At 41.0% G+C, this 263990-nt stretch overlaps 6 protein-coding genes and 1 long non-coding RNA gene across 10 annotated transcripts; 3 read left to right on the top strand and 4 right to left on the bottom strand.

Annotated features, from left to right (window-relative positions):
• The first annotated feature begins 4801 nt into the window (after nucleotides 1-4801).
• On the top strand, nucleotides 4802-15569 carry LOC122670496 (zinc transporter 6, chloroplastic-like). The gene is made up of 3 exons (XM_043867398.1): nucleotides 4802-4846; nucleotides 8132-8901; nucleotides 15235-15569. The coding sequence occupies exons 2-3, from the start codon at nucleotides 8143-8145 to the stop codon at nucleotides 15547-15549; spliced, it is 1074 nt and encodes a 357-aa protein (XP_043723333.1). The 5' UTR covers nucleotides 4802-4846; nucleotides 8132-8142; the 3' UTR covers nucleotides 15550-15569.
• Nucleotides 15570-15742: 173 nt separating this feature from the next.
• Nucleotides 15743-16349, bottom strand: LOC122672630 (UPF0098 protein CPn_0877/CP_0992/CPj0877/CpB0906). Its single transcript, XM_043870088.1, has 2 exons — nucleotides 15915-16349; nucleotides 15743-15832 (listed from the first exon to the last, which is right to left on the bottom strand). The coding sequence occupies exons 1-2, from the start codon at nucleotides 16338-16340 to the stop codon at nucleotides 15758-15760; spliced, it is 501 nt and encodes a 166-aa protein (XP_043726023.1). The 5' UTR covers nucleotides 16341-16349; the 3' UTR covers nucleotides 15743-15757.
• Nucleotides 16350-31138: 14789 nt separating this feature from the next.
• On the top strand, nucleotides 31139-31770 carry LOC122672420 (transcription factor bHLH140). The gene has a single exon (XM_043869899.1). The coding sequence runs from the start codon at nucleotides 31139-31141 to the stop codon at nucleotides 31709-31711; it is 573 nt and encodes a 190-aa protein (XP_043725834.1). The 3' UTR covers nucleotides 31712-31770.
• Nucleotides 31771-64992: 33222 nt separating this feature from the next.
• Nucleotides 64993-65903, bottom strand: LOC122672419 (RING-H2 finger protein ATL5-like). Its single transcript, XM_043869898.1, has one exon. The coding sequence runs from the start codon at nucleotides 65887-65889 to the stop codon at nucleotides 64993-64995; it is 897 nt and encodes a 298-aa protein (XP_043725833.1). The 5' UTR covers nucleotides 65890-65903.
• A 2264-nt stretch (nucleotides 65904-68167) lies between these two features.
• Nucleotides 68168-214724, bottom strand: LOC122671707 (6-phosphofructo-2-kinase/fructose-2,6-bisphosphatase-like). Of its 3 annotated transcripts, none has more exons than XM_043869087.1 (23): nucleotides 214442-214724; nucleotides 214283-214346; nucleotides 213887-214182; nucleotides 180921-181139; nucleotides 157988-158197; nucleotides 157777-157872; nucleotides 157392-157490; nucleotides 157253-157282; nucleotides 156636-156692; nucleotides 119564-119617; nucleotides 119410-119487; nucleotides 118181-118272; nucleotides 117985-118042; nucleotides 117309-117383; nucleotides 107842-107889; nucleotides 92495-92592; nucleotides 69850-69925; nucleotides 69632-69694; nucleotides 69366-69457; nucleotides 69080-69148; nucleotides 68931-68994; nucleotides 68767-68832; nucleotides 68168-68301 (listed from the first exon to the last, which is right to left on the bottom strand). In XM_043869087.1, exons 1-23 carry the CDS (start codon nucleotides 214628-214630, stop codon nucleotides 68224-68226), a joined length of 2271 nt encoding a protein of 756 aa, XP_043725022.1. In that variant the 5' UTR covers nucleotides 214631-214724; the 3' UTR covers nucleotides 68168-68223. The 3 variants fall into 3 exon arrangements, with proteins under 3 accessions (XP_043725022.1, XP_043725023.1, XP_043725024.1); XM_043869088.1 differs by having other exon boundaries at nucleotides 156636-156689; XM_043869089.1 differs by having other exon boundaries at nucleotides 180921-181141; nucleotides 213901-214182.
• A 27629-nt stretch (nucleotides 214725-242353) lies between these two features.
• On the top strand, nucleotides 242354-263754 carry LOC122671691 (transcription factor bHLH140). 2 transcript variants are annotated; one of them, XM_043869066.1, is made up of 6 exons: nucleotides 242354-242499; nucleotides 242614-242732; nucleotides 243230-244173; nucleotides 256709-257399; nucleotides 260163-260333; nucleotides 263381-263754. In XM_043869066.1, the coding sequence occupies exons 1-6, from the start codon at nucleotides 242469-242471 to the stop codon at nucleotides 263714-263716; spliced, it is 2292 nt and encodes a 763-aa protein (XP_043725001.1). In that variant the 5' UTR covers nucleotides 242354-242468; the 3' UTR covers nucleotides 263717-263754. The 2 variants fall into 2 exon arrangements, with proteins under 2 accessions (XP_043725001.1, XP_043725000.1); XM_043869065.1 differs by having other exon boundaries at nucleotides 242611-242732.
• Nucleotides 244183-249887, bottom strand: LOC122671692. The gene is made up of 3 exons (XR_006334376.1): nucleotides 249823-249887; nucleotides 248499-248500; nucleotides 244183-244346 (listed from the first exon to the last, which is right to left on the bottom strand). It is a non-coding gene; the product is annotated as an uncharacterized LOC122671692 (long non-coding RNA).
• Nucleotides 263755-263990: the final 236 nt, after the last annotated feature.

Here is a 263990-nt window from a genome sequence, read left to right as displayed (position 1 = left end):
CATTTTGCCCATAGGACAGCCCAAATTTCACACCCCCTTGGGGATTCCAAGATGCTCACTGTCTATATCCATAAACATAAATAGAGCACTTGTATGTGCCGAATTGACTGATCTCCTACGGCACGTTGCCCGTAGCGGCGAGAGCGGCGCAGACCATGTCGCACGCTTAATGACCGCCTTACCCCCACTCGGGCAAGGCGCTGGGCAGGGGGTAAGGAGGTCATTGCGCGCGCAACATGGTCTGCTCCGCTCTGGCCGCTTTGGGCAGGCACGCCGTAGAAGATCTCGATCAAACTGACATCCCACATATATCTTCCTCGTGCTCACCGTCCAAGGAGATCTTGTATGTACTGAACCCGTCGCAAACGTCCTCCACGGTGTGTGAGATAGTGTCGTCTTCAAGGCTTCGGCATGTGAGTTTCACTGGTGCAACGGCCATGGGTTTGCTTACTCTGGTCTCGAACATGGCACGACAGGTGTCACAATACACTTTTCCCTCAACAACTAAGTCATGGCAATAGGCCAACCCAAGGAGGCCAAAGAAGAAAAAGGCAGCGACGAGGAGAGCCTGAGAAGAAGACTTTGTCATCGCTGATTTTATTTTTATTTTTGGGTTCTTTGGCTGTGGTGTCTTCTTGGTTTCTGAATTATCAAATTCGAAGAGTGCTGCCCTGAAGGATGAGGAGAATGGGTGCTTATATAATGATTCAAGAGAGGATGTTAATGGCTATTCTTGGGAAGAAACCGTTATTGTTATACTCTTTACTCATTATTCTAAGATTTTTTTGGGGAGATTGACCCAATCTCTTTCCAATTTTGCAATTTCCCCCCTTTCTGAGTCCATACAAGATATCTATGTCTTGATATCTGCTTCAGTGAAAGGTTCACTCTAGTCTTTGCTAATCATGTAACTTTTTCTATTTTAAATTATTCTGCAAACTATTTTCAAAACATACCACCGCACTAGGAATTTCATTCCAATCGCAATCAGATATCTCTCTCAAGATATTCAACTTATTTTGGAAGTAGATTTTTTATTGGGCATCTCTTCCAATCATAGACAAGCATCATGAATCCAGTGTACCGATATATAGCCATACATCAACCATGATACACAAAATTAACACACAATATTTGACTACAACTCAAATCTAGAAACAAAAACGTATCATTATAGAGAATCTTGTTTCTCAAAAATCTGATAGTAATCCATACAAGATAAGAAAAGTGCACTTGTTCAAGATATACACAATATAAGTACTCACATTTGCATTTTAGAATTACATTACTAAAATACACAATGTGACAATTATGAACAGAATTCCCAGTACTATCACTAGTTGCAAACAATTTAAGGTCTAACCTTAGGACAATCAATTGCCCAAATTAAATCATTGTAGATTAATATTTATCTAAACTATTTGAATTGGGTTTGATGGATACATAGTCCATCTAGTATGCCATAAAAATAACCATTGTAACACTTTAATGCTTCATATACATTTATACTATCATATATAAACAATAGAATTGCATGTAAATCAGGCTTAGGCTCATGCAACTCGGCTTGACCTCTAGCTGATTTTTCTCAACCCTATTTTGGCCCATGGGTTGGAAATACAAGCCTAAGCTTGGGAAAAATTGGGTCCGCTAGAGTTTTCGGGACCAAGTTGCTCTCTTGATTTTAATTGCCTTTGTGTTTAAGGGTTTGTGGTTTGCTATAACGAAAACCACACTTAGCGCTTATTAATTTGAATCAATATACTTGATAGTTCGTTTTTCTCCCTTGAGGTTCCCTGTCCGGTCAGGTTCGTAGGTTTCTCTCATAGGGAGGGTAGAAATGCCGACTTCACTCTACCCGGACAGTGTGTTCGGGCAGGGGGTGAGGTCGTCATTTTCGAACCTCTATGAGAGGAACCTACGAACCTGACTAGGCAGGGAACCTGAGAGGAGTTAGATTCCCCAAATTTCTTGTGAAATGCTTTTTTTTTTTCAAGTCCCTCAGTAGAAAGCAAACTTTGGCATCCCTTCTCCCTTGGTTCTTAAAAATGCCCAAATCACTCTAGATGGCATAGGTACACTAATGTTTCTATTCCATTATGTAATTAGAATAATTTGATACATAATTAGGGATTAAACTAAGAAACAGGGGAATGGTGTCACAGACATCAATAGCCATTCTTTGTTTGGATTGAGGTTGGTGATATGGATTATGGATAATAAAGTGAAATACAAGGATTGAATGGAAAAATATAACAATAATTATTTAGTTTGCAGTTGGTCATCTCAATATATAATTAAGAAGTAGATAAAGAATTAAAAAAAAAATTAATTCCTACATGAATATGGATAGGAATACTATATGTTGATGGAGAGATGCATTTCATGACTTTATGATACGTTTTCACTGGAGTTACATGCCACCAAAGTACCAAAATTATCTTGGAACATAGTTAGGTCCATTGTTGGAAAAAGCAGATTTTTTTATTTGACTCATCCTCAACCTTGTGACTCAGATGAGTCAAACTTGATCAGAGTGAGTCACGTTTTTCCCTCTTTTGGTTCTATACTTCTCTTCTAATTCCCTAAAAATGTAGTGTGGTGCAGTTCAGGGTTGAGAGCTCAACACGTGGAAGATGTTAAATCCAACAGTGCTGAGCTCGATTGACCTAGTTTATTTTTCTGCCCTTTCTTTGTTGATGGTTTGGAGCTTCGCTGCAACACCACTGGAGATGGTGCTGCATCAATGGTTGCTTTGTAGAAGACATGGTTTCGAGGCCTCCATGGAGAGGAGGAGATACCATGAGAGAGACCAACAGAGAAAGGGGTTAAAAATGAGAGACTTGGGTGATTGTTTTTTTTTAACTCGGTATTTTTACCGAGTCACTTGTGACTGAAATAAATTTAGACCGAATCTAGTCATTTTTTCTACAATGAACAAATTTACATGATTTTTTTTACCAGATTTTGCCATTTTTTAACTCGATTCAAATGACTTATCCAAGTCAAAGCCTAGTTTTCCAACAATGGTTAGGTCATCTAAATACACATTTTTTCTTAAGGTTAAGACTTAATACACTCTCTTTTACTTTTTTGTGGTCTAGCTCAACATGTAGTTTAGTTAATGATTAATATAACATAGCAGTACATTGTTAGGCCATCTCAATATGCAGTTAGGGAGTGGATTTAGAACTGAAAGATTTATTTAGTCAAGTAGGGGAAAATAATGTTATTAGGCTGTGTAGCATATGCTAGCACCTCCTTGTGTCTATCTCTCTCCTCCCTCCCATGAAATGACATATCTGCATCCCCTTATTGTGGGAGGAGAGAAACACTGGAAGGTGCTAGCATACGCACGTAATCGGACAGAGAACTTAACCCGGTCAAGTATATTTGCAAGGTATCCTAGTTAAGCATGTAAATCAGTCTAGTTCTGGGTAATCAGTCCAGGTCCTATTTGTTTTTGGTCCTAAGGGGTCCGAACCAGAATCAACCTATTTATCTCATCGATTCCAAACCTAAGATCTAGGACCGTTTATTAATGGGTGGGACGACTCGAATTTTAATTTTCACTTCATCTATTCTGCCTCTGTCTTCTACTATTAAGTCTCCTCAGTTCTCTTCTGTAGTTATCCAATTCTGCTCATTTGGAGGGCTTAAGTGGTTCACTAATTGTCGATTAGTTAAGAAGTATTTTGAAGATATTTAGAGTATTTAATTATAGGGAGAAAGAATGCTACTTGGGTGCATGCGGTGTGCTATCCCTACGCCTAGACACAAGGGCGCCCAAAATAACCGCCACACCTCTAGGATTTTCCACCTCTCCATGGGTGCGCCGACCATTTTCACGTGCCCCTATGTCTGGGTGTAGGGGCACCTTAGCATAGCATACTCACCCAAGTAGCGTTCTTTTTCCCTTAATTATATCAAGGTTTTGTAATTATGTGATGGACATAATTGGTCTGTGGTGTGAAAAAAGAATTGAAATGTACTAGATTTGACATTGTCGAATTGCATCTTCCTGAGGTCATAACTTCCTTCTCAACTTTATTTGTTGGAAAAGAGAACGTCACTCGGTCACACCAGACACACCGCTCCTACGCCTTGATACAAGGGTACACAAAATAACTACCACACCCCCTAGAACCCCGAAAATGACCACGGATACAAAGGTGGCGTGTCTGGCACGACCAGGTGGCATTCTTTCTCCGTTATTTGTTTTACTAGGTTATTCCACTTAAATTTGAATTTGAACCGCATAAGAATTGAGTGAAACCGAATAAAATCGTTATTTGGTTTCAATTTGTACATTTTATATACTGAACCAAATAAAAAATCAAAACCGAACTGATTGACACCCTTAGAGTGCGTTTGGTAACGTTCAGAACAGCGTTCTGAACAATTCTTTTGTTCAAAAAGAACAAAAAAATATGAAAAAGTGTTTGGCTTTACGGTTCATTTTTTCGTTCTTTTAGAACGAACCGGAGGTTTTCATCACCTAAAGAACAAAGAACGACAATTACATCGCGATAACGTGAAATCCCGTGTTTTCGAGAAAAGAATTCAACAGCCTCCTTGGGGAAGAGAAGGGAATAGAAGGAACAGAGGAAGAGAAGTACCTGCAACTACGGCCAAGGTAACCATGATCTCATCTCTCTCTCGCTCTCTATCCCTCGCTCTCTCTCTCGCTTCCTCTCTCTGTCTCTCTCTCTCCCTCTCTCAATCTCTCTGTCTGGCTCTCTTTGTCTCGCTTTCTCCCTCTCACTCTCTCTGTCTCGCTCTCTCTCTCTCTCTCTCTCTCTCTCTCTCTCTCTCTCTCTCTCTCTCTCTCTCTCTCTCTCTCTGTGTCTAGGTCGTCCCTGTTGTGCGAAAATCAGCGGTTGATGGGGGGTTTTTGTGTGTCATTGTGTCTCAGGAATTGGATCACCAACCCTATACTTGGAAGGATTCAGCCGAAAAGGTATAGGATTTTAGGAATTTTTTTGGTGTGATTTTGGAATTTTGTATGATCTGTAATTTTAGGGATTTTTTTGGTATGATTTGAGATTATGGAATATGAATTTTGAAGCCGTGCGCTTGTCTGTCATGTGAATTTAGGAGGAGATCGCACCGAAGTGTCGTTGATTATTATGAGAATCAAACATTATCTCCTATTGCACGATTCAGATGATTCTTAACCAACCACTTTACTGTCCACACGTCTTTCTTCTTACACGTATTCCCATCTTCCTTCCTTCCTTCTTTTCTCTCTTCTCAGTCTTTCTCTGCTTCTTTATTTCTTCACATCTTCGGAGTTATTTTTTTTTGTTCCCTCTTTCCATTCTTTTGGGTTTTCTCAGCCTTATATGAATCTTTTGAGACTCAACCAGTTCATAGCTCAAAGAGTTGTCAAAACCCACTTCTCTGTCTGTTCTGCTTTACTCGAAGTCTCTTTTTTCCCCTTTCTGCAGAGTTTCTGGGAACCTCAATGTGATGTGTGTGAGAAGGCACCGACAACTTTGACATTGAAGTTCATGAAGCAAACAAGCTTGCAAGCGAACATCGAGGCTTCTTCTTCATGCCTCTCCAACAAGCTCCTAAATGTGATAACGCCAAGTAAATATTGCTTTACCTCCATATTTTTATTTTCTCTAATTTTCCTCACCATTTTTTTTGTTTCCATGTATTGTTTGATTTGGTTAATTTGATATTTTTTTCTCCCTTCTTTTGGTTAACTTGCTTTGGGTATTGAAGTGAATATTCTGAAGATGGTGTTAGGCAACTAGGAACTACTTTCTAATCGTTTGAAGTGTTTTTTATACCACTTTTATTCACTAAATGATAGAGATCAGAATGCTTCAAGGTACTCTGTATCGAGCTGTAAGGCAGAAAATGACAACTTTAGTAGTTCATTAGCTTAGGATCTATAGAGTTTCTGATAGATGGAGATGTTGGTTGTATTTACATTATTCTGTGAGTAGTTTATGATGTAATTGGTATTAAAAAAAAAAAAAGGAAGGGGGAAAAAGAGAGAGAGAGAGAGGGAAGAATGAATCAGGATTAGATATCAGAACTATATATGATAAAAGGAATAACAAATAATGAGCCAATGAAGCACAGTTTGCTATGTTATTTAAGCTTCCATAATCTAGAGCAGAAGATAAAAGACAAAAGAGGGGGGAGTCTTGTTAGAACTGAAAATTGTGGGTCATCCATGAGTCCATTTATGGGCCCAAAAAGGGCTGGACATTCAATGGAGCCTGTTAAAGATACATACATGGGAGGGTAGTCTTAGCTAAGTAATTTGGGATTTAATTGTTATATTGTTTCTCTTTCCTATTATAGTTATATTTCAGTTTCCTATTGTAATTAGGTTCTAGGCTTAGCTAGGTAAGAGGTGTTAGAGTCCTATTTCCTTTGTAACTCTTATTTGGCTTTCTAAATATAAAAACATGAAGGCTGGTATGATATACACACCATCTATCATCCAACTCTCTTCCCATCTTCTCTTCTCAGTGATTGTACAACTCAGATAGATAAACAAGATTGAAATTCAAGCAAGAACTATTGGAAACAAACGATCGTATGGACAGTTTTCTTGTGTCTATATGCAGGAGCTAAAGCAGGCCAACGGATTTGAACCTGAATGTAGGAAATAATATTCTGACCTATAGAATCAATGAGAGGAACAGTGCACTAAAGGGGGTTGCAGAAATCAATTCTAGTTGCAGGAAACAATAAAAGGAAATTTGTAGGTGGGATGGGCTTCGTTTGGTTACTGGGTATGACAGGGGAGAATGGTTCAAACTTGAACTTTTGATTTCTAATCTGGGTACCCTAGGGGGGACTATCATATGATTGCCCTTTAAATTATAAGTTGATATATTCAACTTTCATATCCATACCTTTTATTCCTTTACTTTTTCCACTCACATAGGAGAAAGGGGATTGGGGAAGACAAAGAAATTACTGAGAAGGGAAGCAATGAATGGCAGGTAAGAGCAGGGCCCATCTATGTTATCGCTTAGGACCAATTTCAAAAGGTTCTGGCATTGGCACCACAATTTTTCTGTTTGTACTAATTGCCTTTTCTTTGAAAAACAAAAAATTTCTTTACTTCTCATGTCCAAAATAGCCAAGTGCTTCAGTTAGTTAAGATCATTCAGTCTATGGAATCTCCTAGCTTTCTAGAATCCAAAAGAATGGAGAATATAATTTGGTTTAATCTGTTGTGTTAATTCATTGACAACTTGATGGGCCTTTAGCTCAAATTGGTAGAGCACTTGGAACATGAGCATGTTCCAAGAGGATGATGGTTCGAGTCCACCAAGGCTCTCTTTATTCAACTGTTCATAGCATAGTTAGTTATGCCACTAATCCACTCAAGAACCTAATTTTAATGGCATCTTTGAAATTTGGCATCTTTTTATACTTACTTTGGTTATGTTAATGAGATATTTTAATTTTATGCTAAGGTTGGTAAGAGAAAAGGATTTTACAAGTCTTTTTTTGGTATAATTGACAAAGAAATGACATTATTATAATTAATATCAAATAGAAAAGAACAGATTTTACCAAACACCATTTTCGTTCTGAACAGCGTTATTGAGAACGTTACCAAACGATCATTTTCGGTCTCAGAACGCCGTTCTAGACTAAGAACGCAAAAGAACGTTTTTAATCAAGAACGGACATTCTTTGTTCAGACCGTTACCAAACGCAGCCTTAGACTGCACGACCAACACCCACATCCGGTCCAATGACCGGGCCGGACTGGATCCTAAACTGTTTATTGAAAGTCCAAGAAGATAATTGAATAACAGTTATAGTGGTCCACGAAAACCATGAAACTCCACTGGATGACAACGACAGACTGTCCTCACTCGTGATTGGTGATTACCCCAGAAAGAAGAAAACAAACAAAAAGTCTCACTCCTTGTGGGAAACCCTGGACTGTGGGCCCACAGCATATAAAGACATGTATCCAACATATTCTACATCGACGGCCAAAAAGATGACATAAAGACTTGATTTGGGAAGTCCTCGACTGCAACTACGACAACACTCGAAGTCTCGAACACTCATACATAATATACACATAAATCTCCGGTCTCACCCTCGCCCGAATCGAATCGTCTCTTCCTTTCCGAAGAAACACTTTCCATGGCTTCGTGTCTAACCGACGCTACACGGGAGCTATTGTGCCGAGACAGCCGTGCAGCGACTCATCTCAAGCTTATCTCAATCCTCGTAATCTTCGTGACTAGCATCATCGGCATCTCTTCGCCGGTTCTTCTCGCTCGTCTCTTCCAAGGAAAACCTGTCTACGATAAGGCACTTCTAGTGATCAAATGCTTCGCCGCCGGTGTAATCCTCTCCACCTCGCTCGTCCACGTCTTACCCGACGCTTTCGATGCCCTCTCCGATTGCAAAGTAGCAACTCATCACCCATGGAAGGACTTCCCCTTCGCAGGTCTCGTCACTTTGATCGGAGCCCTATTAGCGCTGCTCGTCGATGTTTCGGCGACTTCTCACGTCCATGGCAACAAACAGAGTAATTACACGCCGATTGGTACACAGGAAGTAGAGCTATCGATTGATTCTTCTTCTTTGGGGAAGAATTTGAAATCGAAATCGAAATCGAAATCGAGGGTGGAGCCCCAAATTGAGATTGGGGTAGTGGTACAGGCAAGTTGTCATATTGATGGTGAGAATTCGAATCGACAGACGCCGGAGGAAATTGCAAAACTGAAGCAGAGATTGGTGTCGCAGGTTTTGGAGATTGGGATTATATTTCACTCTGTGATTATTGGAGTTACTATGGGGATGTCTCAGAATCAATGCACCATTAGACCTCTTGTTGCTGCACTGGCGTTCCACCAGATCTTCGAAGGGATGGGCCTCGGCGGTTGCATTGCACAGGTATCTATCTCCCTTCTTTGTTCTTCGTTTCAGTTACTTTGATTTAGTGCTTCGATAGTGTAGTCTTCTTTCACTGTTCTTTCAGTTTACTGAGTGTCTGGGTATCCGAGTTTAGGCTAATCCACTAATCCTTACCCTTAAACCCTAAGCAGGTTGCTCACACTGGATGGCCCTGTGTTAATAATTAACGATAGAGGAATAGGGTGTGCGGTAAACCAACGGGGGCTTACGGTACACCGGTTGTGTATCCAAAATTTTTTGTTTTTTTTATACGAGGTGTGCCCAACCTTTTTCAATATATCCTATCACTCAGTCAATCAAGTTGCCCTGGACTAAACTTTGCTGCTACAATAGTAGCAGGAATGTTCCTGCTTCAAAGCTGGCAGCCAAGGAAATGGGATCTTAAGGGGTATTTTAAAAAATGCTAAAATCTAGGAGGATATTCATGAATCCAAAAGGGAAGTGAATTATTCCATTTCCTTGGCTGCTAGCCTTGTAGCAGGAACATTCCTGCTATGGGTGTAGCAGCAAAATTTTTTCCAGTTGCTCCACTACACAACCTTATTTTTATATTAAAAAAAAAAAAAAAACTATAGAGCTTATACCTATATTCTTTTAATTTAATATAAGTTCTCCTTATCCCCTTCAATTTGCTACCATTTTTATCCTCTGCAGTTACTGCACGGTGTAGTACTGCATCGTGCGGCGGTTGCAGAGGCCATGTGCACCATGTGGGGCCCACTGTGCCACATGGCTTCTATAGCCGCTGCATGATGCAGTATTGCACCGTGCAGTTACAGGAGAGGATAACGATTGCCTCCCCCCCAATTCCTCCAATTCCTCACTTGGGGGTGGAAATGACCACCTTACCCCCCTGCCCAAAAACACTACCCAAGGTGAGGTCCACTCCCCCTATTAGAGGAATTGGAGGAGCCCGCGAATTGGAGGTGATAATTTTTCATAAGCTAGCTGTATGCACCAGACACAGGGCTGTCTGGCAATATGCCCAGCCTTTTCCCTTATTTTTTTAAAAGGAAAAAATATCCCTATTGGAGGGTACAAAATGACAGCCCCACCCATTGTAAAATATGAAAAACCCATGCTCATGTGTGCCTCTCACTGGTCCCACTTTGGTGCAGTGGCCACGTGACTAGACAGCATTCTTCTTCATTTTAAAAATTGATTAAAAAACTCTTAACCAAAAGCCTAAACTTGAGTGCTAAAGAAACGAAAATAGTTATTAGGGCAAATTTCACGAACACCCCCTATAACTATTCGAAAAGGCAAGTACACCCTAAATTTTGTCAAAATGGCACAGACTACCCTTATTTTATATTTTTATTTCAACTTAGTCCACTCCGTTAGGTCTGTGCAGTTAAGTGGCTGTTAACTCTTTTATAATGACAAAATTACCCTTACCATAGGGTGAACTTCCTATTATACCCTTAAGGTTAAATCCCCAATATCCCAAATACAAACCAGCAACACCGGTGGTCGGAGCAGACTTTCTCGCAGCGTTCACAGAGATCAAAGAAAATTTCCAGATTATATCATGCTTTTAAGTTTATTACGGGCAAAACTACTCATTTAAATTTTTTTTGGCAAAACCCTTATCGAAGGTGGAAGAAAAAACCACTAAAGAAACAGAGTGAATCCAATGGAAAAGATTCATTAATCGGTCTCATAGGGCGCAACCACACACCACTGTGAGGAAAATCCCAAGCTTAAAAATATCCAACTCCAAGTTATCTGGAACTCAAAAAATGTTCACGGGTTTTGAGTTAGAATCATTGTAACGGAGGAACCCACCAACACATCACAATGACATTAAAAAGGGGGGAAAAAAATGAAAAAAGTAGTAGTGATGTAGCTTTATCTTTCTTAGCTTCTCCAGAGCCCAAAGAAATCTGAAAAATTCCAACTTTTTCCCTTCATTTCATTGTTTTCTTCCTCTCCTCTCTTTTCCAACTCAAATCCATCGTCGACTTGCAACCCGAATCCCTCTCTGCAACTCAAAGACCTGTTCCATCGTCGTTCTGCAACCCAAAATTGTTTGGTTTTCAGACATAAAACCTAAAATGGTTAGATTCAAAATCGATTTGAATTGAAACCTTAACAAATCCCAGTCTTCTTCCTTCGACGCTCTGAACCATCGCAACCGCTCCAAAATCCCCAGTCCTATTCACCGTCGGGCTCTCACCATTTTAAATCTCCAGTCCTATTCACCGTTGCAGAGAAGAAGGGAGCGATGGAGTCTGAAGCACCGTGAAATCAACCGTGGATTCCACCGAAAGAATTGAACTCGGAAGAAAAATAGTCTTTTAAGCTCTAATCGATCTTCTCAACAATCAACGTTGGAGTAATAATTGTAGAAATCTGAAATCAGTGGCGGTCGGAGAGACAGTGGTGGCCGGTGATGAGGAAGTTTGATTTGGGAAGGTGATGGAATCTTAGTAATTTTTATTTAAATTACTAAGAGGGTAAAATTATCATTTTATCTTTAGGGGTAACCTTGCTTAATGTCAGGGGGAAGGTTGCCATTTTGACCAAATTTAGGATGTACTTGCCATTTCGAATGGTTACAGGGGGTGTTCGTGAAATTTGCCCTAGTTATTATATACTGATGTGGACAAAATGTCCTCGAATTTTTTGTCTTCCTATCTATCATGCCCAATGGGACTTTGACTACATTAGTCCCATTGGCTACATAAGAGGGGAAGGGAAAGAAGTGCTTTAAAGGCATAAGATGAAGACAAGAGAGTCAAATTCATGACCTGGTGGGAGCCTGCACTCTTCTAAACTCATCTAACAATACATTGATTAACCGAGCAAAGAATCGCCTTCTGTCTTAAATTTTTTCTTTTCCCTATAAATGGAAGATAGTAGGACCATGAAAATAAGCTTAACTTGGAGGGACTGTTTAATAGAGATTTTTGCCCAACAGGATGGGAATGGGAGAAATTTATACTTTTATTTAGAGATGTAAATGGATATTCGAAAATCCATATTCGATCCGTGTTCGTATCCGTTTAGGAGAATTCAAATCCCTTCAAAACTAATCGGATACGAATATGATAATCCCCCTATCCGACCGATTATTATCCGATTCGTTTAGCAATCCGATGGTAATAAAATATCTGAAATATATCTCTGTGTCTGTTTATCCTTTTAAGTTACCTTATTGGATTTTGTTATCTTATTTTATAATTTTATAAGTCATGATAACATGATTCTTTTTCTATATTTTGTATTGGTTTATATATATTGTTTTCTGCAATGTGATATATGGAATCTCATATCTATGTGAGAAAATAAAAAACTAAGAAGAGTAGAAGAAAGGGTAGTTGTTGAACTCTCAAGTCTCAATCATAACCCTCAGCATAAAAACGTTAAAGATATCAACAGATAGTCGAAAATTCGTATTCAATCCACATTCATATCCATTTATGAGAATCCGTATTCAAAAAATCAATATCCAGAAACTATCCGAATCCGTCTGAAAACCGATAGGATATTATCTGAATCCGTCCGAATATAAACGGATACGAATATTATAATGCCACTATCTGATAGAATTCGATCCATTTACATCCCTACTTTTATTAATATAGGCAAAACTTTTTATGCCAAATGGGAAGGGAAAGGAGAAAACCAGTACTTTCATTGATACGGGTAAAACTTTTAAAGTTGCCCAAACAGTTGTCACAAGGTAGATCCGATGGACCCAAATTTTGTGGGATAACTAGACTCCAAAGTCCTCCTTGCTCACATATAAAAATTGGGAAAAGGAACATTAATTGGTCGTTGGGCACGACATGTACTTGCGCCTAGACAGAGCCCAACGCATCTCCTAGAAAGGCGGAAAGAATCAGGGGTGTGCCAGTCATTTCACACTAGGCTGTGTCTGGCACAGGTACATACTGAAGCATAGCACCGGTTATCGTTCTTTCTCGCAATAAAATTTCGGTTCAAATAGAGTTTGTCAAGTGGAAAAATAGAGTTTTGAAAATTCAAGAATATTAGAGAATACACAGTAGTAGTTTGAGTGATAAGGCATGCATGACATATATGGGGATGCACTCCAATGCACGGGAGGGTATTTGACTAAATTATATTATGAGATTTGACACATGGCTAATCCAGAACATATTTTATTTATCTAGTGCTCAGAATTGCTTCATCATCACAATGATGATAATGAGCCGCGAAAAATGAGTTTGCCACATGGTAGGTCAGATGGAACTGAAATTTAGTGGATAAGTAAGATACCAAGAGATTTTCAGCAGAAGATGAGCTTACCACAAGATCACAGGGAAAAGGACCAAGAACCAGAATTTGAGAGAATTTAATAACCTGAACAAAACCAGTCTGTTGACCTGAAACTTTTGAACTGTAGATTATGTTTAATTGGTAGAGAGATCATGCAAAATCTGATTCAAAGTTAGATGGATTATAAATTATAACAAAAACCTTCTTCAACTAGGACACCCAAAAAGTGCAGAATTGATAGCAAGTTGTGAGAATTCAAATAGGAAATCGATTAGGGATTTGAGTTGAAGATTTAGCAGTAAAAGGGTATTCAAAACATCAAGTGAAATAGGTTTTGAAAATAAATAAGAAGTTGAGTTGAACTAGGAAAACCAGATCTTTTACTATTAACTTGGAGTTCAGAACAAAAATTGAAACTAGAAAACTAGAAAGGCAAATCGAAATCAGAATATTGCAGAATTTTAACCAATAATCAGGCTTTAAGATATTAACCAATTATCAATTTGAAACAAGCCAGAAGAATAAAACCACAAGAGAAGAATTGAGATATTCTAATCTGAATCCAGTAGAATGATAAAAAGAGAGATGAGTTAAAGACAGAACAGCAAACTAGATTGGGAATCCAATCAATTTGTAGGCTTGGAATCCACGAGTATGGTGTGAAACCACAGAACCAGAACTAAATTCACAGCACTTGAAGAAAACTTCAATAAATATTACTCATAAATTCATGTCTGAGGTTATAGGCCACTACATCTTTATATAAAATTCATAGACTTGACTCTTTTAACAATCCTAAACTTCAGTAATATTACTCATAAATCCAAGGGTTTTCCCTCCTTTTGGACTGTATTTTGCAAAGCTTTGAAAATCATTCTTGTTTTTTTTTTTTTTTTTTTTTTTTTTTTTTTTTTTCTCTCTCATAAAATAGCTGGAACTTTCACTAGGAAGCCTTGAGACCATGAAATCTTAAGCCTTGAACTAAGAAATCTGAACTGAAACAATTAAACTGTTACATGCAAGGATAACTGAAAGTGAAAATAATAAAGAGAGAGATAATAGGGAGAGGGAGAGGGAGAGAGAACAAAGGATAGGGTTCTGGCTCTATCGACAAAGCCGGACGTCTGGCTTGGATGAGGAAGGTTACCTCATCTCATTCAAGAGAAATTTTACGTATTCAAAGTATCCCCTCATATCGACTCCTATTAAATTAAGGATGTAAATGGATAACCGAAAATTCAAATCCGATCTGCTTCCGTATCCGTTTAGGTGCATCTGTATTCGTTTAGAGATATCCAAAAAAAATCCGAATACTCAGATAAAAATTCATCCAAAAAAAAAATCCGAATACTTAATAATAAAAAATTAAGTAAATAATCTTGAGGGTTTTTGAAGATTCGACAGTGTCTAAAATATGAGGAAAAGAGAATCATGATCTAAGAGATATGGATCGAATATGAATTATATTTGCTAGAACGAGGAAGGTCCGGATTACACAAGACAGAGATGTAAATGGATGGTTGAAAATCCAAATCCGATCCGCATCCGAATCCATCTTAATCCGTGTAGAGGAATACCCCGATCCGTATCCGAGACATTTACATCCCTATATTAAATAAGATGACAATTAGTTATAAAATAGTTTCACCCTCTCCACGACTCCATCCCACTTCTACTTCTATATACTGTCATGAACTTGGTGACTAGAGATGGAAACCCTTTTTTCGAATATAGCTACCAAAGTACCAGGAATATAGAAAATAGAGAATGAGAGAGTAATTATTGTTGGAGTTGCAGAGGGATCATGGGAGAGAGGGTTTGAGATAGATCTATTAAAGGAGAAGAAGAAATTATACTTTACTCCTCAATTTAGAACAACTCTGGAAGGTAAAAAAATGCCTGATATGGAATATCATAAATACTTTGTGACATTTGAATGCCATCCTATATTTCACTGATCTTATCCCCTTTTCACTATTTTCAGTATTAACTTTCCTATATCTCACTTTCTTCATTTCTAACATTTTCTAGTGTTAACAACAATGACTATTTCAACAATTGCAGGCAGGTTTTGGTGTAGGTACAACTTCCTATATGTGCTTCCTATTTTCAGTGACAACTCCAATGGGGATAATCCTGGGAATGATAGTATTCTCTGTAACAGGTTACAGTGATGATAACCCCAAAGCCTTAATCCTAGAAGGTTTACTGGGTTCCCTTTCTTCAGGTATTTTGATATACATGGCTCTTGTTGATCTTATAGCAGCTGATTTCTTCCATAACAAGATGATGAGTTCTGAAACATGGCTGACAAAGACTTGTTACATTGCCCTAGTTCTAGGTTCTGCTTCCATGTCTATCCTAGCTCTTTGGGCTTAGTACTTGTGAACAATCTTTCTTTACATTTATGTAGCAAATGATAGAAATATTGTAGATCAGCTTATAAATGAAGTTAAAAAGGAAATTTTGATTACTCCAAAGCTTATACCATCTCTGTTTTGTTTTGAAAGAAAAAAACCCAAAGCAGAGTCACTGACAATCTCAATTGCAACACACACCCATCAGTAACATTAGAAGAGAACGAGCATTAGAAGATGGCCATTAACACAGCTTCGCCCAGAACATGTCCTTCAATGTCTTCCAACAGCTTATCCTTTGTCACCTGTTACCAATTCACACAAATCACAAGTTAAAAATGATCACAACCATCAGATCTAAAAGAAACACCAAATCTATTATATTACCTTGTTACCGAGATGCAGCATACCATCCAAAGCAAAAAGTTTGAACTCAAAGCGGTGGCCATGAGAAGGAAGTTTAGGGCCGCGCCACCCAGGGACTTTCTCATCATTGTGGCCTTCTTTGATGTTGGCATAGTCACCACCAACCTCTTCTTCCTTCCCTGAAAATCCTTCAGGGAAACCCTTCAGCGTTGGTGGTATATTCGCCACCACCCAGATGGTCCAAGGTACGATGGGCCCGTTCGGATCTGGAGCGTCGATGTCCTGAACTACCAGAGCCAAGCTCTTGGTACCTTCGGGGAGGTTGTACCATTCCAACGGTGGAGATAAGTTCTTCCGTGCTCCTTGTCCTTCTACTGTGTACTTGCGTGGTAGCTTGCCATCGTGGTCTATCGCAGGCGATACCAATCTGAATTCCTCATTCGCCATTAACGTAACACTTCTTGTAACTTTCTCGACAATTATCAAAGAAATGCACCAACCACAGACAAAAAATGGAGATGACTGTTCTTCTTATTCCATGTAAATCGTTTTATGGTTTGGAATTGAACAGTTTGGTAGGACAAGTGGCGATAGAAATTTCTGCGAAGTGGCATAACTGAGGCTTCGTTGTCCAATAGGGAGGACGTCTAGAGCTTACAAGTTATGTTGTTGTGACAAGTGGCGACAACTCTTAACTCACTCACTCTCTCTCTCTCTCTCTACACAGCCATATTACTAATAGTGCAAGTTTTTATCTGTTGCCTGCGAACCATTTTTAGTAAGCTCTGTAAAATGTTTTAAAAATTATTTAAAATAAAAAATATGAAAATTAGCCAATTAGGCACGTCTCATCCTTTTAAAAGAATAATTAATAACAAAGTATTTAGTTATAAAGTATTCTTTTATTTGGAAAAAAGAAGGCTGCCAAGTTGCATAGTGCCCCATAGGATGGGCAAAATGACTGTCTTAGTTCTTATGAAATGAAAAACCTCACTTCTTGTTGGATGTTCCCCTGCGCAATCTCATTGGTCCCCACTAAGGTGTCAAGTGTTTGTTCGGGTCGATTTCGATCAAGTTGAATCAGTTTTGGCGTGGGAATGGTGAATCTGAAATTAAATCAATAAGGAAAGTTCAATTTCAGTTTTGGGTTTGTATCTGTTTCTTGTATTGTTATTGGGTAGGTTTTGATTTCGTCCTACTTTGGGTTTGGTTTAACATATATATTTATACAAAATTATGTAACAGATATGGTTTTTTAATAAGTTTTGGATTGTTATCGATTTCTTATCGGGGGTATATTGGTTTGGTTTTTTCGATCTAGGTTTTAAGAAGATTTTTGGGTTCAGTGTTAGATTCTTTCTGTTTCTGGTGTGGTTCGGTTTTGAGGTCATAATACCCCAATCCAAAGCCGGACAAATAAGGCCTCGGTTCGATCCTAGCCATTTTGGTTCTACTTTGGTCGGTTTATCCAATTCGGTCTCAATTTTGACACCCCGGTCCCCCACACTGGTGCAAGGGCCATGCAACCTGGCCACAATCTCCCTCCCTTTTTATTTTATTATTTTATAATTGGGAGTGTCTAAATGACACATCTATGTGTTATTTAGAACTTGACACCTTCTTTTAATTGCCTCTTTGTCTTATTCCTAAAAATTCTTAGTTAGGGGTATAAATATATAAAAGGTATAAAAAAAGTAAAGTTACAAATTATTTGACATCTTGAGAGGTGTCAATAAGAAAATCTTTCTATAAATTTAAATTAAACAGATAGAATTTATCAATCATACAAGAGAAATTTATTGTTACTATTTTAGGGAGAGGGTTAGGCACGCTGCCCACTCTAGGTGAGCATAATGAGAGGGTGGCATTGGAGGGACAGGGTAGTCATTTCCCATGGGGAGGGGAGACAGATAGACACAGGATGGGCATCCTCTTGACATGCCCAGTTAATATATATTCCTCTTAAAGGTGGGATCCACATGTACACTTAAAGGGGTTAGGGTGGGGGGAAGGGCGCAGGCCACGACAAGACACAGTTGGGGGGGGGGGGTGAGGGAATGACCGCCCCGCCTCCATCAAAGACAAAAATCTCACCCCCCCCCCCCCAATATACTGCATGTGCTCTCATTGGCTACCACGCATGCGTGGCCCTTGCGCTCTCCCACAGAGAACTGCTCCTATTTTATAAAATCCAATTAGTTGATTGAAATTGTTTTCTCACGTGAAAGATAATTACTTTTTTCTCATTGTAGATTAGTCATATCTAAAACATAATTGGTAGACATGATTGTTTAAAGCGGTTTTCCTTAAGATATATTCTGGATTGTTAATTGAAAATGTTTTCTTCAATATGAGAGAAAAGTACTGTCCTTTTCTCTCATGGAGAAGCGGTTAAGGTTCACCACCCCATCTTAGGGTTCACAAACCCTTAAAAGTTTAGTATAAATCCCAAAATACCTTTATGATACCTTCTCGAGTCAATCCTTCAGGCCGCATTTGCCCTGGCTAAAGAAAAACTTGGTCCTTCTCTCCTTGTAAAAAAAACCTTTGTTTGAAATTTATTTATTTTTTTTTAGAAAAATTCTCTGGGGGGGGGGGGGGGGAATTGTATACCACCCACATTCAGACACAGAGGGGGCAAAATGACTGCCTCACCCCCTCATGAAAGACAAGAATACTGTCCCATGATGCCAATGTGTGCGCTCTTAATGTCCCCATACTTAAGGACCACGCTCTCCAACAGACAACGCCAACAAAGTAAACGTTTCGGTTTTGACAAAAATTTAACCTGTGAGAAATTGAAATCCACCTCTTCATAAAATTTGGATCTCAATTAAATTATAGCAAACATTTGGAGAAAGCTTCGCGTTTTTCTTGGTTTTTGTTAGAAATTTTTTGCCGTTGGTCTATTCAGAATGCTAAGAAGTGACATATCCTCTATTCAGGCGTGTTATGATTGGTATGGAAAAGGAATATTGCCTCTTCATACAAATAATACCTACCCTCTTTTTGTTCTAATGATACCTATTCTCCTTTAGCAAAAAAATTTTCTGCCCAAATGCTGTGTACTGGGGTGCTGTGCCCAGACACATGGGGATAGGCAAAATGACCACCTTGCCCGTTAAATGGCAAGCCCATGTGTCTGGGCATAGGCTATGCTGCGGCACAGAGAACATTAACCCTTTTATACCTATTCTTGTGTATGCCCTTTGAAGAGGCCAGAAATACCAAAAAGGATGTAGGTCTAGGTATAGATGTGTCGAATTTTTTGTCATATATCAATCTATGGCCCACCAAGCTTCGAAATATTCTTTGTATTCGCATCGGTTAAAAAAATGACTAACTTTTTCTCCACCCATAGAGGATGGTTCACCCACCAGTCCACAGTTCACAAACCCCTCTTAGGGTTTAGTATGTTCCAAAATACCATCCTGATACCCGTTCCTTCCCTCTCTAGTCTTACGGTGAATGGGAACCGTGGGTGGAGGGAAACTCGGTCCTTAAAAAAATGTTTTAACAAGTTTGAAACTTGATCTGGGCTGAGTTGGGCAATTGATAAATTTTAATTGGACCAAACCTGAAGCCCAGTAGCCTAATAAAGCTTAGATTTGAGCTCAATGCCTGGCCCAAGTTGCACACCTACTCAAAAAACTAGAATGAGCGTATAAATACAAAAGAAAAATGAGAATCTAAAATGATGTAGAAAAAAATGGAAATCGCAAACAAACAATCACACACAATGTATATAAAGATTTACATAGTTTGAAAAGATTTCCTACATTTAGAGTGAGATGAGATCTGTTTCACTATCAATGGAGAATAGGATTACACCTACTTGTCCTCGCACCTCTCTCAAATTGATTTGAGAGAAAGAACCCATGTTATATACATGGGAGAGGGTTGGATTAAAATCCTTTACAATGCGGGCATCTTGCGGTGCACTGCAGTGCCAGCCTGAGAGCTTGACATGTGGATGATACGACATCGAATCTTGCTCAACACCCTTGGATGTACCATCATCCATGTATCGAGCTCTTAGGCCCACACTGTAATGCACCATAAGATTAGGGCACTGCAGAGGATTTTTTTTTTTCTAAGAGAATTCCGTAGTACACTGCCCCAGGTGAATGAGGGAACATCTTTTGAAATATTACAATAAGGAGAGGGACATTTATGACATATCACCCCTCATAAGAACAGTATTCCCCTTGCATAAACAGTTTAATACTGTTAAATGAAGTGTCTTAGTCTAGTTGAAGATAGAGACATAGAGTACGAGTGTGACACAGCAATAGATTAGACAAGATATCATAAACAACAGATTAGGGACGTGGGTTTGCGTCTAACTCGGAGAAGAAGGCAGAAACCCAAAAAAGAAGAGAAGAAACCACCGCCTTTGCAGTTTCCAAGAGATTAGACGACCTTGGAATCTGAGATTTAGATGGACACAGGTAATCATGATCGCTCAGTCTCTTTCTTCTCTTACTAAATCACAACTACCCTTTTTAAAAAGGTAAAACGAACTCAGCTAGCTAACTTACAGATTAAATGAATGGGACTCCACAGCGCACGCGAGTCGTTTCAGGATATATTAATTATTGTGATTATCTCTATCTCAAAGTCTCAATCTCCTTGGAAATTCAGCAAGAAAGTAGGTTAAAGGAGTTGGAAGGAAGGGGATGTTTAATTGTTGTTAATTTAAGAGAAGGGAAGTCCAGTTCTGTAGTATCACTGACTCCTCCTGCAATGCAATGACTGCAAAAGGAGTAGGAGTAGAGGAGACATATAATTAATCCAGAAACGGTTCTAAAGGGTTTCCAGGTAGCTAGCGTTTCAGACACTCAAAACCCACGAATGATTCGATAGTTGCAGTTGCCGTGTCTTCACCTAAAAGGGTAAAGATTTCACTCAAGAAAACGCCAGCTCTCTCTCTCTCTCCTCCCTCCTCTGTGTGTGAGTGTGTAGGTAGAGAAGACCCATGTGAAGATGTAAGCTAACAATCTGTGGATAGATAGAAGCTTGAGTAGCACTATCAATAGGTGATAGTGCCAAAGCTAATATTGGAAAGCTGAAAATCGATTGGAGTTTGAGAAGAGGAACCAGTAGAAGCATTTTCTCTGTTTGGTTGTCAAGAAAAGTCATGATGATACAATGATTGATTTATGGATTATATCCATCTCTTTTCTCAAATTAAAAAGAAAAGAGGAAATTAAATTTTTTATTTTTATTTTTTTTTCTTTTCTTGACAACTAAACATAAAAAAGTCTCATCAAATATAACACGATGAGAAACATAAATGCATCCCATGATGGAGTCAATAGGACAATAATGTTAAGAAAAAAACAACGCCCATAATGGCGATTTGCAGAAGAAAAACAGAATAGAGAAAACACACACAACGCACAACATTGAGATTTATATGGTTCACCCCCAAGGTAGAAAGCTACATCCACAGCCGAGCAATAGAACAGATTTCACTATTTTTCTAAAAATGTTACAAACCCTCTTGATCCCATTTCAAAGAGATAAGAACATTATATAAGGAAAGCCCTAACCCCAGAAAGTACAAAAGTGCACCTGGCCCAAAATTGCCTAGCCCAAAATTACCAAAAAAAACAGGGCCGGACCAAAACATAACATATGGCTCAAAAGTACTCATTTTGAAGATCTCGACAAGCCCAACACAACACTTTGCCAACCTGTGGCAAGGATGTACACCATTTTTCGTCATTCCGATGTCGTTTCAAGGCCGAAAAAACTTTCCGAAGATTTCAACCGCATTTTCTAATCAAAATCAGGCTTCACCAACAACAAATAACCCTTGTGAATGGATTGATTGTGATTTATGAGAGCTACTAACAAGGGCAACAAGCATAATATGATTAGAAATTGGATTAGTTTGACAGATTGTTTGTTGTTACCACCGTTCAATCCTCTCTTCAAACGTTAATAATTTTATTCGTAGGTTGTTGAAAGAAACAGTTTCAAAAGACTGTTTCAACAATAATCACAAAAGGGATGACAGCTAGGACCAAGGCCATTCAAGGCACTGGTAACAAGATCACGATCAACTAGATCGAGGTCTATCTATTGTAACCAAAGAATCAACGATGGATTTTAATTTATTTAGATAATTTGAAATAATGGAAGAACTTTTTTGAAGATTAGTCTATATTTGGGATCAAAGCAACTACTAGGATTACGAATGTTGATTGAATAACTTCTCAAGAAAGTTCATGCTTCATGAAGGGTTTTTATACCATTAAGTTGATGTAAAATCTCAATTGAAAAGTAAATTTCTTGAATGCAAATTAAGGCATATCGGCCATAGATAATTGGGTAAGGTTTGGGGTTAATAGTTGGGTAATTTACGTAACACCTCTTGAAAATAGAACGATACTCAAGTCACCCTCTCTTATTTGAAAATACTCATCCGTCTCTCCTGTATTAGAGTATTATATTACAACTTAATCCCTATAGTTAGTTTTATGCAAATTAAATATTTTTAAAATTTTGACCTACCCTTTGACCAATGTAGAATTATTTTTTTACCCTTGGATCTAAAAAACCCAATATGTACGATATATGACGTCTTACGATTTTTATTTTTTATTTTTAAATTAAAACAAGGAATCGGAGAGAGAATATTCCCTCTCCTTCTTCCCCAAATTGCTAAACCGAATGGAGTTAGGGTTTTAACAACCACCACTGTGGTCTTTTGCAGCGACCAAACCAGAGGTCGGCAGCCAAGCTCAGACACGGCGAACAACCGTCAGGGTCCGACGGCCATAACCCCGGCCTCAGATGCCAGTGAAACCCAAAAAAAAAAAGAAGAAAAAAAAGCCTGAAACCCCTTTTTCCCTGTTCGGTGAAGAAAGCCTGAAACCCCCTTTTTCCCTGTTCCGGTACTATCCCTTCTGAAAGCTGCACCTGGTTGCCTTTCCTCGTAACCCTAGATCTCTCCCAAAACAATCTCTCTGGTCCCATCCCTTCTAAGTTTGTCAAAAATGCAAGTATCTCAACAGCCTTATCCTCAACATTAACCACCTATCTGGTTCCATCCCTAACGAGCTCTCGGGTCTCATTTGTCTCAAGAAGCTATCGGTTGCCAACAACCATCTCTACAGCTCGATCCCCTCCTTCTTGTCCAATTACAACCCAACAGACTTTGATGGCAACAGTAGACTCTGCGGCGGCCCTCTCAAATCTAAGTGCGGTGCTTTGAGCTGGAAGAATCTCATCATCATCATAGCTGCTGGTATTCTTGGTGCCTTCGTTTCACTGCTGTTAGGTCTCGCACTCTGGTGGTGGTGCTTCATCAAGTCCAGTCGTTGACGCCGCAGGAGAAGGTATGGAACTGGAAAAGATGTGGACAACAATTGGGCATACCGGTTGAGGGCTCACAAGTTCATTCAAGTCTCCTTGTTTTCAGAAACCCCTTGTAAAGATCAAATTGGCCGACCTAATGGCTATGATTAATAGGGTGGAGAGAGAGAGGGAAACGAGGTGGTGGTGGTGGCGGCTGCTGCTGGGGCAAATGGTGGTTGTAATGGTGGTGATGATTTAGGGTATAATTGCAAATATCAAAATTGGTATCCTAAATATTATTTACAAGCTTTGGATATCTGAAGTGCATTTTCTATAAAGATTGGGCATCTCAATTGTTATTGTTTATCTTATTTTGATTGAGGTTAAAATTATTTTTTCATTTTTTGGTTTGACTTAAGATAACACCGTTATTGTGGAGAGGGGATAGATGAGTATTTTCAAATTAGAAGGGATGACTTGAGAATCGTTCAATTTTCAGGAGGTGTTACATAAATTACCCTTAATAGTTTTTGGAAGAATACTGATAGATCCATCAACATATATAGACAAACACATATGTCTAGAGAAATAAATATTATTTGGCATTTCCAATGAAAAAGTTTTTTTGATGTCAAGTTTAATCGATATTTGGACATGGGTATCGTGTAGGGAAGGAAAAGAAGATGAAAAAACGGAACTTAAGTTTGAGATGATAGAAGAAGAGGAAGAATCTTGAGACATAATGAATAAGTAATGAAACAAACAAAAGATTGATCTTAAGATAACAAGAACATTATAGAAAAGGAGATAAAGCAGAGACAAGGGGGAAAAAAGAAAAGAAAAAAGATCACGCTTAAGCTCTTAATTACATGGAGAAGCTTAGCTGGTAAATAGAAGGGAAAATTATCTCCTCCAGTTCTGTGACCGGGTCCAATTTCTCGTTCCTCCAATAGGGTATGGTGGATCCTACCTGGGTAAAATGTTTGGGTATGGGTAGAGAGGTCATTTCAGTCCCCCTTTCTTAGAGGAGGCTGGGAAGCTGGCCAGACAGCCAACTGGAGGTGATAAAGATCCTAAATGAAGGCATCAAAGGTACAGTGTTTTCCAATGTAGGATTATTCACAACATTCTCTATATTGTCCCTCTTTTGGGTGGTAGTATACATGGAATGTGTGGCCACTCTTTCTAGGTGACACTACATAGATGTATTATTAACGTACTGGATTTGATGGTTCCAATACCAGGAAATTTGAGAAGAAGAGAACATTGCAGTAGCCACAATCAATGACCTAATTATGGCATCATATTATAATATCTATTTTTATGAAATTAATTTATATATGGAAAAAAATCCCCTTATATACATCTCTTTTTTTTCAGTAAACACTTACATACATTTCAATATAACAATGTGTTGAACCTAGAAGGTTATAAATATGATTATATGTTTTGTTGATGTAAACCTTATGTGATGTGTGTTTTGGTGTTCTAATATGTTTGTTCATGTGATATGAGAATGATGAAACCCAAGGCTACTGAGATGGAATCACTGATGGAAGAAGAGGCATGTTGAGATAGAGAAGAACTACTCATAGCAGACTTCCGTAGTTAAGGACGGACTTCCATGATGAGAAAGATAAAGAACTTAAACTAAATCAAATTGTAGAATCTTTCAAGACATAGGATTTGAATTTTGAGTTTTATTGGTGTATCTATGTAATCCTGTTGTATATGATCATAAGATACATAAGACCAAGTAAAAATCACCTAAAATAACCTAAATGAAAACCCAAGAAACTAGGAGGTTTGACTTAGAATATGTCTAAGTTAACTATCCACGGACGACCATTAGTCAGTTATGGACAACCGAGCTTAATGAGAAAATTAGAAAAGTCTAAGACATATTTGAAGGACGACCACGCTTAAAAGATATGCATGCATCTACGAGATGCATTCGTACTAAACGGTAGATTCGTCCATGAGTCTCCTGTTTCATGGACTTCCGTGATGGTCATGTGGACGACCGTGCACATAATAATTAAGGTTCTACGATAGTGCTTGCTTTGGTTTTTTGAACTTTTAAAGCGTTTAAGGGACTCTAACAAGCTATGTGGGGGATACTAAACATCTTCATTTATGATTTGCACTTCCATCAACTAGATTTCAAGTTGAAATTGTATGCAGTTAAACCATTCAAACTTGTTTAGAAAAATAAGGGTGACTCCAAAAGTTAATCAACAACTAGTTGTTTGCCTATATAATAGGCTAAGTTGACTTAGAAAACAATCATACAAATCATATATATCATATACGAAAAAAAAATGGCTTTAAAGGATTATCTTGTGTGATTCAAAATGTGCTTGAATTGGTACAATTTTCAAGCTTGAAAGAAGTCATTGTTGCAGTGTTTGAGTTTGTAGAAGCTCTGTTGTACTTTGTGTACCTCTGTGGAGAAATCTTAGGACCGAGGACAATGTTCTATGTAGAAATTCTTGAGCCGACGGACTGTGTTTAGGGTGCTCAATCCAACGGACTGTGATTAAGAGGTGTAAGTCTTAATTTCTGCCAATGAAAGGAATCGTGGATATTCAATGGAAATCCTTGATCAAGGAGATTAAGATAGTGGATGTTGGATTGACACACACACATACTCCGCAATGTTCCTGACAGTGGAGAGGTCAGCCGACAAAAGACTTTACTCTGGACTTAGAGCAAGGAAGCTAGGTCAGCTTTTGGTCACATGCCTTCACATCATGAGCTTGGCCGCCAAGATCAGCTCAGGTCAGCCTCAAAATATGAGTTTGGCTCGGCCCTCAAGATCAATTTGGGCCGGCCTCAAAGCTATAATCGGTTCGACCTTCACTCAATTTGGCCCTCAACAACTCAACTCTTTAGATTTGAGCTCGACCTTCACTCAGTTCATCCCTCCAAAGTTCTCAACAACTCGGCTCTTCAATCTTGAGTTCAGACTTCAATTGGTTCGACTCTCAACAACTCGACTCTTTAGCCTTGAGCTCGACATTCAGTCAGTTCGGCCCTCAATAGCTCAACTCTTCAGACTTGAGCTCGGCCTTTACTCAATTCGGCCTTCACTCAGCTCGGACTCAATAGTTTGGCCTTCAGATGTGCTTGGCCTTCAAGATGAGCTAGGTTCGACCCTCAACAACTCAGCTTGGCTCGACCCTCAAAAACTCATCAACAGGGAAGCTAGCATGCTTTGATGTCAACCCAAGCAACAGATTGTGGGCGTGTCTCATTCCAAGGAGGTATCCTAAATCTCAGGTTTGAGCTTGGCATTCAACCTTAGCATAGACGATCTAGATGGGAGTAAAAACCTCAGATTCGACAGTCAAGCCTCACCCCGAGGAGGTATCCTAAATCTCGGGTCTGTGCTCGGCATTCAACCTGAGCGGAGACGACCTAGATGGGACTAAAACCTCAAACTTGACGGTCAAATATTAGCCCTCTAATAACCGTACCGACCTCACCATAGATAAACCTTTTTACTCCCTCGGACCTATTTAGTTCCAAAGGAGTATGAAACATTTGGTATACCAAAAAATAGCCCAACAATGACTAGTCGACATGTGGCAAAGCACCTCCATGTTGAGGAATGCAAGACACTACATTGCACTGCACATAGGTCTGAAGGCCTATACTCTTCACCACCATGCTAAGAAGTCAAGTTCACGCACCATCTTCCTTATAAATAGGAAAGTAAAACCCAAGGTAAACTTCCTAGACAACATCTCATACTATTTTATTCATCATTGCTCTCCAATTGTTCCAAACTTCTATTATTACCTGAATTCTAACTTAAAGATCGAAGAGTTCCATCAAAATCCAACTTGGTCCCTCTCTTGTGATTTTTTTCTCTTTTGTTTCATGTGATGCAAAGATCTCCCAGTGACATATCAACCTTCCAAACTTCAGCGGCAAAAACTATGTTGTGGGTTAACCATATCTTATTGTCTACAACTCAACTTTTATGTCAAAGGGAAGGGAAGGGAAGGGGAGCGCAGGGAAGGGGGGGATGAAGAGAGAATGATGAAAGAGTTCAAGAACTACCATGTTTTTAGTTAAGGTTCTAAAACTTGGGTTTCGACTAGGTTTCAACTAGGTAGAAAACGAGTTCGTCTCGGTTTTGACCATATCTCGGTCAAAACTTGGGACTTTCTCCAAGCTAACTCGAATCTTGGTTTCGAAGGCCAGAAGTTGTTTTTTTGCCCTAATTCTTGTTGTGCTGCCTATTTTTGATATTTTAAACTCAATTCATACATTAGTTTCACATAGAGAACACTAAAAATATTATTTGTGATTTTGATACTGTATATTGTTCTTGGACATGGTATCAAATAAGGTTTGACCGGAACATAACTCTTTCAATATAAATGAGATTTAAGCTATCTTGGATTTGTTAGAAAACTTTGTTTTGATAGCTTTCCAATAAGTCCAAGATTGCTTAAATCTGATTTATATTTAAGGAGTTATGTATCGGTCAAACATAATTTGGTGTGAGCGAATGTAGTCAAAATCGCTCTGAATGAAAATATGTTTTTGGACATCAAAACAAATGAATATTTTTCCGCACTTTTGGTTTTTAGCAATGTTTTACCATATTAAGATTTATGGAATTTTTAGATTTGAGAAAACCTCAGCATTAGAAAGTTGAAAATTGCACCTTCGATTGAAAATCCAGTTTTTGTTCTTGAACTAGGGGATTGACTTTTTTTCCTTTTGAAATTTTATTTTTTAACTATTTTTATTGGATTCAAATAAGGGGTGGGGTACTTGCTTATTTATGAATAATATCTTAAGTAAATGAAATACAAATACAAAAATATTTACTTAAATGATATTAGACATAACTAAGTGTCTGTCCTAGTTTCTGGCATAAATACCTGTCTGTCCTAGTTTCGAGTCAAGTTTCTCATAGTTTCGATGGGCATATGTTGAAACCATAGAAATATGGTCGAAACCATCGATAGCCGATCGAATCCAGGGATTCTATAAAATCCCCCTTCAACTCATCTCGGAAACCTGGGAAATCGAATTAACTCAATGGTTTCTATAGGTTTCGATCGAGTTTTTGTTCCATGATTTTAGTGCATGATATAGAACGGGTATCGATAACCTACAAAACTGATACGATATCGATATAATATCGACATGGATCAATTCTATCGAACAAATTTTTCCCTGATTCTTCTTTGAAAATAAGTTTTTTAACACTTTTACCTCTTATCTGTATTGTACCATCGATATCAGTGACTAGCAAAACCTGTACGTAATATCGATACCTCAAACCATGAGAACTACTGGTAGAAACTACATGAGATGTAGATAGTAGAGACTAGAGAGTTTAAAGTTCAAGAACTACTGGTAGAAGCTACAGTAGCTGCAGAGAGTTTTAGTTATGATTGATGTGAATGTGAACAGGTGAAGCAGGTAATTCTTACTTTTGCGGTTGACAAGCAAAGGAATGAATGATATCATTTATCACATCAGGATCAAAAACGTGAGCAAAACAACCCCACACCAACAACCCTGGAACCGCGAATTCAGGGTCACACACACGTGCACTTGGCCCCACTTGCAGGCTCCTTTTACCCTGCCACCCATGACCCCACCACCCTTTCTTTCTCAATCTTCCTACCCCACTCAAACCAAGTGCACTACATATCTACACTGTCGGATTGGAATAGTAAATTTAATCAATAATTATTAGTCTGGTGGTGATTCTTATACAAACATGATATTCATCAACATTCTCCTTCTCCCCCCTATCTCACATCTCAGAAAATCCACCCCACTGGCCTACTACTCCTCCCATGCCTACCCCCACGGGGCACCTAAATTCAGAGAAAAGAATAGCTGATGAGTGACGAGACGTTTGAAGTGTACCATTTTTCAAACAACTATACTCTAGAGAGTTCTCTAGAAAGAACAGCACTGTCCAAAGGAAAATTGTGTTTTTTACTGTCCTTTTATCATCTCCTGGCGTGTATGGGAAAGCCAGCAAAGATTGCGACATCTGCAATTGGATGGGTGACGAGAAACTCTTTCTTAGGGTGTCAATTTTGAATCAGAACCGATAATCGGATTAAAATCAATTCATTAGGAATGGAAATTGATCCGGCTAATAGTTTATTGGCCTGATTTCGCATCTACCGATAAGTTATTGGTCTGATTCTAGATCTACCAATTAGGAACCAGTAGAATTAGAGTAAATTCACCTCTTAAATTTAATTCTTAAGATTCAAGGTCATGAGAGTTCAGTCATACCTTTTTATTTTTTTAGTTTTTTCAATTGTAGCTGGTACCACTTGTCTCATATATTATTTTATCAAAGATTTGATTGTAAATTTTTAAGGTCTATTGGGGAATGCTAACTTAAGAACATACTCTTAAAATAATCTTAACTTATGAGGGTAGTGGTATTCCTACTTATTAATTAATACCAAATAAGAGATAATATAGACTAGTTATGTGATTTGAGAAAAAAAAAATGAATCAAATCTCAAATGATTAAAATCAGTGTTTTATTATAATATTATTAAATATATGTAGCATGTGTTAGGGAGTTTTTTTTTTTTAAAATTTGATTGGACTACTTGGAACTGTTTAAGAATTGGAACCGGCCCACCTATTAGTTAATGGTCCTGGATCTCAAGTTTGGAATCGATTAGCTTATTGGTCCGGTTCTGATCCTGAACCCTCAGGACTAGAACCGTTAAAAAATTGGACCGATATCCTAGAACCGGACTAATTGACACCCCTACTCTCTCCTCTGCAATTTATATATTTGCGTGCTCTGTCTCTTTCATAACTAAAGGTGTTAAAACCTAAACTGAACCGGTTAAAATGGCTCAACCTAGACTGATTGAGCCCGATCCAAACTGAACCAATGCCTTATCAGTTCGGCTTCGATTTGCGGGTTGAAGCACCATTTGGTTTCAACTTGGTTCAAGCTAAATAGATGGGCCATTGCTTGGCTTGACTGAACCCAAACCTGAATTGAACCGAACATTGAAACCGACCCCCAAACCCTAAAAACACTACCTAATCTCTATTCAAAACTTGTCTATAACTCTATATATATTTGGTTTTTAAATTGAACCGAACTGAATTAAAACTGATAGCATAAATCGAACCGAGTCCAAACCAAACCGCAACTGAAGAGTCCTTGTTCATTCGATTTTAGTTTCCCTGATAATCACACCGAAATCGAAAAATCGAACCGAACCGACCGATTGACAACCTTACTCATAAGTCATAACCATGGGCTTTATCACTTACGAGTCACTCACCTGGGAACTTGCTTTTGACTCGCTAATTAGGGCTGCAACAGTAATAGGGTCCAGGGAGGGGGGGTGGATAGCTGATTGTGGGCCCCATGCAAACGTAAAATGGTTCAATAAGGACAAACATGCAGCTAAAAACTCGAAGACTTTATTTAGCCAGACTATGGCTTTGTTGTCGTTTAGCAAGACTATGGCTTGTTGTCGTCAGGTCAGAGGATCGAATCCCCGCGTTACGGTGTAGAGGGTTAAATATTGTAAGTTAAAAAACGAAAAACAAAAAAAAGCAACTGAGAGAGAGAGAGACCCTTCTGAATTCTGATGATCTCTCAATCTCATTCCCCCATATCTTTTCTTCTGGGTTAATTATATGTATAGACCCCCTATATCATAGGCTTGCGTATTCAGGAGATGCCTGACTCCCTCACCTGAATTTGCTTCTTTCTTTCACATTCCATCATTGATTCTCTTTCATTCAAGATATTGCTCACTACTCTCACTCTCTCTCTCTCTCTCTCTCTTTCTCTTTCTTGCTCCAGAAAAATATCTATATATAACCATGACTGGAAACCCTAGTTCTTCACTCTTCTCTTGTCTAACTTTGAAGAAGCTCTAATCAGAGAAGGCCAGACCCCTATGGAGTGTTTTCCTAACTCATGGTGTGATGTTTCTGTTTCTATTTCTACAACAGCAACGACCGACACTAATAATAGCAAAGGAAAGAAAGCTGGGAATGGAAAGAAGAAGAAGAATAGTAGTGGTAACAAAGCAGTGAAGCTATCGACAGATCCACAGAGCGTGGCAGCCAGAGAGAGAAGGCATCGTATCAGTGATCGCTTCAAGATCTTGCAGAGTTTAGTACCTGGAGGAACAAAAATGGACACTGTTTCAATGTTGGAGGAAGCTATTCACTACGTGAAGTTTCTCAAAACACAGATATGGCTTCACCAAGCTATGATGAGTGCAGCTATGGCTGAGGAGGAGGATACCCTTTCTGTTCTTCCTCCTCCTACTTCTCCTTACTTTCTCTCTCCATCTTTTCCTACTCATCAAGACTCAGCTTGCTCGTCGGTGGCGACACCCTTAACCGCTGTGCCGGATCCAATGGTTACCCCACTTCCATCTCTGCCACTTTATTGCTTTCAAACTGATGAAAATGATCACATCATGTTCTCCTCCACTAATTCCATTAAAAAGGAATTGCCTTAATTAGAGCCTTAGAGACCTCCCTCCCTCAGTTATGTAAATCTCTTACTTGTTACTCTCTCTCTCTCTCTCTCTCTCTCTGGTGTACAAGGCAGCAGGAACCTACATTTTGTAAACCTAATTAAGATGGGTTGTTGTTATCATTGTAAAAATCTCTTCTTAGTAATGAATAGACAAGTTTCCCGCCACTTTGTCAATGGTTCATCTCGTTTCTATGTGCAATATATGCTTTAGATGTAGGTAGAGGTAGATGCAATCATTCTCTGCAGTGATTTTTAAATTATCATTTATTAAATGTATTGGGGGGCGGGCCCATAGCTTAGTTGTTCAGAGTGTTGGGTCTTATGAGTTGTGGAAGTAATACTTATATTAATTTAACGTTTTTCCTTTGTGTTTTTTTTTTTTTTTCAAACCTAACTAAATCTTGATAATTTTGGTGAAAGTTTATACATTCCATTGCCAATGGATGGAAATATCTGTTGCTGTCACATGATAAGGGTAGGAGTTGGTGACACCTATATCCTTAAGAAGTAAGTGTAACTAGAGCATGATATTTGGCTTCGATACTAGAATGAGCAACAATAATTTATTTTTTACTGCACCAAAAGAAAAGAGAATCACCAAAAAGAAGCAATATATAGTTCATTGTAGAACGATTAGTAATATCACATACCCTAATAAGCATCTAGACAAGATGGACAATATAAGGTCATAAGAAATGTGGATAATAAGCATCAAGACAAGATGGACAATATAAGGTCATAAGAAATGTGGATAAGTGACTGTCAAGTACACAAGACTACTAACAAGTTGATGGATGAGAGTAGAATCAGCCAAAAATTGCTCGTAGCTTGGTTTTAATTCAAGAGGAATGTCAACTGTTTTGTTATCAGTAAGTAATCCCTACTCGAGACAAAATATCAGATGCATACTTGACCTGAGATAAGAAATATCCATCAATTGCAAAGGAAATATCGAGGCCAAGAAAATATCATTGCAACCCAAGATCTTTCATCTCAAATTCTAATGGAAAAATAGTTTTAAGGATTGTATGTTAGCAATATTTGTTGGCCAAAGAAAGGTCCAGGGATCAAACCATGGTTCTCTAGGGAGACCAAGATATTTATTCTTAGGGTTTTACACGCCCTGGGTTAGCCCATGGTGTCCCATGGGTGCCCCATTTTAATTTTTAGGGCTTCCCATAGTCACCCATGGGAACCCTGATGCATTCCTGTTAGGGTTTCTCTTTCCCTCATGTGTCCCATAAAATTTATTATCACAGTAGGGACGAAGAAACTCATCCCTAGTCCATCACATGGCAATGGGGATCCATCCCTAACTCAAATGCGCAGCGAAAATTAATCGATTCGAGTTTCTTTCGCTTCCCATAAATATTAATAACCAATAACAGAAGGAATTAATAAAGAACTGCTAACCTGGTGAGCCTCAAGTGTTGCTCCTCCAATAGACAGTGGTTCTTCCTCCAGTGAGCGCTCCAAGCAAACAGATCTGAACCTCCAATGGTGCTACCAAGGTTCTACACGCCAATCCCAGATGCCCTCAAACTCCTCAGCACAGATCTAGGGTTTCACAAACCCTAACTCTCAAACACAGGTGAGAGAAGCAAGAAGAAGAAGAGAGATTACAAGAGGGAGAGAGAGAAACCAAAAACGTAGGAGAGAGAGTGTCTGCTCCAAAAATGTGGAGAGCTTTCTCTTCTGCGTTTTTTGGTCCCCTATTTATAATAATAGGGTTTAATTAAATCTTAGATAGATTTAATAGAGCCCTAGTGAGAGTCTGACTCTCTCTCTCTCAGTCTGGCAGTTCAGTTTAAACTCAAAGTACTACACAGGTGAAGAAGCAGAATCTAATAGGAAAAGTATTAATTAGATTCTTTATTTAATTATTAATGGATAATTATAATTAGCACCAAATCCATTAATTAAATAAAGAGCCAATTAAATTAGCAAATTCCAAATAACTCCCTATATGATAACAATTTATCATATACAACCCCCCCACTAATCAACACCATCATTGTGGAATCTAGGGCATGTACACATATACTGCCAAACCCCAATCCATAGTACATGTCCATATAAGAGCGTCTGTGCATCCAATCGGGTCTTGCAGAACTCGATAAAACACTTTATTTGAAATAACTATAAATAATGTATCATTTTATATAAAATAAATTTTGCAAAACCATTTCCAAAATGGTACTGGATCCAGATTCCGATTCGACCATGCACAGACAGTCTCTATCTTGGTGTTACCCAATCGGGCAGTGGTGACCGTGTTGGATAACTCCTTCACTCAAAGTGTTCACGTATTCCCAGAACACTAGCTTTGACTCGCTTGAGTCTCAGTCATTGATGAACCAAAGAATGCGATCACACTTTGTAGTGACAGGGTTCCCTCAGGTACAGGGTGTCGGTGACACATGTCTATCCCTTCCTACATCTGGCAGTAATACATGAGGGAATCGACAAAGTTGATTCTTCGCCAATGCACACATCAAACATGTGAGCACTCGCATTCGTACACTGACATCACATGTCTAGGCATACCCAATGCGACGACCATATGATAAGGGTGCCCAACCCAAACCCTAGTCGTGACTACCATTTTAAGTATAACTTACGGACACATAATGCTCAAAAATTTATATCGCATGTGACAATATTAAACTAAAATATATAAATGTTCAATACAAAGGTGAACCGGGTTGAACCGGAACGAACCGGGTTTGATGGACACACACTTGTCCAACAATCTCCCACTTGTACATCAAAACCAATTCCCCATACATTTTAAACCCATGCCCTCCATGTGTTTCTCAAACACACTTGGTGACAAACCCTTTGTCATGGCATCGGACACAATTTAGTTGTGTCCACTTTGGAGATACTCACGTCACCCTGTTGGATAATCTCTCTGATGAGGTGATACTTCCGCTGCATGTGCTTGTTCCTCTGATGAACCCTAGGCTCCTTAGCTTGTGCAATGGCCCCTCTATTGCCACATAGTAGGGGAATAGGGCCCTTGACAAGATCAGAGACTACCTCCAAATCTGATAGGAATTTTCTCAGCCAAACACCTTCTTTTGCTGCATCACAAGCTGCAAGGTATTCTGCTTCGGTAGTAGAATCGGCTGTAGACTTTTGTTTCGCACTCCGCCACACAATGACACCTCCACCCATTAGATATACCATCCCGGACGTGGATTTTCTGTCATCCTTGTCAGTTTGGAAATCCGAATCTGTGTATCCCAATACTGACAACTGATCAGATCCAAAAACCAAGAAATATTCCTTAGTCCTTTTCAGGTACTTGAGGATATTCTTGACAGCACTCCAATGTTCGCGTCCAGGGTTAGATTGATAACGACTTACCATACCTACTGCATAGCAAATGTCCGGCCTAGTACACAACATAGCGTACATAAGACTCCCAACTACTGAGGCATAGGGAATCCTCTTCATCTCTTCAATGTCTATCTTAGACTGAGGACATTGAGATCTGGAAAGACTGATTCCATGTCTGAGCTCTTGGAGTTCTCTATACTAAATCTAGCCAGGACTTTGTCTATATAGGTAGCCTGTGACAAGCCTAGCATCCTTTTTTGGCGATCTCTTATGAGTTTGATCCCAAGGATATAGCTAGCTTCACCAATGTCTTTCATCGAAAACGTTGTGGATAACCACTATTTTACTGATGAAAGGAATCCTACATCGTTACCAATCAGCAATATATCATCTACGTATAAAACAAGAAAACATACTGCCCTCCCACTGATTTTTTGTAAACGCATGGTTCATCCATGTTTTGATCAAAACCAAACGATTTGATTGATTGATCAAACCTGATGTTCCAGCTCCTGGAAGCCTGCTTCAGCCCATAAATGGACCTTTGTAATTTGCACACCTTTCTTTCTTCCTCCAAGGAAGAGAACCCCTCTGGTTGTTCCATGTAGATTTCCTCTTGAAGGAACCCATTTAGAAATGCAGTCTGCACATCCATCTGCCAAATCTCATAATCAAAGTGTGCTGCGATAGCCAATAAAATCCTGATGGATTTCATCATCGCTACTGGTGAAAAGGTTTCCTCATAGTCTATACCCTCTTTCTGGGTATAGCCCTTTGCTACCAGTCTCGCTTTGAATCTTTTGACCTTTCCATTTGCGCCCTTCTTTCTCTTGAAGATCCATTTGCATCCAATTGGCTTGACGCCAAGTGGTGGATCGACTAGAGTCCAGACCTTGTTGGAATGCATCGAATCAATTTTAGAGCGCATTGCCTCCAGCCACCTAGTGGCATCAGCATCCTTTAGAGCCTCAACGTATGTCATTGGATCATCATCCGATTCAACCGATACCATGTGGAACTCTTCCACAGTTTCCTCTTCGGTTAGAAGAGTTAGCCTGGTGGGTGGTCTAATAGTCCTCCCACTGCGTCGAGGTTCCTCAGGTGTTGGTATTTCAGCGGGTATGTCAGTTGGTCTCACTTCTGGAAGTGACGTTTTTGAGCCATCTGATAGCTCTTTTATGACTACTGGTTCGGACCTCTGGGTCATCATTTCTTCCTCCAAAAATGTGACATGTTTACTTACAATGACCTTTTGGTCAACTGGGTCATAGAAATAATAGCCTATCGTGCCTTTGGGGCAGCCTATGAAATAGCATCTCAAAGTCCTGGATTTCAACTTGTCTGTCTGTTGCTTTCGCACATGTGCTATGCAACTCCATACCCTAAGGCGTTGAATACTGGGCTTTCGCCCCTTCCACAACTCAAAGGGTGTCTTGGCTACAGACTTAGATGGAACCCTATTCAAGATATATATCGCCGTCTCTAAAGCGTACCCCCAGAAAGAAAGAGGTAGCTCACTATAAGTGAGCATCGACCTGACCATATCCAATAGGGTCCGATTGCGTCGTTCGGATACACCATTTTGTTGTGGTGTGCCTGGATTAGTTAGCTGACTAACTATCCCTTGGGATATGAGATGTTCTTTAAACTCATCTGATAGATACTCCCCTCCATGATCTGATTGTAAGGACTTGATGCATTTATCGAGCTGTCTTTCGACCTCGGCTTGGAATTCTTTGAATTTATCAAAGGCTTCCGATTTCGTACGCATCAAGTATATGTAACCATATCTAGAGTAATCATCGGTGAACGTGATAAAGTACTCATACCCATATCTTGCTTGTATGTTTAGGGGTCCACACACGTCAGTGTGTATCAACTCCAATAGATCTGTGGCTCTAGCACCTTTATTGCTAAAGGGTTTCTTGGTCATTTTGCCCTGAAGGCATGACTCACAGGTGGGGAATGGTTCCACCCTCAGACTCTCTAAGGGCCCATCCCTCACCAATCTACTGATTCGGTCTACATTTATGTGACCCAATCTTAGATGCCACAGATATGTTGAGTTCACTGGAGCTGCTTTCCGTTTCAAATCAACATTTGAAACAACATTCGTTCTAATAGGGCAATCTAAAAAACACAAACTACTTTGCATATATCCGGATGCCATAAAGGAATTATTAAAACGAATAATCAATTTAGAATTAAAGGAAAAACTAAATCCGTCCAAAACAAGTTTTGAAACTGAAATTATCTTCCTCTTGAAAGAGGGTACATAATAGCAATCCTTTAAAACTAAACTAGCGGAACTAAAATTTAAAATAAAAGTTCCCATAGCCAACGCCATGGTCTCAGCTCTAGTGCCCATCCGAAGACGCACTTCATTTCTTTCCAGGTTCCTTGTCTCCTTGAACCCTTGCAAATCATTGCAAATGTGAACAGTGGATCCACTATCCACCAACCAAGAATTGGTCGGTTCAAAAGACAAATTAGACTCATAAAGAATGTGAACATCACATGTACCTTCTTTAGCAGCCTCTGTTTCATCCGGCTTCTTATTTTTCAAAGTTGCTAGGTAAGCACGACAGTTTCTTTTCCAATGACCCTCCTTCTTGCAATAGAAGCAATTGCCTTTGCCTTTATTGCCAGACTTCCCACCCTTGGCTTTTAGGGTCTTGCCCTTACTTCCCTTTTTCTTCTTCTTCCCATTTGAAGAAGGCTTTGCCTCAGTTGCATTGACCTCAGCCTTGTCCTTTTTCAAGGATGCTTCAGCCTCTACCAGCGCATTAGCAAGCTCGGTGAGCTCCATCTCCTTCTCGGACATCTTGTAGGACATCCTAAAAGGTGCGTAGGCAGAAATGAGTGACGCTAAGATCACATCAGTCTTGTATCGCAAGTTGAAATCAGTCCCCATGGATTCCAGTTTTTCAAACAGATTGATCATTTTTATTACATGATCCATCACTGGAGTCCCCTGGGACATCTTGGAGTTATGGATTTGACTCACCGCATCAGAATGTGCGTGTGTCAACTGCCTGTTGAACAATTCAGCATCTTATCCATTTTACCCCCAGCAGTGCGTATATCCTTGACTGAGTCTACGACTGACTTTTCCAACGATCCTAGGATATAGAGTGATGCTTTGGAACAACTCATGAGGAACTCTTGCATCTCTTCATTTGCCACAAAATCGTTCGGGTCGGGTTGAGGAGGAACTTGTTCATCTAGAACTGTGTACAGTCTTTCAGCAGTCAGGAGCAACTTAATGCTCCGGTACCAATCGACATAGTTTGTACCATTAAGTTTGTATTCGCTAATGAGTGTTAACAAGTTGGAATTAACGGCAGCCATCGTATATTAATCTACACATGCACAAGTAAATAACCACATGCTAATTAATGACCATTGAAAATAATAAATTGAGCACACACACATAAATGGTCTTTCATGATTTGGGTTTCCCTCATAACCCAAAAGATGAATTGGATACCTACAACCCTTGCATGCATAACTTACCTTGTCGGGAGTCATTATACACACCATGTTAGTGTGGACTAAGCTGTCCGCCTCATGGGCTTCCAATATTTTCGGCCACCTGGGTGTCATGTCCAGATCCTGTTGGCTGACATATACCCAAGTCATGTACTTACCTATTGCATTAGTTAGAATCATGGAATCATGAAAGATGGCCCACTATCGCAGTGCCCTCTCACTATCCATACCCTAACGTATCTAGATTGAGGTAAATATAGATAAATGTGTGACAGAGGTCCTGACAATGTCCTGTCGGCTTATGCGGGGTCATGTCACACACTTTCTACATTTATCTTCAATAGGAGGCCATGGACATGTCTACCAATTAAGACTAGTCCATATCATACATGTATTGTGAATAAAGAGGGATTAATTAACTCTCACATACATGGATAGATTTAAACAACATAATTAATCAACATTAATTAAAAGTGATTATGGGATGTCGGCATTTTTATCAGAAGCAATTAAAGAACCCTCCCAATAAAAATAAAACTAATAACTTTGGGTGCATTTATCATGCCATGGATGCCACACCTCGATCATCTCCTCCACCCGATTACGTCTTCAAAGTAGGTGACTTGCATTTCCATAAGCTTTGAGCACCACATGTGGATCACCATCAACATGCCCTGGGAGTCCTAACTCCTCTAAAATTACAATGGAAACCTAGAAAAAATTCTATACACTTTCCTTTCCATAATAATAAAGAAACCCCGCATGGAGAAACCAACCCACCATTTGGGCTGCCCATGGGGTGGAGTACATTTGTTTATAAAAAAGATAGGGGGAGAGAGAGAAAGAGAGAGAAGCATCACATCCACCCATAACCCCATGTATCACATACATAAACAATCCATCCATTTATTAGAATGCCATTCCCATAATCACATCATAATATAATTTCATGCATGGGCATTAAAGCAAGTAAACCAAAAATTAAAACATGGATTCCTTCAATTATTGAACCACCACATCGCATGTGATAACATGTATCCAAGCCCATAAAATTAAAATCGCATTTTAATTACAAGTGGGTAAAGATGGAATCTCTTCACCCATCATCATCCTCCAAAAAATAAAACAAAATAATAAAATTCTGTTTTGAAAAATCTATTTTTTTTTTTTTGTTAAACTGGAGGGAAAACAAGGGGGGGTGCATGCAGCCCACTTGCGCAGGCTGTAGGCACTCCCTGCGCAACCCATAGGCACAAGGCCCATGGACAGCAGCCTTAGGCTACAGGCCCGCAGCCCGCAAGCAGCAGCCCGCAAGGGGATGTGCACAAGGGTAGGTTCATGGGGGAGGGCGTGCGCAGAGGCTTGGCAGCGTGCGCTCCCCCCCGCATATAGAATATGATTAAAAAATTTTAAAATTAAAAATTAATAATCACAACCTAATTGGATACATGCTTCAATAATTGGAATAAATAAAACAAACCAAATCCATCATCACATGGGTAGGTTGTTACACTAACAACCTTGTAACTACCCATGTGCGCATGGGAAGGTTGTTACAACAACCATTTTCTAACCACCCATATGCCAACTTGCATCCCATTCATGATAATTATATTAAACTATTAATTATCTAATATTCATGGGTAGGAAAGGTGGCTCTGATACCACACTGTTGGCCAAAGAACGATCCAGGGATCAAACCATGGTTCCCTAAGGAGACCAAGATATTTATCCTTAGGATTTTGCACGCCCTGGGTTAGCCCATGGTGTCCCATGGGTAATCCATTTTAATTTTTAGGGCTTCCCATGGTTGCCCATGGGAACCCTGGTGCATCCCTGTTAGGGTTTCTCCTTCCCTCATGTGTCCCATAAAATTTATTATCACAGTAGGGACGAAGAAACTCATCCCTAGTCCATCACATGGCAAGGGGGATCCATCCCTAACTCGAATGCGCAGTGGAAATTAATCGATTCGAGTTTCTTTCGCTTCCCATAAATATTAATAATCAATAAATAGAAGGAATTAATAAAGAACTGCTAACCAGGTGAGCCTCAAGTGTTGCTCCTCCAATAGACAGTGGTTCTTCCTCCAGTGAGCGCTCCAAGCAAACAGATCTGAACCTCCAATGGTGCTACCAAGGTTCTACACGCCAATCCCAGATGCCCTCAAACTCCTCAGCACAGATCTAGGGTTTCACAAACCCTAACTCTCAAACATAGGTGAGAGAAGCAAGAAGAAGAAGAGAGATCACAAGAGGGAGAGAGAGAAATCAAAAATATAGGAGAGAGAGTGTCTGCTCCAAAAATGTGGAGAGCTTCATCTTCTGCGTTTTTGGTTCCCTATTTATAATAATAGGGTTTAATTAAATCGTAGATAGATTTAATAGAGCCCTAGTGAGAGTCTGACTCTCTCTCTCTCAGTTTGGCAGTTCTGTTTAAACTCAAAGTGCTACACAGGTGAAGAAGCAGAATCTAATAGGGAAAGTATTAATTAGATTCTTTATTTAATTATTAATGGATAATTACAATTAACACAAAATCCATTAATTAAATAAAGAGCCAATTAAATTAGTAAATTCCAAATAACTCCCTATATGATAACAATTTATCATATACAACCCCCCCCCACTAATCAACACCATCATTATGGAATCTAGGACATGTACACATGTACTACCAAACCCCAATCCATAGTACATGTCCATATAAGAGCGTCTGTGCATCCGATCGGGTCCTGCAAAACTCGATAAAATACTTTATTTGAAATAACTATAAATAATGTATCATTTTATGTAAAATAAATTTTACAAAACCATTTCCAAAATGGTCTGGATCTAGATTCGATCCCACCATGCACGAGCGTCTCTATCTTGGTGTTCCCCAATCTGGCAGTGGTGACCGTGTTGGATAACTCCTTCACTCACAAAGTGTTCACGCATTCCCAGAACACCGGCTTTGACTCGCTTGAGTCTCAGTCATTGATGAACTAAAGAATGCGATCACACTTTGTAGTGACAGGGTTCCCTCAGGTACAGGGTGTCAGTGACACATGTCTATCCCTTCCTACATCTGGCAGTAATACATGAGGGAATCGACAAAGTAGATTCTTCGCCAATGCACACATCAAACATGTGAGCACTCGCATTCGTACCCTGACATCACATGTCTAGGCATACCCAATGCGACGACCATATGATAAGGGTGCCCAGCCCAAACCCTAGTCGTGACTACCATTTTAAGTATAACTTACAGACTCATAATGCTCAAAAAGTTTATATCGCATGTGACAATATTAAACTAAAATGTATAAATGTTCAATACAAAGGTGAACAGGCTTGAACCGGACCGAACCGGGTTTGATGGACACACTCTTGTCCAACAGTATCATCCCTTGTAATAAATATATATCATCCACATAACACATTAAAAGTACAATCCCATAAGTCATACGACGAATAAAAAGAGCATTGGCATGCAGGGTCAATGAGAAACCAAATTCAGAGATTATGCCATTGAACTTAGCAAACCAGGTTGGGGAACTTGTTTAAGATCATATAAGGCACACCGCAAGCGACACACCTAATGAGGATGTCCTGGTGGTAGTTTCATATACACCTCTTCTTGAAGATCACCACTTAGGAAGACATTTTTCACATTCATCTAAAAAAGAGACCACTGACAGACGGTTGGCACAACAACTAGAGTTCGGGCAGAGGTCAATCGAGCAACAAGGACAAAAGTTTCTTCATCTACTGATCAGGTGTTGAAAGCTAAACTTCTCTCTTATGTGGGTAGATTAGAACTTGTCCGATTAATGATACAATCCTCTTACATCTATTGGTCAGAGTTTTTGGGATCCCTGCCGCCAGTACCCCTCAGCTGGAATCTTTGATGAGTGCATTTCTATGGAAGGACAACGACAACAATAAATTTCTCCACATTATCAATCAGGATTCATGTGCAAGCCTAAATCTGAGGGAGGCTTGGCATTCGGTGAAACAAGGAGGTGTACAAAGTGGGAGTGCTTAACCTGATTTGGAAGATTTCTTCTAGATAGTCGAGTATCTGGGTTTCATATTAGGTATCTCCAAACGGATTCCTTGTGGATTGTTTCTCCTTCTCTAGACTCCTCCTCAGTTGGAATCAAATTGAGCTTAGACACCTAGTGAAGGACATGATTGTATCGTGTATTGATGACAAGGGCTCTATACTTCTTTGGCTTGATCAATGGCATCCTCACGGGTGGTCCTCCTCCAAACCTATAGTGACTAAAATCAGGTATGATGTAGGTGAAGATCGTAAGGCTCTAGTTTCCTCGATTATTGTTGATGGCGCGTGGTGCCCTAACCATGCTCCTTCTCCTATCCTCCAGGTTGCATGGGCTGTCCTTCCATCTCTTAGGAGAAGACCCCGCGATAGTAGGTGAGACCGGGGGGGGGGGGGGCACCTCATCTGAAAAGTTCTCTTTAGCCTCTACATGGGAATTGATCTGCTCTCATCGCCCATCCCCTAGTCTTCGGTGGTCTTGTATCCAATGTACATTTCTAGGAAGTTCATTTCTTGATGCGCTCTCCCAAGCCTTGCTAACCATGGCGGTGCTCTAAGCAAGGTCAATTTCAGCTTCATCTGCATGCACCCTATGCTGGACTAGAATCTAGACAGTGATAGACTTGTTCTTTCAATGCCCCTTCTCCTGCTCTATTTGGGAAGGAATCAGTAATAAATGTTGGGCTTCCCAGAGACTGATATGAGACTTTGAGCATGAATGATGAAGGGAAAATGTGTTGTAACATAGGCAAGCTTGCTTTCCGTGCAACGGTTTATCATGTGTGGTATGAGAGGAACTTGAGAAGATGTACGTGCTAGTCAGTTGAGGATGTTTCACACCATTAGGTTCGAAGTCAGAGGTAGGATTGGCAACATCATCCCCACTATTCTTGATAATATTAGAAACCACCAAATTGTTGCTAGTTGGAGAATACCTATCTCTTTATGATTGTTTCTCCTCCTTAGGTCTTACCTAATTCGGCTTTGCCCCCCCCCTCCCTTCTTTTTCCCCTCATTTTCTTTCTATCGGGTGCCTTATTTCCCTTGTGCTTTTATTGAATATATTTGTTAGTCAGCCAAAAAATAGTTTTTTCATAGTCAATACTATATTCCTGATAGTATCCCTTTACAACTAGTTGAGCCTTACACCGCTCAATTGACCCATTAGATCGAGGCTTGATATTGTACACCCACTCACATCCAACTATAGTTTTATCGTTGAGTAGATCAACCAGATCTCAGGTATGAGTTTAGTGAAGGGCATCAAGTTTATTTTGTCATTGCTTTCTACCAGTGAGGATTTGTAGAAGTTTCACGAAAGGAGGTAAGTTCATGTAAAGAAGCAAGAGGAGAAAAATAATGATGAAAATCTCGAAGACAGACGGATTGTTCTCATACCTGATTAGGATATTGATGAGAAAGGCTAGTAGAGGGATCCAGAGACGGGTCTAGACCATTAGGTAGGACGCAAGTAGTCGATGAGTCTGTAGGCAAGACAGGAACAACGGAGTCAAGGGTAGGTGGCATGGTTGTAGGAACATCATGTTAATGAGTCAATCAGAGAGGAGAGCTAGCTGGTATGGTACAAAGAGGGAAAAGATATGGAATAGAGTGAGCATGAAGGAGTAATTAAGTTGAGTCAAAGTCAGGAGAACTCTTAGAAACAAAAGAGAAAATAGTGTTCTTGTAAAAGACAACATGACGAGATATATGGAGACATCAATAACAGGTTCATAACACCGATACCCCTTTTGTTAGATATCATAACTAAGGAAACAACAATACTATGCAGTGCAAAGAGAGAGTTTATTACACTCTCTGTCAGGAAAAAGAACGTAATAGACACAACCAAAAACACAAAGAATAGAATAATCAAGAGAACAATATAAATTCGTCAGGGAATATGCATTGAGTTACTAGATATGTAGTACGAATGATAATGAAAACAGAGGTTAGAGCAGCCTCTCCCCAGAAAAATGATCAAAAAAGTTTGACAGAGAAAAGAAGGGCAGGAGTAGTGTCTATTAAGTTGATAATTTACCTCAAGCATGTTGCACCTCGAAAGCAAGTTGGCCAAGACACGGACTTAATTGGAGAATTACTTGAATCCAAACTTGTAATTGGCCAAGACACGGACTTAATTGTCCAATTACAAGTTATTATCAAAATTAAAATTTCGTTCTTATTACTTTTATTCTCTTACCATTCAAATCTCCACACTGACTTAACTCAAATTCATTTGAATAACCTATATAGAACCGTTTTTGACAGTTGGATTTGTAGATTATCCCCTTTGTTAACCACATTTTAACTATAATTTTCCATGGCTCATCTCATCTCTATGACTCATCATGTATGGAACATTTATTCTTACCAAAAAAAAAAAAAAAATTATATGGAACATTTATTTTTTATTTTTGTATTTTCAGTTACTATTTGTTTTTCAAAAGTATTCACAATTTTCAATCCTTTTTTAAAGTGTTATTTTGTCACATGGGCAGAAGTGTTTGACTGAAATTGAACTACAATTGGAACCATTACCTAAAATAAAGATGATGTCTAAAGTTTGGCCATCATCTGGTTTGCTTCACAATGGCCAAAGCTTAATATGGTCTATGAGGTCCCCTTACATAGAACTTTGAGATGGCATACTCTTGAGAGAGAGAGAGAGAGAGAGAGAGAGAGAGATTTCAGTATTTCACTAAGGTTCTTTTTGTTTCTAGGTAAAAGTAATGTGAAATGAATGAGATTGGGTCTGTGAATGAATTGTGGGACAATTAAGTAGTAGAATAAAAACTTGAATTTCACTGTGTAGTACCTGAGCTTATCCTCATCAACCATCATTCTTAGATGTTAATTGGTTACTTTCAGAAGACTTACTTGAAGAGATGACAACATCTGCAGCATTGGGAAGGTATAATCAGTTCTTAGATGTTTAAGGGGTCTGTAGAATTATCTGTTGGAGCACAGAACAAGGAAGGACTTGTAAGTTCGACAAGATCCCAAAACAAAACGGAAGTGTATCAACTTATTTGATTGTTCCCAAGATCCAAAACCTGCAGTTAGCTTGGGTTTTTTTTTGGAATTGATCCTTCTAATATGTTCCCATTGAGATCAAGCATCAGATTACACATCTGGATAGTCCTTAGGCCTGTGAAGTTGTTCTGTCCTAGATTCAATTCCTTAAGTATCCCAATAATTGCACCCAAATAAGAGGGGATTATCCAGAACTTGATAATAGCAAGCTAGCTAAGTGTCTCGGCCTTAGACCTTTCTAAGCAACTGTGCTGGCACTTAGTACTCCAACTAGCTAGCACTAAGTCAGCCTTCTAACGAACCTTGAGGGACTTGGGAAGAGAACTTAAGAACACAAGAGGGAGTTTGAGAGAATGAACTAGTATTTCTCTAAACAATGCTTGATAGCTTACTTGCTTCGTGCCCTAGCCAAATGAGGCCACACCTAATTATAAGCACCATTGGGTACAATGAATGGCAAAGATTTGTTCAAGTGTCCTCCATCCAATGGTGGAGAATATTCTAGCAATGGAATCTAGAACTTTCTCACCTCTTTTGTAGAGGATTTTAGATTCCTAGAGAAGTCTAAAAACGTCTCCCTTTCTTAGCTATGTACAATTTTCCTCTAGAACATTCTTTCCTTCTAGAGGTTCTAGAAGGTCTAGACTCCCTTACTTGTGTGGAGAATTATAAATCTTGGATCTTCTCTAGTCCAATTGTCCATGTCCACGGGCTACGTAGGGATGTCATATTCGGAACCGTTTGAAAAACCTGAAACGGGACAGACTTAATAGTTTATTAGTCTGTTTCGATTTTGAATTCAGAAAAAAAACTTTACAATGATAGGTTTTAGATCGATAAGACGGATCAAAACGAATCTAATGGACCGAAACCAAAAAAATTAAATAAAAAATCAGCATTTTAAGTTATTTATTTATTTATATACTTAAATAAATAAATGATGGTCAAGGATCATTCTTTGAGCTGCTAGGGTATCCTACATTGTTACAGTTTGGCTCAAATTCCAACCCAAATCCTAACCTAAATTCAATTGTAGATCCAGAACCCGAAGTTATAGACTCTAGTACATTATGGAACGTTAACTGGGTGATCGAGCGTGAAGAAGGAACCCCAGTTGTGAGATTCCGTTTGCCGAAAAGCAGATGGATACCTTCCCCGTGCAAGTGTAAGATCCACCACCGGATGTACAGATCATGGTAAGTACCACTGACCGACAAACCTTAACCATGGATTTAATGCTTTGAACTTCATAATTATGATGTGAGAATGATAGTGCACGATGACACCGACACTCGGGGTGTCCCAACACAAAAACAACAAGGAAACCACACTCTGACCGATCCCTCTGGTCGATGCTGGATCGACCACTCCCATCAACCAGAGTTGTCATTGCAAATCTCTATCTTGGGAGTACGGGGCTCGGTGTCTCGAGTTGGGGATCTCGCCGCCGCGTCCCAAGTACCTCGTAGAAATATTTCTCGACAATTATTGAGTATGTGGGACCCGCGTATCATCCGACGTACACAAAATTGGATTAATAATCTATTTTTGGGCTAATAACCTTAGCCAAGAGACCCTAATTCACTTTCTATATAATCAAAACTAAACCTTAAAACCTACTCTACTGTTACAATCATTGGAGAAAGAAATAGAAAGAAGAGAAGAAGAAGAAGGGAAGGGAACCAAGACCTCTAATTAGGTAAATTATCTCACCCCTCTATCTTTTCCTTCTACCTAATTGGGCTCTTCTTAAACCCTTGCTGAACCAAATTCAAGTCCTATTTTCAGTTTATAATAATGAATCCATTGTAGGATTCATCCCATCCTCTAGGTAAGACCCAAACTAGTTAAATTCCTACCCTTTATTCTCTCCTAGGATTAGTACTAAGTTATTTTCAGAATTTAAAACTATTAATATAATTATCTACCATGTATACATGTAATCTAGTTTAAAATTTATAGAATTAGAGATCAATTACCCTATGCATGTCTAATCCATACCCCATAGCCTAAACCTAACCCTATTTATAAACCAATTTCAAACCTACCTTGCCTTAAATGCTTAAATTGTGCATTGGATTCAAATTCCAGCCATACATGGCTGAATCCATGTACTTGGAATCTAAATCCATTGCATGCAACTAACCCCATCTCAAATTATCAAATTACCCATTTCCTAGACCTAATTTTGGTTATGGGAACTCAAATTCATGGATAGGAAACCACCCCTGTGAGCAATTGAGTGAGGTTCAACCAAAACCTCACCAAAACCCCTGTTTTTCCCTTGGATTTTGCTGTTGCGAAATCTCTGCTCGATGTCTCTAGTCAACCACTCCTATCTACCAGAGAATGACCATCTTAAGAAAATTATAAGCCTAAGTACTGTATTATTCTGGTCGATGTCTCTAATCGACCACTCCCATCGACCAGAGTTGCTGTCAAGTTTGATTTTGATTCTAAACCTGACCTAGCCTAACCCTAAGACTATCCTAGGGCCCAACCTACACTCATACATGTTTTGACACGTGTGTTTGGTCTATCAATCATAGGATAGAATCGTTTGATCATTGTGAGTTATCGGCATCCGGCTCAAGAAATAATTCGATTATGCAATTACACACATATCAAGGTGAGTGGGGATAGACTTTGATTTCTTTTGGGAATGTTTGTTCATTTAGTTATTTGTTAGGTGTCATGCTTATGTATGCAATTCATCCTTATATATATTGTTGGAAACTATCTTATTAATTTATTCTTGTTTACGGCATATGGACTACGAAACTGTGGATGGTTATTGATGTGATGGTGGAATGTGAATCTTTGCCATATTAGTAATGTCGTAGTCGGCTTGGAAACGAGGGGTATGGTGTGTCGTACTATGGGACGCGGGAGCACCGTACACCTCATATTATGCCATTTAGTATGCATATGGTTAGGAATGTCACACCCTGGTGCCCTTATTAATAGGGGTTCAAGTGTTGGGTGATCATAGCTCCCTAATGTCTGAGGAGTTGTCTTCTACCCAGGTTAGGGTAGGATATAATTATTAGGGTCTGCTAATGGATGGTATGTGATGCCATGACCTGAGCGGACTCCCAGGGTAATGGCTGAGGACTCGATGAGGTGAGGTGTAGAAGAAGCCGTGAATGTTTCCCCAGTTGTTACTGTAGCACAAGCTTAGAGACTTAGGCATTGTTTCTAAGTGGAATCAATAGCTAAAATTGAATCTCATGCATCTATGAATCATTGATTGCAATTGCTTGTGTGGTTTATCTTCATTCACTGGGCTCGGTGGAGCTCATCCCTGTCGAATTCCTTCTTTTAGATGACCTTGCAGGTGGATATGATGATATGAGGGAGGATTATTTCGAGGCGGAGATTGATGGTGATCGTGAGTGTTCTGGTTTGGACCCCAAGGGATGTGACCCTTCTCACACAGGTGATTAGGATTTCTTGGAAGATGGGGCTTGATGACGAGGAACTCTTTTTCTTTGTGATGTTTATATTATTCTTTTGGTGGATGTGATCCACTGTACATATCTCTGGTTAGTTAGTTCCTGACGGGTTGTATGTAGTAAACTCAGGCTATTTGGGAATCATTTGTGTATATAATGTGAAAACGACTTTGTAAATATTAACCTTCCATACACTCTGATCAATGTATCACTTTTATCTTTATTGATGTGTTGTGCTTGTGACGTGTAAATATTGCATCTTGATCCTGGAGGTAATTGAATACTTTGGGTATTCGGGTCAACCATCGGATCCTCCCAAGGGTGGTTTTGGGGTATGACATACACCCCTTCATAGAGACAAATTAAATCATGTTTTTTTAGGAAAGATAAAAAAGGCAAAAAAAAAAAAAAAAAACTGTGTGAGATGGTGTAGGAAACTCGGCGTCTCAAAGGTACTTTTCGTTTGACATATTGTAGACACTGAATTTTGTCACCCCCCAACAATGATGATAACAAGACATAGACAAACATCGGTATCTCTCTTAAGAAAGACTCTTGCCCCTGCATCCAAGCCATAACACCTTTATATCCCTAAAAATGATTTATAAGACCCTTTTACCAAATGCTGAAGGAGGTACTGCTCACCTTCCTTGACCATGACGGTCTTGCAGAAAACCTAAAAAAGCCCAAAATCCGAGGGTTGAGGGAATGCCAAAATCGTGGCGCCGTAGATGGCCAAGTACAGCGCTGCGCAAAACCCACGGCGCCGTGGAAAAGTACAGTGTTGTAGGCTTTCGTCATCCAGATGACATCATCCACGACACCGAGTGATTTTCTTCCACGGTGTCGTGGAGGGCTTCCATGGCGCTGCAGAGGGATTCCACGGCATTACGAATGACTAGATTACCCCTATAAATAGGGGTGACCCCCATCCTCATTTTTCAAGCTAGAAAGACCCTTGGACGGGTTCCACCCCCATTTTTCTTCCATTTTTGCTCCTTTTGAGCCTGCGCACATCCCTTTTAGTCCCCCTTTTTGTTAGCTTCAATCATCCTTAGCCAGGGGTAGATCCATCGATTACCCCGCTTGAGGAGTGATCTTACCAGTTCCATTTTCTAATCTTCGCCTTAGCCGTTATTCTGTATGCATTATAGATAACGAAGAAGCCTTCATTACAGCCGTTATATATTCTGTCCGCATACAGATAACGAAGAAGCCTCATTACAGCCGCTATTCTGTTCGCATACAAATAACGAAGAAGCCTTCATTACAACTGTTATTCTGTCAGCATACAAATAACAAAAATCCTATATATAGCTATTACTCTGCCCGAAGCCTGAGTAACAAAACCCATTTAACATAGTCCTTACTCTGTCTGACAAGAGAGAGGCAAGCCGATCGTCTGTCTCCACTTGAGCCGTGGGACATCATATATTTTGAATTTGGTAGATCACTTTAGTGTACATAATAAATTATTTTTATTATTTCTTATGTTTCATGCATCATAATCTATCCCTACATATTGGTATAAGATGTGTTATTATGAGAGAATCTTCTAAATCTAGCATCTAATAGAAAATCGATTTAACCGGGCGAGATGGGGTGTTAATACCTTTCCACTCTCCTAACCTGACCACTTACTCATAATCTCTAACCAGAATATATGGAATCATGTAGCCCTTTCTGTTCATCCCGGATGAGGCTACACCATTGGGTCCTAGGCCCGAATCCTAGGTGGCAACTCCATTTATTTTAATTTATGAAGCATGATCCCATTCTCTTATGTTGATACATCGAGATGCGATGCCATCCATAAGCCCTCATCGCCAAGGGGCCATGGAAACCTAACGGGATATCCACAAGACAAAGGAACCCACATCCGAAAGCCAGCCCCCACACATACACACATACATATATACATACATACATACATATATATATATATATAAACTATAGGAAAAGGTTGGGCATGCCACTAGAGTGCCTAGTATATGTCATCCTCTCTCCTTTCCATTTGGAAAAGACCCCCTTGCCCCCCTCCATCCAGCTTTGTGATTGGTGCATGCCACTAGCTTACCGAAAGCTTGTGGCATACCCAACCCTCTCCCATTGACTATATTTATTTGTGGAATGGACACGCATGCTGGCCACATTAGGTAAGCTAGCAGGCAACAGGCACATAGGAGGGTGTCACACCCTGCCTTGGACAGCCCAAGCGTAGCATGAACCAATGCGGTCTCACACCCAACCTAGCCAAGAAGCTCTGTGTAGCACATTTATCAAGCATAAAAATATAGAGTTCCAACAGCGGAAAGAAACTATAAACATAAGTATTTACATTAAGTCCATCAAGGACCGTGTGGTATACATGTATAAGGATGAACATTCGGATGTGCAACCCAAAAAAACCTTTAATTACTTAATATCCAAAAAAAATATTTACATAAGTTCAAGTGTTATAAACACATCAAAAAGAGTAATAACAAGTATGGCCTATCCTATCAAGCCCTCCTAAGAGAAAGCACATAAGTCACAGACACAACACCCATCGTGCTTCTCGGGCTCTTGGTCTGTGAAGTCCTCAAAAGCATCATCCACGAACTCGCTGTCAGGTAGTCCGTCACCTGCACAGTCATCTAAAAAGAGGGTTTCCACGAGTGTGACCTCACACTAAGCCCAATGAGGGGGAAAACACACGGCATACAAATGATGCATGAAATATATATTATTAAATGTAAATATCAATCACATTATATGATGCATGTTTAATTCCATTTTTATTAATCCACTTAACAAACAGACTAAGTCATTGGTCTGAACTACGGTATCCACTTGAGGAGAACTTTGGGTCACTCATTTTATCGCCGCCACACCCCCTCAGCCAATACAAGTAGGGAACCCACCTCCACGCTTGGCACCTTGGCTCAAACCTTCAGGCAGACCCCGATAGTCAAGTACCCCTGACCCTGGGTTAATCCCTTTTCTCTAAGCGTCAGTAACCCGACTACCCAGCACCTGAACTGCTACTGGTAAGGGTTGTATTTCGGGGTTCCCATCTTAGCCATGTGTACTAGATGATGACATGTTGTATTCAAAAGTGCACCGTGTTCCATATACACGTCCACTCAAGAACACAGGGTCACACAAATAATGTTATGCATATCCATTACATAGACAACCACACCACAATAGAGCACAAACAACCATCATTTAAAAGAATAAATTCATAAGAAATCAGCAATGTCATCACGTGGAATGTAACATTAACATCTCATTTATCATATTAACTAGATTTATCATTAGGCATAAGGCATATGATCTAATAATGGAACATTCATTCTTAAAAGAGAAATCAGATTTAAAACCATTGACCATGCATATAAGAACTTAAATAGAAATCATCCAAAACAACAAAACCCCACTTATCTTGGGTTTCTTGATTAAGCCACTTAACCAAGATGCCCAAAACCAAAGGAAAGAAGTTCAAAGCAAGCTCAAAGGTCCTAGAAACAAAATTACAGAAGGTTAGGGCATTCCCATAAGGCTTGAGCACCACCACAACCCATCCGGGGCCCCAAAAAGCCACTCAGGGGAGGCTAGAGCTTAAAGCTCCAAAAAGGCCGGTCCACCTCCTCTAAAGGGCCGGTCCACCTCCTTTAAAGGGTCGGCCCAGCAAGCAGAGCCAGAATCAGCCTTGCATTTGACTGGGTTTTTGGCCACCATTTTAAGCTCAGTTGGTCCATGGGCTTAGGGGGATGAATGTACACCCTCTAAGGCTTCATAGGATCCAAATGCATGTATGATCAATGGATCATACATGCCATTTACATATTTATCAAGAATTGGGCTGAATAGAAGAAGAAGTTAAGTAACGAGTTGAAGAACTCATCAACAGCCATGGCAGTAGCATATGGACTAAAGTACAGTAATCTAAAGATGAAATTAAACAAAAAACAAGTCCAAGACTTACCTATTGATGATCTAGAAGAGATTTGGGAGAGAAAGATCAAGCATGCAAGCTCTCCAAGAAGGTCTTCAAGCCAAAGATCTCAAGCTTCCTTCACACCATAGACAACCCAACCGATTCTAGAATTCTAAGCTTTGAGAAAATGATTCCTCAAAGCTTAGAGCCATATATATAGGTGTCCCTTAGGATTTAGGGTTTGATTGGGAAGTGTAAGATATGAAAAAAAATGAATTCTTGAAAGTGGTTCAATGCTGGAAACCGATTTTGAAATTAGAATATTAAATCATAAAGTTATTGATAACACTGGGGTCGCATCGACACGACATGGGTTTAATAAGATTTGCTCGCGTGGGATCCGTGAGGTACGGCTACGTATCGAGCCGGCACGGCCGATCATGGTGGTAAACTGATGCGAAGCCGGCTGACACAAGCATAAAATAATAAACTTATATTAATTCCAAAACATGTGTTATTACCTATTGTTCGGCACCCGGCACAGATAATCTTTGCAAGTGGTCCGCCAAACATCTCTCGCACGCAAACCTTATATGCGACGAGCTACTAGGCTCCTTGGATTCCATCAGAGCCGTGTTTGATGGTTCCTCGGCGCAAGGTGCTATAGAGTGCGGGTTCGTTTCAACGACAGACAATGCCCACAATACGGAGATGGTCATGGCACTAAAAACCACACCCGCAGGACCTAACATTTCAAAAACATAAATTAGGCCCGGTTTTATGAGGTGGGTCTCACAGAGGGGGGACAAGGGAGGGCAAGGGGTCGTTTCTTTAGGAGGGGGGAGAGAGGCAGACAAAATTTGTGCATCCAAGCGGTATGCCCAATCTTTATCCATTTATTTTATTTATTGATAATTGATAAGGAGTTTGATAAGAGAAAACAATAAGGGACATAAACCAATTAGACTAAGAGATATCAGTTTTGATATACATTCTAATGACCCATGATGGATTCCTGTCTGGCCCAATATGAGCGAAAGGACTCAATTAGCCCGTTCAAAGTGACTGATTGACACTACATAGCCAACATTGCATGTCATTTAGGGGGAATTCTATACTTAGATTATTGCTTGAGAGACTCTACATTGGGCTCTTTTTCCCGTGAATGTGGCATCAGTTCCTATATTGTTACCTTCAACACTGCTACTTACCTGTCAAGACTAACATTAGTGATCGGGTATTGCGCAGGAGTGGACCAATGGAAATTTGCAAAGTAGACCTTCCATACGAGACTAGAGTGTCCAGGTCACATGTTCTAGGAGATCATAGTCTAGTCTTGAAGAGGCTTTGGCATGGATTAAAGGTATCAGATCAGCTGTATCGGTAGTGACTGATACCGATATGTATCATTGGTAAGGGTAAAAAAGATGGTGTTTTCTGAATTTTCAACTTATTTAGGCTGATACAATTCAATACGTATTGGTATGGTATCAGGTACCAATACTGTGAACTAAATCCTTTGGCATTGGACTTGTGACCTCCTGTACAATGTTCTTGATGCTACTCAAAATTTTATCGAATATTTCTATTGTCAAAATGAAGAATCAAGTACAAGATAACAATGTTCAGAGAGGACCACTTAACTCAAGGGTCAAAGAGAACCACTTAACTTTGGGGTCGCTTGGGGACTCATTCAACTCAAGTATGACACTCAATTAGCCACAAGAAGACCTCACACTCAAGTGGGGACTCACTCAACCAAATTCACTCACCACTAGAGGTTACATTGAACTCAAATTCTTCTTCTACCTCTCTCTTCTTTTTTCCTATACTTCACAACACAAATTGTTAAATTATGTACACCAGAATACCATGGGGGTATTCTGGTCTTTTGGGTGTTTTATTTATTTATTATTTATGTATTTATGAGCAAGGGTAGAAATGTAATTAGGGCTATGACACTGTTCACGTGAACAATGTCGTGAACAGTGTTTCCCCTTGTAATCTCTTTTATTATTATTATTATAAATAGAGAGCTTGACTGATCTCATTGATCATTCAAGCATTATTCCACAAACTTGTTTTGTTAAAGCATCATTTCTCTGATCTAAGTTTTCAAAACCCACCCCCTTCCTATCTTTTTTTCTTTCCTCCCCTTCTCTCGATTTCTTTTCTCTCCTTTTTTCCCCTTTGCTTCTCCTCCCTTCCTCCTAAGGGCAGCACTATAGAGGTGATCATATGATCTAGTTGCTGCCCTATTCCCACCTCTGTTTTTCCCCTTTATGAGATAATTTATTTGGTTCGATTGCTGCTGGTTTCTATCTGCGATTTTTGGAGTTTTCAGAATTTTGAAGCCCTAGCCACTACCATTGATCAAGGCTGGTTTTTTGCATATTGGACACTCATCTGCGATCTGGACCAGCTGCCCTCAAGCCTTTTTTGGTTGTTGAAGACCCCTTCTCCCAATCGATTCCTCTTTTTTAGGGTTTTCTAAAACCCTGATCATTATCGATTTTTGGGAATTGGGCTGTTTTCTCCTATTTTTTTATTGGAGCTTCTTCTCTTCATCAAGGACATCCTCTACAGGTTCCTGGACAGATTTGATCAAGCTTCTTCGTCAATTTTTTTTTGGATCCCCATCACCACATCGATCTCCAATTTTGGGTTCTCTTCCAAAACCCTGACATTGTCGATCTCTGTGGAAGGGATCTCTCTGTTGCTGCTAATTTTTTGGGAGCTGTTTTGCCCTTCATATTGGCCCACTCGACCTTGATTTCAGGTCTTGGTTTGGTGTAATTGCTGGTTTTTCATTCTCCACAGCTTTGTTGCAACTATGGGTGACTCTGCTGATTCCACTGCAACTTCTAATCAACCTGGACATGAAAAATTAGATTATCATACTTTTTAGCCCAATCCCATCAAACTTGATGGCATCAACTACCTATTGTGGTCTCGGTCAGCCTCTTTTGCTATTGCTGGTCGTGGTCTCACTGGCCACATTGATGGCACTATTCCCATGCCTGCTGTCCCAGGTGCTGCCCTGACTCGTTGGCTTGCCAACAATGGTGTTCTCATGTCTTATTTGATTGGTTCTATGACTTCGGACATTGCCCATGGGTTCCTCCTTTTTTATACAGCTTCTCGGGTTTGGTCAGCCTGTAAGGAAACGTACGGACAGCTTGGTAATGATGCACAGGTCTATGAACTCAGGAAGAAGGTTCTTCATACTACTCAGGGGGACTTAACAGTCTCTAAATATTATGCTACTCTGTGCAACCTTTGGTAACAGTTGGACCACTTCTCTGATTACCAACCTGATAATGCTACTAATCTGGCTGCCTATAAGAAACATGTGGATAAAATCAGGGTCTATGACTTCTTGGCAGGGTTGAATGTTGAGTAAGACCCAATTCATGTTCCAGTGTTGGGCCATTCCCCTTTTCCCAAACTTGAGCAGTCTTATGCCTTGGTTTCCTCTGAAGAAAATCGTCGAGCTGTTATGTTGCACCCTATTGTCCCTGACAGATTAGCCCTTCAGACTACTGTACCGGCTCCTTCTACACCAATTGGCACTCTCTCTGTGGGTGGTACTACTATCGGCACTATTACTTGTGAGCATTGTCATAAGCCTTATCACACCAAGGACAACATGGGAAGCTTGCTGACTTTGAGGCTAAACGGGCTGCCAAGCGAAAACCAAAATCCAAGGCCAATCACTCTGAGTCTGTCACTGCAGCCCCTACTACTGACACTGGCCTATCTCAGGAGGATTTACAGGCATTCCTACGTGTGCTAAAGTCTTCCACTGCTGCTGCCTCTACTACACCAGCTACTGCCACTTCGTCTACTCCTTTAGGTTCACACTTTGCTCGGTTAGGTATTTCGTTTGGTGGTCATTGTGCTTCTGTAGCTTTTCATCCTTGGATCATTGATTCTGGAGTTACAGATCACATGACCGGGTCTCTAGCCTCTTCCATCTTTATTCTCCTACCTCTGGGAAAGACAAAATCAAGGTGGCTGATGGTTCCCTTTCCTCCATTTCTGAAAAAGGAATCATTAACTGCACTCCTTCCCTTTCGTTGTCCAATGTTTTACATATTCCAAATTTTACTACTAACCTTCTTTCTATTAGTATTATAACTCATGATCTTAACTGCAAAGTAACCTTTTTTCCTTTCCATTGTGTTTTTCAGGATCTAGATTCTGGGAAGACGATTAGATTGGGTAAAGTGCATGGTGGCCTATACCTGCTTGACAATAGACGTCTCACTCCACCTCCATTACTACCACTACATCAAAATTCCTTAGTATCTTCTGAAATTTATCAGTGGCACTCTAGATTAGGTCACCCCCCCTTAAGCATCTTAACATCTTTATTTCCTACTTTGGTCAAACATTGTGATAAGACCGATTTCTTTTGTGAGGCTTGTGTTCTGATAAAACAGACACGTTCAACTTATTCTATTTCTAATAAAAGGAGTTCTTCACTTTTTCACTTAGTACATTTTGATGTTTGGGGCCCCAGTCGTAAGACTTTGATTTCTGGTCACCGTTGGTTTGTCTGTTTTATTGATTGTCATTCTAGACACACATGGGTTTATCTTTTACACACCAAAAGTCAAGTTTTTTCTTATTTTCAGCATTTTCATAACATGGTCAAAAGTCAGTTCAATGCTACTCTCAAAGTCTTGAGAAGTGGTAATGGGACTGAGTATACAGAGACTCAATTTCAGAAATTCCTTGCTGATAATGGGATTGTTCATCAGACAAGTTGTATTGATACCCCAGCCCAAAATGGTGTGGCTGAAAGGAAGAACCGATACTTGTTGGAAGTGGCCAGGGCGTTGATATTTTCGTGCCATGTTCCCTCCCAATATTGGGGGGATGCTATTCTTACTGCAACCTATCTTATTAATCGGTTGCCTTCCCGTTTTTTTGACTCCCGCAGTCTGGCCGATATTTTACATGGGAATTCCACCTTTGTGGTTCCTCCCAAAGTTTTTGGTTGTGTGTTATGCCAGAGACACTAAACCTCATGGCAAATTTGATCCTCGTGGGTTAAGGTGTATTTTTTTGGGTTATTCTCCAACCCAGAAAGGTTATAAGTGTTACCACCCTCCTTCTCGTCGTACTTTGGTCAGTATGGATGCGGTCTTTCATGAAAGTCTTGCCTATTATCAGTCTACACATCTTCAGGGGGAGAATTCTGGTTCCAGTGAAGATGTGCTTGTATTTCCTCCCCTTGAAATTCCTCCTTTGGTTGTTGCCCAGCCTCCTACCACTGCTGCCCAGCCTCCTACCGCTGTTGTTTAGCCTTCTTTGGCTGCTGCCCAGCCTCCTTTGGCTACTGTCCCTTCATCTGTAGGGACTGCTTTACAGGGGGAGTATGTAGGAAATAATGGTAGTAATGATCATTGTCAGGGGGAGTTGACTCCAATCCAGAGAACCATCAGTGAATTTCAGAAGAAAATTGACAACTCTAATATCATCACCTACAAGAGACACTCCAACAGAGGGCAGCATCAATCCTCTGTGGCACCAATACCTATCCAATTGCCAACCCAGGAGTCAGATCCTCCTCCTCCTTGTGGTGAGACCTCTCCTTCCGATCTACCTATTGCTCATCAAAAAGGTAATAGGACGTGCACCCTGCATCCCATTTCTCGCTTTGTTTCTTATTGTCACACCCCCATCCCTGAACCACGGGAAATGCAACCGGAGCATGCAACTACGCTCTCCAACCACCAGAATCACTGATGCAGTACCCAAGACTAACTCATTCACAACGACAGATAATAGGTAAAATGAAAGGATTAATATTAATAACATCAGAGTTAGCAGAAGCTAGGTGATAGCATATAAAATATTGTCTATTCAAGTTTACCCCTTCAAGTACAATTCATTTTAATCAGGATTTATGTATTATTACTGTATCATAAATACACTTATCAAGAAAGGAATAAAAAGAATACACCTTTGAATCAGAAGATAGTTTATCAAAGTGTAACAAAAGATGGCCACCAGCCAAAAATCACTGGTCCCTCGTGGAACACATCTCACAGTAGCACTCCAGTACATGATCCTCATACTCCGGAGTCCACCACTGTTCATGACCTTCTTCAGGAGTCTTGAATTCCATGCCGTCCTGCTCGAATGTACCTGCATCAACTAAAAATATGTTTTCTCAATGAGTGGGCTCCAATTGAGCCCAATGAGTGGCTAAGCCACACAAACATACACAATAATAATCATGAATGGGGTTGACTGCAAACCATACATGATGGACGGATACCAAGGTGTCCCATACCACCAAGGTAGACCGTACATCACATACAATTTACAATCATGCTACATGAATGAATGATGATGTATAGTTTTATTGTTATCCACCTAACACACAACTAAGTCAGGTATAGTACTATAGCAACTCCTTAGGTAGCATCCCCGACATCGGTACCATAAGCGGTTGGTATACCGGCGATGACAAACCCGAGTTGCGCTGGAAGCCTGCTGTACCGGTCTCCACCAAGAGATATACGCAAACCCCCAAGTCAAATCCTGTCCTGACGTTCGGCCCAAAATACGGTCGGTGCCCGAACTTCCCGGGTGGGTATACCCGAATAACGGTCGAAACCCACGGATTTGACCGACACCTAACCCCATGTCGGTAAGGGCCATAGTACTAGGTAAACATTTATCCTAGCCAGCATTCACCTATTGTATGAGTGAGGTACGCATGTGCATAGGCCAGAGGCCGAGTCCATAGATACCAAAATACGGTCGGCCGACTATCCTCTTGCCCCTCTAGCCCATACGTACATATACAAGTACGAGATGTGAATACCGAAGGCAGTCGGTCGATCACCATCCCGTTTCCACCTAATGCAATGGACAACTCTAATGCAATTTCAAGTACGGCAATCTCAAGCCCAAGACCCACCGGCACTTGGATCCCGCTCCGAAGCCCTAGATCTACATGCCATGAGTGAGTCCACATTATGGAATCCCAGTGTCCAGCACCAACCGCACCCGAGTCCCATAATCAATCCAATACCATTCGCACCATAGTGCAATAAAATAAATAATATCGCAAGACAAGAATGTAAAGTCCTATCAACATCTAAACATTTATATCGTCCTATATTTTACCAATAATTATATATTATAGCACACATGCATGAATGGCATTCGCAAGACACGACAGACAAACATTCCATAAATTAAGACGTTTGCTTAACTCACTCACCTTGATTCTCAGTCAATCGTCAGTACGGAGTTCTTCAAATCGGCGTTCGATGCCAAGTACACTGTCCCACGTACTAATACGCCCCCGAGCTGGGTCAATCAACCTAAAGAGAGTGTACAATGTGGGGAGAGATTAGTGCCTTAGGGCTAGAAGAGTTGGGCCCCATAAGTTATCAAACAAGGCTAAAATAGGGGATCGGCACATACAGCAAGGCTATATCATGTGCCTGTCCATGTGCCTGTCCCTCTCGGACTTTCCCACCGGCAGGTTCTCAGGCACTTGCATGTGCCTGTCCATGTGCCTGTCCCTCTCGGACCTCCCACTGGCAGAACTTTCTCAGGGACTGGCTCTTGCATGTGCCTGTCCATCTCAGACTTCCCACCGACAGATCTAGTTTCTCAGGGACAGGCACTTGCATATGCCTGTCCATGTGCCAGTCTTGCTGTTCATGCCATTCTGAGAATGGTTTTACCTTGGGGTAAAATGGGGTATTCTTAGGGGTTTTTTGGAGGTCTCTTTGGCCATGAAAACAATTCAATCAAGGTGCCATAGCACACCCCTAACATGGGTTTGTAAACCCAATGATCGATTGATTGGGTTTTCCTCCATTAAAATACACATGAGAAGGGAACTCATGGGTTTGGGTATTAGGGTTTTGAAGTGTCTTTAATCAATGTTATTTAACACCCCTCAAACCACACATCTACGGTCTTCCATGAGGGTTGGTGAAACCCATAAATGGAGGTAAATCCCCAACTTCGGGTTCATAAATGGAGAAGGGTGAATGGGTTTAAGGTAGGGTTAGGTGCTTCATAGTTAAACATCAAGGATTTACCATTAATGGCTCTTCTAATAAGGTAGGTGAAGCATTCATGGTTCATAGTTCCAAATCCTAGGTCTATAAATTAGGAAGTGAGAGAGAGAGAGAGAGAGAGAGAGAGAGAGAGAGAGAGAGAGAGAGAGAGAGAGAGAGAATGCTCACCAATGTAGGAGAGCAAGTTTGGGTTCCACCTCTCTCCTTTCTTCTTCTTCTTTTTTCTCCTTCTTCGAGAGAGAGAGAGAGAGAGAATGCTCACCAATGTAGGAGAACAAGCTTGGGTTCCACCTCTCTCCTTTCTTCTCCTTCTTCTTTTTCTTCTTCTTCTTTCTTTCCTTCTCTCCTTTCCTCTCCACGATTTAGGTTTTCTATTGTGAGGTGAATAGTGGATTGACCCCTATTTACCTCACTTTAGTCTTAAGTCATGTTAGGTTGTCTTAGGTCTTTAGGTCCATTTTAAGTTATTGGGCCCATTATACTACTAGGCCCATAATATGATTAGAAGGAACATCAGGTCCTAAGCCCATTCTAGTATTTATACTCATGAGTTATTAGGATATTAACTTACTCCCAATCATCTGTAAGTGGGAGCGGGTACACCGGGCGAGGGCCGGGAGGATCCTCGGAATGAGGAAATTCTAAGAATGCACACTCGAAGACAAACTTTCCCCTATCTCTGTCGATGTACCTATCCTCGACGACTTCTCCAGAGTCACGGTCAACAATCTTGTGGGATGGCTTGAGTATCATGGCCCACAGTTCACGAGCGTACTCCGCTCCCGGTTCTACATAAAAGGTTCAAACCAGACCGGTGGTCAGACCGGGTTTTAAATCGGGTTTTGGGCACGGATTTAACACTTATAGTTCTCTTTCTCCATCTTTTCGTGCATTTGTGTCCTCTCTTTCTTCTGTTCCTATTCCTAAAAACTGGTAGGAAGCATATACAGATGGAAAGTGGAAGATAGCTATGTTGGAAGAAATGAGAGCTTTAGAAAAAAATAACATTTGGGATCTTGTAACCCTCCCTCCAAGAAAAAAACCAGTGGGATGTAAGTGGGTGTTTGTGGTCAAACAAAAGATTGATGGGTCTGTGGGTCGGTATAAAGCACGTTTGGTTGCAAAGGGCTTCATCCAAACATATGGGATTGACTATCAGGAGACTTTTGCCCCTGTTACAAAATTGAATACAGTTCGGGTTTTACTATCGTGTGCAGTTAATCTTGGATGGGATCTCCAACAGTTGGATGTGAAGAATGCCTTCCTAAATGGGGAACTTTGTGAGGAGGTATACATGGATATTCCACCAGGTTTTTCTTTTGACAATAATGAAGGCACGGTGTGCAAATTGAAGCGAGCATTGTATGGGCTGAAGCAGTCACCTCGAGCATGGTTTGGTTGGTTCCACAAGGCAATGACATCTGTTGACTACAAGCAAAGTAATGCTGATCATACTCTCTTTATAAAGAGGACTGGTGAGAAGCTCACTGTTCTTATAGTGTATGTGGATGACATTGTGGTTACAGGCAATGATGGGGATGAGATCAACCGGTTGAAGAGGTTTCTTGGGCAGGAATTCGAGATTAAAGATCTAGGGCTGCTACGGTACTTTCTTAGGATTGAGGTTGCTCCCAAAGGAAGTATGTCCTAGACTTGTTGGCTGAAATTGGTCTGTTAGGATGTCGCCCTTCAGATACTCCTATGGAGGCTACTATTCGTCTCATAGAAAAGGAGGGTGAACCTGTTGATAAAAGCCCGTACCAACGCCTAGTGGGAAAGCTGATTTATCTCTCACACACTCGTCCATATATTGTTGTTGCTGTGAGTACTGTGAGTCAGTTCATGCATGATCCCTATTCTTCTCACATGGAGGCTGTTCTTCGGATTCTCCACTACTTGAAGTCAGCTCCTGAAAAAGGCATTCTTCTGTCTCCTAATGGTAACCTACGGGTAGAGGCGTATACCGATGCTGACTGGGCTGGTTCTACAGATCGGAAGTCTATCTTTGGGTACAGTTCTTTTGTAGGTGGCAATTTGGTCACTTGGCGTAGCAAGAAGCAGAATGTGGTGGCTCGTTCTAGTGCTGAAGCCGAGTTTCAGGCTATGGCACAAGGCATTTGTGAGTTACTTTGGTTGAAAGGCTTGCTACAAGATCTTGGTGTTCCTATTCATCTTCCCATGATGTTGTACTATGATAACAAAGCTGCAATCAGTATTGCACACAACCCGGTACAGCATGATCGCACTAAACATGTTGAAGTGGACAGACATTTCATCAAGGAAAAGCTAGAAGAAGGGTTGATTTGTGTTTCCTTTGTGAAGTCTGCTGATCAGGTTGCTGATATCTTCACTAAGGGATTATCTGGGAAATTGTTCCATCCCATTCTAGTCAAGTTGGGCATGATTGATATATTTGCACCAACTTGAGGGAGAGTGTTAAATTATGTACACCAGAATACCATGGGGGTATTCTGGCCTTTTGGTTGTTTTATTTATTTTTTATTTATGTATTTATGAGCAAGGGTAGAAATGTAATTAGGGCTATGACACTGTTCATGTGAACAGTATCGTGAATAGTGTTTTTCCTTGTAATCTCTTTTATTATTATTATAAATAGAGAGCTTGACTGATCTCATTGATTATTCAAGCATTATTCCACAAACCTGTTTTGTTAACACAAATATATATAGGGGAAGGAAGAATTAGCCATTGTAAACGTCTTGGAAAGAGTGCATGGAAGAAAGTGGAGTGGTCATTAAATATTCATTATCATAATTATATCATTCTCCTTTGCTTTGAAAGAACTTACGAGTTTAATATGACCATCTTCATCGTCCAAGTGTCATAATCAAGATTCTTCAACTCATGCTCGATCTACTTTTGACATGGTGTTCAAGATCGAAACTTGCTCTGATACCCAATTGATGCAGGCTAAAAAATATGTAGAATATTTTTATTGTCAAAATGAAGAACCAAGTACAAGATAATAATGGTCAGAGAGGACTATTTAACTCAAGGGTCAAAGAAGAACATTTAACTCAGGGATCGCTTGAGGACTCAGTCAACTCAAGTGTGGGACTCACTTGCCACAAGAGGTTACATTGAACTAGTGTGTGTGTTAGTGTGTGTGTATCTGGGGGGAGGAGGAACTGGGAACTGGGAAGGGAGAACCAGCCATTACAAACACCTTGAAAAGAATGCTTGTGAGAAAGTGTTGTGGGCATTAAATGTTAATGACTACATCAGTTCTGAGCCGTCTTCTTGATCACCATTGCAGTCTTTTTGCCAAAGCTTTTGTTAAGGTTTTCACGTTACAGAGAGATTTGTCTAAGGGACTTGAATACAAGAGACATATATGAGGCCTTAGTTTTTGTCATTATCTTTTGCTGCCTTCTCTTCCAATTGTATCTGAAATTTGTGGCCTCCCAAATCTCTCAGGTAGCGTTTCTTGGGGCCCCTAAAGCTAAGATATTCATGAAGACGGATCCCATGAAGAAACTAGCAAAGAAAAAAAAAAGGAATATTTTAGTGGAGTAGATCTCCTCTCCACTAATAATGTGACCAACCCCTGTGATGGATGGGACTCTTGTGTCTTCATCAACTTCCATCCTTTATTTTACTTTACAGGGTCCAAAGAAACCTTCTCCATGCTAATCAAAGTGTTCAAGCCTATGTATGAATAACCATACTGAGAAGACTATCTTTTCACCATGGATGAAGAAGAGAAATCCATCCAAAAAAATTATATATATATATATATAAGCACATCAAAACACCTTCTGATCCACCACAAGAAGAAATAAAACCGAGGTTTTGGTAACCAAGAAACAGCAAAGAATGGTATCCAAGTGTTTTAAAGAAACAAATAAAATAACAACCCTCATCACCAACACACACCAAAGAGTCAAACAGTACACTCGTTCAAATTAGATGATGGAAACACCTTACATTCTGATCTATTCCTACTCAACATTCTCTTCAATGAGAAACCTAAAGATGATGATGATGATGAAACTGGCACTGGCGGTGGCGGTGGCGGTGGCGGTGGTGGTGGCGGTGGAGGTGGTGGTGGTGGTGGGGGTGAAATATCTCTAAGAACTTCTCTGTTTGGATCAAGTGGTAGTTCTATCAGAACATCCAAAGTAGTGGGTCTTTCTTGTACAGTGATGGACTCACCAGATATCATCTCCGGTGAAGCATCTCGGCTCTCCTCCAAGGGTTGAACACCGGTAGTGGTGGTGGTGGTGGTGATCGACGGTGTGATTCCTCCGATTGACTTATCCAATGCCACTGAAGCTCTACAAATTGGACAACTCGAGTGAGATTGCAACCACTTATCTATACACTCAACATGAAAAGCATGGTGACACATAGGAAGAATTCTCCCCAAATCATTCTCTTCAAACACACTCAAACAAATCACACACTCTAAATAACCATTATTCTTATATTCAAAGATTGGGAGAGCTGCAATGATTGAAGCATCAACACCATCAGATTCAGGGGATGAACAACCAAAATAAGAAGGATCATCATGGTATGCCAATGTACGGACATGATTCAATCGGGTAGGACCCAATACATGAGATAAAGAAATCGAACGGCTCTGCTGTCGATGGGCTTGTTTGAGTAACCACCATCTTGTGTAGATATGGAGTAACAGAACAAAAAGAATTACAAGGAGAAGAGATATAATGGCGGCAAGTAAGACTTTGCCATCATAAGAGTCTATGCTCGGAATAATCTCACTTGACCAATCAGTGCTTGCCATGGATGAATTGGGTCCTCCTCGATTGGACATTTTAAAGTAGTAGTAGCAGAGAAGAGAAGAGATGGGTCAAGGAGGAGAAGAAGAAGAAGAAGTGGGAGTAGTAGTATAGTTGGAGAAGACAATGAGAGAGAGAGCCCATGAAGATGTTAAAAAGGAATCTAATCTTTATTGGTAAACGATAGCGTGGAAATAAAGTCGATAATAACGGATTGAATTACGGGTCTAGTGCCACAAGTTTCTTCTACGTTGCGTGATTCAGTTGCAACGACCCTCTATTAATTTCACCTCTTTCTCTCTTTCTCTCTTTCTCTCTTTCTTTCTTTCTTGCTGTGGGAAACATACAGAGATTGATAAGGAGGAGGATGAGTGTTGGATTGGATCCTTGGAAAAAGGAAATTGGTTTGACTTAAGAGGAAAGAAAGGGGGTAGAAGGCAGAGCTTGAAATAAAAGTCTCGTGAAGGCGACGGCAACAATGGTTTTTATTGTTTTCATGAGGTCTTTCTTTTTAGTAGTTATATAAGATCAACGGATCCCTAGGTATCAAATAGTGTCAATTTGTTTTTTATCCACTTCTATTCTTTTCTAGGGTCTTCTTTTTGGTTATTGGGGCGGTGGGGCCCTTCTTTTTTGTATTCAGATTGATTTTCTTCACTCCTCTCATGTGAATTGGTGTCTCTCCATCTTCCATTTCAATGGTTTTCATTGTTTGAACCTACAACTACTACGTACTTTTTTTTAGGTGCTACTGTTTCGTTCCATTTTGAGGTCTTCAATAACTGCCTAAACGTGCTGAACCGCCACAGTGTTGGACCAAAGGCCAGTGGATTTGACGGTCAAATGATTTGGTTTAGTGTGTTTTGATGTCAAACTCACTATTACTTCAATATATTTCATCAATCAAAAGATCATTGAAACCAGACAATCATGTTCAAATTGGTAGTCCATTGAATTTCTTGGTAGGTATAGACATAGAGGTGTCAATAGGGCGATTTGGTTTGGTTTTTTTTTGGGTTTTGGTGTGAGTTTTAGGGAAATCGAAACCAAACCCAGAAGGACTTTTCGGTTTCTGCTTCAGTTCGGATAGGGTTTGGGTTGGATTCGGTTTGGTTTCAGTTTGTGTTATTGGGTTCAACACGATTCAGTTTGTGTTATCGAGTTCAAAACGGTTCAATTTGATTTGAGAACCGAATATGCACTGGTTTTTGGTAATGATTAGGCAGGGTTCTTAGGGTTCGTGGTGGGTTTCGATTTGGTTCCGGATTTGGTTCTATTGGTCAAGCTAATCAGGGCCGGTCGATTTATCCCAAACCGAACCAAAACCGAATAGTAACATACACAGGATCCGAAGCCAAACCAATAAGTGCTCAGTTTGGTTTAATTTGGGCTTAATTGGTTCGGACCGGGCCAGTTTGATCAGTTCGGTTTAGATTTTGACACTCTTAGACTATAGAAATATAAGAGAATCATAATGAAGCATATCATAACGACTAATTTTGGGATTTGCCAATCAAATTTTGCTCCACCAATCCAGTCCATTTAAATGCCAGAATAAATATTCTGTTGATACCCAAACAGACGCTGGATCATTCTGAAATGTTCCACCAGATGGTTAGATTGTAAACTATCAACATCTATTCCTTTCGTACCAATGGAGGAAATATAGCAGTACCTCCATTGAAGAAGCAGAAACCTGCTCCCAGATGCTCAAGTATCCTGTAGCAAGACTTTTTTGGCAATAGTAGGGGTCATTCCTCCAGAGGAATATTGTGTTTGTCTTGAAGGGAAAATGAATAAAACACTACTCATTCAGAGAAAGCCACCATTCCCACCGATGCATTCCTGAAAAAAGACCTATTTTACCAGTAGTTGAAGCACTGGAACACTAATACACCATGATAATCCCGCATGCCATTGTAGGCAAACATGCCCTCAGATCCCTCACAATTTATTTTTTGTTTCTCGTTTCTCAGGTGTCAGAGGAATGAGGGTTTCTCCCAACGAACATATGAGAACATGAGAAAACTCTACAAAAGAACTAAGTTAGTTACTCTAAAAGCACTATAACAATCATATTAAAGCATTGAAAAAAAAAATTTTACAATCATATTTCAGCATTAATTTTCAGATTAGGAAAATGTTACAATTTCATCAACAATTTTGCTGCTTTTACATGAACAGCCAAGGCCATTATAAATCAACGAGAGTAGTAAAATACAGTGAATTGCATTAATACCCTCTAATCTTACATCCTCCAGTAATTGAATGATGGATTAAAAGAATAGAGATTTGCAAAGGTATTGCCTCTCCTAGGCTTTGGGGTCATTTGGCAGTAATGTTATCAATGGAGACGTCTTGGAATAAACTCAGTCCATGAGTTTGTATCTCTTCTCTTGGACACCTGTAACTCCCATTTGTATCTCAATTATGGTGTGAAGTGGCATCTGAAAAGAACAAGCTGCCCTTGTCAGAATGTAAAACAGAATTACATATAGAAGCTCACTGGGTGCATCAGGTGTAAATCGTTGGTATGCCCAGAAATTTGATCTTGCAATTCTCCCAGCCATAGTTATATGATCAACAGAGTCGTAGACAGGTTGGAAGCTCCATTTGAAAGGTCCCTGAAGACTCTTCCAGGCCAAAAACCAAGCATATCAGATGGCAGGGAAGTTCTTTTTCTTTCTTTTCTTTTTTTGGTGGCCTTGGAGATCTATACTCAAGGTGAGGGGCCAACAATGTCTACCCCCTCTCTCAACCTGAAGTATATGTATGCTTGTCACATGCAGAGCACAGAAATAGTGGACCACTTTTCTGTCAATCCTTCTTTCTTAAGTTAATTATCATATGCTATCCTCTAAAACGAACAAAAGCAAATCTATCTGTGAATTCTTTAGATAATTATAGATTACCTCGATGTTTGGAATTTCTTTCAACGGCCTGTCTGCAAAATATGCATATAATGCTCTCAAAACAGCCTACAAGAAATGAGTAAAATGATTAAGCAACACTCTTAACCACAATATTTTTCTTTGGGGGTGGGGGAGGCAGAACTTAAATGTCATGAACATATAACCTGGTGAGAGATCAGTACAACAGGTGCACGTTGTCGCTCAAGCTCAATAATTACAGGCTCTAACCTGCATAAGAATTGTATAATGGCAATGTGAAAGGGAAAGGTAAAACTAAGGACTCGAGAAATTCATACTTCTTGTAATTCCATACCTTTGGATAACATCAAGGTAAGATTCCCCACGAGGGTATCGATACCTCAGCTTATCCTTCTTACGTGACCTGCAAGTAGCCAAGAGCATCGTTATCCCTAATGTAGGAAAACTAAGTCACCTACAAACATATGAAATTTGTGGACATGTCTGTTGTAAAGAAAATATCTAATTATACCATCTTTTAATTGCCAGAGAATTTATCTTTCTATCTAAACATGTGAAAATTCAAAACAGAAATGATTGTATTACTCCATGGAACAGTCTGATGATAAATAGCAACATACTCATACTCCTCTGGCATGTTTTTCTTTATCTCCTCATATGTCATTCCATCACATACTCCAGAATTTATCTCATCAAGCGCACGCCATTGTATCTACTTAAAAAACAAAAAGGAAGCTATTTATAGGTGTACAAGTCAACCCAAAACTTTCATTAAATGTGTAAGGAAAATGTTGAACAAAGTTTTTGTTTTTTGAATTTTTTTTTTTTTGGGGGGGGGGAGGGGGGGGAGGGAGGGGGGAGGGTGGAGGAGTAATTCAGCATTAACCTTAGGGAGTCCAGCAATGGGACTTCCAGTCAAGATTGTTCTTTGCAGCGTGCTAGTCCACATCTAAACCATAAGAAGAATGAAACGATTATAAGTACAACATGAAAACAGGATAGTGGTTAAATTTACAGGACAAAAATGAATATAGACTTTAACCGTAAACCTCCAAATACATCTTGATAATGGAAATAATTAAATATAATAGTGGAGAAACTCACAGAAGCAGCCCTTTCAGATTTGAGTCGCTTCTCCACAAAGTTAGCAAGTTTTTTTGCATAAATTTCTCCAGCTTCACTGTTCAAGCACATTGCCATTACACTCAAGCTCCATATAACTATAACTAAAAAGAAAATTAATACCCCAACCAAAGTAGTGAAACAGTAAAGGAAACAGAGCCTTAGTCATAATAAATGATTTGCATAATGAGCAAGTATGGAACTGAATGATTGATGAGAACATAGAGGTGCTTTAAAGAGATGGAAAATGTGTGATCAAAGAAGAGAACTAAGCAACCTTTGAAGCTCAGAAACAACTAATATAATATATCCTTGCATGTACTTTTTCTGTTGGCATTGACATGCACATAAAAGACAACTAATACCAGGGTTTTAAGTATCAGTATCGGTAATTGTATCGGAATGATTTTAAGATACGTATCGTATCGGAGAGATGCAAGATATGCTATAAATATGTACAGAAATAGTGAAGAAACGTATGGAAATGCTTAGTATATATGCAAAATACAGTTTTGAAGCATAGAACACTATAAATAAATAATATGTAAAATATATCATGTATAAAAGGGAGAACAAAGTACGACGTGAAAAGTGCATTCAATTGATTATATACAAAGGATAAGGTTTCTTACATGTACTGCTGTAATTTGGGCAGTCTCAGTGCTAATTTAGGTATACTCTATCCTGAGGGTATACTTGTCATTTGTACTCTTTCACCTTTATTATAAATAAAGCTTGGCTGTGATCCCAAGGAGACGCAAGCAATTATTCCCCAATCACTTCCATCATGGTATCAGAGCAGGAATCAGTCTAGGGATCCCTGCCCTAGTGCCTGCTCTTGTGTCTATGCCGCCGCTGCCATTGTGAAGCAACTCAGCAGCACCGCCTCTCCTCTTACCTCTCTAAACCCTATAGCAATCACCACCAGCACTTTTCCGCCTCTCTCTTTCTTCTCTCGACTCTCTCACACCTCTTGCAACACACAGCACCTTACCGCCTCGTTTTCTCTTTCTGTCTCGATCTTTTTTACTTTTTTCTTGCGACCTCTTTCCTCTAACGCTAGAGCTCCGTCTTCCCTCCTCTCTCTTCTCCAGCACTCCTTTCTTCTCTAGGGGCCATCTGCATGATCTAACCCTTGGTGGTTCTCTTTTTTCCCACCGAGGGTCCTTTTTTGCATTGTACATGTAAATAAATTAAGAAAAAGGAAGAAGAAGAAGAGAAGCCAAGAAAGAAGAGGAGGCGAGAATCTGCAGAACTGTGAGAGTTTCACGATATATGTTACTCTCCTCTAAACCTTCATTCTGTAAATAACTTAAAGGGTAAAACAGTAAACATCCAAATAAAATAAAAGAAACAACTTAATGGCTGATTAGAGTAAAATACCCTCCTCACTGTGCTCTCAGTATTAGCTTCTTGCGCTAATACTAAGATCACGATAACACTCCCCCTCAAGCTGGAGCATAGATGTCAATCATGCCCAGTTTGTTACAAATATAATCCACTCTTGCACTTCCCAATGACTTTGTGAACATGTCTGCGAGTTGTTCTCCTGTACGGACATGGCCAGGAGAAATCAAACCTTGTTGTAACTTTTCTCGAATGAAATGACAGTCAACTTCAATGTGTTTCGTCCTCTCATGAAACACCAGATTTGAAGCAATATGGACAGCAGCCTGATTATCACACCACAATTTCATTGGAGCACCATCAACAAAGCCAAGTTCAGTCATTAATTGCTTCACCCACATCAACTCACAGGTAACATGTGCCATAGCCCTATATTCTGACTCTGCACTGGAGCGGGCAACAACTGTCTATTTCTTACTCTTCCAGGACACCAAATTTCCACCAACAAAGACACAATAACCTGTAGTAGATCGCCTATCAACTGGAGATCCTGCCCAGTCAGCATCTGAAAAACCTACTATCCGCCCATGACCATGATCACTGTAGAGAAGACCACGTCTAGGAGCCTTTTTAAGATAGCGTAAAATACGCACAACAGCCTCCCAATGAGTCGTCCGAGGAGCAGACAGAAACTGACTCACCACACTAACCGGAAAAGCTATATCAGGCCTAGTCACTGTGAGATAATTAAATTTACCAACAAGCCTCCGATACTTTTCTGGATCACCTAAAATCTCACCATCCTCTGCAACAAGTTTTAAGTTAGGATCCATAGGAGTATCTAGAGGTTTAGAACCGAGCATTCCTGTCTCTGACAAAAGATCAAGAACATATTTCCGCTGTGAGAGCGAGATCCCTTTCTTTGATTGAGCAACTTCCACACCCAAAAAATATTTAAGCTTTCCCAAGTCCTTGGTCTGAAATTTCTGCTGCAAGTGTGCCTTCAAACCATCAATTCCAGAAACATCATCTCCTGTGATGACTATATCATCAACATAAACCACAAGAAACAGGTTTCCACGTCCAAAACAGCGAAAAAATATAGAATGATCACTATCACACCGTGTCAGCCCAAACTCTAATACAACTTCAGTAAACCTGCCGAACCAAGCTCTAGGGGATTGTTTCAGCCCATAGAGAGATTTCTTCAATTTACACACCAAGCCAGACTCCCCTTGAGCAACAAACCCAGGAGGTTGCTCCATATAAACCTCTTCATGCAAATCACCATGCAAGAACGCATTCTTGACATCAAGCTGATATAAGGGCCAATGATAAGTAGCAGCAAGAGATACCAAAATACGACCAGAAGTAAGCTTTGCCACGGGAGAAAAGGTATCCAAGTAATCCACACCATATACTGGGCATACCCTTTAGCAACCAGACGGGCTTTCAAGCGAGCCAAGGACCCATCAGGATTCACCTTCACCACATACACCCAATGACAACCAATAGCAGTCTTCCCCGAAGGTAAGGGAACAAGATCCCAAGTTTGATTTTCTGCCAATGCCGATAATTCCTCACCCATAGCAGCCCTCCAACCAGGACTAGACAATGCCTTTGCGACAGACTTAGGAACAGGATGGTTCTCAACAGTATGTAAACAAGAATGAAAGGTGGAAGACAAACCATCATATGAAACAAAGTTAGAAATGGGGTGTTGGGTGCAAGCCCTAACCCCCTTATGACGAGCAATAGGAATATCAAGATCAGAAGAAGGTTCCAAAGAGGGAGGATCATTACCTATCATAGGATCTGCCGGCAAAGTAGGAGATGGCATAGAAGTCGATGTAGCAGGGGTCCAAGGACATACTTTCCATTGGTGACGTTGATACACACTAGGTTGAGGTGTCGGTAATGAGGCAGCCTGCGGAGCATGGTGAACAGTAGACCGAACAACAGTAACAAGAATATCATCATCCAAGTCAGACACAGTACTAGAAGAATGAACGAACGGTGTAGACTCAAAGAAAGATACATCAACGGTAACAAAATATTTTCGCAAGTCAAAAGAATAACAACGATAACCCTTTTGAGTGCGAGAATAACCAACAAACATGCACTTGAGAGCCTTGGGATCCAACTTGGAAACACCTGGACGATGATCACAAATAAAACAAACACTACCAAACACACGTGGTGGCAAAACAAACAGTGGCTCAGAAGGAAACAACAAAGAAAAAGGAATACCACCACGTAAAACCAAAGAAGGCATACGATTAATGAGATAACACGATGTTAAAACAGCATCTGCCCAAAAGGATTTAGGCACTTTCATCTCAAACAAGAGACAACGAGTAACCTCCATCAAATGTCTATTTTTCCTCTCAGCCACACCATTTTGCTGAGGAGTGTAGGCACAAGAGGACTGATGAATAATACCACGCTGAGTCATAAAATCAGCAAAAGGAGTAGAGAAATATTCCTTAGCATTATCACTACGAAGAACACGCAAAGAGTGTGAAAACTGATTATTCACTTCATTCACAAATGCACAGAATATAGAAAATAACTCAGAACGATTTTTCATTAAATAGATCCAGGTAACCCTGGAATAATCATCAACAAAAGTTACAAAGTAACGAAAACCCAAAGTGGAAACGACAGGACATGGACCCCAAACATCTGAATGAACTAAAGACAGTGGTTGGTCAGACCTTTTATTGACTCTAGGTGGATAACTCACACGGTGGAGTTTCCCAAACTGACACGACTCACAATTAAAACTAGAAATAGACCTAAAACGACCATCAAGAAGCTTCAAACTCTCCAACGACGGATGACCCAAACGACAATGAATCTGGGGGGTGACTCCACACCGGTACACGCCATAGATGAAGTGTCCTCAAGTATGTAAAGTCCCCCAGATGCACGACCTCTACCAATCATCCTCTTCGACGAAAGATCCTGAAATACACAAGAGTCAGAAGAAAAGGTTACAGAACAGTTATGGGATTTAATAAACCGACTTACAGAGAAAAGGTTAAACGGAAAATCAGGAACATAAAGAATGGAAGACAAAGAAAGAGAAGGTGTAATATGGACAGTACCAGTACCAGTCACCTTAGCCAAGGAACCATTAGCTAAAGTGACACTCGAAGAGGATTGCTGAAAAGAAGAAAGTATACCTGAAACGCCAGTCATGTGCTTGGAGGCCCTTGAATCAATGATCCAGGGACAGGAAGAGACAGTCGAAAGGCATGCAGTGGCATTACCTGTCTGAACAAAGGTCGCAGTTGGAGGCTGGGCTGGTTGAGAAATCTGAAACTGTGTATAACGGGCATACTCATCATCAGACATCTTCACAGTCTTACCCTCTGGCTGTGGAGAAACAGGAGAATCAACTGTAGTAGAATTGGCAAACTGTTGCTGAGTTGGTTTGCCATATAGTTTCCAACAGAAACGTTGGATATGTCCTGGACGACCACAATGATGACAAGTGCGTACGGAACCACCAGAAACATCAGAGGTACCCTGAGTACCCAAGGTAGGTGCCTTACTAGAAACACCAGCCTCACCACCACGACCACGGCTACTACCACCAGAACTGACATTACCACGACTACCAGCCCCACTGTTGGGCACACGGTTGGATGGAAAAGAAGCCAGGGCTGAAGTATCACCATCAGTAGTGTGTTCCCGAGAAACACGAAGAACCCTGGAAAAGGTTTCAGACAAAGTGGCTACCTTGTCACCACCAGGAACTTGGGAACGAATAGAGTCAAATTCCTTCCCAAGACCTCCCAAAAAACCCATAACAACAAGTTGTTCCCGCTGGTTCTGCATCTGTTCCACATTGGCAGTGATAGGAAGTAAGGAATTAAGCTCTTCATACATTCTCTTAAAATCAACAAAGTACTGGGTCAAAGTACGACCCTTCCTATCAACCCTGTAGAACTCTTGGGACAAGTCATAAATGCGGGAAAGATTGTTTTGTCCAAAATACAAAACATTAAGATACTCCCACAACTCCTTCACTGTGTCAATGTGTGTTAGCAGGTCCACAATTTGGTGATCCATAGAATTCAGCATCTGTCCCAAGATTCGAGCATCAAATGTCTCCCATGAAGGGTCATTCTCAGGCTTAGTGTCGAAGAGGTGCTTGTGCTGATCACGGCCAGTTAACACTAGCCGAACAATTTTCTTCCAGTGCAAAAAATTGGTAACCCCTTCCAACTTCTTCTCGGTAATACGATTGGAAGAGGAAGAAAAAATCTCTGTGGTGACTGACTTAGAACCTTCAACAGATTTCAACTCATCACCTATGGTCTACCTGATGAAGTGAAGATAAAATAGAATGAAGAATGCTGAAAACAGGGACAAAAATTGATAGAGACTAAAGAACCTTGATAGAAGTCAATAGAGGCCGCAATCAATCCCCTTAGATAAAACCCTGACAAAATCCGATACAAACAGTGGAGGCAGCAATCGACCTCCTCAACCAAAACCCTGACAAAATCTTCACTTCATTTAAAAACTTCTTCAAATATTCCTCAAACAAAAAGAGAGACCTAGTTCTTAATTCATAGCATGAACTAGTCTCTAAACAAATCCGAAAAACAGCATAGGGTGCTGCACCCCTTCAAACAAAAAATTGAAGAAACCGCAAGTGCTTCAAGTCTTCAAAAAAAATATTTAAAACTTCAATCGAATGCTGAAGATAAGGAAGCAGTGATCCACGAAATTTGTAGCAGTCCTTACAGCTCTAATACCATGTAAATAAATTAAGAAAAAGGAAGAAGAAGAAGAGAAGCCGAGAGAGAAGAGGAGGCGAGAATCTGCAGAACTGTGAGAGTTTCACGATATATGTTACTCTCCTCTAAACCTTCATTGTCTAAATAACTTAAAGGGTAAAACAGTAAACATCCAAATAAAATAAAAGAAACAACTTAATGGCTAATTAGACTAAAATACCCTCCTCACTGTGCTCTCGGTATTAGCTTCTTGCGCTAATACTAAGATCATGACAACAGTACAAAAACTCGTGAAATTTTGGTTGAGATCTCGAGAATCTCGAGTATCTCAACCTGTCCGAAACAAAATGCCACTTCGATACGAAAAAATACAATGTTTCGATCGAAATTTCGATCATCTCGCGATATTTCGAGCCAATATACCATCTCGCGAGATATCGAGCTTTAGTTACAAAAAGTCCCTTCTATTTATATAGAGTCTCGTGACTCTCAGTCGTAATTTCGATTGAGAACTCACAAGAGTGGTATTTTTCGAGTTTTTGGTGCAATTTGCTCATTTTTCACTCATTGTTGGTGATTTTGGGTTTGTTCTTCGAATCTTCTTGCCGCATCTACGCTGGAAGCACCTTCTTAGCACATCTGGAAGCCTTTCCATTATTTCAGGTAAAACCATTTTCTCTAAAATTGTTGTTTTAAAAAAATGCATGATCAATACATGTTTGTTTGTGATGAAATTAATATATGTCAGATACCGGAGGCCGATCTACAACCTCATAGTATATATATATTTTCTCTAAAAATTTTTTCTGTATATATATTATTTTTTTATTTTTTTGCTTCAAAATTTTGATTTTCCTACAACAAAAATCTAAAAAAAAATAGACGTTACGTACATTGTATGGTGATCAATTAAATATATGTTATACACCATTGGCCAATCTACGACCTCACAGTGTTGAAAATATTTTTCTGACAATAAGTAATTATTTTAATTTTCAAAATTTATGAAAGTTAATGAAAAATTCAAAAAAAAAAAAAAGAGAAAGAAAATAGGAAAAAATATGAGGTGTTTGTTTGAAATTAATGAAAAATATGAAAGTAAATTCTACATGTTTTTGAAGTGCAACCCATTGCATATCATTTTGGTTTTGTTATATTAGGCCAATATTTATTTGAAAAATATTTTTAAAAAATATTTTTAAATATGAGGGTTAGGGGAAAAATACTAAATAGCTATATACTTGTTTTAGTGCTCTCAAACTAAAAGGATTGATGTGCTTCAGTGATTAATGAATTGTCTTTTATTCATGCAACAGTAAACAAGTCAGATTATGGCAGACCATGATAGAAGACGGAGCTAGAGGCAGGGGGAGCAGAGCCAGGCCCAGGGGGAGCAGAGACCACCCAGGCGCTCTAGGGGTGACATTGCATGGTTGCACGGAGTGCTAATTGATGGGGATAAAAGAAAAACACAATGCAATTATTGTCACCAGAAGTTTTTGGGAGCTGGGGCCACTAGACTCAAACAACATCTGGCTGGGAATTTTCCTGAAGTGGTCGCATGTCATATGATCCTTGTTAAGGTACCTAGGGCCGTCATTGAGTACATGAAGGGAGAGAGTAAGAGGAGCTCAGAGGGAGAAGGTAAGGGTAGACCTTGAGGATGTAGTGAGGAGTACAGCAGGAGGCTACGATGATGTTGCTTATGATGATGATGATGGTGATAGTGATGATCCTGTCTATGTTCCTAACGATATAGAGACTAAGCAAGAGGCTAGGGATTGGAGACGGGCACAGTTGATGAGCAGAGACACTTATCACAAGGAGCAAGAGAGACAGAGAGTAGGTGGTAGTGGAGGAGCTGGTACCTCTAGAGCAAGTGCTAGTGGTAGTGGAGGAGCATGTACATCTAGAGCAGGTGGTAGGCAGCCTGGGTTGCTTAATCCCTTTAGGAGATCACAGAGTACAAGGGCAGCTCTGCCTCCACCACTTCCAGTAGTACCACCATGAGTTGACCCCATACTCCAACAAGCACCTGGTATTTACAGAAAGAAAGGCAACAAGCAACCAAAAATCAAGGGAGCATGGAAAAATCTGAAGGGGATGGTGAAGGAATCTATAGCTAAGTGGATGTTATACAATACCCTCCTAGCAAACACTGCACAAGGCCCCTTTAATCAGACTATGATAGATTCCATTGCTGAGGCTGACCCAGGGTATAAGGGGCCCACCCCATATGAGATCATAAATGTTTATTTGCCCCAACAGAAGAGGAGAGCTTCAAGACTATATCAATGAAATAAGGGGAATGTGGAAGAGCTATGGGGTGACTATAATGTGTGATGGTTGGACTGGTCATACAAGAAAGTCCATCAACTTTATGGTGTATTGTGATGGGAAGACAGTCTTTCTCAAGTCTATGGATGCATCCAAAAAGGATGCAAAGTATATCTACAATTTGTTGAAGGACATGGTAGATGATATAGGAGTGGGAAACGTTGTCCAGATTGTAATGAATAACAGAAGCAACAACAAGAAGGCCGGTGATTGTATAGAACTCATGTTGAAGGATATGGGAAAGATCAAATTGGTACAACATGTTGTGGAAAAGGCAAGACAAATGACCAATTTTGTCTACAACCATGGGTTTGCATTAAACCTCTTGAGGGAGAAGTGTGGGGGTAACATAGTGAGGCCGGGCATAACTAGATTCGCCACCAACAGCATTGCACTCAAGAGTATTGAGACCAAGAAGTCTGGACTTAGATATATGTTTGCTTCTGAAGACTGGTTTGACTGGAATGAATCCAATACCCAAGGTGGTAGGTAAGCACAGGCTACCATTGCATCAGATGACTTTTGGTCAAAGCTGCATAAAGTGATACAAATTTTGGACCCAGTGGTCGAGGTTTTGCATATAGTTGATTCTGCTCTCAAGGGACCAACCATGCCACATCTATATGCTGCCATTGATTTGATGAATGAAGGTGTTTACAATGCAAATCCACGAGGTAGCAAACACATTCTCAAAATTATCAAGGAGCGCTGGGAAAATCAACTTATGCATCCACTGCATAAAGCTAGTGAGTATTTTTTTTTATGCAATTACATCTATTAAAGTTAATTTGAAAGATATATTACTAACTATTAAGGCATTGACAATAGGTAATGTCAATTTTCAGCATACTATTTGAACCCCAAGTACCAATACAATCATTAGCTTGGGTTGAATAGTAATCTTATTGAAGCAGTAAAGAAAGTAGTTGCCAAGTTGGAGCAAACAGTAAATTACAAGCAATATGTAATACTGAGGTGAGTCTTATAATTCATTTGGAATTACCTCAGTAAATAGTAATGAGTCATTACTAATTTTAGATATTTTTCAAATGAGTATAGATGAAAACTTTAGGGATGCATTGGGGAGTTTTAGAACTGATGCTGCAGAGCAAGGCCGAACACGCGGTGATGCTGGTACTCATTAGTCATTACTTAATTCAATATCTTATTCTTTAAATTATGTATGTTTTTAAACTTTTGGAATGAAAATAACATATCTGTTTTGTTGTAATGCAACTGAATGGTGGGTGTTGTATGGGGGTTCGGTAGTGAATTTAAGGAAAATAACAATCAAGGTCCTCTCCCAGACATGTTCCGCATCTAGCTGTGAACAGAATTAGAGTACATTTTCCCTCATCCACTCCAAGAGGAGAAACAGATTGGGTTCCGAACGTCTGACTTGGTGTATGTGCATTACAATTTGAGGCTGAAGATGCAACACATACGCATGGGAGGGTATCAGAAAAATATCGATCTCGTCGACATTTTCTAGGTGGAGTCAGATGATGAAGATCCTATTGTGGATTAGGTAAGGGATAGAGGTGAGCCAGTGTTAAATTAAACTGGAGGTAGGCCTAACCCCATGATAGCCGAACATATAGATGCTGATGTGGATGAGTTTATGGCTGAAGAGGGTGAGGTACGCGCACGGGATGCGTCATACAAATTGTTCCAACCTACAAGTGGTAATGTTAATGAGGAGGAAGGTGATTGGTCCGTGTCCTCCGGTGGCGGTGGTGGGGTAAACTCGTAAAGATGATGATGATGATGATGATGATGATGGTGGTGATGGTGATGATGGAGGTGATGATGATGGTGGTGAGGCATATAAGGGAATTCGAGAGTGGTATGCGGTAAAAGAGCAGCAAGAGCCGGTCCAATTCACCGGAGAAACACAGTTTGATCATGCCACACAAGATACAGACCACGGTGCACTTGCCCCCACACCGACCCCACCGACCACCTCGATCTACTCGAGAAAGCGTTGTGGCCAGTCCCGTCCTGGTACTAGTAGGCAGGCTGATCTTATGGACATTATACCTTATCTGGCTCTGTTGGTGGATTGAGTATTGGCGACAGGGCAGCAGATCGAGTGAGCATTTCCGTGCCCCATTTTTCAGGTAGATAGCAGTCCATCTCCAACACAATCAGAGTAAGGTTCATCTCATTCACATCCATATAGCTAAATACAGTTGACTTGGGGGGGGGGGGGGAGGATATATCTTCTCCATCCATTCCCAGTTTTGAGTACGACTCCCACTCATAGGAATATAGTAGATCGTCTTTTGTGGATGACATCTTCTCCAACCCAACCCACTAGCCGTACACGTACATGCTCCCAAAGCCGTCATATCACAGTGGATCAGTGGGTAGTCGTGGTTCTTCACAGTTTGGGGACCCCTATCCTAGGATAGGTTACCTTTAGCATGTTGATGGTGCAATTTACAAGGCAACTATGGATGACTACACTCGTTTTTTCTCCCAGACTATGATGTGGCATTTATATGTCCTATAGTCGGAGAACAATGCACGTCGGCTCCATCGGACTATGAGTGGGTCGATCCCGGACGGCGGAGTAATTATTATTAGAATATTTGTAAACATTTGAGTCACTTGATGACTACTTGACTTGTATTGAGAATTTGAGATAGTGATATCATCTTGTTAAGTTGTTATTGACTTATTGTACTTAATATTATGACTTAAGTTATGAGTCATTCACTTTATGTTTCCAAGTGAATTTATTTGTTTAAATTGCTTATTAATTATTAATTTATTATGTCCTCTAGCACTTAAAAGTCTTAAACAATGTGTATGTGTAATTAACTAAGTTATACATTAGGATTCGACCGTATACTACCAATCAATAGTGCAAATCCAAAACACCACTTTAGTTGTTTTTGCAATTTGAACATTACATGTGTTTATATAGCCTAAAATAGGGTTTCCATGAAGTTCCGGGCCTTAACTTGGCCTAAAACCCACCGAAACCTTGCTGAAAAAGTACAATATTTCGACCGAAATATCTGAAATTTCGGATACTGAAACGAAACGAGTTTTCAAACATTACTTTTTTGTGTTTGGTTTGCTTCGTATGACCTAAACCAATGACTTTTTTACGCAGGGGTTTTTTCCCAGTGATGCTCCTTTGTTTCAATCGCTTTTTAAACTTTACCGTGACGTAGCGAGCAATTGGGATCATCTTTTGATCGGCAACCATGTCTGGCGAAAGTACCACATCCACTAACACTGAAGGTGTGAGTCGCAACACTAATAGCAAGTTTCCTTTGTTCCCAGTTAACTCCATCAAGTTGGATGGCAGCAACTATTTGATGTGTTCACACTCTTACGTGGCTTTACCGGATACCTTACATGCGAAGTTGTGAAGCCTACGACTGCTGGTCCCTCGTTACAAAAATAGATCTCTGATAACTCACTTGTGATGTCCTTCTTGATTAACTCTATGCAACCTTCAATTGCTCGCAGCGATCTTCTCTTGGACTCTGCTAAGAAGATTTAGAAAGCAGCCAAGGAAACCTACTCTCAGGTTGGAAACGCTGCTCAAATCTATAAGTTGCGGAAGAGAATTCATGGAACCACCCAGAAGGAGATGTCCTTGTCCCAGTACTATTCTGAGTTGCGCAGCATGTGGTAGGAATTTGATTTCTATGAGACCTTTCAGGCTGCATGTTCTACTGATGCTGCCAACTTCAAGAAACATGAAGATATTATCTGTGTTTATGATTTTCTGGCCAGATTGCATATAGAGTATGATCATATACGATACTCATATACAGTCCCAGGTTCTTAGACGGGACCCGTTTCTTCCTTGGAGCAGTCCTATGCTCTGGTTCAGCTAAAGGAGAGCCGTTGGACAGCCATGCTACAGCCTGTTTCTCAGGAGAGATCAGCTCTCTACATTGGCTCTGGTTCTCAGTCCAGGGATGTTTCGACTCGTTCTATTGGTCGTCCTTCATCTGATCGGGGTGGTTCTACTCGTAACCCAGTGAAATATGAGTATTGTGGGAAGTAATGCTACATGAAGGAGTATTGTTGGAAGTTACACGGCTGTCCCACCGCTACACGTGGACGTGGTGCTTTGGACCCAGCTCATGCATACCATACTGAGGTGACTCGTCCCGCATCCACAGATGGCCAGCTTTCTAGGATGAGTTGCTGATTCTCCACCGTCTGATGTCGAGGTTAGACTCCCCTTCCTCTTCATCACCATCTCTTTCTACATCTGCCAAAACTGGTTCGACCTCTTCTGCCTCCAACTTTGTGCATTTAGGTATATCTTTTATTGGTCATTGTGTTTTTGCTATTTCCTCTCCTTGGATAATTGACTGGCTTCACAGATCATGTGACTAGTTCCTCTAGTCAATTCTCTACGTTTTATCCAAATTCAGGTAAAGAACGTGTTCGGGTCACTGATGGCTCCTTTTCCTCTTCAACATTAGGATCTTGTTCTTGTGATGGTGCCTGTGTTTCATCATCATCAAATTGTCGAATGATGTTTTCTATGATTGGATCAGCTGTGGTTGTCTGGCGATCCTCACTTAACTGATCCATCACTAATACCTTATCGGTGTCTCTATCCATGCTCTAACTGGATCTTCTTCATCAAGTAGGTGATTAATGTCGATTGGGTTGACATCTACTTCATCCCCTTCTCTTTCCAACTCTAATATTTCAGCTTCAACTTCATATTGTAATGGACATAGGCTAACTTCTCCAACTTTGAATGACTGAGACGATTGTGGGGTTTGGTGTGTATCAACCCAAATATACTCCAGTTACGTTCACAGCCACTAGAGGATGTCGTTAGGGATAACACCCGAATTGCAATTGTTGTTAAATATGGAGCACTAGTACCCCCATAATTGAGCCACCAATCAGCTGTACAATAATAATGAAATATAAAAAGACAAGTTTAAAATAAAATAACAATAAATTATTAAACCTAACTTACCAGGGCGTTGTGTGCCTTAGCATGGATAGTCATTCTATCAACAAAACCACCAGTGGCCTCTCAAAAATACTTAGCCTAGAGAGGTATTAAAATATTAGTTAACCACTGAAACTATTCTATGAAAAATTCTTGGTCTCAATCTTTTTATACATTAATGTATTATTAACCTCTTCCATGGAAAGTGTGGCCTTGGCCACATCTGGCTCCAATCTGTTAACAACTCTCTTTAGGGCTTCCAATAGATCCAGTCTACACCCTATATTATTGGTGTATTGGATATCCGGATTCAACTAATATGATGCACATGGTTTGTAATTGATGATTAGAAACCTAGAATACTAATAAATAAATAGTAACTTAGTAAGTGTTTAAAATGAAACCAAAGTCATCTACATAAGGATGAGTTATAAGATTACCTGCCCGATAAACATCTTGAACCAGCATCTTTTCCCATTGCTCATTTATAATTTTCAAATACTTCCTGTTTGATGTCTATTCTCATGTATCTTCTTCTTAACTGATTCCATGGCCTCTATCATCTTACCCATGGTCTGCTCTTTATCCCCATGAACCTCTCAAAGAAGACAAAAGAGTAGCATCAAAATATTATCAAGTCAGCGCATCATATCCCAAAACCTTGAGGAGGTGACAAGATTTTGAACATATCTCCCAATTTCAAACCTTGCATAACTGCTAGTCAACCAGTCAGAAGAAGTGAACATCTTAAGCAACCCATCCTTTTGGGAAAGGAGGCTATCAATTGCTATATAATTTGTTGCAAATCTTATGCTTGCTGGCCTTACTAAATCCCCTTTTGTGTACCTCCTCATCAATGCCAAAACCCAACTGTGCAACTGTGATTATAAATAAAGTTGGTGATCTTCCTTACATTACCAACCACCCGTTGGACCTTTGGCAATTCTCGTATGTCCTTGAACATCAGATCTATACAATGAGCTACACATGGTGTATCCAAAATAGATGCTTCCTCTTAAACATAAGTAACTAATTGGCCTTTTTGAAATTTGTTGCATTGTCAGTTTCTATCTGGACAACATTATCTTCTCCTATCTCCTCCACAACTTCATCCATTAACTTATACAAGTAATAAGCACCTTTGATTTCACTAGATGCATTGACTGACTTGTGGAAGATCATCCGACCGTCACAATATACAAAGAAATTGATGATGGATAATCTAATCAGTCCACTCTACCCATGACAAATGATGGTCACTCCATATAAAGGCCACTTCTCCTTGAACCACTCAATATACGCATGCACCTCTTGCACAATATCATCCAAGTAAGGCCCAACAATCTCATAAGGTGTGGTGGCTTAACACTTTTCCCATAACACTGAATTTCCTTTACCATAGCCTTGATGTGGGGATCTTTGGCCTTGTGTGCTGGAATCATGGAACTATGGAACCATATGGAGATTGTTATACCTATTCTTTTACTCAATGTTTTAAGCTGAAAGCTTTCTTCATTCCTTTGTTGGCCATCATCTCTCGGTCTGTAGACATTATGATCTATGTCTCGGATATCTGGGCTCTTCTTTCTCTTACCCTTACCACTCTTAGTTAACCGGTCAAACATTCCCTTGACACTGGTTGCTCTACTAAGGCCAGCAAGCTCCTTACCTTTACCTACATATGGACGACAAGAGGAACCAACACCAACTTCTTCAGGGCCTTGACATTGGGGTCAAGCTGATTGACTTCTTATCAATTGCTCAGCTCTCCACTGTTTCTCTTGCTTCATGTCTTGACTATCGCATCGCCCATGCCAACTCTGGGTCCTCCTCCGCTTCCATATCTGATCCTTCATAATCTTCAAAATCTTCCATCAAATTTTCTACCAAAACATCCTCATCCTCCTATGCTTGAGTAGATTTCTTTTTCGCATCTCTAAGGTGTTGTTGCATTACCCTGCTTAACTCTACAGGGCACTTTGTACACTTGGCAACATTTTCATATCCTCCTACCATGTGTTGTTTTTGCCGAGTTACCCCACTTCCAAGGTGCTGAGGGTCACAGAAGTTGCACTTTGTATGCAATCTGTTGTTGTTTATTTTAGTACAATAAGACCATCCAATGTCTTGTTGTCGCGGCATTGTCCTAAACATCAAAGGTAAGTAGATAACTACATAAGTATTAATGTATATTAAAATCCAAACATCAATAACTTGTACAAGTATAGTATAAGTCTAATTGTCTATATGATGTATTTCATGCATTGCATGTACTTAGCAAAGTATATTAAGCAAACTTTAATCATTTTTTATATTTTCCATAATTTGTTTCACATTATTTCATTTTTCAGAAATTAAAAAATGACATAATATAGTACATTATGATACAAATTATATCAATCTAAGTCTTGTCATGTATTTCAGCCATTGGGACACTTAATCAAACTATAATGAAAGAGTAAAGATGAAAAAATAACATTTTTGTAAGTATTTTATAATTCCAGAAAATAGCAAAAAAAAAAAAAAAATACAGATTATAGAGTAAAAATATAATCTTCATTCAATGTGATAGATCTGTACATAATGTAGTACATATATTATACACATATGCATAGGTTCTAATTTTTAGAAGAAATAAAAAAAAAATCATTTTTGGAAGCCATTTTCAATTTTGGGTGAAAAATGATAGATTTGAGTTCAAATCTTTGCAAATGTATACAAAGCATGCATCAAATAGTTAGTTGAACCTATTATCAAAAAAAAATAGTTAGTTGAACCTATTCTCCTTGAATCATAGCAAAAAAAAAAAAACTAAAATGCAAGATTTGAAACAAAAGATCAAGTTTTTTGAAAAGAAAAAACCTATCTTTCCCTTCAAGAACACATTCAATTTTCCATTTTGGGTTGTTGGATGCAGCAAATGATGTGGTTCCACCTCTATTAGAATCGTTTTTCATTATGGAATGGAAGCCCTCGAGATTTAGGTGAAAAAATGGCTTCAAATCCAATTTTCTGGGTTTTCTCCTTGACTGGAAATGGTTTTTTCCGCTGCAGGCAAGCTCACTGGTTCGTGTTTGGTGTAAAGTGTGAAAAAAGACAAGTGTATCAAAATGTATCGGTACGTATCGAAACATTTAAAAACCCAGAAAAAGGGTAAAGTTTGTACATATCGAGTGCATCGATAGGTATCGACCATATCGTATCGACACGTATCGGTCGATACATATCGATACACTTGATACAATATATTTTTTTTAAAAAAGAGACGTATCGGTCAGTATCGTATTGATACCAACCGATACCGATACGATATTGTTGTAATATGGGTACAAGGGTAGAACTGTCATAAGGGTATTTTGGTCTTGTACTCTATTCTGGAATGTTCCTCTATTCTATTATAAATAAAGCTGGCCTGTGTCACTTTGACACAAGTCATTCTCCCATATTCTTCAGATTTCATCATGGTATCCAGAGCTAGGGAATATCGACCTAAGTTTTTTGGTCATGCATAAGACTAAGAAAACAGCAGCTTCTCACCCACCACCACCATAGCAGCACCACCACCACTTCCGCCTCCCACCTACACCACTTCTTCCGCCTTCTCTTTCTCTTCTCTCGAGACCACCACCACCACACCCCTCCCACCTTTTCTCTTCCATTTTTTCCGCTCCCACTTTTTTCCGCCCTTCCTTCCTTTTTTCCGCCTCTTCAACCTAAGCCGCAGGGGTCCCCTTCCCTGCCTACCTCTTTCGGCTTCCCTTGGTGGTGAGTGTATCCTACCAAGGGCTATTTTGCCTTCACCTATGCCTTAGATCTCCTTTTTATTTTGCAGATTTTTTTATGTGCTGCTTTGTTAAGTGAAGATTTGTGATATTTTTTTCCCTTCTTTGCGGCCATGTCTGACGAAGAAAATTCTGCCATCTCTCCTGGACAAGGGGGAACCTCTGTGCATCGTGAGAAGGATTTCCCTAGTTTCCAGACTAACTCTGTTAAATTGGATGGTTATAATTACCTAATGTGGTCGAGGTCTGTTTCGCTTGTTGTTGATTCCTGTGGTTTGAAAGGCCATTTTATGGGTTACCACTATTCGCCCCAATGCTGCAGAGAAGGCCCAGGATAAATGGGATCTTGATGAGTGCCTGGTGATGTCTTTTCTCCTCAGTTCTATTGATCCTGCGATTTCTTAGAGCTATCTGTTGTTGGAGACTGCTGCCGATGTCTGGAGTGTTGCCAAAGAAACCTACTCTAAGATTGGTAATGATGCCCAGTGTTATGAACTCCGTTGGAACTTGGAAGATACATAAAATGGAACAAAAGGATCTTACTCTTAGCCAGTACTACAATGCCATGAGAGGTATCTGGCAAACTTTGGATTTCTATGGGAAGTTTATTGCTACATGTCAAGTTAACACTATTGCATACCGCCAATGGGAAGAAAAGCTTCGGGTGTATGATTTTTTGGCCAAACTGAACATGGAATATGATCCCATTCGTGCACATGTCCTGACTAAGTATCCCTTTCCAACCCTCGCCCAGGCGTATGCTATTATTGCTTCTGAAGAAAGCCATCGTGAGGCTATGGTACACCCTCCTCTTGTGGAGCGTGCTGCCCTTTATACGGAACCCTCTAAAGGGGCTTTGACTTCCTCTATGGCTTCTCCTTCTGTTTAGAATCGTGGTTCGGCTGCCCTGTTTGGGCGACCTCCTGTTTAGTGTGACTACTGTGGGAAAGAGCGTTACACTAAGGATCATTGTTGGAAACTCCATGGTCGTCCCCTTGATTCCCGTGGGAGTGGCCGCCCAAATCTGGAGGAAGTGTTGCTCATCAGTCCATCTCTGAGGATGATTCTTCCAGTACACCTCTCTTTACCGATGAGATGACCCACCTGCGGAGTTTGACATAATGGCTGGAATCTACTACTTCAGCACCTTCGGCCCATGCTAGTGTTGCCTCTGCCACTGCTGCTCCTTCCTCTGCCAGTTCTTCTACAGGTATTCTGTTTTGTGGTCAGAGCTCCCCTGTCAAATCCACTTCTTGGATTATCGACTCTAGTGCTACCGACCACATGACAAGTTCTCCCAAACACTTTTCCCAATATTATCCATTAGCTGGTAATAGTAAGGTTCGAGTTGCTAATGGATCCTTTTCTCCTATATCTGGCAAGGGAATTATACATTGTTCACCTTCCCTTTCTTTATCATCTGGTCTTCATGTCCCCCGTTTTTCTACTAACCTGTTAATCTGTTATCCATTAGTAGCATTACACGTGAGCTCAATTGTAAAGTGACTTTCTTTCCTTCTCACTATGTATTTCAAGACTTGGAAACAGGCAGTACGATTGCATGTGGTAAGACGGAAGGTGGCCTGTACCTGTTAGAGCAGCCTCCTACTGCATTATCTACTGTGGCTTCTCTCCCAGGATCTGGATCTAAAGCGCTGGCTGATTTATATACGTGGCATCGTCGATTAGGACACCCCCCGCTAAGAACTCTTACTAGCTTATTTCCTAGTTTTTCTAAAGATTGTAATTTGAAGAACTTTCATTGTGATGCTTGCATCTTTGCAAAGCAAACCAGATCCACATACCCAGTATCGGATAATCGAAGTTTAATTCCTTTTAGTTTAATTCATTCTAATGTGGGGTCCTGCCAGTGTGGTTTCTTCTTCTGGTTTTCGATGGTTTGTGACTTTTATTGATTGTTTTAGTAGAACAACTTGGGTTTATTTAATGCACCAGAAAAGTGATGTTTTTTCTATTTTTCAGCATTTTCATAACATGGTTTCAACACTGATTGATGCTAATCAGAATTTTAAGGTCTGATAATGGCACTGAATATTCGGTTAAGGCATTTCAGTCTTATTTTTCAGCCCATGGGATTGTTCACCAGACTTCCTGTGTTGATACTCCACCTCAAAATGGAGTGGCAGAGAGAAAGAACCGACATCTCCTCGAAGTTGCTCGGTCTTTAATGTTTGCTATGAATGTCCTTGTTCGGTTTTGGGGAGATGCTGTCACCACGGCAGCCTTTCTTATTAATAGGATGCTATCTCGTGTCCTAAATATTAAGAGCCCCATTGAAACTCTTCTAGGTGGTGTCACTTTCCCTGTTCCACCTAAGGTTTTGGCTGTGTTGCTTTTGTTCGGAATCATCATGTGCATGGGAAATTAGACCCCAGGGTTCTTCGGTGTATTTTTTTGGGATACTCAGCTACCCAAAAAGGCTATAAATGTTACCACCCTTCTTCTCGGAAAGTTTTTGTTTCTATGGATGTTATTTTTCAGGAAAATATTCCCTTTTACCCTATCCCTCTTCAGGGGGAGTCTGTTCACCAGGAAGAGGTCCTTCAAATTCCCATAGATCTGCCCTGGGAAGAAGAGGATGTTCTTGAGGATGGGGTTACTAGTCAGGAACAACAAGGTGAGATTTCTGTTCAGGGGGAGACTCCTGTGTCCTCTACTGTACCCACTGAACCCATTATTCAGCCAAGTAATCAGCCAGGGAATGGAAAAAAGGTTCAGGGAGATAAGTCACTATTGACATATGGCAGGAAGGAAAATCTCGACCAGAACAGGCCTACTACCATCTTTCCTCTGAAATTGACGGTAGAGGTTCCAAGTTCTACCAACTCTAAACCCTCTGGTAAGCTTCCATCTATTCCTCCTTCTGATTATGATCCTACACTTGACCTTCCTATTGCTACTAGGAAAGGTAAACATAGTTGTACTTAGCACCCAATTTCAAATGTTGTTTCTTATGACTCATTATCTCCTACATTTCAGACCTTTCTTGCTTCCCTGTCTTCTGTGTATCTTTCTAACTCTTGGCAGGAGGCAGTGGCACACTCGGATTGGAAAGAAGCTATGAAGGAAGAGATGAGAGCCCTTGATAAAAATAACACATGGGATTTGGTTCAGCTGCCACCGGGAAAGAGAGCTGTAGGGTGTAAATGGATGTTTGCAGTTAAACACAAGGCTGATGGGAGCATTGAACGATACAAAGACAGGCTGGTTGCTAGAGGCTTTACCCAGACGTATGGAATTAACTATCAGGAGACGTTTGCTCCAGTGGCAAAGATGAACACTGTGAGAGTTCTCTTATCTTATGCAGTAAATCAGGGACGGAACTTATTTCAACTTGATGTAAAAAATGCACTCTTGCATGGTGAGTTGACTGAGGAGGTCTACATGGATATTCCACCAGGATTTGATTCTCCAAAGACTCAGGGAAAGGTGTGTAAGCTCAATCAAGCTCTTTATGGGTTGAAGTAGTCTCCCCGGGCATGGTTTGGTAGGTTTCATAAAGCAATGGTCTCCATTGGGTTCAAGCAGAGCAATGCAGATCACACACTATTTATTAGGACTACCAAACATCTGACTATGTAGATTGTATATGTAGATGATATAGTCATTACTGGGAGCAGCCAGGAGGAGATTGATTCTTTGAAAAATTTTCTGGGCACTAAATCTGAGATCAAAGACCTGGGGATGCTTAGGTACTTCTTGGGTATTGAGGTTGCCTACTCTAATAAAGGAATCTCATTATCTCAAAGAAAGTACACATTGGATCTATTGTCTGAGACAAGTATGTTGGGATGCAAGCCAGCAAACACCCCTGTTGAACCTAATTGTCACCTTTGGTTAAAGGAAGGAGAACCTGTGAATAGGGAGTAGTACCAGCGACTGGTAGGACGTTTGATTTACTTGTCCCACACTTGTCCAGACATTTCCTTTGCACCAAGTCTGGTAAGCTAGTACATGTATGACCCCTATTCTACACACTTGGATGTTGTCTACAGAATTTTGAGGTATTTGAAAGCTGCTCCAAGAAAAGGAATTTCTATTTCTCCCTATGGTCACATGCAAATTGAAACATATACAGATGCAGTGGGCTGGATCACCTGATGACAGGCATTCTACTTCTGGCTACTGCACTTATGTTGGGAGGGAATCTTGTCACCTAGAGGAGCAAGAAGCAAACTGTTGTTGCTCATTCTAGTGCAGAGGCCGAGTTTCGGGCTATAGCCCAGGGTATATGTGAGGCCCTTTGGCTCCCAGGTTTATTGCAAGATCTTGGAATTGAGGTTGAGATGCCTATACGGTTGTACTCCGATAGCAGTCCGCAACCAGCATCGCTCATAATCCTATTCATCATGATCAAACAAAGCATGTGGAGATAGATCGTCACTTTATCAAGGAGAAACTTGATAGTGGTCAGATGTGCATTACTTTCGTTCCGTCAGATGATCAGCTTGCTGATGTTCTTACTAAAGGATTGAGTCCTAAGTTATTTGTTTCTATTGTTAGCAAGTTGGGCATGATAGATATATATGCACCAACTTGAGGGGGGGTGTTGTAATATGGGTACAAGGGTAGAACTGTTATAAGGGTATTTTGGTCTTGTACTCTATTCTGGAATGTTCCTCTATTCTATTATAAATAAAGCTGGCCTGTGTCACATTGACACAAGTCATTCTCCCATATTCTTCAGAATTCATCAGATACGATACAGACCGATACTTTAATCCATGGGAAATGCTACCCAACTCCTGCATGAGATGACAACACCAGAGATCTGCACCATAAAGTGGGCCCACCCCTACATTCGCATAGTACCTACCAGTGAATTGGTTTGGGTCCACTATATGGCATGGATCCACAATGTTGTCATATTAGGTGGGCATTGGATGGCACTCCCCTCCATCTTAAACACAATAAAATATTTGGTGAGAAGTAGGAAGGGCTATTTTCATGTTTGAGTCTAGAGGTTCAACTCATGCTGTCAAACATGTATGTTCTCCAATTTCAGATTATAAAAGAGCATCCCAGCGCACGAGGCTCCCGTTACTACAGGGTCTGGGAGGGGCAGCCCCCTGTTTTGCAGGAGAAGCTGTTTCGAAGTTTCGAACCCACAACCAACAGGTTACAATAGCGCAACTTAACCGTTGCACTAAGGCTCGCCCACTATGTTTCCCGATTTCAGATTATGTGCTATAAAAATGTTTCTGGTGTCGAAAACATAATCACTGGACCTAAAAAATCTAAACAGTGTTCCTGAATGTTGAATGTTTATTCACTGAAAAATCAACTTTACTTCAATCATATATTAGGTCATTCAGGTCTAGCATCCAACGGCCTGAACAACATCCTGGTCAGATTTTTTACATTTCCAAAAGCACTAATGAAGGGCTTTTAGGAAGATTACTTGTGTTTAATATTATTATAAGAATTTAGAGTCATACCTCAAAACTGTATCACCCCCAATTCTGCCTCTAACATTAGCCCGACTCTCTCCATGTCGAGTAAGAAATATTGGGCGGGGTGTGAGATGTGTATTTACCTGCAAACAAATTAATAACGGTTCATTTTGATCCTCTTCACAAAAAGAACAACAAAAACAAAAATTTCAAGAATTAAGATGGGACTTATACCCATGAAAAAATAAAATAGAATTACAGAAACAATTACTATATCAGCCAAGTAAATCTTTAATTTTAAGCTGTAAAGTGTCAACTTAGTCATACTAAGCAATGTGGTACTCAAACTGACCCATGTTTGCAGTTACATCAAAAGCAAAAAACAGGAAGGGATTTGTCTGAGCAACCGAGCAATAAACTTTATATTGTAATATAGTGTATAAGGGTAGAATTGTCCTTGGGGTTTATATTGTGTTGCCCTAGGGGCTTTATTGTCTTTGTATTCCATCACTCATTATTATAAATAAAGGTAGGTTGTGTCTCATAGACACGTCACAATTCCCAAAATCATCATGGTATCAAAGCTCTAGGGAGAATTGACCTAGGGATTCCCACAGCCACCACCACAATCTCTCTCTTCCTTTCTCTTTCTCGTTTTTCCCTTAGCACCGCCACCACCTAACCACCTCCATTGACTTCCATCTCATCACCACCGGCTCACCTTGCTCCTCCCTCTCTCTCGATCTCACTTCTAGCATCACCGAGAGGCAGGGAGTTCTGCCTCCCTTCATCCGCCACCCCTTGGTGGTGGGTGGTGCTTTTCTCCACCATCGAGGGCTTTTTCCCTCCTTGTTTGATCCCTCAGCCTTTATTCATGAACTAAAAATGGCTGATTCTTGTCCTGAGAAGTTTTTTTTGGATCTGTTGATGATTTCGTTTTTCCCTTCAACTCTAGGGTTGATTATCCCGTGTTTTTTGTAATGATGTTGGATCTTTCTTCTGCTACATCTGGTATAGAAGAGCAAGTCCATGGTTCTCATGAAGGCTTCCCTACATTCCCTATGTGCGCCGTCTGGTTGGATGGAAGCAATTATTTGATGTGGTCCAGATCTTGTTATCTCAACATCGACTCCCGCGGGTATTTGGGTTATCTCACTGGTGCAAAGGAGAAACCCACCACTGCATGTCCTGAACAAGAGAAGTGGAGTTCTTCCAACTCCCTAGTGATGTCCTATCTTCTATCAAGCATGACATCTCAACTTGTTCATGGTTATCTCCTGTTAGACATGACTGCAAAATTTTGGAAGGCTGCTCAAGAGACTTATTCACCGGTTGGGAATGATGCATAGGTCTATGTATTGCGTAAGACACTTCATGAGACCAAGCAGAAGAAACTCAGACTATCCCAATACTACTTCAAGTTGCACAGCTTGTGGCAGGAATTGGATTTTTATGATAAATTTCAGGCCTCTACCCCTGAAGATGTGATCAAGTTCAAGAAACGAGAAGATATATTCAGGGTGTATGCTTTTCTTGCTGGACTTAATGTGGAGTATGATTAGCTCCGTGCCCAAGTTCTTAGCAAGGATCCGTTCCCGACTCTGGAGCAAGCTTACTCCCTGATCCAACTTGAGGACAGCCATCACGCTGCTATGCTGCCCCCCTCTTCCCAGGACCGGCTCTTCTGTCTGGTCCTCCTGTGTAATCAAAAGGTGGGTCTTCTCGCCCTGGTGATCATTCTGAACGCGATCCTGTCAAATGTGATTATTGTGGGAAAGAGAGACACACCAAGGAATTTTTTTGGAAGCTCCATGGGCGCCCCACTGCCCCTTCCAACAAGGGTCGTGGTCATGGGAAACCTTCAACAAATCATACTGAGGCTATTGCAATTGATCATCCACCTAGTGCTGCTCCTTCTACTCCTCCGGATGAGCTTACCAAGCTTCTTCGTCATTTGGTAACCAAGTTGGACTCCACCGGCCCTGCTAGTTCCACTTCTGCTTCTTCTTCCACCTTGGTAACTTCGAATTCTGCAACCCCAGGTATTTCTTTTGCTGGTCTTTGTGCACCTACTATATCCCAATCCTGGATTCTTGACTCTAGTGCCTCAAACCATATGACCGGTAAGGCCAATTTTTTTCCAAATATTCACCATGTTCTAGTAAGGACAATGTTCGCATCGATGATGGCTCTCTTTCCTCTATTTCTAACAAGAGATCCATCTCATGTTCTCCCACCTTGACATTAAATTTTGTTTTACATGTTCCTAACTTTACTACAAATCTCCTTTCTATTAGTCGTCTCACTTCCAGCCTTAATTGTAAAGTGACTTTTTCTCCTTCTCATAGTCTTTTCCAGGATCTGGTAACGGGGGAAACGGTTGGCTCTGGTAAAGATTATGGTGTCTATTCGCTCGATGCTGCTGCTTCTTCTCTTAGTCATGCTCATCCAACTGTTGTTGATCCCGTTGTTCCTCCTAACATATTACTTTGGCATAGACGTTTAGGACACCCTCCAGTGGGTAATTTAGTTAAAGCCTTTCCTAAGTTTTTTTTTTTCCAAATGTAATCCCAAAGATGTTTTTTGTGATGCTGGCATTTTAGCCAAGCAAACACATTCTTCTTGTTCTAGTTTGAATTCTCGAAGTACTTCTCCTTTTATGTTAATCCATTCGGATGTGTGAGACCTTGCTCGATGTTCATCCATTTCTGGTAATAAATGGTTTGTTTCCTTTATTGATTGTCATACCCGTTGCACTTCGCTTTATTTTATGCACCATAAAAGTGATGTTTTCAGTTGTTTTCAATCATTTCATAATTTTGTTCGTACCTAGTTTAATGCCCAGATTAAAATTCCCCATAGTGATAATGGAAGGGAGTATACAGATGGGGCATTTCAGACATGTCTTGCATCTTAAGGCATTCTCCATCAAACCAGTTGTTCTGACACATCTGCTCAAAATGGGGTGGCTGAATGCAAGAACGGCTACTTATTGGATGTAGCTCGTGCCCTGATGTTTGAAATGAATGTCCCACCATATTATTGGAGTAAGGTTGTTCTGATCGCCACATATTTAATCAACAGGATGCTTACTTGTGTTCTCAATTTTAGGTCTCCTATTCAGGTTCTTCAGGGTTCCAATACCTTTATTATTCCACCAAAGGTATTTGGATAGGTTTGTTATGCTCGGAACCATCAGCATCCTAATAAATTGGAGCCGTGAGGTCTGAAATGCATCTTTGTTGGTTATTCTCCTACTCAGAAGGGCTACCACTGTTATCATCCGCCAACCCACCGAATGTACGCAAGTATGGATGTTTTCAATGAAGCTGTCCCATATTTTGCTCCGGCATTTCGTCAAAGGGGTGACTTGGTTAGTGCTGATATGCCTATGCCTTCCCTTCCCATGCCTTCTGTCCAGGGGGAGTCTCCCATTCCCATCCAAGGGGAAACTCAACCTATTGTTGATCCACCCATTGTTCATACCTACACTCATCAACATGCTCGTGGGACACAAATAGACATGATCATAGCTGCTACTCCAGATCCACCAGCTCCTCCTATATTGGATCCACTACCTCCAGGTAATCTTTTCCCAACATCTCCCATTATTTCAGATCCTTCTTTAGGGTTGAAATCCTTGAATAATGGCTTGAGTCAGAGTGACTACAGCCGACCTTTATTTATAATAAGAGAAGGAATGTTCCAAATGGATACAAGGACAATATTACCCCTATGACATTTTTACCCTTGAAACCCATATTACAACACTCCCCCTCAAGTAGGTGCATACATGTCAAGCATGCCCAACTTGCTAACAACAGAACAAAACAATTTACTGTTAATCCCCTCAGTAAAAATATCAGCCAGTTGATTACTAGACTGAACAAACGGAATACAAACGACTCCTTGCTCCAACTTCTCCTTGATAAAATGCTGATCAATCTCAACATGTTTGGTGCGATCATGTTGGACTGGGTTATGGGCAATGTTGATTGCAAATTTACTGTCGTAGTAGAGTCGCATAGGAAGGTCACCTAGCATCCCAAGATCTTGAAGAAGTCCCTTGAGTCAAAGTAATTCACAGATACCTTGTGCCATGGCTCTAATCTCAGCTTCAGCGCTTGACCGAGCAACCACTGCCTACTTCTTGCTTCTCCAAGTAGTTAAGTTTCCTCCAACATAGGTGCAATATCCAGATGTTGATCTGCTATCATCAGTGTTGCCTGCCCAATCTGCATCAGTATAAGCTTCTACCCGAAGGTGACTATGTGGAGAATATAGGATTCCTTTACCAAGGGAAGACTTCAAGTACCTTAGGATCCGGTATGCAACCTCCAAGTGTGAAGAGTGAGGATCATGCTTAAATTGGCTAACTACACTTACTGCAAATGCAATATCTGGTCGGGTATGGGATAAATATATCAATCTCCCAACCAGTCTCTGATAACTTCCCTTGTCCATAGGGTCACCTTCCTTACTCTTTAAGTGTGTGTTAGGCTCCAAAGGTGTATCGGCAGGTGTACACCCAAGCATCCCAGTATCATTCAATAAATCAAGAGTGTATTTTCTCTGAGAAAGAGATATACCCTTAGCTGAATAGGCAACCTCTATTCCCAAGAAATACCGCAATCTGCCCAAGTCTTTGCCCTCAAATTTTGTGCCTAAGTAGGTCTTCAACTTCTAAATTTCTTGTGCATCACTCCCAATGATCACTATATCATCTACATAGACAATTAGAATAGTGATATGTTGTCCCACTCTATTGACAAATAGCGTGTGATCAGCATTGCTTTGTTTATAGCCATTGGCAACCATGGCTTTATGAAAACGACCAAACCAGGCCCTGGGTGATTGCTTTAAGCCACATTTCCCTGAGTGTTTGGTGAAGCAAATCCAGGAGGTATCTCCATATAGACATCCTCTTCCAACTCCATGTAAGAATGCGTTCTTGGCATCAAGTTGTTGAAGACTCCAGCCTTGGTTTACAGCACAAGAAATAATTACCCGAACAGTGTTCATCTTTGCTACAGGAGCAAAGGTTTCTTGGTAGTCGATCCCATGGGTCTGGGTGAACCCTTTGGCAACCAATCTCGCTTTGTATCTATCCACTGTCCCATCCGGCTGGTGCTTTACTACAAAGACCCATTTACAACCAACGGATTTCTTTCCTTGTGGAAGAGTTTCCAAACTCAAGGTTCTATTTTTCTCCAGGGCATGCATTTCTTCATCCATTGTCGCCTTCCATTTCTGTTCAGCTATTGCTTCTTGCCCATTGTTAGGAATGGAGATGGAAGATAAAGAGGAAACAAAGGCATGGAATGAAGGAGTTAAAGAATTATGAGAGACAAAATTTGAAATTAGATGTAGAGTACAACTTCGCTTGGGTTTTCTGACTGCAATAGGAAGACCAAGACTTGGATCAGAAATAGGCTTACCAGATGGATGACTAGGACTTGGAGCAGATATTGATTGCGTGGGTGTAGTGGTGGTGGTCTCTTTGTGCCCAGTGTCACGAGGAGGGAAGAAAACTCCTTGAGGAGAAAAAATGTTCCACGGACAAAGGTCTACACCTGATTCGGTTCTTTCCCTTGATCTCCAGACTCCCCCTGAAATATAGGCTGTCCATTCTGTCCTAGTTCTTGTTCTTGACTGGTAATCCCATCTTCCAACTCAATAGTCTCGTCTTCAATGGTAGGAACATGTACATCTAATGGAGGTATCATAGGTACATCTACATTACCTGAATTCTCCCCTTGAAGAAGTACCGATGGTGCAAAGTATGGTTTAGACTCCCGAAAGACCACATCCATGGTGACAAAAAGTTTCCATGTGGTGGGTGATAACACTTATACCCTTTTTGTGTGGCGGAATATCCAAGAAAAATGCACCGAAGCCCCTTTGGATCAAATTTCCCATGAGAATGATGATTTCTAGTAAAGACCACATAGCCAAATACGTTGGGTTGAACAATATATGTGGAGGATCCCAATAGCACATCTAATGGGCAGCGACCAGTAAGGACCCGGGAAGGGAGCCGATTAATCAGGTAAGTGGCTACAAAAATGGCATCTCCCCAAAAATGGGGGGCGGAGACATTCATGGTAACATAAGAGAGCGTGCCACCTCCAGCAAATATCTGTTCTTGCGTTCAGCTACTCCATTCTGGGCTGGAGTGTCCACATAAGAAGTTTGGTGAATAATACAATGAGTGTCCAAATAAGTCCGAAAGACCCCATCCATATACTCCCTGCCGTTGTTAGACCGTAAATTTTTTACCTTTGCATCAAACTGAGTGCCGACCATCTTGTGAAACAACCGAAAACAAGCAAATACATCACTCTTTCTATGCATTAACTACACCCTTGTAGTATGGCTATAGCAATCAATAAAAGTGACAAACCATCTAAATCTAGAGGTAGACACACAACGAGCAGGTCCCCATACATCAGAATGAATTAATCTAAAAGGAGTCATACTTCGATTATCAAAAATAAGATAAACATTCCGAGTTTGTTTAGCAAGAGTGCAAGCATCACATGAAAAATTATTCGGGTTACACCGTCTTATTAAACTAGGGAATAAAGTTGACAAAACACTTAAAGGTGGATGCCCCAAACGGCAATGCCACTTATTTAACTCAAATGATGTAGAAGTAGAATCAGTAGATGATGTCGCGGATGTCAATGCTGCGAACGAGCTGTCAAGCACGTACAAACAAGGTTTAAGATTTCGCGATATATCGGTATCTCGGGCCTACCCAGATGTCCGAAATATTTCGAAATTTTGCCAAAATATTGCATTTTTTCTGCAATATTTCGGCAGTCCATCTCAATGGGTTTTTGGCCATATCTAGGCCTGATACTTCATGGACACCCTTATTTAAGCTAAATAAACACATTTAAACCTTCATATTGCAAAAAAATGAACTCAAAGTGGTGTTTTGGGCTTGCATCCTTGATTGACAGTATACGGTCGCCAACCCTAATGTATAAATAGTTAAATACACATTGATTAGGCAGTCAAAGATATAAAAGAAATTTAAACTAACTAATTAAAACTCATAAGACATAATTCATAAATCATATTCTCATAAACTCCATAATAGTCAATGACTCAATACTAAATAGCTCAATACTTTAATAGGCAATACACAAAGTCACAAGTTCACAAATCAAACCTAAAACTCATATTTTTCCTTATTTATTTCCTTTTTTTATTTTTTAAATATTGTTCTTAATTTCCGAAAATAAAAATAATTATTTATGGGCAGAAAAATAAGTTTGGCACCGTGAAGCCGTAGATCGGCCATTGGTGTCTAACATATATTTAATTGATCCCCATCTAAGTTATATTACCCCTAATTTTTTCCTATTTTAGTTGTAGGAAAATCAATTTTTAAAACTAGAAAATATAAAATATAAAATACATATGTAAAAAAAATTTCGACACCGTGAGGTTGTAGATCGGCCTCCGGTGTCTAACATATATAAATATCATCACCATCCAACAACTCTTGTACATAGTATTTTCAAAAAAATAGTTTTAAAGGAAAAGGATTTACCTTAAACAGTGAAAAATCCTTCACAATCATGCTAGGAAGTGTTTCCGACGTGTTTTCGGTGATGATCCGTTGAAGAAGATAAAGAACAAGTTGGAAGATGCTTAGAATCCAAGTTGGAAGAGTGGAAAACAAGGAAAAAACCACAAAAAGAGCCTCTGCCCAGCTCTCGGTCGATATTTTGATTGTTTGCTGGCAAAATATGGTATTTATATGGGGTCTTTAATGAGTCACGTGAGGGGTTTTGTAACATTTCAGCGATATTTTGGTATATCGCCGAAATACGCCGAAATGTTACGAAATATCGTTGAAATTTTATACTTTTTGGTTTCGCCTTCACATCTAGTCTCGGCCCACTTGAAATTACCGAAATTTTCCGATATATCGCCGATATATCGCGAAATCTTGTACCATGCGTACAAACCACCAACTACCTTACCACATGCAATCGTATAACCCGTTATCAAGTCCTGGAACAAATAGTGAGTAGGAAAAAATATTACTTTGCAGTTCAAGTCCCTAGTAATACTACTAATGGATAATAAATTAGTAGAGAACTTAGGAACATGGAGAACAGAAGAAAGACAAAGAGAAGAAGTGCATTGAAAGGATCCCTTGCCCGAGATTGGGGAAAGAGACCCATTAGCAACACGGACTTCATGCTGACCAGATAAAGGATAATATTTCAGAAAAAGGGAAGAAGAACCTGTCATGTGGTCGGTAGCACTCGAGTCAATGACCCAAGAGTCGAGTATGACGGAGGTGCTATTCCCACTACAAATACTTGGAGAAGGAGTGGTAGGAGGATCGGATGGCAGGGAAATAGCCGATGCAGCCAAAGAAGGAGACCTAGACGAAGATGTATCCAGTCGAGTCATCATATTAATGAGATTCTGAAGTTCTTCCATAATCTGGGACAGAGATGGATCAGAGGGCTGGTCATCAGTAGTTGCTTGATTGGCCCGGGTAGTGTTGGACCAATAGGAACCCCCTCTCCCACGCCCGCGAGTGTCTGCAGGGCGACCATGTAGCTTCCAACATCGATCTTTAGTGTGCCATTCCTTTCCACAATGATCACACTTAATAGGAGGACAGTCACCAGATGAACAATCACCACTAGAATAGCGTGAAGAATTCCCACGGGAAGGGGCTGTAGGGCCAGAAATAAGAGCTGAACGTTCCTGAGTAACAGGAGTAATCATGGCAATTCAGCGACTATCTTCGGCTGCAAAAATAGCATATGCCTGCTCAAGAGTGGGAAGAGGTTCCCGATTCAGAATGTTTGACCGGATCGGATCAAATTCTATATTAAGGCCAGCCAAAAAATCAAATACCCGTAAGCCGTCTTCCCATTTCTGGAAAGCAGTGGCATCTGTATCGCAGGTTGCAGTGTAGGTGCCCAAAAAATCAAGTTGCTGCCACATCGTGCACATCTTATTGTAGTACTGAGATAGGGATAACTCCAACTGTTTTGTCGAGTGGATCTTCTGGCGAAGCTCATAACACTGGCATTCCCAACCTGCGAATATATGTCTTAGGCTATCTTCCAAATTTTGGCTGCCGAATCAAGTAGAAGATAACGACCAGCAATTTCTTGCCCCATCGAATTCACCAAATATGACATAACCAGGAAGTTAAAATTCATCCACCTATCCTGGGCAGAACCAGTATCATTAGGCTTGACAGTGGTTCCAGTGATATAGCCAAAGAGACCACGGGAACCAATCGCAAACAGGAAAGAACGAGACCACAACAGGTAATTGGCCCCATTTAATTTGATAGGACTGGCTGGAAAAGGAACAAAATCATGCTGCGATGGGCCGTCATGGCCAGAGGAGGCAGACGTGATGTTAGAGCTGTCAGGCATGGTGGCTGGTCACAAGAAAAGGCTCAACAAAGAGAGAGAAAAAGTTGCAGAATTTTTACTGCATAGGAAAAAATATGACAGAAAAAAAGGCCCTTGGTGGGAGTCAACTCACCACCAAGGGAGGGGAAAAAAATAGCGTAAGGCTCCGGGAAGGTCTCCCATGAGGAAAAAGGAAGAAAGAGGTCGCAGGAGAGTGGCGGTGGGCTGGAGAGGATGGTGGAGGCCTCGGAGGGCTGGCAGAAGAGGTGGCGGTGCTGTTGGGGGGGGCTGGCGGAAGCGGTGGTGGTTGCTGGCTGCTAGGGCGAGATCACGATGGAGAGAGAAAAAGAAAGGAAAAAAAAGGAAAAGAAATTAGGTCCCATATTCTCGGATTTTTGGCTCTGATGCCATGTTGAAACCGCTTCCTCTAAAAGGCTGACCTTATAGGAAAGGGAGGAAACAGTATGTATATCATACAGGAGCTCTAACACGGCGGACTATCGAAAGGGGGACATCGGTGGATAAATAATTTTTTAACACCTGCCCGCTCTCAGGGGGACTCGATACCAGGGATGTAAATGGATATTCGTAAATCCGTATTCGATCCACGTTCGTATCCATTTAGGAGAATCCGAATCCGTCCGAGACTAATCGGATACGAATATGGTAATCCCCCTATCTGACCGATTATTATCCGATTCGTTTACCAGTCCGACGGTAATAAAATATCTGAAATATAACTCTGTTTGTCTATCCTTTTAAATTTATAAATTAAGATAATGTGATTCTTTTTCTAGATTTTCTATTGGTTTATATATATATTGTTTTATGCAATGTGATACATGGAATTACATATCTATTAAAAATTCAAAAGTAAAAAACATAAGAGAATAAAAGACTAAGAAGAGTAGAAGAAAGGGTGGTTACTGAACTCTCAAGTCTCAACCCTAACCCTAATCATAAAAACAGTAAATATGGCAACGGATAGTCGAAAAATCGTATTCGATCCGTATTCATATCCATTTAGGAGAACCAGTATTCAAAAAATCACTATCCGAAAATTATCCGAACCCGTCCGAAAACTGATAGGATATTATCCGAATCCGTCCGAATATAATCGGATACGAATATGACAATGCCACTATCCGACCAAATTCGATCCGTTTACATCCCTACTCGATACCGTGACCCCTGCCTGCTTTGATACCATGTTGAAATCCTTGAATAATGGCTTGAGTCAGAGCGACTACAGCCGACCTTTATTTATAATAAGAGAAGGAATGTTCCAGAATGGATACAAGGACAATATTACCCCTATGACATTTTTACCCTTGAAACCCATATTACAACATTTAGATTTTCCAAGTGCAGTCCGTAAATGAGTTCGAGCTTGTACGCAACACCCCATTTCTTAGGTTGTTTTGTATAAGTCTCTTCCACCTTCATATTGTGCCTTTGTTATGTCTTTGTCCTCTGTTTCTGTTCCTAAAACCTGCCAGGAAGCTCTTAGAGATCCAAAGTGGAAGGCAGACATGATGGAAGAATTGTATGCTCTGAAGAAAAATGGCAATTGGGATTCAGTATTTCTTCCTCAAAAAAAAAAAAAAAAAAAGGATAGCCAGTTGCAAGTATGTGTTCCTGTCAAACAGAATTCAGATGCTATTGTGGAAAGATACAAGGCCCGGTTGGTTGCTAGGGGATTTACCCAAACCTATGGTCTTGACTACCAAGAAACTTTTGCTCTTGTTGTAAAGATGAACAAGATACGTGTTATTTTGTCATGTGCAGTCAATCTCGGATGGAAATTACAACAATTAGATGTGAAAAATGCATTCCTTCATGGAGAACTGGAGGGAGAAGTATATTTGGATTTCATTCCTGGTTTTGTCACTTAGGAGACTCATGGGAAGGTGCCCAAGCTAAAGCGTGCCTTGTATGGTTTAAAGCAGTCCCCAAGGGCTTGGTTCGAAAGATTTCATGGTGCAATGGTCTCATTCGACTACACCCAGAGCAATGCTGATCACACCCTTTTTATCAAGAGATCTGGAACCAAGATTGTTATTCTTATAGTCAAATGTGGACGCTATAGCTGTCACGGGCAGCGACACTAAAGAAATTGCTCGTCTCAAATTACATTTTCTTGGAATTGAGATTGCTCGTTCTACCAAAGGAGTATTTCTCTCGCAACAGAAATACACCTTGGATTTGTTATTTGAGACTGGCATGTTAGGGTATAAACCGTCAAATACTCATCTTGGAGCAAATGCTCTCACTCTAGTAAAACAGGCGACCCTGCGGACAAAGAAAAATATTAGAGGTTGGTTGGGAAGCTGATCTATCTTTCCCATACTCGGCCAGACAAAGCCTTTGTTGTTAGTATGGTCAGTCAGTACATGACCCATATACTTCTCATTGGGATGTTGGGATCTGTATCCTACGGTATTTGAAGACTGCCCTAGGTAACAGAATTTTGTTCTCTCTTCATGATCATCTACATGGTTCGAGAACTCGCGAGATCTTGCCGAGTTTCTCGGTTTCGTGAGATCCCGAGACAGGATGCCATACGCATTCTAAAATTACACTTTCTCGGCGAGATCTTGGTATTGTCTCGGTACACATTTTTTCCAGTTTTTTTTTTAGTTTTAAAAGTTCAATATCTCGCCGAGATCTCCGTATCGGGTTAGAACATGGTTTTTTACCCATTTCAATTGCCCATTTGACCCATGTGCCCATTTTTATTAAAAGAGGGCAATGGACAGAACTCGGAAATGTCAATAGTTCTGTCCATAGCTCTCTAAACAAAGGGGAAAACACTCAAACAGCTCTCTCCCTCAAATTTCTTCCTCTTTCTTTCAAATCTTGGGTGGATTGCATTGTTTGAAATGAGATTCAAGTGCTAAAGTGAAGATTCAACTCCAATGGTCCAAGAATCATCACCTATTTGTAGGATTCCAAAGTAAAACTCATATTTGGACTTGTTTTTTGGCAAATCTGGGCATGCCATTGTGTTTAAATGGCCTGAAATAGGTTGGATACCAAGTTTCAAACCCAAAATATGTGTAAAACCCACCAAGTTGGGGGTCCGAGTCAAAAAAACAAAAAAATGCAGCAACTCTCGACTCGGTTTCTGGCTTGGCCGAGATGCCACCAAGACCCGAGTCTTAGAACCTTGATCATCTACAAGTGGAGGCTTTTACAGGCTCTGATTGGGCTAGTTCTCCTAATGATCGAAGGTCGACTTCTAGTTACTGCACCTTTGTTGGAAGCAATTTGGTCACATGGTGGAGCAAGAAACAAACTATTGTTGCCCGGTCAAGTGCTGAAGCCGAGTTTCATACTATGTCCATGGAATTTGTGAATTAATGTGGCTCCAGAGGCTTTTGAACAACTTGGATGTTCCTACATCATTACCTATAATGCACTGTGACAACAAGTCTGTTCTTAGTATTGCCCATAATCCGGTTCAGCATGACCGAACCAAGCATGTGGAGATTGACCGGCATTTCATCAAAGAGAAGCTGGAACAAGGACTGATTTGCACTCCATTTGTCAAGTCTGGAGACCAGGTGACTGATGTTTTCACCGAGGGTTTAAATAGTAAAGTTTTTTGTCCTCTTGTATGCAAGTTGGGCATGTGTGATATCCATGCTCCAACTTGAGGGGGATTGTTGTAATATGGGTTATAAGGGTAGAATTGTCCTTAGGGTTTATACTGTTTTACCCTAGAGGCTTTATTGTCTTTGTACTCCATTACTCATTATTATAAATAAAGGTGAGCTGTGTCTCATAGACACGTCACAATTCCCAAAATCATCACTTTTATTTTATGGAAAACCAGACACCAAAACTTCATTTCGAACAGACCATCTCAAATCAAGGTGAGCTGTCTCATAGACACGTCACAATTCCCAAAATCATCACTTTTATTTTATGGAAAACCAGACACCAAAACTTCATTTCGAACAGACCATCTCAAATCAAGGTGAGCTGTCTCATAGACACGTCACAATTCCCAAAATCATCACTTTTATTTTATGGAAAACCAGACACCAAAACTTCATTTCGAACAGACCATCTCAAATCAAGAGTTATGTCATGCCAAATGTTTAACTATCTCAGCGGAAAGAAGCCAACCTTTTCCACTTTTATTGTATATTGCCCGTATGCTGAAGAAATTTGGAGAGAGGTCTTGAGCTCTACAGGTTTTGTTCAGGCTTCTCTAGAGGAATTTCACACTATCCAAATATGCAGTTCTTAATAAATGCAAAGAAAGGGAAAAGATTGCAGTTGTTGATTCCAGGGGCTAAAAATGATTACCTTCAAGAATTATGCTGCACCACCTTGTGTGGTCATTCAAAAGTCAAAGCTAAGCTGATAGGTTGGGCCTCCACCTGTGTTGAGTTTGGAGGTATGACTGATACATGGAAAGCATACAGCACCTTCTTCGTATGGTAGGTGCTCAGTTCTGTCCTTGTAGGCTGGGTTTTTTGTATAGCTTTGTTGTTTCTTGTGGCCCTGCAAAGTCCACTGGGCCTTCTCTTTTCCCAATTAATAAAATTTCTTAGCCTTCTTCCCCGTGGTGCTTGCTGGGACCCTCCTTCCCCCTCCCCCCTCATCTGGTCAACTCTCCCAAATATCCACAGATCTTCTCCAAGAAGGGGTGACAGGGTTCTTTGTAATGCTTCCCATTCAGGCATATTCAGTTTGAAGTCTGCTTGGAACCTTATCAGAACTAGTGGTGAAGTTGTCATCTGGCGCAAGGTAGTTTGGTTCCCAAGCTGCATCCCTCGCCATAGCTTCACCCTTTGGCGTGCTCTACGTTGTTGTCTTCCCACGCAGGTTTTCCTTATTAGAAGGCACATTCCTTTGTCCCCCCGCTGTATTCTTTGTTGGAATGGGCTAGAAGATGTAGATCACCTCACCTGTTCTTCAGCTGCCCACTCTCCTCAAAGATTTGGACCTGGCTTCTCACCGATTGCTGGCCAGTTCGTCGACGAATTCTCCCCTTCCATAGAGAATGGATTTGGGTTGACATGACTTTTGCAGATTCCTTTGTATGTGACCGAGTGGGTAAACTTGCTTTCATTGCTGCTATTCATTACATTTGGCTTGAGCACAACTAATGAAGTGTTGAAGATTGGTTCGGTTCGGTTTTCTTCTGGTTTGGTACTCTTGGTAAAGTGTGTAATGTAACTAGGTACATTGGAGTGTCTAGATTCATTATGGTATTCTCCACCGCATATTTTGTCTGTTGTTGATGGTTATGTTGGGTTTATTCGAAACGACGACTTTTTTAAACCTGCTGATGTTGCTGGTGATTGGTGTGCTTGAGTTGATATTGTTACCAGAATGAAGTTCTCTGTGTTCACTGGCATCTGACTGCTATATGCATTCAAGACTGGTGCTGATTTAATATCCATTCTTGTTGTTCCAAGCTGGAACCTTGGATATGTATACTCCAGCTTGAGGGGGTGTGCTAAGATCTGTGTCACGATAAGGGGGTTTGTCCCTATCGTGATTAGTTGTTATCTTTATCATTAGTTTTATTATTTCCTAGTTAGGCAACTTAAGACTTGGACTTCTATTTCCATTACAACAAGGACTTCTAGTCCTTCTCTAATTGTAATTAAGCTTTACATATATATATATATATGCGATGAGGACTGCCAAAGATCATCGATTGTTAGTTTCTTTAGCAGTCTCCCTTCTTCTCTCCCATTGTTCTCTTCTCTTTCTTCTTTCTTCTATTGCAGTTACTGGTTGCAGCTTCTGGTTTGTTACATCTATTAATCCCTTGAGAAGATTCACTAATGATTTAAGTAACGGGGTAAAGGAAGGTTAATGAATTCCTGGATCATATTTGAACAACTGCATATGCCATTTTTGTAGTTAAATTACTTGTAACCATTTTGATGAACGAACAAATAATTATAAATAAAATGAGAAGAAATAACTGACACCATAGATTTCAGTGCTTCAACTTACCAAGAAAAAGACAATCCTTCCTGGAAGGTAGCCACTGATATTGTTCACCTGAATCAACAGACAAGATTTCTCAATATACCTAGGATCAAAGATAGTCAGGGGAAAAAGACAGCAGATGGAATATGTAATTGGAAATATAATGACTGATGCAAACACCTATATGATGAGTTTCACTCTAAAGCAATAAACATTGCCCTCCCACCTCCCCCTCACCCCCCACACCAAAGAAAAAAGAAAGAAGAAGAAAATACAATATAAGGGAAAGCTTAGGTATTAAAAGAATTCATGTCATAAACAAGTAGCTTAAATTAACATACTAAAGAGAGAATCAATTAAAAGTTTATTGATGAACACTTCCAAAAGCAGAAAATTCCTCATATAAAATAATGAATCGATTCAAAGAACATTATTTTCTGTCCAAAAGTCGGAGTGTTTGATAGACAAATATAAAGCTAATGACATATAGAAATAGATAATTAACTATCTCAAAGAATGTAAGCGACGCGCTGCGTCGATGCTCGAAAGGGTTGACAAGTACGCAAGGAATCTCGTACAATGGACAAGTGTGAGTAAAGAAACTAGTCCAAAAGCATAGGATTAGATTAGCATCTTGGAACATTGGATCCCTAACCGGTAAGAACCTAGAGTTGATAGATGTTATGAGAAGAAGAAGGATTAATATTACCCAGAAATTAAATGGGCTTTGTAGAAGAAGTTCACCAGCAGCTGCCTAGTGCAGTTGGTGAGCCATAGTGTGCTTCATGCCCATGCTCACCAGGAGGTCTCAAGTTCGAGTCTCCTGGCTGGTACCTTCCGCCCCCCTAAAAAAAAAAATAAATGTCCTTAACCTTCTGACTGACATTAGAATGCTTGCTTCCAAACCAGTAGATACTCCCATGGACACCCATCAAAAACTTGGGTCCATTGAGAGAGGATTTTTCAGATGTTCATCAGTATAGAAGATTAGTTGGCAAATTTATTTATCTTACTGTCACTCGCCCAGATATATCCTTTGTCATTGAAGTTATTAGTCAATTTATGCAGTGTCCAAAGAAAATTCATTCGGATGTTGCTTGTCGTGTGTTGTGATATCTGAAAAGTGCTCCTGGTAAAGGTCTTATTTATCAACCTAATCGGAATGCTAATCAGGTTGGGTTTTCTGATGCTGATTGGGCTGGTGCTGATGGTGATAGGCATTCTACTACTAGTTTTTTTTTTTTTTTCTTCAGAAAAGAGAAATTTTATTGAAAATATAAAAGGGGGCAAACAAGCCTATGACAGAATACTGGCAAAGAAAGCTAAAGCTTACAAAGGGGGACTCAGTCCCAAACCATATTGGCGAGGGCTTCAAGCCACTCGCTTACCCGAGAGAAATAATAAAACAAGGCTACAGGGGATCTGCGAGGCGCACCGAGGGGGTCCTTGTCCAATTTGATCGTCGGGGGATCTCAGCATATACACCAGGCCGATCAAAAGCCACACGAGCCAAAAGAGCCTCCTCCTCTAGTGAAAAGGGAGATGCAGTCTCCCTTTCAACCAGAGGTTTTTCTACCATTGTGTCCACAACTTTAACACCAAGCTTTGCCTTCTTTTGACGTCGAGTTCTACCAATAACTGGAGTTGCCATACGCATAGTACTAAAACTCGCGAAATTTCGGTCGAGATATCGAATATTTCGAGTATCTCGACCTGTCCGAAACGAAACTCAAGTCCGAAATGAAAAAATGCAATATTTTGAATATTTTGGAAATTTCGATGAAATTTCGGTCATCTCGTTTCGGAAATTTCGGAAATCTCGGTAATTTCGGTCATCTCGTTTCGAAAATTTCGGAAATCTCGGACATTTTTGGCATTTTACACCCACAGAAAAATACCATATTTCGACCGAGATTTCGACGAAATTTCAGTATCTCGGAAATTTCGGTCAGACCGAAACACCGAAACGAAACGAGATTTAGTACCATGGCCATACGGCAACCCACACGACCACCTCGAGGGGCATTCCTACGGCCATCACGATTTTTCCGACCCAACACCTGAGTCCACCCGCCTTGCACCTCCTCTTGATCAGATTGGTCACAACCCGACCCATGAGAATCCAATCTTTGAACTGATTCTACCTCATTAAAATTAGACTCCCCAACCTCAACGTCTCTCCTCTCAAGCCCTCCACCAACTGCAAAATCCGGCACCCCTGAAAAAGCCGGCGAGTTCTCCATTCCTCCACCAAAGGTAGGATGAGAAGAAGGTGGCCTAATGGAATCAACTACAAGAACTTCTCCAACATTTAAAAATGTATCCTTATCTTTCCCACTTTGCGTCAAATTGGGAGATTGAGGAGAAATTGAATTCTCACCAAGAGTTATACCATTATAAGAGTTCTCCCTCCCTTGAATAGCTGCGACCAAATTGGAAACAACAATCCCCTCATGACCAGCTGGCGCCTTAGAATTAGGAGAAAATGAATTCAAGCCTTGTGAGAGAGATTTTCTGGCCGATCCACCCATCGAGTTGGACTTCGAGTTACCTGAGTTAACTCCATCTTCTCCAACGTAGATAGCACCAGGGATTGACGCCTCTCTATCCTTCTCTTGTTGATGAAGTTCATCCATCCTCTTCTGACGACAAAGGGAGCTTTGATGTCCCAACCTTCTACAATACCCACACCTTTGCAGTCCATCCTCATAAATCACCTTCTGAGTGAAACAAAATTCCTTGGTAGAACCAGGTTCAAATCATTCTACCTGAACCTCTTCAACACGAGTCAAGAATCTCCTGCGTCTATCTCAACAAGCACTCTAGCAAAATGGCAGCAGACCTCTGCCGGCACGACGATCAAGAGCTACGTGCCCGCCCACGCCTCGCCATGGACAAGCACGTTTTCATGCCAATATTCGAGAGACAGATCTGGGAACCTCACCCAAACGAGCTTGGTAAGGACCTGCTGCTCATGTATATTAAATCAGGCTTCCAACGCTGGAACCTGATAGCCTGATCATTGAAGCGCACAAGGCTACGTCTCCAAACCTCCGCCATATCTCCTTCAAAAGAGAATTGGAAAATCACAAATCCCTTCCCCAATGGATGCATGATTACCCCTTGTTTGAGATTCCACTTCACTTTCGCCTCCTTTCTCAAATCATCCAACGATGCAAGGCAAAAATTAACCCTCCCAATAAGAGCAAATCGAAAGCGATTACGATTCTCTTCATAGTCCTTCTGCGGGATTCGAATACGAGTAATATTGCCTGCATGAATGGGCTCTGGCAGAGCATCAATATCAGGCCACACATGACCTCCAACCGCCTTGGCATAGGACTGAGGCGCCGCCATTGCAGCACCATGCACAACCCTAGCACCACCCACTACAGAAGAGGTAATTGACAGTTGAAAACATTGAACAACCTTACTTAGGTCCTGACCACATTCTACTACTAGTTATGGTACCTTTGTGGGTGGTAATTTGGTCACCTGGAAAAGAAAGAAACAAACGACCGTTGCTCGGTCGAGTGCTAAAGCTAAATATCGAGCGATGGCACATAGTACAGCTGAATTGATGTGAGTAAAATCCTTGCTCCAGGAATTGGGCTTTCCCATCACTCTACCTATGCAGATGTTTTGTGATAATCAAGCCGCTATCTATATTGCAAGTAATCCTGTCTTTCATGAGAGGACCAAGCACATTGAGGTTGATTGTCACTTTGTTCGGGATGTCGTTATGAAGAAGTCGATTGCTACTCCGTTTGTCTCTACTACCAATCAACTTGATGATATGTTTACAAAGGCGTTGTTTGGACCTGCTTTTCGTCGAAGTTGTTCCAAGCTGGGTCTAGGTGATTTGTGTGCTCCAGCTTGAGGGGGAGTGTTGATGTATATCGAGATCATAGGTAGAAGCGAATATCTCGATTAGAATATTCCATAATTCTAATTGGGATTCCACTCCTCCTCCTGTGTCTCTTCCATTTTATGTTATGTTTCCTAGTCCTAGTTGGAGTCCCTAGTTCTAGTCCTAGTTCTATTTCTAATTTATTTTCTATTTTCTTATTGTAATGTGGAAAATATTAGGAATTATTTAGGTATGGAGACATGCTTTTCTACCAATATTGGGATAAGGAATACCATATATTTAAGTTTAGGGCTATCTACCTACGTAAATATTTAAATCTATTTCACTTTAACATTGATCTAGGCAGGGATAACATGCAGTTAATAAGCCCACAAAAGTAAAATAGAAATGCATTCGTGGTCTAAACAGAAGCCAACCAGCAACAAATTCGTCAACCTCCCAGATTAAATACCTAGGATTTACATTTGATCCCATTACAACCAAATACATTAAAAATAAAAGCCACAACCAGAAAACATTAAAACATAGGCCTTTTAAGAAATCGAAGACTCCAATCCTTTGCTAGCCATGCTTCCTGTTGAGAATGGGCCCTTGTGCCGTGGTGGTACAAGGGTAGTTGTTGAATAATGTAAACCAGAATACCGTGGGGGTATTCTGGTAATTTGGGTGCTTTATTTTATGTTTTAATGTTGTTTTATGATCTGCCTAGCTATGTCAGCTATGGCAGGGTTATTTTAGTCATGTATTTTTGTTATTGAGATTTATAAATAAAGGGGCTTGGCTGATCATATTCGATCATTCAAGCATTCTCAGAATTCAGGTTTTGTTAACATGGTATCAAAGCTTCTTCTCTGATCTAGGGTTTTCAAAAACTCTCCCCTCTCCATCGATTCCTTCTCTTCCCTTCTTTTCATCGATTTCCTCTCTCTCCTTTCGCTTTGTTTGGTTCTCTCAACCCTTCAAGGGCAGCACTAATGAGGTGATCCAATTATGGTTCGAGTGCTGCCCTCCAATCCACCTCAGTTTTAATGACCTAAAAGTAGATCGATAGCTGCTGCAATTTATCTTTCTGTGATTTGGACTGCTTCAACCTTTTTTGGAAATCGATCTCACAACTCTTGGAAGATCGATTACTTCTTTTGGAGCATCATTGACAGGGCTTCAGACAGCATCTATCATACTTGGATTATTATCAATTGAAGACCTCAAAGCTTCAGCCCCTTTTTCCTCCTTATCGATCTCAACTGTCAGGGTTTTACAAAACCCTGACACCTTATCGATTTGGATTTTTTGGCTGCTGTTTGGGGAGGTTTTTTTGTGGGTTAATTCCCTACTCATACTGCTGCAATCGACCACTGTTTCACACCAATTGCTGCAGTTTTTTTTCTGCAGATCAGAATTTTAGAATTCAAAATCGATTTCAGCCTGGCAAGGTTTTTTTGAAGATCAGTTTTTTGTTCACCTCAAGGTTCAATATCTGTCTAGCTGACCTATGGGTGACTCAGAGATAACCTCGGCTACTTCTGGAGGAGATCAGACCAGGCATGACTTCCTTCCTTATGCTGCAGCCATCAAGCTTGATGGTACCAACTATCTAATTTGGGCCAGATCATTATCCCTGACTGTGGCTGGTAGGAGACTCACTGGCCATCTTACTGGTACCACCAAACAGCCCACTGAAGAAGGTGCTTCTCGTACTAAATGGGCTGCCAATGATGCAATGGTGATGTCATTTGTTCTGACCTCCATGACCACTAACCTCTCTAGTCAGTATCTTCTCCTTGACACTGCTACTCAGATATGGACTGCTGTCAAGGGTACTTATGGTCGTTCAGGGAGTGGTGCTCAAGTGTATGCGATCAGGAAAAATCTTCAAAACACTACTCAGAAGGAGATGACAGTCACTAAGTACTATGTTGCCCTCAAGTGTTTATGGCAGCAACTGGATCACTATGCTCGGTTTCAGCCTACCACTGCTGCTGATATCACTGCTTACTACACATATGTAGATCAGTTTAGGGCCTATGACTTTCTGGCTGGACTCAATGATGAGTATGATCCTATTCGGGTGCAGGTTCTTGGTCGGGTTCCTTTCCCCACTTTGGAGGAAACTTTTTCCTATGTACACAGTGAAGAGACAAGGAGGGCTGCTATGATGATTACTCCTAAGGTTGACAGATCAGCCTTACAGACTGCTGGTTCCACTACTGACACTTCTGCTGATAATGTTGCTGCTACTGCTACTGCTACTGCTAAAGAGCCTGTGAAGTGTGATCATTGCCATAAACCATATCACACTAAGGCTCAGTGTTGGAAACTTCATGGGAAGCCTGCTGATTTTGAGAGAAAACGTGATCGTCCTAAACCTAAAAACAAAGCACATCACACTGAAAGTGTAGCTCCAGCTCCCACTACTGACATCAGTTTCTCCCAGGAAGAACTTCAAGCTCTCTGGCGTCTGTTGAACACATCTGCTGCCCCCACTACATCTGCTGCCAATTCAGGTTCCTTCTTTGCCCATACAAGTATTTCCTTTGCTGGTCATTGTGCATCAGTAGTTTCCACTCCTTGGATTATAGACTTTGGAGGTACTGATTACATGACGGGCTCCTCCAGTCTTTTTAACACATACTTTCCTGCTTCTGGTAAGGACAAAGTTAAAATTGCTGATGGGTCCCTCTCCTCTATATCTGGGAAAGGGTCCATTGGCTGTTCCCCTTCCTTGACATTATCTTTTGTGTTGCATATTCCCAAGTTTACTACTAACCTTCTCTCCATTAGTAGTATCACCAAATCTTTGAATTGTAAAGTGACCTTCTATCCTACTCATTGTGTTTTTCAGGAACTGGACTCGGGGAAGACGATTGGATTGGGTAAAGTGCATGGCGGATTATACCTGCTTGATGGAGATCTTACATCTACTCAGGCATCACCTTCGAGGCTTTGTTCCCCAGCATCACTCTCTTCTGAATTACACATATGGCACTCTAGACTAGGACATCCCCCTTTAGGTACTCTATCTACTTTATTTCCAGCATCAAGTAATTCATGTAATAAAGAAGATTTTTTTTGTGAGCCTGTCTTGGCCAAACAGACACGTTCAAATTATCCAACTTCTAATAAAAGATCATCTTCTTTATTTCATGTTGTTCATTCTGATGTGTGGGGTCCTAGTAGAAAAGTTTCACTTTCGGGTCATCGATGGTATGTCACCTTTATTGATTGCTATTCTAGGTTCACTTGGGTCTATCTTATGCACAATAAATGTGAGGTTTTTTCTTGTTTCCAACACTTCCACAAGCTGGTTCAAACTCAATTTAATGCCACTGTTCAGACTTTAAAGAGTGATAATGGGGGAGAGTATATGGAAGGTCAGTTCCAACAATACTTGGCTGCCCATGGCATCCTCCATCAGACCAGTTGTGTTGATACTCCAGCCCAAAATGGAGTGGCTGAGAGGAAGAATCGCCACCTCTTGGAGGTAGCTCGTGCTCTTTTGTTTGCCCGTAATGTCCCTTCCGTTTATTGGGGGGATGCTGTTCTTACTGCAGCATATTTAATTAATAGGCTGCCCAGTTGGGTCCTTAACTCTAGACCCCCTGTTAAGCTATTACTTGGCTCTTCCTCCTTTGTTGTTCCCCCCAAGGTTTTTGGCTGCGTTTGCTATGCTAAGGATACTAGGTCCCCGGGCAAACTTGAACCACGTAGTCTTCGGTGTATTTTCTTAGGATACTCTGCCACACAGAAGGGGTACAAGGGCTATCACCCTCCATCCCGCTGGACTTTTGTCAGTATAGATGTCGTGTTTCATGAGAGTGTCCTACTATGTGTCCCCACATCTTCAGGGGGAGAGTATTAGCAAAGATGTGTTGACTTTAGACTCACCTCCTCCACTCCAGTTGGTTCATGATGGGGCTGAATCTGTTCAGTCTACTTCTTCTGTTCAGCCTCCTTCTAGTCCTCCTCCTCTTCCTCCCCCTGAGTCAGGGGGAGAGGTTCCTGTACAGGGGGAGCAAACCACACCAGCCCAGAATCCTGTCCAGAGGACCATTAGTGAATTTCAGAAGAGGATTAATGCTAACAATACGAAGACCTATGCAAGGAAACATAAACAGGTTCAATCAACTGTTGCTCCCGTACCCATCTAATTGCCGAACTTGGATCCAGAACCTGCCTCTCCACCTGGTAATGTTCCTTCTCCTGAGTTACCTATTGCCCTTCGCAAAGGTGTCAGGACTTCTACCGTTTCTTCTCTAGTTTTTCCTTTTCTTCTCAGGATTCCTAACACTTCCTATCAAACTTATGCAAGATCTATATGCTACCAGGACATGGGTGCAGGTGTCGGAGTCCAACATAGACAACATGGGAGATGCAGAATTCCAGCAAAAAGAGATAGTGGGTGTCACTTTAGTCTTGGCAAAGTCCAAAAATAGGATTTGGGGGTCTTCGGGGAATAATTTTTTTTTTAAATAATATTTAGCCATTTTGACAAGCCCAAGTGGGAAACTACCAAGGCAAGTGCCATAATTCTTTACATGAGGAGTAGCAGTGTAAATACTTACATGATATAATGGCAGTAAGGTCATATAATAAGCATATTAATTGTGTTATCTGAGGACATAATTATAAGAACATCTATAGGTCTAATAAATTCATTTTAAGAGGTTTGAGACTTTGGGTATTTGAGATAAGAGCAGCAGCGACTTGCGGAGATCTTTCGCAGTGAAAACCAGTGGAGACTTGCAGCCATGGACTTGGTTCACGGTATCAGTGATGGTACCAGTCACCACCGATACCAATACGGCCAATACCGTCACCGAATGTATTGGCACCAAAATCGATATGTATCGGGCCATCGGCTGTAACAGGCCAATACAGGATCAAAAACCCATTTTTAATCAAAAACAACTAGATCCGTACCGTATCGGCCGATCCATATTGGTCAGGTACCGGTATTGGTAAAACCATACTTGCAGCAGCAAAAAGGGAAGTACAGGAGACTTGCAATGGCAATCAGGTACTTATGTCTTTCTTCTTCCTCCTCTTTTTCTTTCCCTTTTTTTCAACGACCGGGTGCCTTGATGACAAAGCAACCAGAAAACCCGAGCATGAAGGCAATGCCTTGACTACTATGCACACCCCCTTCATCTGCAACATCCCCCTCATCTTCTCTGTAGAAAATCCTCCTTGCTTCTGCATTTCTTCTCATTTTCATAACTTGCCCCTGCACGTGGGCACTCGCATGGACACATGATTCGGCAGGGAAAGTGCCATTCCTAGTGAAATTGTCACTTCTGTAGTATCTCAAAACACTTTGACATAAAATGTTTACTACCTATTGCAACCTCACTAAAGTCAATTTCATTAGTATGATAAGATTGAATCAATGTAATAATAATTACAACCAAAACATCACACTGATCATAAACCGGACTACCGGCTTCAGTCCATACAAGAAAAAATCATTAAAATCCAAGCTGATACAGCAACAAAGAAATCTAGAGCAAGAAATACCAAGGGAAACATTTCTGATAAAAGCCAGATCACATGCAGATTGACAATGTCTAAATACAGATGAAGAGAAAAAAATTTCCTTTGGAGGGAGGCATGCCAAACTTACTTGTATCTGACCACCTTGTCCACTAGCCATATCAATCATCTTTATGTACGACCCTTCTTCCACTGGTTCATATGCCTGGCAAAAAATGTTCATTTTAGAGCTAGTGCACATGAACCTAAACCTCACAAAGCACAAACATGCAGCCGTGTCACCAGGACACAACATTACAAGGGGCCTACAAAATGCCATCAACAGGACACTACATGATACCTTGTGAAAAAATAAAAAATGCCTTGACACACATTATTCTGGGATCAGCAATTGCAATGGGCACTTGACATATTTGAGAAGGTACCAAAGAAAAGCTGGGGGAGGTGTCTATTTTATAATCATATACAAAGAGTTTCAGACTCTTGGTGTCCTTTGGAAAACCCCAATTCTCCTGCTGAACATTTAGTCCTTTGTCCCCCTCTCCCCCCCCCCCCCCCGGTTGGGATGCTGGGCATCAGACCTCAGTCACATTCATAAAGTCAAGTACTGTGCCATTTTAGCTACAAACCCAATTTCTAATCCTTAAGCCAATCATGTCACTTAATCCAATGATGACAATGTTACATAATTAGGATTTGACACTCTTCATGATGTGTATTCAATGGCCCAGATATCTTTTGAAACTTAGACACTTAAATCCCATAAGCAATCAATGTTACACTGATGAAGAGTGTAAGGCAAGCACCTTCTTATAATTTGCCAGTCGTGCTTTGAAGTCTCGCAGTCCAGCTTCAAAATCTGGCCTGCAAAGCAAAACCAAAAGCTTTCGTCACAATTCTGTTAAGATAAGCATGTGATGCAGAACCAGCTTTATGTTCAAAGAATTAAATCAATTGAGAATCTATTATCCAAGAAGAAAAAAAGTTATGCACCATACTCACTCTTCAGCATAATCAGGACTTTGTTGAATTTTAAGGCGTATATTTCTTTCAATAATGTGCTCATCGTTGCATATTGTCTCCAAAAATATAATCTGTATGGGAAATTACAACATGTAATCAGTTCAAAGAACTATACAGGCGTATATGCTCTATTTCCATGCCAGTTCAAAAACTTTTTTTTTTAAATAAGTTCAAAAAAATTTAATAGGCACATTTATGAATTATGAGATCCTTCCATACAAAAGACTGGATTTATTAAAACAAAAAAATTTTAAAATCTTGAATCTGATTACTGCAATTTTCAATTAAAAAATTTAATCAACTCATAAAGCAAAAGAGATAAAATGAATGCCTAGAGCCCTACACACTGTTGAATTTTTTACGGAGCCATCTGTTTAAAGACTTTTTTTTCTGTAAGTTTGTGATTTAAATGTTAACTGAATCAAGCTTCCAAAATGCATGCTGTATGACAATAAAAGCCTCTATTTTTTTTTCTTTTCTTTTTTTCTGTTTAATAAAAATCAACATAAGTCGGAAGTCAACATAATGGATTCACCAACACTCTAGTAGAATTACTACAACCAACAAGGCTTTGAAAAAGAAGAAGAAAAAGAATGAGGAGTTAATTAATCTCCTGTCCATGTCTGAAAAAACTGATTAACTTTTATAACCTGGTACACAATAGCTTCATAAAAGTAAAACAAACTAAATAATATAGATTTTGCAACTTTTCCAAACTTAGTGATTTCTTGTTTATCGTTTGCACTTCCTCCATAACTGTCTTTTGTTGGCAAAGTTTTCTTTGTAAAACCAATTCAACCATGCATTATGTACTTCCAATATTCCTCTCAAAGTATGGCCATGCCTCAATTAACTCATAAGTTGCCATACCTGTTAAAGTTTTCCTTTTTCTCCAAAAAACTGATGATAATTACTGTGAAGTTCATCAAAGAACAACCAAAACCAATTGTATAATCATAACAACTGACTCCAAAGTCCTTTTTCCATAACATAATGCATGCTGTTACAAGAATATGATATAAGAGATGGTTATATCATACATAAGGTTGATTATGTTGAATATCTCAATTTCAACCCTTAAAATCTGGTGGATACACAGCCTGATTATGCCATGTTGACTGCTGAGCCTCTTGGTAGACCATGGGTCCACCTGGCAGCCATCTTACATAACATAACACCCTTGAAAATTTCTGAGCAGAATATGCTACCTTGCATTTCCCTTCAGCCATCTTCATTAGCATATTCCTCCGTGCCTTGGTACTGTTTGTAGCATCAAATATTCCAACCTACAACTCAATTAGAGCAACTAAGAACAAAAGGATTACAATAATCACCAAAAATTTAAAAATAATATTACTTTACCTGGCCACCTTCTTGCATCCAGGATATCATATCATCCATTGCCAAAGCTGCTACCTACCGGCATTTGATATATTAAGACTATGTGCAAGGCAGAAAATGTTAATCAAGTATAAGTATTCAAACCTACAGCAAGTCAGCAATCACCTAAGGCCCTTAAGTAAAGCCAAACCAAACTTAGTGTTTAAAAAAAATTAAAGGAATCTCCAAGGAACAAGTAGATCCTTTGGGAAAAAAATATACATCATCTGAAATTATAGGGGGAGTGGAAATCCTGTAACTAACCAAAATTGAAAGGGGCTCTTTGGTAGCTAAATAGGAAAAGGATACAAAAGAGATTTGCATTTTTTTCTTGGATGAATAAAAAAATCATTACCAAAGGAAAGAAAAAAGGGGGGAGGGAGAGGGAACATACAAGCACGAGCCAAAAACAAGGCCCTGCCAAAAAAGGCAAGGACAAACAAAAGAGGACAAGAGCTTCAACAAAATTAGCACACTAAAGAAAAACACCTGGCCTTCAAAGAACAATCAAAGCCATCCTCAACGAAGCCACTCTATCCCGGATCCGTGGCCACGCGATAGAGGGCATGATCTCTAATAACCAAGCTCAGAGGCAAAACCTTTTCCGGGCAGGGAAGGGAATAGGCAATGCAGGGACGGATCTTGGGGAAAGGAGGGGAGCTGGGGTTACGACGGCAAAAGACACGAAGGGGTGGGGGGGCTTTAGACTGGGGAACAGAGGGGTTAGAACAAGAAGGAGCTGGCCCATGAGGCCCAGCTAGGTCACCCAAAAGAAATGTGCGGTGGGCTGGGCGAGAGAGGGAATGGGCAAGGAGATAGAAGCACCCACAGGGTTTGCGTTAGGGGAGGGTAAGACTGGGGAAAGGGAAGATCGAGGGTTCAGAAAAGGCTTCATTAGCCCTTTGAGAAAGGAGGTAATCCCCAGGCTCAAAGGGAAAGATGTTGAATAATGTGTACCAGAATACCGTGGGGGTATTCTGGTCTTTTTGGTATTTTATTTATGTACTTTTGAACAAGGGTAGAATTGTAATTAGGGCTGACACTGTTCACATGAACAGTGTCATGAACTGTGTCATGAATAGTGTTTTCCTTTGTAATCTCTATCATTTATTTTGGGTGAATAAATATATTACTGTAGAACAGATTTGAATTAGGTTAATGCTTGGATGATTAGTTCATCCCGAGTACATTGTATTTATAACTATAATGAAATAGTAAAAATAATTACATAAGCAATGTGGGATTAAACCACATAAGAAACTAACAACTAATAAAGGAAAAAAGTCCAGAATACCCCCACGGTATTCTGGCCCAATATAACTAACACTCCCCCTCAAGTTGGAGCATATATATCATGCATGCCCAACTTGACTAAGATAGGATGAAACAGCTTGCTACTCAATCCCTTAGTGAACACATCAGCTAGTTGATCAGAAGACTTCACAAAGGGAACACAAACGAGGCCAGCTTCAAGCTTCTCTTTAATGAAATGTCGGTCAACCTCCACATGTTTCGTGCGATCATGCTGGATAGGGTTATGAGCAATACTAATGGCCGCTTTATTGTCACAATAAAGCATCATTGGAAGATGGACAGCAACACCAATATCCTGCAATAACCCTCTAAGCCACAGAAGTTCACAAATTCCTTGTGCCATTATGCGGAATTCGGCTTCAGCACTAGACCTTGCCACAACATTCTGCTTTTTGCTCCGCCATGTGACAAGGTTTCCACCCACAAAAGAATAGTAGCCAGAGATAGATTTCCTGTCAGGAGAACCAGCCCAATCGACATCAGTATAGGCTTCAACCTTTAAGTGACCACTGGCAAATAGAAGAATTCCCTTTCCTGGAGCAGACTTCAAGTACCTCAAAATACGACGGACCGCATCCATATGAGAGGAATATGGATCATGCTTGAACTGACTCACCAAACTCACAGCAACTGCAATGTCAGGGCGTGTGTGGGAAAGGTAGATTAGTTTGCCTACTAACTGCTGATAGGCACCCTTGTCAACCGGCTCACCCTCTTTCTCCCTAAATTTTGTAGTAGCTTCCATAGGAGTATCTGAAGGATGACAGCCAAGTAGCCCTCTCTCAATCAATAGATCAAGGACATATTTTCTTTGAGAAAGAAAGATGCCCTTTGAAGATCGAGCAACTTCTATCCCTAGAAAATATTTTAGGGGACCAAGATCTTTGACCTCAAACTCACGGCCAAGAAGAATTTTCAAATCCCTGATTGCAGCATCATCATTACCAGTGATCACAATATCATCCACATAGACTACGAGAAGAGTAACCTTGTCACCAAGTCATCTGATAAACAAAGTGTGATCAGCATTGCTCTGCTTGTAACCTGCTGAAATCATAGCCTTATGAAATCTGCCAAACCAGGCCCTGGGTGACTACTTCAAGTCATAAAGGGCACGCTTCAATTTACAAACCTTGCCCTTAGTCCTGTCATCAAAGAAACCAGGTGGAATGTCCATATATATCTCCTCCTCAAGCTCCCCATGGAGAAAGGCATTTTTGACATCTAACTGCTGAAGATCCCACCCAAGATTTACAACACAAGATAATAACACCCTGACAGTGTTGAGCTTTGCCACTGGTGCAAAGGTCTCCTGATAGTCAACTCCATAAGTCTGAGTGAACCCCTTTGCAACCAAACGTGCCTTGTACCTGTCCACCGAACCATCAGCCTTCTGTTTAACTACGAAGACCCATCTACAGCCCACTGGTTTTTTCCCTGGAGGAAGAGCCACAAGATCCCACGTATTATTTTTGTGTAATGCTCTCATTTCTTCCAACATTGCTGTCTTCCACTTTCCATCAGTAGATGCTTCCTGCCAATTTCTAGGAACCGAAACAGAGGAAAGAGAAGATACAAATGCACGAAAAGAGGGAGAAAGATAGTTATACGAAACAAAATGAGATATGGGATGTAAAGTGCAAGTCCTAGTACCTTTGCGAAGTGCAATAGGTAGGTCGGAAGGAGATGGATTACCAGGAGATGTAGGATCTGTGCCTTGAGCCGGCAATTGGATGGGTACTAGTGCTATAGTGGGATGCAACTGCCCTCTTGTGGACCTTCCCCTTGTATAGGTGATCATGTTGGATTTATCAATTCTCTTCTGAAATTCACCAATAGTTCTCTGGACCGGAGTCTGCTCCCCCTGAGTAGGAATATTAACAACACTATTTTCTATGGTCTCCCCCTGTAAAGGATTCCCATTAGGTGAGGGAGGAACAGCCAGAGGTTGTTGGGAGGTCTCTAAAGTAGGATGGGCAGCATCCAAGGGTGGATGGGAAGCATCCAAAAGGGGCTGGACAGCAGCCGTGGGTGGTAAAGAGGGTTGGGCAGCCAGAGGCTCCTCAGGTAGAGGAATCTCGAAAGCCACATCTTCACCAACACTCTCCCCCTGAAGAGGTGGCGAAGAATAATAAGAAAGGGACTCATGGAAAACAACATCCATGCTAACCATGGTACGGCGGGAAGGGGGATGGTAACATTTATACCCTTTCTGGGTTGGAGAATAACCTAAGAAAATACAACGGAGTCCTCGAGGGTCAAGTTTGCTGGGAGATTTAGTATCTCGAGCATAACACACACAACCAAACACTTTGGGAGGCACAATAAAGGAGGAATTACCAATTAAAACATCAGAGGGGCTACGGGAGTGAAGTACCCGAGATGGCAGCCTATTAATGAGATAGGCAGCCGTGATAGCCGCATCCCCCCAATATTGAGACGGGACATTCCTCGCAAACATTAATGCTCTGGCCATTTCTAACAAGTAGCGGTTTTTCCTTTCTGCCACACCATTCTGGGCAGGGGTATCAACACAACTAGTCTGATGAATGATTCCATGGTCAGCCAAATATTTTTGAAATTGTGATTCTTTATACTCTGTTCCATTATCACTTCTCAATATTTTGAGAGTAGCCTGGAACTGAGTTTGGACCATTTTATGAAAGTGTTGAAAGCATGAAAAAACTTGATTTTTGGTGTGCAAGAGATAGACCCATGTGTTCCTAGAATGACAATCAATGAAAGATACAAACCACCAATGGCCAGAAATAGAGGGTTTACGATTAGGGCCCCAAACATCAGAATGCACTAACTCAAAACAAGAAGAACTTCTTTTATTTGAAATAGGATAATTTGAACGTGTCTGTTTGACCAGAACACACGCCTCACAAAAAAAGTCATCCTTAGTATAGGGTGACCAAACTAGAAAATAAATGTGCTAAAATTCCTAAAGGGGGGTGACCTAACCTAGAGTGCCACTGGTAGAGTTCAAAAGAGACCATGGAGTTCTGGTGTAGTGGAGAAGGTAATGGTGGTGGAGAGAAGCGACCATCATCAAGCAAGTACAGCCCACCGTGCACTTTACCTAATCCAATCGTCTTCCCAGAGGCCAGATCCTGAAACACACAATGAGAAGGAAAGAAAGTAACTTTGCAGTTAAGATCACGAGTAATACTACTAATGGAAAGAAGGTTAGTAGTAAAATTAGGAATGTGCAAAACAGAAGTTAATGGAAGGGAGGAAGTGCAGTTGATGATTCCCTTTCCAGAGATAGATGAAAGAGAACCATCAGCTACCTTGACCTTGTCCTTCCCAAATGTAGGAGAGTATCGATGAAACAAACTAGAGGAACAAGTCATATGATCTGTAAACCCAGAATCTATGATCCAAGGATGGGAGGCTACAGAAGCACAATGACTGCCAAAAGGAATACCTGACCAGGCAAAGTGTGAACCTGAATGAGCTGAAGAATTGGCAGTAGCTGATGTAGTAGAGCCAGCAGCAGCGGAAGACCTCAGCATACGTCGAAATGCCTGTAGCTCATCCTGGGATAGACCAGAGTCAGTAGTAAGTGCAGCAATGTGATCTCGATCCCGATGGGCCTTGGGCTTTGTCTTGTTCTTGGTCTTGGCGGCTGTTTTGCTTCAAAGTCAGCAGGTTTCCTATGAAGTTTCCAACACCTCTCCTTGGTGTGATATGGTTTGTGACAGTGCTCACAAACAACAGTCCCTGTAGTAGAATCACCAAGAGAAGCAGTGCCAATAGGTGTAGGAGTGATGGGGGCAGCAGCCTTGAGAGCAGATCTGTCAGTAATAGGAGGATGTAACATGGCAGCCCTACGGTTCTCCTCAGAAGAAACCAATGCATAAGATTGTTCAAGTGTGGGAAAAGGTGTGTGGCCCAACACTTGAACACAAATGGGATCATACTCTATATTCAAACCAGCTAAAAAATCATAGACTCTGATCTTGTCCACATGTTTCTTATAAGAGGCAATATCAGCAACTGTAGAGGGGTGAAAATCAGAGTAATGATCCAACTTTTGCCACAGGCTGCGGAGAGAAGCATAGTAGCCCGAAACAGAAAGCTCCCCCTGAGTAGTGTGAAGGACCTTCGTTCGAATATTATAAACCTGGGCATCATTGCCAACCTGTCCGTAGGTCTCCTTGCAAGCAGCCCAAATCTGGTCGGCAGTATCCAGAAGAAGAAAATTATGCTGTAACGCTGAAGTCATAGAGCCTATGAGGTGGACATGAGAACACCATTATTGGCCAGCCACTTAGTCTGATCAGGGCCTTTATCACTAGGCTTAACAATAGTGCCATCAATATGGTCAGTGAGGCCACGGCCAGCAATGGCAAAGGAGGCTGATCTGGACCACAGAAGGTAATTTGAGCCATCCAGTTTGATGGGGTTAGGTGGAAAGTCGTGATAACTGTCTTGTGAGTGCCATCATGAATGTATAGCGATAGAGAGTTGGTACAACACCCATACCGGCAAAGACGAAGGCCAAACAACTTCAAGTAAAGTCCCAAACAAATAGAACCAGCAGCCAAAAAGAACCTTGATCGATTAAGGTTTTTACGGTTTTGAACAAAACCCTAAAGTGATGGAATGGATGGATGAGCCTAGGCTGCAATAAATAATATCAAAGTGGCTGAAAAACTGAGGTAGAGAAGTCCTTAATAAGAGAAACACATCTGTAGAAAAATCAGATCCAAAAAAACAGGTGCAGCAGCCCAATATCGATAGAATTAGGGTTTACAAAACCCTGTAAAGATGAGATCGATCTCAAGGTCTTCACACACCAAAAAACAGATCTGTAGAAGCTGATATAGCTGTTGAAGGAGCCCTTATAAGCGAAGAAAACACCTGCAAAAAATCAGCAACAGTGGGCAGCAATAACCCTAAAATCGATAGATGTCAGGGTTTTGAAAAAAACCCTGATAATGGAGGAATCGATCTCAAGGAAGTCTTCAATCTTGAGGAATAATTTCTGAACCAATAAAACAACAATTCTGCAGCAGCTTCTGGTCTTCAAAGAGAGGAGAGGAGCCCTTGTATCTGATGTAGAAGCAATCTCCAAGAAGGAACTGAAGAACCAATATCGCAGCAGTGTTGATCGGAGTCTATCAAACAGAATTATAAGTCATAAATGAGGTAATGAGGGCAGCAACTGGATCGCATGATTACCTCATCAGTGCTGCCCTATCTGGGAATGAAGAACAAGGGAGAAGAAGGAGGGAACTAGAAGAGAAGAAGATCGAGAGAGAGAAGAAGAACAAAAAATGAGAAAAATTGGTGTCCCTAGTTCGAAATCTGCTCTGATACCATGTAGAAACAGATTTGAATTAGGTTAATGCTTGGATGATTAGTTCATCCCAAGCACATTGTATTTTTAACTATAATGAAATAGTAAAAATAATTACATAAGCAATGTGGGATTAAACCACATAAGAAACTAACAAATAATAAAGGAAAAAAGTCCAGAATACCCCCACGGTATTCTGGCCCAATATAACTAACAATTACCATACCCCAGGAGGGGGCAGGAAAAGAGGGGAAGGGATATACAAAGAAGGGGAAAAAGAGGGGGGAGGGGGGACGGGGGAGGGGGGAGGAAACAACAAGCCAACCTACGCAGAGGTGGACGGAAATAAAATAGACAAATCAAGACCCCATGAGACAGCGATATGCCTGTTCCTTGGGGAATCCAAAACCGGACGCTGACGGGTACAACTGAGCTTAGAAGATACATCGAAGGAGATGGCTTTCCAAATCAGATCATAAGATCGAGAGTTGGAAGTCCATCTCCTAAGGTTCCGCTCCACCCAAATATGGTAGATAGCAGCTCCAAAGACCAGCTTACCAATGGTGTCGCATATAAAGGACCCAGAAAAAGTCATGTCCAACCAAAGCCATTCTCGCTCAAATGGTAAAGGTATCCTACTACGGGGCCATATCGAGGAGAGGGCTTTTTTCCATATGATAGAAGTAAAAGGGCAAGCAAAGAAAAGGTGGGGAGTATCCTCAATACCATTCTAACAAAAGGCGCAAGCAGGGGGGATAGGGATGTTTCGATGAAGCAGGAAGGCTTGGGTTAGGAGACAAAGGCGAAGGGATCTTCAGGCTGTGAAGCTATGGCGAGGTATATGGCCTTTGAACCAGATAAGTTTGTGCCAAGGAACGGTGGGAGCAGGCTCACGAACAAAGTTCCAGGCAGAGCTAGTGCTAAAGAGGCCATTGGGGGAAGGCAGCCAAAGGATCTTGTCCGCATGGGGGGGTGAGGGGGAAAGGGGGGAGAGCTGGCAAAATCTGAGAGGCTATAGAGGGATTAAGGGGGACTAGGAGCCTAAGGAAATGAGGGAGGATAGAGAGGAATCTTTGGGAAGACCAGAAGAATAGACCATCCTAGGGCCAAAGACACAATAAAGAACTCTAAGAGGATGCCAAGGGTCAAGCCAGAGGGAAGTGGTGGTGCCATCAACAATAGAGGAAGAGATACCACGAAGGGCAAGGGGGCGGAGGGCTAGGATCTTGCGCCAGATCCAGGAAGAGTCGGAGGAAATGGCAACAGTCCAGATGGAGTCAGACTTGAGAAGGTGGAAGTAGACTCAATTAACCCAGATGGAATCCTGGCGGGAGGAGATTTTCCAAATAAGTTTGAGAATGCCTGCGGAATTGGAGTCACGGATGCCCCGGATTCCCAGACCTCCGTCGGATTTGGGGAGACAAATAGACTTCTAGCTAGTAGGATGGAGGAATCTTGAAGAATCATTCCCTTTCCAAAGGAAAGCACAGAAGAGGCGCTCTATGGCCTGGATGGTGGCTTTAGGCAAGCCAAAGATCCCATTCTAGTAGATGTAGGAAGCTTGGAGGATAGAACAGATGCAAACAAGACGACCATCATAGGATAGGAGTTTGCTTTTCCATAGCTGGAGGCGCTTGCGAATATTATCCATCATAGGAGCACAAAGGTGGTTAGAAAGCCTGGCAGGGATGAGAGGGAGACCTAGATATTTGACTGGGAGGGAGATAATGGAGAACCCAGTCAGACGCAGAAGCGAATCTTTATCAAAGTCGGGGATGCTAGAGAGAAAGATTTTGGATTTGATGAGATTCATGCGGAGACCCGAGAGCGACTCAAAGAGGTGGAGGGAATCCATGATAGCGAAAATAGAAGAATGAGAGGCCTTTGAGAAGATCATCAAATCATCCGCAAAGGCCAGATGGATAAGGTTGATATGCTTGCATTTAGGAATAGGAGAGATGAGATGAAGATCCGTTTTAGATTGAAGACTCCTAGAGAGAACTTCCAGAGCAAGGGAGAACAAGAAGGGGGAGAGGGGGCAACCTTGGCGAATGCCCACTTTGAAGTGGAAGAACCCGGCCGGAGAGCCATTGACAAGAACGGAGAAGGAGGGGGAGGAGATGCAGGCATATATCCAACGGACAAAGACAGGGGGAAAGCCCATTTGAGAAAGCATATCGCAGATGAAATCCCAGCGGAGGGAGTCAAAAGCTTTGTGAAGGTCAATTTTCAAAAGGGTAGCCGGAGAGTGGGATTTACGGTCAAATCCTCGCACGATTTCAGAGTAGAGGATGATGTTGTCCGCAATGCTTCTTCCAGAAATGAAGGCGGATTGGTTGGGGCTGACCAATGAGGGAATCACAGCCTTTATTCTGTTGGCTAGGATCTTGGCAATGAACTTGTATAAGAGGTTACAGAGGGATATAGGTCTAAAATCAGAAAGAGAGGTGGCTCCATCTTTTTAGGGATGAGGTAGATGAAGGTCTGATTGACCTGAGCCAGCTAGCTGGGCTTGAAGAAGAAGCTACGAATGGCTTTGAAAAGGTCTCCTTTAATAGAATCCCAGCAGCTCAGAAAGAAACCCATGCTGAACCCGTCAGGGCCAGGGGCTTTGTTGAATTTGTGGGAGAGGATTGCCTTAGAGATCTCATCATTGGAGGGGATGGCTAGGAGGGAATCCGCAAGGAGAGGGAGAATGAACTTGTTAATGAGGTTAGGAGGGAGGGGAGAAGGGGAAAAAGGGGGAGGATTGAACAGGTTAGAGAAGAAAGAGATGGTTGCCGATTTGATATCGTGGATCGAGGATAGGGGAGTGCCATCAGGGGAATGCAAGAGGGTGATGGAATTAGAGTTGAGTCTAGCTTTCAGAGATCTGTGGAAGTAGGCAGAATTAGAGTCTCCCAGCTCCAACCACTTAATGCAGGATTTTTGGCGCAAGAAGCTTTCCTTAAGGGAGGAGAGGGAGGAGAGCTCCGAGAGCTGCTTCTCCTCCAGGGCAAGCTCCGGGTTGAGGGAGTCGGATTGAAGTCTGGACTGGATAATGGCAAGTTTGGATCTGCAAGAGGAAAGCAGAGAATTGATGTTACCAAAGGTGGAGAGATTCCAGCTTTTGAGGGCTGACTTGGTGTGACGAAGTTTCCTGGCAAGGGCAATGAGAGGGAGGGAGGGGGAGGAGACCGGGATACGCCAAGCTTTCAAGACGGTGGGGTGAAAGAGTTGATGGGAAGTCCACATATCAAAGAATTTGGAAGGCTTGGGACCAAACGAAGAGTAGGGCTGAATAAGGATGTGACAGGGGCTATGGTCAGAAAGACCCTGAAGGAGAAAATTGGCAAGGGAGTGGGGGAAGGAGGTGAGCCAAGCTTCATTAGAGAGGAAGCGGTCAAGCTTGCAAGCAATGCGGTCGGGTCCCACACGACGGTTGTTCTAAGTAATGGGGGAACCAGACCAGCGAAGATCATCGATACCAAGATCCTCAATGCAATCATTAAAGGCGTTGACGGAAGAAGGGTCGATGGGTCATCCTCCCAATTTCTCACATTGAGACTGCACCACATTAAAGTCCCCACCTAAATCCCAAGGAAGGGAATCCATGCCGGACTTGAGGAGGGAGAGATCAGACCAAAGAGAAAGACGGTCTGCAGCTTGGTTGGAAGCATAGATAACCGTCAAATAGAAATTGGTAGGGGAATTAGGAACGGAGAGACAAAGGTGGAGAAATTGAGAAGAGGAGTGGGAAAGGGAAATATGGATTTTGGAGGGGTCCCAGAGAAGCCAAATGCGACCATTAGGTGAATGGTTATAATTGGAGAGAAGGGACCAGGAGGGGGCAATGGAGGCTGCAATGCGGACAGCATTCTCTTGGAGAACGCGGGTTTCAAGGAGGGCATAAAAAGAAGAATGGGTGGATTTGATAAGGGATCTAATGTCCTGATGCTTAGCCAAGGAATTGAGAACCCTGACATTCCAAATAAAGCCGGCCGACATGGAGAACTAGAGGGAAAAAAGCAAAGAGCACACCGGGGGGTGCTTGTGTACCGGCGACGAAAAAAGGCAATTGCCGGGCTGCGGACAAGAGGCCTGCGGGGAGGGGGGGAGGGGGAGGGGATCCCTGCGGACAAGGGCTGACAACTCAAAGAGGGAGGGGTGGGCAGGTCAAACAAAGGGGGAGGGACAGGGGGTGTGATGGCCGAGAGGGAGGGGGAGGAGATGGAGCAGGTCAGGGAATGGGAAGGTGGGTTGGGGAAGTGTTTGTGGTATAGGTGGGCTGGGAGCTGGAAAATGGGGAGATTGCAGCTAAAGAAGGATTGGGTTTAGGTTGGGGAGGTATGGGTTAAGTTATGTAGGGGTTGGGTAGAGAGACTGGACCGGGAATTAGGAGGGGGCAAGAGCGGTTGTTCATGGGCTAGGGGGAAGGCCCATAGAGGGTATGAGAGGGGGGCTATTTTGATCTGTTTGGGGTGCAAGTGGAAGACGAGGAGGTTAGCCAAGGGGTAAAAGTGGTAATATGGGGGGGAAAGGTGGGGGGTGGTCTAAAACAGATAAAGGGGAAACAAGCCTTCCCGTAGAAGACGGAGGCAAAACACAGGAATGGCAACTGGCGAGGAACATCGTCTGGGCCTCAACTGGAGCACCTGCAGGAGAAGGTTGCTGACCATATGGCCCACAAATCAGCACATCGGATGAAGGGGAGGGTAAAGCGTATCTTCCATACTCAAGGCGCATGACAGAGAGCGACTGCAGTGATATCGTCTGAGCCATAGCAGAAAGAGCTTCGTGAACAGGGCTGGCTTCAACAGAATCTTCGAGATTTGTGGCAGGCACAGGCATCGAGGATGCTGGCGACGAGAGAGCCATCGCATCGGCAGTGGCAGTGACGCCTGTTGCGATTGTGCCCAACGGGTTCTCTTCCTCAACTGAATGATCTGGGGAAGCCAGAGGAAGTTGAGGCAATATTATAGTTAGTGGCATCTGGGAGAACCACCGTATTAGACACTTGAGTGGTAGCCGGAGAGGACACAGAATCATTAGGGGGATTCTGAGCAGAGGCGTGTGCAGCAGTGGCCAGAGGCAACGAGGCTGTGCAGTCTTTGGAATGATGGCCAAAGATTTTACAATGATTGCAGTCGGGAGGGATCCATTCGTACTTGACTGGCTGCTCGAACCAGAAGCCATCTTCTTCCTTAATAGAGATGGACGAAGGAGGAGGGGCATCGGCCGAGACATCCACACAAATCCTGGCGAAGGATAAACAATCCATTTTGAGGGTGCGATGGTCGGTGCGCAGCGGAAACCCAATAACAGAGCCTATTCGGCCTAGGCATTCTTGGGTCCAGTAATCTCTTTCATTATTATTATAAATAGAGAGCTTGACTGATCTCATTGATCATTCAAGCCATTCAGTCCAATTGTGTTTTGTTAACATGGCATCAGAGCCAATTCTGATCTAAAGTTACAAAACACTTCCCCCCCTCTCCCACCCCATCGTTTCTCTCTTCTCCTTTCTTTCTCAGCTTCTTCTTCTTCTTCTACCGTTTTTCAGATTTTTTTTTTTTTTTTATACTGCTCAAGGGGCAGCACCAATAAGGTGATCAAATGATCTAGTTGCTGCCCTCCATCTACCTCAATCGATGCTATAAATTTTTTATCTTCTCTGCGATAGCTGCTGCCCTGTTATTCTTCTATGATTTTTTTGGAGAATCTCCCCCTTGAAGATCAAGTCTCATTCCTACTAGAGATTGGTTGTTCGCATTGGAGGTTCCATTCTAGCAGCTCTGGACAGCTTCTATTGCAAGTCTACAACACATATTAAAGCCCCTTTCCTCTCTCGATCTCAACTTCAGGGTTTTTTCAAAACCCACACTCATAGATTTCAGGGTTAGGGTTCTCCCCTTTTGCTGATTTTTTTAGGGGAGTTTTATACACACCTAAGGAGCACTCGACCAGCATATCAGCCCCATCCTTGGAGTTTTGCTGCCAAATCTCAGATTTCCAATTTCTGGATCGATTTTTTGTTGGCTTTCTCTGTTGATTACCTGCAAGTATGCCTGGGTCAGATATTACCACAGGTACCCAAGGATTTAAGTCTCGGTGCGTATCGTATCGTCTCGGCCGATACGTCTCGGTATCGGTCGTGGTCGATACGATACAGGCCGAGACGTATCTTTTTTTTTTTTAAATGTAAATGTCTCGACTGTATTGAGACGTATCGACCGAGACGTACCGATACGATACGATATGATCGATACGTATCGATACAGCCGAGAGTTTTTAAAAAAATTATCGAGACGTACCGATACCATACGATACGATTGGTATGTTTTTTTGTATGAATCAAAGAGAATATGTTAAACAAACATAGAAATTGCATTCTTTGTATGCATTTACAAAGATTTGGTTTCAAATCCATGTTTCTTTGACCATTTTTACCCAAAACCGAAAATTCCTTCTTTAAAATGAAATTTTATTTTTTTTCTTCTTAACTTTAAAACAAATGGCAATGTTTATAAGATATGAAGTACATTATGTATAGATGTATGACATCCCAAGAAGATTATACATTTACCCTAAAATCTGTTTTTTTTTTTTGGGTATTTTCTGAATTTATAAAATACTTAAAAAAATGTAAAAAATCTGATTTTTCCATCTATACTCTTTCATTATAGTTTGATAAAATGTATAATTGGCTGAAATAGAATCAAAGACTTAGATTCATATATGTAGTACATTATGTCATTTTTTTTAATTATTTAAAAAATTAAATAATGTGTAACTAGTTGTAGAAAATATAAAAATGTTTAAATATTGTTTATGGCAACTTTGTTAGGTAGTAAATAAAAGAAGATGATGCAATGCATGACATGCATCATAATGTGTGTCTATACTTGTATAGTTGTATAAATAATAAATTATTGAAGTGTGGATTTGAATATTGTTTAATATATATCTTATATAGTTATCTACTTTTGTTTGGTATTTAGGACGATGCTGCGACAACAAGACATTGGGTGGTCTTATTGTACCAAAATAAACAATAATAGATTGCATACACAGTGCAACTTCTGTGACACCCAACATCTTGGAGGTGGGGTAACTCGGCAAAAAGAGCACATGGCAGGAGGATATGGAAATGTTTCCAAGTGTACACGAGTGCCCTGTAGAGTTAAGCAGGGCAATGCAAAAACACCTTAGAGATTCCAAAAAAAAATCCAAGCAAGCACATGATGATGTTGATGCATTGGTGAAAATTTTGATGGAAGATTTTGAAGATTATGAAGGATCGGATATGGAAGCAGAGGAGGACCCAGAGTTGGCATTGGCGATGAAACAATCAAGACATGAAGCAAAAGAGCAACAATGTAGAGCTGAGCAATTGATTAGAAGTCAATCAACTCGACCCAGCCAGGGCCCTGTAGATATTGGTGTTGGCTCCTCTTGTCGTCTATCTCTAAGTAAGGGTAAGCAGCCTGTTGGCCTTAGTAGAGCAACCAGTGTGAAGGGGATGTTTGACCGGTTTACAAAGAGTGGTAAGGGTAAGAGAAAGAAGAGCCCAGATATCAGAGACATGGATCCTAATGTCTATAGAGCAAGGGATGCTAGCCAACAGAGGATTGAAGAAAGCTTTCAACCCAAAACACTTAGTAAAAGGATAGGCAGAGCAATCTCCAGATGGTTCCACAGTTCTATGATTCCACCACATAAGGCCAAAGATCCCCACTTCAAGGCCATGGTAAAGGAGATTCAGCGGTGTGGGAAAAATGTTAAGCCACCCACACCTCATGAGATTGCTGGGCCTTACTTGGATGATATTGTCCAAGAGGTGCATGAGTATGTAGAGAGGTTCAAGGAGAAGTGGCCACTATATGGAGTGACCATCATGTGTGATGGATGGAGTGGACCAACAAGATTATCCATCATCAATTTTCTTATCTACTGTAATGGAAGGACGATCTTCCACAAGTCGGTCAATGCATCTAGTGAAATCAAAGATGCCAACTACTTGTACAAGTTAATGGATGAAGTTGTGGAGGACATAGGAGAAGAAAATGTTGTCAAGTAGTAACCGACAATGCAGCAAATTTCAAGAAAGCTGGTCGATTGCTTATGTTAAAGAGGCAACATTTATTTTGGACACCATGTGCAGCTCATTGCATAGATTTGATGTTTAAGGACATAGGAGAATTGCCCAAGGTCCAAAAGTTGGTTGGTAATGCAAGGAAAATCACCAACTTTATTTACAACCATAGTTGGGTTTTGGCATTGATGAGGAGTTATACACAAGGGGATTTAGTGAGGCCTGCAACAACAAGATTTGCAACAAATTACATTGCAATTGATAGCCTCATTTCCAAAGCATGGGCTGCTACGGATGTTCACCTCTCTGAGTGGTTGACTAGCAATTATGCAAGGTCTGAAATTGGGAGATTTGTTCAAGATCTTGTTACCTCCTCAAATTTTTGGGCTGCAATGGGCCGACTTTATAATGTTATGATGCCACTCTTTTGTCTCCTTCGAGAGGTTGATGGGGATAAAGAGCAGACCATGGGTAAGATGGTAAATGCCATGGGATGTGTGAAGAGAAAAATACATGAGAATAATCCAACATCAAACAAGAAGTATTTGAAGATTATATCCGATCGATGGGAAAATATGTTGGTTCAAGATGTTCATTGGGCAGGTAATCTTATAAGTATATGACTTTGGTTTCATTTTAAACACTTAGTAGTTAGTAAGTTACTATTTATTTATTTATTTATTATTAGAATTTCTAGGTTTCTAACCATCCATTACAAACCATGTGCAGCATATTATTTGAATCCGGATATCCAATACTCCAATGATATAGGGTGTAGACCGGATCTATTGCGTGCCCTAAGGAATGTTGTGAACAGAATGGAGCCAGATGTAGCGAAGGCTACACTTGCCATGGATGAGGTTAGAACTAAATTAGTCGTATAAATGATTGAAACCAATAATAGAGTGATTGGTGGAAGTGGAACTAATATATATATTTTTTTAATACCTCTCTAGGCTAAGTATTTTCGGGAGGCCACTCGTGGTTTTGCTGATAGAATGGCTATCCATGCTAGGAGCACACAACGCCCAGGTAAGTTAGGTTTACCTAATTTATTATATCATTTAAAATTTGTTTTAAGGTTTTGTCTTTTAATATTTCATTTATTATTGTGCAGCTGATTGGTGGCTCAATTATGGGGGTACTAGTGCTCCACACTTAACCCGAATTGCAATTCGAGTATTATCCCACGGCATCCTCTAGTGGCTGCGAACGTAATCGAGTACATTCGGGTTGATACACACCAAACCCGGAATCGTCTCGCTTATTCAAAGTTGGAGAAGCTAGTGTATGTCCATTACAACATGAAGTCAAGCTTAAATATTTAGAGCTGGAAAGAGAAGGAGATGATGTAGATGTCAACCCAATCGACATCAACCACCTACTTGACGATGAAGATCCAGTTAGAGCATGGATAGAAGATACCGATAAGGTATTGGTGATGGATCAATTAAGTGAGGATCGCCAGACAACCAAACCTGATCCAGTGATAGAGAGCATCATTCAACAGATGGATGAGGATGCAACATAGCCACCATCACAAGATCCTTGTCCTAATGTTGAAGAAAATGAAAGTAGCTCTGAAGAAGGTTTAGTCAGGAGGACGAGGTCAGGTCATCCGTATGGAGGAACTCAACAACATGTTGATGATGAGGATGAAGACGACGATGGTGATGGTGGTGGTGGTTCTGTTGCTGCTGCTGCTGCTGATGATGATGATGATGATGATGATGATGATGATGACGATGATGATGATGGTAGTGGTGGTGGTGGTGGTGGTGGCCATGAGGCTTCACAACATCGTGCTGGGGTTCAGTTCACATGTGAGGCAGGATACACACATACTACCCAAGATATGGATCATGGTGCTGAGCCTGCTGGCCATAAGACTTACTCGCGGAAGCCGCATAAAGGCAAGTCTGCCAAGCGCTCCCACAATCCATATGATAGTGATGTGCTTATGAGTAGCATGGAGTCACTTAGCATTAGTTCTGATTATGCTAGTGCTTCATCAGGCCATGGGCATTATGCATCAGGTTCTTCTTCAGGCTATGGACAGGGGGCTTCTGTAGGGTATGGAAGTTATGGATACGGAGAGAATCAAGCACAAGCACAACCTAGTGCTGTCGTGACATTAGCCACTCCAGAGCAGTACACACGATTCTACTATGAGTGGGAGAGTCACTACCATCAGTATTTTGACTGGGCTCAGTATTGTGCTTATGTTCGGGCAGTACACAACATCATCCTAGTCGCTCCTATTGTTAAAGACCCTTACAGACATGACTTTAATCCACCCCGACATTCTTCATGGCAATAGAGTGACTCTATATGTAAAGAATTTCATCATTTAATCTTTTATAACAATTTCAAAGTGCTGCACTTGTCTGGTTATTGATTATTCACAATTCTTAGTATATATGCATGATATATGACACAAATTGCTTGTTTATATTGTTTTTTGTGTCCAAAAGTGTATTTTCATGTGTATTTTGATCATTTTCATGCGTTTCTGCACCGATCGATACGTATCTCCAATACGATACGATACGTCTCTTAAAATCGCCTGACCGATACGATACCCGATACCGAGACTTAAATCCTTGCAGGTACCTCTGGAGAAGAAGGTCAGTCCAGGACTGAATCCCTCCCTTACGCTGCTGCAATTAAATTGGATGGTTCCAATTACTTGATGTGGGCCAGATCTCTTTCTCTAACTGTGGCTGGAAGAGGACTCACTGGCCATTTTACTAGCACCTCTGTTCAGCCCTCTGATGAAGGCCCTCTTCGGGCTCGTTGGACGGCTAATGATGTGATGGTTCTGTCATTCGTATTGAATTCTATGCACTCTGATATCTCTAGTCAGTATCTTCTCCTTGACACAACTACACAAATTTGGACTGCTGCCAAGGAAACATATGGACAGTTGGGGAATGATGCTCAAGTTTATGAGATTCGTAAGACCCTCCAGACCACTACACAAAAGAATTGTTTGTCTCTAAGTACTATGCTGCCCTCAAGAGTCTATGGCAACAATTGGATCACTACTCTCGGTTTCAGCCCTCTACTGCTGCGGACATTGCTGCCTATCACAAATATGTGGACCAGATTCGTACCTATGATTTTTTGGCTGGACTCAATTCTGAATATGATCCAATTCGGGTTCAAGTTCTTGGTCGGGTACCTTTTCCAACCTTGGAGCAGGCCTTTGCTTTTGTTCACACTGAAGAAACTCGTAGGGTTGCAATGTTACTCACCCCTACGGTTGAAAGATCAGCCTTACAGGCTGCTGGTTCTACTCCTATTCCTCCATCTGAGGGTAATGCTTCGGCTGATTCAACAAAGGAGCCTGTCAAGTGTGAACATTGCAACAAACCATATCACACTAAGGCTACTTGCTGGAAATTACATGGGAAGCCTTCTGATTTTGAGGCCAAGCATGGTCGTAGTAAAACTAGAAACAAGGCTAATCACACTGAAAGTGTAGCTACAGCCCCCACTACCATAGTTGTCACGGCGGTTAGGCGACCCAAGGCGGTGGAGAGGGCCTAAGTTTAAGGCGACACCAACTAGGCGAACAAGGTGTCCAAGGCGCCCGCCTAGGTGACCAAGGCACCCAAGTCGACCAAGGCGCCTGGACGCCTTGACAACTATGCCCACTACTGAAGGTGGCCTCTCCCAGGAAGAATTACAAGCTTTCCGGCGTATGTTACAGACTTCCGCTACCTCTACTACATCTGCTCCTGCCAGTTACTCTACTCCATTAGGTTCCCACTTTGCTCGTTCAGGTATCGTTTTTTATGGTCAATGTGCATCGGTTGTCTCCACTCCATGGATTATAGACTCCGGTGCCACTGATCACATGACAGGTTCTTCTAACCTTTTCCATACCTATTCTCCTACTTCAGGCAAGGATAAAGTCAAAGTGGCTAATGGATCCCTCTCATCAGTATCCATGGTATAAAATCTCGCGATATATCGGCGATATATCGCCATATTTCGTAAATCTCGACATGTCCGAGATACGAAACACTTCCGAAACAAAAAAATACAATATCTCGTCGATATATCGTGATATATCGACGATATATCGTGGATCTCACGATATATCACGAGATCTTACGATATATCGCGAGATATTGAAAAAGTGACAAATAGTGTCACACTCAGGCCCCTTTTATACCATATTTCGCAGCTCTTGGTCGATATTTCGACCGAGAGCTGCTGAAAATCAAATTTTCTCTCTTCTTCCGCATTTTTTGCTTTTCTTCCTCCCTTCCAAGCCTCATCCAAGCATTGTTGAAGCTCCTTGTCGCCGGGAAGACGTCGGAGGGTCATCTAAGCTCATCATCCAAGCCTATTTTCATTATTTAAGGTAAATTCTATTTCTCTAAAACTATTTTTTTTTTTTAAACTTTGTACAAATGTTGTTGGATGTTGATGATATTAATATATGTTAGACACTAGAGGCCGATCTACAGCCTCACGGTGTGGAAATTTTTTTCCCATATGTATTTTTTTTATTTTTTTTCTGGTTTTAAAAATTTATTTTCCTACAACTAAAATAGGAAATAATTAGGGGTAATATGACTTGGATTGTAATGAATTAAATATATGTTAGACACCAATGGCCGATCTACGGCTTCACAGTGTCGGATTTATTTTTCTGCTCTTAAATAATTCTTTTAATTTTCGAAAATTAAGAAAAATATATAAAAAATTAAAAAAAAAAAGAAATAAATAAGGAAAAATATGAGTTTTAAGTTTAAAAAATAATGAAAAAATATGAAAGTTATTTCTATATGTTTTGAGATGCATTACATGTATATTATGTTTACTAATTTTTGGTTTTGTTGTGTTAGGTCAATACTTATATTAACATTATATATAAAAAATTGGTTTTAATTATGTGAAAAATATAAGGGTTAGGGAAAAAATATTAAATAACTATACAAGTGTATTAGTAATCTAAAAGTGTCAATTGAAGTGCATCTACATTAAGTTTTTTAATTATTTGTGTTACTTACATTGCAGTAAACAAGTATCATTATGGCGGATCGTGATAGACAACGTGCGAAGGGCAAGCAAAAGGTGGGGGAAAGTAGTCAACAAAAGGGGCGGAGGGAACAAAGAGAGCAGAGGGCAAAGAGAGACCACCAGGCCAAGATAGGGGTGACATTGCATGGTTACATGGTACTCCCATTAATGGGGATAAGAGAAAATCTATATGTAACTATTGTCACATGCAATTTATGGGAGGTGGGTCCAGTAGACTTAAACAACATCTGACTGGAGGATCTAAAGATGTTGTAGGTTGTCATATGGTCCCTACTGAAGTAGCCAGGGAGATTGGTGATAGTTTGAGGGGAAGAAAGAAGAGGAAGGCCGGCAAGCAAAGGATAAGAGAACAACTTAAGGATACAGTGAGGAGTTCGATGGGAGGAGGAAGACGATACAATGATGATGATGATGATGATGATGATGACATACAAACAGCAGAGGAGGCTAGGGATTTTAGGCGGACTGTTTCAAGGAGTAGAGTAAGTTTTCAAGATGATCAGCAGAGACAAAGAGTAGGGGGTAGTGGAGGAGCTGGTAGTTCTGGAGGTCCTAGAACTTTGAATCCTTTTAAAAGATCACAAAGTGTGAGGGCAGCCCCAACACCTCTACCAGTACCAGTACCACCAGCAACATCTGATTCTAAATTGCATAAGAAGAAAGAAAGCAGTCAACCCAGAATCAAAGGAGCATTGAAGGGGATGAAGGGATTGGTTAAAGAATCAATAGCTAAGTGGATGCTATACCATACCATCCCAGCAAACACTGCACAAGGCCCCCATTATGATACCATGATAGATACCATTGCAGAGGCTGGCCCAGGATTCAAGGGCCCTACCCCATATGAGGTAATGAATGTTTATCTACCTCAACAAAAGAGTGAGATTGATGAGTACATTAGTGAGATGAGGAATCTGTGGGAGACATATGGGGTGACTATAATGGCAGATGGATGGACTGAGCCTACAAGAAAGTCCATCATCAATTTCATGGTTTATTGTGATGGGAGGACAGTGTTCCTCAATCTGTAGATGCATCCAAAGAGATAAAGGATGCAAAATATATTTCTGATTGTTAAAGGAAGTAGTGGAAAAAGATGTGGGTATTGAGAATGTTGTCCAGTATGTAACGACAATGGAAGTAACTTCAAGCTGGCGGTGAGAAGATGATGAACAATAGTAAGTACCGGCTCTTCTGGACTCCTTGTGCAGCCCATTGCATTGACTTAATGCTAAAAGATATGGGAAAGTTAAAGTTGGTGAAGATGTGGTTGAAAGTGCAAGACAAGTCAAGAACTTTGTATACAACCACTCCTATGCACTCAATCTATTGAGGGAAAAATGTGGGGGTGACTTGGTTAGGCCTGGCATCACAAGATTTGCCACCAACTACATTGCACTCAAAAGCATTGAGACAAAGAAGGCCGGGCTGAGAAGCAAGTTTGCTTCTGAGGAGTGGTTTGAATGGAAGGGTTCCAAGACTGCAAATGGGAGGGAAGCACAAACAACGATGTCATCTGAGGACTTCTGGACCAAACTAAGCAAAGTGGTGAAAGTTTTAGAGCCAGTAGTTAAAGTTCTACATGTTGCTAACTCCGCTCTGAAGGGCCCAACCATGCCAGTCATATATGCTGCAATAGACTTGATGAAAGATAGTGTCTATAGTGTGGCTCCTCGCAGTAGCAAACACTTCTTAGATATCATAAATGCTCGCTGGGAGAATCAACTTATGCATCCACTGCATAAGGCTGGTGAGTAAATTTGTTTTATATTTACTAATTCATAGTATTATTATTTACTAATTACCTATGCATTTGACAATACCTCTATTCTATATGTCATATTTCAGCATACTACTTGAACCATAAGTATCAATATAACAATAGGCTTGGGTTGGAAACTCAACTTATTGATGCTGTGAAACAATTAGTGAAGAAGTTGGAGCCAGGATGGTGCACTCTACAAGCAATTTGCAACAATGAAGTGAGTTCTTTTGGAAACTCAACTTATTGATGCTTTCAAATAAGTAGTGAAGAAGTACTTACTAATTTTCCACATGGGTGTAGATCAAGGTATTTAGGGATGCATTGGGTAGTTTTGGGCCGAGGCTGCGTCTGAGGCGAGCACGTGGTGATCTTTGGTAATTCTTTTAAGTTTTAAATTACATATGTATTGAAATTTGAAAGTTGAAAGTTGAAACAACATTTGACACATGTCTTTTTTGTTGTAAACTTGTAATATAGCTGAATGGTGGGTGTTGTACGGGGAATGGCTGAAAACTTAAGAAGAATAGCAATTAAAGTCCTTGCCCAAACATGTTCGCATCCGGTTGTGAGAGACGGAGTACTTTGCACTCATCCACTCCAAGAGGCGCAACAGATTGGGGTTTCAACGTTTATCTGACATGGTGTATGTGCACTACAACTTGAGGCTGAAACGCAACACATACGCATGGGACATGAGGGACGAGAGGGGCACCATTGATCTAGCGACATCTTTCAAGTTGACTCGGCAATGAGGACCCTATTGTGGATTGGGTGAGGATAGAGGTGAGCCAGGTGTTGGATGAGGAGGAGGTAGGCCCGACCCCATGATAGCTTCCCGAGATTGGTGCGATGTGGGCGAGTATATGGTCGACGAGAGTCGATACATGCGAGGAAGCCTCACCCATACCATTCCAGCCCACTGGTGGCAATGTTGCTGATGATGAAGATTGGTCCAAGTCCTCAAATGATGATGATGGTGATGATGGTGATGCTGGTGGTGGTAATGCTGGTGGTGGTGATGTTGGTGGTGGTAATGCTGGTGAAGAATTTGACGGCATGCGAGAGCGTTATGTGGTAGGCCAGGAGGCCCAGGATACGGCACCTGTAGAGCCACTCCGATTCACTGGAGAGACAGTTTGATCATGCCACACAAGATACGGACCACGGAGCACGTGCCACCGCACCCCCACCTCGAGAGGCCCCCTACATACATACAACAGAGAGCGTAGGGTCGACAAACACAGCTTGCAACTCGATCATATGGACATTGATAACCTATCTAGCTCTGTTGGTGGTTTGAGTATGGGTGATAGGGAGGGAGGACCGACTGGACATTGGCGTGCCCCATCTTTTGACGCACATGCCGCTCCATTGGCATCGGATTATGGTGCATCACAACCTTACGGTGGATATGGATATGGATCATCATCATATGAGCGATTTAGTGGGGTAGGGGACTATGACTACCGTCCCAGTCCCAGGGACATACTAGATCATCCTTTGTAGATAACATCTTTGCATACCCTAGCGGACCTAGCTACCAACCTCACTAGCCATACATGCAACCAATGCCATCGCCTCTTGCGCCGGCGCCAACATCATATCACAGTACATCATCTTCTTCACGGACTGGATCGATTGGTAACCCTAGTTTATATCCTAGGATAGGTTACCTACAGTATGTTGATGATTCCATTTACGTGACACTTGTGGATGACTACACTCGTTTCTTCTCCGATTCTATACCGTGGTCCACATATGTCCTTCAAACAGAGAGAAGCGATGGACGTCGACTCGGCCGAGGCATGAGTGGGATTGATCCAGGGAGGCACAAAGAACTACTATTAGCAGTTTAGCACTTGTATTTTGTAACTTAAGTTGTGATTTCATTAATCTATGTGTATTTAACTATTTATACATTAGGGTCGGCGACCGTATGTCATAAAGTGCAAGCCCAAAACACCTATTTGAATTCACATTTTTACAATTTTATGGTTTAAATGTGTTTATTAAGCTTAAATAAGGCTGTCCATGAAGTTTCAAGCCTAGATATGGCCAAATACCCCCTGAGATGGACCCCCTAAATATTGCAGAAAAAATGCAATATTTCGGTCATATTTCGCGGTATCTCGGATATTTCGGATATCTCGGTAGGCCCGAGATACCGATATATCGCGAGATATAGTACTATGTCAGTATCCGGGAAAGGATCCATCAGTTGCTTCCCCTTCCCTTACCTTGTCTTCTGTTTTGCATATTCCTAAATTCACTACTAATCTTCTCTCTATTAGTAGTATTACCAAACATCTGAATTGCAAAGTAACTTTTTTTCCAAATCATTGTGTTTTTCAGGAACTGGACTCAGGGAAGACGATTGGATCGGGTAGTGTGCACGGTGGATTGTACCTGCTTGATGATGGACTTCCTCTTTCAAGAGCGTTACCTTCTTCATTATGTCAGCCATCTTCATTCTCCTCTGAGTTACACCAATGGCATTCTAGATTAGGACTGTTGAGATGTGTGACCCGATATTATAAGGGTATTTTTGGTTTTTTATTTATGCTTTATTTATGTACTTTTGAACAAGGGTAGGATTGTAATTTGGGCTGACACTGTTCACATGAACAGTATCGTGAACAGTGTTTCCCTTTGTAATCTCTTTTATTATTATTATTATAAATAGAGAGCTTGACTGATCTCATTGATCATTCAAGCCATTCACGAAATTCCTGTTTTGTTAACAAGGCATCAGAGCCAAATACACTCTGATCTAGGTTTTCAAAACCCACCTCCCTCCCTTCAATTTTTTTTCTCCTTCCCTCCATCGAGCTTCTTCCCTTTTTCTTTCTTCCTCTCTTTTGGCTCTTCTTCTCCCATTAGGGTAGCACTACTGAGGTGATCGTAATGATCTAGCTACTGCCCCAATATACCTCCTTTTTTATGCCTCTTTTTTTGATCGAGTGGAGCTGAAAACACTGTCTGTGATTTGAAGATTCCTATTTTTTTGGGAGATCAGGCCTCTACATCTGTTTCGGTTGCATTTTCTGTTGTGGGGATCTTTATTTGATATTGTTCTCAGCCCCTATTCACTTCATCAGATTGGTTGAAGACACCAGCCCCTTATCGATCTCTCTTCTCAGGGTTTTTTTCAAAACCCTGACATTAATCGATCTTGGGGTTGGGCTGCTGGTTCCCGCTGCATCTGATTGGCACCCTTGCTGCCTTCATTCGACATCATTCCCAGCCTACATATCTGAGATTTTTTGCTCCAATATAGCCCTTTTCTATTAGGGGTCGATTCCAGAATTTTTTTTGGATATTTTTTGGCTGTTTGCTGCTTCATTGAAGATTGGTTACCTGCTGCAATGACTGGTTCAGATTCTTCTTTGGCCTCTTCTGGCATTGATGGCCAGCCCCGGACTGATTTTCTTCCCCTTGCTGCCCCAATCAAACTTGATGGCTCTAACTACCTGAAGTGGTCTCGGTCTACCTATTTGACAGTAACTGGCCGTGGCCTCACTGGCCATCTTCTTGGGACAACAACTAAACCAATGGAAGAGGGTTCTCAACTCAACAAGTGGTTATCGAATGATGCGATGGTGATGTCCTACTTGATCCTTTCTATGCAAGGGGATATCTCAGACAATTTTCTTCTACTGGACACTGCCCATACTATCTGGAATGGTGCCAAAGAGACTTATGGTCGCACAGGGAATGATGCACAGGTCTATGAGATTAGAAAGAAGGCTAATGCCACTACCCAACAGGAGCTCTCTGTCTCCAAATACTATGCTGCCCTCAAGAACATGTGGCAGCAATTGGATCATTACTCTGACTATCAACCCTCTACTGCTACTGATCTGGCTGCCTATCGCAAACACGTTGACAAAATACGTGTCTATGATTTTTTGGCTGGACTAAATATGGAATTTGATGTTATTCGGGTGCAAGTACTTGGGCAGTCCCCTTTTCCATCCCTAGAGCAGGCCTTTGCCTTGGTTCATAATGAGGAATCTCGTCGGGCTGCTATGCTGCATTCCTCTACTGTTGATCGCTCCTCCTTGCAAGTTGCTTCCAGTACTCCTTCTCTTACCACTACTGATGGTGGTACTGCTTTCCCTAAAGGTCCTGTCAAGTGTGAACACTGCAACAGGCTCTATCATACTAAGGCTCAATGCTGGAAGCTCCATGGGAAGCCTGTTGATTTTGAGGAAAATAAAGCCCGTGGGAAGTTTACGCCCAAGGCTCATATGGCTGATTCTCTTACTACTGCTGCTGCTGCCCCTTCATCTGACATTGGGCTTACTCGGGATGAGCTCCTAGCTTTCCGTCGCATGCTACAGAGCCTCTTCCGCTGCCTCCACTACGGCATCTACACCGCTGCCCCTCCTGGTTCTAATTTTGCCTCGGTACTCCGATCGATGAGTCGTGTGCATCGGCTATATCCAGATCCTTGGATTATAGATTCCGGTGCCATCGACCACATGACTGGCTCCTCCCATGTATTTCATCTTTATTCTCCATCTTCTGGCAAAGACAGTGTTCGAGTAGCTAATGGTTCCCTTTCTCCTATTAATGGGAAGGGTTCCATACGCTGCTCACCTACCCTTTCATTAAAATCTGTTTTGCATGTTCCGTCCTTTTCTACCAACCTTCTCTCTATTAGTAGTCTAACTAGAGATCTGAACAGAAAACTGACTTTTTTCCCTTCTCATTGTGTCATACAGGATCTGGAGACGGGGCGCACGATTGGGGGTGGTAAGATGCAGGGTGGTCTCTACTTACTTGACCCGGGTCAGCCTTCTACTTTGCATTCGGGTTCCTCTACAACTCATCATTTACTGATCCACCTCGTCCCCCGACTGCATCTCTGCGCACTGCCGACTTGGTCATCCATCCCTTAGTACTTTGTCTCTTTTGTTTCCGAGCTTGATTAAGCATTTTAATAGGAATGAGTTTTTATGTGAGGCTTGTGTTTTGGCCAAACAGACTCGTTCCAGTTATTCTTCATTAAATAAAAGAAGTGAGTTTCCTTTTGCTTTGGTTCATTCTAATGTGTGGGGCCCTGCCCGTTGTACTTCCCTTTCTGGTCATCGATGGTTTGTCTCGTTTATTGATTGTTATACTCGTGCCACTTGGGTGTACATGATGAGCCATAAAAGTGAGGTCTTCCTCTGTTTTCAGTTAGTTCATCGTATGGTTCAGACCCAATTCAATGCCACCTTGCGCATTTTACACAGTGATAATGGCAAAGAGTACATGGAGGGTCAGTTCCAACTTTACTTGGCTGCATATGGTATTGTCCATCAGACCAGCTGTGTTGACACACCAGCCCAGAATGGGGTTGCTGAAAGGAAAAATAGACATCTCCTTGAGGTAGCCCGGGCCATTATGTTTGCACGGCAGGTTCGTTCTCACTACTGGGATGATGTCATTCTTACCGCTGCTTATATCATCAACCGTGTGCCTACCTGTGTCCTTGATGGTCGTTCCCCCGTTGATCTCCTCCAGGGTTCCTCCTCCTTTGTGGTTCCCCCCAAAGTTTTTGGCTGTGTTTGCTATGTCCGCAATCATCATCCTTATGGGAAATTTGATCCACAGAGCATTCGGCGAATTTTTCTGGGCTATTCTGCGACCCAGAAAGGATACAAGTGTTACCATCCACCTTCCCGTCGTACTTTTGTCTCCATGGATATGGTCTTCCATGAGTCCTTGTCATATTATTCCCAAACACCTCTTCAGGGGGAGCAGGATCAGGGTTTTGAAGATGTGTCTGCTATTCTTCCGGCTTCTATTCAGGGGGAGCCCTCTGTAACTTCAGCTCCTATAGTGGCTCCTATTCAAGGAGCGTAGACCGTCACAAATCCCTGTTGATAAGGTATATACCCGGAGCGCACGAGAACAAGTTGAGACTACCACCACCACCATACCACCTCCACAATCGCCCGCACTGATCCGCATCCGCACCCTACTACATCATCCGGTAAGGATCCTTCCTCGACTTACCTATCACCGTCGTAAAGGCGTTAGGTCATGCACCCAACACCCCATCTCCAATGTTGTTTCCTATGATGCTTTATCTCCTTCCTATCGTGCATTTGTTTCTTCTCTTTCCTCTGTTTCTATTCCTCAGAAATGGCAGGAGGCAATTGCAGATCCAAAGTGGAAAGCAGCCATGCTGGAAGAAATGACGGCCTTACTTAAAAATGAGACATGGGAGCTAGTTGTTCTTCCTTCGGGTAAGAAACCAGTTGGGTGCAAATGGGTATTTGTTGTCAAGCAGAAGCCAGATGGAACAGTGGATAGATATAAAGCCAAGCTTGTGGCCAGAGGCTTCACTCAGACTTATGGGATCGACTACCAGGAGACATTTGCCCCTGTTGCGAAGTTGAACACTGTCCGGGTCTTACTTGTCTTGTCTTTCAACTTTGGTGGACCTACAAGATTGGATGTAAAAATGCATTTCTTCAGCGGGAGTTGGAAGAGGAGGTCTATATGGATGTTCCTCCGGGTGTTTCCTCTGACAAGACCCATGGGAAAGTTTGTAGGCTCAAAAGGGCACTCTATGGGTTGAAGCAATCTCCACGGGGATGGTTTGGTAGGTTTCATAAAGCCATGGTCTCCTGTGGATACAAACAGAGTCATGCTGATCACACTGTTCATCAAGCGAAAGGGAGAAAAGGTCACTCTTCTCATAGTTTATGTTGATGACATAGTTGTGATCGGTAATGATACGAGATGAAGTTTCTCACCAAGGCTATCTTGGGACGGGAATTTGACATAAAAGATCTAGGACAGCTAAGATATTTTCTTGGGATTGAAGTTGCCCGTTCTCCAAAAGGCATCTTTCTCTCCCAGAGAAAGTTGTTCTAGATTTACTATCAGAGACTGGTTTGCTTGGTTGTCATCCTTGTGACACTCCCTTGGAAGCTACTACCCGTCTGCAAGAGAAGGATGGTGAACCTGTTGATAAGGGCAGATATCAACGATTAGTGGGCAAGCTGATTTATCTCTCCCACACCAGACCAGATATTGCAATTGCCGTGAGTCTTGTGAGCCAGTTCATGCATGATACTTATTCCACTCACATGGCTGCTGTTCTTCGTATTCTCGATTACTTGAAGTCAGCTCCAGGAAAGGGGATCCTTTTGTCTCCTCATGACCATCTTCGCATTGAGGCTTACACAGATGCTGACTGGGGAGGTAACCCTGACAGGAAATCTACCTCCGGCTATTGTACTTTTACTGGAGGAAATCTAGTCACATGGCGGAGTAAAAAGCAAAATGTTGTGGCAAGATCTAGTGCTGAAGCTGAATTCCGTGCCATGGCCCGGGGCATATGTGAGTTCTGTGGCTTCGAGTTTACTCCTTGATATCCGTGGTTCCGTTCATCTTCCAATGATGTTGTCTTGCGACAACAAAGCAAAGAATGCACTGCCCACAATCCAGTGCGCATGACCGTACTAAACATGTGGAGATTGACGCACTTCATCAAGGAGAAGTTAGAGAGTGGGCAGATTTGTATTCCTTTTGGGAAGTCCGGAGATCAACTGGCTGATGTCTTCACCAAAGGGTTGAGTGGGAAGTTGTTTTATCCTAGTCTAGTCAAGTTGGGCATGTGTGATATCTATGCCCCAACTTGAGGGGGAGTGTTGAGATGTGTTACCCGATATTATAAGGGTATTTTTGGTTTTTTATTTATGCTTTATTTATGTACTTTTGAACAAGGGTAGGATTGTAATTTGGGTTGTGACACTGTTCACGTGAACAGTGTGGTGAACAGTGTCGTGAATAGTATCATGAACAGTGTTTCCCTTTGTAATCTCTTTTATTATTATTATTATTATAAATAGAGAGCTTGACTGATCTCATTGATCATTTAAGCCATTCACGAAATTCCTGTTTTGTTAACAAGGACACCCCCCCTTAGGAACTTTATCTCATTTATTTCCATGCTTAGTTAAGAATTGTAATAAAGAAGAGTTTTTTTGTGAGGATTGTGTCTTGGCCAAACAGACACGTTCAAATTATCCTATTTCTAATAAAAGATGTTCTTTCCTATTCAATTTGGTTCATACTGATGTGTGGGGTCCTAGTCGTAAGGTTTCTATTTCTGGTCATCGATGGTTTGTCACTTTCATAGATTGTTATTCTAGGTTCACTTGGGTCTATATGATGCACACAAAAGGGGCCGCTGATGGATCATGTGGATAATGCGCTCTAGGTTGACACCTCCCTTCAAGTAAAGGATGTGTTGGGGGTGGAAAGCAGGTGGAACCAAGCAGTCATTGGCCAGATTGATGCAGATGAGGTTAGACAAGGGATACTCCAGGGCGGCTATATGATTTCAGGGAAGCCAAACAGGCTGGTTTGGACCCCTACTAGTGATGGCGTCTTCTCTGTGAAATCTTTGTGGAACGAGCTGAGAGGACGCTCTCCCGAGTGTGGCTATTCCAGATGGATTTGGAATCAGACGCTGCCAACAAAAATTGGTTTCTTTACGTGGCAAATTTTTAATGGTGCGATTCCCACAGACGAATCAGTGAAGAAGAATGTTATTCCTCTGGTGTCAAAGTTCAATTGTTGTGGGAGCCCAAGATGTGAGTCGACAGATCATAGCCATGCATTTGGTGGGACTGCTACTAGGGTGTGGAGCTTTTTCTCGGAGATCTTTGATGTCCCAGATGTTTCAACACAAGATGTTAGAAGCCGGATTTTGTTGTGGCAAGAATCGGCTAGTTGTAATAGCCTTATGGCCTACATTGCTGGGCTGCTGCCCTCTTTGATCGTGTGGGAACTTTGGAAGGAAAGGTGCAACAGAAGACACGGGGAACGGATGAGGTCTGCTAGGGTTGTCATTGGCGGCATTATGGCTTGGGTAAGATGTCCCTCCAAGCTTGGCAAAAGCTGTTCGATGAGGGAACAGCAAATTCGTGCAATTCTTGGAATTGCAACCCCGCCAACTAGGGTTGCTCACGCCTATCCTGGTTTACCCGTGCCCCCCATTTGTGTCACTGAAGTTGAACGTGGATGGAGCATGTAGAGGTAATCCAAGCGAAGGGGGAGGAGGAGGAATCATAAGGGACAGCGAAGGGGTGGTCATAGCTGCCTTCGCTAATTTCTATGGTCCTTGTACGAACTCCATCGCTGAACTACGGGCTATGAGAGATGGATTAAAGCTATGTCAAGAGCTAGGCCTTGCGGGAGTGGCAATTAACTCGAACTCTATCTCCACCGTGCACATGTTTAATCTCAGAAGATGTGGATTATGGAAAGGGTGGTACTGGTTTCACGAGTCCATCGAGCTGATCGAGTTGATAAATCCTTGCATCTCTTTTGCTTATAGGGAAAGTAATAGAGCTGCGGACTGGCTGGCAAACCATGCGTGCAATGTCAGTCAGTCCTTCACTTTTGGTCAAGGCGACTTGCCACAGGGAGATTTGCTACGCATTCTAAGGGAGGATAGGGCTGGTTTCCCTATGCTCAAGCAGTAGTGCATATTGATTCTTTATTATTTGTGTTTTCTGGGTTAGGGGTAAGGCGGGTCGTCTCCCCCCCCCCTTGTATTCATATATTCTTTTTGGAACTTAATTAAATTCTAGGGGCTGCCCCAGGTTCCAGAGAATATTCGGGTTAAAAAAAAAAAAAAGCTGAAGTTTTTTCCTGTTTTCAGCACTTTCACAAAATGGTTCAGACCCAATTTGATGCCACTCTAAAAGTCTTGAGAAGTAACAATGGGAAAGAGTATATGGAAGGTCAGTTCCAAAAATACCTGGCTGCCCATGGCATTTTACATCAGACCAGTTGTGTTGATACTCCAGCCTAGAATGGTGTGGCTAAGAGGAAAAATCACCATCTCTTGGAGGTGGCTAGAGCACTTATGTTTGCTCGAACTGTTCCCTCCTTCTATTGGGGGGATGTTGTCCTTATTGTAGCCTATTTAATCAATAGGCTGCCCTCTCGGGTATACTTGGTTCCAAGTCCCTTGTCGAGCTTCTACACGGCTCTTCCTTTTTTATTATTCCCCCTAGGGTTTTTGGATGTGTTTGTTATCCTAGGGATACTAAATCCCCTGGTAAACTTGAGCCCCGCAGTCTCCGCTGCATTTTCTTGGGTTACTCTGCCACCCAAAAGGGGTACAAATGCTATTACCCTCCTGCCCAACGTACCATGGTGAGTATGGATGTCGTCTTTCATGAGACTCTCTCCTACTATTCGTCCCCGCCTCTTCAGGGGGAGACTGTTAGTGAAGATGTGTTGCCCATAGAACCTCCCCTTCCATATGTTCACAATGAGTCTGTTCCTGTTCCTCCTATTCCTAATCCTCCCTCTGCCTCAGGGGCAGAGGTTCCTATACAGGGGGAGACCATCACAGATAATGTTGACATTCCTATTCAAGGGGAGACAACTTCAGTCCGGCTAACTCCAGTCCAGAAAACCATTAGTGAACTTCAAAAGAGTATTGATGATTAATGTGCAGGCTTATACAAGAAAACATAAGCAGTTTCAATACACTGTAGCACCAATACCCATTCACTTGCCGAACTTGGATCCAAAACCTGCTCCTCTACCCGGTAATACTTCTTGTCTTAATCTACCTATTCCTATTTGCAAAGGTGTCAGGGCTTGCACTAATCACCCTATATCCCATGTTGTTTCCTATGACTCCCTTTCACCATCTTTTCGTGCTTCTGTTTCTTCTCTTTCTTCTGTTCGTATTCCTAACAATTGTCAAAAAACTCTATCAGATGAAAATTGGAAGGCAGCAATGATGGAAGAAATGGAAGCCTTGGAAAAAAATGACACATGGGAGCTTGTGGTTCTTCCACCAGGGAAAAGGACTGTTGGATGTAAGTGGGTGTTTGTAGTGAAACAGAAGGTGGATGGCACTGTGAATAGATATAAGGCACGACTCGTGGCAAAGGGGTTCACTCAGACATACGGGATTGATTACCAGGAGACCTTTGCCCCTGTTGCAAAGTTGAATACTATTCGAGTTTTGCTATCTTATGCAGTCAATCTTGGATGGGATTTACAACAGCTGGATGTGAAGAATGCTTTCCTAAATGGAGAACTGGATGAGGAGGTGTATATGGACATTCCACCAAGGTTCTCTTGTGACAAAAACCAAGGGAAAGTGTGTAAATTGAAGCGTGCACTTTATGGGCAGTCACCTAGAGCATGGTTTGGCTGGTTTCACAAGGCTATGGTTTTTGTGGGCTACAAGCAGAGAAATGTGACTGATCACACTCTCTTTATAAAGAGGGTTGGTGAAAAACTCACTATTCTAATAGTTTACGTTGATGACATTGTGGTTACTGGCAATGATGGTGATGAGATCAGCCGTTTGAAGACATTTCTTGGGCAGGAGTTTGAGATTAAAGATTTAGGAAAGCTATGGTACTTTCTTGGGATTGAAGTTGCCATATCTTCTAAGGGCATTTTTCTCTCCCAAAGGAAGTATGTCCTAGATTTATTGGCTGAAACTAGTTCGTTAGGATGTCACCCTTCATATAGCTATGAATGCTAATGTTCGTCTCAAAGAAAAGGAGGGTGAACCTGTTGATAAAGGCCGGTACCAAAGACTAGTGGGGAAGTAGATTTATCGCTCACACACACGTCCTGACATTGTTGTTGTCGTGAGTACTGTGAGCCAGTTTATGTATGATCCTCACTCTTCTCATACAGAGGTTATTCTTTGTATCCTTTACTACTTGAAGTCAACTCCTGGAAAAGGCATTCTCCTGTCTCCTCATGGTCACCTACGGATAGATGCATACACTGATGTTGATTGGGCTAGTTCTACAGATCGCAAGTCTATCTCTAGGTATTATTCTTTTGTAGGTGGCAACCTTGTCACTTGGCGTAGCAAGAAGCAGAAAATGGTGGCTCGTCCTAGCGCTGAAGCAAAATTTCGTGCTATGGCACAAGGCATTTGTGAGTTGCTTTGGCTGAAAGGTTTGCTACAAGATCTTGGTGTTCCTATTCATCTTCCTATGTTGTTGCACTGTGACAACAAGGCTGCAATCAGCATTGCACATAACCCCATACAGCATGATCGCACCAAGCATGTTGAAGTGGATAGACATTTCATCACAGAAAAATTGGAAGAAGGGCTGATTTGTGTTCCCTTTGTGAATTCTGTAGATCAGCTTGCTAATATTTTCACCAAGGGATTGTCTGGAAAGTTGTTCCATCCTAATCTAGTCAAGTTGGGCATGATTGACATATTTGATCCAACTTGAGGGGGAGTGTTGAATAATGTGTACCAGAATACCGAGGGGTATTCTGGTCTTTTTGGTATTTTATTTATGCTTTATTTATGTACTTTTAAACAAGGGTAGAATTATAATTAGGGCTGTGACAATGTTCACGTGAACAGTGTCATGAACAGTGTCGTGAATAGTGTTTCCCTTTGTAATCTCTTTGATTATTATTATAAATAGAGAGCTTGACTGATCCCATTGATCATTCAAGCCATTCAGTCCAATTGTGTTTTATTAACAAAAGATCTGGGAGAAAACAGGGGAGAAGGATCAGACGCAGAGATAGGGGAAGGGGAGGAGGCATGGACAGAGTGGGGAGTAGAGGAGGCTGGCAGGGGATGGTGCAGGCCACCTGGTTTCAGAGAAGAGGAAGGCGATAGGTTGGCTGGCTGGAGGAGAGAGGGACAGAGGTCGATTCATCGGGAGATGGGTTAGCTACATCGTCACAGAGACCATCGGTCTGAAGGATGGAGAATTGATTTAGACCAGCAGTAGCCATTGAGGGGACCAAAGGATGGCTTCGTGGAAAGCCAGCAGCCGGGATCTTCTTGCGGCGAGACCTGCGTTGTCTGCTTCTTCTCCAGCCACGGCTAGGGCCACGGAAGTAGAGCCTACCGAAATGGCAGGCGGAGGATCGTGAGAGGAATTCTGGCCATTTCGGAAGGTCAACTGGTCCAGCGGATCATCCACAGGGTTGGTATCTTCAGTAGCATCTTGGCTGAGGTTTGACAGAGGAGCAGCGACTTCAGTAGCAGCTTCACAAGGAATCGAATCTACCTTTGGGGCACAGAAGGAAGATCCATGGCCAAAGGTTTTACAGATGAGACAATGGAGAGGCTTCCAATCATAAAGAACTTCTTGTTCAAAAGAGTAGCAATCTCCTTCCTTTATTTTGATGAGAGGAGGGAAAGGAGATTCTGCAGATACCTCAACACAGATACGAGCAAAGGCCAGCTGACCCTTCCTCATAGTTCTAACATCCGAAAAGAAGGGATTACCCACAACAGATCCTACCATGCTTAGACCTTCCGAACATCAGAAGTGGAGCGGCAACCCAGGAAGGGAGATCCAGAACGGGATGGTAGAGAAATCTACCCAATTCAGTTGGAGATGACACTGCCATGGTCGGAGAAATAAAGGCTTCTTCCCAACTTGCCAGGGGCCTCCTTCAAGGGCACGGCTTTTGTCGGCTTCATTAGAGAATTTTGAATACAAATAAGCCATTGTCCAGAAGAAAGGTTTCAAGGTTTCCAAGGGGCCTCCATTGTTTGGACAGTGAGAGCTTCACAATGTGGAAAGGTGGGCGGGAGCCAAGAAAATGGCCAACCAAACAGTTACCCCAAAGATTTGCTTCATTGTCGAGCAGACCAGGAGGGCAAAAGACAACTCTACAGTCACTCTCACTGGCTTGGCCTTGGATCAGCCTGAAATTTCTGGGGGAGGTCGGAATCTTGAAGACTTATTAATTTAAGCAAGAAATCGAACGATCCAGCAACTTTAAATTTGAAAGAAAGCTGCTGAAACAGGGACTGGCGGATGGGTTCAGAACCAACCTGGTTGCAGGATTGGTTTTCACGATAGGGTTAGTGTTTGGGGCCCATGTTCTAGGATTTTGGTCGCCCGGTCACCCCTAAGGTTAGTTCCAACTCCCAGAAGTTGAGGCCGAAAGAAGTTGTGCTGAAAGAGATCAAACTCTCTCTAGGACTGAACCAGTTACGCTAGAACAGAATAGAATAGGGGAAAAACAATAATAGAAAGCAAGAAGGAAATGTTGTAATATGGGTTCAAGGGTATTTTAGTCTCTAAGGATATTTTAATCCTTGTACCTATTCTAGAATGTTCTCTTCATCATTACAAATAAAGCTGGGCTAGTGTCTAAGGACATAAGCCATTATTCTCAAATCTCACATGGTACCAGATGTAGTCATGTAGATAGTAGAGGCAAGGAGACCCTACTTCATCTATATTCAACAACTAAGGCCTCATATATTAAGTACGGCAGCGTAGGTGCTGCAACCCCGGGGAAAATTATTAACAGACTCTCAAACCAGAAATTGAGTGGTAAGGACTGATTAAGAATGCTCTAATACATGTAGCAACAGAGAATTGGATAACCAGTCTTCACAAAGGAAAGAGAGAAGGAAGAAGATGAAGAGAGAAGAAAGAAGAAAAAAGAGAGAATGAGAGAAGAATTCTGGAAAATGATAGGACTCAAATTATTCCTAGCATGGTCCAGCAGTTGCCTTCATAATATATTAAACTACTAAGAGTCCAAGTCTAATTACACCTTAAAGTACATAACAAAAGGACACAAACACACTAAACTCTATCGCTTAACACACGCACCCCAATATAGGGACACTCCTCATATCATGTTTACACTTTAACACGTTTCATTTCAAGCCGACCCGAAAGCAACCCATTTATTAAACATTTCATGTCATGTTGTGATCAGGTTAGGGACTTAGGGGTACTTTTTTGCAATTTTGTTTAGGTTGACCACTTGACCGACCTGACCCATTTAATATTCAGGTCGTGCCTCAGGTCAAGCCATTTTTTGTATATATATCACAACAACACATATCTCAATGTGAATCCTATAAATAACAATAACAACAAAAACCAAAAAGAAATAAAACAATAAGAACAAAAACAAACAAAAAAAAAAAAAAAAAAAAAGCAGGAACAGTTGAGGTGACAATGTTTTTTGTCCAACCCATCTGCATGGCTCTGTCTGAGGCTTAATGGGTTCAGACATGAATCTTCTGCCCAATGTGAAACAAATATCCTCCATAAGGCTCAGGTCAGGTCTAGGTTTGAGAAATAAGGAAACTCAATTTGATTATCTGGATTACAGGTTAGAGATACTAAGATGTATAAATAATAGGTTGATTTATTTAATTCATTTTTCATAAGTACTAGCCTAGTTGGTTGGAGACGTGAGCTATTAACTTCTGCCTCCTGAGATCAAATCCCAAATGAGGTTTCTTGCCATTAACTAGACTTAAATCTTACTAATACTGTAAGAATTAGTTCTCTCAAAAGAGGACAAACAAGGTTGGAGTTGGAACTGGGTTGGACGAAGACAGAATACCTTAACCAAAACCTGCATTCAGGTCAGTCATACACTAACCACTCCATTTTGCCACCCATACACAAAAATTTCCCATCAGAGAACCAAATAAAAGAGGAAAAATTATTAATTTATTGTGTCCATAGATAGATATATGAAAAATACACCACAGGATCTTTTGATGCAAATTCACCTCATTGCGTGCCTCCATGCCTTCTGCATTGTCAACTCGAAAAAAATCAGCCGACTGCAGCAAGAAAAGTTTAATCTATCATTTCCAAATGGCCATGGCCATGAAAAAAAGGAACACTCTTCTAGTTAATCTTTCCAAAAAAAAATTATGAGACAGTTAAATAGTAAAATGTTAAGACCAAACAAAGATAAGTTAGAATGCAATACTAATTTTTTTAGAAAAAAAATTGTACTTTATTTAAGCATAATCAGAACTTTCTCCTTATAGCTTTCTCTTTCTTCTTTTCAATCAAACTTCTTTTACACATCACAAAAATCTAACCTATTATGCCTATCCAGACCCTCCATGCAATGGCATTTTCATAAATCAAAGCCCTAATACGGGTGTATGTGATCTCATTTAATTGTATACAACAAACACCATTTTAATGTCTCACATTATTTTAACAGGAATAAGAAACTAAATTTCTCATGAAATGTCCTCAGAGAAACATTGGGAAAACTGAAATACTAAAAACAAATGCCAAATGTCAAATTGTAGTAAATGCATGAAATTTATAATAATGCGAATCACAAATGAAGCAGGCATTTAGCAAACGTTCAGATACTTTAGCATACCTGATTTGTTCCATGCTTGAGGCGACGATACTGTTACAACCAAGATTTGAGTCTCGTCAAATTTCATCGTGGATTTGTGGTTGTCACAAGAGCACTAAGGATTAAAAAAACAAATTATTGTAGTAGGGGGTAAATTTACCTTCCCAATATTGAAATGTTTAGTATCATGTCCCAACCAGCGGAGATACCTTGTAAGTTTGGCAGCAGTAAAGGTCTTGCCTTGGGCAGGCAATCCAACCTAAAAAATTAGCACCTTCTTAGGACCAAGTCTTAGCAAAGAACTGACAGGGCCTAGTTCCCACAATAAGTAAAAACCATATTTCCACTTAAACCATAGTATCTCCTACAAAAATACCTAGAGCCAAGTAATGTGGTGTATAGGGTTTTCATGTTAGCTGCTTCTAAAACACATTCAAATCACTCTGATATGGGATATAACACCATAGATTTGAGTCCCACCAAGTTTACACCAAATTAAATGGGGAAAAATAAGCATGAAAAACAATTCACAAATGGAAAAATACCAAAACAATTGCCAGATGTCTATCCTCCTTAGGTCCAAGCATCTGATCAGCTACAGCTCCAGCTGCAACGGCTCCAGCAGCTTCTGGCATGGCATTCTGACAATTAGAAGAAAGAACACAAGATTAAAATCATCACCAGATTTTCAATTAAATCTTTCTCATGAAATATAATTCAAGAGAAAGGAGAAAAACCTTGCAGTCTCGTACCAACCTGGGTTTCAGAATCCAGCTTCAGATCCATAGTGAAAGTAGTTTGACTAGATGATTTAACTAGTCTTGGAGATCCCACCCCTCTATCCACAAAGAGGCCCCTGTGACCCTCCTGCTTTTGCATAGGTGACAATGTTCCCACTGACTTTGACTCAACCAAATCAGGCGAGAAATAAACTTCAGAAGGATCTGGAACAATGACTTCCATTTCCTAAGTGAAAACACAATTAGTCGTACCACTGGATCCATAATGTATAAACTCAACAAACAAGAACATGACGGCAGAAGACACAAAGTGCACCTATTTCACACGCAATGAAGAATAAGCAATAGCATATAACATGCTTCATCAAATTTGAGGAACATAAAACTGAGGAATATCAATTCACCACCTTCAACTTTAAAAAAACAAAAGTGAGGGGGGAAAGAAATAAAATCACCCCACCCATCAACATATCAGATTTTGATTTCTTGCAAGAGGATCACCATTTGAATTTTAATGCAATATACAGAAGCACCAAAAGAAGAGGGCGGGCCTCGGCGCAACGGTAAGGTTGCTCCATTGTGACCCAGTAGTCGCAGGTTCAAGTCGGGAAACAGCCTCTCCTCGAGGCAGGGGTAAGGCTGCATACATTATGAGTTAAAGTTTGAAGTAATGGAAGAGAGCAAGAGAAAAGGAGAGGAGAGTAGGATGAAGAAGATGACTTGGGGAAAGAATCGATTTCTCTCCCTTATATTCACTTACTTGCTTATAATATGGGCAATTATAGAAATACCCTCATACTAACATAAGGTAGCCTAGGGAGGTAAACAAGAAAAAATACAATACAAGATAATGTCACAATAACCTAGCCCTTATTACATGAACTCTAACATTCCCCTCAAGCTAGGGAATACCTCCCATGTTAGTTGTGATGAAAGACATGCAGAGCTTAGGCCTTCTATGATGTATGTCTTTGAATAGAGCTGATTGGAGGGCAAAGGTTCCATGTAGCCAACCCCATTTAGTTGGGATAAGGCTGAGTTGTTGTTGTTGTTGTAGGCCCAGCTTGCTCAATAGGGTACTGAACTGGTGAGAGTTGATCCCTTTGGTGAAGATATCTGTCAACTGGTTCCTTGTCTTCACAAAAGGAGTACAGAACGAAATGTCAATCCACCTCAATGTGTTTTGTCCGGTCAAGTTGAAGATTGTAAGCTATACTTATAGCAGCTTTATTATCAAAATAAATTCGCATAGACTCCTCAGTATCAAACCCCAACTCTTGGACCATCTTTTCAACCATATAAATTTACACACTTCATGTGTCATGGCTCTAAATTCTACTTCTACACTTGATCTAGCCACTACAGGCTGTTTTTTGTTTCTCCAAGTAACCAAGTTACCACCCACATATGTGCAATATCCTGATGTAGACTGTCAGAAACAACGGAGGTTACTTTAATGTCAGTTGGGATTCCTTTGGCTTCTCGATGTTATTGCTGCGGGAACCCCTAGAGGGAAACAACAGATCATTGCCTAGTTAGTGGTGTTACTGCGGCCAAGGTGTGGGCGTTTTTTTCTCGCCTATTTGATATGGTGCCTCACCCTGGCCAGGATGTCAAGAGTCGGTTAGCACTGTGGCATGGGTTGGCGAGCTGCCGGTGCATCAGAGATTATATTGTTGGGCTGCTGCCCGCTCTGATTGTGTGGGAGCTCTGGAAGGAAAGGAACAGCAGAAGGCATGGGGAGCCAAGGCGTACAGCTACCACAATCATTGAGCGCAATAAAAGTTGGGTGAAAGAGCACCCGCTCCCCGCAAAGATTGGCAGACGTGGGTCTGCAAGGGATGGGCTGATTCTGCAATGGTTTGATCTCGTGGTTGCTCCAGCCAGAGCCACTCGGCCCCTCCCTGTTTTTTGGTGCACCCCTTCTGCTGTAGTTCAACTTAATGTTGATGGGGCCTGTCGGGGCAATCCTGGAGACGGAGGGGGAGGGCGTGTCATCCGAAACACTGAGGGAGCAGTCCTGGCAGCCTTTTCTAACTGCTATGGGAGATGCACCAATGCTATTGCAGAGCTGAGGGCTTTGAGGGTTGGCCTTCGTTTATGCCATGATCTGGGGTTCAAGGATGTGATTGTTCACTCAGACTCGGATACCACAGTTAGACAGATAAACCTTAAGAGGTGTAGCCTGTGGTAGGGGTGGTACTGGTTTGATGAGATCCTCCTGCTGATTGAAGCGACGAGGGCGACTGTGGCTTTTGCTTACAGGGAGAGTAACAGGGCTGCTGACTGTTTGGCCAAGCGGGCTTGTGGCTCTCAATGTTCCATAACCTTTCAGCCGGACAACTTACCTTTGGGCGATTTTCAATGTATTGTAAGGGAGGATAGAGAGGGCCTACCGGTCCTTAGAGCTTAGCACCTTGGGTGACTACTCTCTAAGGGCAGGATAGGCACGTTTTTGTTCTAGTGAGCTGATTTGCTTTGGGCTGGGGTAAGGCGGGACGTCCCCCCCAGTATTCTTTATTATTTCTTGACTTAATAGGGGCTGGCCCCGGTCCCAGAGAAGTTCGGGTTAAAAAAAAAAAAAAACAGATCTTGCCCAATCAGCATCAGTGTAGCCTTCAATCCTGAAAAGGTTGTGTCTGCCTGTCTGGTGTACAAAAGTCCTTTCCTTGGGGTAGATTTCAAGATACACAGCATCCAAATGCCCACTCTTGGGAGCATGCATAAACTGACTCACTACCCCAACCACATTGGTGATTCTAGGTGAGTTAGAGAAAGATCAGTTTTGCTCAATACAGAGGAATGCATGGTCTGCCAATGTGACAGCGCCACTTTATTTATAATAAGTGACATACAGGTACAAGTACTATAATGCTGAAAGGGAACTCTAATCTTGTCTTTACCGGAACAAGGGAAATACTAAAAATATAAACTAGAAGAGTCAGTCATATGATCAGTGGCACTGGAGTCAATTATCCAAGGACGAGAGACAACCGATGCACAATGACCACCAAACGGAATACCGGATAGACAAGATTGGAGTCAAAGGAAACCAGAGTAGATGTAGAGGCGGAAGCAGGAGCAATGGAAGGCTCCAATCGAGTCAGCAAACGCCTAAGCATAGCAAGCCCTTCCTGAGAAAGAGAGGAATCGGTATGACGACCTCGTGAGGAAGAGGTAGGTCGGCCATGCAGCTTCCAACAGAACTCCTTAGTATGACGTTCCTTACCACAGTAGTCACACCTGACCGGTTCCTTATCAGAGGAGAAACGATCACTGGAACAGGTGGTACCACATTTAGGTTGAGTAGACCTAGAAAATAAAGATGAACGTTCTTGAGGTAATCTGTAACATAGCATTGTGACGACTGTCCTCCAACTGAATCAATGAATAAGACTACTCCAAGGTAGGGAAAGGGTCCCAACTAAGTACTTGGGCACGAATCTGATCATACTCAACATTCAGACCAGCCAAAAAAACATAAACCCGAAACTTATCTTCCTGTTTCTCGGTCAACCTCGCTGCCACCTGTACAGGTTGAAGTTAATAAACCTTCTACGCATTTTGGAGATCCCGCTGTCTTCTTCTCTAAGGAGGAACTCGCAATTTCTGAGAGAGCTTTCGCAACGTCACTGGTGGCTAAGTGCAGCTATGGGAAGCCGCCGCTATTCAAGATTAAGGATCATCTGCAGAAGTCGCTCTTCCTGAAAGGCGATGTTTTCGTCTCTACTTTGGACCCTCGCCATATCCTGCTGCGTTTCGCCATTCAGGAGGATTTCGTGAAGGTTTGGTTAAAAGGCCAGTTGTTTATCCAGGGTTTTCTGTTTCGGTTCATGCGTTGGTCTTCGGATTTTGTCTGGGTGGGAGTCTCCAATGGAGCCGTTGTGGGTCTCTCTGCCGGGGCTGCCGGTCAACCTTTACCAGGGAAATTTTCTCGTCTCGATTTTCGGTGTTTTAGGCAGAGTTTTGCGCATTGATGGAGCGACGGCGAACTGCACCAGAACAGTAGCTGCCAGGGTATGTATGGAGGTCGACCTGCGTGCCTCTCTCCCCTCGAGGATTTGGATTGGTTGTGGGACATCTGGGTTTTATCAGAAAGTCAGCTACGAGAGCAGGCCAGCTTATTGCGATAAGTGTTCCAAGCTGGGGCATAAGAATGAAGAGTGCAGGAATCCTGTGTGCAGGAAAATGGAGCTTCGAGAAGGTGAGGGTGCCGCCAACGCTACTGGAGCAAAGGCTAACAGGGATGTTGGAGGGGTTTTTATCCCCAGGGGTAAGGGAACCTCCCGGGGAGGAGCTGCGGCTGCAGGGGAGACTGCTAAGGGTCTGACAAGCCCTCGCCGACGCAGGGGAGGGCGGTGGCGAGTTGCAGGTTCGCGCGAAGTGTTGGCCAGTCGCAATCAGGTTGCTGCGATGGAACCAGCTACAGTTGACGGAGGTCAGACTGCTGCGTTGGATCCAATTGACCCCTGCGTGGATCCAACGGCTGCTTGTGAGGCGGTGTGCCCAGCGATGGTGGAGCTTCAGCCTGCGGGGGAGGGTTTGCAGACCAGTCTTGTCTCCAGGGATGCCACGGTGTTAGAGGAAGCCCAGGTAATGAATACAGTAGTGGAGGAGGGTGTGCAAGGTGTGGAGGAAGGTGAGTTTGGTGTTGGCATGGAGATTGAGGGCAGGCTTGGGGATATCGGTTTGGAGAACCAGTGCCTAACAATGGTGGACCCAACAGCCTTAGGCCGTGTTGTGGGCTGTGCCAGTGGATCGCCCAGCTCTTATACTCAACCTGAAGGGATCAGCTCGCACGGCTATTTTACTCAAGGAACTTTGCCTGTGAGCTCCTAGGATGATGGTCATGTCTCGGCCATGCCTGAGTAGGAGGTGGAGCGACAACTAGTGGTGGAGAGCTTGAGGGCCTTCAATTCTACTCTAGAGGAGAGGCTCCACAGGACTTTTGGGAGAGTAGAACAGGGTGACAGTGCCTCAGTGCCAGTGGGTCGTCGGATCCGCAGTCGTGTGCACCCAAAAACTGCTTTCCTGAGAGCAGCTTTAATGTATGACAGGAAGAAAATTAAAAAGGCAAGGTAGGGAGGACAAAACAGGGATACTGCCCAAAGACGTATTACGAGATCAATGCGATCGATGGCAGCTCCTTGCAATGTTTCCCAATGAGTTGCATCTTTTCGAATGCTCGAGGTGTTGGAAATAATCCGACCTCTAGGCTGCTGAAAACTTTGGTGAATTTACACAGGGTGGACATTGTGGCTATTGCTGAACCCAAGGCTCAGGCTGTGAAAGCTAGGGTGGTAATGAGGAGGATTAGGCTGGAATCTTTTCATGTGCTGGACAGGCTTTGGATTTTCTGGAAATCCTCTCTGACAGTACGAGTGGTGGAGGAGCACGATCAGTTTATAACACTTGAATGTAAGGAGGCCAGCAGGGGGATTTTTCTGTTTTCCTTTGTCCATGGTCGGTGTTCAAATGTGGAAAGAAGGGTCCTATGCGAGAGGCTAGAGGTGTTCTCTGGGGAGGTGACGCACCCTTTGGCAGTGGGAGGTGATTTTAATGCGGTTGTGTCCCCTCTTGAAAAGCTGGGTGGTCGTCCGGTTTGTCCTCTGTCTGTGGAGGAGTTTGGGTCTTTCGTGAATAGGGCTGCCCTTGTTGATGCGGGCTATGTAGGAAACATGTTCACGTGGACGAATAATCAGGTGGGAGCGGGTAGGGTGATGGCTAGGCTGGACAGATTTCTAGTTAACACTGCTTGGCTGACTGCCTTCCCAAGCTGCACTGTTACCCATTTCAACAGAGCTTGTTCAGATCATGCACCCATCGGGCTTTCTTTTATGGTGGCTGGATAGCAGGCTTTCTCTTCCTTTAAGTTTCAACAGATGTGGCTCACGCACCCAGACTTTCAGGATTTCATCAAGGAACAGTGGGCGCGGCTGGTCTCTGGTTCCCCTCTCTTTGTGCTGTTTTTAAAGCTAAAATTCCTTCGTGGTGCGCTACGAAAATGGAACAAGGAGGTCTTCGGCAATATACACCAGAGGGTGAGGGATGCTGAGGACTCGGTGTGCAGAGCGGAGGTTGTTTTTGACCAACAAGCCTCTGATGAGTCCAGGGAGGCTTTGGTGGCAGCTAAGGACAATTTGAAGGAAATGCTTCTTCTAGAGGAAATATTTTGGAGGCAAAAGTCCAGGGTGACCTGGTTAAGGGAGGGGGATAGAAACACGAAATTCTTTCATACTATGGTGAATGTTAGAAGGAGGCAGGCATGTATCCAAAGGATTAAAGGGGGGAATGGTGAGTGGGTAACGGACCCTGAGGGGATCCAGGCGGGGTGCGGCATTTCTCTGACATCTTTGCATCTCAAGGCTGTGTGATGGATGTTGACCTTTTAACTGTGGTTCCTAAGATTGTCTCTAAGGCTGATAATGCAAGGCTCCTTGTGTGGCCCACGATGGAAGAGGTCAATGAGGCTGATTTCGCTTTGTCTAGCGAGAGCGCACCGGGTCCAGACGGCTATACAGGCTATTTTTTCACCTCTTGCTGGGATATTGTGGGTGAGGAGGTTTGGGCTGCGATCCAAGAATTTTTTGCGGGAGGGGAGCTGCCCAAGAGTTTCACCTCTGCAAACCTGGTCCTCATTCCTAAAAAGGACAACCCCGAGGTAATGGCTGATCTCCGACCTATTAGTCTCTGTAATTTTGCTTACAAGATTATTGACAAGATTTTTGCTTCCAAGCTGGTAGGAATCCTTCCTTCCTTAATTGCAGAGGAGCAAGGGGCGTTTGTGCAAGGCAGAAGTATTCATGACTCCATATCCATTGTGCAAGAGGTAGCCCAGGACATTAACCGGAAAACCAAGGGGGGCAATGATATTCTTAAGCTGGACATGGCCAAGGCCTATGATCGGCTGGAGTGGGTCTTTCTCTGGGAAGTCCTTGCCAAATTTGGCTTTAGTGATGCCTGGATTAGTTTGATCAAGAAGATGGTTGTCAACTGTTGGTTCTCTACAGTGCTTGGGGGCAACCAATCCGGTTATTTCAAGTCTTCTAGAGGGGTGCGACAAGGTGACCCCCTCTCTCCAGCTCTTTTTATCATCGTTGAGGAGGTCCTGAGCAGGGGAATTAAAAACTTGTTTGTAGAAGGGCATGCTTCCTTTTACAAGCTCCCTAGAGGGTGTCCGGGGATCTCTCATTGCCTCTTTGCAAATGACACAATCATCTTTTCTAGGGCGCTCAAGGGTTCTCTTAAACAGATCATGGGTTTTCTTAGCAGGTATGAAGGCTTCTCGGGTCAGCTGGTCAACAAACAGAAGAGTTGTTTTGTGTTGAGTAGTTTGGCCACTCCAGCCAGGGCCTGGCTGGTTGGTGAGATCACTGGTTTTCCAAGGAAATGTCTCCCTATTACTTACCTTGGAGCACCTCTCCATTCGAGGAGGATGAAGATTTGCTTGTCTGACGGGCTGGTTGAGAAGATCAGAAGCAGGGTGGCAAGGGAGGCTGCTATCTCCAGGAGGCAGGATCACTCTTTTAAAGCATGTGCTGACCTCAATTCCTATTCATGTGCTTGCAACACTAGCACCACCAAAAGCGGTGTCTAGGCGAGTTAATGGAATTTTTGCTGATTTTTTGTGGGGCAACTCAGAGTGGGGGAAGAGGAAACACTGGGTTGGATGGAGTAAAGTGTGTTGACCTCTTGAGGAGGGAGGGTTAGGGGTCATGTTGCTAGAGGATGTTGGGCTTTCGCTTAGGCTCAAAGGCCTGTGGAGGGTGCTGGGGGAGCGTTCCATTTGGAGTAACTTCTTCAAAGCTAAATTCTTTAAAAATCAACATGTCGTTCTAGCAGAGGCATCTAAAGTAGGCTCAAAGACTTGGAGGCACACCTTGGAGCATAAGGAGATACTTTTATCTAATTCCAGGTGGCTGCTGGGGACAGGAAATATTCTGTTTTGGCTGGACAACTGGACAGGTTTGGGTCCTTTAATTGACGCAGTTGACAATGGGCTTGGGGTGGAAATGGGGCTGTGTGTGAAGGATGCCTGGTGTGAGGATGGTACCTGGAAGCAGGAAGTGTTGGACAGCATTGATTCGGAGGCCATTAGAGAGCATATTTCGTCAGGGTCTTTTTTCTTGTCGGGTTGTGAAGATGTGCAAGTTTGGACCATAGTTGTCACGGCGTCACGGCGATCCAAGTCGGTGGAGGGGTGTCACGTCGATATATCGACATGTCGCCCGCCATGGCGTTGCCATGGCGAGCATGTCGACCATGTTTTATTTTTTATTTTCTCTATTTTTAATGTGTTAATAGATGTATACTCAAGCCATGTTTTATTTTTTCTCTATTGTTTCTCAAGTTTTAAGAAGAAAATTCAGAAATCGAAGAAGAAATCGAAGAGGGAAAGAAGAAATCGAAAGAAATCGAAGAGGGAAAGAAGACAGGAAGAAGAAATCGAAGAGGGAAAGAAGACAGGAAGAAGAAATCGAAGAAGAAATCGAAAGAAATTGAAGAGGGAAAGAAGAAATCGAAGAGGGAAGAAGAAATCGAAGACAGGAAGAAGAAATCGAAGAGGGAAAGAGAGTCAGGAGGAAGAAATCGAAGAGGGAAGAAGAAATCGAAGACAGGAAGAAGAAATCGAAGAGGGAAAGAGAGTCAGGAGGAAGAAATCAAAGAGGGTCGCCATGGCGTAGGTCGCCATGGCGTAGGTCGCCATGCAGCCCTCTCCAGCGCCATGACAACTATGGTTTGGACCCTCTCTAGTAATGGCTTGTTCTCAACCAAGGGGGTGTGGAATGTTGTGCGGGCTCAGTCGCCAACAGTCTCCTATGCGAAGTGGATATGGAATAGCACCCTCCCAGTGAAGATAGGCTTCTTTTCTTGGCAGCTTCTGAATGGAAGGATACCGACAGATGACTCTCTGATGGCGCTTGGTATTCCCCTTGCCTCGAAGTGTTGTTGTTGTGGCAGGCCTCGAAGGGAGACAACGGACCACTGTCTTATATCCGGAGGCACGGCGACTAGAGTTTGGGACCACTTCTCCGGTTTGTTTGATGATACTCTTCTTCCCACTCAGGATGTGAGGAGCAGAATCTTATTCTGGCAGGGTTTAGCGGGTGGACATGACCTTTGTGCTTTTATTACTGGGATTCTACCATCCTTGATCGGTTGGGAGCTTTGGAGGGAGAGAAACTTCAGAAGACATGATGACAGGAGGCGGGCAGCCAACTCTATTACTGCCAGCATCAAAGCTTGGGTGAAGGAATTGCCCTACCCGATCAAGGTAGGCCCCCCAGGATCTGCTAGGGAAGTCTTGATTTTACAATGTCTTGGTCTGGCTGTGCCCGTTGTGAAGACCAAACGTCCCATCCCAGTATATTGGTGCCCCCCTTTCTTCTCGGTAAAGTTAAACGTGGATGGAGCCTGTTCTAGTAACCTTGGCCTAGGTGGAGGAGGTGGGATCATTAGAGACAGAAATGGGAAAACGCTGGCAGCCTTCTCCAATTTTTATGGTCCATGTACCAACTCTCTGGCAGAGCTCAAGGCTCTGAGGGATGGCCTAAGGTTGAGTAAGGAGTTGGGTTTCCTTGATGTTATGATTAACTGTGACTCAGAGGCCACGGTTAGAGCAGTTAATCAGATGAGGGGTAGTCTGTGGGAAGGATGGTATTACTACAAGGAGATTCAAGGTCTAATTGCTTGTACTCGGGCCAGCCTCTCTTTTTCCTACAGGGAAAGCAACAGAGCGGCGGACTGGCTAGCGAAACACGCCTGTCATACGAAGAGCTCTTTTGTTTATAGGCCGGGGAGCTTGCCAATGGGTACTTTTCAGGCCATTCTTCGTGAGGACAAGGCCGGCCTTCCTGTCCTGCGAAGCTAACGGGTTTTTATTGATTTTATCTCTTGTATGGGAGGGTTTATTGTTCTTAAGTGGAGTGTCCTTGTTTTGGGAAGGGGTAAGGCAGAAAGTCCCCCCCTGTATTCTTTATTATTTGCATTTATTTTTAATAAAAGCTTAGGGGCCAGCCCGGGTCCCAAGTAATATTCGGGTTATAAAAATAAAAAAAACAAAAAAATAAAAAAAACTTCCTTTGACAGATATTTATTCCCTTCTATAACCTTGACACTTCAATTCCCAAGAAATATTTCAAGGGTCCAAGATCCTTGATCTCAAACTATTGAGCTAAGTAAGACCTCAAACTTTTTATCTCCTCCCAATCATTTCCAGTCACCACCATGTCATCCAAATAGACAACTAGAGTTGTGATGGTACCATTACCTCACTGGGTAAATAGAGTATGGTCAGCCTAACTCTGGTATATCCATTCTTCATAATAGCTTATCTAAACCTTTCAAACCAAGCATTCAAGATCTGTTTGAGGCCATATAAAGCTTTCTTAAGAAGACACACTTCATATAGAGCTTTCTTAAGAAGACACACTTTCCCTTCAACTTAGGGAAACTTCAAGCCTAGTGGAGTTTGCATATACACTTCCTCTTCTAAGTCACCATGGACGAATGCATTCTTCACATCCAGTTGATACAATTGCCAATCTTTATTGGCCACAAATGAGAAGAGAAATCTTATCTAATTGTGTTTAGCCACAAGAGAAAATGTCTCCTGATAGTCAATTCCATATATCTGACTATAGCCTTTGGCCACCAAACTAGCTTTATATATCTCAATAGGGCCATCTGATCGGTACTTCATTGAGTAAACGCATCTACATCCAACAAGAACTCCCCCTTGGGAAGATCAACCAACTTCCAAGTACAATTCTTCTCAAGGGCCATTATTTCCTCCCACATAGCTTCCTTTCACTTTAGGTCAAACATAACCTCAGTCACATTCTTGGGAATGGGAGTAGAGGAAAGAGAAACTGAGAAAGTAACACATGTAGGAGAGATAGCAACATAGGAAACAAACTTGCTATAGAATTAGTACAAGCTCTCATTCCCTTTCGAACAATAATGGGAAGATCTAACTCAAATGGAGGGGAAGAGTATTACCTAACTCAGGAAGGTGGAGCTCAAGATGTGAATCCAAAGAGTACTCTTGACAGGTCTTCCTTCCCTTTCTTTTGTAACAAGGAACTCCTCATTACCAACTCCCCTTGAATGATCTAATACATCAACAACATTCATGTCCTTGTGTTTCCTCACATCAAGCAAAAATGGGGGAATAGGCGAGGGTGGAAGAAAGGGGGTGACAGTAGCAGCCTCTTCACTTCTGCTCCTCTTAAAGAAGGTGCAGATGGAGAAAGGCACAGATTCAAAGAAGATGACATCTTTGGAAAGAAGCCACCTTCAATAGGATGGATGTTAGCACTTATAGCCCTTGGTAGAAGGGGCATAACCAACGACAATATATTTAAGGGCATTAGGATCAAGTTTAGTCCGAGCAGACTTAATAACATGCATATAACACACATGCACCCAAACTCCTTGGGAGGAAGAGAGAAAGAAGAAACTTGAAGGGAGAGAATTTCAAAAGGGGTTTTGAAACCAAGGATACTGGAAGGCATACAATATATCAAGAAGGCTGTAGTGAGGAGCATCAGACCAAAAAGTCTTATAAACACGCATACCAAACAGTAGGATCCTAGCAACTTCCAATAAATGGTGATTTTCTGTTCAGCTACCCCATTCTGTTGGGGTGTGTCAACACAAGCTAGATGAAGGACAAAATGTCATTATGGGTACAAAAGTGTTGGATCCCACCATACCTATATTATCCCCCTTTAATGAACAAATGATTTTAATTCTAGTATCAAATTGAGTGCAAATCAACTGGTAGAAATTTTTGAAAGCATCACAGACATTGTTTTGTGTGCCATCAAAAAAATCCACATGGATTGGGAATATTCATCAACAAATGAGACAAAATTGTCAACCCCAATGCTGCTCGCTTTTATTCCGATGGATCAATGGGCTGCTGCACCGGCCTGAGATCTTGACCCGGGGTGAGAAACTGCCAACTATGTATGTCTTTGTGGGTGATGCTCATGAGTGGGAGCAGGTTCCCAAACATCTGAATGCACAATATAAAAAGGAACAATAAATCTATTACCATGATAAGAATAAGACGAACGAGAATGTTTAGCAAACAAACAGGGTTCCGACTGAAATACATGGGTAGTAAAAATGGAAGAAAACATGAGGCAATTGTTTTTTCATAACACCAAAAGAAGGATGGCCTAAACATTGATGCCAAATCATCACAGATTCAGAAGCATTTTTGTCACTACTTCCATACACATAAGACTGAGTTATAATCAAAAAAGATGGCCTAGGTCCAAGGAGGTAGAGCCTATTCTCCTCACGTCCACTGCCAATAATCCTCTTCATCACCAAATCCTAAAAGAGACAATGAGAAGGAAAAAAGGTGACGCAACAATTCAAGGATTTTGTTAGGTAACTCACAGATAAGAGGTTAATGGCAAAGTTAGGAACATGAAGAACAGAGTCAAGAGAAATAGAGGAGGTAACATATACACTACCCTTACCTGAGATTGAGGAAAGAGACCATCAGCAACTCTAACCTTATCCCTACCAAAGCAGACAGAATAAGAATCATAACACTGAGACATACTAGTCATGTGATCGGTGGCTCCAGAATCAATGACCCAAGAAGAGGCGGTGGAAGGGGCTGGTGTGGAGGCCTACAAGGCTGAAGCGAAGAATTTGACACAGTGGTTGAGGAAGAGGAGTTGCCTAATTGTGACATAATCCATCTGAAAACTGCAAGATCTTCCCTTTTGAGGGAACTGTGGTCTGTCTATAATCCAGATGGATACCAATACCCCATGGGTTCAGTTTCAGCCATCACGGTGTGTGCTCTATAGCTGCTCCTCTCCTGCCACCACGCATACTAGGAGGTGCAAGTCTAGATAGACAGTTATACACCCATGAAGCACCCAGCAAATCTCCCTAGTGTGTCTAGATCCGCCACGATGGTCACATCTGAGCCTATCTGTTGAATAGAACCTATACCCGATAGGGGTATTTTGGAGTTTTACTTATTTGGGTACTGTTCACTGGTAATGTTCACGTGAACAGTACCGAGAACAGTATTAGTTAGAGTCAGAGCGTATTTCTGTACTTTTGTAATTCTGGAATCTTCTTCCATATTATTATAAATACAAGGGCTTGGTGATCTATTCAAATCACTCAAGCATTACAATTAATATGTTCTTCTAACATGGTATCAGAGCAATAATCTGAACTGAGTTAAAGAACATCCCCCTCCTCCTCCTACATCGTTTCCTCTTCTCTTCCTTCTTCTTGCTCTCGGCCTTTTTTTCTTTTTCTTTTTTTTTGGTTTTCTATCATGATCACAGGGCAGCACTAAAGAGGTGATCAGATTATGATCTAGTTGCTGCCCTTTACATTACCTCCTTTATTCGATGATAAGGTGAAGATCTCTTGCGATAGCTGCTGCCCCTTCATTCTGCAATTTTTGAAGTTTCTCCTATGTTTGAAGATCAAGTCTCCCCCTCTACTGGAGTTGATTGTTCGTATTGGATAATCATTCCTGCAGCCTTGGACAGCATCTATCTCAAGCATACATCACAAATTGAAGGCCTCTACCCTAAATCGATCTCACTTTCAGGGTTTTCTAAAACCCTGACTCCTCATCGATTTTTAGGTTAGGGGTGTTATCTAGAGCTGATTTTTTTAGGGGTGTTCTATCCATACAAGAAGACTACTCGACATTTTTTTTCAGCCACATATACTGAGGATTTCTCCAGAATCAGGTTTTCTCTTTTTTGTTTTTTGATCGATTTCTCCTTCTATCGATCTACTTTTCTGGTTATTTTTCTTTGGCTGGCCGCATTGCTCTATTGCTGGTTCTGTCAAGCTTTTCATCTATTGTTGTTGCATTGCTCTATTGTTGGTGTTGTTGTTTTATCATTATAAACATGCCTGGTGATTCCGATATTACTACTGCTACTTCTAGGCTTGATGAACAGACCAGATCTGAGTACTTACCCTTGCTGCTCCTATAAAATTGGATGGGACAAATTATTTACAATGGTCCAGATCTACCTATTTAACCATTACCGGGAGAGGCTTTACTGGATATATCTTGGGTTCTGAAAATAAGCCAACAGAAGAGGGTCCTCCTCAGACTCGTTGGATATCCAATGATGCTATGGTGATGTCCTACTTGCTCAATTCTATGCAACTTGACATCTCCAATAATTATTTGTTTGGAAACATCACATCAGATTTGTAGTGCAGCCAAGGAAACCTATGGACAGATAGAGAATGATGCTCAGATATATGAGATTGAGAAGAAAGTACATGACACCACCCAGAAGGAACTATCTGTCTCCACCTATTATGCTACCCTTAAAGGTTTGTGGCAGCAATTGGATCACTACTCTGATTATACGCCTTCCGTTGCCATTGATATTGCTGCCTACAGTAAGCATGTTGACAAAAGGCGGGTCCACAAATTTTTGGCTGGTTTAAATGTTGAATGTGATCCTATTCGTGTCCAAGTCCTTAGCAGGTCACCCTTCCCTACATTGGAGCAGTCCTTTGCTTCGGTCCTTACTGAAGATACTCGCCGGGGTGCTATGCTACACACTCCCACTGTTGATAGATCTGCTCTACAGGTTGGGACCAGCCCTACTGCCATAGCTGATGTCAATGCATCTACCAAGGAACCTGTCAAGTGTGAACACTGCCATAGGCCCTATCATACTAAAGCAAATTGCTGGAAGTTACATGATGAACCTGCTGATTTTGAGGCCAAGTGTGGTCGTGGAAAGACTAAAACTAAAGCTAATCATACTAAAGCTGTTACTACCAACTCCACTGCTGACACTGGTTTCTCCAAGGAAGAATTTCAAGCGCTTCGTCGTATGTTGAAGACTTCCGCTACCTCTACTACATCGACACCTGCCAGTTCTTCCACTCCATCAAGTTCCCATTTTGCTCATTCAAGTATTTCATTTGGAGGTCATTGTGCATCGGTAGTCTCCAGTCCATGGATCAGACTCCGGTGCCACTGATCATATGACTGGATCTTCCAGCCTTTTTCACAAATATTTTCCCACCTCTGGTCAGGATAAAGTTCGAGTGGCTGATGGTTCCCTTTCTTCTGTTTTTGAAAAAGGCTCCATCTGTTGCTCTCCTTCTCTTACCTTATCTTCTATTTGTCATATACCTAACTTTACTACTAATCTTCTTTCCATTAGTTGTAATGTCCCAGAATTCTGAAAGCCTAAAAGTGTTAATGATTAATTAATTATCTATAACAGGGGTATTTTCGTAATTTACACATCAGGGTATTTACGTAAACTTCACACCTCAGGGGCAATTCTGGAAATTTTTAAACATTCTTTTCTTATACTATTATGTGCAGGATCTAAATCTTAATTATTAACCTAATGCTGAATGTCATAGTGATATTTATGAATTAAAGAGTACCTTATTTCTTTATTTAAATTTGTTTTGCGGATTTAATAATCAAATAGGCATCTAGCCTGGTGGTTGAGTTACTAATTAATTAAGAGGTCTTGGGTTCAACTCTAAAGGGTGGACATTATAGTTCAATTCTTTTTTATTTATTTCAGCCTTAGGCTGTGGACTCCACCCTACCAAACAAACCATGAGAAGGGGAGGATTTCAGAATCGTGAAAGGAGTAGAAATCTTACCAAGAAGGGGAGTAGAGATAAAATAGGAAAGTAGGTTAAAAATATATATATATATATATATATATATATAGATATATATATGATAATAAATAAGAGGAAACGTGAGAGAGAGAGAGAGAGCGAGACCATGAGGGATAGGGAAAGAGACATCGTGAAAGAAGGAAAGAAATAAAGGATAGTTACTAGAATCATGGACTACAAAGGGAAGAGGGAAAAAAGAGAGAGAGAGAGAGTTTGAAATCGAGAAGGATTGTAAAAGGGGTGTGCGTGAGATATAAAGAAAGAGGAGGAGATCTGAAATAGAGAAGGAGAATCGAACCAACTGCTGGTCTGTGGATTTTGGCTACAATCTAGACTGCAATTGGTGAAGGAAGGCTGCTGGACTTTATTTTCTGCTTTTCCATCCTGTGTTTGATCCACAACGTCAGGTGAGTCAAAAACTTGTATTGTTTTCTAATTATTGAACCCTTGCTGTCAAGGTTTTATTGGGCAGATCGGTTCTGCCATACCTCTTGGACCTGCTGTCCTTTTCTCAAGCCCTTTAGAGGGATTACTGAGCATCATTAGGGGCTCCTTCAATTTGAGTTTCAGCCCCATATGGGCTACCCACTGCCAACCGCAGGTGTCCCCCTTCCTGTTAAGAGAAAAACAAAAACCTAAATTCTGTCTATGTATTGCTCGATATGTTCTCCAATAGATTATCTTTGCCCAGACCTGCTTTAATCTGTGATTCATATTACTCGTGATGATTTTACTCTGTTTTAAGGATTTGATTCTGACTTTTCTCTATACTATTTTTAAAGCTAATTTCTGATTTTTACTGCATTAAAAATTTATGGTTTTTACTGCATTGAAAACTTCACTATTTTAAAGCTAATTTCTGATTTTACTGTATTGAAACGTATAACGTTTTAAAGCTGATTTCTGATTTTTACTACATTGAAAACTACTCTGCTTTAAAGTAATTTTTGAATTTTGCTGCATTGGAACCTTCTCTGATTTAAAGTTAATTTCAGAATTTTGCTGCATTGGAACCCATTCTGTTTTAAGGTTAAAATTCTGATTTTTCCTTACTTTGAGAACCTATTATGTGTTATAGTGTTGGAGCTATACTTGGGACCCAAATCGCAAGACCCAATGTAGGTCAAATTAGGATGAGATTTTGGGGTTTTTTGGCCTACTAGGAGTGAAACTCAATTCTGATTTGGGCCCATTTTGAGGTTGCTTGCTGTCATGATTGAGAAACTTCCATATTTTTACTTTTGGTCTTTTATGTCAGAGTTGAGTTCTTCCTCAATCACTCTAATTCTGTCCAAAGTTTATGAACAAAGTTTGGGAGTATGTGAGTGCTACCTAGTGTAATTTTCGACCAAGGTTTCAGCCTATTGTGATTTGTGGACCTTATGTTGACTTTTGAGGGAGTAGGGTACTACTTTGGTTTGTGGATTAAGTGATTAATAACGCCTCACAATTGCAGATAGTGACTTTTCAGAAATTTGGAATTCTGCGGGTTGGGATAACACATTTGCAGACTAAGGTACGTAGATTATAGTATGGGTACATCATAGGTGTGTGGTTTGGTTGTGTGATGTGATGAGTGATATGCTTGTATTAATAAGAAGTGATGACATGTGCTTATTTGAACTGTGTGTAAGTGTGTGCCATATGTTTATAGGAGATAATCGAAATTTGGAGACAAATATTTTTGTATGTTGTATATTGTAATGTTGATGGTTACTTGGAGATTTCATCTCTGTTTTCTTTTCACATGCGTGTTTGATTTGGAGAGAATGATTTTGAAAGGTGATACAAAAGGAGATTTTGAGGGTAAATAGACTGCCACGGATCAGCACCAGAGAGGTTGTTTGTTCCGTGGAGCCGCGGAAACATACCCACTATACACGTATGAGTTGTCGGTGGGATATGATATTAATAGGAGACAATTGGAGATTGGCCGTGTCCTCTCTCTTGTTATGGGCGGTGGCAGACTGATTCCCTCAGTGCCGGCTAAAGAATGATAAATGGAGATGACTCTGTTTTAAAATGATGATGTTTTATTAAAAATGTTATTTTCTTGAGAAACTGAATTTTTTTCCTTTTTGTTTTTGTTTTAATTATTGATTCTTATTGATGGTTATTCTGTGTTGTATTTCTACTATTTTTTTGGCTTACTGGGCTGTTGAGCTTATCCCATTAATTTTGATATTACAGAGGAGTAGAGTGGAGGTACTGCTTGCAGCAGAGCTCGAGGGCAACCTAAAGTTTTCTTTTCATTGGTTTTTTTTTATTTTATTTTAGGAGATGGATGTAGTAGGGAGCTACTTTATGTAAACTCTGATTGAGTGACTTGAAGTTTAAATTAAGGATATACCTTAGATTGCCACCAGTAGGTACATTTTGGGATTTAAGAATTTGATTTAATTTTTGTTGAGATTTGAATTTGGTGATGTGTTTTGAAGGTTTCCGCATGATTTTGTCGATCATTTAATCAACGCCCGTGAGGGCTGTACCTTTACCTGTATCTGGGTTTGGGTCATTACATTAGTAGCATTACTAGAGATTTGAATTGTAAGGTGACTTTTTTTCGTTCTCATTGTGTTTTTCAGGATCTGGAGACAGGGAAGATGATTTCATGTGGTAAGGTGCATGGTGGATTGTACCTGCTTGATGGTGGTAGTTCTCCAACTGCATTACCTTCCCACCTATATCAAACTTCTTTAATCTCTTCTGAACTTCATCAATGGCATTCTAACTTAGGTCACCCCCCCTTTAGGAACTTTGTCTCTTTTATTTCCTAATTTGGTTAAGCAATGTAATAAGAATACATTTTTTTGTGAGGCATGTGTTCTGACCAAACAGACTTGTTCAACTTATTCGGTTTCTAATAAAAGAAGTTTTTTACCTTTTAATTTGGTTCATTCTGATGTGTGGGGACCTAGTCGTAAACCTTCTATCTCTGGCCATCGTTGGTATGTTTCTTTTATTGACTGTCATTCTAGGAATACTTGGGTGTATATGATGTATACTAAGAGTGAAGTTTTTTCCTGCTTTCAGCATTTTCATAACTTGGTTCGGACCCAATTCAATGCCACCCTCAAAATTTTGAGGAGTGACAATGGCACAAAATATATGGAGGGTTCATTCCAAAAGTACCTTGCTGACCATGGAATTATTCACCAGACCAGTTGTGTATATACACCTACATAGAATGGGGTGGCTGAGCGCAAGAACCGCCACTTATTGGAAGTGGCAAGGGCACTTGTGTTTGCCCGTCATGTCCCTTCCCAATATTGGGGGGATGTTGTCCTCACTGCGGCATACCTTATTAATAGGATGCCTACTCGGGTACTTGATTCTCACAACCCTGCTGAAATTTTACATGGATCTTCTTCTTTTGTGGTCCCCCCAAAAATATTTGGTTGTGTCTGTTATGCCCGGGATACTCGGTCCCCAGGTAAACTTGATCCCCGTGGGTTGCGCTGTATTTTTTTGGGTTATTCCGCAACCCAGAAAGGATATAAGTGTTACCATCCTCCTACTTGGCGTACTATGGTGAGTATGGATATGGTCTTTCATGAGACCCTTTCTTATTATTCTTCACCACCTCTTCAGGGGGAGAATGTTAATGAAGATGTGCTGCCTTTGGACAGTTTTTCTCCTTTACTTCCTAATTCCCAACCCGGGTTGGATCCTAGTCAAGGCTCTAAAACTCAGGTCACAGTGGCATCTCGGCCTAGCCAGAAACCGAGACGAGTCGAGATCTCGGCGAGTTGCTGCATTTTTTTTTTTTTTGACTCGGACCCCCAACTCGGTGGGTTTTACACATATTTTGGGTCTGAAACTTCGTATTCAGCCTATTTCAAGCCATTTAAACACAATGGCATGCCCAGATTTCCCAAAAAACAAGTCCAAATATGAGTTTCACTTTGTACCATAGGTTGGTAGGCGACGAGTCGTACTAAAACAACCTACTCTATCAAAGATTACACAAATTTTGTTGAAAAAAATAGATTTGGGGAAAACTAGAAAATACCTTTGAAAATTCCTGAAATAGGTGATGATTCCTGGACTGTTGGAGTTGAATCTTCAATTTAGCACTTGAATCTCACTTGAAACCATGCAATCCACCCAAGATTTGAAGGAAAGAGGAAGAAAATGGAGCAAAATGGGCTGTTTTCCCTTTCTTTAGAGCTATGGACAGAACTCAGTGAGATTTTCGAGTTCTGTCCATGTAGCTTAGTTTATAATATGGGTTAGATGGGTGAAATGGAGAGAAAAAATGGGTCAAAACCCATATCCAGACCCGATACAGAGATCTCGCCGAGATCTCAGCGAGAAATTGCATTTTTATAACGTAAAAAATCAGGAAAAAAACTTCAAAATTGGTCTCATTTGGCTGGGTCGAGACGATACCGAGATCTCACCGAGAAAGTGCATTTTTATAATGCGTATGGCATCTCGACTCGAAGTTTTGAAAAATCGAGAAACTCAGCGAGATCTCGTGTGTTCTCGAACCATGCCCGATAGGGGTATTTTGGAGTTTTACTTATTTGGGTACTGTTCATATGAACAGTACCATGAACAGTATTAGTTAAGAGTCAGAGGGTATGTCTGTACTTCTGTAATTCTGGAATCTTCTTCCATATTATTATAAATACAAGGGCTTGGTGATCTATTCAAATCACTCGAGCATTACAATTAATATGTTCTTCTAACACTATCTTTGTCATCCCCATAGATTAGCCATTGGCCTCTTCCTCCACTACACCAATCCCTATGGGAGCTAGATGAAAGAGCAGATATAATCTTTCAAGTGACGGTATAGTCTCCATTGTTACTCCTCTAGGCTCTTCACTCTGGAAGTAGTTGCACACTTCTTCTAAAGATGGAAGAGGTTATCGGCCCAAGATTTGCACTCAGATTGGTTCATATTCCGAGTTCAGCTCGCAAAGGAGAATCAAAACACGCTCCTTCTCAATATTTCTATAGACCTTTGCTTAGTCCTCGGGATTGGATAGCTGGAGATCCCTTATAGTGATCATACTCCTGCCAGAGACCAATAACAGTGTTATAATACTCAAAAATAGTCATATCTCCCTGCTTCACTGTGATAACCTTTTGAAGGAGTTGGTAGACCTTACCCAAGTCACCCAGAGTTGGTAGACCTTACCTGAGTCACCCACTCGGTCAAAAGTCTTAAGAGACTATCCCAAATATCCTTGGCAATCTCCTTCCTCATTAACCTCCTACCAATCTCTGGTTTCATAGAAAAAATCAACTAAGTCATAACGGTTGAGTTCTCAATCTCCCATTTCTGATATGTAAAATCACTTGAATGAGGAACCTTAATGGTACCCATTAATGCACCCCAACTTCCCACGACTTCGCAAGGATAACTTCACTAAGTGATCCCAATCCAAGTAGTTGGTGTTGTCCAACTTCACAATAGATATCTGGGTATTGGGATTTTCAAAGGCAATCAAATTGGGGTTGGCACTACTCGGACCACTAGCCAAGGCTTCCATAGGTCCACTGACCTTTGAAATTATGTGAGAATTTTCGTAAGAAGATGGGGAGTTCATCCTCTACCCAGATACTCTTTCCCAGTACTCCACACAACAATTCCAGCAAGAAAATAGTTCACAAAATTTGAAAAAACTTCCATCAAATGTACAATTCAGGTTGTGGGTCATCCTACCACAACTCACAAGTTCCAAATAATATAACTCGCTAACAAATAGTACTAGATTGACTTCAGCTCAGCATTCAAGATGAAACAAACAACCAAAGAACCAGAACTGGCAGAACTGTAGGTATTCATAAAACTGAGTTGCAGATCAAGGACTCACCTTCTCTCTAACCGAGACCTTAGGGGCTTGATAGAGGAGCCTTGGGCGACTCCAATGGTCCTGGTCCCAACTCCATCCGAGCTTTGATGAGAGAGAAACACAGATGGAACTCCAGGACTGGCAGTAACCCCAGTTCTGGTTTTTTATTTTTTCTTCTTCTTCTTACATCTACCTTCACAGATTTAAAACTCCATCAAGGTGTCTTCTAGTTGATGGGTAAACAACTCTTCTTACATGGAAAACCTCTATTGGAGCCCTCTACTCTTCTAGGGTTCCAACAAGAGGCACAATGGAGAGGTTCTTTGCCAACTCTGAAACTACGCTCGGCTACCAAGTTAAAATTTAAAGTAATGGACGAGAGCAAGAGAAGAGGAGAGGAAGAAATAGATGTGCAGTAATGACTTGGGGGAAGAGAATCAATTTCTTTCCCCTATATTCACGTTTTTTTTAGGGGGATGAATAATTTCAGTACCAAAAACCCAAAAAGAGGGGGGGGGGAGGAAGGGAAAATACAAGGGGACAAGAAGGGGGGGATAAACAATACAACTCAAGCCAAGCCCTAAGAAGGAGGGGCCGGAGACTGTGAGAAGGAAACATGTAAACCCCAGGACACAACAATACACCAATTCCTTGGGGAATCTAGCACTATACAAGGGGGGAGCAAGTGTAACTTGGAGTGAACATCGAAGGAGATGGTTTTCCAAATCATATCAAGAGACCGAAAGTTGGAGGTTCATCTCCGAAGATTTCGCTACATCCAGAGGTGAGAGAAAGCAGCATAAAAAATAAGCTTCCCAGCAGTATCACAAGAAGATCTCCCTGAAAATGTTATGTCGATCCAAAGCAACTCCCTAGAGAAGGGGAGAGGTCTTCTAGGACGGGGCCAGCAACTGGCTAGGGCTCGATTCCAAATGGAGGTTGAAAAGGGACAAGAGAAGAAAAGGTGATCAATGTCCTCTATACCATTCCAGCATATGACGCAACTGGGGGGGGGGGGGGGACGGGGATCTGACTGTGGATGAGGAAGGATTGAGTGGGGGAGGCAATGGGAGAGGGCTCTCCCCTATATTCACTTACTTGCTTATAATATGGCCAAATACAGAAATACCCCCATACTAACATAAGGTAGTCAAGGGAGGTAAACAAGGAAAAATACAATATAAGATAATGTCACAGTAAATACTCTTATTTCATGAACTATAACATTATGACCTTTCCTAGACCCCGCAGTGGCGGGAGCCTTGTGTACTGGGTACTCCTTTTTTTATACAGAAGCACCATAAATTTAAGATTCAGTCTTAACTATTTGATTGTAGATTTACCACTTTACGCTCATTAAAGATACATGCATATATTTGAAAAGTACTGCATCGACATAAATATGGTAGATAAATCAAAGATATAGCATATAAATTAGCCGGAAGGGTTACCAGGATAAACCTTTCTAATTGCAGGTTGATCAACTGAAACACCAACAGTCCTGGTTGAGTCTGAACCACTGCTTGAGCCATCACTGTTAGAAAAGATCCCAGAACGAGTAAATGATTTTGGATTCTCTGCCATGTTAGCTGCATAAACCAGGCCTGAGTTTGCGGAAGTCCCAGGAGCGGGAACAACATAATGTTCCAGATCAAGCTCCAAACTTATTGCAGAGCCATTCTGTATACAAAATGGAAGAAAGAACTGAAATGGGTGGATTAAATTTAATAAGAAGCATAAAGTTTACAAGAGAGGTAAAGGAATCTATTCAGCAAAAATTAATGCATAGATATGCATCAGCATGGAAGAGTCGAATTTGAAACAAACAAATTCATATCCATATTTTCAAACGTTATCTACTGAATTTAATTTCAGTTAGTTTACGGGTATTTTTCTAACTGGAAAATAACTTCATAATTATCCTGAAAAACCATTTCCAGAGTATATGGGGGCCAAATATGTATACCAGAGCTATATATAGGACGCCCAGATAACTCACCAACGGTGAAGGGATAGCCAAGGTGTAAAGTATCGGTATCGGTCAATGTATCAGAAGGATGATTTTAAGAGACATATGAGAGAGACGCTAAGAGACACAAGATACACCAAAGATACGCATTAAAACACTTAAGAAACGCATAGATATGCCTAGGATACATGCAAAATACTATTTTGAAGCATAATACATAATAATTGAAGCAGTATTTAGATCCGACCATAAGACATTAGGCGGTCGGCCCCAATATCCATCATGTGGCAGATCAGTTAAGACCCAAAATTTGTATGGACAAGTATGCCCCATGATACCCTAATTACTTGTCAATTTTGAACTCAATCAGAGTTGGTCGTGTGGTAGTATAAAGCTTGGAAGATTCATCACATTTTAAAAACAAATGGATTGCTAAAAACACAAGGGAATGATGCCAATGCATGTGTGATAAATGATTGAGTTTTGTTGTGAGAATTGACATGTAATCAATCTAAACCATGCCCTTCCTAGTCAACGGTTGGATTTGCCAAATCATCCTTCTATGTGGCACATTAGGTGGTCAATGCATGGAAGCTACCATGGATGGACAAACCACTAATGGTCAATGCATCAAAGACAGCTTTCAGCCATAATAAAAGGGTCTTGCTTGGAGTAACAACGGTTGGTTACACCAAGACAGTAACCATGATGGTTTTGCCCTACTTTGTACAATAGGGGGTGCAGTCCACTGTGTCCTATAGGGGGCATAGATGGTATACTACTTGTCTTATATAGTCCACATAGGATGTTAATAACTCAATGTAACCATGCCTGGTTACACCAAGATTAACCCATAATAAAATAGGTACTCTTTTGTCCAGTATTCCAATCACATCACATGATGCTTACTAATATTAACTAAACAGAGCATGACTACAATGGAAAAGGCAAACGTAACATTATACAATAGCAACCATAGACACACATAAAAAACATAATAACACCATAAACCAGTTGTAATCATTGTAATAAAGCAAATAAACCCATGGCAATCCTGATCCCAATCCCAAGTCCTCGGTCCCATCAAACACCATAAACAAATGACTCCAAAGTCTTTGGTCCTGTCAACCACCATATAAAAAAAAATAACATAGAGAAGGGGAGACAGGGACTGACTGACAGGAAGGAAGGAAGATCCCGTCCCTGAAGGCCAACGGATGCAATGCATCAGATCAGCTTCGATCCGTGGAATTGCTTTTGCAATGCAGAGAAGAGGTACTCCTTGAAGTACCAACGCAGCAACCAGCATCAAAATAGGCCTGTGGCTACTTAAATAGGCCTACAGTTCCTTAAGAACCAATCTTGGTTCAACTGAACCAGTTTCTGGTTCAGGTTACCTGGTTCACTCAAAACCAGTCGTGGGGTTTGTTAGAGTCCTAACTTTTGTCCTTTTTATTATTTAATGTAAGGTAGTTCGGTTCAATTAGGATTTATAAGTCCTTCCCTATTTTACCTCCTTGTCTTACACTTTCTTATTTGAATTAGGACTCCAAATAGCCTACGGTTAGGATTTTTAATTTCAGTTTCCAACTTTGTTTAGTTTCCTATTTAGAGTTTGAAAATTGTTAAAATAGGCTACTTTACCCGATAGGGGTAATTTAGTCCTTTAGTTTTATCAGTTTTATCTCTTTTAGTTTTATTTCTTTTTATGTATTTTTTCCCTTCAGCCTATCTCTATTTGGAATTCCTAGTGGGAATAGGAATTCCTAATAGGAATAGGCAAGGGTGGCATTCCTACTTCCATTGTGATTAGTTGTAATTCTGATTATTATAAATAAAGGTCCTGGATGATCGATTTTGGTCATTCAACCATTCAAACTCAAGGCTGTTTACATGGTATCAGAGCCACCTCTGATCTAAAGAGCAGCTCGTCGATTTTTTTTTTGGTTTTTTCTTCTCTAAACTCTCTGGGCTTCTGGTTTCCTTCTTCTCCACCACTCTCGGACTCTCTATCTCATTCAGGGCAGCAACTTTGAGGTGATCCAATGAAAATTTAGCTGCTGCCCTCAATTACACCTCACTGAAGATCATACAAACTTGGGTGTGATCAGAATCTGCCACAGGTTTCCTCCAACCTTGGAGATCGAGCTGCTTCCTTTTCAAGCTGGATTTCTGTGTTATTTTTTGGAGATAGATCCCTGCCCTTATTGATCTACACCTTCTTTACTTTCAGATTGCAGTTTGAATCCAAACTACATCAGATTCAAACCTGTGATTGCTTTGCATTCAGCTATTCCTAAATTTTTTCAAATTTAGGGTTTCTTATTCCATCATCAAAAGTTTCTGATTTTTTTAGGGCTTATTCCCTACCACTTGCAGGGAATTCGATCCTAGTTTGAGCCATTTTTTACGGCTAAATTTGTGGGAATTTAAAAACCCGTGTCTTCTACACTTGCATGATGTCTGACATTACTTCAGCTGACTCTAATGGATCTTCTCGACCAGAGTATCTTCCTTTTGCTTCTCCTACCAAACTAGATGGGACAAATTATCTAATGTGGTCAAGATCCACTTACCTTACGATTGCTGGCCGTGGCTACACAGGACACCTTACAGGCACTACTCCCATCCCTACTGAAGGAGCTGCTCAAACTAAATGGTTATCTACTGACTCCATGGTCATGTCATATCTTATTCATTCTATGCATCCTTCAATTGCACCGGGCTACCTTCTCCTAGACACTGCTGCCCAGATATGGAAGGCTGCCAAAGACACCTATTCACAGGTAGGGAATGATGCTCAGGTATATGAATTAAGGAAAACAATCCATGAAACCAAGCAAAATGATTTATCCATCCCTCAATACTATGCTGAACTCCGCAAGCATTGGCAAGAAATTGATCATTACTCTGATTATCAGCCCACTAATGCCACAAACATTGTGGCATACAGAAAGCATGTCGATAAAATTAGGGTTATTGATTTTGAGGCTGGCCTTAATGTGGAATACGACCCAATTAGGGTTCAGATTCTAGGCAAGGATCCTTTCCCTACACTGGAACAGTCCTATGCTTTGGTTAATAGTGAAGATCGCCGAAGAACTGCTATGCTTACACTACGCTTCCTGATCGATCAGCCTTGCACACTGGGGCTGGTTCTACTCCTTCGGTTGCTGACACTTCTAAATCTGAGAAAACAGCAGTTAAATGTGAGCATTGTGGCAAATTATGGCACACTAAGGCCACCTGTTGGAAGATACATGGCAAACCAGCCGACTTTGATGCTAAACGTGCTGCTCGAAAATCAAAAAACAAAGCTAATCATACTGAGGCTGTCACACCTGCTCCTCCTACTGACACTGGACTGTCCAAGGATGAACTTCAGGCTTTCCGTTGTATGTTACAGGCTTCTACTGCTTCTACTACATCAACACCTGCCAGTTCTTCCACTCCTCCAGGTTCACATTTAGCCCACTCAGGTATTTCTTTTACTGGTCATTGTGCATCGGTAGCCTCCTCTCCCTAGATCATAGACTCTGGTGCCACTGATCATATGACTGGATCCTCCAGCCTCTTCACTCGTTACTCTCCTACATCTGGTAAAGATAAAGTACGGGTGGCTGATGGATCTCTCTCTTCTATCTCTGGAAAGGGCTCTATCAGTTGCACTCCTTCCTTACCTTTATCCTCTGTTTTACATATTCCTAAATTTACCACTAATTTTCTTTCCATCAGTAGTCTCACCCGTGATTTAAATTGCAAAGTAACTTTTTTTCCTTCTCACTGTGTGTTTCAGGATCTGGCAACGGGGGCGACGATTGGATGTGGTAATGCATGGTGGATTGTACCTGCTTGATAATGGGAGTCCTACTTCACCACCATCTCCTATACATCAAAGCTTGTTAGTTTCTTCTGAACTTCAACAATGGCATAACAGACTAGGTCACCCCCCTTTAGAAACATTATCCCTTTTATTTTCAGCATTAGCTACAGAATGTCATAGAAACGAATTTTTTTGTAAAGCTTGTGTTTTGGCTAAACAACATCATTCTACTTATTCCATTTCTAATAAAAGAAGTACTTCTCCTTTTAATCTTATTCATTCTGATGTTTGGGGTCCTAGCCGGAAACCATCTCTCAAAGGCCATCGTTGGTTTGTTTCTTTTATTGATTGTGTTAGCATTGTTATGGAGTTCTTTTTTCCTTTAGTCCAAGCTGGATCTTCTTTTTTTAATATTAGTATAATCCAGCTTGAGGGGGAATGTTAGAATATATGTACTCCAGAATACCGTGGGGGTATTCTGGTCCTTTTGGGGTATTTTTATGTTATTAAGTGTACTTAGCTTATGTTGGTTATGTGGGTTTTAGTCCCACATCGCCTAGCTTAGACTATTTGTAATTTCCCCTCTATTATAAATAGAGGGGCTTACCTATCAATACAACAAGCCATTCCATTATTTTATTCCCTCTCTCTAACCCACGGTTCAACCAACATGGTATCAAAGCTGGTCTGATCTAGGTTAAAGAGAAAAAAAAAAACCCTATTTCTCCCTTCTTCTCCTCCAATCGATCTCTCTGTTCTTCTCCCTTCTTCTCCTCCAATCGATCTCTCTCTTCGTCTCCCTTTTCTCGGTTTTCTCCTCCTATTGGTTTTCTTCTTCTTACCCATGTAAGGGGGCAACACTAATGAGGAAAATAAAATATCCAATGATTTAGTTGCTGCCCTCCTTCATTCTATTCGAATTTTTCCATTAAAATTCTGTTGGATCCTTCTCTGCGATTTGGAGTTCCCCTTCTTTGAGATCAGATCTCTATGAAAACTGATCCTCTAATTTTGGAACACCCTATGCAGCCTTTTCCAGCCTTATTCTGCCCTATTCCAAAACCTAACTTCCCTTTTTTCTTTTTCTCCATCTTTTATTATTTTGTTCCAGCCTCAATCCCCAAATCGATCTCACCTTGTCAGGGTTTTTCAAAACCCTGACTCTAATCGATTTTGGGGCTTCCCTTGTCAGATGCAGCTAATTTTTCAGGGATAATTCCCAACTAATCCAAGCCTTAATCGACCTCAGTTTGAACCATGGTTCAAAATCTCGCGATTGGCGAAATATCGCTTAATTTCATATATCTCGAGCTTACCGAGATGCGAAATCAGGTCGAAATGAAAAAATAACATATTTCGTCGATATCTCAATATCTCACGAGATATCAACGAAATATGGTATTTTGGCTTAAAGTGTCACGTGAAGGGGGCTTTAATACAATATTTCGCAGATTTCGGTCCATATTTCGACCGAGAGCTGCATTTGCTAAGGAATTTCAGTCTTTTGCCTATTCTTCCACTCTTCCAAGCTCTCATCCAACACTCTAGCCATTGTTCAAGCACATTGTTGTCAGATTTTCGCCGGTAAACTCATCGAAGGGTCATCTAAGCTCATCATCCAAGCCTTTTTCCACTATTTAAGGTAAATTCTATTCCTCTAAAACTATTTTTTTGAAAAGACTATGTACAATTTTTGTTGGATGGTGATGATATTAATATATGTTACACACCGGAGGCCGATCTATAGCCTCACGGTGTCAAAAAAAATTTTCCATATGTATTTTTTTTTTTTTTTTTTTCTGGTTTTAAAAATTCATTTTCCTACAATTAAAATAGAAAATAATTAGGGGTAATATGACTTAGATGGTAATGAATTAAATATATGTTAGACACCAATGGCCGATTCACAGTGTCGGATTTATTTTTCTGCTCTTAAATAATTATTTTTTTCGAAAATTAAGAAAAATATATAAAAAAGAAGAGAAAAAAAAAACAGAAATAAATAAGGAAAAATATGAGTTTTAAGTTTAAAAAATAATGAAAAAATATGACAGTTATTTCTATATGTTTTGAAATGCATTACATGTATATTATGTTTATTAATTTTTGGTTTTGTTGTGTTAGGTCAATACTTATATTAACATTATATATAAAAAATTGGTTTTAATTATGTGAAAAATATAACGGTTAGGGGAAAACTATTAAAAAACTATATAAGTGTATTAGTAATCTAAAAGTGTCAATTGAAGTGCATCTACATTAAGTATTTTAATTATTTGTGTTACTTACATTGCAGTAAACAAGTATCATTATGGCGGATCGTGATAGACAACGTGCGAAGGGCAAGCAAAAGGTGGGGGAAAGTAGTCAACAAAGGGGGCGGAGGGAATAAAGAGAACAAAGGGAACAAGAGAGACTCCCACAAGATAGGGTGACATTGCATGGTTACATGGCACTCCCATTGATGGGGATAAGAGAAAATCTATATGTAACTATTGTCACATGCAATTTATGGGAGGTGGATCCAGTAGACTTAAACAACATCTGACTGGAGGATCTAAAGATGTTGTAGGTTGTCATATGGTCCCTACTGAAGTAGTCAAGGAGATTGGTGATAGTTTGAGGGGAAGAAAGAAGAGGAAGGCTGACAAGCAAAGGATAAGAGAACAACTTGAGGATACAGTGAGGAGTTCGATGGGAGGAGGAAGACGATACAATGATGATGACGATGATGATGACTCCTCCTCTGATGATGATGACATTGCAGTACCTGATGACATACAAACAGCAGAGGAGGCTAGGGATTTTAGGCGGACTGTTTCAAGGAGTAGAGTAAGTTTTCAAGATGATCAGCAGAGACAAAGAGTAGGGGTAGTGGAGGAGTGGCGTTCGGAGGTCCTAGAACTTTGAATCCTTTTAAAAGATCACAAAGTGTGAGGGCAGCCCCAACACCTCCACCGATGCAGTACCACCATCAACATCTGATCCTAAATTGCATAAGAAGAAAGGAAGCAGTAAACCCAGAATCAAAGGAGCATGGAAGGAGATGAAGGGATTGGTTAAAGAATCAATAGCTAAGTGGATGCTATATCATACCATCCCAGCAAACACTGCACAAGGCCCCCATTATGATACCATGATAGATACCATTGCAGAGGCTGGCCCAGGATTCAAGGGCCCCACCCCATATGAGGTAATGAATGTTTATCTACCTCAACAAAAGAGTGAGATTGATGAGTACATTAGTGAGATGAGGAATATGTGGAAGACATATGGGGTGACTATAATGGCAAATGGATGGACTGGGCCTACAAGAAAGTCCATCATCAATTTCATGGTTTATTGTGATGGGAGGACAGTGTTCCTCAAATCTGTGGATGCATCCAAAGAGATAAATGATGCAAAATATATTTACAGATTGTTAAAGGAAGTAGTGGAAAAAAATGTGGGTATTGAGAATGTTGTCCAGATTGTAACGGACAATGGAAGTAACTTCAAGCTGGCCGGTGAGAAGATGATGAACAATAGTAAGTACTGGCTCTTCTGGACTCCTTGTGCAGCCCATTGCATTGACTTAATGCTAAAAGATATGGGAAAGTTAAAGTTGGTGAAGACTGTGGTTGAAAGTGCAAGACAAGTCACCAACTTTGTATATAATCACTCCTATGCACTCAATCTATTGAGTGAAAAATGTGGGGGTGACTTGGTTAGGCCTGGCATCACAAGATTTGCCACCAACTACAGTGCCCTCAAAAGCATTGAGACAAAAAAGGCCAGGCTGAGAAGCATGTTTGCTTCTGAGGAGTGGTTTGAATGGAAGGGTTCCAAGACTGTAAATGGGAGGGAAGCACAAGCAACGATGTCATCTGAGGACTTCTGTACCAAACTAAGCAAAGTGGTGAAAGTTTTAGAGCCAGTAGTTAAAGTTCTACATGTTGCTGACTCCGCTCTGAAGGGCCCAACCATGCCAGTCCTATATGCTGCAATAGACTTGATGAAAGATAGTGTCTATAGTGTGGCTCCTCGCAGTAGCAAACACTTCTTCGATATCATAAATGCTCGCTGGGAGAATCAACTTATGCATCCACTGCATAAGGTTGGTGTGTAAATTTGTTTTATGTTTACTAATTCATAGTATTATTATTTACTAATTACCTATGCATTTGACAATACCTCTATTCTATATGTCATATTTCAGCATACTACTTAAACCCTAAGTATCAATATAACAATAGGCTTGGGTTGGAAACTCAACTTATTGATGCTGTGAAACAAGTAGTGAAGAAGTTGGAGCCAGATGGTGCACTACAAGCAATTTGCAACAATGAGGTGAGTTCATTTAGAAACTCAACTTATTGATGCTTTCAAATAAGTAGTGAAGAAGTACTTACTAATTTTCCACATGGGTGTAGATCAAGGTATTTAGGGATGCATTGGAAAGTTTTGGAACTGAGGCTGCGATACAAGGCAGAGCACGTGGTGATGCTGGTAATTCTTTTAAGTTTTAAATTACATATGTATTGAAATTTGAAAGTTGAAAGTTGAAACGACATTTGATACATGTCTTTTTTGTTGTAAACTTGTAATGCAGCTGAATGGTGGGTATTGTATGGGGAATCGGCTGAAAACTTAAGAAGAATAGCAATTAAAGTCCTTGCCCAAACATGTTCTGCATCTGGTTGTGAGAGGAACTGGAGTACCTTTGCACTCATCCACTCCAAGAGGCACAACAGATTGGGGTCTCAACGTTTATCTGACATGGTGTATGTGCACTATAACTTGAGGCTGAAACTGCAACACATACGCATGGGACATGAGGGACAGAGGGGCACCATTGATCTAGCTGACATCTTTCAAGTTGACTCAGACATATGAGGACCCTATTGTGGATTAGGTGAGGGATAGAGGTGAGCCAGTGTTGGATGAGGAGGGAGGTAGGCCCGACCCCATGATAGCTTCTGAGATTGGTGCTGATGTGGGCGAGTATATGGCTGACGAGGGTCAGATACATGCAAGGGAAGCCTCACCCATACCATTCCAGCCCACTGGTGGCAATGTTGCTGATGATGAAGACTGGTCTAAGTCCTCAAATGATGATGATGGTGATGATGGTGATGATGGTGATGATGGTGGTGGTGATGGTGGTGGTGATGGTGGTGCTGGTGGTGGTAATGCTGGTGGTGGTGATGCTGGTGAAGAATTTGACGGCATGCGAGAGCATTATGTGGTAGGCCAGGAGGCCCAGGATACGGCACCTGTAGAGCCATTCCGATTCACTGGAGAGACACAGTTTGATCATGCCACACAAGATACGGACCACGGAGCACATGCCCCCGCACCCCCACCCTCGAGAGGCCCCCTACATACATACAACAGGAAGCGTAGGGGTCGACAAACACAGTTGCAACCTGATCACATGGACATTGATAACCTATCTAGCTCTGTTGGTGGTTTGAGTATGGATGATAGGGAGGGAGGACTGACCGACATTGGCGTGCCCCATCTTTTGACGCACATACCACTCCATTGGCATCGGATTATGGTGCATCACAACCTTACGGTGGATATGGATATGGATCATCATCATATGGGCGATTTAGTGGGGTAGGGGACTATGACTACTCCCAGTCCCAGGGACATACTGGATCATCTTTTGTAGATAACATCTTTGCATACCCTAGCGGACCTAGCTACCAACCTCACCAGCCATACATGCAGCCAATGCCATCGCCTCTTGTGCCGGCGCCAACATCATATCACAGTGGATCATCTTCTTCACGGACTGGATCGATTGGTAACCCTAGTTTATATCCCAGGATAGGTTACCTACAGTATGTTGATGATTCCATTTACGTGACACTTGTGGATGACTACACTCGTTTCTTCTCCGATTCTATACCGTGGTCCACATATGTCCTTCAAACAGAGAGCAATGGACGTCGACTCCAGCGAGGCATGAGTGGGATTGATCCAGGGAGGCACAGCAACTACTATTAGCAGTTTAGCACTTGTAATTTGTAGCTTAAGTTGTGATTTCCTTGATCTATGAACTTGTGAGTTATGACTTGCGAGTTGCGAGTCTTGTGACTTACTAACTTTGACACTTAGTGTATTGCCTTTAAGGCTTTAAGCGAGTTATTGAATATTATGGAGTTTATGAGAATCATGGTACTCATCAATGTGTATTGGCTTTAACTTGATATGTAATGAAGTTAAATACTATTATTAAATATTAACTGCCTAATCTATGTGTATTTAACTATTTATACATTAGGGTCGGCGACCGTATGTCAATCAAGGGTGCAAGCCCAAAACACCAATTTGAATTCACATTTTTACCATTTTATGGTTTAAATGTGTTTATTAAGCTTAAATAAGGCTGTCCATGAAATTTCAAGCCTAGATATGGCCAAATACCCCCCGAGATAGACCCCCGAAATATTGCAAAAAAAATGCAATATTTCGGTCATATTTCGCGATATCTCGGGTATCTCGAATATCTCGGTAGGCCCGAGATACCGAGATATCGCGAAATATTAAACCTTGGTTTGAACACAATCTGATGGCTGGATCTGTCTCTACAGCAAAATCTTCTCATCCTGCCTTTTATGGTTCCCTGTTAAAACCCTAACTCAAATCGACATTAGCCTTACAGGTTTGAGTTCTTACTGCCTTTTTGAGGGATGATTACTCCACCTACAAGGATCACTCGACCTCAATTTCAGCCTCTTTCCAAGTGTTTGAAGACCCCTAACCCCAATCGATCCTTCTTTTCAGGGTTTTTTCAAAACCCTGACAAATATCGATTTTAGGGTTAGGGTTAATTGCTGCTATTGGAGTTTTTTGGAGGTGTTTCTACCATCAAGAAGAACATTTTACTTCAACTATTCCTGGCTTGAAGAAGGTCTATTGCACATGATAGCTGCTGCCCTATTTTTCTGCTATTTTTTTGTGTTTCTCCCACGTGAAGATCAAGTCTCAATTACCAATGAGATTGGTTATTCGAACTGGAGATCCATTCCAGCAATGGTGGTCAGCATCTATTACCAGAAGACATCACCTTTGACAAGTCATCATCACTTTGTTGAAGCCCCCTTCCCTACAATCGATCTTCCCTTTCAGGGTTTTTTACAAAACCCTGACTATAATCGATCTAAGGGTTAGGGCAGTCCACTATTGCTGATTTTTTTAGGAGAGTTTTATAAATATCAGAGGAGTATTTAGCCCCTATTTCAGCATCATTCATCAGTTCTTTTTGGAAAAATTCAGGTTCATTCTTATGGCTCGGTTTCTCCAATTATCAACCTATGTTTCTTACTTGTTCCTATAAGGCTGGCCGCTTCAACTACCTATGGATCTGTCTGGTTATTTATCTTATATTTGCTGGTTATTTTGAGCTTTCATACCTACTTGGCTGGTGTTATTGATTGGCTTCTGTAAGCATGACTGGTTGACATGTTACTGCTGCCTTTATGTGGACTATTGCTACCCTATTATTGTGACTGAGTTTCCTACTATTGGAGATCGAATTTCTTTCGTTATTGAAGACTCGAATCTGCTACCCTGGAGATCAGCTTATATGGGACTACAACAGTGTGTTCCACGATTATTGGTTGCAACTACGAACCTATTCAGTTATGTGGAGCTTTTCTGGTACATATCCGGCTCACTTTGGAGCTTGAATCCTAGCATTGTTCCCTAATTCAGATCTTATCCAATTTTTGTTGAAGCTTCTTCAATCCATTGCTGTCTAGATATCTTCGTACTGTTTAGCATGTGGGAGTTTATACCTTGGAGTTTTTTGCACAATTGTTCGTCCTTGTTTGAAGATTGATCAAGCCTTGAAAAATGGAGCCTTTCCTCTCATCAAATCAGATCTGTATCCTTATCCGATCTGAATATTGGAGTTAGGAGTTTCTCCCCTGCAGGAGTTTCCATCAAAAGTGTTTGTTTGATCAGTTGAAGATGGTTGGAAATTTATATGTTGCATTATTGGCTCCGTACTTCATTATCCCATTGCTGTTTTTCCTTCACCACCTCCCAAAACATACCTTTGGCATTCCCCATAACCACCTTGGAAGTTAATGGTATTCTCTTCTTTACCATTTCTTCTTTTTCCATTACCCTTGGCAGCCATTGAAAAGTTCTAGAATGTTATGTTTTGCCCTATCTCTAAAATCATCTCTCTTATGTCCACGTGCACTACACGTGAGGGGGGGATTATATACAGTATACCTGCAGCCACTGCAGAGAGCAGAACATGTAGGGACACTTGGTGCAAAACATAGAAGGTCAGAGGTTTCACCATTGCCAATGGGTATCTACTTTGTTATTGGGTTGAGTTTGCCGCAAGGGGGAGGTTGGTCTTAAAATTTTGAAGATGTTTGGTTATTGCTTGCCTATATGAGGTTCTACAGTTGGGTTGTTTTTTTTCCGCTTCTTGCTCTTTACTGCTGCCTGATACATCTACTCGCTACCCTAGTCACTTATCTTCAAGATTATCAGTCCAAGATTCATCACTAGACAGCTGCTGAAGATTGGTGAAAGTTTACTGATCAAGTCTGCCCAAGTTTTGAACATCTAAGTTTACAAGTTCTTGAAGGTTTATTTGGGAGCTGCGTTCATCTTAAAGCTGGATTCTGCTACAAACTTATATTTTCCCATTTTATTCAAGTTGGGCATTAGTACCTTGTATGCGCCAACTTGAGGGGGAGTGTTAGCATTGTTATGGAGTTATTTTTTCCTTTAGTCCAAGCTGGATCTTCTTTCTTTAATATTAGTATAATCCAGCTTGAGGGGGAGTGTTAGAATATATGCACTCCAGAATACCGTGGGGGTATTCTGGTCCTTTTGGGGTATTTTTATGTTATTAAGTGTACTTAGCTTATGTTGGCTATGTGGGTTTTAGTCCCACATCGCCTAGCTTAGACTATTTGTAATTTCCCCTCTATTATAAATAGAGGGGCTTACCTATCAATACAACAAGCCATTCCATTATTTTATTCCCTCTCTCTGACCCACGGTTCAACCAACAGATTGTTATTCTAGGGGTACGTGGGTCTACTTAATGCACCACAAAAGTGAAGTTTTTTCTTGTTTTCAAAATTTTTATAAGATGATTCAAACCCAATACAATGCCACTCTTAAGATATTGAGGAATGACAATGGTAAAGAATACATGGATGGTCAGTTCCAACACTACCTTGCTGCCCATGGTATACTCCATCAAACCAGTTGTGTCGATACCCCAGCTCAAAATGGTGTGGCTGAAAGGAAAAATCGCCACCTCCTTGAGGTGACTTGGGCTATTTTGTTTGCCCATTCTGTCCCTGCCTGCTGCCTATCTCATCAATAGGGTCCCTACCCAAGTCCTTGACTCTGACACCCCTGCTTCTTTACTGCAGGGTTCTTCCTCCTTTGTCGTCCCACCTAAAGTTTTTGGTTGTGTCTGTTATGTTCGGGATACCCGCTCTCCTGGCAAGCTCGAACCCCATGGGGTCCGTTATATTTTCTTGGGATATTCTCCATCCCAAAAGGGATATAAGTGTTACCATCCTCCTACACGTCGTACCTTCACCAGTATGGATGTTGTCTTTCATGAAACTCTCTCCTATTATCAATTCACACCTCTTCAAGGGGAGACTTTTAGTGAAGATGTGATGGTTGACCTTCCGGTAGAGACCCAGACCCGGGTCCAACCACCTATTGATCCCACCCCTCAACCGACTATTGCTTCCACCCCTCTTCCCTCTGCTGGTGCCCAACAGGATTTTCCTCAGGGGGAGAACTTAGACGATGCTGAAAATCCTATTGGTAACAAGTCCCTTCAGGGGGAGATGACTCCAGTCCAGCAAACTATTAGGGAATTTCAGAAGAAAATTAACAACTCTAATCTCAAAACCTATCACAGGGGACATTCCAAATACAAGCAGCTCCCATCCACTGCAGCACCAGCACCACCACAGCTGTCGGCCCTAGAACCAGATCAATCTCCAGGTAACATATCTTCTCCTTCTTCTCCTGATTTACCTATTGCTCATCGTAAATGTATTTAGGCTTGTACCCAGCATCCTATTTCTCATGTAGTCTCTTATGACTCCCTTTCTCCATCCTCTCGTACATTTGTCTCTTCTCTTTCTTCTGTTAGTATTCCCCAAAATTGGCAGGAAGCTTTAACAGATGGAAAATGGAAAGTAGCAATGATGGAAGAAATGCAAGCCTTAAAAAAGAATGATACATGGGAGTTTGTGGTTCTTCCTCCAGGAAAGAAACCAGTTGGATGTAAGTGGGTGTTTGTGGTGAAACAGAAGGTAGATGGCACTGTGGATCGATACAAAGCACGTTTGGTTGCAAAGGGATTTACTCAGACTTATGGGATCGATTATCAGGAGACTTTTGCACCAGTTGCAAAGCTAAACACCGTCAGAGCGTTACTTTCTTGTGCAGTGAATCTGGGCTGGGAATTACAACAATTAGATGTGAACAATGCCTTTATCCATGGAGAATTTGACGAGGAAGTATATATGGACATTCCACCAGGTTTCTCTTGTGATAAAACTAGCAGGAAAGTTTATAAATTGAAGCGTGCTTTATATGGGCTAAAATAGTCCCCCCGTGCTTGGTTTGGACGATTTCACTAGGCAATGGTCTCTGCGCGTTATAAGCAAAGCAATGCTGATCATACCCTATTTATCAAGAAGAATGGTGAAAAGGTAACCATCCTCATAGTTTATGTGGATGATATTGTGGTGACCGGAAATGACAATCATGAGATCACCCAGTTGAAGACTTACCTTGGGCAAGAATTTGAAATAAAGGATCTGGGAAACCTAAAGTACTTTCTAGGGATAAAAGTTGCTCGGTCTTCTAAAGGCATATTTCTTTCTCAAAGGAAGTACATCCTAGATTTATGACTGAGATTGGGATGCTAGGGTGTCATCCTTCTAATACACCTATGGATGCTACTACCAGACTTAAAGAAAATGAGGGAACACCGGTCGACAAAGGTCGCTATCAAAGATTGGTTGATAAGCTCATTTATCTGTCTCATACAAGACCTGACATAGTAGTATCTGCAAATATGGTCAGTCAATTCATGCATGATCCACATTCCTCTAACATGGATGCTGTTATCCGGATCCTTCGGTGTTTAAAGTCAGCACCGGGAAAAGGAATTCTTTTGTCTCCGAATGGCCATCTTCGTGTAGAAACATATACTGATGCAGATTGGGCTGGTTCCTCTGATAGAAAGTCCATTTTTTGCTTTTGCTCATTTGTTGGTGGCAACCTTGTTACATGGCGTAGTAAAAAGCAGAACGTAGCGGCAAGGTCTAGTGCTGAAGCTGAGTTTCGTGCTATGGCACAAGGTATTTGTGAGATGTTATGACTCAAAGGTTTATTACAAGATATTGGTACTCATGTTCATTTTCCCATGATGTTATATTGTGACAACAAGGCTGCTATTAGCATTGCTCGCATGATCGTACAAAGCATGTGGAGGTTGACAGGCATTTTATTAAAGAGAAGTTGGAAGGAGGGCTGGTGTGTGTTCCTTTTGTGCAATCTGCTGACCAGCTCGCTAATGTGTTTATTAAAGGCTTAAGTGGGAAGGTTTTTCATCCTATTCTTGTCAAGTTGAGCATGGTTGATATTTATGCTCCAACTTGAGGGGGAGTGTTAAAATAGGCTACTTTACCCGATAGGGGTAATTTAGTCCTTTAGTTTTATCTCTTTTAGTTTTATTTCTTTTTATGTATTTTTCCCCTTCAGCCGATCTCTATTTGGAATTCCTAGTGGGAATAGGTATTCCTAATAGGAATAGGCAAGGGTGGCATTCCTACTTCCATTCTGATTAGTTGTAATTTTGATTATTATAAATAAAGGGCCTGGATGATCAATTTTGGTCATTCAAGCATTCAAACTCAAGGCTGTTTACAAAAATTAATACTCAACTCTATATAATGAAGTAAAGGGGTTAAACCGTACCTCACGATTACAATGATGATTGAGAATGGCTTTTTGCCTCCTATATTCTTCAGAATTTGTTTTTGTATGATGCAACAGCAACACTTACTGAGATGCTAAGGCTGGTTAGTGGGATTCCAACTTAGTTCCAGGTGTGAAGCTTGGTCCATATCTTTCTATCCTTCCTCCAATATTCTTTATCTTCATTATCCAGTCTAGAAATTAGGTTTGTATACAGAATTTCTTCCCAGTTTATTCGTATGCCCTATTTGTTTAAATCTGAAATTTTCTTTGTCAATACTCCATTAATTTCGTATCTGATCACACATACGATAATTGTACCTCATGCTTTACTGATCCTCGGTTTCAAATTTTGATTGTGCTGCTGTTTTCTTAGAATCCTACTTCAGGCATAGTACAAGATCTCATAAAAATATCTGTTTCATGAAATCTCAAGACGAGACGGCTTTGGAGCGGAAAAAGCCAGTGGGAGAACCATTTACCAGGACAGAGAAGGAGGGGGAGGAGATGCATGCATAAATCCAGAGGATGAAGACAGGAGGGAAGCCCATGAGGGAGAGCACATCACAGATGAAGTCCCAACGGATGGAATCAAAAGCTTTGTGGAGATCAATTTTTAAAAGAGCCGCCGGGGAGTGAAATTTGCGGTCAAAGCCTCTGACGATCTCAGAGCAAAGGATGATGTTATCCGCAATGCTCCGGCCTGAGATGAAGGATGCCCCCTCTCCCCTTTCCTCTTCTCCCTTGCCCTGGAAGTCCTCTCTACAAGCCTCCAAACCAAAACCGATCTCCACCTCATCTCCCCTCTTCCTAAATGCAAGCATATCAACCTCTCTCATCTAGCCTTTGCAGATGATCTGATGATCTTCTCTAAGGCGTCCCATTCCTCCATCTCGGAAATCATGGACTCGCTCCATCTCTTTGAATCTCTCTCCGGTCTCCATGTCAACCTCCTCAAATCCAAAATCTTTCTCTCTGGCATCTCGGACTCTTCCAAAGAATCCCTCCGCCTATTGACAGGTTTCTCCATCGGCTCCCTCCCTGTCATCTACCTTGGTCTTCCCCTTATCCCTGCCAGGCTCTCGAGCCACCATTGCACCCCTACGCTCGACAACATTTGCAAGCGTCTCCAGCTTTGGAAAGGCAAGCTCCTCTCTTACGCTGGTAGACTCGAATGTATCCGTTCGGTCCTCCAAGCTACCTACATCTACTGGACTGGCATCTTCTGCATCCCTAAATCCATCATCAAGGCCATTGAGCGCATCTTCTGCGCCTTCCTTTGGAAGGGTAGTGACACTCCCAGATTTCTCCACCCAGTGAGCTGGAAATCTATCTGTCTTCCCAAATCTGAGGGTGGTCTTGGCCTCCGCCGCATTCGTGACTCCAACACGGCGGGGATCCTCAAGCTCCTCTGGAGAATCTCTTCCCGCCAGGATTCTATCTGGGTTTCCTGGGTTCGCTCTTATCTCCTCAAATCTGACTCCATCTGGACTGTCCACATCCACGCCGACTCCACTTGGATTTGGCGGAAGATCCTCTCCCTCCGCCCTCTGGCCCTCTATGGTATCTCCTCCTCCATCGCTGACGGCAACTCCACCTCTCTCTGGCTTGATCCTTGGCACCCCTTAGGTATCCTCTTTAATCTTCTTGGCCCTAGAGCCATCTACTCCTCTGGTCTCCCCAAGGCCACCCTAGTCTCATCCCTCATCTCTTCTGGTTCTTGGACCCCCAACCCCTCCCTCAACCCAGACTTCATCTCTCAAATCTGGGGAACCCTCCCCCCGTTGCCTCAAATCCCCTCCCCCCGTGTGGATAAGGTCCTCTGGCTTCCCTCCCCCTCTGGCATCTTCTCCTCCTCCTCTGCTTGGAACTTCTCCAGAGACCCCAGCCCCTCTGTCCCCTGGCACAACCTAGTCTGGTTCAAAGGCCACATTCCCTGCCACAACCTAACTGTTTGGAGAGCCCTCAGACTTTGCCTGCCTACCCAAGCCTTCCTTGTTCACCACACCATACCAGTCTCCCCCTCTTGCAACCTTTGCTGGATTGGCCGTGAAGATACCCCTCATCTCTTCTTTGACTGCCCCTTTACCTCCACCATTTGGAAAAAGGCCTTATCATCCATCTGGCCGCGAAGCAAAAGGATCAGGTGTTTTGACCGTGAATGGCTTTGGCTGCTCAAAACCTTTGCAAGGAACAACACTTGTGACACTATAGGGAAGTTGGTATTTAGCGCCGCTATTCACCATATCTGGATGGAGAGGAATCTCAGAAGATGGACTTCCAACTCTAGATCTTTCGATGTGATTTGGAAAGTCATCTCCTTCGATGTATCCTCCAAGATCAGCTGTATCCGTCAGAGGCCCTTCTCGGACAACCCTAGGAACAGACACATTTTAACTTTTTGGGGCCTTGATACTGCCCTTTTGCGGTCCTCCTCCTTTGTGTAGGCTGGAGGATCGCCCCCCTCCCCCTTTGTTTTCCTTTCCCTCTTGTACATTGGTCCTTTGGTTCCTTCTTCCCTGCCCCCTCTTGAGGTTCGGTGATATACTTATTTACCAATAAAAAAGACGAGACGGAAGTGATACATGATTTGTGCAAGATCTCAGTATCTCACCGAGATCTCGGGTTATATCTCGATCTCGAGTCAAACCAGACCAAACCAAGGCTATAAAAAGGCACTGTCTCGGCGAGATTTCAACTTTAACTCAAAATTTCACCTCTCTCACTCTGCTGTGAAGGAAAAACACCTCCAAGAGGGATTTGGTGCTTTTTTTTGGCAAATCTCACATCAACTGAAGATTAAAGTTTGGAGATTCAAGATTGAAGCTTCAACATCAAGAGAGGGAGCTGCATTGCATCTCAAGAACAGTTTCAGGTACAAAAATACCTAAATGGTAGGACTTGACACAAGTTTGATTTGACAACAACAACATGGTCATTTTGATGATCCGGCCCGACACTCGTTTCAATACTAGCTACTCTCAAATGGTAGGACGTGGTACACACCTACACTTATATTTGTTAAATCTATGTCTCTTTCCAAGTTTCTAAGTGTTAAAGACTACCCACGATAGGGGGAGTGTCCCTCTCGTTGTGTAGTTGTGAGTCTTAGTTTAGTTTCCTTGTTAGGATTTATTTAGTTTCCTTATTGGTTTATGACTTGAGTTGTACTCTAAGTAGGAGTTCTATTTAGACTCTATTTGATGTAACTAAACATTATAAATAAAAATTGAATACACATTGATTCTTAAAGAATTAGAGAATAATGACTTGTGACAATATGTCCACAACCCACATTATTTATAATAGACTAGAGAATGTTCTAAAATAGGCACAAGTACAAGAATACCCCTAAGGGATAAAATAAGACAAAATACCTCTGTACCCCAAATTACAACACTCCCCCTCAAGTTGGTGCATAGATGTCAATCAAGCCCAACTTGGAAATAATTGGATGAAAAACTCTACTAGATAGGCCTTTAGTGAACACGTCTGCCAATCGCTCTGTGGAAGTGATAAAGGGAACACAAATGATCCCTTGTTTTAACTTCTCCTTGATGAAGTGACAATCAATCTCAATATGTTTTGTCCGATCTTGCTGAATTAGGTTATGTGCAATACTGATGGCTGATTTGCTATCACAAATGAGTTGCATGGGAAGCTAAACAGAGACACACAGATGTTGGAGAAGACCTTGAAGCCAAATAAGTTCACAAATACCATGGGCCACAGCCCTAAACTCAGCCTCTGCACTAGAACAAGCAACCACTGCCTACTTCTTGTTGCGCCAAGTAACAGATTTCCACCAACCAAAGTACAGTATCCGGAGATGGAACGTCTATCATCAAGAGAACCAGCCCAATCAGCATCAGTGTAAGCTTCAAGGTGCAGATGATCATGAGAAGAAAAAAGAACCCCTCAACCTGGAGTAGGCTTTAGGTACCGCAAGATCCTATAAACAGCTTCCAAATGACCCGAGAAGGGATCATGTATATATTGGCTAACCATACTAACAGCATATGCAATATCGAGCCTAGTATAGGAGAGATAATTAATCTCCCAACCAATCTCTGATATCCCCCTTTATTCACAGGTACACCATCCTTTTGCTTGAGATGAAAATTTGCCTATAGGGGGTATCTGCTGGTTTGCACCCTAACATCCCAGTGTCAGTCAAAAGATTGAGTGTACACTTCCACTGAGAAAGGAAAATACCTTGATCTGATCGTGCAACCTCAATCCCAAGGAAGTAGCGTAGCTTTCCCAGATCTTTAATCTCCAATTCAGTACCTAGAAAGGACTTCAACTGGTCTATCTCACTGTTGTCACTTCCTATAATCACGATGTCATCAACATACACAATAAGAACAGCAATCAGCTCACCATTCTTCTTGATGAATAGAGTATGATCAGCATTACTCGTAACCTGCAGACATCATAGGTTTATGAAAGCGCCCAAACCACGCTCTAGATGATTGTTTCAACCCATACAATTCGCTTTAACTTGCAGACCTTGCCATGAGTTTTTGGACTAGATAATCAAGGAGGGACATTCATTTATAATTCCTCCTCAAGTTCCCCATGAAGGAACGCATTTTTTACGTCCAGTTGTTGCAGCTCCCATCCCAAGTTAACCGCACATGAGAGAATTCCGCAACAGTGTTTAACTTGGCTACAAGAGCAAAGGTTTCTTGAAAATCTATGCCAAATGTCTGGATGAAGCCCTTGGCAACCAATCGAGCCCATAGTTCAAGAACATGCCGAGATCTCGGTAACATCTCTCTTTTTGAAAAAAGCGAGACGAGACTTCAGGCGAAATGAAATATTACCCTAACTCGATCGAGATCTCGGTCCAACCCAAATTTGGACAAAACTTACCTTTATAATGTACATATCTAGACCGAGACAGTCAAGATCTCTCCAGAACTCGACTGTCTCGGTTAACTCGACAAAGAAGTGTGCGTTTGACCTGATTTTGAGGATTTTCGACGGTGGTTTATGAAAGAGATATATGCAATATCTTAAGACTGATGTATTGTACACTTTTACATTTGTAATGTTTATTTAAGTTGTTTTATATTAATTGTATGATTTGATTGCTTTCAATTACTAAATTATGTGTAGAATAGGGCATATTAGTACATCATCGCCTACCAACCTAGGGTGAAGTGAAACTCCTATTTGGACTTTGTTTTTGCAAAATCTGATAGTGCCATTGTGTTTAAATGGCCTAAAATAGGTTGAGTACCAAGTTTCAGGCCCAAACTAGGTCTAAAACCCACCAAAACCAGCTTTCGAGTTCAAAAAAAAAATTTACACCAACTTACCAAGATCTCGGCCCAACTCAGTTTTTTGGCTAGGAGAAACCTGTACCGAAACCAAGTTCTTGAACCTTGATCAAGCCTTGTATCTATCAACAGTACCATCCATCTTCTGCTTCACAGTGAACACCCATTTGCATCCCACAGGTTTCTTCCCCGAAGGAAGAGTGACTAAGTACCATGTCTCATTTTTTCCAAGTGCTCTCATCTCTTCTACTATAGCAGCCTTCCAATTTGAATCTGCCAAAGTTTCCTGCCAGTGCTTAGGAATAGAAATGGATGACAAAGAGGAAACAAAAGCATGAAAAGAAGGAGAAAGAGATTCATAGGAGACTAAATTGGAAATAGGGTGTAAAGTGCCAATTCTAACAGGTTTACGGATGGCAATAGGTAAATCAAGTATAGGATCAGAAATAGGAGAAGACTTTGGAGATTTTATGGGAGAACTTGGATCAGGAGGCGACGATTGAAGTGGCACATTGGTAGTGGTGGTGGCTTCATCTTGCTGCCTTTTAGACTGTGTGAACAAAAACCTTCAAAGGAACTGTGGGCTTATCTTGGACAAGAGCCATGGGCAATCCCCCTAAACCAAATTCTCCCACTGCTCCCTCTGAACCGGAACAATGTCTTTCTTCCATATCTAAAATTGGAGCAATCAAAAGCACATCTTCTTGTGAAGAGGACTCCCCCTGAAGAGGTGTGACAATGGGAAAAAAGCTTCATTCTCACGAAACACCACGTCCATAGAGATAAACATGTGGCAAGAGGGTGGATGATAGCATTTATACCCATTTTGAGTCGCCAAGTAACCAAGGAAAATGCAGCGGATGCCACGAGGATCAAGTTTACCATGTTGGTGATGATTACGGGCAAAGCACACACAACCAAATACCTTCAGAGGCACAATAAAATTACGGGAACCCGTAAGCAGCTCCAAGGGGCAGTGAGAGTTCAGAACTCGAGAAGGCATCCGATTAATGAGGTATTCAACCGTGAGGACAGCCTTGCTCCAATAAGGAAAGGGATGTTCATTTAAAACATCAATGAACATGCAACCTCCAATAAATGTCAATTCTTGCGTTTAGTCACGCCGTTTTGAGTAGGGGTGTCCACACAGCTTGTCTAATGAATAATGCCACTGTCACCAAAATAATTTTGCAAAGACATATCGACATATTCATGCCCATTATTTGTCCGAAGAATTTTAATCTTGGCATCAAACTAGATCTTAACCATTTGGTGAAAGAGTTGGAAACAGCGGAAAACGTCACTCTTCTGGCGCAACAGGTAGATCCAAGTAACCCGTGTATCGCAATCAATAAACTTAACAAACCATTGGTATCCAGTAACAAAAACATACTGGGCAGGGCCCCACATATCAAAATGAATTGAATGAAAAGGTTCCAAACTAACATTATCAAAAGGAGGATAGACCGAACCGGTTTGCTTTGCAAAAATGCAAGTATCACAAAAAAAAAAAAAAAAATTGGTTAGGGTTATATTTACTAAATAAATCAAGAAAAATCTTTGCCAAGACCCAAGAGGTGGATGACACAGACAGTGATGCCATCTACATAAATCAGCCAGGGCAACTTCAGAAGAACGAAGAGGAGCTTGAGTCGTCAACACTGAGGAAGAGGAGTCTGCAGAATCGAGCAAGTATAAGCCATTGACCACTTTACCACTGCCAATCGTTTTCTCCGTCACCAAGTCCTGTAAAATAGAAAGGGACGGGAAAAAGGTTATTCTGCAATTCAAATCCCTAGCAAGGCCAATCGTTTTCTCTCCTCCGTCAATGGGAGAGAAACACCCCATTGCATAAGATTAACTTAACCACACTACCGATTTGGTTAAGTCTTTCGGGATTACCATTCCATCTATAGGGAGAGCAAGGTTTGAGTGCTATTGGGTCCGTGATAAGAGTTCTGTTGTGCTCAGACTAGAAAACTAAAGCTTAAGATCGGCTGGCCTATGCTCGCATCTGTATAGAGGTTTATGTGGACACGCAACTACCAGATGCCGTTCAAGTTGAAGACAATGAGGGGTTTTCTTTCACCAATATGTGAGTTATGAATGGGAGTTGCCTGCTTGTAGTAGCTGCCATGTGTTTGGGCACTCCTTTGGGGCTTGCAAGTCTGGTTCTTCCCATATTCCAGTGAAGTAAGTCCAAGGCCGTTGGAATTTGGAAAACTAAGCGGAGGGATTCAGACGGGAGAGAGGCTGGTCATATAGCCGAGAGCTGCTCGCTTGGGCCTTCCGAACATGAAGGTGGTGCTACCCAGGCTCCTTTGTGTGTAAGTTCTCAAGAATTGCGGCGGCAAGATCCAATTATGGTGCCAGAGCTGTAGGAGGAGTTAGCTTTCCAAGAGAAGTCTACTGCTACACTACCTTTGGTCAACTTGCAAACTGAGGACCCTATTGGTAGTCTTCCCATGAATTTCCATGTTGATGAAAGATCCTATAGAGTAGGCATTAGTGACATGCTAGCTCCTTCAAGTCAATCGTTGTTGACTTCAAATAGCTTTGCTATTTTGGAGTCTTTGGAGGAGATTAGACAATTGGGACCTATTGAGTCTCCTAGTCAAGTACAGCCCCTGACTCATGTTCTGCCACACCATCAGGCATCCAATGCATTAAGAAGCATGAGAGAGAACAATGAAAAGGATTGCTCCTCGTATTCCACTGAACCCCCTGGAGAGGGAGGCAATAATATTCAAATTGTCTTGAAGTCGAATCGATGGATGTGTTCAGATGGCCGCCATGTTGGGAGGTCCTTTGCAAGCTTCGTTGACTCATCTGCATTCTTAATCCGAGTCGGCGCATCACGTGCCAATTGATAATCCGAATGGGGACGTGGTGATCACTCCTCCTAGTCTAGATGACAGTGCATTTATCGTCAAATGGTAGGGGATTAATTGATCTAATGGTGCCTTTTTGGATTGAGAGAGTCTTTCCTTAGCTTTCAAGAATCAAAACGGGAGCTAGGTAATTCCTCCCAAGCCTCCCTATAATCCTAATGGGAAGAAGGTCAACTTATAAACAGGTGATTGGTTGTTTGGGTCTGATGTTGTCCTTTGTTCCTCTTTGGGTGGTCTCCCTTCAGCTTGATTAGGCTGTAGGTTTGTCCATTGTTTTATTGTGGAGCTTTCTCCTTGTATTCTTCCATGTTCTTTCCCCTTTATTTTTTTGGGGAAAAGGTTCTCTGTGCTTCATTAATATATTTTTTTCATCCATCCAAAAAAAATCCATAGTAAGGCTACTAGGAGCTTAGTAGCAAAATTGGGCACATGCATGGAAACAGAACTCGGTCGAAACCTGTCGAATTGCGAAACCGAGATGAGATGTGGCTGGAGTTAAAAAAAATCACTGGTTTTGACCAGTTTTAACTTGTTTCAATCGAAACAACCCATATTGCACAAGTTTCGACACTCATGCCCATCGAAACTTGAGGAAACTTGGGTCGAAACTAGGACAGACAGTTATTTATGCCAAAAACCATAACAAACACTTATTTATGCCTAATATCATTTAAGTAAATGATTTTTATTTACTTAAGATATTATTCATAAAATAAGCAAATACCCCCCTATTTAAATCCAATAAAAATAGTTAAGAAATCAAATTCTAAAAGGATAAAAAGTCAACCCCTAAGGTCAATCAGGAACAAAAATTGGATTTTCAGCGGTAGGTGCAATTTTCAAAGTTTAAATGTTGGGGTTTTTCTCCAATCTAAAAATTCCAAAAAACTCAACATGGTAAAACATTGCTAAAAACCAAAAGTGCGGTAAAATATCCATTCGTTTAGGATGTCTAAATAATTATTTTCAATCAGAGCCATTTTGATAACATTCGCGCACACCAAATTAACTTTGACCAGAACATAACTCCTTCAATATAAATCAGATTTAAGCAATCTTGGATTTGTTGGAAAGCTATAAGAACAAAGCTTTGATGACTCGACTCCATTGTCTTCTTGCACCACCCAGCTCTTCTCCGGATCAGCTTCTACACCCTTAGAGGACACAATGAAACCAAGGAATATAACCTTGGGCAACATGAATGAACGCTTATTGAGATTAATAAACAACTTCTCCTGCCTTAGCACTCTCAACACTTGCTTCAAGTGGTCAATGTGTTCATTTAGATGCTTACTATACACCAAAATGTCATCAAAATAAACAACCAGAAATTTACCAAGGAAAGGACAGAGTACCTGTATCATCACTCTTATAAAAGTGCTTTGTGCGTTAGTCAGACCAAATGACATAACCTTCCATTCGAACAAGCCATCCTTGATCTTGAATGTAGTCTTCCATTCGTCTCCGGGCCGGACACGAATCTGATGGTACCCACTCCGTAGATCGATTTTCAAAAAGATCTTAGAGCCGGACAGCATGTCTAGCATATCATCAAGTCTTGGAATTGGGAACCTGTACTTGATAGTAATTTTGTTGATAGCTTTGTTGTCTACACACATACGCCAAAAACCACCTTTCTTGGGTGTCAATAAGGCTGGAAAAGTACAAGGGCTGAGGCTCTCTTGAATGAACCCTTTCTTCAATAATTCATCTAGAAGCTCCTCCGGAATCACATCTGAAAAGTTAGACAGCAGCTCCTTGATGATGGGAGAAAGTGTCACTGCTGGCTGTGGAGTTACTTCTTTGGTAACCAAGGCCAAAAGCAGACCAGAATCCTTGCTGGTTTTCACAAATTCCTTTTGTGGAACAGCAAGTAGCTTCTTCCCATAATCTGTCCCCCTTTAATTGTTGCGCAAGGACTGCATTTTGCGCATTTCAGCAGGCAAATTCAAAGGGTGGAACACTGTTTGCTACCCCTTATGTTAAAATATGCAATGATTCTTCATTCCACCGATGGTAACATCATTGTCATATAACCAAGGCCTTCCCAATAGTACATCTGTCATCCTCATGGGAATCACATCGCACCATATATCCTCTGAATAGGGATGAAGATGTAAAGGTACAGAACAGCACTGGTCTACCTCCATCTTGTTGCCATTCAAAAGAGGTACCTTATAGGGTTGTGGGTGTTTTTCAATCTTCAACCCAGCCTTCTTCACAAAATATTCAGAACCCACGTTAACACAACTACCACTATCAACAATTACCTAGGCGTTGTGATCTCTTGAACGCATGCGAGTGAAAAAGATGCAAGTGTGTCACCAGTCTTCTCCTTTGGTTTCAGCCACCAAAACTCTTGTAAATACATGGACTTCATAGGTATCCTCCTCATCAAGCATATCATCAAAATATCCAGCCTCATAATCTCCTTTGTCTGGAGGGTTATGGATGCAAACCATCATCTTCTTCCGCTGTTTCTTCCTTCTCAGCAACAGCAATAGGCTTTCTAAAATAGGGGCAGTCTTTAGCATAATGTCCCATATCCTGGCAGTGGAAATATTGGACTTTGTCTGTACCTACCATAGGTGCTTTGCCTTTGTTGTCAACCCGTAGGGGAGGGGCAGGATGTGAAGGTCCAGCACTAGAGCCGGTAGTAAAAGGTTTGGGTGTTGGAAAGTTTTTCTTGCCATCGACAGCAAGAGTACCGAACCGTTTACCTGGAGGTGCCAATAGCTCTTCAGCCTTAAGAGCTTTCTCAAAGCAGTCCCTAACATTCAAAACATCTGCAACACCAATGGCCTTGTTGATGTCATATATTAAACCCAAACAGAAACGTGACAATACCTGAATCTCATTCTCTCTAATACCAGTACGAGAAGAAAGTGAGTCAAATTTTGCATGTATTCAGCCACTATCATGTTCTCTTGGCATAGGGTGTTCAGCTGATCTTGCAATTGTGCCCTAAAATGCCTGGGCAGATATTTCTTCCTCAACTCATGCTTTATGACCCTTAGTAGTTCTCGACCACTCACGGGCAGAACCCACTAGCTTGGTATGTGCTAGTTTGATTTTTCTATCTTCAGGTAAATCAAACCAATCAAAGTAGTCATCCAATGCAGCTCACCAATCGTAAAATACCTAGGGTTCATGGTTGCCATTGAATTCCTTTAATTCCATCTTGACCTTCTGAACATCAACATATCTTCGACGAGGAGCACCATTATCAGCATTAAAGTAAGACCTAATATGGTCTTCAAAACTCATTCGGATCTCTAGAGTTCTCAGTCGATCTCTACCTTCTCTGTCGTCTCTATACCTGTCCTCTCTATATTTGTCTTCTCTATTTCTGTCTTCTCTATGCCTGTCCCTGTCATCCTTGTATCTGTCCCTGTCTTCCCCTTTCTCTTCGATGAGGTCGGTGGACTTGGGATTGCACCTGATATTTGTACTCTTCCACTGGCAAATTGCTGTTTCTAACAGGAGTAACCTGTCGTTGCTCAATGATTTGCAGTCTTTCTTTGCTAGTCCTCTATTCAACCCTTATCTCTTCAGATATAGCCTTCTGTTCAGCAGTGAATTTCTTAAACAGCTCAAACATAGCAGCCATAGGGTCAGTTGCTGCTGGCAGTAATGGTCTACCGTGTTCATCCATGGCTCTGATACCACTTAATGTACTCCTAAGCAGGTAGAAGACCCACTAGGAACCAGTACTACAGGATCTGCTATGAACAGGCAGTCTGATTGGTGTAAAATATGGAATTAGGTCAAAATTAGGGTTAGGGTTAAGTTAGGGTTTGAAGCGTTGGTTATGCTAGGCAGGTGTAGGGGAGTCTTTCAGGGAAGGTCCAGTAATGGTTTGATAAGCGGAAGAGTGAAAACTTAAATGGCAGCAAGTTAGGGTTTTGGGTTTCGGGTTTTTAAAAAGTGAAGTGAGAGAATCTAGGGTTTAGAGGGGGAATTCGAGCAAGGGCTTCAGGTCGAATTCTCTAGATGTAGAGAAGGTCACGCGACCAAGGTATGGAGGTCAAATAATGGTTGGATGATGCTGGGTTGTAAATTAGGGTTTTCGGAATTAATGGGAGTTGGGGAATATAGGGTTTTGAGGAGTGGATGGGGCAGAGGTGTAGATCGAGTGGAAGAGATGTATTGGGGATTGTTGTGGTTTGAATTTGAAGTGATTCTGATGGTGGGTTAGGTCTGTGAGTGAATTAGGTTATGGGAATTTGAACAAAACAAAAGGGGAAAATTAAGGTTGGGCTGTAGAGGGTTTTGAAGAAGAAGTATGAGGTTGGGGATGTCTAAGACTTACTTGTAGTTGCAGAGAATGACCGGCAGCAGCAGAACCTTAAATAAAAATTGAATCTTGCAAAGGAAAACTTGAAGGAGAGCTTGTACGAACCACCTAGGCTTCACACCGCAAGGTGTCGATTGGATCACACACCAATCCCACCTGCTTTGATCATACACAAAGCAATCTTCACAGTGGAAGAGAAGCAGCAGCAGCTTACACAAGCAATTTGAATTCAAAAGTGGAAAGTAATGAGCTCCACGAATTGTATTGATTTAAATATGGCTTAACAGTCTTACATCTACTCAGCCTAGGAGTCTAAATAACCCCAAGCCGACTTAACTAATCCACACTCCTCTCTAAATCGTGGGAGTGTGGTGTGGACCCAAAGAAAAAAGAAAAATTACATAAATAAAAAAGGGGTGACTCAAGTCACTTAAATTGAACGACTGGTTCAACCAGTTTGGGCCAGTTCAATTTAAAAACATTAAAAAAAAAACACTTAAGAAAACTAAGCATGGATCCACCACTAATACTACTAACAATTCTACTTGCGCAACAGCTTCTTATTCTTCTTCTTCTTGCGGGAGTAGTGCTACAGCTCTGCATCATGTTGCCGCTGGAATCGATTCTAAAGAAGTCGATTGTAGTATATGGTTGTCCATGTTTGCTTCTGCCGCTACCCCTTGGAACTTGGTTTCAGATCACCGCTATGGTTTCACTGCCCTTGAAACTTTCTCTCTTGGTCAAAAATTGAAGAATACTCCAATTCCTAATTCCTGCCATATTTTTCGTTGAGGATTCCTTGGTTACCACCACCTCTGCTAATTTTGGTTTTACGAAAGGAAGAAGATGAACTTCGTACCTTACTTTACCTGTCTTTTTCTTTTTATTTCCTATATTATCCTCTTTATGTTTTATTTTGTAGTCTTATATTTTCCTTTGCATCCAAGTCTATCCCATTTGTTTCTTTCCGCTGGTTTTGTGAGGAACAAGTGTTTGTTCCTCAATCTGTTACTTTATTTGTTATTTAACTCATGTCAATCATGTCTACTGTGTCACCCATGTCCCATTTCAATCATGTTCCCCATGTCTCTTGGCCCACAATTCTATCATGGCTCAAGACTATTTTTATTTGAAGATTACTATTATTTACTTGTTTGTGTCCTCAGCAACAATTTTATTTATTCAGCAACAATTCATACTTATTTGGTCTACAACAACCTGATGTTGTTTAGTCCGTAGTAACCTATACTGCCTATATGGTCCACAGTAAGCTATATTGTTTATTTGGTCTACAGCAACCTGATGCTGTCTAGTCCGCAATAACCTATACCGCCAATTTATCATTAAAGTTTTCATTTGAGACCTCTGTTTGGGGCTCTACATCTGCCTTTGTTTGAGCAGAATACTATTTACTACCTGCCTTCCTTGAGAAGTGCTTTTGATGTAGTCGTTGGATGCTGCATTTTATTTTTCTTTGGGAAAATTACTACCTACTACCTGCCGCTTATGGTGTAGCCGTTGGATGCTGCAGTTTTATCTCTCTTTGAGAAGATGACTACTTACTACTACCGCCCTTCTTTGAGAAATGCCATTGATATTGTTGTTGCTGCTATAATATTGTAGATTGCGGTTCATGTTCACTACCACCTATTTTGCTCGTTGTTGATTGGATTCGACACGAAAATTATTATCTACTGAAATTGCTGATGGTTGATGTGCTTGAGTTGATACTGCTACCTGAATGAAGTTCTCCTTGTGCTCACTGGTGTCTACCACTACTGTTATCCTCAAGACTGATGTTGCTCTTAATATCTGTTCTTGTTGTTCCAAGCTAGAGCCTTTTGATATAAGTATACTCCAGCTTGAGGGGGAGTGTTAAAGACTACTAACGATAGGAGGAGTGTCCCTATCATGGTGTAGTTGCAAGTCTTAGTTTAGTTTCCTTGTTAGGATTTATTTAGTTTCCTTATTGGTATATGACTTGACTTGTACTCTAAGTAGGAGTTCCATTTAGACTCTATTTGATGCAACTGAACATAATAAATAAATATTGGAGGTCAGGGATAGAATACACACTGATTCTATCGTTGGGTTACTTCTTCTCCATTATTTTGTCTCTCTTCTCTCTTCACGTCAGTCTTCTCTATTTTCTATTTAGTTCTCTACATTGTTACACTAACAATTATTAACAAAGGAGTGTCGGACAGCTTGATCATATTCATAATCACCATGTATGATTATGAATATGATGCCTAATGCTTATATGGTTTATGGTTTGATGCTTTTTACTTCCTACAGCTTAATTAAGTTGTTTCACACCTCTACTTTAATTATGTGTTCTAAAAATTCTGTTGAATAGCATAGGGTAGAGCTCACCTACGCCATAGACTACCAAGCACCAACCTAGGATCCAAAGCCAAAGTACCATTTTGGGTTTGAATTGTAAAAACTAATGTTTCCATTGTGTTTAGAAGGCCTAAAATAGGGTGGATGTCAAGTTTCAGGACCTATCTTGGCCATATGGCCACCGAAACCCACCACCGAGTCAAGACAGGAAAAAATACACCAACTCGCCGAGATCTCGGTAGAACTCGATTTTGTGGCCTGGCGAAACCAGGGGCGAAACCGAGACCTAAAACCTTGACTTCAGGTTGGATTCTCAGTTTCAGCATTTTAGAGATCAAATTTGGTTTCCCTATTTCAGATTGGCATCCTATTACTATTACTGAATTTGTTGATTTTTTGATACACTTTTGGTTGCTGATTTGAGTACTTTATAATCTGCTATCGGTATTCAGTTTCAGAATTCTGTTCCAAGAATCTTATTTTAAATAGGATACTTCTATCGAACCAGATCAGACTATCATATCAGAATAATATTTTGCAGAGTTGTTCCCCTCCTTAGTTCTGATCTTCAACCAGAAATTTAGGGTCATTTGAGTTGTTGATTCTTAGTTTTAATTTCTCTCAAATCTGGTCTTTGCTACTTCACTGCAGTTCTGGATGATTTGGGATTTTTGAAACCTATCATCTAAGGCTTCGAGGAACCCATCAATAGGTATCAGAGCTATGGTCAGAAGTGGGTCTTCTGAACAAACACCAACAACCAACATTCCCACAAAAAAGAAACTGGATCCACCTAAGCACTCTTTTCGACATAAACAAGATAACCTTGAGAAGGACAGACAAAAACAACAGAGCAGTAACGTCCTTTAGCAGAGAAACACAGAGTTGAATACCAAAAACGAAACTTATAAGCGAGAAGAGGAGAGTCTCCTTCTCTGTTCAATCTGCTGGTAACCCTTTTATCATTGATCTTGCATTTCAGCATCTTTCTTACTTATATAGGAGTGATCAGCAGGATAGAAAATCAAAATATTTGAGAATGCCTTTCAGTTTCAATGAGTATAGTTCATCAACTTCTAGGCATTGTTTATAGATTGAAGATAGGATATGACCCCTCAACTTTCTCACTAGAAGCCCATCCCCCCCCCCCCTCCCAAAAAAAAAAAAAAGATAAAACGGTTTCTACTTTTTAAGAACAAATTATGTTAAGACTACACTGTCAAGGCAAGAGCGCATTCACAGACAAAACAGTAGTGAAAACAATGGCCATGTGGAGACAAACTCAATGGATATGATTCCACTTGGCAGCTAACAAGTGCATTGCATGATTAACTGAAGTTGGACATATAAGAACAATACTTAATAATACATTAACGACATGATGGACAAAGTGTTGCAGCAAACAACATCAACCATTGAAACAATGTATTTTATCTGGTCTTTTAATCCAAATGTGTTCCAATTTATTTCCTTCCTTTCGTCATAGCATAACTGATAAGTCTTGTATTAAAAAAAAAAAAAAATTTTGATAAGTCTTGTGGAAGATAGTCGATAACTTCTAAGTTCAGTGACTTCAAGACCAAGTGTGCTACTTATATCAAAGTAAGAATTAATTGAAAAGTGTCAAAAAAAAATGATTCCTCGGTTCAGAAACTGTTCCCAATAAAATTGAGTTTCATTGCACTTTATTCATGGGCGAATAATAATTAGGATAGCACGATGCATATCAGCAAGTAACATACGCAAAAGGAAAACTAATTTAGAGATTCCAGACAATGAAAACTGAAATTTCATATGTATGAATAAATAAATGGAAACCTAGTTCTACCTCAGCACCCGTCTCTGGAGCTGCATTGATGCTAATATCAGGAATCCCACGAACAGTCGAAGGTTGAAAATTCTCTTGATAAGCTCTCCAACTAGCCGCAAGATCAAAAGGAGAAAGCCTGTCAGCTTTGATAAAGACACGATACTCAAGTATCTCATCACCACTGAATCGGAACAAAGCCTCCCTGGCATCTCCTTGCAAGGTACCCCTCGTGAGGAGTCGGTTTGGGCCCTCCTCAACAATACAAGGCGCATTACTGTAATTTGGCTTCAAAAGAAACTTGAAATCCAAAGTTTCTACAATCACAAATGGTACATACGATAGGATTATTAAAGAGAACGATAAACAAAAAAAACACACACAGAATCAAATAAGAAGGAAAGAGGAACAGCTTACCGTGGTTGGGAGAAACAACAAAACTTAATTCCCACATTGAAGTCGATTCACGCTCCATTGAGAGCTGAAAATATCCAAGAGAAACTGAATTCAGGAGAAAACTTTCAAAAGAAAAATTGAAGTGATGAATACTGAATTAAGTGAGAGAAAAGTGTGTACGGCTTTTGAAGGATCCCAAGAACCGACGAGAGGAACGGAACCGTAAACGTGAGGGATGAGGTCGCCTTTACATTTGTAATTCTCCATTCTGAGAGAGACGTAGAGCTGACCACCAGAATAGTCCATGTTCTCTTCTCGCTCTTCGCTGCCATGCAAGCTTCCGGGGTTCTTTGAAGCTACTGTCCCCATTGCTCTAAATCTTTTTCTTGAAAATTGTCAGTATTTCGTCTCTCTAATGTTTATATGATCGTTGTCTGTAACTCTATTTCAATTTAAATGATCGCTGTCTGTAACTCTATTTCGTTTAGGTTTTACCTTCTTCGTCGCCTTCTTTGTTCTTAATCCGATTTGAATAAGAAAGAGGAAGATTAAAGATTAGTGGATTAAAGATTAACGGATTAACGGATTAAAGGATTAAAGAATAATAGAGAACCAAGAGACCGAGAGAGTGAGAGAGACGAATCCAGTTGTTTTACCACAAAAAAAAATTAGAAAACGGGAAGAATCCAGTTATACACGACACGTGGCATCACAAGAGCGCTTCCAAGTGTCACGAATAGGTGGAATCTCGATGTATAACCGTACATATGTGGTCCCACCTTGAAAAATGATCCCGGACGTGTGTGTTTTGGACAATTTTCGTAATTTATTTGAGGGCTCATGTTCTCTGTGCCGCAGTGCAGGCTGCGCCCAGACACATGGGCCTTCCACTTAGTGGGGCAGGGTGGTCATTGCACCAACCCCCATGTATTTGGGCGCAGTCTGCGCTCCCGACATAGAGAACATTCTCCCTTTATTTGATGGGCCATGTCCGTAATGTACACTGCACGCACAATAAAGTATGATCGTACTTGTCATTACTCCGCATGCAATAATTTATTTTCCCCTTAGGCCTTACCATCAGATAACATGATCTACTTCCTCTCCAACACAGCCCCGAGCTGAACGATCAACCTACCCTCACAGGTCGTGGCCGAGGTATTCTTCTAACAGCGAGGATGGATGCGCGCATCCGAGTTGGATAGTCTTTTCTTCATTGCATGTGCACCACACTTAAATGTGCGCATTCATCCTTGTCGTTCAAACGACACCTCGGCCACATGTGATTTGCTAGAGAAGAGCCCAATGCCCCATGGGCTTTGACTACAACAGTTTACCTATTAAAAAAAAAAAACAGTTAGTAAAGCATGGAGCATGGAGTTCGAGGCAAAAGGTCAATCAACTCTGCTGGCAGGAATCGTTATCACATCTAATTCATTGCCCCCTTCAATTCCTCATATGGGAGCAAAAATGACAACCCTACCCCTGCCCCAAAAACACTGCCCAAGGTGGGCTTCGAGGCAAAAGGTCAATCAACAGTGCTAGCATGGAGTTCGAGGCAAAAGGTCAGTCAACTGTGCTAGCAGGAATCGTTATCCCCTCCAATTCGTTGCCCCCTCTAATTCCTCTAATTCCTTACATGAGAGCGGAAATGACCACCCTACCACCTGCCCGAAAACACTGCCCGAGGTGGGGTCCACTCCCCCCTATTAGAAGAATTGGAGGTGATAATTAGTAGTGCTAGCAGTTGTTTTCCTATATGGCTAAATTGATTATGGCATGCTTGGTATTGTTGGGACTTGTGGGACCTTGGCCATCCAATGATTTGAGAATCGTTATCCCCTCCAATTCTTGCAACTCCTCACATGGGGCGGAAATGACCATCCTATCTCTTGCCCGAAAACACTGCCCAAGGTGGGGTCCGCTCCCCTATTAGAGAAATTGGAGGAATTGGAGGTGACCGCGAATTGTAGGGGATAATTATTCATGATTTCAATTCTAAGGATTCTTTATGTGTAATGGACTTGTCAATCTTTATAGACATTTTTTTTAAATGGAAATCTTACATTTTATATTGAGTGGAAACAACAATTATAATGTAATATTAATTTAACAAATAATGATCATAAAAAAGTTTTTATTAGTGAATAACTTAGGAGTATCTACGAAATATGAGTTTTACAAAAATGCTACTAACTTTGGCTAGTTGTAAATATACCAAAATTAAATAAATAACCTTACTTCTCAATAATTTGGTTGTAATACTTTTTGAAAGTCATACTTGAAGTTGAAGAGTGAATCCATCCATACTTGAAGACCTTAACCACATGGTGAAGACAAGAGAATCCAACCCGTGACCTGTTGGGAGTTGGGACACCTACACTTCATTGGCAGGTTAACAACCAACTGCACTAACTGTCATCTTACTATTAACCAATTTGACCATGACATGTTTGGGAGTTGTTGGGACTTGTGGGGACCTTGAAGTTATCCATCAAATTCAATTTTAAGGGTTTTTCCATTCATTTGACACGTTCATCCTTATGGCCTTTTATATTGAAATATACTAGAATTATTTAATAAATAATAATATAATAATATAAAATTTATTTAACAAATAATGATTATAAAAGTTTCTTTGCCACTTGTAAATTTAAGTGGATCTATGACAAAGTGAGATTTACAAAATTCCACTACTTTCGGTATTTGTAAGTAAAAATAATCTTGATTCTCAATAATTTGGTTGGGGTATTTTTTTGTATTCATTGTCGAAGATTGAATCTGGAAATTAATCTTCTACATTCACACTTGAAGAGGGGGTGCCTTAAGGCACAAGTAAAGATAGGAGAGTTGATCTCGTGAACTCCTGGGACACCTTCATTCTATTGGCATGATACCAACCAATTGTGCTAGTAGTTGTCAAACGTTATGGTCAAATTGATCATGAAATGGTTGGGAATTGTTGGCACTTGTGGGACCTTGAAGCCGTCCATCGATTTCAATTTTAAGGGTTTTTCTCCATTCAATGGATGTATTAGTCATTATTGCCATTTTATATTCGAACATGATGGAATTAGTTAGCAAGTAACACCAATAAGAATATATTATTAATTTAACAAATAATGTCATAAGGTGGATCTTAAAAGTTTTTTTTTTTTTTTTTGTTAACCTAGGTGGACTATGTGAATTTTGCAAAATAGCCACTAGTTTCGTTAGTTGTAAGTGTAGTTTTAACTTACAAAATAAGATAATCCTACCTCTCATTAGTTTGGTTGGGATGCATTTTGTACATTCATACTTGAAGAGTGAATCTGATACAGTCATACTTATAGAAGATGTACCTTAACCACAAGGTGAAGACATGAGAGTCTAACCCGTGGCCTCCTGGGACACTTACACTTACTGGCAGCGTACTAACGAATTACGCTAGCAGTTGTCTTCCTATATGGCCAAATTGACTATGACATGCTTGGTAGTTGTTGGGACTTGTGGGACCATGAAGCCATCCATTGATTTTAATTTTAAGGATTTCTTCCATTCAACAAACGTTTCCGTCCTTACAATCATTTTATATTCAAACCGAGTGGAATTAGTTAATAAGTAACAATAATAATAATCTAATACTAATTTAATAAATAATAAATTTAAAAGTTTTTTATTACTTGGTAAACTTAAGTGGATCTATGACAATGAGATTTACAAAAAATTTATTATTTTTGCTAGTTGCAAATGTAGTTTTGTCTTACCAAAAACAATAATCTTACCTCAGTAATTTGGTTGGGTATTTTTTATAAATTTATACTTGAAGAGTGAGTGGAAATGTCGCCCAAAGCCTTAAGGAAAGGGGAACTCCATCTTGCTCCAATCGGGTAACTTCTGTATTTGAAGATTTTTTGTACATAATTTATTTCTTGTGTTCTTAACTGTATTTTCAGATGTATCATATCAGCTTTCAACCCTGAATCAGCATGCTTTGGTTTTAGAATTTAGCCTTGCTTCTTTATCTCTTCACTTTTTGTATCATTTCCTAATTTGCTTTTATATATGTTTTATTCTCTCTTAATGTTATTGTGGGTGTTTAGTATGTCCCATCTCCTATATTTATTAGTGTTTGCTTCCTTTGATTTTTTCATTATGAGAATCCTTGGTTAAAATGTACGTGAATTGAATTCAATTGTTTCTAAGAGGGCCTTACACCATCATGTTGTTAGAAATTGTTGGAATATGTGTCCATCAAACCCGAATTGTTTTGAATAAATAATTTATTTTGATTTTGCATGATATTATTTAACAAACTAATAAGTTTGTTCATGGGTTCACAACCAAAACAGTTCTCAACTAGGGATAGGATCGGACATCCTATCTAAATGGTCGTCACATTGTATGTCACTATAAATGATTTCAGGACATAAATGTAATTACACATCAATCTGATACAAATCTCACACGTGTTACTGCCTGCAATATGTTGGGGAATCCAAAGCCCGCCCAAACCCCGGCTCTGGAGGAGCGATGTGCGCTGGCTGGTTTGTAATAAGAAAATAAAGTTGCATCTTCCTTCATAAGGTGTCTTTTGGGGGATTGACAAACGTATGATCCTATAATTGGTATCAAAGCAGGTGGTTGCGAGTTCGAGTCTCCCTACGTGCGACATACTGTGGAGCAGGCTGTACTTGGGAGTGGTCCATGAGCGTGCGTTGAGGGGATTATTGGGAAATCCAACTCCCGCCCAGACCCCGGTTCGGGCGGAACGATGCACGCTAGCTGGTTTGCAATAAGGAAATAAAGTTGCACCTTCCCTCATACGGCGTCTTTTGGGGGATTGGCAAGCACTTGATCCTACATAATATAAGGACGAGATTCGTACTCATCATCTATTGACCCTATGACCTGAAAGATCCTTATCGTGACAGTGTTGCTTCACAGGTTTTGGTACACGAAAAGGTTGATGTCTCTCAGACTACATATCGGTGTTTTGGATTTGTGATGACGCATCGTGAATGAAAGCGAAGCTCAACGTGGAATCCATTCACAACTTCTTGAGCATTTCCTTGTCCTTAGGGAGCCTACTTGTGTCAAGCCACTCCTTGGCATGAGTGGCCGATGTCAGGGCCGAGTCCCCGGGGAAGAGCTGCCAGCTCGGCCAAACTGGAATATTACTGGCCGAGGCCCTCCCCAAGACGTATCAGGAGATGTCGGTCGGTGAGGCCACAGGCGGATGACCACCACCCGTCAGGTTGATCGAGAGCTTCTGGCGTTTGATGTCCCTTGGCGGGCTCAGCTCGCCCTTTCGACCCTTCCCTCTTCGGGAGGGGCTCAGCGGGGCTCTATCCTTCTCAGCCTCGAGGCCGACCACCATGTCAGCTGGGCTTGACAGCGTCGCCTTGCCCTTCGGAGCCTTGGAAGATGATGAGCACATTTATGTGTGAAATCTTAGGGCATAAAACATACATTTTACCACATTGGACAGAGTTACTCGCTGCTTTCTTGTGCTTTTTAGGTTTTAGGTGATTTCTTGTGAAAATAGAGGAGATACTGCTAAGGAAATGTTTTTAAGTAGTTTAGAGGTGTTAATGGCTTGGATGCGTAGCCCATCGAGTCAGCTTTGCAACGGTTCAAACGGCACATGATTCTGAGTTGAAACGAATAAGTTACGGCCGTTTTCGTAACGAAGCGCAAAAATGGTCTGTAGGGGTTTATTTGCATATATTGACAGCCGGCCGGAGACAAAGTGAAGCGAAAGTTCGGATTCTAGGGGCCTTAACGCAATAACTAGAAGTTATATTTCCTGTACCCGAAAGATTCCATTTGGAGGGCTCTAGACAGTCCAACTTCAACTTGAGATATCTTGGACTCCCGAACTCCAAATTGGACGAAATTTGGGTCTATTTTGGGTGATTTTTCGCAAGGAACACAATGGTGAGGCCTATATAAGCACCCTATGCTCCACGTTTTCTGAAGGATAGAATGGATATTTTATTTATTCTTGAAGGAATCCTAGTCATCACCCTTATTCTCTCTCTCTCCTCCAACTTCTCAAGAACACTTCTGGAATTCTACTTGGGATAGATTTATTTTGAAAGATATTCTCTCACCTATGAAAAATTGAAAAGTCAAAGCATCTTTGATTTTATTGCTTGGAGAAGATGTCTACAAAGAAAAGAAAGCACTTGTTAGAATTGGAAATTTACTTTTCTAGAAATAGAAGTTCTATGTAAACAATTTTCTCTTCTTCTTCTTTCTATTTTTTTCCTTTTTTCTTAGGATTCAAGACATTGTAAAAGAGGAAGGAGAAGAGAATATTCTCTTTTCTTAGGGAATATTTCTCCTACACTTCCCTCTTCTCTCTTCTTTTCTCTTCCTCCTATAAATACCCATTGACCTTTGGGTTGTAAGAAGTTAGTTTTTAGTTCAGTTTTTAGTGTAGTTTTTAGTTCATTCACTTAGTGCAATTTCTTCTCTTCTTCTCCTTCTAATTTGTGATTTTTGGCTTTTCTAAGTTCTAGTTTGCTTTTATGATTTTTAGTTAATGATTATAATAGGTTTAGTTTGTGCTTTGATTTCAATTTAAGTCTTCAATTGGATTGTAATTTCTTAATTCTAGTTTAGGTTTTAAGCCTTCTAGTCTAAGTTCTTAAGTTGATGACAAGACTTGAAGATTTAGAAGAGGAAGCCATGGTAAGTTTATGCAAGTATTCAAGTTTTTCAATTACATTCATGCAAGCACATCCAGGTTTTACTATCTAAACTGTCAATCTCATTCTCCATCTCCTCTATCTCTCTCTATCTTCTTCTTCTTCCCCCTCTATTTCTTTTATTTTAATTTTATATGAATGTGGTTTATAGATGCATTTTTATTCCCTTATTTCTTTTTATGCGGTTAGTATGTGTGGCTGCATTTTTATTCCTTTCAATTCGCTTTAGTTTGATAGGTTAGATGCTCATGTGTTAGGACGTCGATTTAATCCCTTAATTTTGTTAGATGCTTATGAGTTAGGATGCATTGATTTTCGTTAGTTTAATTAGTTTAATTTAACACTTTAATTTGGTTCACTTTGCATTACTTTTAAGTTAGTTAAATAGAGTGGCATATATCTCCTCGTGTTCGACCCGTAGCTACGATTGACCCGTACGCTTGCGGTTTTATTTTAACTCAAACAAATTTTTGGCGCCGTTGTCGGGGAGATTATTGTCCACTTTATTTTTCTGATTTTCAAGTAGTTCGAAGTGCTTTAATTTACCCTCTTTCTCTTCCTCTCTTTCTAAAAAAAAAAAAAAAAAATCAGTTTTTGAAAACCTCTTCTTGTTTCTCTTCTGTTTCAAAGACTGTGAGCCCAATCTAAAGTCCTTCATATGCCCAAACCCAGCCAATCTTGGTGCCCCTTGATTCGTTGGGTGGTTTGGATTGACATGTGACTTATCTTTGGAGGTGACCAACTTTGATAACAGGAAAGTGACATAGTGAGTGCTATTGGAAACAGAAACGTATAGTAGTCCTCCACTCTACATCAGAATCCACTAGGAGCCGCCCGTAGGTGGCTCGTGAAGACTATACGGGTTCCCTTGCTGTCAACCTTACAACTTTGGAACCACTGTTTCGATTTTTGAGGGACGGATGCACTATCTACCTTGGGCTCCCTCTTGTTTTTAGTATTTTTTTTTCTAGTCTTTTATTTTTCTTTAATTTTTTTTTTTTTTAGGGAGACCTCAATTTGGGATAGGTGGTTAGTTTAGAATTATGGGAGATACACTTCCAAATAAGACTTTGGGGGAAAGATTGACCTATGCTAAGGCAACCATGATTTTGGAGGAAATGTTTAAACAGGTTAGGGAAACCAAAAGTAGTGAGATAGAGAACAATTTGCACCACCCCAATACAATTTTGCTCCCCAACCCAACTATGGGCTTTCGAAAAATTTTGATTGGTCACATCCCCAGACAATCCATGTTATGGAAGGATGTCCTAATCTTTATGGGGGGTAGCTATGGTGATGAGAATGTGAGTGATCAATTTCGATACAATTCTTTTGGCACTTACAATCAGGGGTGGAGTGATCATCTCGATTTCTTGTGGGATCAATGGAATAACCAAGCTGGACCACCTAATTTCCAATATCATGGTCAATTTGGTCCTCCAATGCCCAACCCTCCATTGAATCTCAATGGGCCACCTCTCCTTGAACCATACCACCAACCCCCTGAATTTCAGAACATGGGTGAGGAGGCCAGACTGAATGAACTTGAGAAATACATAGATCTTCTCACAACAAGCCAAAATACCATGGAGAAGCAACTCTCTCAACTGACCACCATGGTGCAGGAGGAGGAAATGGGTACATTACCTAGTCAACCTGAACCTAGTCTATGTTACCAGATTCCTATTCAGAATGAACCACTCCATCCCTAATTTAATGATATTGAAAGTCCACCACCCCAATTTGAGGTTAATGAGAGTCACTCCCAACAAGATGCTTTTCATGACAATTTATTTGTTGAGATTGAGTCTCCTAAAGATATTAGTGAAGCGAGATTTGATGAGCTACCTGGGGAAGTCCACATTTTGCCTGAAATTTCTGATTTTAGTGAGCGTAGTGAATTTATTGATTTAGAATCAGATTTTCATAAGCCAGAAAATTCGATCTCCCCCTCTCTCTTTGGAAAACTTAGATAATTGTCATTTTGAGGATTCCATTGTCTCACATGTTGATTTGTCCAAACCTCCTAGGTTTGACGATTTTATTGAGGAGGACAATGTTAGGCATAATGCCTTTCAAGCATATTTTCATGATCCTTATTTGGCAAACCAAGTTATGCAAAGAGCGGATAGTTGTATTGCTAGGATTGATTTGAGTAAACCTCCAATTTTTTATGATTATTTAGATGAGGTTATTCATAATCCTTTTTATGCTTATTGTGATCTATTTTTTATTGGTTTTTCAAAGAATGATAGGTGTTCTACATTGCAAATGGGAGAGAAGGGAAGGATTTATGGCCTGAGTTTTAGTGCCTTCATTTTCCACTGTCCCATGAGGACAGTTTTTTCTATTGGATATTTCTCAGTTGTGCTTAACTTTTATATTATTTCTCGTTTTACTAAAATTCATGGTAGAGTGTTTTCTGGGTCTGAAGCTATTTCTCCATTTACTGGCCATGGATTGAGATTTCTGTTGCTGCTCCTAGTACTTTTTGTAGAGCTCATCACTCTTCATGATCCTCTTTGTTGATTATATCTGGTAAGCCCCTTCATCTCCTCCCTTGTCCTTATTCTTTCTTTTATGCATGCATTGAGGACACTGCATGAATTAAGTGTGGGGGGGATGTTGGGCTTAATTGGTGAATTTTGATTGTAGCAATAGTTTGATTTTGTGCATATGTCTCTTTGATTGCAAAACGAGAGAGAGAGAGAGAGGGAATTAGGTGTCCTAGCATGCGAAATAATAAAAAATCCCTTTTCAATGACGGTAGTTGGTTTGTATCCTGTGATAGGGATTGAGTTTGAAAATATGAGCGTTATTTCATTTGATGGCTAGATTCCTCTATGTGTTTTATGGACCCTTTGATCTTTTGGCTAGTAGTTGAGACCAAGTTGTTTGTGTCAAGGCAAGGCATGAAAGTGGAAGTAAATGGAAAAAAAAAAAAAAAAACAAGGAACAGAAAAGAAAGTGGAATTCCTTGGGACTAGACAGGGCACTGTGCCTCATGAAGCAGGGTGACTTGATCGAAATTCCTTGGAAGGAAACTCAAGAAACTCTTGCATCAATCTCTCAAAGTCTCTGGGATATATGCAAAAAGCGAAGCTACCATGTATTTGGGTGTCTGGTGTATGCTCCACCATGTCATTCAGAGAACAACAGTGGAGTAGAAATAGAGTTTGTGGTTGAGAAAAAAAAAAAAAACTTTTGTCTTAATGCCTGAAAAAAAAAAAAAAAAAGTATGGTCAACAATACTCAATGCCTAAGTCTTTGGTTCCATCGATGCTATGGGAGGGTTTACTTGAAGGTGAGTAGTGTTCAGAAAATATGAGGAGATCCCTTGATCTTGATGCATGCTTGTTACTTGAATTGATATGGGGTGATAAAATTCAAGTGTGGGGGAACCTTTGGCTCCTTGATCTTTAGTTGAACATTTTTTGGGATTATGTGCACTGTCCTACTTATGCCATGATTAAAATTTACAACATTCATTTACAATTGAATTTTGGGAGTATATTCACTGCAAACACCCACGAGACACAACTCGTCCACTAGGGGTAACCTAGGGGTTTAAAGGTTTGTTGCACATGCTAAGTGCAACCGTGATTCCTACGAAAGTGAGTTAGGATTTTCTGCATTCTAGGTTAGTTTTTGTTTTTGCTTTACTTGAGGACAAGTAACGTTCAAGTGTGGGGGAATCTGATGAGCACATTTATGTGTGAAATCTTAGGGCATAAAGCATACATTTTACCACATTGGACAAAGTTACTCGCTGCTTTCTTGTGAAAATGGAGGAGATGATGCTAAGGAAATGTTTTTAAGTAGTTTAGAGGTTTTAATGGCTTGGATGCGTAGCCCATCAAGTCAGCTTTGCAACGGTTCAAACGGCACATGATTCCGAGTTGAAACGAATAAGTTACGGCCGTTTCCGTAACGTAGCACGAAAATGGTCTGTAGGGGTTTATTTGCATATATTGACAGTCGACCGGAGACAAAGTGAAGCGAAAGTTCGGATTCTAGGGGCCTTAGCGCAATAACCAGAAGTTATATTTCCTGTACCCAAAAGATTCCATTTGGAGGGCTCTGGACAGTCCAACTTCAACTTGAGATATCTTGGGCTCCCGAACTCCAAATTGGACGAAATTTGGGTCTATTTTGGGTGATTTTTCGCAAGGAACACAATGGTGAGGCCTATATAAGCACCCCATGCTCCACGTTTTCTGAAAGATAGAATGGGTATTTTATTTATTCTTGAAGGAATCCTAGTCATCACCCTTATTCTCTCTCTCTCCTCCAACTTCTCAAGAGCACTTCTGGAATTCTACTTGGGATAGATTTATTTTGAAAGATATTCTCTCACCCATGGAAAGTTGAAAAGTCAAAGCATCTTTGATTTTATTGCTTGGAGAAGATATCTATAAATTAAAGGAAGCATTTGTTAGAATTGGAAGTTTACTTTTCTAGAAATAGAAGTTCTATGTAAACAATTTTCTCTTCTTCTTCTTTCTATTTTTTTCCTTTTTTCTTAGGATTCAAGACATTGTAAAAGAGGAAGGAGAAGAGAATATTCTCTTTTCTTAGGGAATATTTCTCCTACACTTCCCTCTTCTCTCTTCTTTTCTCTTCCCCCTATAAATACCCCTTGCCCTTTGGGTTGTAAGAAGTTAGTTTTTAGTTCAGTTTTTAGTGTAGTTTTTAGTTCATTCACTTAGTGAAATTTCTTCTCTTCTTCTCCTTCTAATTTGTGATTTTTGGCTTTTCTAAGTTCTAATTTGCTTTTATGATTTTTAGTTAATGGTTATAATAGGTTTAGTTTATGCTTTGATTTCAATTTAAGTCTTCAATTGGGTTGTAATTTCTTAATTCTAGTTTAGGTTTTAAGCCTTCTAGCCTAAGTTCTTAAGTTGATGACAAGACTTGAAGATTTAGAAGAGGAGGCCATGGTAAATTTATGCAAGTATTCAAGTTTTTCAATTACATTCATGCAAGCACATCCAGGTTTTACTATCTAAACTGTCAATCTCATTCTCCATTTCCTCTATCTCTCCCTATCTTCTTCCTCTTCCCCCTCTATTTCTTTTATTTTAATTTTATATGATTGTGGTTTATGGATGCATTTTTATTCCCTTATTTCTTTTTATGTGGTTAGTATGTGTGGCTGCATTTTTATTCCTTTCAATTCGCTTTAGTTTGATAGGTTAGATGCTCATGTGTTAGGACGCCGATTTAATCCCTTTATTTTGTTAGATGCTTATGAGTTAGGATGCATTGATTTTCGTTAGTTTAATTAGTTTAATTTAACACTTTAATTTGGTTCACTTTGCATTACTTTTAAGTTAGTTAAATAGAGTGGCGTATATTTCCTCGTGTTCGACCCGTAGCTACGATTGATCCGTACACTTGTGGTTTTATTTTAACTCAAACAGAAGACTCACCCCGAGATTTTTTCTCAACGTTCTTCCTCCTTCTGTCCACAATGGTCTCGGCCCTGAGCCGAGCTTAATCCATTGGGGGGAATGTGGCCGACCACTGCAAGAAAGACAGAACGTTAAAAGCATACCAAAAAGAAAAAGACCAAGTAAATGGGCCAGCTCAGGGGATAGAAACCGGCTCAGCTCAAATACCCTACCCGAAGTTAGGTTCCACCTTTGGAGAAACCCTTCTTCCTGAAGCTGGAGGACATCAAAAGGCGGGTGCTGACGAATCAGATCGAGCGATGTCAGCTCGTTCTTATTCAGAGGCAGAGTCCTATTGACGTAGTTCAGATGGATGTCCTTCCACTCGGTTCGGAAAGGGCAGTTTGGGATGGAAGCGAAGAAAAACCCAGGCTTCCAGTGTTTGTTAAAGTTCGGCGTCCCGATCAAAAACTTATGGTCGTCCCGACTAGAAACGTGTGGCCGCTCAGGGCCGCACTCTTCCCAGTTCGGCGGGTGAAATAGTACCACCCCTTCTCTGATGACCTCTTCAGAAAGTAGAGCCGAGAGAAGAGGGCCACGCTAGCAGCTCGGCCCATTTCTCAAAAGAGGATGTGGAAGCCGTACAAGACCAGCCATGAGTTCGGCACCAATTGACTTGGGGAGAGGTGGAAGTGGTCCAAGATCTGATCCACCAGGCCGAGCACGGGAAGCCTAAAGGCGTATTTGAATGGGATCTCGTACATGGCCACCTCGCCGGGCCGGATGAAGCAGGCCATCTCCCCCAAGACAAGGAGCACGGAGTTTGATGTCCTCGGAGATGGCATAGGTCGCCCTGAGGCGGTGGAGGTCGGTGTCAGTAATTGTACTCTGGACGGTGCCAACACTCCCCTCTTCAGGCTCAAGAGCTTCAATAGACTAGCTGACTGAACCGACCCCACCTCGAGAAGAACCTCCCTTGTTTGACTCCTCATCATCTGTCGAAGACGATCCCGAGCCCTCAGCTCGGTCTTCAGGAATCGACTGGGCCTCAAGGCCGGACTCCATGGGTAGGGGAAGCTCGACGACGTCAGCTCCTCTATGGCGGGCTCGTCCGAGGTTGAGCCCAACAGGTCTATCGTGGGAGAACGAGCTGGGAGCTCTCGGCTCTGACTCGCGCCCTTTGCCGCCTCGATGAACACCTTGCCCACATGACTATAACCAACTGACATACTGGGCGGAGAAGGCTTACTGGTTGAAGAAGAGCTGAAGACGAGCTGAGTATGAACCAGAAAGCGCCAAGCACTGGAGAGCTGAGAAATTCGAGCTAGCCGAGCGGTCAATAACTTGAAGCAGTGAAGAATGAACAGGGAGGAGTCGCCTATTTATAACTCTTGGACTGAACTGATCCAACGACCGAGGAGAGTCCAGCGAGAGTCAACGGTCCAGATCAAAGGACGATTCGAATTCCTGAGCCTGCCATAATGACTCTTGCTGATGTGGCACTAACGCCCCAACTGTCAGACCGTACAATATCAAATCACCGACAAAGGGAGCTCGGTTCGACCGCAAGGAGGTTTCAGACGAACGGACCAAGAAACTTCACTCATTAGTGCCGAGCCGACCCCTGATGAGTGGGGGGCCTGTGGTAAAGCATAAAATCACCTCACCAGTCAGAAGCTGCCACGTGGCAGAGCCGTGGTCACCCCAAGAACCAAATCGAGCTGAATAAAAAATCAGGCCGACCCGATCTCCGTCAGGTCCCATAGCTGGGCCGAGCACTCGGCCGAGCCCGTGACACATCACCCAAGTCAACCTTAAAACTCCGGCCAAGCATACACAGGGCAGCCTAAGCTGAGGTGACTACCGAGGTTGACCTCCCATGCCAACCTCACTGGCCGACCTCCTAGGCCGAGCCCTCCACCAAAGTCCTCATAACGGCCCATCGAGAATCGCGGAGCCATGTCAGCACATCCCGAGAATCACGGGATAAGGATCGAACCACAATCCCAATGCGATACGGAATCACGCCAAGTATGGACTCTTACCTTAACAAGAGTCCGACCCCGAAAATGACTCTCCACACCGCTCTGCGCAATAGAACCTTCCAAAAGAAGGATTCCTACCATACTAGGACTCTCCCAACCGCCTCACCTCATCCTCGCTCTATAAATACTCAGGTATGAAGCTCTATTGCTCATCTCACTTTTACTAAGCTGTTACGCTGTTGCACTGGAGACCTGACTTAAGCGTCGGAGATTCTTAGGCCGGTGCCACACCGGCTCTCTTGTACTCACTCGATTTTTTGCAGGCTCATCCGTGGGCGAACCGGACGACGGAGGTTTTCACACGCAACATTCTGCATTCCCAAAATCTAATTGTCCAATGAACAACTTGATGAAATAAAATATACAGAGTGGGATCTTAGAGCATTGCATTTGAGTATAAAGAAACTAACGAAGCTCCAGAACTCCCTATGGCATTGCTATAAATTATAATGGGTTATCTATAGGAACAATTTTTTTTTTTTATAATCTTCAGGGTGTAAGGGAATGTGAATTCCAGTTATGTGGGCAGAAGAAGAGGGTGGGTGAGAGAACATGGGAACTGAGGTTGGAAACTGTGCATTTCTCTTGTCCTCTCTCTATCTAATTTATACATTCACTTAACCAAGCCAAGAAGACTTTGGCTAGACTTGGACCCATTTGCATAGTTTTACCAGATGCTACAAGTGCAGAATCAAATCTAGACTTCTTGCAAACGCAGAAATAGTTTGACTAGTTTTACCTATTTGCTTCCTGGTCTTTGTTACATGAACCATTTTTTCCTTCTTTCCTAAAGGATAATTTCGTGTGAAACCCCATAGAATATGAACAATACAGGGAAGCAGCACAAGCTTCGATCAAATGATAGACAAAATCATCTTTAGCAACAATAGAGATAAGCTTGGGCATTAAATCTGTAAATTTCAATTTAGATATAAAACACATCAAAGAGATCCTATTTAGATATAAAACAGAAGCAGCACAAGCTTCGATAAAGGAATCAAATGTTCAAGCTTCACACACACACACATCATAAAAGCAGATTCACAACATAAATTCATAAAAAACGAAGGGGAAAATAGTCCAAAACCATTAATTTAAAGTTTTCCTCAGTCTAGGGTTCAACATAAAACGAAAAATAATCATAAAAAAATTGAGGATTTTAGGGTTTGGGGTTCGAAACAGAGATGGAAGAGATGGATGTAACGGATATAGAAAGAATGAGGGAGGAAGAGAGGACGATATAGCATACCTAGATTTGAATGTGTTCCTTGGAGAAGCGATGGCGGAGCTTCGTTCGGAGAAGCAGGTTCGAGCATCTACAGCGATGGAGGAGCTTTTCCTTGGGCGAGTATCACGAAGGAGAGTGTGAGCTTGGGACTTGCAGACACCAGGTTCGAGTGAGTTCGTTGGAGCTTTGTTCATGAGAGCGATGGAGGTTGGAGGAAGAGAGGGTGAGTTGGGTCAAATGGGCTTTTGAAAGAAAATATCGAGCACAAGTTGGAAAGAAACGTAAAAACAACAAATACATGTTCCGTCAATTGTTTTACATGGCCCAAAAATTTCAATTTATGATTCAAAAATCACAAAAAACATAACAGGTTTATCAAGAGGTTTTTAGGGTGTTTTTTCGTTTCTCAGAACGGGAAAACACCAAAAACAGTTTCTGGGAAGGTTATCAAGCAGGCCCTAAGCTTTCTCTCCTGTTTCTCTTCTCCATCTCCTCTCTTCACATCTCTCTCGGTTCTGGTATTTTAGGGCTCTGCCTTGCTACAGTAACAAACGTATTTCTATTCTTTTTTTGTTCTTAGGAGCAGAAAAACACAGAAACAAAAGTGTTATCATGTAGGGCCCAAGTGACCAATCATAATTCATATTAGTGGAGAACTAATCTTTGGTCTAGCCTTCTATTTGAGCTTTAAGTTTATGTATTCACCTTTGCCAAGTAGGAGAGTAGTCTTGTTATAGTTGACATGAAATCGTAAGCTCCCAAGTAGCGGGCAAGGATAAAAAACTTGATGCTGACACTGGTTTTGACCAACTAGAAACCAAGAGATTGTCTCATTTTTACCATATCTCGGTCAAAACCTAGTACTTTCTCCAGGCTAATTCGAAACTTGGTTTCGAGGGCTAGAAGTTGCTTTTTTTTGCTCTGATTCTTGTTGAGATGTCTATTTTTGACATTTTGAACCCGATCCATGCATTAATTTCACATAGAGAACACTCAAAATAATACTTGTGGTTTTGACCCAAGTTTGATGGTGTATATTGTTCTTGGACATGGTATTGAATAAGATTGCTTAAATCTGATTCATATTTAAGGAGTTATGTTTCGGTTAAACTTAACTTGGTGTGCGCAAATGCTGTTTAAAATAACTCTAACTGCAAATAAATTTTTAATCATGAAAACAAATGAATATTTTACAGCTCTTTTGGTTTTTAGCAATGTTTTATCAAATTAAGATTTATGGAATTTTTTATGTGAGAAAAACCCCAGTAGAAAATCTAATTTTTGTTCTTAAAATGGGGTGTTATTTTTTATCCTTTTAGAATTTGGCTTTTTAACTATTTTATTGGATTTAAATCTGGGGTATTTGCTTGTTTATGAATAATATCTTAAGTAAATGAAATTTGGCATAAATAAGTGCATGTGCTGAGTTCGAGCTAGGTTTCTTTAAGTTTTGATGGGGATAAGTGAATTTATATAGGTGTTCTGGTCGAAACTTTCAAAATTACCGAATTTGGTCCAAACCAGTCGAAATTTGATATTTTTTAAACCCCCCCAAGGATTTATCTTGGTTAGCTGCGATACTGAGACGTCTCGGTCAAAATTGTTCTATGGCAGTGGGAGGAGACCAGGGCTTTGACTGCATGCCTGTTGAAGAATGAGCCGGTGACTCATAGCCAGTGGCTTGGTTAAAGGAACCCATCGTAGCCGTAGCGAAAGCAATTTTCACTGTTTATGAACCCAAACCTAGGGATCTATCCATAACCAGGATGAATTATTCCTTATTCCCCACTCAATTACCTTTGTCTTGCTTCATCTTTCTTGAATTATATTCCTACCTTATATTACTCAAACTACTGTACTCGAAGTTTCTTTTTTGTTTCCCCCAAAAAAACAACCTTTCACCTCTCTTTTTTCCTTGTTAATTCCTAATCCTTAAATTACCCCTGCTCTCCTCGCGTTCCACGGCACCCTCCGGCTGCACCCACTCCTGCAGCCTCTCTTTGGCATCGCCCCCAACCCTTCCGCCTTCTCCTATACCGTGCGACACTCCTTTGAAACTCTTCCCTTTCAATGCTTGTGCTTTTGTTCTTTAAACATTCATCTGAATTCTCCATATGTTGCCTTGAATATTCCCAAAGAACTTGAAATCCAATTCCTCATGATTTGTCTCAAACATATATCCAATTGACATCTAAAGCAACACATTAGTAATATTAGACCTAAAAAAAAAAAGGGAAAAAGTGTTGGAATTTTAAATGATTTTAATACATTTGATTCAAAATATCATTATTTTTTATAAAAGGTTTATTAGAGGGTTTGTCGTTTCCTAATAGACACCTAAATGACCAATAGGTGTACCTATTGGAAGACTTGTTTGAATGGTCATCAAACAAGTCTTATAGGAAAAGACATGTTTTATGGGCATATCCATTGGAGACATCCCTTGGGGGGGGGGGGGGGAGTGGGGTTGCCTCTTCTTCTCTTATATAAAGAGAAGAGTCTTGCCCATTTCTCTAATAAGTTTAAGATAACTTCTGTTTGTTTTTCCTTTTTTGGTTGTTTATATTCAATTGAGTGCAACTCTCCATACATTTAGTAGCCTAGTAGTTGAAGTGCATCATTACTAGATAGCTTCGTTTGGAGTGTTGTTTTATTTTGGAGACTGATTCACAAGGACCTGGTTGCACCATAGGGGGTATCTACAGTCTTAAGGAGAGTGATTTTTGTCATGACTCAGCCCCACCAATTCTTCTAGTTTCTTCATGTTTTTCTGACTTATGAAGCGTTATATGGTGTTTGAGATTGTCGTCATCAACCTCGGTTTGTCTATATTAAGATATATAATTTGACCGCCTTAATTAAATATATATTAATGTGTATGTTTTGGATGCTTACTTCCAACAAAAAGTGATCTGGGTATGATCGTCTCAAACAACACATAAAACGCAACCACAATGCTGGTTGTATAATCTGCCGATAGCTTTATTGAAGTACTGAAGAACTCATGTGGAGAAACCCAACACCTGGTTTTCCAGAGAAAGTAAGAAAATACACTGAAATGTGCATTAACACAAAGTAGAGAAAAAGAGGAACAGCGGCAGCAAACCAAGCGAGAAACAGAGAAAGACATGATCTTTCGTTTAATGAGATATGAACCGTTTTCCTATCTCTTACGATCATAAGGTTACCATCCCCATACAAGAAAGGCTGGTTCTAAATATCCAAGGTCACAGATAGTTGAAGATCTGGAAAATTTGAGGTCATATTCAATGGACTCCAGATTATCTGAAAACTCTTCCAAAATTGGAGCTGGATATGCAGATGAGTTAAACAAGGGAAATTGACGAATTTAGTCACCTCCTCCTTATGGTTGACTTCATCCTCTCCGAAAATTCCAACATGAATAAGATACTAGCTCTTCTGACATTCATTTACAGAACACAAATGAGAAAATCTTTCATTACTTTCCCTAACCAAAAGAAACAATTGTGAAAATATTCTCTCTGGGTATTCATCTTCAAGAACCAACAGAGATAACCTTTTGCTTTTCCCTTCTATTCGATGGATGAGGAAAAGGGAAAGAAATTAATTAACAGTCCATGTTTAAACAACAATAAAAGATATGGAATCCAAAATACATTTGATCTCTTTCATATGATCAGGTAAGTAAGCTAACTCACCCGCAGGTATCCAATCACTGGCCTTTCAAGAGTCACTGTTGCAATTCATTAATAGAAGAAGAGAAAATAGTTTTCCTCGTGCTCACTACAGAGTATACACAGTACTGGTGGAGATGAGGTGCTAGTTTATGGTATTTTGACCAGTTTAGGAGGCGTAAGTTCTGTAATATTCTGTGTTATACTGTGTTTTACATATATTGGCCATTGAGAATGCATTGTGGCTAAGAAACCAATCATAAATGCGTTGTGTCGAGAAGATGTTAGAAAGTGATTCAGTTGGATGAAGTATGAGCTTGAGAGAATGTACTCGAATGTTTTTATGTTGATCTCAACCATCTGGGGTGTAGATTTTTCCCCTTTCATCCTTGTGGGTTGTAGATGTTTTTCCCTTTCAGCTTCTCTACTTCTATGTTTTCCTTATTAGGTAAGCTAGGGATGAAGGTGCGGTTTGATCCCAGGCTTGAGGTTCAATAAAGCACCAGCTTTTCCTTTTCAGCTTCTCTACTTCTACGTTTTCCTTATTAGGTAAGCTAGGGATGAAGGTGGTGTTTGATCCCAGGCCTGAGGTTCAACAAAGCACCAGCTTTGCCAGTAGTGAATCTGGCTTGTTGATTTCGGCTAGTTTGCTTAGTCTTTGTTGCATAAAATTGAAATGACTCCTATTGGATGGTTAGTCTCAAACTTCAACCATCCTGAATGTGAGCCTGATACATATCAAACTTTGTGAGGATAGCTTGCCCTCGTCCTCCTGCCTTTACTTTCACACTGTATCTTATCCTTAATTGCTATTGCTCCTCTTGGTTATAGCCAGGTCTATGGTAACTACATGACCAATTATGCGAGTGTCCAACATCCACTCCCAAGGGATGTGGAACTTCCTATATTTTTTTGCATGCACTGGCACTGCCCTTCATTCTCTGCGCATTGTGAACACTTCATTCCAACCTGGGTGGGGATTAGAAAGATTTTAATATATGTTATGTATGTCTCGAATTCTTGTACCCGTTTCGAAGAATTCTTGTACCCGTTTCGAAGATTGATCCGCTGATCCACTCCGACATTTTTGGTGGCGACCTGAAGGAGATTTTTTCCCCCTTGGTCTGTAATGGTAGCAGAGGGACTTGACTCACTAGATCTATCTGTTTGGAGGAGTATTTATATGTTTTCATGTCTTGTTGTGTAAGCATGTGAAACAAGTGAGATTTGGGCATTTTCGAGTTAGGGTTTCTGGGTGAGAGTTCTGCTGCTGTTTTAGTGTTCTTGAGAAATCTTCGTTGTAACCTTTCTTCCATTACATAGTGAATCATCTTCAACTTTGCCCGTAGACGTAGCACATCATATTGGTGTGTAAACCTTATTAAATATGTGTGTCATCTTTTCTCTGTTTTGTTTTCTTTTTGTGTTTTGTGGTGTTTGTTTTAACAATTTAATATGCTTTAATTATTTGGAGTAAGGGTTTGAGGTTTTCATGATAATACTTACCTGTCTTGCAACGCTTGTATCCTTCTAAGAACCAAGTTTCTGCTTTGCTTATGGTTGCCCTGGAATAATTGGATCTCCGATTTGAGGTTCTTTAGATCGTTGTAACTAAATGCAGCTTTCTACATTGCATCTGCTTCTGACCACTCTGGAAAATGCTTTAGCACCCTCTCATCTACCAAGTAGAGAATAGTTTCTCATCCAGCCATTTGACAAAACTTCCACATCTGTGATGCATGGATGAAGAGGTAGCTATTAGCTGGCTACAACACTCGACCTAAGAGATGTAGAACAATGGTCAATTTCCCTTGTCATCTTCTGGGCGTTTCCTGTTACTGGAGATCCATGAAGGTTGGTTCTATGGTTCATTCTTGAGTACTTCCTAGTGAGTGGTAGAACCTAATAAACTCTGGTGTGCCTGCCGATTCAAAGATGGTTGTGGGTTGAAAGTGCATTAGCAGAACTGGGCCTTGGAGGCAGAATCTTTATCCCCTACCCCTTGCCTGAACACATTGCCCGGGGTGGGGTTCACCCCCCCTATTAGAGGAATTGCAGGATATGGAACGGGCAGAGAATTGTAGAAGATAATTTTCCTTGGGGGTGGCTTTTGTACACCCTTGCTGTTTCCTGTTGTAGCTGAAAATTCTGGGAAACCTTGGGGTGGGAGAAAAGGTTCACTGGTGTGGATTCCTCCTGAATTGGTATGAGCTGTCCGTTTTTGCTGTTGCAATGCATCTGTATCTTTGTTGTTCGTGCTATCTTGGCTCTGTAGCAGTGTAGCCCATAGTCTTTTCCCTTGGGCTACGTTTGGTTGCAAGGGGAATTAAAGGGAAGGGAAGTGAAAAATTTTAAACTTTAAAAAGAAACTTTTATAATGATTACCCCATGTGATTGTATAAACTACTTAAATTTCATACCATATTTAGTAATGGTACATTTTACATGTAATTTTTATTTTACTTTTTAAACCAAAGGGAATTGGATGCGAAGTAAAGTAAAATTTAATTACCAAATATGGAATGATTTGGAGTTAGTGATATAGTCACATGGGGTAATGATTATAAAAGTTTCCCTTCTAAATTTAAAAATTTCACTTCCCATCCCTTTATTTCCCCTTGCAACCAAACAAAGCCTTGGGCCCTATTTGTTTGATGGAAAAACGTGGGGTGGGAATAAAGGGGTTCAGAAAATTCTAAGGGGATGGGATTCGAGCACGGGAGGGAAGGGCCATCGAAGATTCATAAATAGGAGAAGGGTGATTTTGGTATTTTGAAGAGATTATTGTCTCCATTCAAGGGTTTTAACTTTTAAGTATGATTGCACTCATGCACAGCTGCACATGAAATCTTTTGCTAAATTTTAAAAACCAAAGTTATTTATTTGCATGGGATGGTAATTTAACAGAAAATATGTATTAAATGTTAAAATAACAGAAAAAAATGCATTAAATGTTAAAAACCAAAGTTGTTTAAATGGGTGGTAAAGTAATAGAAAAATCTTATCAAAAAAAAAAAAAAAGTAATAGAAAACATTCATTAAATGTTTGTCTTAAATGCTTTTTCCCTTTGATATAACAGGGGAATTATCCCATCCCACCGTCGTTATGATGTTCGATAGGATTTTTTTTGGGGTGCAATGTTCGGTAGGATTGGAAAGATGACGATATGGGTTATATTATTATTGTTCAAGATATCTCTACTTGGTCGCATGGTCTCTACACGAACGACTAGGCCAATGGGGGAGCAAACTTGAGTATCTACACAGGGGGCAGAGGCAACATTTCATGGTGCCCTGTGAGAGGGCGTAGGAAACACCACCAAGTAGAGATCTTTTTCCCATTATTATTTCATATTTTTTCTTTTCCATCCTTTTTTTCCCCTTTAAACAAAAGGGGCTTTATTATTATTATTATTATTTTTGGTTAAAAGGAAATGGGTAAATTATAGATCACCCCCCAGTTTTTGAAAAAACTCAAACACACCCCTCTATAGTAACGGTGTTAACTAAAATCTAACTTAAAATTGAAATGACATATTTAACCTCAAATTTGACTTTTCATTTTTATTTTTTTTTTCATTTTCACTTTTCATCTCTCTCCTCTTTCACAATAAGCTCTTCTGTCTCTCTCCCACTCTCAAAGAAGCCGCCGGAGATGGAGATGCTGCCGTTGTACTATGAGCGCAACTGATCTATGGCTATGGACCATTAAACACAACCCACACACCCAACACAGACACTCACAATAGTATAGCCCAATCGCTTGCAAGTCTCTATTTCTCAAGTATAGAGGTGCTCGCTCTGTTCATCCCCCAAAATATCTCTGTTCAAACTCCAACATTATCGTCACGATATCACTATTTCCCTTCTTACAGTGTGCAACGAAAATGGGGCATTTTATTGATTAAAGCATATCGGGTTGAATGGAGGGGTTGTCAACGTACAAGATTGAGCATCAAAATTTAGCCTGATTATCGTCAATGTTGGAGTTGTAAGTTTTACCATTTTGATCAATTTGTAATTTACCCTAAAATCAATGTCAGCTTAGGCTACGCTATCCATGGTCTTCACAATCAAGAACACGCTCTTCCTATCGGGCCTACTCGTCTGCTAGAAGGTTCGCCGGATGAATTGAGTAACCAATATCAGGGTCTGTTTGCTGTATCGAATGTGTTCATCCGGCTGTTCCAGTGGCTTTGTTGGTTGATTAAGAGGGTTTTGAGGAGATGAATCTGAGAAATAGAGGGTTTTGATCTATGGGGCTTTTTGAGGAGATGAAATTGAGAAATAGAGGGTTTTGAAGAAAACCCAATTGCGTTGTTGAATCTCGCACGGTCCTCCCGATTGGGAGAAGATTCTTCAAGGGGAAATTGAACATTGTGGATCTTCTAAGTAAATCGACAGAGGATTTTTAGTTGCTTTTTGGTCATTTTGTTCATCTTTGTACTCTGCAACTTCATTAGCTTCGACAGGTCAGGGCTCAGGAACCCTTGTCCATATTTGTTCTTAGGATGGATTGTTTGATTAAAATCTACAAAGTAATCTCTGCAATAAAACCCAGAAAATAAAACAAAGAAAATGTACCTTCAGATTACATCTGAGGCACGACAGAGAAAACTTGAAATCAAAGAAGGGTTAAAGAAATTTATGGAAGAAAAATAAATGGGGACGATTTATCAAAGACGATATGTTACCAGTTTAAATGGTTTTAGATTTTGAAGAGACGACCAAAAGAAATGTTTGAGGCAAAGCCTTGCTTATTGTCTGTTCTTCCTCACTGCCTCTCGGTTTTGTTTTTTTTTCCTTCTCTTCGACGCACTTCTGCTTGAGATTGAGTTGCCGGTCAAGTGAAGAAGATGATGAATTTGGGGTTTTTAGTTACAAGGGTAAAATCATAAATCGGTCAAGGGTAGTTTAGGGATTTAAATTTATTTAACTGGGTGACATCATCACTTAACAGCATAAAACTAACGTCAGGGACTAATTTGGCATTTTGGGGTCCAAACCAGGGGGTGATCTATAATTTACCCAAAGGAAATTTATTTATTTATCGATCATTTAGGGAAGTAGTTTTCTATCCGAGGGTGTGGCCTATGCCAACACTCCCATATGTCTCTCTCTCCTCAAAACAAGGGGAGGTGTGTTTTCATTTGGGAAGTAGAGAGATAGACTCATGGGAGTGCTGGCGTAGGCCACATTACCGGAGAAGGTTCTTTTTCCCTTTAATTTTATGGATGACATGGTTCTTTCTCCCCATCGTTTTATAATCATCTGGTATACTTGTTACTTTTTTCAATATATGGATGGGAGGGTGTCTTTTAGCAGGATTAATTAGTAAGTTGTTTATTTAATTCTTTTAATAAATGTAATTGCCAGATAGTTTGAGGCATAACATCGGTTTTTACTGGATGGACTGGGTGTCTGATACCTTCCCAAGCCCGTAACATAACACATTGCCAAACTTTATGAACCAAACCATTATGGAATCAACCTCTCTTCTAAAAAGGAGATGAATTGTGGATCCTTGACCTTGATCTGCGTGGCACCTCATAAACCCGATCTTACCTCTCCTAAAGGAAAATGAGAAGAATGGGTAAACATACCCCGGACGCCTATACCATGCCAAAAATAAGGGTGTCAAGTCATAATAAAAAGCCAGAATCAAAATCAATCGTTTAAAACCGATCTGAATCGTACAAAAAAATCGATTTGGTTTTGGTTTTGGAAAGCGAAATTTCATTTGATTCATTTTGATTTCAATTTTAGACTTAAAATCATCGGTTTAAACCAAACAAAATGAAGTGTAGCTTGTATTATCGAATCCAAAGCGAACTTAAACGATACTAAACCCTATAATCATGTGTTACTATGAGGTTCTTCGTTGAGTTGTGTAAAAAGGGTTGAAAAGGTATCAGTATTGACATTGTGGCACTGTATTTTCATGAGATTGTAATTTCCTTCCCTACTTTATTTGTTTCAGCAGGTTATTCCACTTAAGCGAATGAGTCAAATTACAAAAACCGTATACAAACTGAATGAACCAAGTAAAATAAAAACAGATTTGGTTATGAATATTATTCATTTTGATTCGATTTTAGTTTGTACATATTGTATCCGAAACTGAACCAAAAACTGGAAGTGAACCAATTGACACCTTTAGCTGAAAACCTAGTCCCATATCACCGAGCCATTTTTTATTAATGTATGACACCGAGCAAAGGAAGAGGGTAGGAGGTGACCTAGAATAGGCTGATCTAGGTAGCGCAACATCTTTTTGTGCTTAATGCTTGGTATCTTTTACTTCATTGGTTCCAACGGTGGAAGCTGTGGAATCAGCTATTGGTTTAGCACTTTAGCCATTTTCGTCATTACTGTCCGATAGTGCCTTGTTGCTTGCTGCTTGCTTGGCTATCTCTTACTATTGATTGGTTACTTTTGATCTTGTATGCTATCTCCACTCTCTCTAAATAGGGATGTAAATGAATAACCGAAATCCATTTCCGTATCCGTATCTGTTTAGCACTAGCCGAATCCGTTCGAAAGCTAAACGGATAGGCTATAGCTATCCGAAAAGCTATATTTACATGTAAACGGATAAAATATCCGATCTGTATCCATGTCTGTATTCGTTTAGCACTATCCGAATCCATCCAAAAGCTAATCGGATGCGGATGCGGATATAGCACTATCCAAGCCGAATCCGATCCATTTACATCCCTATGTCCAAGTTGTTGAACTAATCGTAGTATTATAACCAAAAAAAAAAAAAAAAGAAATAATCGTAGAACATTGTTGCCTAGATTCTGTAAGGGGCACTTATTTTCATTTGAGGAAGAAAAAAAGAATACTATGCTTTTACCATATGGTATAATAAGTAATAGGAGAAAAGTTTCTTGTGGGAAAGTGTAGCGTCCACGTCCAGACGTAGGGGCAAAATGATTGCTCCACCCCCATGAAAGTCAGAAATGCCACCCTATTGATGTCTCCATGTGCTCTCTCATTGGCCCCCCTCCCCCATAAAAAACTCTTAACAGTATGACATTTCTGAGTAAGGTTGTCAAATTGGAAACGAAACCAATCCTAACCGAATATAATTTGGTTACAGTTCGAAACTACGGAATAGAACCAAGGTGGGGCTTAGTTACTTTTCGGATCCAACATAGGACCCAACGGGATAGAGTTTATACCGAACCGAATTTGGGTACCAGAATATTATAATACATTAATATAGTATAATATTAATATATTATAGTATATTAATACACTATAATACTAATATATATTTTACTAGTATTAGTATTTGATTTTATAATACTACTATATTATATTATAATATACTATTCTATATATATAGTATAAACCAAGTACAACAACCAGATCCAAACCATATACGAACCAAAGTTTGGAACCAAATAGGAACTAGAACCTTACTGGTACTGTGTAGGTTCGGTATGAGTACCGAATTTCAGAACTTGGCTCGGAACTGGATCACACTAATTCCGGACCGATCTACACCCTTACTTCTGAGTTTGATAGAAGCAAAACTTTATTGTTTTAGCCAAGGTACTAAAACTCAGAACTCGGTACCAACTCGGCCCTTGGAAAAATCGAGCCGAGTCGAGATCTCACTGAGTTGGTGCATTTTTTTTTCCGACTCGCCTCAATTTGGTGGGTTTTAGACCTAGTTTGGGTCTGAAATTTGGTATTCAGTCTATTTTAGCCATTTAAACACAATGACACTATCATATTTTGCAAAAACAAAGTCCAAATATGAGTTTCACTTCGGACCATAGGTTGGTAGGCGACGACGTACTAAAATACCCTACTCTACACATAATTTAGTAATAGAAAGCAATCAAAACATTCAATTAGTGTTCTTAAAATAACTTAAGGCCAAATGTTCTCTGTATCGGGGGCCCAGGCTACGCCCAGACACATAGGGGTGGGTGAAATGACCACCCTGCCCCCCTGAATGGAAGGCCCATGTGTTTGGGCGCAGGCTGCACTGCGGCACAGAGAACATTAGCCCATAACTTAATTAAGCATTAAAAATGTTAAAGTGTACAATACATCAATCTTTAAACAAATGTTATATAAAATGTGATATGTTAATGTATTCAGTCCCAACACGATCCACATAAAATTCCCATGTCATAGTGTTGCTGTAGTTTTGCACATAGTATGCCACTTGAAGATGTTGGATATGTGTCCATCAAACCCGGTTTAATTTATAAAGTGTTTATTCCTTTTTACATGACATATATTTTATTGGGCTTGTAAGTTGTTCCATGGGTGAAACATCTTCTGCTCGGATGTAGAAGAACTATTATCTGGAGGAGGAGCTTCGATTGCGGCTCTAAGGTAACTAAGATCATTCCCTCTTGTGAATTTTTATTTTGTTCTCTTGAATCCGAATGAAAAAGATTGCCATCCCGATCCGAATCCGCTGCGTTATTGGGGTAATTCCAACAGAAGATGTATAGCTGAATCCTTCAAATGTGCAGCTGATTCAACTCTCTCGAAGATCAAAATAAAATTTGAAATCCACAGGTAAAATGAAGAAGGAGCTTCAAATGTGGAAGAAAATGGCCTTTGAATAGAACTTGACCGAGATATGTCGAGTTCTGTCGAGTTAGGTAAGTTTTAAAGAGGTAGATGGGTCGAGTTCTGGGTCGATCCGAGAACTCAACCGAGATAGTGTAACTTTTAAAATCATATAGTAACTCGACTCGATTTCTCAAAAAACCGAGATCTTGCTGAGATCTCGAACCATGGTTTTGGACCCTTTTGGTCCCGAAGGACGGAGGAGGCTAGGTTAGACCTTGGTTTTTTCAGGGTAAGAAGTATATTAAAGGTCGCACGACAGATACAGAGAGAGAGAGAGAGTGGTCGGGCCAGGTAAAAGGGGCTGGTCCCTGGACGGGCAGCTTTAGTCCATAACCAAACATTTCGATTACAGCACTTGAGTGATGAGTCTTGAATCTTGCCGGAACCATAACCGGGGACTCGGGGAGTCTGGATTCTTCACTTTGCTCTGCTTTCGATCCTAGAAGACGAACATTACTGTTGTGGCGCTTGCATAGTATTGCAGCATCAACATCATCAGATAGGCAACCTCATTTTCTGTATTCTCAGAGCTTACTCAGAGGATACTACTGTCAGCATTCAAGCTTTCCAAAACTGAGTGAAGATGGAGGTCGATTGCGAGAACACCTCGAAGGGTACGTAAAGAGGAATCTGTTTATAATGTATCTAATGATTCTTGATGGGTCCTCAATGATCATTTCAGTTCTTGATTCGTCTTTTTTACTTTCTTGTTTCTGAAGAAGAAGAAGAAGAAAAAACCGGGAAGAATATCGTGGTGATATTGGTAGGTGCTCCTGGTAGTGGCAAGTCCACCTTCTGCGAGAACGTCATGAGTGCCTCTCGCCGCCCCTGGGTTCGAATCTGCCAGGTCTTTCTACTCTCTTTATCTTATTTCTTGTCTATTTTGGCTTCTTTTCTTTATACATGATAAATGTTTGATTAAATGCTTCTGTCTGGTTAATCTTTATCCGTGGAGGTTGGTTTTATATCTGTGTGAATCAATACTATGAGTTAAAAATTGTATAAAAAAAGTTCGTATATTACCTTTATGAAATAATGAAGTTCAAATAAAGATGAAATGAAAACCCAATTTGATTCCTCAAATGCAACTCAGTTACTTTGTCTTGGAGATTTATGTTTTGTTCATTGCAGATTCTATTTTGTCTCATCATAATTTTCTTTTCCCTTTAATGAATAACAATCTTTGTTTAAAGAAAGGCAAATGTATATATAGTAACAGGATGAGTGATTGTCACATGGTGCATAGTTGTAGAAGATTGATAATGGCCATGATACGGCCAATAACCTGGCAGTTTTAGTGAGACCTAAAATTTTGGTTTTTTGGATTTCTTCCTCTGGTTTCAGGACACAATTGCAAATGGAAAAGCTGGAACAAAAGCCCAATGCTTAAGTAGTGCAACCGAGGCATTGAAGGATGGAAAAAGCGTATTTATTGATAGATGCAGTTTGGAAAAAGAACAGAGGGTGGAGTTTGTGAAACTTGGTGGACTGCAAGTGGATGTGCATGCTGTTGTGCTTGATCTTCCTGCTAAGCTATGTATTTCTCGGTTGGTAGTACGCACTGGGCATGAAGGAAATTTGCAAGGTGGAAAAGCTGCTGTTGTTGTGAACCGAATGCTGCAAAAGAAAGAATTGCCTAATTTGGGTGAAGGGTTCTCCAGAATTACATTTTGTCAGAATGAAAGTGATGTTCAAGGTGCTGTGAATACATATTGTGGTCTTGGTCCCTTAGACACCCTTCCATCTGGATATTTTGGTCAGAAAAACCGAGATGCTAAAATCCAACTTGGTATAATGAAATTTTTCAAGAAAGTAGGTGCCACTGACTCAGCTACACTTGATAAAAATTGTTCACTGGGTTCTGTTTCTGAACAAGAAACCAAGGAAAATGATCCCTCCTATAAGGAACCTGAAAAGGTTATATCATCAGTAGGGAATGTAGATGAGTGGAAAACAGAGGATCTAGTCTTGCTAGAGGGATCTTCAGTTGGTTCTAATGGTGTTCCTACTCTAGCTTTTCCGTCTATTTCAACATCAGATTTTCAATTCAACCAAGGAAAGGCATCTGATATCATTGTTGAGAAAGTGGAGGAATTTTTGAGTAAAGTTGGAAATGTCAGGCTAGTTCTTGTTGACTTGCATGAATCAAAGATTTTATCATTGGTTAGATCCAAAGCTGTGCACAAGAATGTAGACTCCAAAAGGTTCATGACATCTGTTGGAGATATAACTCGTCTTTATACTAGAGGTGGTTTACGCTGCAATGTAATTGCTAATGCTGCAAACTGGTAAGCCTTGATTTATCCAGTGTTAATGTATTCTAGCTTTGTATTTTGGATCGTGGGGTTACTCTTGTATGTGTCATAGTCTAAATTAGGATCCCATTTACCACAATTATTACTTCTAGAATATGTTCATATTTGAGGAAACTGAAACGTCATACTTTCTGGATGGGTCTACACTAAATTAAGGTTCAAGATTTTGGTTTTGACTGCGATTTACACTGAAATATACCTCCAAAATGGCAGCGAATTATGGTCCATTTCGGTGAAAAAAAAAAGAAACATTGAAGATTCCTCAATTTACATTCCCTTTCTTTTTGACAAGTGTCAAAACCGAAATATGTCATCAAAATTTTGACATTCGGTTGATATTTTGAACTATGGCACTGGTGTTGGCGTACTACTAACCATAGTTTAAAATCTGGCGATATCTCGTCATTGCGGGCTGGTCGAGATGTTCGAAATATACCGAAATTTCGCCGAAATATGCTATTTTTTCTGTCATTCTTCGGCACTCCATCTCGGTGGGATTTTGGCCATATTAATGCCTGATACTTCATGTACACCCTTATTTAAGCTAAATAAACACATTTAAACCTTCATATTATAAAAAAGTGAACTCAAAGTGGTGTTTTTGGGTTTGCACTCTTGATTGATAGTATACGATCGGACCCTAATGTATGAATAGTTAAATACACATTATATAAGTATTCAAAGACGTAATAACAAATTGAAACAAAGTAATGAATAAAAAAAAAGAAGTCAAATGTAGCCTTTAGTTTAAACTTTAAACTCAAAAATTCTTAAGTGCATAAAGTCATTAGTTTAATACTCAATAGTCATTACACAAAGTCACAAGTTCACAACTCACAAGTCACAAGTCACAACTCACAAGACTCACAACTGTCATTAAACAAATCCTAATAATAATTGCTATGCCTTCTTGGATCGACCCCACTCATGCTCCGCCGGAGTCGACGTCCATTGCTCTCTGTCTGAAAGACATACGTGGACCATGGTATAGTTTCGGAGAAGAAACAAATGTAGTCATCACAAGTGCTATGTAAATGGAGTCATCAACATACTGAAGGTAACCTATCCTAGGATATTGGTGACCAATCTGTGACTGTGAAGAAGAACCATGACTACCCACTGATCCAGTATGATGTGATGTCGGCGCTGGCAACATGTATGGCTGGTGAGTTGGGTAGTTAGGGTATGAAAAGATGTCGTCCACAAAAGATGATCCAGTACGTAACTGGGGTTGGTACTGGGACTAGGAGTCATAGTCCCCAACGAACTGCCCATATCCATATCCATATCCATCTTGTGGTTGTGATGCACTATAATCCGATGACGATGGAGTGGTATGTGCGTCAAAAGATGGGACACGCCAATGCCCACTTGATCCTCCCTCCCTATCACCCATACTTAATCCGCCAACAGAGCTAGATAACTCATCAATATCTATATAATTAACAACCTGTGTCTGCCGACCCCTACGCTTCCTGGTGTATGATAAGGGGGTACGTGAGGATGCGGATGCAGGTGCGGGTGCGGCCTCACGTGCACCATTGTCCGTATCTTCTGTGGCATGATCAAATTGTGTTTCTTCGGTGAATCGGACTAGCTCTACAAGCGCCGTTTGCTCGTTTACCACATAATGCTCTCGCATTCCATCAAATGCTTCACCACCACCACCACCATCATCATCATCATCATCATCATTACCATCACCTTCACTTCCATTAGTTCCAGCCTAAGTTTGAGTCTGATTCCTACCAGTACCACCTGAGGACCTGGATCAGTCATCATCCTCATCAGCATTGCCACCTGTGGGCTAGAATGGTATGGGCGATGCTTCCCGTGCGTGTATTTGACCCTCGTCAGCCATATAGCCATCCACATTAACACTCATCTCAGAAGCTATCACGGGGTCTAGCCTACCTCCCTCCTGATCCAACACCGGTTCACCTCTATCCCTCACCCAATCCACAATAGGGTCCTCATCATCTGAGTCAACCGGAAAGATGTCGGCGAGGTCAATAGTGTCCCTTTGTCCCTCATGTCCCATGCGTATGTGTTGCAGTTTCAACCTCAAGTTGTAGTGCACATACACTAAGTCAGATAGACGTTCGGAACCCAATCTGTTGCACCTCTTGGAGTGGATGAGTGAAAACGTACTCCAGTTCCTCTCACAGCTAGATGCGGAACATGTTTGGGCAAGGACCTTGATTGCTATTCTGCTTAAATTCTTAGCCAATTCTTCATACAACACCCATCATTCAGCTGCATTACAAGTGTACAACAAAAAAAGATGTCAAAATTTTCACCATTTTTCACTTTCAATACACATGTAATTTAAAAGAATAAGATATTGAATTGAGTACCAGCATCACTGTGTGCTCTGCCTTGTACTGTAGCATCGGTTCCAAAACTCCCCAATGCATCCCTAAAAATCTTCATGTATACCCATGTGGAAAATTAGTAATGACTCATTACTAATTAGTAATTACTGCTTACTAATTATAATCCAAATGAATTATAAGACTCACCTTATTGTTGTATATAGATTGTAGTCTATCATTTGGCTCCAACTTTTTTACTACTTGTTTCACAGCATCAATAAGTTGAGTATCCAACCCAAACCTATTATTATATTGATACTTAGGGTTAAGTAGTATGCTGAAAATTGACATATAGAAATGAGATATTGTCAAATGCATAGGTAATTAGTAATATTATTAAGATATGAATTAGTTACATAAAAAAAATTACTCACCAGCCTTATGCAATGGATGCATAAGTTAATTCTCCTAGCGAACATTGATAATATCCAAGAAGTGCTTGTTACTACGAGGAGCCACATTGTAAACACTATCTTTCATTAAGTCAATAGCAGCATATAGGATTGACATGGTGGGGCTCTTGAGAGCGGAGTCTGCTATATGTAGAACTTTAACTACTGGCTCCAAAACTTTCACCACTTTGCCTAGCTTTGTCCAGAATTCCTCAGAGGACATGGTTGCCTGTGCTTCCCTCCCACTTGCGGTATTGGAACCCTTCCATCCAAACCACTCCTTAGAAGCAAACATAGATCTCAGTCCGGCCTTCCTTTGTCTTTTTCAAAGCTTTTTAGGGCAATGCAGTTTGTGGCGAATCTAGTGATGTCCGGCCTCACCAAGTCATCCCCACATTTTTCCCTCAATAGATTTAGTGCAAATGAATGGTTGTATATAAAGTTGGTGACTTGTCTTGCGCTTTCCACCACAGTCTTCACCAACTTTAACTTCCCCATATCCTTCAGCATTAGATCAATGCAATAGGCCGCACAAGGAGTCCAGAAGAGCCGGTACTTATTGTTATTCATCATCTTCTCACTGGCCTTCTTGAAGTTGCTTCCGTTATCCGTTACAATCTGGACAACGTTCTCTATTCCTACATCTTTTTCAACCACTTCCTTCAACAATCTATTAATGTATTTTGCATCCTTTATCTCTTTGGATGCATCCACAGATTTGAGGAAAACTGTCCTCCCATCACAATAGACCATAAAATTGATGACGGAGTTTCTTGTAGGCCTAGTCCAACCATCTGCCATTATAGTCACCCCATATGTCTCCCACATACTCCTCATTTTACCAATGTACACATCAATCTCAGACTTTTGTTGAGGTAAATAAACATTCATTACCTCATATGGGGTGGGCCCCTTGAACCCTGGGCCAGCCTCTGCAATTGTATCAATCATGGTATCATAATGGGGGCCTTGTGCGGTGTTTGCTGGGATGGTATGGTATAGCATCCACTTAGCTAGTGACTCTTTCACTAACCCCTTCATATTCTTCCATGCTTCTTTGATTTTTGGTTGAGTGCTTCCCTTCCTATATAGTTTAGGGTCTGATGTTGGTGGTGGTACTGGTATCGACAGAGGTGTTGGAGCTGCCTTTATACTTTGTGATCTTTTAAAAGGATTCAACAACCCACCAACTCTAGAACCTCCAGATGTGCCAGCTCCTCCACTACCCCCTACTCTCTGTCTCTGTTGATCATCTCGAAAACTAACTTTACTCCTCGAAACAGACTGTTGAAAGTCCCTAGCCTCCTGTGGTCTTTGTATATCATCAGGCACATAGATGGGGTCATCCGTCATCATCATCAGAGTCATCACCATCATCATCATGGTATTCTCCTTCTCCTCCTCCCATTCCTCACTGCTCCTCAAGTTGTTCCCTTACCCTCTGCTTGTCAGCCTTCCTCTTATTCTTTCTCCTTAAACTGTTACCAACTTCCCTAGCTACTTGCGTAGGGACCATATGCCAACCTATAACATCTTTAGATCCTCCAATCAGATGTTGTTTAAGTCTACTAGACCCACCTCCCAAAAACTTCTTGTGACAATAGTTATATTGTGATTTTCTCTTATCCCTATCAATTGGAGTGCCATGGAACCATGCAATGTCACCCCTAGGCTACCTGGCTGGCCTCTGCTCTCTCTGCTCCCTCTGCTCCCTTTGTTGGCTACTTTCCCCTACCTTCTGCTTTCCTTTCGCACATTGTCTTTCACGATCTGCCATAATAATACTTGTTTACTGCAATGTAAGTAAAACAAATAATTAAAAAGCTTAATGTAGAAGCACTTCAATTGAGACTTTGAGAATACTAAAACAATTGTATAGCTATTTAATATTTTTCCCTTAACCCTTATATTTTTCTCATAATTAAAAATAATTTTTTATAAATATTTTTCATATAAATATTGACCCCCAACACAACAAAACCGAAATGATTAAACATAATATATATCTCATGTACTTAAAAAACATGTAGAAATTATTTTCATATTTTTTCATGATTTTTCAAAGCAAAACCTAATATTTTTCCTTATTTATTTATTTTGAATTTTTAAATATTTTTTTTTAATTTTCGAAAATAAAAATAATTATGTATGGACAGAAAATTATTTTCGGCACCGTGAAGCCATAGATCGGCCATTGGTGTCTAACATATATTTAATTGATCCCCATCCAATTTATATTACCCCTAATTTTTTCCTATTTTTGTTGTAGGAAATCAATTTTTAAAATAAGAAAATAAAAAATATAAAATACGTATGTAAAAAAAATTTCGACGCCATGAGGTTGTAGATCGGCCTCCGGTGTCTAACATATATTAATATTATCACCATTCAACAACTATCGAACATAGTATATTCAAAAAAATAGTTTTAGAGGAAAAAAAATTACCTTAAACAGTGAAAGATCCTTCACAATCTTGCTAGGAGGTGTTTCCGACGTGTTTCCGGTGATGATTTGTCGAAAAAGATGAAGAACAAGTTGGAAGATGCATAGAATCCAAGTTGGAAGAGCGGAAAACAAGAAAAAATCCCCAAAAAGAGCCTCTGCCCAGCTCTCGGTTGATATTTCGACTGTTAGCAGCGAAATATGGCTTTTATAGAGTGCCTTTAACGAGTCACATGGGGGGGGGTTTGTAACATTTCGGCGATATTTCAGTATATCGCCGAAATATGCCAAAATTGCCCGAAATTTCGACGAAATCTTATACTTTTTCATTTCATCTAGCCATTTTGTCTCGGACATGTCGAAATATCCGAAATTAACCGATATATTGCCGAAATTTCGCGAAATCTTGAACTATGCTGCTAACAGATAAAGCTGGGAAATTTGATGCATCTTCTTGCAGCATACAACTCTCACCTATGTTTATGTACTTGAATGGTAAATTTGAATCATAGGTTGATCCTTCCACTTATCCTCATTGCTGAAGGTGTCAAGTCTTGGGACTTGCACACAGGTTTGGAGCACCCGTAATCAGCCACGTGGCACAAATTGAAATGACCAGGATCTACAATTAAGTAGGTCCCACCTTAGAGATTATATGGATAAAAAAATTAATGTCATTGGATACTTTTTTAAATATCTGATCTAAGAGCTACACATTAGAACACCATAAAACCATATTTGAATATTCAAATTACACCTTTTGAATTATTCTTCATGCCAAAAATTTTCTGTTTATTTTTCAAATGGGATCCATCTATCAGCGGGTCTTGATGCTTTGAATGTAGAACATGTAGCATGCCATGGGCAACCCAGACCTGCAGAAGCATCTGGATACACACCCAGACCTGCAGAAGCGTCCGGATACACACCCAGACCTGAGATTTTCTCATCTTCAGATATAGGTCTATGCTGAACTCTTGTCAAAATATGCTAAAGTAATCGCTTTATGCTTTTGTTAAAAAATACTTCAAAAGACTCTAAATATCTTCAGATATGCTAATGTAATGCTTTTTTTTTCCTCCCTTTCTTTTCTAATTTTTAATTTTAATGACACTTTTAACCCTGTGGAGGGAGAGGATTCTATCTCCATTACTGACCCATGCTAGAACCATTAGTATGTTGAAGAATATCTCTGATGCTGCTTGGACTACAAAAAGTCAAAGAAGTAGCTGCGTAAGAATAGTCGTAGACTTTCTTTCCTACTTTTCTATTTTTCAACTATCCTACATCCTATTTTTCTTTACCACTTATGCCCTTATTTTTTCATTTATCAAAACTTTATGAAGTAATCCGTAGAGGCTAATATAAAGGTAAAAATCTGTCTAGGTTTCTGCTTTCCAAATAAAAACCAACTCCCTAGTTGATAGAGTTGGGTGGCTGCTTGTGTTGCCTGGTTCAATTAGAGATTGCATAATTGTTTTCCAACCATGACTGTTTAGATCCATTGCATGCCTAAAGTCAGACTACTTTTTATTCTCCTCTGACCCCCCCTCTTTTTATTCTCCATTGCCTGCTATTGGATAAGAGAAGACTAGTACTGTGAGAGACCCTAAAGGGTGGTGGAGCTGCTGGAAACAAGGGTGACAGGATGAGTATAAAGGTGTTCAAAATGAACAAATCAAGCTCTTGAAATCAATCAATGATTTGATCCCATTTGTCCAATTTTGCATCTTTGATATCACTAAATATGAGAACTGCTTTCCTTAAGATTTCTTTACAATTGGGAACTGTTGTAATGTAATGGGTACAAGGGTAATTCTGCTCTAGGGGTATTATTGTCATTTGCATCCATTCTGGAATGTTCCTCATCTAGTTATAAATAAAGAGGCTCTGGACACATTGTACACAAGCCACATTCAAGGAATTCCACATGGCATCAGAGGCGGGAATCAATCCGAAGATCCTGAAGATGATTTCTTCTCGATTTTTTTTCTCCTTCTCTCTTGCGATCGGGCCCTAGCCCCACCACTCCCTACCGCCACCAACCACCAGCGGCAGCCTCTCTTCCTCCTCCTTCCACCACTTCCGCCAGCCCTTCTTCTTGTTCCCCGACTCCCTTCTCCACCCTTGGTGGTGAGTTGACTCCCACCAAGGGGCTTTTGGGCTCTTGATGACTTAAGTCCATTCGGCAGAATTTTTTTTTCTATCTTCCCGGTAATTTTTTTTTTTATAACCAGCCACCATGCCAGGAGATTCCGACATTATCACAGCCACCTTTGCCACCGAAGGCGCAAATCAGCATGATTTCCTTCCGTTCTAGACTAGCTCCATTAAACTGAATGGGAGCAATTATTTGTTGTGGTCTCGCTCTTGCCACTTTGCTATCGGTTCCCGTGGTCTTTCTGGCTATATCGCGGGAATGGTCGCCAAACCATCTGATGCTGGTTTTGCTCTTGACAAGTGGGTGACTTCCAATTTCCTTGTAATGTCCTACCTTGTCAATTCTAAGGAACAAGAAATCGCCGGGCGTTATCTTCTTCTTGACACAGCTGCAAAGATTTGGAAAACAGCCAAGTATACTTATTCTAAAGTTGGCAATGCTGCTGCTCGGTATGATGAGCTTCGCCAAAAAATTCTTTAGACCAAGCAACTGGAGTTGCCCCTTTCCCAGTATTACTCTAAGTTGTGTACCGTGTGGCAACAATTGGATTTTTTTGCTACTTTCACTGCTACCTGTGAGGTTGATACTACTGGGTTTCAGAAGTGGGAAGAGGACTTGCGTGTGTTTGACTTTCTTGCTGGACTCAATATTGAGTTCGATCAGAACCGGGCTGCCGTCCTCCATCGTGATCCTCTTCCCTCCCTTGAACAAGCATATTCTCTTGTTGCTGCTGAGGATGATCGCTGGACTGCTATGATTCAGCCCGCTACGCAGGAACGATCTGCCCTTGTCTCTGGTTCTCAGTCTAGTACCCGTGGAAATTCTGCCCGTGGTATTGGGGCTGATCGTATGGGCAATGATCGACCTCCCATCAAGTGTGATTATTGTGGCCGGGAATGACACACAAAGGACCCCTGTTGGAAGCTTCACGGCTGTCTTGCAGACATGGTACTAAATCTCGTTTCGTTTCGGTGTTTCGGTCTGACCGAAATTTCATCGAAATATAGTATTTTTCTGTGGGTGTAAAATGCCAAAAATGACCGAGATTTCCGAAATTTTCGAAACGAGATGACCGAAATTTTTGAAATTTCACCGAATTTCCGAAATATTCGAAATATTGCATTTTTTCATATCGGACTTCCCGGGCTAATCAGGCTGTATCTAATGACCATTTTTCTGATTCAACCGGCCCTCTTTCTAGTGATGAGATGCAACACCTTCGTACTTTGATGTCCTGGCTGGACACTACTGCTGCCTCTGCCCCTTCTACGGCTGCTTCTGCCATATCCTTGCCCGAAAATTCTGGTTCAGGTCATAGTTGTCAAGGCGTAGCTAGGTGACGCCTTGACCTCGCCTTGAATTCTGGTGTCTCCTTGGTCGCCTAGGCACCGCCTTATTGGTGTCACCTTGTTTTTCAACCCCTTCGACCGCCTTGATTCGCCTAGGCGCCTTAACAACTATGGTTCAAGTATTTCTTTTAGTGGTAGTTGCTCCTCTGTTGATTCCTCCTCATGGGTAATTGACTCGGGCGCAACTGATCACACGACAGGTTCTCCTTCTCATTTTTTGAATTATTCTTCTTTACCTGGTAATTCCAAAGTTCGTGTTGCTGGTGGTTCCCTCTCCCCCATCTCTGGAAAGGGAACTGTACAGTGTGTGCCATCTATGTGTATTTCCTCTGTCTTGTGTGTTCCCAAATTTTCTACTAATCTTTTGTCTATTAGTAGTCTTACTAGGGATTTGAAATGCAAAGTCACCTTTTTTCCATCTAACTGTTTGTTTCAGGACTTGGACACGGGTTGTACGATTGGTAGTGGTAAGGTGGTCAGTGGTCTCTATGTGCTCGACGGCTGTTCGTCTGCAAATTCTGCTTTAACTTCTCCGGGTTCTCCTACTGGCACCTCAGATTCTGCCCTTACTGAGCTTTATACATGGCACAGACGTCTTGTTCATCCTTCCCTTGGAGTTTTATCTACTTTATTTCCGTCTTTGATTAAGAGATGTAATCTGAATAATATTAGTTGTGATGCTTGCATTTTTGCTAAATAAACTAGAGCTGTTTATCCTGTTTCTGGTAATAGAAGTTTGGTTCCTTTTACTTTGATTCATTCGGATGTGTGGGGCCTTGCTCGGTGTGTGTCCACTTCTGGGTTTCTTTGGTTCGTTACTTTTATTGATTGCTTTAGCTGGACTACCTGGGTATAATTGATGTATCAGAAGAGTGATGTCTTTAGTTGTTTCCAGTCATTCCATAAGATGGTTCAGACTCAATTCGATGCCCGTGTGAAAATTGTGCGCACTGATAATGGGAAGGGGTACATGGACAGCTGCTTTCACACTTTGACTCACACGAGATTATCTGCCAGACCTCCTGTGTCGACACGCTTGCCCAGAATGGTGTTGCCGAGCGAAAGAACAAGCATCTTTTGGAGGTTGCTCGCTCCCTTATGTTCACTATGAATGTCCCTACTCGGTTTTGGGGGGATGCGGTGCTTGCTGCCTCCTATCTCATTAATCGGCTGCCATCTCGGGTCTTGGATGCTCGCTGCCCTCTAGAGGTTCTTTTAGGGAGTTCATCCTTCGTTGTCCCTCCGAAGGTGTTTGGGTGTGTTGTGTTTGCCCGCAATCACCACCATATTGGGAATCTTGATCCTCGGGGTCTTCGGTGTGTGTTCTTGGGGTACTCTGCTACTCAAAGAAGGTACAAATGTTACCATCCTCCCACAAGGCGCTTATTGATCACTATGGATGTTGTGTTTCGTGAATCTGAGGCTTATTTTTCACCTACTACACCCCTTCAGGGGGAGCCTCGGAGTGAAGAGGTGTCTCCTCTCACTGAGCCGTTGGAAGCTGAGATTTCTATTGTGGAAGAACCATCGAGGAAAATAGAGATTCAAGGTGGGATTACCGGACAGGAACAGGACCAGCCCCTGATACAAGGAGTTGTTGAGTAGCCTATTGTCCAGGAGGAGATTAGAAAATATCCCCATTATGATGAGACGTTTGCTAGAGGAACATGGCACAAAAAGACTACCACCACTGAACCACCTCCGCCTGTACTTCCGGCTCCAAGTTCTACTGAACCTCCTTAGAGTTCCTCTCCTAGTAAGCATGCCTATGATCCTAGTCTTAATTTGCCTCTTGCTATTAGGAAACCTAAAAGGAGTTGCACTCAACATCCTATTTCTAATTTTGTATCTTATGACTCACTTTCCCCTTCCTTCCATGCCTTTGTTGCCTCTCTATTCTCTGTTTCTATTCCTAACTCTTGGCAGGAGGCTATTGCCGAACAGAAGTGGAAAGAAGCAATGAATGAGGAGATGAGTGCTCTGGAGAAGAATAAGACTTGGGAGATGACAACTCTTCCTCCTGGAAAGAAACCAGTCGGCTGCAAATGGGTCTTCGCCATCAAACAAAAAGTAGATGGGTCTGTTGAAAGATACAAGGCTAGATTAGTTGCAAAGGGATTTACCCAAACCCATGGCATTGATTACCAAGAAACATTCGCCCCTATTGCGAAGATGAACACAGTTAGAGTAATTATCTCCTATGTTGTTAATCAGGGTTGGGAACTTCAACAACTTGATGTAAATAATGCCTTCCTCCATGGTGATCTAGAGGAGGAAGTTTACATGGAAATTCCACCAGGATTAACTACTTTAAAGTTTAGGGGAAAGGTATGTCATCTGAAGAAAGCTTTGTATGGGTTGATGCAGTCTCCAAGAGGCTGGTTTGGGAGGTTTCATAAAGCCATGGTGTCAAATGGCTACAAGCAGAATAATGCTGATCACACATTATTCATCAAGAAAACAGGGCAGCATATCACAATGCTAATTGTCTATGCCGACGACATTGTGATTACTGGAAGTGACACTGAAGAAATAAAGAAGTTGAAGAAGTACTTGGGTATTGAATTTGAAGTGAAGGATCTAGGGAAACTCAGATATTTTTTGGGAATTGAGGTTGCCCACTCAACTCGTGGCATCTCGCTGTCCCAACGAAATTATACTCTTGATCTTCTCAATGAAACTGGAATGTTAGGGTGTAAACCTACAGATACACCTCTGGAGCCTAATACTCATTTGAAGAGCAAGGAAGGAGATCCTGTTGATAAAGGCAGCTACCAGAGACTTGTTGGCCGCTAGATATACTTATCACGTACCCGGCCTGATATAGCCTTTGCTGTGAGCTTGGTCAGTCAATACATGCATGACCCTCATTCTTCTCATTTGGAAGCTGCCTACAGGATTTTGAGATACTTGAAGTCTTCTCCTGGAAATAGGAATCTTGTACTCTCCTCACGGCCATACTCGAGTTGAAGCATACACAGATGCTAACTGGGCTGGTTGCCCTGATGATAGGAGATCTACTTCAGAATACTGCACCTTTGGTGGAGGTAACTTAGTCACTTGGAGGAGCAAGAAGCAGTCTGTTCACTCTGTTGTGGCTCGATCAAGTGCTGAAGCTGAATTCCAAGCTATGGCACATGGAGTTTGTGAGTTGCTATGGTTACAAGGCCTTCTACAGGATTTACACCTTCCAATAACTCTACCCCTGCTCTACTGTGACAGTAAATCTGCTATTAGTATAGCACACAACCCTGTTCAACATGACCGTACCAAGCATGTGGAGGTTGATAGGCACTTCATTAAAGAGAAGCTGGAGCAAGGAGTTGTGTGTGTCCCTTTTGTTCAGTCCGGTGTCAACTGGCTGATGTTCTTACTAAAAGTGTTTGTTCTAAGTCTTTTTCTTCTGTAGTTAGCAAGTTGGGCATGGTTGATATATATGCACCAACTTGAGGGGGAGTATTGTAATGTAATGGGTACAAGGGTAATTCTGTCCTAGGGGTATTATTGTCATTTGTATCCATTCTGGAGTGTTCCTCATCTAGTTATAAATAAAGAGGCTGTGGACACATTGTACACAAGCCACAAGCCACATTCAAGGAATTCCACAGGAACTTTCCTCATTTGCTATCATATCCAAGTATGCACATGAAATGTTGATCACAAGCTTTTCAACATATGTAAGGCAGAAATCCATATATTATTTCATTGCACTGCTATTTCATATATGAAAATGGTATTTGCTGGTCTATTTTCCATACAAACAAGCCCCTTTAAATTATTTCATGCAGGCGATTGAAATCTGGTGGTGGAGGTGTGAATGCAGCAATATACAGTGCTGCAGGTCCAGCCCTAGAAGCTGCAACTAAGGAACGAGCTGGATCTCTTTGCCCTGGGAAAGCTGTGGTTGTTCCTCTCCCTTCAACTTCTCCTTTGTTTAAAGAAGAAGGTGTTACCCATGTTATACATGTTCTTGGACCTAATATGAATCCTCAGAGACCAAACTGCCTCAATAATGACTATGATAAAGGCTGTCGCATACTTGGTGAGGCCTACTCATCACTTTTTGAAGGTTTTGCATCTATATTGAGCACCCAAACCAAATTATGGAAGGGAGGTGAAGAAGGTTCTGGGTCAAGGGCTTCAGAGTTGCATGACAATTTGTCTGAGAGAGACACTACGAATAAACGAGAAGGCAGGTATGATTCTGACAGGAACAAGAAATATAAAGGGCTTCAAGAAGAATCTGGAATACGACATGCAATATCAGGATCAAAGGGAAAAGAATTTTTGTCTGCTATGACTGATTCTATGGAGGGGAAGGTACAGCCAAAGAATGAGAACATTGACAGTGGCAGGAGAAGGATCTGGAGCTCATGGGCTCAGGCTCTTTACCATATCGCCATGCACCCTGAGAAACACAAAAATGATGTCTTAGAGATATCAGATGATATTGTTGTGCTGAATGACCTTTATCCCAAGGTAATGTAGCCAATTTTGTCACTTAGGAATTGAGTCTATTTTTTCTACTCTGTCCTCATTGTGGTGGTCCAACAGTGAAATCTATTTTGCAGTGGGTATCATAAATATATAAATATTTTTTAAAATCTTGTTTTAGTGGTCATTTGTTTTTTGGTATGCATTTCGCTGGTCATTTGGGTTTGCCCCGAAGTCTAACTTATTGTTATTCAGTGATTTTTTCTTTCTTTGTAATGGGATTTTCGATTGAGATTTTTTTAGAATATATCATGGACTTTAGATTAAATAAATTTCTAGGAAGAAAATGGCCTGCCTTACATATATTCTAACAAGCCAAACCCAGCCAAAAATGATAACCTATCCATTTTTCTGTTATAATGATTTTCTTTAAAATTGGCAATTTTGGCTAAAATACTTAAAAGGATTTTCTTATTGACACCCCTCATGGTGTCAAATAATTTGTGACTTTACTTTTTTGCCCTTTTAGTATGATACAGTTTTTTTTTTTTCCAACGAGGGTAATAGTGTCATTTCACATGTATACTTGAAAATGTGCATGACAATGGCACCTTCTGATAATGATATAATGATATGTCACTTTTAAACTATTTTTGAAACCCCTTTTATATTCCTATCTTAAAGAACTTTTGGGAATAAGACAAGGGGGCAATTAAAAGAAGGTGCCAAGTTCTAAATACACCTATAGAGGTGTCATTCAGACACTCCCTTACTTAAAAAACATAACTTTTGAGTGAGTTGCCTCTTGTTTGTCTTTCTCCAGTTCCAAAATTTTAACTGAAATTTCAGAAATGATAAAAAAGTTTACAACTAACTGAAGTTTGCTCTAACAGATCCAGGTCCAATCTAGATCTTACTTGGGCATACAAATGGATTCATATCTTACCCATGTTCTGAATGGATCCTGAATGTGTATCAGGTCAAAGTTGGATCTGGACATTTGTGATTTATCCCAAGTGCTTTATATATAACGTAATATAAAAAATAATGCATACATAGGCTTCAGCTTCCCCAGATCTGGATCTGACTGAGATCTGAAATACTCAATCCTGATCTGACCATAGTTGTCAAGTCGGCAAGGCGACCCAAGATGGTGGAGGGGTGTCTAAGCGCTTAAGCGACCAAGCGCCCCAAGTGTTATTTTTTGTTTCCCCCCTTTTCTAACATTATTTAGTATGCTACAATATATATCTTATATCATAAAAAATCAACATTATGCCTCCTCAAGTCATAAAAAATCAACATTAAGCCACCTCAAGTCATAAAAAATCAACATTAAGCCACCTCAAGTCATCAAAATCTACATTAAGTCACATCAAGTCATCAAAAATCAATATTAAGCCACATCAAGTCATCAAAAATCAACAGAGAACTAGAAGACAACAGAACTAAAGAAGCAAGGTATTGGAAGTTTGAACAATCAAACATACATTTTGTTTTCAGCTTCCCCAGATCTGGATCTGACTGAGATCTGAAATACTCAATCCTGATCTGACCATAGTTGTCAAGTCGGCAAGGCGACCCAAGATGGTGGAGGGGTGTCTAAGCGCTTAGGCGACCAAGCGCCCCAAGTGTTATTTTTTGTTTCGCCCCTTTTCTAACATTATTTAGTATGCTACAATATATATCTTATATCATAAAAAATCAACATTATGCCTCCTCAAGTCATAAAAAATCAACATTAAGCCACCTCAAGTCATCAAAATCTACATTAAGTCACATCAAGTCATCAAAAATCAATATTAAGCCACATCAAGTCATAAAAATTCAACATAGAACTAGAAGACAACAGAATTGAAGAAGCAAGGTATTGGAAATTTGAAACAATCAAACATACATTTTGTTTATACTAGTCTCACATTTGGTTTATATTGTTCTTAGAAAATATGATCTTATCTATAAGTAATTAAATTGCTCTCGACTTAGAGAAATGTTCTTGTTCTCTAAGAAGTTTGACTAGTCACAAATGAATTTTTTTTTTTCACTTGGGACTTTTAGTATTAGGGAGAGCACAAAACCAGCTTTCAAACAAATCCAAAATTGCTTAAATCTTATTTATATTAAAGAAGTTATGTTCCGGTCAAACCTTATTTGGTATGCACGAATGCTGTCAAAATCGTTCTGAATGAAAATAATTTTTTCGATATCAAAACAAATGAATATTTTACCGTACTTTTAGGTTTTTAACAATGTTTTACCATATTAAGATTTATAGAATTTTTAGATTTGAGAAAAACCCCAGCATTAGAAAATTGAAAATTTCACCTACTGTCGAAAATCCAATTTTTGTTCTTAAACTGTGGGGTTGACTTTTTATCCTTTTGAAATTTGATTTTTTAACTATTTTTATTGGATTCAAATAGGAGTTATTTGCTTATTTATGAATAATATCTTAAGTAAATGAAATACCAATTATATGAATATTTACTTAAATGGTATTTGGCATAAATAAGTGCCAGAACCGGGTTCAATACCAATAAAACCAGTGCAAGGCGCCTTGCAATAATGCGACAGTCGCCTAGACTCCTACAAAACCACCTGCACGCCAAGGTGACACCTTGAAAACTATGGATCTAACCCAAATTTCAAAATGGATACAACTTTGAGATCCAAACATAGTTAAAATGAATGTGTTTCGGTCAGAGTTGTCCAATTTATGCTCTGCCACTAAAATTTTCTCCTCTAGAGATTAACCTAGAATTTAGAGTTTGAATCTAAAAAGTATTTAAATTCTGTTCCTGTATGCAGGCACAAAAGCACCTTCTGATGTTAACCAGAATGGATGGTCTTGATAGTCTGGCAGATGTAGGCACTGAACAACTTCAGTTATTGAAGACAATGCATGCTATGGGTCTGAAGTGGGTACAAAGTTTTTTATGTAATGATGCTTCTTTGGTCTTCCGTCTTGGATACCATTCGGTATGTGCTCTTTGATTTCAAATTGGTTCCCTATGTTTCTTCTTTCCTTTTTGCAGTCCATGCGTGAAAACTTCATAATGTGGCTCATCTACTATGTCTGACAAAAATACGGTGTTGGAACATGACTGGTTGGCATGGTATGCTGACATTTATTTAGATGTGCGTATCATATTCGAGATAATGAAAGTGCACAGCATATTGAGATGCTATCGTAGCAATATTTGGGGAATGCAGCGATTTCATGTAAACACGTGGACATAGTTAAAGATATATATAATGAGGTAGTGACTAGTGTAAAAACTGTGGAGGGGGGTGTGAAGGTAGTGAATTCCAATTACAATTGGGTTACATCAGGGATCAGCTTTAGGCCCTTATTTGTTTGTGCTTATCATAGTTGATTTAACCAGAGACATTCAAGATCAAGTTCCATTGTGTATGGATTTTGCCAATAATTTTGTTTTGGTGGATGAGACAAAAGCAGGGATTAACGACAAGTTGGAGTTATGGAGATCAACCTTGGAATCAAAAGGTTTTAAGATTAAGTAGAATGAAAACGGAGTATATAGTGTGTTACTTTAGTTACACTAGGACGGATAATGAGGTGGTAAAAATTGATGAGAGGGAGATTCCACAAAGTGATTATTTAGGTATTTGGGTTCAATTATTAATATAAAAGGTGATATAGAGGATGGAGTTTTATAAAGAATTAAAATAGGATGGATGAAGTGGAGAGGTACGTCTGGAGTGTTGTGTGATCAATGTATTCCTTTAAAACTTGTAGGAAAATATTGTAGGACAGTCATACCATCGACTATGATGTATGGTGCAGAATGTTGGACAGTTAAGAAGCATCATGTAAATAAACTTAGTGTATCTAAGATGAGGATGTTGAGATGGAGATGTGGCAAAACTAAGAAGGGTCAAGTAAGGAATGATTAAATTAGAGCTGATTTGGGAGTAGCTCCGATATATGACAAGCTACGAGGAGGTCATTTGAGGTGGCATGGACAAATAATTGGATTTGAGGAATTGAACTTATGTCAATTAGACACAAGCCCTCGTTATTTATAATAGAATGATATGAAGTACAAGTTACAATAATACCCCTAGGGCAACACTAATAAACCCTAATGGACAATTATACCATTGTCCCCATATGTTCGCTACCGTTTTACCTAAAAGCTTGAACTATTAGGGAAGGGCAGCATCAATGTATACATCAACACTCCTCTGCACGTGAAGGCCAAGATCCCATGATCCTTGCATGTGGAGCTCATGCGACATTTCCGTCGCGCAACATTGAGGGAGAAGAAATGTTAGGAAAACTCATCCGATGCATTTCCCAAGAGTCGAACACTTGACCTCCCTGCTCTGGTACCATGTTCGCTATCGTTTCACCTAAAAGCTCGAATTGTTAGGGAAGTGCAGCGTCAATGTATACATCAACAAACCAGTGTGTGTTCTAACCTCCAATCTTAATTAATAATGTTTAGTTACATCAAATAGAGTCGAAATAGAACTCCTGCATAGAGTACAACTCAAGTATAAACAAGGTTCAAAAACTCGGTTTGACACTAGTTTCGACCAACCAGAAACCGAGATATGGTCGAAACTGGAGATTTTTTCCCAGCCAACTTGAGTTGGTGGTTTTGAGGCCCAAAAATGGTTTTTTTAAAAAAATTTGTGTATGATTTCTGCTATGCAACTATTTTTGACATTCTAAACACAATGCATGCACTATTTTCACACACACACACACACACACAAAAAAAAAAAAAAAAAAGAAGCTCAAAATGGTACTTGTGTTTTTTTACCCAAGTTTACTAGTGTACACTAAATGATCGGGTACAGTGTACACTAGCCATATTATAAATAGTAAGTTCAAATATAGTTGAAATACTAGAAAACTAAATGATGATGATGTTTCACAAAGAATTAAAGTGGGATGGATGAAGTGGAGAGGTGCGACTGGAGTACTGTGTGACCGACACATTCCTTTAGAATTTAAAGGAAAGTTTTACAGGACTAATGTCCGACCTGCTATGATATATGGGGCAGAATGTTGGGTAGTGAAGAAGTGCCATGTAGCGAAGCTATGTGTTGCAGAGATGAGGATGTTAAGATGGATGCGAGGTAAAACTAGGAAGGATAAAGTGAGGAACGAACGTATTAGAGCTGAAGTAGGAGTTGCTCCGATCATCGACAAGCTCCGAGAATGTCATCTGAGGTGGTTTGGCCATGTGCAACGGAGGCCTGGGGACGTCCTAGTAAGGAGGAGTGATCTGATTCCGATTGTGGGAACTAAAAGAGCTAGGGGCAGGCCAAAATGATCATCTGTGTGGTTGTGAAGAATGACATGCATAATATTACTCTCGTAACCGTATTACAACAGCCATGTTCAACGGAGGCCTTTAGATGCTCCAGTATGGAGGAGTGATTTGATATGCATAACTTAGGCCTTGTCTGAAGTATGGCTTTGAGTAGAGCTGATTGGAGGGTAAGGATCCATGTAGCTACCCTATTAGTTGGGATAAGGCTGAGTTGTTGTTGAATTGATTCCAGCTCTCCCTAATTTTGTAAAACGGCACCCATATTAGAAAAAGACAAACTGTTGACTTGTTGAAATTATTTTACAGGGTTACTTCGATTCTTTTAAGTTGGGTTTATCAAATTTGGTGGTGCTCTGATCTATTTCTAGAAGAAATATAACGATTTGTTTCCCTTTTTTTTTTTGGGGTTGGGGGAGGGGGATGTAACTATGAAAAGCTTTTTAAGAGTAAAATATTCGAGTTAGTATTTAATTTATTATTAGTCAAGTGATTTTAGGTGGTCTTATATAATTTCATGGATTTTCTTAATTTGCATTGTGTTCTGTGTTTTCGTCCAAAAATTGTTGGTTCTGTAGTCCTTGCTCTTACTGTAATATTAGTATGTTGATAGTTTGGTAAATAGGATAGTTTCTGTTCCATGGATGAACACAGTTTTGTTCCATAGATGAACACACAGGATAATAAATGTCTTGTAATAAGCATGTGGACTGTTTGCAGGCACCATCAATGCGACAACTGCACCTTCATGTCATCAGCCTGGATTTTAATTCAAACCACTTGAAGAACAAGAAGCACTGGAATTCGTTTAATACTGCTTTCTTCCGTGATTCTGTTGATGTTATTGAGGAAATTGAGAAATATGGGAAAGCAACATTACATGATGATGAAAAATTATTGTCAATGGAATTGCGTTGCCACCGATGTAGGAGTGCACACCCTAACATACCCCGCCTCAAATCACATATTAGAAATTGTCGAGCTCCCTTTCATGCCACTCTGCTCCAAAATGACCGTCTTGTACTTGCACCCAGTCGAGTTCATAATGAAGCATAGCTATGTACAGGTCCCCCATTTAGATTCCTTTTTTGTTTTTGTATTTTTAATGGGGTGCAAGGTGGGGGGGGGGGGTTGCAAATGTTCTGTTGCATTGTATGTACTCATACTGCTTGAGGATCATGCTTTGCTGTAATAGAAAGCTTTTGTACTCGTTGGAATTGTGTTGTTCACTTTCTTAGTGTGTCCCCCACCCTTACTGAATTATTGATTGTAATAGAGTTGATGTATGAGTGGATACAGCCATTCAAGGGGAGATTAATTATGATGACCA

Source organism: Telopea speciosissima, chromosome 8, assembly GCF_018873765.1.
Source record: "Telopea speciosissima isolate NSW1024214 ecotype Mountain lineage chromosome 8, Tspe_v1, whole genome shotgun sequence".
Classification (NCBI taxonomy): domain Eukaryota; kingdom Viridiplantae; phylum Streptophyta; class Magnoliopsida; order Proteales; family Proteaceae; genus Telopea; species Telopea speciosissima.
The sequence above is the reverse complement of the archived record's forward strand: the minus strand, read 5'-3'. Positions and strand labels throughout refer to the sequence as shown.

Bases quoted from the DNA above. Each gene is read 5' to 3' on its own strand.
- LOC122670496 (XM_043867398.1), top strand. From the start codon at position 8,143: ATGGCTTCGTGTCTAACCGACGCTACACGGGAGCTATTGTGCCGAGAC. The intron at 8,902-15,234 runs GTATCTATCTCC...CAACAATTGCAG, and splicing joins TCGGCGGTTGCATTGCACAG to GCAGGTTTTGGTGTAGGTAC.
- LOC122672420 (XM_043869899.1), top strand. From the start codon at position 31,139: ATGGAGTGTTTTCCTAACTCATGGTGTGATGTTTCTGTTTCTATTTCT.
- LOC122671707 (XM_043869087.1), bottom strand. From the start codon at position 214,630: ATGGGGACAGTAGCTTCAAAGAACCCCGGAAGCTTGCATGGCAGCGAA. The intron at 119,618-156,635 runs GTGAATTTGCAT...AAATGCCGGTAG, and splicing joins GCATGGAGGCACGCAATGAG to GTAGCAGCTTTGGCAATGGA. The intron at 69,695-69,849 runs GTGAGTTTCTCC...CTTATGGTTTAG, and splicing joins AATCTGAAAGGGCTGCTTCT to ATGTGGACTAGCACGCTGCA.
- LOC122672419 (XM_043869898.1), bottom strand. From the start codon at position 65,889: ATGTCCAATCGAGGAGGACCCAATTCATCCATGGCAAGCACTGATTGG.
- LOC122671691 (XM_043869065.1), top strand. From the start codon at position 242,469: ATGGAGGTCGATTGCGAGAACACCTCGAAGG. The intron at 242,500-242,610 runs GTACGTAAAGAG...CTGAAGAAGAAG, and splicing joins TTGCGAGAACACCTCGAAGG to AAGAAGAAAAAACCGGGAAG. The intron at 244,174-256,708 runs GTAAGCCTTGAT...TATTTCATGCAG, and splicing joins ATTGCTAATGCTGCAAACTG to GCGATTGAAATCTGGTGGTG.
- LOC122672630 (XM_043870088.1), bottom strand. From the start codon at position 16,340: ATGGCGAATGAGGAATTCAGATTGGTATCGCCTGCGATAGACCACGAT. The intron at 15,833-15,914 runs GTAATATAATAG...AATTGGTAACAG, and splicing joins TGCTGCATCTCGGTAACAAG to GTGACAAAGGATAAGCTGTT.